Source organism: Anoplopoma fimbria, chromosome 8, assembly GCF_027596085.1.
Source record: "Anoplopoma fimbria isolate UVic2021 breed Golden Eagle Sablefish chromosome 8, Afim_UVic_2022, whole genome shotgun sequence".
NCBI classification, from domain to species: domain Eukaryota; kingdom Metazoa; phylum Chordata; class Actinopteri; order Perciformes; family Anoplopomatidae; genus Anoplopoma; species Anoplopoma fimbria.
Window position 1 is genome coordinate 14,932,147 of NC_072456.1, and position 240,344 is coordinate 15,172,490.

At 39.6% G+C, this 240,344-nt stretch overlaps 9 protein-coding genes across 12 annotated transcripts; 5 read left to right on the forward strand and 4 right to left on the reverse strand.

Annotated features, from left to right (window-relative positions):
- Nucleotides 1-10,997: 10,997 nt before the first annotated feature.
- Nucleotides 10,998-25,677, forward strand: tbxa2r (thromboxane A2 receptor). Of its 3 annotated transcripts, none has more exons than XM_054602418.1 (6): nucleotides 10,998-11,068; nucleotides 12,054-12,172; nucleotides 12,732-12,866; nucleotides 12,971-13,039; nucleotides 18,790-19,674; nucleotides 22,951-25,677. In XM_054602418.1, exons 5-6 carry the CDS (start codon nucleotides 18,880-18,882, stop codon nucleotides 23,272-23,274), a joined length of 1,119 nt encoding a protein of 372 aa, XP_054458393.1. In that variant the 5' UTR covers nucleotides 10,998-11,068; nucleotides 12,054-12,172; nucleotides 12,732-12,866; nucleotides 12,971-13,039; nucleotides 18,790-18,879; the 3' UTR covers nucleotides 23,275-25,677. The 3 variants fall into 3 exon arrangements, with proteins under 3 accessions (XP_054458393.1, XP_054458395.1, XP_054458392.1); XM_054602420.1 differs by adding an exon at nucleotides 21,532-21,665 and having other exon boundaries at nucleotides 12,732-13,039; nucleotides 22,951-23,224; XM_054602417.1 differs by lacking the exons at nucleotides 10,998-11,068; nucleotides 12,054-12,172 and having other exon boundaries at nucleotides 12,384-13,039.
- Nucleotides 25,678-27,309: 1,632 nt separating this feature from the next.
- On the reverse strand, nucleotides 27,310-37,925 carry gipc3 (GIPC PDZ domain containing family, member 3). The gene is made up of 6 exons (XM_054602421.1): nucleotides 37,626-37,925; nucleotides 34,286-34,471; nucleotides 34,001-34,181; nucleotides 30,449-30,558; nucleotides 29,649-29,730; nucleotides 27,310-27,686 (listed from the first exon to the last, which is right to left on the reverse strand). Exons 1-6 carry the CDS (start codon nucleotides 37,923-37,925, stop codon nucleotides 27,535-27,537), a joined length of 1,011 nt encoding a protein of 336 aa, XP_054458396.1. The 3' UTR covers nucleotides 27,310-27,534.
- Nucleotides 37,926-42,154: 4,229 nt separating this feature from the next.
- si:zfos-943e10.1 (GRAM domain-containing protein 2B) lies at nucleotides 42,155-58,599 on the forward strand. Of its 2 annotated transcripts, none has more exons than XM_054602415.1 (13): nucleotides 42,155-42,356; nucleotides 51,376-51,534; nucleotides 52,431-52,497; nucleotides 52,653-52,725; nucleotides 52,816-52,919; nucleotides 53,077-53,175; nucleotides 53,385-53,456; nucleotides 53,757-53,825; nucleotides 54,007-54,103; nucleotides 54,382-54,471; nucleotides 54,910-55,012; nucleotides 55,581-55,688; nucleotides 56,277-58,599. In XM_054602415.1, the coding sequence occupies exons 1-13, from the start codon at nucleotides 42,265-42,267 to the stop codon at nucleotides 56,290-56,292; spliced, it is 1,149 nt and encodes a 382-aa protein (XP_054458390.1). In that variant the 5' UTR covers nucleotides 42,155-42,264; the 3' UTR covers nucleotides 56,293-58,599. The 2 variants fall into 2 exon arrangements, with proteins under 2 accessions (XP_054458390.1, XP_054458391.1); XM_054602416.1 differs by lacking the exon at nucleotides 42,155-42,356 and adding an exon at nucleotides 47,272-47,395.
- Nucleotides 58,600-59,757: 1,158 nt separating this feature from the next.
- On the reverse strand, nucleotides 59,758-61,584 carry lim2.2 (lens intrinsic membrane protein 2.2). Its single transcript, XM_054603450.1, has 4 exons — nucleotides 61,407-61,584; nucleotides 60,575-60,715; nucleotides 60,145-60,279; nucleotides 59,758-59,828 (listed from the first exon to the last, which is right to left on the reverse strand). The coding sequence occupies exons 1-4, from the start codon at nucleotides 61,582-61,584 to the stop codon at nucleotides 59,758-59,760; spliced, it is 525 nt and encodes a 174-aa protein (XP_054459425.1).
- Nucleotides 61,585-65,010: 3,426 nt separating this feature from the next.
- LOC129094553 (WD repeat-containing protein 47-like) lies at nucleotides 65,011-79,099 on the reverse strand. Its single transcript, XM_054602781.1, has 16 exons — nucleotides 78,909-79,099; nucleotides 77,280-77,473; nucleotides 77,045-77,128; nucleotides 76,479-76,563; nucleotides 75,779-76,087; nucleotides 75,079-75,518; nucleotides 73,477-73,573; nucleotides 71,947-72,119; nucleotides 71,608-71,844; nucleotides 71,149-71,224; nucleotides 70,743-70,900; nucleotides 70,123-70,292; nucleotides 69,403-69,573; nucleotides 65,986-66,117; nucleotides 65,615-65,833; nucleotides 65,011-65,333 (listed from the first exon to the last, which is right to left on the reverse strand). Exons 2-16 carry the CDS (start codon nucleotides 77,438-77,440, stop codon nucleotides 65,191-65,193), a joined length of 2,655 nt encoding a protein of 884 aa, XP_054458756.1. The 5' UTR covers nucleotides 77,441-77,473; nucleotides 78,909-79,099; the 3' UTR covers nucleotides 65,011-65,190.
- A 1,355-nt stretch (nucleotides 79,100-80,454) lies between these two features.
- Nucleotides 80,455-127,243, reverse strand: camsap2a (calmodulin regulated spectrin-associated protein family, member 2a). The gene is given in 18 exon segments (XM_054602969.1): nucleotides 80,455-82,927; nucleotides 83,588-83,706; nucleotides 84,220-84,335; nucleotides 86,123-86,195; nucleotides 86,749-86,969; nucleotides 87,297-87,433; nucleotides 88,389-90,438; nucleotides 90,632-90,720; nucleotides 91,118-91,230; nucleotides 91,386-91,482; nucleotides 98,280-98,419; nucleotides 99,440-99,529; nucleotides 99,532-99,580; nucleotides 100,780-100,812; nucleotides 105,356-105,439; nucleotides 107,374-107,535; nucleotides 121,490-121,749; nucleotides 126,672-127,243. Coding segments are annotated over 18 exon segments (4,278 nt in total). The 5' UTR covers nucleotides 126,811-127,243; the 3' UTR covers nucleotides 80,455-82,621.
- A 121-nt stretch (nucleotides 127,244-127,364) lies between these two features.
- On the forward strand, nucleotides 127,365-134,766 carry ddx59 (DEAD (Asp-Glu-Ala-Asp) box polypeptide 59). Its single transcript, XM_054602779.1, has 8 exons — nucleotides 127,365-128,022; nucleotides 128,214-129,073; nucleotides 130,114-130,296; nucleotides 130,396-130,485; nucleotides 130,937-131,188; nucleotides 133,194-133,346; nucleotides 133,942-134,070; nucleotides 134,209-134,766. Exons 2-8 carry the CDS (start codon nucleotides 128,228-128,230, stop codon nucleotides 134,467-134,469), a joined length of 1,914 nt encoding a protein of 637 aa, XP_054458754.1. The 5' UTR covers nucleotides 127,365-128,022; nucleotides 128,214-128,227; the 3' UTR covers nucleotides 134,470-134,766.
- Nucleotides 134,767-135,244: 478 nt separating this feature from the next.
- On the forward strand, nucleotides 135,245-155,157 carry kif14 (kinesin family member 14). The gene is given in 30 exon segments (XM_054603218.1): nucleotides 135,245-135,777; nucleotides 135,779-136,441; nucleotides 137,435-137,689; nucleotides 137,817-137,904; nucleotides 138,095-138,193; nucleotides 138,311-138,363; nucleotides 138,473-138,503; nucleotides 138,799-138,906; nucleotides 139,076-139,192; nucleotides 139,554-139,672; nucleotides 139,936-140,108; nucleotides 141,316-141,463; nucleotides 141,919-141,982; nucleotides 142,100-142,284; nucleotides 143,013-143,115; nucleotides 143,294-143,451; nucleotides 143,602-143,749; nucleotides 144,044-144,190; nucleotides 144,797-144,929; nucleotides 145,574-145,667; nucleotides 145,813-145,954; nucleotides 146,761-146,867; nucleotides 149,462-149,562; nucleotides 149,890-150,120; nucleotides 150,415-150,602; nucleotides 151,074-151,226; nucleotides 151,878-152,000; nucleotides 152,110-152,184; nucleotides 153,892-154,036; nucleotides 154,639-155,157. Coding segments are annotated over 30 exon segments (4,848 nt in total). The 5' UTR covers nucleotides 135,245-135,442; the 3' UTR covers nucleotides 155,001-155,157.
- Nucleotides 155,158-156,736: 1,579 nt separating this feature from the next.
- Nucleotides 156,737-211,183, forward strand: LOC129095116 (adhesion G-protein coupled receptor D2). Its single transcript, XM_054603495.1, has 23 exons — nucleotides 156,737-156,772; nucleotides 157,439-157,463; nucleotides 158,164-158,382; nucleotides 158,670-159,308; nucleotides 161,563-161,760; nucleotides 162,038-162,111; nucleotides 162,579-162,881; nucleotides 163,049-163,160; nucleotides 163,630-163,776; nucleotides 164,766-164,868; nucleotides 165,470-165,581; nucleotides 165,858-165,913; nucleotides 166,250-166,376; nucleotides 167,255-167,358; nucleotides 169,349-169,451; nucleotides 170,870-171,023; nucleotides 171,448-171,581; nucleotides 172,146-172,261; nucleotides 174,443-174,563; nucleotides 200,503-200,544; nucleotides 204,931-204,984; nucleotides 208,515-208,668; nucleotides 211,152-211,183. The coding sequence occupies exons 1-23, from the start codon at nucleotides 156,737-156,739 to the stop codon at nucleotides 211,160-211,162; spliced, it is 3,144 nt and encodes a 1,047-aa protein (XP_054459470.1). The 3' UTR covers nucleotides 211,163-211,183.
- The last annotated feature ends 29,161 nt before the right edge of the window (nucleotides 211,184-240,344 follow it).

The window sequence follows — 240,344 nt, forward strand, 5'->3', positions numbered from 1 at the left end:
ATTACAATGCATGTATTGGATATGCAGGCTTTTATTAAAAAATACTTACAGTGTTATTTATTTCTAAGTGCCCACAAAGCCCAAATTTGTTCATTTGCAGTTATTTTCTGTAGTTCTTCAAATGTACCTACCATTAACTACCCAATAATGATTCCATTGGTACCATGCATGTACTAAATATTAACTCTGTCATAGACCAAAGAATAGGAGTTATTTGGTGAAATATCTCAATATTTCAAGTCCTCTCTCTCCCAAGACCTCACTCTTCATTGCCATTTAATTCACACATGCATCAGCTGCCGATGATGTGCCAACGAGCTCCTTGTCACCTGAAACAGCAATCTGCTAAGTCGCAAGAGTTATGTCATTTATTAAAGGCTAATATACGCAGAACGACACCCTGTTTCAAGGATGATTTTACTAATTGTCTGCTCAGAAAGCTGTTTCAGTCCATTCTTTTCTAATAGGGGCGAGCCAACAGACCGAGCGTGAGGGCAGGCGAAGAAGTGAATTAGGGCGGTGATTATGCAGTGATTCAGACAGCAGCTCATTAGGACCCAGCTAAGCAAGCAATCAACGAATCAATGTGACAGTGGACCCAAAAGCCACACAAATTTGTAATAAATGGCAAAGCGATAAATTGGATTATCCACAGCCCCGTGGCCAAGCCCTTTCAGTTGCAAATGACAAATCAATCCAATCATGCCACGAAAAAAGCCAAAAGAACCAGAAAAAAGGGGCCTTGAGTTGCTCTGGACGTGGAGGTTATCTGTCTGAGATGTGCCTTGTTAAGGTTGTGGTTTTCCAGAGGTCATTTCTGTATGATATTCAGGGCTCTAAAATATTCATGACAGACCATTAGGTGTTTATGGCCACCTTTTATAATAAGAGATTTACCGACATTTGAACTCCAGCCAGAATAGTAAAGGTGTCAGAGGGGTACTATGCCACATGCCTACAGATTCACATTCAGATCTTGATGTAAATGAGCAGCGAAGGAGCGATTATAAATAAAATGCAGACACAGCAGGAGTCTATTCTCACCTTATGGTATTCAAAGTACAAGACATGGATCCACTCCATCTACTAGCATCAAATCATGATCACTGAATGCCATCATGACCGGAGCACATGGTGAAGAACACTGAGATAGATGGATAGATGGATACATAGATGGATGGATGGATAGATGGATGGATGGATGAATGGATGGATGGATGGATGGATGGATGGATGGATGGATGGATGGATGGATGGATGGATGGATAGATAGATAGATAGATAGATAGATAGATAGATAGATAGATAGATAGATAGATAGATAGATAGATAGATAGATAGATAGATAGATAGATAGATAGATAGATAGATAGATAGATAGATAGATAGATAGATAGATAGATGGATAGATTTATCAGCTGGTAAAAATAAATCTCTGAAAATCAATATTTCATCCATCCTGTCGAAACTGTATTTTGGCTGAATTCATCTTCCCCTCCTGAAGAAAACTCAGACCTGTTTCTGAAAAGCCGTTGCTGCCATCTGCAGGATATTATATGCTATTTCATCATTGTGATAAACACACTTTAGACCAATTTCCTTTCAATTATATCAGAGATCAACGTAATGTGTTGTCTTCTCCAGAGCTAGCTTATAGCTTTCTCTATCGTAATTACATCAGTAAGAGACATGCTTTGTCGTTTATTTCTTTGTCTTACACATTTAGTTTTGATAAACATGGAATCAGTACATTTATAAAAATAGTTGTGGCTTTGACCAAAACAACTGAAGTTTCTCCCTGCAACCAGATGACATATGAAACATTCATTGTTTTGAATAGCATCTTGAGTGCTGCATTTCTCCCCCCCTGCTGTTTGAGTATCTGCCAGCAGTAAACGGTGACATGACTCTTTTCCTGTGTTTATGCTCTTGTGCTGTTATTTCCTATAATCTGCCTCATGTTCCCATCTATTCTCTCTGTCTCTCTATTTCCAGCCAGAGCTCTACCAGCGACTGATTGCTGCTGTTAAAACAGGTTCCTGTTGGAGAGGGAAGAAGGGCTATACTCTCTTTTCACTCACTTCCCTTATACACCATTTCTATTTCTTCCTCTCTGTTGCGTTAGAAACAGGGGGAATCTTATGAAAGATGATCGAGTTCCATTATGGTAAATGTAGGTTTCAGAACTTTTCTGGAGTACCACTTAAATCACAAGGTACTTGGCAGAGCAGAGATTGTTTTTCAAGAATTATCTACTTTGGTATACACTTTTAAAGCTACATTTTGCCATGTTGGTGTCATCATTTCTATTAAATACAATGCTGTTTCAGGAACATCCTTAATTCATGTATCGTTATCATGAAAAAGGTTGACAGTTCTGGTCTAAAGATGCATTTGAATTAATCTTAGATATACATATTTCACACCAGGCAATATTTTCTCATTCTACCATGAGGTTTTGATTCAGTGTACAAAGTTAATGCAATTTTGGCTCGGTGGCTTAGAAAAGGGACACATTTTCTCGTTAAGGTTTTTACTACATATGTCCATTCAAGGACAAGAAATCACTCTGGCAGGAACTCCTATAACATAATGACCAGGCTTGGATTTAGAGACAGTAACCATTGATGGCCTACGCCAAGAGTAGTAAACTTTGTACTCAAACAGAAATGTCTTCTACTATTTTTTCAAAAAAAAGAAAAAGAAATCATATGAACTTTGGTCTCAAATGTCAGCTAAAACACTCAGTTGATCACAAAATAGTCTCAGTACTGTAGGGATAATGGTTCTGAAATGGGAAACTGAGCTTACGAACAATGGCAGAGAATAACCCCCCCCCCCCCGTGCTATCAGCTCTGTGATGCTCTCAAGGTAATTTTACAGTAATGATGAAGGAAACATAAAACCATCAGCAGTGGAACCATTAAAGCCTCCAAGTAAACATGTCCATTTGAGCACAATTAGATCACATTCCAGCAGAGAGATATGCTGAGAAATTGAGTTTAGGCTAAAAGAGGATGGTAATTGTCCCATAATTCTATTTTTACTAACACAGGTGGAGCCTTTGAACAGGGCTCACCTTCTCATCCATGTGGATCCACACACTGAAATTTGCATGATGCTCAGTCAGCGGGATGAACCCACAAATATGAGCCCTGTGAAAACAGGGCGTTCACTAACCACTGCCTCCACTGAAGCTCACCACGTAATAAATTGGGCCTGTGTACTTCATGTCACTTTTATGTGTTTTAGGGGCAAAATCAGTCTATGTATGACCTTATGACGCTATAAACTAGGTTAAACTACCATTCTGAATCTATATTCTCACTGTGGTTGTGTGGTGTTAACTTGAAGTGGTGTGCACTGGATGGGCCATTGACATGAGACCAATGAAGTGCATGACCCCTATCATGGTAAAATGTGTCCTCCCCCCAATATCTGTCATGCTGAGGCAGAATTCAGCTCCACTCCATGTGTGAGAACACGCTTGCTGAGATGGATCATGCCTAACCTGCAAGACCCGGCCATAAGGTTAAGATCATCCAAAGAGAAGTCTACTCTCTCCCCCTAGTGTCCCAGCTGTTCCAGTGCATCTTTAAGAAGGTGTACTGTAATATGCTGGGGAGCAGCCATAAGGAAGCAGGTTGTATTCTTAAATCAGCATTATTCAATAATTCAGCTACCTAATTAATCTGAGCATGCCAGTCACGCTCTCACACCAACCTGATGACAGGTTATGACACTTTCAGAAACTGTTAGCGTCCCTTCCCACACACTTGACTCTCATCACCAGGCGCTTACCTATATGCATTTCTACATGATTATAATAATTCCCCTTGTGTTTCCCTCAAAGATAAAATAAAACAAAACAAACTACATCATGGCTCCAACACTTAGCTCTTCTTTAATGCTAGGGTGACTATGTTAAACTAAATAAATGACATACAGCGTAGTGAAAAACGGTTTGCTTGTAACCTATGTTAACTAAATAAATGGCATACAGCGTAGTGAAAAGCGTTTTTCTTGTAACCTATGTTTACTAAATAAATGACATACAGCGTAGTGAAAAGCGGTTTGTTTGTAACCTAGAACACACGTCCGAACATGTTCTCCTGGTCGCCCCTCAGTGGCTTACAGATAACATCAGATATCTGTTAAAATGGTCTTGTTTTTGTAGCTCAGACCCTCGGATCTTTCAGTCATGATAATGTTGTGCTCACTGAAAAAATTTGCTGAGATCTCAGAACGCGATTACTTTGGTGTGTACATTATAAATTGCTAAAAATAGGTCGAATTTGGAATAATTAGATGATGGTCAGACAAAGATTTTGCAAGATTACAGATGTTACCTCTTTATTTTGAAGTGAAAACAATGTGAGCCCACCTGTAATGTCAGTAATAATCCCTCTTTTCCTCACTGATCTCACCAAATTCATATTCATAACTTTTAGCATTGGCGCAGAACTGCCTGCCTTTCTGTTTAGTTGTTTGTGTTGGCTGATATGCTTTAATTAGAATTAAGTACACTGTGATTTTTTTAGGCACTACGGGAATGAAAGAGAACAGCTTGCCAATGTTTCATGTGAGGGCTCACACTAAAGAACAGAGCACAATCTCCTCTGTTTGTTACAGTTTGACTCTGTATTCAGATGCGTTCAGACTTTGTTGACAGGACTGATGTGTTTTCTCTGTTTTGGATTTTCTGCTTGCTGTGTTTTGCCTCCTGTGTTCCTTTATTTCCTTTCCCTTCTTCACCCATCATAACACATCCTCTGACTCAGCATTGTTAGTCCTTCCCTGCTCCCAGAGTAGACTGCCTTTTTAAAAGCCTTTTAGCGACATTTCAATCAAATGGTAGCCACGCCCTAAAGCATACCCTGCATTATTGACTCTTTGAGTTGATAACTCATGTTAACAGTGTTTACTTAGGTATTAAATCAAATGAGAAGCAGGGTCATTTTCTCATAAACTTCTATACAATTAGACTTCTTTCTGCAACCAAAAGTTTGCCCCCCTGCTGGCCATTTGAAAGTATGCAGGCTTAAGCACTTCACATTGGCTACCCTTTTCAGACCCGAGGTTGCTACCTGGTCTGTTTGAGAGTCGGGGTCCCAGGCTGATGAATCATCTGTTCCCAGTTGACAGTCCGGCCGACAAACCCATTGCTGGGTTCCTGTATTGCAGCGTTTTAAAGTTCCTATGCTGTGTGTTTCTTAGTGCTGTTTAGATGGCCTTCAAACCACCACGCACCTAAATTAAGGGTCACAGAGTCAATCATTCTGTGAAATATATTCGACATGTAACACATCAAGAGATATTCATTGAAATGGAAAAAAGTTTCCCACTCCCGACACAGTGCCAGTGCAATCATCGTGTACCAGCAGCATGACTCACGCATTTCACCTTGAGTAATTGGTCTCTAAACTTCTGTTCCAACATGCCTCCACAGATGGATGTGAATGAAGTGAGAGGAGACCGTGCTTTACAGCTCTATTTCAATGTGCGTTTTATGTCTACAAGGAGGCTGATAAAAATCTGTAACTCTCTCAGCATTTCCCAGGGAATGTATTGTCAAATGTATTGCTGCCTGGCTTCAAGAACAAAACATTGTATTTTCTGCGCTGACTCGATGGAGACATTTGCCACAGGTATGACCCTCTGGCTGAGTTCAGGCAAAGTTCAGTTTGTTGTTTTCCTGGGAAACCTTGGTGCACTGTGTCTTTTCCGCTACACTTTTACAGCTCATTAGGAAAAGGAACAGCGTGCTTGGGGCTGGTGTTCATAGACGGATGTATGTCAGCTATAAAACATTCTAGCAGATTGAATGGAAACAGTCCGTTTTTTTTCTGAATATCTCTGATTTTTCGAAGATAACTGATCATTAGTCACTTTCCATTTCTGCCCCGCTGTACACTCATTAAGTTTCACAAATTTGTGCCTGGGAACTGTTTTCTGTTCCAATAGCTGAAAAAAACCAAAGTTAAAATGACTTGCTTTTTGAAGTGAAGTTAAGAAACATCTTGGTTTATAATAATGATACAATTTAGAGTAAACAAATTATAATGATAACATTAATAGTAAAAACAAATATTTTAAAATGCATGAATGGTGTTGGATAATGTGATAAATGACTGTATTATGTAATGCAGCAGAACATATCTGCATGTTTACTATTGTTTGTGTATCTGTGGGCTCGTCAAAAATATCTGAATCATGGTTTGAGGACACTAAGGTAAGAAATAATCCAATATTATTTGATTACTGGCAGAGATAACAGACAATATACAGTATATTCTATAGGGAAGGTGTACTGTTGGTCCCACTCAGGTGCCATACAAGAGTGATACATTTATTTATGGTTAGAATCAATCTTGTGGTACAGGTGCTAAACATAATTGCCAAGTCACTATAATCTGTGGAGAGGTTATGGAATTGATATAGTGATCTGAGTTGTTCTGTGCTCATTCTGAATAGATGTCAGATTCAGGTGAAGGTATGGTGCTGTTGATTTCTGCTTTTTCTGTTTCCATTCAATGGAATCCTGTTTTTGCTGGGATAGATTGATGAAGTGGCTTCTTGGGACATATTGATTATTTAGATAAGGTTATATATCATCTGCTGATTTTGTGATTAGTGTAAAGAATTAGGGTTCTTGTTTTGTTGGTGTTCAGTCAAATTGTAGCAGCTATTGGTTCTCTGCAAACAGAAACCTGCAGACCAGACATTTTTGCCTGTTCCATGTCTATTTTTAGTTCACTTTGTTTATTGCTTGTGTCATGAAACACTGGCTGTTTAATATGGAGATAAAACAGATGATGGTTGCAACGGTGCAAAGACCATGAGCTATGATGAAAAAGAACATTTGAGTTGGTCAGTGTTGGTTAAAATGATTGCTATCACCCAATGAACTATCACCAGGGTCAAATTAACACACAGGTGTTTCTTAATGATTTGCAGTTATTTAGGAGAAAAAGTATGGCAAATAGAGTGATCAATTATATTCGCTGTATAGGTATCGAATATGGTAGCATCGATGCCAATCTACAATACCATAAGTCTGTAATGAAATGTCAAAGCTATGAGATGTTTATGGATTGAAAAAGGCAACCCTCTTTGAAGATAAAAGGAATTGTATTTGTAATTTCAGAAACGTTTGTGGGGCTGTGAATTAAATATGTGAGTTTCTTGGTGTAGACAAATATCAGATTCTAGTGTGCTTTAATGATAAAATGCTTTCTTTTATCTTGTGATGCGGAATTTAAGGATATACTTTTACAGTGATAAGATGAGAAATACAGATCAAATATATAATGTGAACATAGATGCCTACGGTATAAACAGTATGGATGCGTATAGCCATGTAAAATACATGAATGAAATGGAGAAAGGAAAATATATAGAGGTAGGATATGTGTATGTGTATGCATGCGTATGAGCAAGTAGTAAAATGGATGCAGATGAAAAGGAGAAAATGTGTTTGTGTGAGTGTGAAATTGTGTTAGAGGTATGAAATTGTATGCCTATTGTCCTATATGTTAAGGTCTGATTCTGCCTACTGTTGATGAAAACACTCAGAATCCTGTTAAGCTGTAAACTGTAGGAGAGTGTAATATAATGTTTTAGATACGGTGCTTACAGGCACACAAAGTGGGTCTGAGTAGGTAAACTACAAAGAGCGCAGAGCAGCCGATTTGGAACTGATGCAACTGATGCACTGATGCATACAAACGAAGTTGTGATGTTAACAGCAGTATCAGGCTAGTCTGTAGTTAAACAATGTAACCAATATTGAGTTTACAATGACAGAGAGTAAAAAAGTCGACATGGTGAGATCAGAGGGGATTACATGTGTGGAATCACAATAGCAGAGAAAGGTGCTCTTTGTTTCTCCTCAATGTGCCTTTTTTTCTACATCACATGTACAGATTCCTAGTTAGGGAACAGAGAGTACAGTTCTTTAATGTGCTTGTGCTGAGAATTATAAGTGTGTATGCGATGCAGGTTGTCTGCAATATATATATATATGATTGTGAAAATTTGAAATGGATGTTGAAATATGCTGTATTGTGCTGAGATGAGGGGAATAGAAGTTGGAGCAAGAAGCAGTATGTACATAAAATAGAAACAGATTAACCATATAAGATATAAATGTGTGCTGAGAGGAAATGTGAGTTATAGTTAATAGCTCATAAAAGACGTTTAACGAAAAAACTGACCATTTACATACAATATTTCTAATGTTTTTTACCACCACTAAACACTTTCTACTTTCCAGTTTCTTGCATCTCTCGACAGGCCATATTTTTCTATATTTCTCCACAATGGCATGGTCAGTTATTTATTGTTAGCTTTTGGCCCCAAGCGGGTTATTTTACTCGACAGCAAGAAGCATAATCAGGAAGGAGTTACGCTTGTGGAAGTTTATGTGGTGCCTCATATCTCCCTGCCCGCTCTCTTTCTTATACTTTGCTGAGGTTTTGTTCGTTGAGTTTGATGAGCTAACCCTGGCTGGAATTCAAGGGCCGGAGCTCTTTGTGTAAAAATCTCAATAAAATTTAATTCTGGAACCGAGAACGGAAAGTTTTAAGTCTGGGCAAGGTTGTTATCGGGGCACTGTTTCAGAAAAGCTATTGTCTGTCATTGAGTTACAGCTCTGTGTCTGGAGTCTGTGGTAGCTTGAGGTCAAGTCGGTATAGTGTTTAAATAAACATTTTAAAGCAGAATATCTACAAGATTGTTCTCAGACGAGACCCCTTGTAAATCTCAATATATCTTTGAGATTTTACATCTAGATCATACACTTTTACAACAGCTGATCCACAGATGCCTGTTAGAGCTTGCAATTTGTTTTTGAACAATTTTACAAATTAACTTTGTGTTTGTCTCTCATTGCTCCTTCGACGCATTTCTGTGGGTGTGACCTGAAATAATCCACAGCTGACTGAGATCAGTTTAATGAGTGAATGGTTGATTGAACACAGCCTATATAATCTCTGTGTGCACTTTCATGTCCAAAACTCTGAAGAAGCCAGCTCCTGTGGGCAAATGTTAGTTTAGTTAAAATATATGGAATCCCTTAATGTGCAGCTGTGTGTTTGTTCTGTCCTTTTGTTGTCAACACAATTCACAGATGTTCCCCTTCTTTTACATATTTTAATATACAGATATAGAGGACATTTGCAGCAGGTTGTTTCTAAGATTTGATTCAGGTACAAAAAAGGACAAATTTATTGTCTCACACAAGGCCATCTTGAAATGAACGCATCACAGGAGGATCTATGACCTTTAACATCCACCATTCGGGAAACACATCTTGCTTGCCAACTAGCTCCGAGCTGAGGAATTAAAGTGGCAACCTGAGGACATTAGCACATGACCCTTAATGCAATTAGCTGCCAAATGGACCAGTCTGGAGTTCAACTGAGCAGAACCTGTCTGTTTGTTCCAAGCAGCTGGACATGTCATTTTAAATGCTGGGGAAACAGCAAGGCCACTACAAACAGTGATGCTTTGCAGATAGCCTTGATAGAGATTACGTCATTGTTCTTCCTGTTATTACTAACATGAATAGGCCGTCCAGTGTATTGCTGATCTTTTTGCATGTTCAGGGCCACTGTATATCACCAAATCACATCACCTGACAGTGTCTGGGCACTCTTATCTCATAGTTTTGGATAAGCTCAGTTTGCCTTGTATGCACCAAAACACGCGATAGGTATTTTCAGAACAAACCACACCGCAAAACACTGCATTTAACATGTGCGAAGTGTCAGCTCTAGTGTGGTAAGAAAACGCAGAGAAGATGTGACATTTACTTTTTCCCAACTTAGTGTGAACATCGTCTCAGAGGTCATAACATTCACAGCAAAACTCATGTCACATAAGCACTATACGCTTAAAATGGTATCCACTACATAAGATCCGTGTAAAAGATACAAGGAGAAAAACTGTGTTTGGTCTGCTAGTTGCTTCAACATTATGTCTCTAATCTTGGCTGTACTTGGCACTGCATCTGTTTTCTCCCATAAGTCTTCACTCACTCACCCTGTGTATAAAGCCCAAAGGATTACTTAAGTGTAATAAATTGTAGTAATTCGAGCACCCACGGTTTCATTCCTTATCTCAAACCCTTTCATCTACCACATGGGGGATAGATGAGGGAATATCAGTAGTGGTCTTGCAGGAGGAAAACATCTAAACTGGCCTAGAGCAAGGCCGTAGCTTGGTAAAGTCAGTGCATCCACTCTGTTGTACTTCAGTGCATCACGATTGTGTGATGTATTTAAATTGTAACCTTTTCTGTTGTTCCGGTTTTGATTTTTGTATGTAGGAGTTATTTTTTGCAGATTTTAATGATAAAGTGTAGCTAATTCATCTGAATGTGTCAATATCTGCAGAGAAAATGTCAAGTAATAAAGCAAATATAATACAATACATTAACTGATACAAGAAAAACGGAATGAATCATTACAGGGTTACTGTATTGGCCTATTGTACATTGGATTGTACAGGTATTCCTCACAAAAATGGGGAAACCTCGTTTAGATTTTCAAATGAAAGCAACAAATATAATTAATGCACATCACTGCTCCATATTATCAGAATGATTTATTGGTCCTAATATTAGCCAAATATAAGAACCCTAAAAAGTACCCTTTTAGATTAATTTCTGCTGGTGAGCCCAAAAAAACACCTAGATCTTGATGTTGGCCTCACTTTTGCTACTTGAGCATCAACTCATTGCTCTGTATCAGAGCTCACAACAACATTACAGGGCTCTGACAAAACTCAAAGTAAGATCACTCAAAGTCCCGATAATTGGTGTGCGCAGCGAAATTGCTACGATGTGTGATAATGATAGAATACTCCATCACTGTCATCTTTGTTTACAGTTTTGTTAGTACACTGTCATGTTTGTCCCCATTGGTTAGGACCCAGATTGTGATGTTGATTTTATGGTCAGTTGATCCAGTGCCTGCCTTATTCCCAGGCTCTTATCAGGGAGAACATGTAAGGCTGCTGGTGCTTGTGAGTCTTCAGCTGTTTAGACGGAACTGTAGATGGACACGTAAGTAAATGAGGAATTCTTGGGCCTTTGTGGTATTTAATGCAAACATATCGTAGACTGTGGTTATTAGCTTCACACAATTGACAAAAAGAAAGTTATTGACGATAATAGTTCATTTTTTTCCTTTTAATATGCTTGGTAGTGTATGTGTGGGTCAGTATTATTGATGTTGTGCGGACATATATCTGTTTACATTGTGGGGACCAGCCATCCTTTTGGGGACAAAATGCATGTCCCCATAACACAAAATCCTTCCATTTTAGGGAGAAGACTACGTTTAAGGTTAGGTGAAGGGTTAAGATCAGGCTGGTAGTGGTTATGGTTAGGGGAAGTCTCAAGGAAATTAATGTTAGTCAATGTTATTTCCTCTAAAGTGGTGGAAACAAATCTCTTTCTGCACATTCATGTGAGCTGTAGTAGAGCAGAACCAAAGGAAACTATTATTCAGTCATTGTGTATAGAATATGATAATAGCAAAAAACTGTATTTATATCCATCCGCCTAGTATATAACCTCACTCTGATGATGAGAGTCAAGGTAGTCACTTTGCCCAGCTGTTGTTCTTCAATAAATAGTTATACCATGCAAACTAAAACCAACAAAGTGTATTTTAACGTTTTAGTTCGTGAATTTGAATAGTCAGAGTTGCTGGTAAGTACCGGTATGTTTTTTCTTGTTTTTTTTGCTTACCTGGCTAGTTGTTTCCGCAGGCTTCCAGTCTTTATGCTAAACTAAGCTAAACTAATCGCCTCCCTGATATAGCCACATACTTAATGCACAGACATCTATCTCTAATTATATTTCTTAAGGTTTTGTACTATTCTTTTAATACTTAATGTCTACTGATGCACATTTAGCACACTATTTTCCTCAGATTCTATACACATTTGTGGACTGTATATAATCAGCCGACAAGAAAATGGCAGCTTTATGACTTTAGTATTCATAATCCTGCAATCTCTTTTTTTACCTACATTCCTGCTAGATTATCTGCAACTGGTTTACAGGCCCAGGCTCAGCTGTAAGTGTTTGGCAGCCGTGATCCACATCTGCACTGCATATCTCTATCTTGATAAGTCACTCAGTTGCGTAAACTGGATAAAGGTAAGCTTTTATATAAAACCTGAAACCAAAAAAATAAAAACATCTGCTGATGGCACGTCAAGTTTTTTTTTCCAAATGTTCCAGGCTAGTCGTAGATCTAATGTCAGTGTTGTTAAATTAGCTTGATTGCTGAATTTGCTTCAGTCTCTAGTCAGCAAAGTTCTTGTGACGTTCATTTGTTTTAGAAAACATTATTGTTGTACAGCTTTTTTTCACTGGCTTGATGTAAAGAAATGACAGCTGTTAGTCTTTAATCCGCTTTTTACGAGGAACACATCAGATAATATATTGTAAAGGCTATCCATTTTATTTCTATTGGTATTTTGTAGAAATCCCATGTTTTGGTGTATTGACTAGTCGTTCATTTACCCCTTTCTAAAGCCTGTGGGGACAGCACCTCTACCTCCCTATCACACATACTCACACATAAAATAGAACAAATTAAAACCGAACATGAAACAAAAGCCCTGTGCACCACTTACTTACTCCAGTTTTATGCTTTATCACTTTTAACTGTTGCTTATTTTCCTGCCTAAAAAACTTTGTGCTGTCTTCCCAGAGCCATTCCCCTTTTGTCTTCCGGGGAGGGGTGAATTGAGCAAAAGGAAGCCTGACTGGAGGGAGAGAGATGAGTATCTAAACTCCGGGGGAAGGGAGAAGTGAAGATCCGAGTTCCTGCTCGCAGGCTGCTGCAGTACTTATAGGAATTTATTTTCATTAGATGGGACTTGGTGTATGTGAGACGTTTCCTTCTTCTTCCTGTGACTATTCTTTGTGTTATTAATCTTACAATTGCAGTAAGATGGTTTGCATGGACAAACTTCCCAACTGAGAGTCAGCTTGGTCCTTGAAAGCGCCTCTGTGCTGGTAAGACACGTTTTTAATTACTAAACTATGCAATGTGATGGTTTTACTCACTTTATGATAATTGTATGACAGCCCTAGCATTTTTTACAACATAAATGTTGCTTGTCAGGACACCGAGTAAAGGCTGCATCAGTAGAAGTTGTGTTGTTTGTTTGTAATGGTTTTGTTTTATTGCTTTCAGTTTGCAAATATATATGCAAGTATTAAGCATAGTTTAATGGTATATTTCCTCGTCATATGTCTCTAAAAAGTCATATTTTAGAGAATTTTACAGAGAGCTGCAGTAACTTTGGTTTGAGTGCTGATTAAATGTGAACAAACACAGACTTTGGGTTACTATAATTTAATGATAGAACTTTGTTTCACCATTTTAAAGGATGGTCATTCAAACTCTACCAAATTCTCCAAAATGTTATGGCAGATTTTGTTCAACTAAGCATTTACTTGAGCTTATCAACATTGGCCAGGCTTCATCATTGAACTCCCACTGATAATACACCTCAATTCTGAAAGTCAGTGAGGCACAGCTGCACATCATCAGTGTGTTTGCCTCTGCCTTGTGACCCATACGGTTGGTGTGACATACGATGTAGCTTGACATGTGGACTTCTTTCTTCCTGAATAGAACATACACAGTAGTAGTTTATGTGCAATCCATGCTCTTAGACCCGACTTCTTGCTATCCATCTTGTAAAAAAGAAACACTAATTGCCTGAGAGGCCAGCTCCAAAATCTTCGAAAATATATAGTCGGCTCAGGCGCACCAACATCTTATCACACTTATTGAAAGCATACAAGTCAGATTTTTGTAAAAAGAAAAGATTGTTTCTTCAGTTCTTTCTCCTCTCTCCTTGTCTCTGTACTATTGGAAAAACTGAATTGATACATTGTGGCATTTACCAGGTACCTACCTCAGGTTTGAATTATTGATAGGATTAATTTTATCATAAGGTCAAGAGTTTACAACAGTTAATTTGATATTCTGGGTCTTTTATTTTAATCTATGATAAGGAGACATAGTTAATCAGCCTGCTGTGAAGTGTCGTATTATTTGTTCACCTCACAGGGCGCACAATACCATAACCACTTCATTGGCCAAATAGACTAAATGCAAAGGATTCTGACTAGGGTTTCTTATTTTTATTAGCCATACATATTGCTCACTTTTTTGTGCATTTGTCCCTTTTGCCTTGTTAAAGTAATGCAAATAAATATTTTGTATCAAGGGACATTATAAATACATTTGTTGTTTGCAATATGAAAAACAAAAACTAATCATTATAACTGATCGATTAAGCAGGATTTGGGATGGACAGCAGACTATTCAGGAGGTCTCAAAATGTTTTCATTGCAAGCAACCATAAATACGATAGTTTATCTATGTTTTGTACCACAAACCACATTTGAATTGTGTCTTGTGGAAGTAAATACATTTAACAGCTGAAAAAAACGATTGACTTTGGAGAAAGAGCACTGGCAGTTACACGCCTTCTGTATAGGAACCCTCTCGACACATATTTTGCACACATTCTGCACTCTACACTCTGAAACCACGGGAGTGCCTCAGTTAAGGGATATTGAATATGTCATATTGATTTTAGACACTAACAGGCTCTTCTGGCTAATGGCGCACTCAAAAGGTTGTAAGGGTCATACAAGAGCTGGCGCCAAGCACCGTCTCTCTCATCCGATTATTCTCTAAGGTATTGAAGAACCTGAAAAATAGTGTAATTATCTTTTCACGGAAGATCCAAAGGGTTTTGTTGATTTAATGTTTTCAGCCTTTTGGGAAGAGGTGACAATTAGACAAACAAAACACCTCCTGCCATGTCTGTTGGGTAATATAAAGATTTTACCATTTTAACAATGTGCATTAACATCACTAAACATGTATATCCATTTCCCACAAATGATGTATACAGTAGGACTTTGCCTCTAACTCATGGCCACTTTGTTAATGCCAGAAAATAAAGAAATTCCATTGTCTGCTGCAAATACTTTCCAAACAATGCAGAAGCTGGCATGCAGATATGCATGAAGTCCTTGTAAATTGCAACACTAGTCCCGCCTGAAGAAGGTTTAAACCTAGGACTGATGTAAAAGTGCTCAAGGACTTTTTTTGTTTTTGAGGAGCTGGAAATGATTTACATAATCAAAACATTTCCCCTTATTGTTAGTTGATTTGTTGTTTCTCATGTTGGAGACTTAAACTTGAGGGTGGGGCAGGCTATAAAAAGACACCTGTCTGCTAGTTTTGTTGTGGTGCTGTTGAACTGTCAGATTTTTTCCCCCGGAAAACTACCAGTGTGGGCTACATCAGGCATGTAAAAATGTGCAAAGAACAAATGCATCTTCACACATTATTTTTTTTTTTAAATGTTTAACCCTAGTATTACAGGAAAATATGAGAGCAGCAATACGTGTAGGATGTTTATGCTCCTGTTTTTTACATTACATTACATTACAGTCATTTAGCAGACGCTTTTATCCAAAGCGACTTACAATAAGTGTATTCCACATAGGTATTCAAGAGAACTACTAGTCACCAGAAGTCATAAGTGCATCTCCTTTCTTAAACAAGCATCTAAGAGCATAAACCAGAGCAAAAGTATAGTGCAGAATCAAACTAATACGAATACAATAAGTTCAACAAATTAATATGAATACAATAAGTGCAACAAACTAATACGAATACAATAATACAATAAGTTCAACAAACTAACAATACAATAAGTGCAACAAACTAATACGAATACAATAAGTGCAAGACATTAATATGAATACAATAAGTGCTAAGTGGACTCTGCTGTCCTGACGTCAGTGGGGAGTTGGGCGGCTGTGGCGCATGAGGTAGAGCGCTTGTCCCGTAACCACAAGGTTGGTGGTTCAAACCCCTCTACTGGCAACATGCCGAGGTGTCCTTGAGCAAGACACCTAACCCTAAGTTGCTCCCCGGGCGCTTCATTGCAGCCCACTGCTCCTCCGGGATGGGTTAAATGCAGAGAAATAATTTCCCCATTGTGGGACTAATAAAGGCTTAATTATTATTATTCCACCACTGTTGGGCCAGGACAGAAAGAAGCTGTGACCGGGTGGATCGGCCGCAGGGACCTCCCCGAGGCAGCAGAGCGAAGTGGTCGGGCGGGGGGTGTAGGGCTTGACCATGGCCTGGAGATAGGAAGGAGCTGTTCCTTTCACTGCACCAGAGTCTTAAACTGGATGCGAGCTCTTACAGGGAGCCAGTGTAGAGAACGGAGAAGGGAAGTTGTGTGGGAGAACTTGGGGCGATTGAACACCAGACGTGCTGCAGCTTTCTGGACGAGCTCCAGAGGTCTGACGGCCGACGCCGGGGCTCCAGCAAGTAGTGAGTTGCGGTAGTCCAGGCGGGAGATGACCAGAGCCTGGATGAGCGCATGCGCCGTCTCGTCAGTGAGGAAGGGGCGAATCCTCCTGATGTTGTAGAGGAGGAGTCTGCAGGAGCGTGTGACCGATGCAATGTTTGCTGAGAGCGACAGTTGGTCGTCCAGGGTCACACCCAGATTCCTCACAGTCCGAGTTGGCGTCACCACGGCATCATCAATGGTGATGGACAGGTCTCGGTTTTGTCCAGGTTGATCTTCAGGTGGTGTGTCGCCATCCACATTGTTACTAAATGTGTTAACCTCACTGTTTAATGTACTGTTCAGTGCAGTGTAGGTTGTATAGTGTGGGATGTACAGTACCAGTCAAAAGTTTGGACACACCTTCTCATTCAATAGTTTTTCTTTATTTTTATTTTTTTCTACATTGTAGATTAATATTGAAGACATCCAAACTATGAAGGAACACATATGGAATGATGTGGTAAACAAACAAATGCTCAACAAACCAGAATATGTTTTATATTTTAGATTCTTCAAAGTAGTTGAATGAGAAGGTGTGTCCAAACTTTTGACTGGTACTGTACAGTTTTCAGTTCTGTTCTGTTACATATTAACTTCAGCACTGTTTTATTAATGGGAAGATAATTTTATTTGTCGATTTATCTTGATAACTTAGCTGAATTATGTCTATCGCCTCTAGTTTGCTTTCTTTTTTCTCTTTTTCTATTTTTGACCCAATTTCTAGTATCTTGAAAAGCTTCAAAACCAACACGTACATAACAGCACATACAGTGACCTTACAACTTCTGATCACTGATTAAAATAAGTGTCAGGATGCTCACAGGAAGTTCAAACCCACAGTTTTCTCAGCTATTTTGATTATGAGTCTTATGTTCCAGAAAGGAAAAGCTGGTACATAAGGTAACATCGGTGTCTTTATAATATATGGGTTTGTTTGGGGAAGGTTCAGTTTTGACAGCTAATACCTGTTTATCCCTTTAGCTTATTCCAGAATTATATAAATACCCATATGATATGCCATCAAACTTATATATATAAGTAAATGATGATTATCTATTTCCCTTATTTGATTTCACTTCACTGTCCTTTGGGACAGACCACTAGGGACCACATAACCTAACAACATAAACTGATAGTGACACTGTATATTTATTTCCTGTAAGTAACTCTGTCAGTGCTCATCACATAACTGCATTTCCTGCCAGGATATGACATATCCCCTACTCTCTGTCTATATTTTTCTCTGTGTCACTCTCTCCATTTCTGTCCCATTCTGTCCCTGTCTGCGACCACTTTGTCACATCTTCTTCCACATTGTTTGAGACAATTTGTTTGCACGTTGGAATAAAACACCTTCATTGTTTCTTCTTCTCTTGACTCTTTCCTATTCTTTGGTTGTCGTGTTATAGTCTCAACCTTTTCCCTAAACTCAAAAGGGGGCGTAACAGTGTGGATGTCCTGATAATGGACTTTTCGTAGGGCATTATCCCTTACCTTACTCTCAGCCATTCAGAATAGAATATTTGTCCCGACTATGGTATTAATTGACTTTATATGGCTTGTATGTCCATTCTAAAGATGCATTAACTGTAGATTTTAATGGATAGGGTCTAATCTATGTAGTTTTAGCAAATATTCTTATTGGTAACAATTATTGAAGCTACCAAGTAAATTGCTGAAATTTGGGAGTTCAAACAGGGCAAACAGCTATAGCAGTCAGATGATCAGACAACTCCTGTGTCGAAAAGAGAGAGAAAACTGAGAGTAATTGTGAAATAATTATACAAACTGTTCTTTGTAACCATCCATTGCAGCTTACAGACCAATTTCCTGGTTCAACTTTGACTTGTACTCTTGTCGTGCACAATTAGCCATTTATAGCAACACTTTGGGTTCTCTCGTTTTCAGTTTTACATCCAAGTAAAGACAATCTGGCTACACTGTTGGCTTGGTTACAACTTACTCCTGTTTCATGCATGTCGTTTGAAGGACATTGTTCTAGCAATATACAATAGACATGTTCCCAGATCTAAGCAAATACTTTGGTGAATACATCCCTGATAACAACCAATGGATATCATGGCAAAATATTAAAAAAAGAAAACAACCCTGCATGACTTTAGATATGAATAAACATGTAAAGTAAATGGAGGGCTGAATAGAAACCAATTTCAGCAAAAGCAGATTTGCAAAGTGCCCAGCCGGAATAGTTGGTTGAGCACTATTTAGCACAAGAGTAAACAAAAATGTTTGAAATGCAACAAAACCAGCCCAACTTTCAAAGTAGCTGGAGGGTCTCTGACCTTTTGTTCAATTAATTTGTATTGTATGTTTCAACGTTTAACTTTTTTTCTTTTTACTTTTGAGGTTGAAGAAAGAAATGAAATTCCTCACACTGGCATTGTCTGTCCATCGCTGAGTCATCTGAAATCAACGACCCCACACCAGCTGAACACCATGAATGTCTCAGTCGTGCCTTTTGCCAACAACACCCCACTCTGCTACTCCATAAACAACCCTCCATTCAAGATCAAATATACCGTCGCATCGGCTTACTTCTCATCCATCTTCACCGCTTTGGGTCTCACCTCCAATCTCATCGCCTTTGTGGTTCTCATCAAGTCCTTCCAGCGGACACATAGCCGCTCACGCTCTTTTCTGATCTTCCTGGGTGGCCTGGTGGTCACCGACTTCATGGGTCTTCTGGTCACCGGCTCCATCGTGATCTCCTTCCATGTTACGCACTTTAATTGGCGCCGGTTGGATCCAAACTGCCACTTCTGCAACTTTATGGGAATGTCCATGGTCTTCTACGGACTGTGTCCGCTGATGCTAGGTGCCGCCATGGCCATGGAGCGCTTCATTGGCATCAACTGTCCATTTGCACGCTTCACCAGCATGCCAAAGAGCCGGACAGTCTCCATGGTGCTGATGGTGTGGTTGATCGCCGGCTGCATAGCTTTGCTGCCCCTAACAGGCATAGGAAGCTACCACATGCAGATTCCTGGCTCCTGGTGTTTTTTCAACATCGGCTCTGAGGGAAACAACCTGGCCTTCTCCCTGCTCTTCTCTTTGGTCGGGTTGATGAGCATTGCTGTGTCATTTTTGCTGAACACGGTGAGCGTTGTGACCCTGATCAGGGTGTGCTGTGGACAGGATAGTACCCAGCGTCGACGAGACCACGAAATAGAGATGATGGTCCAGCTCATCCTCATCATGGTCATTGCTTCTATCTGCTGGTGCCCCCTACTGGTGAGTTTGCCTCTTTGAAATAAGTAAGCCTTATATATAGTATGTGCATGTAATATGTTCAGGACTAGTTTTATGACAAACGATAAAGTCGCAATTATAATTAAAATGTTCAACTAGTAAACGTACGTAGGAGTGTAGAAATCTGAATCCAGGGTTCCTTGAGTTGCATTAACCAACTTCACACCAAGATAATGATAGCATTAAAGGTGCTGTCAGCATTTCTAATCCAATACACCCTTTGTCAAATTAAACAAAAATACTCACTGTTCGTTAAGTGTCTTTTCTGTGTGCGCTGAAAAAATATCACGTTTCCATCCACAGTCCTGGCTCTGTCAATTGGTAATAAACAAAGTGGTGCTGAACCCAGTCACACAACATTATTCCAGTCAATCAGCAACAGGGTGCAGTCATGCTCGTCCGCAGGACAGGAAAAAGGCCATGGATGTACGAAGAGAGAGGCAGTTGGGGACAAGAGGGACTTTAAATATATTAGTAGTATTTGTGTGGATGTTGAGTTAAAACATCAACCATCTTTCTCCAGAATCGCTGACTCTCCCTTGAAGGACCAAACACAATTATTTATTTTTTAAAAAACAGCTAAAAGTGTGTGACCTGATAGACTAAACATTAACCAAAAGTAACAGCGAAACATGATCACTTATAAGACGGTAGATGGGAAGATAAGAATACATTCAGTTATAATATTGCAAAGTACCTTAACTAATAGTGTCTACCAAATAATGGGTTTCTCCGGGAAAACCATGATCAAACCATATAAAGGCATCACAAAGTCCTAAGCTCCTTTTCTCTGCTCCTTCTCTATATGCTTCATTTCACCTTAGCAATTCAGCTTCCTAACTAGTTGATCTTAAAGCTTTCTGGTGTTACCCTGGATCAGAGAGCCCCTTAATGCCTTATTTGAAATCACACTCTCAGGTTTAGAGCATGGGTGAAATCATTGCCTTTTAAGGTAAAACTTGGATTTGCTTTGTAGCTCTAGTTATTGGTTGTGTGAACTATAACATAACATGGGTTGAAAACTTACCCATGGGTTAGCTAAAACATTTTTGGGAACAAAGTTAAGGTTTAGGTAGAATTTTAACCCAACTGTCCATTGTGAACATCTGTACAGCCGGCTTCCTGATTCTTTTGACTTTGACCAACTGCACTTGCCGTGGGCAATCATGGGGTTTCTGTATAATATAATTAGCGACATTATGGTGGTAGTTAACCAGGGATAACTGTCCTCTTGTTCAAAGCCTTTGTGAATATGTGATATATTTTCACCTATTTCTGCGATCTCAGCAACTGCTGTCTTTAATAAGCTTTTAACATAGCAAATGGGACAAGCTACAAAAATACAACTCAAGTTTTAATAGACTGCTCTTTTCCTGAAATATTTTTTCTAACTCTTCTTCTGGAGGATTACTATGAAGCTAATTACTGTAGAAGCAACATGAATAATTTACTCCAACCTGCTTAATCTCCATCCATGAAACTCTTCTTTGTCCAACTGTGTTAATAAAAACAGGTTGAGGGGGACGGAGTGTCTTTTGATTTGTAAAATCAAACCCCCTTTGTGTGGATTTTTTTTGGTGTACCTTTCAGTTTTGAAAGGTGTTATGGTAGTCATTTTTTAAAAAGGAGATTATCCTGGTGAAGCGGATGCCAAGCATTGCCATCTACCACATTTTGATGCTACCACTAGTTGCCAACTTCTATTAAACATAGAAGATGTTTAATAGAACATTCTATTGAGCATATCAGAGTAAGGAACAGAAGAGCTGAAGCTGCCTGACTGGAGCATATATATTTTTGCAGTCCTGTCTAACCTCAGTTGTGTGACACCCTGCACAGATATATATTCTGAAGAGCTCGGTGACTGCTGATCCTGTAAGAGATGATAATGTTTTGTTCTACATACGAATGGTCACCTGCAATCAGATATTTGACCCCTGGATATACATCATGTGTCAAGTGTCCAGACTAAGGCGAGTAAAAAGTTAAACAAAAGCATTGAAAGATTGTTACAATAACACAGCATCCCCATAGTAACTGCTCACCCACATCATCATTTTGGGCTGTGGTTGGCTGGCTGCCTCAGCGTGTCCTAAACATCTGCCAATGCAACTCATGGATGGACTGTACAATGCAGTTTACTCGATGTCTTGTAGCTTTCATACCATTACCAAAAAGCTCAAAGTTTTCATTGGGAGCATTCATAGAGCCAGTGTCTCATCTGTTTTTTGCTGCTGCTATGCACCCTTCATTCCATTCCCAGTCGGTTAACAAACAGTTCACTTAAATAGTTCCAGCCCTTTGTCATGTTTGTTTATTATCCTTGCGCCTGCCATCATCCTGAAACTAACACACATGGTCCAAAACTTCAACGCTTAACTATCTGCAGATTGTTGTTTTGTTTTAGATACGGAAACATTTCTTTGAATCAGAGCTGCAGAAATCTTTACAGATAAGGGTTAAACATCAGGAAAGTCACTCAGGCTCAGTTGATGTAATGCTCCTGAAATATGCGCTGAATATTGCCTTCTGTGGAAGTGGAACTTCAACTAGGATAACTTACACCCTGGAAAACATAGACACTTTGCTTGTTTCAGTCTCTAGAGCACCTCTGCCTCTGAGAATAGTTTGCCTAAACTAAAACTTCTGTTTTGCACTTCATCTCAACACTTGCATGCAACATTTGTTACACAATAAAGTGGATTTATATAACTGTTTACTTGCACTGCTTGGATGTAAACCACATTAGAACTTTATTTTATTTTTTGGCACCAGCTGAATTCGGAACAGAGACAACAATAAGCAAATTTATCATTCGTTAAGGAGCTTGTTGGCATGTTTTCCCCCTGTAAGAGATTGTTCGGCCAGTACTAATAAGGCTATGCCTAACATAAAATGCTGCAGTTTAAGTGCAGCAGGGGGGATAATTGTGTTGCAACAGTCACTGCTTCTGGATGGCCACGCCGAAATTAGTCTATCCATTACCTCACTAGACTTAACACGTATGTGTGTGTCTGTTTGCATTTGTAATATTAACCAATCTCATCTTTTACCTTTTGTTTCTCCTTTCTAATATCTCTTTCCCAATCTTTTCAACTATAATTTGATACTTGTCTCCCCAACTACTTTTTTACTTCCTCCCTTTAAACTTCCCATTCTATCTCATCCTTCCCCCACTCCTTTCCTCGATCATTTCTTTCCTCTCTTTTCTTCTTCTTTCCCTCATCCTTATCCCCACCTCCATCCTTCCACCAATAGGTCTTTATTGCACAAACTGTGCTGTCCGGTGAAGGCCTTAAGATCAAATACCTACTCCTATGGCTACGATTCGCAACCTGGAACCAGATCCTGGATCCGTGGGTTTACATCCTGTTTCGAAGGGCAGTTTTTAAGAGAATCTACCCCCGCCTCAACTGGTCTCGCGGCTCCATCATGACCCTGTACCCGTCTGTCAGAGACACCGTCCGGAGGTTCACACGCTCTTCACTTGGGAGCACCCTGGATCCAGATGAAACAGGAGAGCCGCGGAATTCAAATGTAACACCCCCATCATCTTTGAAGCCACCAGCTCCTTCTCCATGATTGTTTGGAGTTGAGTGTTGCAGCAGACAGAATGTCATCATTGGTGTTGCAGAATGTGTTTGACTGTGTCTTAAGCTCTAATGAGTTTCATGTTGATTGTGGCCCGGATAAGAGGCAGAATTGCACCAATGATATGAAATAATTGAATATTGTTATTTTATTGAATATAACTGAAATGTTCAACAGTATTAGCAATGACACTTTAATGTAGAACGAAGTATAAAGAGAGAGCAGCTAAATTCAATTTTAAGGGAGATCACACAGCTGCCCACTGCTCCTCAAACTATCCTTTACACTCCTTCTCCTGCTGTGGGATTTAAGAATAATTACCAGTTAGACTTATATACCATTGTTACTAGCTTTGGTTGCCTACAACTTTAACCGCCATTTTGTTTGCATATATTTAGTTAGGTTTGTTTTTTTTCATAAACAATAAGTTATCTATTTTTATTTTCTTTCATTCTTTTTGAGACGCCGGGAGAATCATGCAATCTTTGCTAGTGTCCGTGAGTGAGTGTGCACCTCTGTGTCTGTGCACGACTAATCTCGCATTCTACTGCAGCACTCTGCATAATATTTTGGGTGGCCAGTAATTGCTGCATGTTTAAGGACCTCTCATGGTTGTGGTGAATTACATTTTTTCAAAACACCTTTTATTGCAAGCTCTACACTGCCTGTCACTGCCTGCTGACTTCTCACTCACTAACCCTCCCGGCCGGTAGTGATAACACAGTAAAGTGTTATCTCTGTCAGTATTTGTTGTTGTCTTTATGTTTGAAGAAATGTTTTTAGAAGCACAGAGGGCCGATGGGACACTAACATCTTATGGATCAAATTTGTAATCCCTTAATAAAATACAGTTTCTGTAACACCATAGTGCACACAATTCATCTAAAACTGATTTAGAGCTATCTACACGCACTGCCTTTTCTACAGGTAGTGCTCACTCAAGTGTTTAATTAAGTTAAGTTTTAAACAACTTTTTACAGTGGACAGGGGCATTCTTCAGGTGATTGTTTTAAAGTGATACTATATCCTGTTAAGATATTATGCCCTTTATGCTCATGTACACTTGCTTGGATGTTCCTGAGTGTCACAGTAGACCCAGGAATATGATGTAATTGTGTTTTCAGGCTCATGCTAAGTACTGTTCATGTATCGTTTCCTTTCGGAAAGCACCTTGAAACTGTGTGACCTTAAATGTTGAAGGAACAGTATGTTGAAGGAACAGTATCCGTGTAACTTTTGATCCCCTATCTTGTACAGGTGCTCAAGAGAATATGCTTTGATTAAAATGAAATATAATTTATAGACTGCTAGAGGCATCCAAACACTTTCCGTTTAAACTGTTTATACAATACATTATAATGTATTTTCTATGTGTTAAATGTTTTGATGATGCATATGAATCAAACCAGACTTTCCATCCCTATGTAACAAATTAAATATTTATGCAGTCAATGAAAATGTAAGGTTCATGTTGTCAATCTTTTCCACTGTCAACTTAAAAAATGCAAACAGAAATATAATAGTATTAAAATGAGATGTGTTGCTGCATTCAAAACATTCAACAAAAAAGGCTTTAAGTGAGTAAAAATTATGTAAGTGCAGAAGGTTTTGAGTGTGCTAGTGTAAGTTAGTGTAAGTGGGAAATACATATTATGTTTAAATCTGGGTGAACTGACCCTTTAAAAAAAGGCTAAATCAACTACCTTACATTCCTTTGAAAGGAATGTGTGCCTACTTCGGTTTTAGATTTGAATATGTTCTATGCAAATATTTCTCAGACCCAGAGGGATTCAGGACACCCTAGCTTATTAATGGTTTTCATAGAAAAAATGTTATAAGAATTAGCTTTACTTACCAGCTGAGACTGATAAAGAATCTTAGTATGGGGTTCATCATATCAGATACACCTTCTCTTACCTCTTACCTTTTCTTTGGGCCTCACTGCAGTGCTAGTAAAACAGTTGTTATTTCTGCATCTCTTAGAGATGTTTAACTGAAACGTCAAGTTGCTAGTCAATTGTAAACGTTTTTATGATAACATTGAACAGGGATGATTTCGTTGTTAGATATTCCAAATTCAGCCTGATTATTCGGCCAGTGTAATGACAAACATTGTAGCAGTAAGAATACATTATAATATTATAGTTATCATATAAACCAACTAATGCAGTCATGTCTTGCTCTACTGGATAACCTAGTAACCCAGCTATTTATGTTTATGAGTTTAAAAGATTATATTATCACTCATATCGGTCACTCAATTACCAGAAGAATCACTGAAGCAATAACCAACAAGATGTTTCTTGCTTTTCTCCGTAGCAGTATCATCAATTGAAAATGTGGAATGTGCTTGAGAGTAATGGCATTTGATTGTACATATAAATAAATGATTAAATTCCCAACTCTTTGAAGTGGGCTTTTCTGTTATACATACAGGCTTGAGAACTACTGTATGATTTCAACCTTTTTACTTACAATTTAAACATGTGAAATATGCCATACATTTTTCAGGTCTTCATTAAGAGGTGCAATCATGTACAAAGTGTTAAAACATCATCAGACAAATACTGATGTAACTGAAACAGTGTAGCCTGCGGCTGTGGCGTAGTGGAGAGCAAGGTAGTTCTCCAATCAGAGGGTCGGTGGTTCGATACCCGGCTTCGGCAGTCGATGTGTCCTTGGGCAAGACACTTAACCCCAAGTTGCTCCCGAAGGCTTGCCATCGGTGTGGACTGGATGTTGCATGAATGTTAGTTAGAGTCTGATGGTGGCACCTTGCATGGTAGCCTGTCATCAGTGTGTGAATGGGTGAATGATATGTAATATACTACTGACTGTAAGTCGCTTTGGATAAAAGCGTCTGCTAAATGACTGTAATGTAATGTAATGTAGCCAGTGTGTGTAATGTATTCCAGTGTTTACTTACTTACATGTAGTCACATAATGACCTATAACTTGTTCACATTGTTTTGTGAGCAAGAAAACATTTAACTGTCAAACTCTAACATGTAGTTTGATGCTTCCTTCTTTCCACAGTAAATACTCCCCAGTGCAGACACAGACAGAGAGAGAAGCACATTAAAACTAAGTGATCCTGAAGTATAAAGACTGAAACAAGCCGGTGAGATACATATTTACATATATTTCCTTGAAACTAACTCTGTGAATGTATGGCAAAAGGGGGACGTATTTGTGAATATGTGATACAATGTTATTTTAATATTAGTGGGCAAGAAGACCTTCATATTTTTCTGGCAAAATTGCTGCAGGGAACTCATAAGCTAACCAGTTTTTTTGTTTTTTGTTTTTTATTGTGGGAATTCAGCTGGAGCTTGTCCCCTGATGTTCATTTCACAGTTGTGACTAATGTCTTAACATTTTTTTAAGTTCAGATGCTTACTCAGAGGTCTGAGAATATTTAAACTGCTATTTATTGCACAAGGGCCACTTGGTTATTTCAAATAGTAGATCGATTTTAAATAAATACAATGACAACCTATTTGCAAACATATTATAAGTTATAGATCATGTATGTAGATCTCTAGCTTGTAAAGTGTATTGATGATAGAGAAGTAGACGAATACATTCAGATTTTGGGATGACCCAAAAATGTCCCCTTGTTTCTTTCCCGTTTGCCCAGTGGGTCTTCATCAAAGGAAAAAAGTTCAGTGTAGCTTATCTAACTTCCTTGATTCCTAGATGGCTGGCTGATTGTCCACTGTTTTTGCATTTGTGTTTCCTACCACATTGTTATCATATCCTTTGCATAATGTTCTATACGTATGAGAAGGGATGGAGCTCTTAAAAACATTTGTAGACTCTTATCTTTGATCCAAATGGGAATAAGCCTGTATTTTTGTGAACCAGCTAACTTCACTGTCACTGTTTTTCCTAAACACGATCAACAGCTAATTGCCTACACCGTAATGGTTCATTTCAATCTTTGATTTCAGAACAAATCTGTTTAAAAACTACACGGCAATTGTCTGTGTTTATTGTAAAGAGTTTTCAACATTCAGGGGAAAGAGTGATGATCAGCATTTGTGCAAATTATTGTAATTTGACAATTCAAAAGGAATTGGTTGAAATAGTTGCGGTCCCTGTCATAGTTTTAAAGGAAGTCATTAAAAATGAAAAGCTTCTACGCATTCTTGTTTTCCCAGTTGGATGTACTAGAGAACAGAGCTTTCTCTCTCTATCTTTCTCTTTCTCTCTCTCTCCCTCTCCCTCTCGCGCTGTTATAGTAAATGTCTACATTTTTCCATTCTTGACGTCTCCAATAGCCCCCCATACATCAAACAAAAACACATCAGGGAAAGCAAAATCTCCCAAAACTGAGTCCAAGGCCTCTGCAAAGTCATCAGGGTTCTTCTTGTCTTTGCCGGCTTCCACGATGGTGGTTGCTGCAGAAAAGAAGGGATGGGACAGATTTTCATTAATCCAGTTTTGACTATAGCAAGTTTTCTTTCTCGGCAGCCAAATCCAAAACAATACACCTAATACTCATTTAGATGTCCTATAATAGTTTTTTACAACATAAAATTGCTCAATTAATCATATGATTTACAAAGGATTTGCGAGCAATCACAATCATCTCAATTTATGAACCACCAAACATAACATAAATGTGCACTGCCCGCCACTTCAAGTGCAGGAAATACATTTAAAATCTCCTATGAACTGTGTATTTTGATGTTTTTGATTTTAATCAGGAGGCTAAATTAAATGTAATCCCCAATATGTATGCACTGTCAGACTATTTAAATATGTACACATTCATGTTTTAATACTATCTCAGTATGTTCATGTTTTGCCCAGGACTTCAAAAAGTGTTTGTATACTAGCCAGATTTCTATGTGCCTCAAGATATCTGGGTAAAAGGATGGCTTGGATCTACCAGTGATACATTATATAAAGCAGAATATTGTTGCAATATAGGTCAACATCAGACATTTGTTACGACACGTGCAATACAATACACTGTGCAATTATAGCTATAATAGTTTTTTCTGTCTGTAAATATAATATTTCAGTTATTGTTGATTTTCTACAGTTTTTTATTGCTTATTTATAATACTTGTTTTTTATTTAATTTGTATTTATATTTCTATATCTCTTGTGTGCACTTTACCCTATGCTGCTGTAAGCCTGCAAATTTCCCCGCTGCAGGACTAATAAAGGATTATCTTATCTTATCTTATCTTATTGTTAGCAACCTTGTCTCTCTAAACAAACTGTCTATTTCTCACCATTATTTTGTAAATAACCCAATATTTCTTATATTTTTTGGGATCAAATCTAAACATAAAAAAGAGAGAAGAGCAGGTTAACAAATCATGAACCATGTTTTAAATGCTGTCTAAACAGCCAACCATCCATTCAGAAATCAGGCCATTGGCCTTGGGGGACTATGGGACTATGGGAAAGGGCAAACAGCTATCACTGGCAATGTTAAATATGTGTCCCACTCAAATTCCCCAATCTTCCAAGGACCTTCAGCAGAGAGAAGCCCCTCTAATGTCTGCTGACAACACAATACACTATGATGGGTTTACATTTTTCGATTTATTGTGATATTCAGTTTATGAAAGAAAATGGCCTGAAAATGTTGCTGCTTATTGCTTTTTATGTCTGCTTACACAATTGTTATTGAGAGAAGTCAGCTTTTTCTGAAGATTGTAAACTCCTTTTACATTCTTCCATAGCAAGTGAAACTTGCTTGATTGAGCATGAAATTATATGCATGACATCTCCACTGAGAAAACTTCATCCACAGGTAGACAGTGAGGTTGCAGATGACAGTACTGGGAAAAAAAACTGCTCTAAGTTCAAATATTTTTTTCAAATAACTGTCATTAAAGCTTCCTCCACCACGAAGCACTGAATACTGAAGACTCAGACAAAATGCAGGAACTCAAAGGTTAAAAGGGTCAAGGGAAAATAAGTTCACCTAAAGTATTAAATATTGTGCACACACACATAACAGCTCCTTTGAGGTACACTGCATCATTATGAATTATTTGTGGATTATTTGCTTACCTAAAGCTTACAGCAGCTCTTTCAGCCATTGGCTGATTCTGCCAAAGAGCAGGACGGAGTGCTTCAGACGCTCATTTGTGGGATCAATAAAGGAATATAATAATAATATTGAGTATAAATCCTGAGGAGGAATTTTTCTTCAATCCGACCCAGATCTGAAGTGGGCTGGCCTATCTCTGCATGTGAAAGAGTGAGTGAGGCAGTTTATCAGTCTATTAGATCCAGGAGTCAGCTGGGTTTACTGTGGGCTATGTTTGTGATGTCCAAGCATGGACTCCAAGGTCATGTCTATTTTAAGGACCCAAGATTTATGTGGGTGATCTTACCCAGCTCCAGATCTCTGATGCCCATGTAGCTTTCCAGCAGATCATCAACTCTCTTGGTGGCCTGTTCTTCAAACTCATTCTGCTGGCAGAGCGAATAGGAAAATACAGAGGTGTTGTTGAATAATGTGTGGTCTTCACGCTCTTAATATGGTGATACAAACAGCATAACCTTCTCATTCCAAAAGATGCGAGAGCCAATAACATCTTGGGCGATTGTGTATCACCAATATTTATGTTATAGAAATATATCAACGTTACAGATAAAGTTGAGTATTGCTGGTAGGTGTTCACTGCTTGTCAAGTGAACTCTATGTCGTTTCTTATAAATCCAGCGAACCTTTTCACCCTTCAAATTTTCTCCAAGTGATATGGTTTGTGTATTCACATCTTAGTTAAGTGTTATGTGAGACATCCTGCATTGAAATATAGGAAGTGAGAATTACTTTGTTTACAGAGATGACTTATATCGAAAGTGAGAGAGACATTGTCCAATGAGAAATAACGGATATTGTGTGGCTGTGTGTGTACGTGCTTGTTTATGTGTAACCAGAGTCCACTGGGGGTGTTCAGTTCAGGTCAGGTCATTTCAGTTCTTTAGTCTCCCACATGGGAATCTAGGCTTTTGGTGCCACTCAGCAAATGAAAAAAATCAAAAAATGATAAAAAATGATCTAATCAGTTGTAAGACTAAAAATCATCTTTAATAGGTCTGCGTGTGTTCGTCTGTGTGAGTTCATGTCACTGACCGAGTACATCAGGAAGTCAAGCAGTCATTGTCCGGCAAAGCGTGTGAAACTCACCACTTCCTGAACTGTAGCAGCACCCTTGGAGCGCAGACGTAGTGTCTCCCTCCCGTTCACCATCTTGCCCTCGGTAGATTTTGGCGCTCTGGTCCTCATTCCAATCATGTCTTGCCACACACACAGAAACATGATGCTAACCATTAATCAAATTAAAGAGAATATCTTTTGAAATGTAAGTGTTTCTGGGTGGTTCTCAGCGCTTACTACCGTGTACTTCTTCTATCATCACAAGGTCATAGGTTCAAAGTGAACAAAAACTTGCTCAGTGATATTGGCTGATGTCACCACATATTTTACTTAAAATGATTAAATAAACTTCTCAAACTCAAATCATAATCTATCATAATCTAATCTATTCTCCGTGTAATTTAAGATTTAAACACAAACAATACAGCAAAAGTCAGAGAAAAGAACCAAGCCAAGGTTTTACTAAAAACCAAGTCCAATTTATGTATCTTTTTTATTCCTGGCTGAATTGTATATGAAAGTGTTTCTCAGGCTCTCTAGCAACGGAGAAAGTACAGCATGTACACTTGGATAAAATCTCTACAGCTTCCTTGGCACTGTCTTCTGTGTTACTGCAAAGTGTATGAAAAAGTGAGGCACTGTGCATTCTAAGTCTCTGTGTTAGTGGATTCATCACACTAAACTAGACATTGTTCACACTGTTACATTGTGGCTGCACGGTGGTGTAGTGGTTAGCACTGTCGCCTCACAGCAAGAGGGGCCCGGGTTCAATTCCCGGGCTGGACAACCTTCTGTGTGGAGTTTGCATGTTCTCCCCGTGTCAGCGTGGGTTTTCTCTGGGTTCTCCGGCTTCCTCCCACAGTCCAAAGACATGCAGCTTAGGTGCATTGAAGACTCTAAATTGCCCGTAGGTGTGGATGTGAGTGTGAATGGTTGTTTGTCTCTATATGTCTGCCCTGCAACAGACTGGCGACCTGTCCAGGGTGTACCCTGCCTTCGCCCATTGACAGCTGAGATCGGCTCCAGCACCCCCGCAACCCTTAACTGGATAAGCAGGTTACGGAAAATGGATGGATGGATGTTACATTGTGGGGACTCCCTTCCCATCTGTGCACAACAAATCAGTCCTCATAGGATCTTCTTTATGGGACTTTATTCAGGGGTTAAAGATGGGTTGAATGTTATGGTTATGAATGTAGGGGTTATGGATAAGGCCAGGGTAAGCCTCCAGGGAACGTATCTAATTCCTTACAATGTTCTCACAAGTACAGTAGTAGAATAAACATGTGTGCATGCTCCTGTACTATATTTGTTGATGCTATATTAATGCTCTAGACATTGTATAGAGAACCTTTAAGGTTAAGGGAGACATGTTTATCTTATGTATGTTTCTGTGGTGTTTTTTAGTTTCAGGATTAGGGTAAAATGAAGGCATGGTGCCAAAAAAAGTCCTCTAAGATGTACAAAGTGTGTGTGTTTCTGTCTGTGGATGGTGCTTCCCGGAGGTTGTTTCTGTATTCCCTCAAAAGGTTTGCTCCATTTCTGCTCTGCATGTCTTATGCCTGGAGATGAATTGTAAACTAAAAGAAATTTAAAAGATTGAAATATATTGCTGTGCAGTATCTACTTTTTGAAGAGGCTCGATTTCTCCTGTGGTTGCGATGTAATGAAAAATCCCTAAAGCTTTTAAAAATGTGTCTGTCTAGACATGATTGAGAATGATTGAGCGTATTTAAGTAAGTGAATTTACAGAAGTTATTTTCCAGTGCACTGCATTTTGTTTTTAACTTTTACCTAAGTACTTCATTTCTCTGCAACATTTCAGACTCAGTCTGGTAACAACAGCCGAATTTACTGACCATCAAAGAGGTTTATTTAGTTTATGTTCTTTACTTGGATTACAACGTTTTTTGACTTGATTATCTAAATCAATCCACTGAGCCATATTTTTCCCTGCAGAACCACTTTATCTTCTGTCACACACACCATTATAGGCTGAGGCTTAAAAGCCACTGCCTTAATACTGGTCAATCAATTGTAGTTGCATAGTTTAACAACATTTCCAGGCTAATTGGCAGGTAGCCAGGAATCTCTCGAATGTACTTGTCTGCTCTTCATGTTTGGCTGATGAGATATGGAAAACTACCAGGGAATGATGAAATCCATCAACCACTGGGGTAAACTGTGGACAACAGGGTGGGTTCTCCTGGGAATAAGCTGTTGGTGCTTGGCCAGTCCTACCATAAAAAAATGTTACCCGGGGGGAAGCTGTTTAGTGAATCACGTCCAACACAACTTCCAGCGTATGCTGATAGCTTAAGATAGATATAATAGGAGAAACAGATATGTTTATTTTCCCCTGATGTATTCACTTCCTTGTTATCAGGAAGGAAGGAAGGAAGGGTCAATAAGTCATGGTGCAGTGAAGGGCATTAACAGTATGTGGTGCTACGTTCTCTTTATAATGCTTCTATTATTGTCAGGAGGTGGCACTAATCGACAAATCGAAAATCTGGACCTTTACCACTCACTGGAATTGTTTACGTCACTTTGTTAATCAATGAACGAAGTACGCATTTGCACTTTGTTTTGCTGACGTTAGCCAGCAATACCTCTGTTGAGCCGTCCAAAGCTACATTAATTTGGAGATAAAACCATAACTTAAATCCTTGTGAAGGTGTAAAAGAAACAGAAAAGGAGCTGCGGTTTTGGTGATTAAAAGCAAATGTCACAGCCTGTTGTTGTCATGACTTATGTGTGTGCTAGCTCATAATAAAGGCTAGATGACTAGTATGAATGTAAATCACAGAGTCTTGCTGAAAGCATGTCAGCATACGGTCAAGTCCTGGTTTAGCTCAACGGTATTTACCTAACTCTGACAGGTCATTGAGTCCAGACAGTTATAAACAGAGTCATAAATACATTGATCTGTTTAGAATTGTTGTCTGGTCAGCGACAATGGGTCGGACCTGCCCCATTTGGTCATGTACCTTGTTGTAGCTAATTTGGACCAGCAGAGGTTTGATGATCTGTTTGGAGACCATTAACACAATAACAAGGTCAATGTACTATCTGAAACAAAACAGATATGATGGGTTAGTGGCACCAAAAGTCTAGATCCCATTCAAAATTTGAATGCTGTCACTATAGTTTCCTTGGTTCTCAATAGCTCAGCCCTGCTGGTTTCATCCTATCATTTAACCATTTATACCATGGAATGCGAGTGATTAGAAGGTCCAGGAATTACAGGGAATGAATACTGACATTTTTTAGTACTTAAGTAGCCTATTAATGGTATCGGTACACAGACCTGATGTCAACTAATGTGGTAACATCAATACATGTAGGCTTACAAGGTATAGGAACAGCAGTGTATTACTCAAGATCATTTTGTTTGTTTATCAGAGTAACCTGCAAAGCAGAAATGTACTACAAGGTGAACCACAACTGTAAATTATAATATGTTTGCTTTCAACAAAAACATCCCTGACTGATTTAGAAGTGTATGTTTTGAATTCCTGATCTCCATCTGTTCTGCACATGACAGTGAGGCCCAGTCATCGAGAAACAATTTTTACTCACCAAAGGCCTTCTTCGGCCCCACCAGGCGGAGAGTGAAGGGAATGCCTCTAGGTTGCTCTTTTAGCATCTTAGCCACCTCGTAGTGTCGACAGCCAACAATACTCTGGTCATTGATGGCCTCAATGTGGTCACCAACACATACTTTCTTCAGCTGGTCTATGGTGCTGCCTTCCTTGATCCTCTGAAAGAAACAAATTGTAATATTTCACATGAGATTCTCAGTTTGGAGCCTTCTACAAATTGAGAGAACAAGGCTCAGCCTGATTAGCTCTGCCACTTGATCACCTTGATGAAAGCATATCCAGCTCCGTTGTCTGTGATAGTGAGGCCCAGTGCGTCTTCTGTCTTTGTCACCTCCACCTCCTTGGTCTCCCCTCTGACGTGAGCGAAGATGAAGTCTTCCAATCCTATCTGCCCCCCCAGCAGCTTCTGCATGTCCACCTTATGAGAGTTGAGGGTGCAGAATAGGATCTAAAGGTAAGAAAAATAAACAATTTATTTAAACTTTAATTTACTTTTTATAAACCAGCTTATAAGGTTGCAAAAAAAACAGCCCTTCAGAATTTCTGTAGCTGTGCTGTATAGAGACCATCCAGCAGAGGGCATTAGAGCCAAACATTAGATTTTGCAGTTGTGGCCATTTTGATAAGAGTCATGAATGTGACAATTCATTAAAAGCCTTTGTATAGCTCAAGATTAATGTTTAAGTCAGTCACAGCATACAGGCTATTTGGTTAAACATGTTTTTGTTTGTTGAAGGGGTTAAGTGCTTAAATGTGGGTTGTTTTCAAAGGTTTGTGGATTAATCATTGATTGAAAATGATAAGGAGCTGATAGTAATAAACACTTAAGATGAAGACCTTTTATTTTCTAAAAATAGAAGTCATCAAATGTTACTAGATCTCAGGAGTACACCATCTAATATTATCAATGTATTGAAGCAAATGTGTGTTAAAGAAAAGCATTAGCACACCCGATATAGTTGGATTGAACATCTGACTCTGACACCATCTCTATGCTTTTTATAGATTATTTATAGTTTAGAACTATAACGGTCTTTGTTGTTGAAAGTGATTTTCTGTTTTCACATTTTATGTGGTTTGCTGAAATCTAAGGTTAAAGTTCAAGTTTGACTTCATAATCCATAACGGAAATACAAGATAACCTGAGTGAACTGTTATCTTTTCTTGAGCGGTTCCTGTTAGATATCGCTCATAGTAGTTCTCTTGGCAAGTGGGAGAGTCTGACTGCAGTCCAAGGTCTTGTTTGGCATCCAGCTTTACTGTAACTTTATGCTGTTCAGTCCACAGGAGGTCAAGGGAACTGCTTATCACCAACTAATTGCCTGATATTTCCCATAGAAAGTCTGGTATCTTGAATTGGGACTCCAGTTCAAGGTCTTGTAGATATACATGCAGCTAAACACTTATTTGACTGACAAAACACTTCAATTATTGGTTAAAGACTTATTAATGACTTGAACAACAAAGTATACAAGACAAGAAAAGGTGTGTTTTAATAAATCATTCTAGTGTTTTGCATTAGATATAAACTGTTTTTGAAAAAGTGACAAAAACTTAATAGCTTCAATCTTTGAAATATTATTTTTTACTATTAATGATCATTTGTTACAATGTAAGGCTCTAACCCTTACAGTGTTAACTATTAGTATCTATCCGACCGTTATCTAAACTGCTTCTTCTTTCAGGACGAATGGAGATTATCCCAAGACACACTTAGCAGAGTTTACCCTGGACAGGCCGCCAAGATACCACAGGCTTACTCTTAATTCCTGTAAATGTGTTAGTCTTCTTTTATATATGTCTAATTCAATTGGACAAGAGTTAGTGCATACAAATTCCAGGCAGTCTGCACAAAGCGGGCAGATACACAGGATCCCCTTGCTGTGAGGAAACAGCTCTAACAAAATCAAATTATTCTTCTGTCCACTCATCTAAAGTCACTCTAGGTAAGATTGTCAGCAAGATGTTTACAGTGAAAATATTATAAAAAGATAAATAAAATTGATCATTGAGGTGTGTATTTGTACTTTAATGTGGTTTAATGTGGTGTGAAAGCCTGGGTTACATGAGTTGACACTTTCATCCTGTAATTAATATTAAGCATTTAGGAATTGAATCTTATGTAACACAAGAAAACAGGCCAACATCTGGTTGCCTGATTAGATCATCAAGGTAAGCTCCTAGGAAATGTACATCAGTCTATATCACTTCATCTACAGCCTTCATGGATGGCCTTCATAACGCTACTGATAAGTGTAAGATAAGGCCAATGTTGAATATTTATTGCTCTGTTACCATAATGGAATTCTATGCAGAGCAGAAAAAGGTTACTGTTATTCTTATTTAACAGGTTAAACCTTTTTTTAAAGTGTATCCACGCAGTATAATATCGAACTGCACAAACAACCACAGTTTAATTCGGTAAACCAATTTCTATAGGCAAAACGTGCACATGCACGAAACAGAAAATCGGTTGCCTAATTAAAGCCCTATTCTAGTCTTTCCTCATCTATCAATTTCCTCCTACACACTCTGATCATACTACTGTTGCACCTACTTCCATCTGGTCTGAATAAATGCATTTAAATTGCCTGTATGAAATCCAAACACTAAGCACAGCCAGGATAAGTCTGTCTGTGACATCTTATCCGTGTGAGCCTGTGGCCTTGAGAGCAGTATCAGGCTGCAGTGTGGTTTCGCCGGCCTAGACCGACTAAAGGTTTAGTGACTAGACTTCTTCTCAAGGATTCTGGCCTTTTGACCAGCTTCCTGCTGTAACCTGACTGCAAACCCCTAAGGTGCTACGAATTAACTGTTTAGTTCCATAATTTAAAACCATTTTGGAAATTCAATTTACCTGAAATGTACTTTTTGATGTCTCTTAAACACTGTTTAAGAAACAGTCCAGTTACTTGTTACAGCTACACTTGATGCAGTAATTAGATATTTAGTGTAATGTTCCGTCGTCGAGTATTCTAAATGGGAACTCCATTTTTATTCACAAAGGTCAGTGTCATGTGGAGTACTAGACTATAAAAAACAGCTGTTTTGTAATTTCTTAAGTGGCTCAGAAGGCGCTTGTCAAGTCTGAGAAATCATCCTTGTGATGCCACCAGGGTTTATCTTGGATTGGGCTTGGGTGACACAACATTTTAAAAGAAAACCTTTGTGTTAGGTACAGTAATTGTCTGTAATAAGTAAAAAGAGCTTGAAATATTCAGGATCTTTGGATCAAAGTAGGTGAGCACTATTCACCTTTACAATGTTTCGTTGTTTTAATAACTTTCAAAGCAATTTATCACCTGGTTTTGTTTATTGACCACATTATTATCTGGTTATTTGTTTCCATCATTGATCCTGGTCAAGGCTCGGACGAGAGCAAAGTCTGGCAGACAGTAGTGGGGTCAAATGATCTTCAACGGTGCATCATGGAAAATAGCCTAGAATGGAAACCTAATACCTATTTGGAGCCTCTTCACCGACCAGAAATGCAAGAAAGGAATAACACCATTTTTTAAATCTCAATCGTGTCTAACAGAACTGGAAACCTCAAATTAGCCTTTTCATGTTTACATGCAAAGCTGGGTTTTTTTTTTATATACCTCTGAGGGGGAAATGTTGAACACCTCCGCGATCTTGGCATACAGCTCCTTGACGTTGGTGAATCCATGAATGCGGCCTGTGGGACTCCCATGAGCGAGCTGGGTGTGGAAAATGAGCCTAGGCCTCGTGTATTCTGGTGGCCCTGGCGGTGGTGGTGAAGGAGGAGGAGGAAGCGGAGGTGCTGTGGGCTCCACATAACCCTGATGATTCTGGCTCTGGTTCTGGGCCTTCTGATCCTCAACAGCCTCTGCCCCTGCTGCCCTGGAGTCCTGCGGGCTCATAGCCTCCCCGTTCTGCATCGGGCCCCAGCTTTGGTATGGTCCTCCTCTGGGAGCCCTGTTGCTGCACTGCTCTGGCAAAGAGAAAAACTCTGTCTTTCCCTCTGCTTAGCCGACCAACCGCCCAACCATATCACCCAGAGCTTTGGGGTGAAGAGCCCAGATGAATTAATGATGAGAGTAGCTTGGTAACAGTAGCTGGAAGAGGCCAGCCAGACCCTGCTGGGTAGAAACCCAACACCCTTTGAGATGAGGATTGTATGTGTTACACCTGAGTTTCTGGCAGCTCACGCATAGAGAACACAAACAAAACACATCAGGTAAAGGTTTGTTCATCGAATGACACGGTTACAACTCTAATCCCCCATATCAGTCTGGGCACGAGACATACATACCCTGAATATGGGAACATCCCTCTGAAGTGTGAAACTGCCCAGCATATCTGAAAAATGATTTACAAAATGGGCCGCTTGTAAAAGGCCAAAGACAATGTGCCAGTGTTAGGGGTAAGATGATATCATTGGATTGGGAGTAAGGTGCTTCCCCCTTCGCTGGCCTCATTGAATGAAACTGGCTGTTGCTGGGGTGAATCCTTGGAGATGCACTGACCTTTTTGACCCCACTGACAGACCACAGATATGAAACATGACAGTTACAGCCGCTAAACAGATGTTTCATTCACTTAGGTATTTGATGCTTCTTACACTGGCAAGGTTTTTAAGCATCAGTTTACAACCTTACTATACAAAAATGTGTGTACACATGACAGGAAAGCCCGTAAATAATAATGAATAACACAAGATATCTATATCAAAAACTCCTAGAACCAATGGAGTATCTTGACTTGGAACAAAATGTCTTATTTACAAGCAAAAAATAATTTTAATAGTGCTTATGTACTGTATAATGTATGATGAGACACGCATTTCCTCTATAAGTGGAATCTGAGACAGATGGATTAAAACAGATAAATGACTTAAATAGCTCAGTAAAAGGATTTCCACTCATCAGCCGACCCTAAGCTTGAGCGTACAATGACAAAAGGATGTTTTAATAACATTCTGTTTCTTTTGAATAGTGGATCAACAAACAGACATGCAAAATCCACGATGACCAAAATCAAATTCTGTTCTGCTATGATGGTCTGTTGGCCTTTATTTGTCACACTTTGTCCCATGTGTTGTGTTACTCATGTGCAGTACAATGACGCAGTCATGCCAGGACACAAAAATATATTTATCCATCAGATCTGGAATTTCCACAAAAGTCACATTTTAAAATGCCAGCTAGGAACGTGTCTCCGGTATTGTGATTCCATTGCAATTGACTTTGAATGAAGATTCTTTCAGGATGAATAGAATGTACCGAAAGAGGTTTGAGACGCAAAATTGCTGATACCTCTCAGACATTTACAATGTTTTATACTGACATTTATTGGGATTTTTTTGTAAATAGAACATTTTATTTGATAGGTATATGGTGTTAATATTAAGACAAAAATATACAAATGTACATTGTACAATAAGGGTACAGCCTGCGATGCACTATTTTTTTAATCGCTTCATAAGCATTTCTACACACCTGTGCTGTAACGTTCATGGCTGCAGCTGTCTGTGCGTCATAGCCTCGTTTTCTAGGCTACGGTGTTGCCAGCCTACCAAGGTCAGTGTTTACACCAGCAGCTGATAATAAGGATCTCACTGACAAAACATTATTTTGCAATAGATAGTCCTCTACGCAAAGGACATCTAACTTTCTCTTTCTTTGCAAATTTAACTGAAAGACAAAAGTCTAAATTATAGGGATGAATGTAAGTAAAACTGATCTTTATATTAAGATGCAAAAAGCCAGATTCATACTAGCAACAGCCTGCCAAAGCATCCTTGCTGTGCAATTGGTTATGTAGTACAGAGAAGTACAAAAGAGATCAAGAGCCATTAAATAAAAGCTGCAATGATCATTTTACTGTTTGCAAAAGAACATTTTAAATACGCCCTACTTATGTGACTATCAGCTGATTGGCTCTGAACAGATGGTGTGTCATTTACAAATATTGACTACATCAAGGGTGAATAATTCAAGCTGCATGACTCAGAGTGTTAATATTATTTAAACGTGTGGTCTCATAGGACAAAAAGCATCTGCAGTGACAAATAAACGATTTCTTTTATTCTATTGTCTTATTTGTTTTGTTTTGGGGTGGTTGACTCTGGGATATTCGTTTTTTATTCAGCAGTCACAGCCTACTGCGCTGAATGTGAATGTCACATCACTTTCACATCTCACTGACACACAGTGTCTTCACTACAAAACAGGGGCCTCAATGTCATGGTATTGTGCACGGTTCAAATGACCTCAAACAAATTTGGTTGATGGGGCTTTCGTGAGTCCTGGATGCGTAGTACCCCACTTTGTCCAATTATATAGCCATCCCTCTCACTGATGAATCATCACAGAAAAGCCTGTTATTGCCTACGCTGTCTCTACACCCCCTTATTGCGTCACATACTTCCTTATTAAGTGTTATTTCCTCCTCTCTATCTGCTTTGTTTCATGGAAGGGTAGACCATGGGCTGACTGGTGTAGGCCAGATTGCGTGAGTGGGTGGGTGGGTAATGTGTTTGCTGTGTCATGTGGCAAATAATACACTGCCTTTGTTGTTCCTGGTGGCTGGTCAGAAAAAAAAAGATTTTCAATTGCTATGATTTGTGCGCATTTGTCTTAACAGCGGCCTGATAATGATTTTGTTTTTTTTTATATATGTGATCAAGGTATCCATCAATACAGTAGTGAAATACTGACAGCTGTGTTGTAATCAGAGTGTACTGTGTTTCAATAACCCACTGATACGTAATGATGTGAGTTATCAGTGACATAAAGACAAATTCTGGGACAATTATTGAAATTGACAAACAAAGACCATCTCCATAAGAATGTCATTCCTAATATTGCCGTTAAAAATCCTGAGTATTCAGTACACACATAGGAGGAACTTGATAGCCAAGGTTGTAAAAAATGTTCAGCCAATATAAAAACTTGTAAACTTGACTGAATTTCAACCATAAGAATTGACAAAACCTTATATATCATATACTTTCTATATCATATCATAACATATATATCCTTCTTGGTCAGCAACAATCTGTGTTATTTTTTATTTATTTTTTCATAGGTGGGCCCTTCTCCCCTGGAGGTAAAGGTTCAGGGTCATCTACAGGTAACCGTCGCACACCTTGCTTAAGGACACTTTAAGTAATTGCTTTAACAGGCAGCGCAAACCATCTTATGATATATAAAAAAAGATATTTTGTCTTATTGAAACACCCTTTTGGAGCACTTTCCATTTTGATAACATAACATTTTAAAAACACATGAGGTAGTCACAAGTAACACACAGACATCCAATGTGACTACAATGTGACTTAGCTGATGATTTAGCTGTACTTGGCTGATTGTACAGTAGGCGTGTGACTTTGATTTGTTGCTGCATTTGTTGGGGGGGGGGGAGTGCTTCCCATCATAAACTGTTTGCACAATGCTGGGAATGAAGTGTGTCATGCAGTGGAATAAAACCCATAAACTGACCAATATTTGTAATTTTCCTTTTTAACTTTATGGCTGCCATTTTTTTGGTGGTGATCTGTACTTCTGGAATTGCTCTTTCTCACAGTTTACAAGCCTAACTGTAATAAAATAAAAAGAATTGACAAATAAAAAACAATAGCAGTAGGCCTTATTTTTTGTTCCTTATTCAGATGGACATGAGTGCTATTTCTGCTGTCATTATTAATGTTAATTTATGTATCATATGGTATAGGTTTACCCTCTTATAATTCCATTCAGCCTTATGTTTGTAGATGTAAACCAGTATGTAAAGCAGCCCCACCCTGGTGTACCAGTAGTTCTTTTCTCTGACGGATAAAGCAGTGTCATGTGGCACATAAAAACGCTACTGTTAAACCACAACATGAATATTACAGAAATTGTTCATACGTGAAATGTTAAAATCACATGTCGGCACAAATGATTATTTAAAAGGACCAGTGAGCACAACAATATAGTGGGCCCTATCCTTTAGGTCTCAGAAAGGGACAACACGACTACCATATAAGGTAATGGGCGGTCGGTGGAAGCCAACTACCCCGTTCTGATTGGAGGAGCGGTCTGACATGACTGGTTTTCGCATGTCGTTACGGACGTTGATTGGACGCCTGACTTGGTTCGATTTGGGCTCATTATCTTAATCAGCCGTGGATGGAGTGAGGAGGAGGAGGAGGAGGAGAAAAAAAAAAGCAGAAGCCAAACAAGAACGGTGGAGACTGGCGTGGAGGGTCGTTTCGACACGAACAGGCGGGGAAGGATGCTTGAAAACAAGAGAGAGAGATTGAAAACCTTCCTGAGGAAGATCGACGAGAAGGCCATCGTCAAACTCAAGCACTTCATGAAAGAGAGGTGAGTGCAGCGAGCGTGGCTAGCTGGACCGCTATCCGCCGGTGAGCGACATCAACAGGGTGGAGGCTAACAGTTAGCATCTATCTGATGATCACCTGTCCAGTCAGATCTGATAGTCTCCCCCTTCTTTAAATATTGTTTTAACTCAAATGTACGTAAGGAGAGACAACGTATTTCGCTCAATTAGTAACTAGATCATGCTAAAGGGTTAGCGTTAGCATCCGCCTGGCCGGATATGTTGTCATTTAAATGATCTTTAGCTAACCAGGGACACTCACTGCCCTCCTACTGTCTCTGTTAATCCTGGATCCAGAGTTCAAATACACAGAGGTAAACTGGTGTTATGTGTGTGTGCTTTCTGTCTAGATTAGTAGCCGACTAGTGTGTGTAAATAGACAGCGTTAGATATAGTAGAGTGGCATAAATGTTCCTCCTGCTCAGAGAGAGTCATGACTTCATGCACAGGCCTATGTGGGTCAGATTGGCTTCACTTTGTATCATTGGGTGATCCAGCCCTGTTGAGATCCAGAGCACACACTCTTTTAAACCTGCACAGCTAGTGTTACCCCAAGACACACACACACACACACACACACACACACACACACACACACACACACACACACACACACACACATTTGTCATACACACACTTGTCACACAAGGGACGATCAAGTCAACGTTTTCACAGAAAAGACTATTTTTAGCTCGCATGAGTCGACCACAGGTGGTCCATGGTGTTATATAAATGCTCCCTACATCTCATTGTTGGTACTCCTCGTCCTCTGAGCTTTGCTTTCACTCACCTCCCCATAGATAGCCATTTAACTGGAAAAGGGCCCCACCAATCAGACTGGCCTGCTGCTTATCAGCATAGCTATGGTGTGTCTGTAGTATGGTATGTGGGACGATTATCAGTTTCCACAACACACATATATGTGTATATATATGTGTGTGTGTGTGTGTGTGTGTGTGTGTGTGTGTGTGTGTGTGTGTGTGTGTTGTGTCACTCAGGCAGTGTCGGACATCATTGAGCCAAGGCTCTGACCATGTATGATCTATCATTTCATCCGCTCTATTTTCTAGTCAGTTTGTTCTTACACTTAAATCTAAATGAAGCCATACGAAGATAGAAAATGTCAGACTAGACATGTATTCGAACGTAGCAAATGAGTACACCACATGCTTTAACACTGAACACCTTCTTGCTAGTTCATCTTCAAGTCTTTGCATACAGATTTGCAATGCACACAGTGGGCATAATATGAATAGCCTTGTTTCAATAGGGAATAGCTCATTGCTGCAAAGCTTTCTTAGATGGAGGAGCCTGGAATAGGCTGGGTGGGGCAGCTAAGCAGGCGTTCTGTTGGCTCCGGGAAGATGCTCGTAGTACAGAGCTTCCTGGCAGCTGTGGGCAGTGAAGACTGTGTAGGTCTAAATTATGAGATGTGCTGCAGGCGCAGAGGAAAAGCACAAGTTAGAGGATGAAACCACATCTGCAAAACTGTGCATTGCTAAATGTAGGGTTGCCTACTAACCAGCTGGTCGCGGTTGAAGTTATGTGTTGCCTCTGTCAGGCTAGTGCTAATGACCACTCCTCTGCTCTTGTCACAGAGCCAAAAAGGCTATATTCTTCTTAGCCGTTTCACCTCTTGGTACTCACAGTAGCCTGGTGAATTCCACCCATACCATGCCATAGGGCATTGCAATTTCAGTCACATCAGTAAGGAGTTACTAATCACTTGCTGTATACTTCTTTTAAACAAGTTATTCTCGATGATACATGGATGAGCCCCCGGACTCTTGTCATTCAAGATATTTAGAATTTCCAAGATGGATGGTATTTCAAGCTTACGATGGCTTGTACCAGGTTTTAGAGATTCATTAGGCTCAGTGGATTTGGCAAATGTAGAAGTTTTTGATATGAATGTTCACGCAGACAACCTGCTGCTCTGTGGAGCTGAGAGCAACACAATTCTACTGTAGATTAATTCCAAGCCCCATTTATGACTTTATTATAGACTATTTTAAATACAAATTTTCCAGACACCACACCAAACCCCCTGTTCATACGCCTGTTCGCTGAGAGTATTCTGAGTCGCTTTGAAGAAAGACACTCTCTGTCTCTGTATCCAGCTAGCACTGAGGAAGTGAAGGGAGATGCCACATGACTTCCCACTCAAACACACAGTTGCTCTGTAACACATGTACACAGACACATTCTGTTCCACTTGGCAGGCATGCACACAGAGTTTTCTTGCAGATTGAGCCCTTGCAGGGCGCCACGGACTGCATGCTATTTCGCCATGGCCACTTGCTTGCTTCCCTGTTCACCACGTACATTTCGTCCAACCCAGAGAATGTTTTTGGGTTGCCTTTAATTTTGAAATGTTGGCAAATTTTCTGGTCTATGAGACTAAAGTAGGTAAAATAGGTAAAGAATGGGGTTAAAAAAAAAAACAATTACAAAACTAAACTACATTATCACAGATTAGGACTCTGATTCCTGTGTGCATGGTTGCAAAAACTTTAACATCTTTTCTGGCCCATTTAACATAATAAAGCACAGCTGCAACAATCCGTCCTTCTGCTTTGGAATATGCTGGTTTTGATTGGATCATGGAAATCAGCTGTTCACATGACAGAAATGATTCATAACTGTCCAGGAGATGGTGCTCTGACACTATTCTTATTCTGCAAATTCTCAGATGATCTCAAAGTGATTACATCGCTGCATATAACCTTTTGTCAGCATCGCATGTGAACCTGGGGGCTCAACAGAAATGTTGCCTGTTGGAAAGTTTTGACACAGGCATTCTGTTCAGAAGCAATTTTGTCTTAAGGGTTAGTTTACCGAAGAGCTGACGTCTGCAGCTGGACTCCTGGGATCATATGTGTCATCTTGGGACAGCACACGGAAGCGTCATAACTCTACACCCAGGGGTGTTATTTTGTCGACTGGCATGTTGAGCTGTAAATTAATTTAAACAAACACGCCTTGTGTAGATTTGTTATATAACTTTCTGGTTATTGGTTACTTTTTTAATAATTAAATAAATATAATTTCCTGCCCTTTTTTTATATCGTAAAAGGGCCAGTGTGAGCTTTACATGAAATTAATTTGTTCAATCCAGTACCTTCACCCAGTTTACTAAAGTTTGTAGAATAGAAAAAATATTCCATCAAACTGTCAACAACATTTAACATTTTTATGCATGTTACCACTCAAGTTATGAAGTAAGTTGTCCAATTTGGTGATGGGGAAAAGTATTTCAACTATGAGCTGTTTTTATAAGAACAAAGATGAACAAGGCTATCGTGAGAAGTGCCCTTGCACCTCCTCTCAAGCATTGCGCAAGTCTTATCTGTAGATAAAATGGAGAGTGACAATCACAAAGCAGAATTGCTCATGGTTAGGTACACAGGCAGTGTTGGAAGGTGGAATAATCCCCTTTTGTTATGATGCAGAAATCTTATCTGTTCAGTGTATTCAGTAATTATCTAACTGGCCAACCCCTGGGACACCCTTTTCCTGCCTAAATGTCAGCGATGAACTGGTATGTGAGGACATTAGTTAGATTTGCACTCGGCTAGTGGTGCTCAACAATCATGTCTTTTTCCAGAAATCATGACACGGTTACTCAAGATAATTGACTGACCTCGGTCTATGGAGAAGGCAGATATCTCTACAGCCGTTATCTCCAAAACTAAGCAACTCACACAAAAACAATCAAGTTTGATGAGAGAAAATATCTACTTTTGACTTTGGGGGGGGGAACTGTCTCCTTTTTAAGATGATCGTTGTGTAAGCTATATTTTGTGAACCGTTTGTACTATCTGGAGAGATTTCGGAAGCGACTTTATGCAATCGGGGGTAGTTAAAGGATAAAACGGTGGTCTGTTGGCCTGTTGAACCTTTTTCCATCAATGGATAGCCTGCCACTCAAAATGTAGTGTCTTTAAACTGTTGGTACACGGGACAACTGTGTAGTCTGTTGATGAGCAAGCAGGGGGTTCGGTTTCAGGCTCGAGAACTTTTTTAAGAGTCTGTATGTCTGATGCAAAGAGCAAACCTGTGCCCTTTTGATTATGGCGAAATGTATTTATAACACAGCTGACTAACAGCATTCATGCTACAGATCGATGCCAAGAGGTGTTCAGTCAAAACTTGGCAGGTGGTACCGAGGCAGACAAGTAAGGAGAGATGCATGGTGGCTAAATATGGACTGACGTCACCAGTGCAGTTGTACTTAATCTGTCTGCTTGACTTTCCAGGATAGGGTATCATAGGTTCAGAATCAGCTTATTAAACAGTAGCCTCAGAAGAGGTTTTGTGAATGTAACAAGAGTCTGGTGCGTTAGGCCTACAGCACGTAGTGTATTGTATTGATCTATTTTCATTATGTAGTCTGAGCCTTTCTTCCATTTTCCCTTTAGTCAAACACAAATCTTCTTGTGTGTTCTGGCTCCATTAACATCACACACAAAGGGGATGAGCTAGCTATTGTCATGCGCATTTCACTGGCAGCTTTTAAAGCCATCTCCTTGTTGTTATTGAGAGCAGGCTATTGAATGTTCCTGTTAGAAATTGCCAGGTTATTGTCCGTTTTTTAAAAGGCCCATTCTACCCCCAACTGTTGTAGCTGTTTCCATGACAACACAGACTGAGAAAGGGCTGCAAAAGTACAATGTTTTGGAGGGCATTTCAGCTCTGAACCCCAGTGTATTTTTGTTACTCTTTTCACCCCTCCCCTTCTCGTTTTCTTTCCTACTGGTTGTTTCCGGAACTATCATCATGTTGAGCCCTTTGGTAAAACAGACCTTTACACCCTTTTGATTTAGCTGTCAGTGCACAGGGTCCAAGTGCAAAAGATACCACTGCCACACTCATTTGGCCGCCTCGTCCAGTGGTGGTTTCAGGCTTGTAGAGATCGTGGAAACCGTGCAGAGAGACCTCGTTTGGTCATGAATAAAGGGAAAGGATTGTTAAGCCAACAGGGTGCTTTGGAAGATTTTCATGGCTCTGAGAATGTGGGAAGGTAAGACTTGAGAGTGAATCCAGTTTCTGATCTCAGCCAGTACTTCTCAAACCGTCTTAGACGAGGAAGGGCTGACTTGAGCAACATTTAGAAAAATGTAGCCTTAAACTTTTGTAAAAAAAAAAATAAAAAAATATTGGACTTAAAATGGACAAAAAATGGGGATCAACAGCCTTATTTGCCCGAAAAATGTGTTGTTTTCTCAAAAGATGCTCTGTAAATCCAGGAAAATGTGCTAGCATGGCTGTGGTCACAGATCTGCGCCAATTACCATTGAGACTGTGATATGTCTGATGTCTTAAAATAATACCAGAGCAAATGCAGATGGAGAAATGGATCAAAGTGTCAGAGAACATGTCATCATGTGAGACAAATTATACTCAGACGTGAGTTCAGAGAGGTTTGCTCCTTGTGCGCGTCATTTTTAATCCATTGCTGCTGAGCACTTGATGAGCCCATACTATGCCTTATTTGAAATGCAAAGCGTGGCAGTACAACTTTGCCCAACATTGATTGTGTCAGGTGGTATGACACAGTGCTCCAACAAGGAAATGGGTCAGAAGTCAAGGCCTCTTTCTTGGCCATTACACAACCATTTCAGGTAGTCCGCCTCCTGACCTTTACGTATGAAGTGGTCATTAAAACATTCACTTTTATGGATTAAATCGTTCATTTCATAATACGTTTTTTCTCTCATGTTGTAACCTGTTGGCGATGCCATGGTGATTGTCACGCATCTGTATACCTTTTGATTGCTTTGCCCTTGAACACTTTATTACGCTATTATGCTGACTCAGTTTCTTCCATTGACACAGACTTGGCATTAAACGTACTTTCCAATCAAACATGAATGTTTTACTGTTGGATATTAGATTATCAGATTCTGGCTTTTTTATTTGTTTTTCTGCTAGCTTGATTGTCTGTCATCAGAGGAATACAGGGACTTTACTGTGACAATATTATTGACAAACCCTTAATCTGAGATTATTTGGTATACAGCCCATCCTACTGAAAGACCTGAGTGCTGGTGGCTGCCTGAGTGTTACAGGAAACCGCTTCAACCAATTGACCTTATTAATGCTTACGGTTAGTCCTTAGTAAATACAGGAAGTTGTAAAGAAATTCAAACAGTCAATAGTCTTTAAATATTGCCTATATTGCCCCGTCCACTACACAAGCAGGGTAATTGCTTGAATGGTTAAATCTCTTTGTGTACTTGTATGAGGAAGTGTTGCTGGTCAGTCAAATTTTTTTTACAAAAAGGGTCAGAGCAGACTGTATCTGCTGAGGAGACTGAGGTCCTTTGGAGTGCAGGGAGCACTCCTGAGGACCTTCTTTTACTCCGTGGTGGCATCAGCCATTTTTTTATGCAGTGGTCTGCTGGAGCAGGAAGAGACTGAACAAGCTTGTCAGGAAGGCCAGCAGTGTGCTGGGGTGTCCACTGGATAGGGTGGAGGTGGTGGGAGACAGGAGAATGATGGCCAAGCTATCATCCCTGATGAACAACACCTCTCACCCCATGCAGGACACCCTGGCAGCTCTGTGCAGCTCCTTCAGCCACCGGCTGCTTCACCCCCGGTGTGTGAAGGAGAGGTACCGCAGGTCCTTCCTTCCTGCTGCTGTCAGGTTGCACAACCAACTCTGCTCCCAGCAGACCACATGACACTAAAAACCTGTGCAATACAAATTCAACGTGCAATTATAGTTATTCTGTCTGTACATATAATATTTCAATTATTGTGGATTTTACTGTTTTTTTTTAATTACTTATTTATAATAGTTGTTTTTTATTGCATTTTATTATCTTGTTTTTCTGTTACTATGTCTCTTGTGGGCACTTTACCCTACGCTGCTGTAATCCTGCAAATTTCCCTGCTGCGGGACTAATAAAGGATTATCTTATCTTATCTCATCTTATCTTATCTTAAGTCAAGACTTAACGTCCACCTGAAGCTGCATTTCATGTTTACCTTTCCTCTGACCTTTTGTAATTTTACTCCAATTACTCAGGTGACGTGTTGTAAAACTAGTTATAGAATAGAGCAGCAGTGCTACACACTATATGCACTCTAAGTAATGTGAATTTTAATATTATTCTGTCACTTGTTGAGAGTCTGTCACTTTGTTCAAAAGTCTGACCTCCTTTTAAAGAAGTTCTAATCACCCTGAGTTCATTTAGGTAAGACTGGAGTTTGTTTCGTTCTGCTGACTCCTTGGTATGATTCTTTGCCTGAGGGGAGGCAGATAATGCACCACTCCTAGATCAGGCCAGTCCGAGCACCTCACAAGTGTTTTACATTCCCAGTCACACAGAGTTGTTAAAAAAAAAAAAAAAAAAAAAAAAAAAAAAAAAAAAAAAAAAAAAAAAAAAGTCTCTGATCCTCCTTTGCCCTACAAGAACAAATCCCAACAAGACATGATTTTGATCTTTTTTTTGTCAGCGGAATATTTTATGGGATGGGCCTTCTTTCCTTAAACTTGTCAGTGCCTGTTGTGCTCTGTTGACTTTTTGTCTGTGTGTGTGCTTGACTGGCTCTGGGGGAGTGGCTTAGTTTGACGTCACCCACTACGGAGTGTCACACCATTCTTAACACAAAGTGGCTTCCTCTTACCAGCCTCTACTGAAGTACAGCAACAGTTGTTTTCTGGCAGGATGTGGTGAAGGACCTTGACTTAACTAGGACAACAAATCATCTTGGACCATACATTTAAAATATAAAGAGAACTATTAAAAACATTTTTGGGGGGCTTTTTGACAAGCTTTGATGGCTTGAAGCCAGTGAGTATAGTTTAGAGATAATAGATTGTTTTGAGTGAGATTTTTATTCTATAACAAAAGGAAATGCCTACTGTCAGTAGGTATATGAGTTTTCGTTCATCAAAGCGATTTAAACTCACCAGGTAAGGCGTTGTTGTTTTGTTGTTGTTGTTTGTCTTTAGTAGTTTTGTTAAGTTTCTTTTTTTTTTTCCTACCGAGATGGATGCTTAGGTCAGAGAGTCAGCTTGTCTTGTGTAGTCTCGTGTTTGACATGCACCGTCATTGTAGTTGTGTCATAAGATTTCAACAGACTCCTTAGTCTTCTTATGAATCTGCCGCTCGTTTGTTCCCGGTCAAGGACAGGCCATGGTCTTTTTAAGAGCACGCTGGCTGTTGTAAATCCTGCAACCTCCCTTTTACAAGACAGTTTTTCTTTGTTTTGTTTTACAGTTTATTGAAATGGATTATTTACAGCGGCTTGTCAGTTTTAGAATAACAGTCTACCTTGATCAGCTCGTAAAGCGTCGAGGAGGTGGAATTGTACAGCCACACACAGAGCTATGACGTAAAATATATCTATAAAACTTTCCCAAACACATCATAAAGATAACCCGTTGGCTGCTAGATGTCAGTCCAGTAATCACATAGCCTTTAGTTTAGGTAGAATGGAGTTATTTAGTTCTCCAAATATTGAGCAACAAAATCGTAAAAACCAAGGCGAGGTAAAGCCTGATGCGTGCTGTTAAAATTCTCAGTGTTTTTAACTATGCTGTTGGTTGGTGATGGATGATGACTGTATAGTGCAGGAAATTGTGACGGGCTTCTTAGCGGAGAGCTTTGTAGATTTAGGTTCATTCAGGGTGTGACTGTTGTTGATTTCCCACACTGACTTCCTGCTGTTTCATTTTTAATGTTCTCATCATTCAGGTCTTCTATTTATCATCTGTGTTTGAGCTTGCTGGGAAATGATTTTAGTAGAGTCATGTACGGTTACTGAATGAATGTTTCTACAGAGGGGAATTCTTGTCGGGGGCTTTGACTTTTTGAGTCACATAGTAGTGAAATTGCAAGTAATTGTGGTCTGTTTTGTAATACCCTTGTTGTAACTCTTCCAAGAGAAATTCCACATGCTCATTGTATGTGCACATTCAAATTGTCAAACAATATATTTTGCATGTTGCTAAAGCTGTCTTTTTTTTTTTTTTTCCTCCCCCATTTCCAGCAGCTACCCAGTAGACAGCAGCAGTGGTGGCGGGCTGCCAGCCAAGGTGAAGAAAAGCAGGAGCAGCTTCAGGAAGGTGGAGACCAGGAAAGCCTTGAGCTTGGAGGCCGTCCAGCTCGAGCAACAGCACAAAACCTTAACCAGACAAGAATCCACCAGGTAGGACTGATGGGGCAAATAATAAATTGTACAAAATGCCAAAAGTTGTTTGTATTGGGTGAAAACTGTCTAAAATCTAAAAAAATATATACTTAAATGTCCTAAATACTGTTGAATATAATCATAACAGATAATGATGAACCACTTTTATGGAAGCACAGATCTACATTCTGATAGGCCAAATTTAAATCTTGAAACTGAAATGTAAGTAGTTGATCTCGCAGACTCTTACAGTCCTATCAGATGTGGGTAAAATATCTTTTTTTTTTTTTTTTTTTTTTTTTTTTTTTTTAATCTTGTGATGCAGAACATCACGCATTAGAGGTAGTGGAGGCCGAACTATTCTGAACACGTATCACAAGACCAAACTTAACTCTCAACTGGCGTTCAGTTTGTGACACACTCATGACTGCACAGCCGACGCTCTCCTCACATGATTCAAATGTTTGAGGTAGATTTATGAGAACTTATGTGTGACGAGCAATATTCATAACTACTGCTGCCTATGTGATCGTGTAATTACACAGCCATTTTCAACAGATATAACTTTGGATTGATAAACATTAACACTAACCATGGTTCAGTTAAGGGATGGGCTTATTAAAAAAAGACTGTCATTTTTTTTAAAGTGGGCATGGTGAACACTTCCCTACCTCACTTTTGCAGTTTTGGGTCCCACTGCAAGAAGCCTGCCACCAAAGTCAGAGAAAAACTAATTACAAAACAAATATGGGACTATTTTATTTCATACAAAATTATTTTATTATCAAATATTTCTTTTTTTCCAGCCAAAAACATTGGGGTGTCGGCTAGTCACGTAGAGTCTCACAAACGAAAACCTGCGGAAACCACAGACTTCTAAAACAAATTGACAGCTTTGATCTTTGTCTCTGCAGGTCGCAGACGTTCGATGATGAAAACATCAGAAGCTTTGAGAGGACGGAAAGCACTGGCACACAAAGTGTAAGTAAACAACCTTTTTCTTTTTTTAACATTTGAAGAAATAGGTCATGGTACTTGTCAGGTGGAACTGCAGGCCTTTGTGGTGCTTTTAGTACACCATCATGTTGTGCATTTGTTCAAATATTTTTGCTTCATTTTTTTCTCCTCTCCTTTAGAGTTTCATAAAGCACAACAAGACATTCCACAAGTTATTTCCAGACATTCCTAAGGGTGAAGACTTGATACACGGTAGGTAAACACAAAGGAAAGAGAAAGCATTACTGAATATATGAACCCACATAAAACTAAAGGCGTGTGCGTGCTCCTCTCCTCTCCCAGCATACATCTGTGCCCTGCAGAAGGAAGTGCCCTACCACGGTCGACTGTACATCACTGAACTACATGCCTGTTTCTACTCCTCAGTTCTGCTAAAGGACACCAAGGTAAGCTGCAGCTCTGCCCTGGCTCTTCCCTTTTTTCTTCTTTTTTATCTTATAAATTGTATTGATGTCTCAATTTAAATAATATCTTGTTGATATATTTCACCACATTGTTGCACTTTTCCTAACATTTTCTGTTTGTGTCTGGGGGCTCTTCTAGGTAGTTATTCCAGTTTCCTGCATCCACATAGTGAAGAAGCAAAACACAGCTTTACTAGTACCCAACGCCTTGTCCATTCGCACCACGGAAGGAGACAAGGTCAGTTTCTCCCCTTCTGCCCCACACAGTGAACACTTCTGAGGACCATACAGTGTATTAATAAGTAGAAATGTTTAAATCTAATGTAGGCCTTGCTCTTTTTTTGGATTTAATTAATTCAATGACTGTGTGTATTTGATGGTTCGTGTTTTGCAGTAGCAGCCAATGGCTAATATTCCTGCTTTTTTTTGTCCCCTCTCATTGTTTAGTACCTGTTTGTGTCGCTGCGTAACAGAGAATCATGTTTTCAGCTGCTGCGCTCAGTGTCTCCTCAGCTCGAGGTGAGTGGCTCTGGTCAAATGTTAGTTTTTAGATATTCAGAATTTCTGCAAAAAGAATTCAATTTGGGAACAGTGTATTTGCTGATTTCATAATCCAATATTCAGTCAAAAATGCAGTTCTAGAAATGTATCACAGTGGGGGAAGAGGGCAGCAACTCTGCTTTTTGTTTATGTAACCATCTCGAAATCTCTCTCTCTCTCTTTATATTTATATTATGATGTTCAAACTATCAAAATGAAAGTGGCTTTTAAAAAATACATTTCTAATAAGTCGAATTGAAACATTTCTCTATGTTACAGGATGGCAGCGCAACTAGTAGCCCTGTCTTCTCCTCAACTGAGAACAGCTTTGATAAGAGCAAACTTGTGGTAAGAGACCTTTTCTCAATATATAATACAAATAATGTATTGACGTTATTGTCATAGAACTCAAAGGTAACATTTTTCTAGGAGCACATAATGTCCTTTTTATACACTGAGTGTGGATAAGGCTGAACTATAGGATGGACCCGTTCCTGATGTTGTTCCCTTCTCTCTCTCATCTCAACAGAACTCCAGCCAGTCCAGTCTGGACAACAGCTTCGACCAATTCGATGGCTCCGAGTCACAATCTCTTCAGGACCAGCCTCTGCACAGAGCACACAGAGGTGAGCGCCCTTAACATAATGTTTATATGCAAAACGAGAAACCTCAATTAAATAATTATTACCTGTACCTATAATCTTGTATAATGGATAAATCTAAACATAAAACAAGTGTCTGCAAGAATCTTTTTGGAAGCTACACCAACACGACTAAAAACTTTGTGTTTTTGGTGGCGTTTTCTTTCATTCTCATGTCTGATTAAGCCAGTTGACATGCAAATTCCAAGGTCTAATAATATGCTATCATTGATTCCCTTTTGTCCTCTCTCTCCCTTCTTCAGAGGCAGTGCCTAACGGGAATGGCCCGACCTTCAGGAGCCCACACATGCAGCAGAGTGATAGCTCATCCTCAGAGGAGCTGTCAGTATCAGGTAAGACACGCAGGCATACACACACACACACACACACACACACACACACACACACACACACACACACACACACACAAACACAAAGATTGCAATTTAATACTACTTACCAGCTCAGTCCTGGAAAATTCTGACTGGTAGATTAATGAAAGTGTCTGGTAGAATAGACTGTCCTTCAAGGCACTGAATTAAAATGTGGCTTGTGTTTGATCCCCAGATAGACAAACAGATGCCAGCAAATATGAATTTAGAAAGCGTTAGTTGGGCGCCATTTATGTTTTAATCTTACGTAGTTACAGAGAAGCCTATCGTTTCCTTTTAAATTATTCTCACTCTCTGCAGTCATCTTCAAAATATGCACATACACACTGCATAAGTAAAGTACAACCTACCAACATGAGAACATTGATATTCATGCTACATGTACATTTTCTTTTCCAGGTTCTGGATCGTGGGTCTGGAATGTGACAGGAAAGGCCAAGTCCCTGCTGGTTCAGAGAGAGGCCAGCACCCTCAACACTCTACTCTTTATTTACTTGATTTTGTGAGTAGCTCTTCCTCTCCATAGCTTCTTCTGTCCACTTGTCTTCCTTTAATCCAATGCCTTATCGTCCTACGTGCTCTAATTTGAATCTTCTCCTCATTCTAGAAGTCACACTCCTTAAAGTAAAGGCTAAGAAACCTGTTGTGTTGGTAACAAACTAGGTCCTCTTGTAGGATTTCATTACATAAAAGAAAATCCAAGCCTGACAACTTTTAATTTGTTTTTGCAAACCAGTTATTGAACACCAACATACAGCAGCCCCTAAACTATATTTCAACCCGTTCATTATGGGTTAAAGACTCCTTTTTCTCTGCCTGCTTCAATAAGTAGGCCTCCGGCTTGACGGTTGTACACTCTGGTGCTGTAAAGTGATATGCAAGTGTGACATGCAGTCCTTTTGAATATCTGCTGAGAGGGCCACACAAATAAAGGGGTTAATCAAGTGTTTAGCTATTGTTGGTTCTCTATGTACCTGCTATAAGCTCCTATCAGTCAACTGTATCACGGCAAATACATCGACAGGAACAAAGACAATAAGTTGTGACTCATATTTTTTTGTTCGTTACAGGGTGGTGCTGCTGCTGCTGTCATCCGGTTACATTGGTTTACGTATCGTGGCCCTGGAGGAACAGCTGACGTCCCTAGGGGCCTTGTCTGAGTTCACTTTACAGAGCGGGTGAGAAGGCTTTCTCTGAATGAAAACAACCCTTATAGGGAGGCCGAAGAGATGGAGTACAACACTACACTGTGTTTTTAAAGACAAGTTCAGTAAAGTCAGCCTTATTTGTGCCCAGACGATTCTGAATTGGGGATCAGTGTTGTGTATGAGAGTATGATACCAGGAAGCAAACATGAGACTGACTTCTTTCTCCATTATTTATTTATTATCCACGACAAACTAGGCCTTAGTTTCACAAGGCTCTAAAGAAGTATTGAAATTAAGGAATCAGGAATTATGCAAAAAAAGATAATAATAATAATAATACATTTTATTTAGAGAGTGCTTTTCAAAGTTCTCAAATATGCTTTTTATTCTAATGTTAGATATGTTTGCATATATCTACAGTGATATTGCTTTTTTAATCTGGTGTTTACTTTGTTAGGTAATTGGCTTTACTCTCCTTCAAGGGAGCCGGGCAAATAGATTCCTGTAATAGGCGTAGCCTTGCTGCCAAGTGACAAAATAATTGAGTATTGTTGGGTGTGCATTTAGTTTGCTTTATGGTATACTGCTCTAAACTGGTTCCCTCTCGTCTTTTCATAGGTACCAAGACACATAACACGCAGCGACTGAAGGAGAGATTGGTTGACTCGTGATCGGAGGATTATTTCGACCTCTTCCAGCTGAACGCAGCGGGAGAAATTTAATGTACTCAAGACTGTGCTCCCAACAAGGCCTGTGCTGTTAGTGTGCTGCTAGAGGAAAGAAATGGCCAACCTGTGCAATTTCAAAGACAACTCGTAAAACTTGAAGGGCTATACTTCCTCTCAGTGCAGTAGACAAATGGACATACCACGACTTTGTCACACAGAGCCGTGCCAAAATGCACACACACACACACACACACACACACACACACACACACACACACACACACACACACACACACACACACACCCTGCCTGGTTGCAGCGTGTGTGTCGTTTTAAAACAAACCAAAGCCAAACGGCTCTAACTTAGCAATGTGCCACGCTAGCCAAGTTGACGGGCACTTTCTTTGACAGAAACTGCTCCACATCTGAAGTTATGTTATCCATCGTCCTTCACACGGACTCCTCTACCTGTGCGTGCAGTCTGAACAGGGCTATACCGATCAGCATTAGCCTGCCGTAGTGCTTATTGCTGCACCTCAACACCAGAGACGTAGTGCTATGCATAACCAAAGATGCACACAGTGCATGTCTTTTGCATGACTGCAGGGAGATGATTTTAAAGATGATTTTCTATCTCTTGTTTTCCCTCCATTTATTTATCAGCTGACTACATCTGTTTCTGTCCTTCAATTCTGTTGAGTACTTCTCTCTGAATGGTTCCTATCAGCTGCGGGTTGGAATGATGATAGCTGAAACTTAAAAATCAGACCAGCCTGTGGAGCTTTGATACGCTCCCGATGGTCTTATCCTTTCTCTCTTTCTCCAATCAGCAGTGATGGCAGTATTACTTTCCTCGTCTTTGACATGATTTAAACCAATTTAATGATCAATGATCGGAGGATATTCTTCCCCTGCAGTTGGAACTGTAGATGAATGCATAATCAATGCAAACATACAATAGGACACGAGGAGGTCGTCTCAGAGGCATTGATATGTTTTTTGTGTCCATCTTTTCTACGACTTTGGTCTTCGAGAGTAGATTTAAAATCTGTCCGTTTCAGATGTCTGTAGATGTCTCTGTCTGACCACGTTGGGTTTAAGAGTACAAACCTCTCTCCTTGACGGGCCTCTCTTGAAGACCAAATGGCAATCCTAGAATTTTCAGGTTATTTAAAGTAGCACAAATAATGTATTTCTAATGTTGATGCACGTGTCTGCAATATCGACACTCGACTGATACTGTATATGCATTCTCGCTCATGTCGCCAGAAGAGGAGATTTTACATCCACACTTGCTGTAAGGTCCAAGCAAAAACAAATGGTCCCAAGAAGAAATTTCAATATGCAACAAGTTATTATGCATGGCAAAATGTAATTTATCTTTTGTGTGCTGTTTTTAAAAAAAATTGGGCTTGATGTTTTGATGGGGAAGAAAATTGTGTAAGGAAAAAAGACAAAACAAAACAAAGATTTGAGTGAAAGGAACAGCTGAAGTCGAGCGTGTGCACTTTAAAAAATGTGTTGTGCCTGTCACACTCCGAGACATTATGTTTGGATTGAGAAGAAATGGCAAAGCTGGCGTTCTGTGGAATCTGGCGGTGCTAAGACCTCTTTTTAAAAAAAATTGTTTTCACTCAGGGGTGGTGGGCACTACCTGCCGCATGGTTTTAGGTCGTCATCTTTTCCTTTTGTCAATTTCAAAGTGCTCTCGATGGGTTTCACATTTCGTACGTCTTGGCTTCGGTGATTTCTCAAATGTCCCTTTGAGAAAGAACAATGCTTTTCATTGAGATTAACTTCAGTTTCAATTCAGCTTCTCAGAATGCTCCCCCCCCCCCCCCTCTTATGACCCTTTTTAAACAGACCTGACAATGCATATCAGCGCTACATCTCAATGATTTGACATCATCCTTGTTGTGGAACCTGTTCTTGACGAGGTGTAGCGAGTGGCTTTACTTTTGCTCCTGTTTTAAGAGTCCTTCATATGTTCAGCCAAGATTTTTGTCAACTTGCCGTATACAGTACTGTCAGTTGTTATAATCCCCCCCACAAGGGGGCAGCACACACATCCACTGTCCCTGATGCAAGAATCTCAATGATGAGGACAGTATTTGTGTGGTTTTGCACTATTCAAAGTGTTGTAAATAATTTTTCTATCAATTGTTGATGTCCTTAATTCTAATGGTCCTATAAATATATTTATTTGCATTTTGTGTAATTCAAAGTAGTCTCTGTGAGATGGCTTTGCTATTGTTTAAAATAAATCAAGTATTGCGAAGTAAATATGCTATTGTGTATTTTTCTGGAAAATGAAATCGATCGAGTAAAGTTGTGGGGAGTGTCACGGGTAAATTGGAAACAAGTGAAAATCTTTACAGAACACATAACCCCATTTTTATTTCACATTGTATTTTTTGAGAGCTAATACTTATACTGGAAACAGCTTAAAACTTGTTATATTCAAGATAAGATCTAGAAATATTGACATACATTTTTATTTTTTTTAAATTGCTGCAAAGTGTTTGCAGTGCAGATTTTCTGTAGTTTGACAGGAACTTGTTAGTTTTGGATGATTTAAACTCAACTGAATCAGACTGAATCTGGAATACTGTCAATACTTCGTACTAATTTATACTCTTTTGCTTTTGATATTTTATCATTATTACGTCTGTATAAAGTCATCCATGTCATAGGATAATTTAGAAGTACGAAGTCGAACACATTTGCAGTTAAATGCATCTGCGTTCCCAAATACATTGGTCCTCTATAAGATTAATCAGTTCTGAGCTAAAGAGATCTACATCTTCAAGCAATCTGCAGCTAGCCCAACCACTTCATCTCCTGTTAAATCTGCTGCAACAGAGACATTGTATTATGCTTATGAATGGATATTGTGCACAATAGGTTGGTGCACCATCTAGTGGAGAATCTCCTAAATACAGAAAGAAAACGATGCTACGTTTGGAATGGGCATTTTAATTCTGATTGATGGCTCACATCAGCCAAGGAATGTTAAAGGTGGGTTTTAACAAAATCAGTAATGGTTCATATGTTATTTGATTCAGTAAAATTTAAAGTAGTATTATGAAATGTTTCTCACTTTGCCATTATTTTCTCCATACTTAGAGATGATACAAAATAAACATAATCAGTGGTGTAACAAATCCAATTTTCTAGGGTCAGGTAGTCCTGTGTATGAGGAATTTGGTGTTTGCTCATCTGTATGGTGTTAAATTATTGAATCTTCCAATTTCCCTTGAAAAAGGTGAGATGATTTCGAGTCAACATTAAAACAAACATTTTCATTGAATCAGAGTTTCAGTAAAACCACACAGGAGTTTATGATTTCTATTTATTCCATTCTAGCTACTCAAAAGCAGCAGTGACATCCATTGCAACAGTCCTGGAGCCAATCAGCATGTTCATCTTGTTCAGCTCTCCGGGTTGTTTGAAGGAGCCGGTTCTGCAGTGGTCCGCTGGTAAGCACAGAGCTGAAACACACCTGAAAGAAACCAAACGGCAGTCATTTCCAAATAGAACTGATAAAGTTTAATTTATTAATTACACATCCATTACTATGGAGGTTGTGGATGATTGTTAGTTATCTATTATTGTTACCGAAGACTGAAACCTTTCAAATCAACAAGAGAAGAAATAGCTTCCAAAGGTGCAAACAGGTTTTAGAAATGCCCAATGTTGCAAAGCACACTTTTGGATACTCTCATCAAGGCTGCTAAAGATTTCAGTCCCCACAGTTTACTCACGACAAACATTTTTTTGCTAAATAAATAAGCAAAATACACAAATACACTAAGTACCTGCTGCAAAAGCCAAAATGATGGCCACCCAGCAGATGATGTAGGACCACGAGAAGCGCCAGTCCACGAAGCGTTTGCCAAAGAAAGTGACAGTCACTCCGGTGTAAATTGCCAAAGCCAGCAGAGCAAGAAAACCTGAGAATAAAGGGGGAGAGGGAATTGTAAAAAGCAAAACATGAATGTAAGCAAACCAGATACAGGAAAGGAGCTCCAACCTATAGAACCTGTCAACATATATGTAAAGTGCACAAAGACCAACTACTGTTTTAAGCCCGTGACAAAAGGTCCTGAACAAGTCTGATGCACCCATTTTAAAAAAAAGTGATTTCTGTTGATTTCACAGAAATGACTCTGCAATCTTATAATCCCATGGCTTTGAAGAAGTACATCAGGTTAATAATAAGATGGACTTGCTCATTTTATGTGTTACCTGACAGGACCAGGGCGATGCCGCCTGTACGGACCCTCCTGTTCTTGGTGCCGTTAGTGAAGGCGCTCAGGCCGAGCACCACGCCGGCGAAGCAGCTCAGCACTGCCAGCAGCATAAAGGCCCGTGTGGCGTCCCAGAAGGCTGGACACAAAGAGCACATACACAACAAGAGTTACTTCGACTTCTTAAAATACTGTTATTTAAGTATGAATGAGCAGAAATTTTATGGTAATGTGAATTTATCATTTTGCCAGTGTGAGATTGTTTCACACTCGCAATGCATAGTTCCCCTGCAGTATTGCCTAGGCCTACTGTGCAGGTGGGTCTTTTCAACTATTTGAAAGTTTTTTCTTTATTTTAAAAGTTTTCTTCATATTAATGGTGGATTCTTGTCTTCCTTCAATCTGCTCTTCTTTTTTCTTTTTTTCTCTGCTTTCAAACTATTTGGCACGATTGAAGTAAGTGTTCTTTCCATCAATAAAAAAATGAGCTAGCCATGTCTTCAGACAACCTAATTAATGTCACTAGTAAATCTATCGAGGTGCTTTCAAACAGGTGTAATGTGCTTTGGTTTGCAGAAATGACTACCAAATTTGAGGTTGTTTTCTGAATAGATCAGCGTGATATTAGTATTTGATCAAAAATTGTCAAAGCGGTCAGTGCATTTGATATCTTTTGATTTCACATTTACTTTGTAAATGATCAATAGGACACTAGATTATATCAGATTGTATTGGTACATTTTTGGTTATGATGATTATAATTTATTCATATTCTGGAGTAATTTCCTCAGAAACACTCAACTGGTCCAAATGGGTTCCGAAGTACTCACCTACAGTAATGGTGTGGGCATGGCATTTGTGGTTGATGCAGAACCTCCAAAGCCCCTGATTGGCTGAGCTACCTGAGTATCGATACTGCATCCAAAAGTCGGTTGCCGTAGAAACAATGAGAAGCACCAGGGCAGCCAAACCGCAGATTGTGCCCCCTCCCGCTAAAGTATACAGCATCTTAGAGAAGCCAGGGGAAGAACTGTCCTCCTAAACATGCAGCAACTGTTCAGGGAAGAGAGGAGAAGTCAGAAAGAGTGCATCATTTAGACATCATGCTCAATGATTAACTCATTAATGCCCTGAAAGACAAAAATACACATTATACAGTATTATCAATTTCAACTCAAGATGACAAAGGTCACGTTTCCTTGCCATTTCTACATTCCAGTGGGCTATTCTCTCTCCTATCCACTCTTATGCAAATCAAGCACTTTACATTCGTGTAGGTCAGAACAGAACCTATTAAGTGTCCTAGATGTGCTGCAGTTCTAAATCAGCAAATAATTGGTTATGGGAGGTTTCCGTGATACCTTCACTGACCTGCTGCCAACTTGCTGCTTCGCTTTTACAATCTGAGCCAGGTTTAAGTGTATTTAAGTGCCCACTTTAGTTTTAGAGCAGACAGAATAGATTGAACACACAAAAAAAACCAAATGTCCAAGATGAAATCGATTCCTAACAGTTAGAAAACAATAGCTAGATTCATTTTTCTGGTTTTGGAATTACCAGATGGTCGTTATTAAGCATTTTTCAGATGATATAAAAGCCAGAGATTTGACATCAACATTTCAATCATACATGCCCGCACATGAGACAAGAGAATGAGTCATTCTTTGGTGACGCTGTCAAATCAGTCACATCCAGCAACTCGACCCAAACCGCTGTATGACAATGAGCTTGCCTATCAGGCAGTTCAGAGCTATTGTTCACCACTAATTCCCCTCTATGCACCACAAACTAATCTTCCAATACTGAGCAACTGAACTGTCAGCAGTGTCGCTCTCTGTCACACAGCCAGCAAACCCATGATTTCATATACTGATTCTGGACTGCTACAAAGCTCTTGAAAACCAATGAATTCCAAAATCACATCCTAATAAGACCTATTCATCTGACTGTTCATGTTGCTTGACTTAATAAAACAACAGTATTGTCAAACACCAGAGTCCCTTGCCCATGTTTGTTAGCCGTAAAGATATTTTCCCTAAATAAAGGTCTCCGAACTTCTCATCTCTTCTTTGTAGTTCCGATTGTAGTTCCAAAAAGCAGGTTCTTAGTTGTTCATTTGTCTTTTAGACCCTCAAAGAAAGTAGAATCTTACTGGAAGTAGAATAAAAACAGGTTCTGTGTAAGTCCAAGTCTCTTTTCTGATACCTCTGGGTTGGCCGGTGTCTCTCCAGGGTTGCTGGCTGTGACAGTGTGCCTATCCTTTTTAAGCCCAGTACCCCTAGCTCTCATTGTCCATCTCACAAAAGAGGGAATGATCCAGCGCAGCATGTGAGTGATGCTAAATCCCTGCTTGCGCTCTTCTCTGCAATTACCTCTACTCCTCTATCAGCCCTCTTTCTCTCTAACCTCTTGCACTTTGTCCATCTTTTTGTGTCCTGCATGACTTCTTTTCATTTTTCCCCCATCTTCCATTTATTTCTCATGTAGCTGATCTTTCATGGCGCCTACTGTAAATGCATCACAAGATTTTTTTTTTTGGCCAAAATGCCATGAGCATGTCCCAACCCCCACAGTTTAGCCATGCCAGTGATGGGAGTATGCAGGACAGGTTTTAGCAGTCCTTCTATGGATACCCAACATAGGCAATTACCAAGAGGAGAATTGTGTGTTGTGCATCCTGCATATGCCAGGGAAATAAAAAACAAAAACAAATATATTTTTTGTTATTTATATTGGTGTTTCTATTTTTTGGGAAATAACAAACACAACAGCGAGCAGTGTGATGACACTTTATAACTTTATTTCATCAGTTAACTGACAGCTCCAAAGTGTAACTTAAAAATAGCTTCATTTATTCAAAAGCAAGAACATGTGGTATTAGACAGCCACTATTTTATTATTTTATTAGATTGAACCCCAATGACACCTTGGTAGTTCCATCATTACACGTATGCACAAACATTGTTTTAAAACAGCACAGGTTTCAAATGACACTCAGTATGCCACTGTGAGCTACAGATAATGTAAAATATGATGCATAATACCCTCTCCTCTCTCACATCCATCAGGCGTCTGCATAGGTGATCAGTGAAAGTGAAGAAAAAAATCAGAGCCTTATTTGTACAAGTTATAGATGTGACTACGGGTTTCCATTCACATTGTGCAGTCCAGCAGCATTCTTATCTTTAAAGTGCCTTATTAGCATTTTCTTGCTAATTTTCTGTCATTTCTTTGATCATTTTGTATCTTTGTTTTAAAAATATTTTATTTTGTGGGACAACAATTACATAATTCATCTTCTACACTTTGAGGAGGTGATCAGTGATTGAGATCCAACCAAAACTAGTGTCATTTCTCCTCACCCAATCACCTTCTCCAACTGCACTAAGCTTTGCTTTTACTGTGCTTATCCTTTCAAATGACCCTGAACCAAGATCTGAATTTAATCCACGAAAACAGGTTTCTGAGATCCAGACCCAACCTTATTCCCATGTTGCAATCTTTCTATATAGTGTTAAGAACTCAACATTGAAACAAAATTGTAGGTCTAAGACACATTTACAAATTATTCATCACCGAATTGCTATTTTCGACATTTGTGTAAAGCGCAGATTACTCTCACTTTTTCAATAGTAACGTAACAGACGTAAGGAAAAACACTTATGTGTGCACAAATGCTAACGGGTGATCATTTTCTGCATTACAGTGACATTAAATATCAAAATAAAGCTGCAAATAAATAAATAAATCTCTCAATCTATCCACACACCCAAAAATCTCTACAAATGTTACAAAAAGGCACATTATGATATGCATAACAAAACGTGGCTTCTTTCCACAACATGAAGAGTCCAGATCACTGCTCTCTGTAGAAAGAGAGACAGCAACCGCTTTATGTTGCATCATGTTGGCGTTTTTTTTGTACCAAGTTCTGACTTAACCTGACCTAAATGTAGTTTGGCATTGTGAGAAAAAACATGAAAGTGCGCTTGCAGTGAACTTACTCATGGCTTTCAATACAGCCATTATCAGTCCTCTCTAGATTCTAACTACATAGTTCCCAACTACATCTTTGCGGGATCAATAAGGTTAATCTTTATGCTTTACTTACAAAAGCCAACAGGTATTAAGCACAAACACACACGCGCCCACACACACCCTAAATTGGAAATTAACCTAACAATATTTCTTAAAAGACACCTTAATGCTAATATTTCATGTTTCCTCATTCACAGCATTTACAAAATGTTCTTATTAGTTTCCTTTAATTATTTTTGCTTTTAATTACACACACACTTTCAGAATAATGTGTTTGCTAGCACACACAAACACTGGCACATACTCACAAAGACATATACAGTAGTATGCAAACACACACACGATCAAGTTTTCCACTTTTACACATCCGTCACACAATTTATACACACACACACACACAAACACACACAAGGTTAACTCTTAACTGAGCAGCATATAAACAGCTTGATGCTCACAGTGTGTGCACACCAACGCACACCGCAGCAGGAAGCGATCCCATACTGGGAAGTGTGGACACTGTGTTCTTGTGCTTCCCAGTGCTGCTGTTTGTTAACCAGTGTCTCTCCAGAGAACAGCTCAGGGGCCCGGGGCCCAGAGCACCACAGTTCGATCTGCGGAGGAGGAGAGGAAGGTCCGGTCATGGGGGTGCCACCTACACTGGATCACCTTGTCCGAGTGCTCTCCTGCCACTGTCTGAGGGAGGGGCTTTGTTAGGTCACCTGGTGGGGGGGGCAGAGAAAAGAAATACGTCACACAAGGATGGCAAACAGTGAGGACCAGCCACAAGACACTGACAGCGTTGTGTTGCACTAACACGGTGGCCAAATGATCATATAAATGCGAGTATATATATATATAATTCTTTCAACAGTTAAGTGTTACTGTCAGTTGGCCTCAAAGGAGTTTAACCTTTTCAAATGGGATTACACATACTTTACTGTATACACTTATATGTACATATATTTTTTTCTTCGTTCTCTCCCCATGTAGGCTTTGGTACCTTGAAGGTCACTGATGGTGACTTTGTTGTCGTAAGAGCCGGTGAGAAGGTGATGGGCTCCAGAGGAGAAGCGCACCGAGCGGATGTCACTGCTGTGAGGGCGGTACGTCTGAACTATGCGGCCTCCTTTGATGTCATACAACATGCAGGTACTGTCCTCCTGACCTGTGGCCAGCAGGCGGCCGCTGGGATCCACCGCCACTGAAGCGACTGCACTTCCTGTGCGAGACAGAATGGTTATAAGTAATATGTACGCTGCAGCTTAAAACTTTTTCCTTACAATGTTTACACTCAACAACAACAGAAGTATGGATTTGTTTCATCTTATCGAGCACCCACTGCGACTTTGTGTTTTTGATGATGGAACTCACCTGAGCCGTGCAGAGTTGTGCCCACAACCCGGACACAGCTTGGCACCCGCAGGTCCCAGAACCGCACTGTTTTGTCCTGGGAGCCAGAGGCAATCAACCATCCTCCCCACGTGTACAGAGTAAGAATGTGACCTGTTCCAACAAAACGGTGACATTTTTAACACTGTGCATGCATCGATCTTTGCCATGTTGTACCGAGTTGTTGTGTTAACGAGCCCTGTTTACGGCGACTATCACATTTCTTTGACAATTTTGACGACATTCTATAATATAATGATCAGGAAGCAATCCAGGCATTCCAAAATCTTAAAACAAAGAGGAAGGATATGTTAAAAAGGCTTTATTACAGAGACTAAATCATGAAAAGAGCAAACATGTTTCGGCAGCAGTAGGTCTTGGTCAGGGCATTTAACAAACAGAACGGGTGTGCTCACACCTTTATAGTATAAACAGCCAATAGGAGGCAATCACATGACCCCGATAACAACATTTCTGGTGAAATCAAATAAAAATAAAAATAATGAAAACAATTATATCATATGATATTCTTTCCTTGTTTTGGAGTGCATCGGTTGACCTGATTATCTATATTACTATACTATTATTTTTTAATGACATCTTACAAATTACTGTAATTTTTTTTATAATAACACCAAAATCTTTTTTATGACATACAATACTTTGACTTTTTAATGAAATTCTAAGAGGTACTATAATTGACATACTGTACCGTAGATTGACTTTGACTTTCATAACAGACTAAACAATGACTTTTTCACTACATACTATACTTTGACTTTTAAGGAAATGTATCACAACATACCTTTTTAACGACGTATTATTATTTGATTTTGTCACGAGATTTTTGTGACATTTTGTAAGGCAAACTATAATGACCTTTTTATAAAATACTATACATGACTTTTTATGAAATACTATCTTGTGACTTTTTATGACTTTTCACAGCAAACTATACTTAAATTATTTATCACTTTTTCGGGTCATACTATGCTTGACTTCATCATGACGCTTTATGATATACTACAACATTTTCATCACATTTGAAAAAAAATGTAAATCTTTTTTTATCACATACTTTACTATTACTTTTTTTTTTTACATACTATATTATAAAAAGAGCAAAACTTTTGCACTCCAGTAGGACGACAGGTGCGTAGGAGAATACCTTAAGTAGACAATATAGAACAAACACTCCCACACACTGGCTTCTTCACTTGCATATAAATGTATTTTAGTCACGACGTTTCGGTGCATAGACCTTCATCAGGTTATTTTACTATATTATGACTTTTTAATGGCATACTATACTATGATATTTTACAACCTTTTATACGAAGTGGTACACAGTGAGTCTTTCATGACGTTGTATACTATGAGTTTTTATATGACTTATTATACCAAGACATTTAATGACTATTCTTAAATTTTATTTATGAGATTTTGGGCTATGACTTTGAATGACTTTATGACATACTAAACTATGACCCTTGTTTATAAAACAATGCGATATGACCTGTTTTGAATTTACTATACTATGACTTTTATGAAATACTTAACTACTTTGACTTTTTATGACTTTATATATTATAATGTACTATGACTACTTATGATATACTATACTCTGACTTTTTAATGATATCTTGGAAAACACTATAATTCCACTTTTTTTATGACATTCTATTCTATGACCTTTTATGATATACACACATTTTGTACATCATGTTGCTATGCCATTTTTATGGCATACTATACAGTTTTATGGCATACTATACTGTACCTTAACCTTTTTATGACATACTTTACTGTGACTTTTTATGATATACTAATATATTAAACTCCTGAAATTTGCAGACGACACAACATCCATCAGCCTTATCAGGGTCGCTGGCGAGTCTGCATACAGACAGGAGGTTGAACAAATGGCCCTTGGGTGTGGTCAGAACAACCTGGAGCTGAACTCTTTAAACCGTGGAAATGACAGTGGACATCAGGAGGAGCCCCCTACACCATTCTGAACAACACTGCGTCTTTATGTGAAAGCCTTCAAGTTTCTGGGTTCCACTATCTCCCAGGACCTCAAGTGGACTTCCAACATACAACATTCCTGCGCCAGCTCAAACAGTTCAACTTACTTCAGGAGATGCTGATACAATTCTACACTGCAATAATCCAGTCTGCTCTGCCGTTCATTCCTATGTGGTTTAGATCAGCCACAGAACAAGACAGGGATAGATTACAACAGCCAGACAGCAGAAAAAAAATCATTGGTGTTAGCCTGCCCTCAATCCAGGACCTATACATCTCCAGAATCACAAAACAGGCAGGTAACAGCACTGCAGACCCATCACACCCTGGACACCCCTCTACACCCCTCTACTCTGGGAGTCGCTACAGAACGCTCTATGCTCAAACAACCCGACACAAGAACGGAATCTTTCCCCCAGCCGTCACTCTGATGAACACTGAACATAAGCCATACACTTTCAATTACCCTCCAACACCCAAAAAAATCAACTGCTGCCATTAAAAATTATAATTTCAAAGTTTGTTATGCCCAATTTCTGTTCTGTAATATGTGCATATCATCTGTCACTGTCAATATAAATCCTTGACACTATATACGGTATATAGACATCTTTACATGTACATAAAGTACATAATCATCAAGTCTATGTATATCAATTAAGTATGTATTACTTTGAACTTTTTGTAGTGTTTACAACTTGCAGAACACTTGACTTTATTTCTTATTTTATTGTTGGTCATTGGTGCTGTTTAGATATAAAAAAGAAAATGTTTTTTACATTTATTTTACAAATCACTATAATTTCACTTTTTCACGACATATGTCACTATAATTTCACTTTGATTACTATAGTAACACTATTATTTCACTTTTTTAAGATTTTTTTAATGACATGATATACTATGAATTTTTAGTATATTTTTAATGGGGCATCATTTTCTTTCAGTTATTCGAATATATTTTATGACAATATAATATGTATTTTTCATTAACTTTTTTTTAGGGATATACTAAACTAAATTATGTGATTTAATGACAAAATTGTGATTTTCTTATGACATTTTCATGACACACTATACTAGGATGTTTTTATGACGTACTTTTTAATGATTTTGTTTAACGAAAAACTCTTCTAGGCCTTTTTATTACTAACTTCCGAAATACTATATGACTTGTTATTATTTAACAATTTTTATGACACACTTTACTGTGGCTTTTTAATAGCATTATATATTATGGAAGATAGAATATATAGATTTTTTTTTAATGACATTATATTGTTACTTAATCTATTTGTTTCTCACTAATGAACCTTTAATGTAATGAATGTTTATTTCACAATGGCAAGTCCTGAGCTGTGGCTAACATACCAGTGTGTCCACTCAGGGCGTGAAGCCCCTGTCCTCTCTGACAGTCTGTTGTGTAGATGTTGCAGTCTCCGGCCCCTGCACTTATCAAGATGGATCCTCCACTCTCAGGGCCCTCCATGAAGGCCAGGTCCCTGATGGTGCCGTCATGCATGCTGAACTCCAGGTCTGGGCCTGAATCAGAGACGTACATTCGGGTTGGAAACAATACCAATGTCTTAATATGTGTAAAAATATGAAATGCTTACTTTCAATTATTCTTCTAGAAACTGCATATTTCTCGTTCTGCATTTTGCTTTATTTTACCAAATCCTTTTGACCACAACAGCAGCAACTTGCTCTTTATTTAGAAGTTGAAAAATGCAAGTAAGTTAGTAACTAAGTGATAATTAAAACAAAGGTTTGGTGTGGTTGGGAAAATGGACATGGCTTATCAACAGTCCATGCCGGTGTGTCCTTGGGCAAGACACTTAACCCCAAATTGCTCCCGCAGGCTGTTCCTGTGGTGTGTGTATGTATGTGTATGAATGTTAGTTAGGGTTCTGATGTGCAGGTGGCACCTTGCATGGTGGCTCCTGTCATCAGTGTATGAATGGGTGTGAATGGGTGATTGATTGGTAATGTCAAAGCGCTTGGAGTGGTCGGAAGACTAGAAAAGCGCTATACAAGTACAATCAATTATTATTATTATTAACATACACAATAAAACACATACAATAATACCTGTGGCATTGCAGCTCTCTGCATTGAATGGCAGGACTTTGACAAATTTGTCATTGGAGCCAGTAGCCAACAGTTGTCCACAGTGGCTCCAGGCTACACAGTAGATTGAGCCCTTGTGGTGTTTGTTCCTCCTAAAGCGTACCACTGGCTGTTTGGGTGCACCAGAACCACTGGACAAGTCAAGAAAATACAAGAAAGACAAGGTATGATTTCTAAAATGTCATATAATAATTGTGGGAAGAATTGCAACCTGGATTAAAATATTTAAAGGATTTATCTTTACCTACCTTTTACCGTTTCTCAAAGTCTTGCTGAATTTTTTCAAATTAAAATAAAGAAAATTAAACTGGAATTTAGCAGTTTCTGCTTTTGGCTTTGATAGAAAATTGTACAAATCCCCAGTGTACTTGTTTGTACATTTACAGTAGCCCCCATGCTGCCACCACAAGTTAAGTTGAAACACAACTTGTTACGTTTTCTTTCAATGTTTTTTCTGCATGAACAAACTTTAGTAACATTTTCTAAGAAGCGACCATTTATTTTCTAGTGCATAAATATTTTCTCATCTTGTAAGTATATGTCATAGTTTTGATATGTGGGTACATGTAAATGGCTCTTACTTGATGTTCAGTGTCTCTGGGTAGCCACAGACTCTCAGGGTTTTTGAGTTGGAGCCGACAGCGTAAAGCGCTCCAGAGGGATGGAAGGCCACTGCACGCACAGCCTGTGTGTCCTCCAGCTGGTTCACTTTGACAAACTGTGCTTTGGACTTCCCCAGCTGTACAAGTTTAGAAAACAAATTATCTTTTGAGCTATGATCTACCTGTACATCATCATCGAGTTTTGAAAAACAAACCCTCTTTGTGCAGACCTTGAAGAACCAGGTCAAACGAAACGTGTAGATATTTTATAGCATTTTTTTTATGGTTCGGATACATAAGTGGTTACGAAGTTACAATGGACAGAGTAAAAGATAAACAACTATACAAATAATGTAAAAATAATACTTAAGCAGTTTTACTGTACCTCTTGTGAGTTACGTGTTGCAGAGCAGCCAGAATCATCTTGGCCTGTGGGACCGGATCCTCTTATCTTCTCAACACTGCTAATAGAAATGCCGGCAGACACAAACGCACAAACACCAGCTAGAAAGGTAAATTCATTCCATACCATTACTATTTATTTTGTACACTGTTATTTTATAATTGATAGGGACTCATTCATTTAAAAATCTGAAGTTTGGAAGGCTGAAAAGCAACACAGGAATGTGACCTGCTTACTGATCAATATTTAATTTCTGTGAGATGTTACAATATTTGCTTAAGAGTTTGAAGAGTCAGTAGTAGTCAAAATCAAATTACTCAAGCATGATTTTGATAGAAAAGAAATGTACATGAAATCTTATCACAACTTCTGACAAATACACAAGTTCTTGATAGTTGATGTTGTGGTGATAACATGACCACTTGCTCTGCAGGCTCCTACCTTTGACTGGCAGGAACTGGGGACTCGCTGAGGGAAGGCAAGCCGTGGCTCCCGGTCCCTAACGGAGTGCTGCTCACCCCTCCACCTGGCTTTTCCCTTGGCGGCCCAGTGTCTGGGGTGCTGCTGGTTCTAGGACTGGATGTGCTGGTGCTCCCCGTCAGTCCGTTCCATTGTGTCATCCCCTCATCTCCTCTGTGGTCTATGCCAACATTCATCTCTTCCAACTTCTGAATGGATCTGGAGCAAAAAACAGATATCTTTGTCACAGTAAGGTAGCCCTGAGGTTATGCGCTCTTCATTAAATCACTGATGTTCAATCTATTAATAGGACCACCTCACCTACTGAGGAAGGCCTCAGTCAGGTTGTTTTGAGCTCCGTCCTGTGGCTTCACCCCTCCCTCCAGCAGCATCTGCTGGTAAAGCTGTCTCTGCTGCTGCTTCTGCTCCAGATGCTGCTGCACACGGAGACGCTGCCTGAAATACTCCTGGATTTGCTCTGTGGAGTCAGGATTCTGGACAAACACACAGCGAGTCAAAAATAGACACACTGTCAGCTTGTTTTTTTTGCAGAAGATATAGAAAAACTGTAGCTATTTTGTGACAGGATTTGTTTTACCTAAACAAGCCCTGTAACCTGAATGGCAGAATATTTATTATTGTGTTTCAGGAGTCTCTGCTTGAACACTTTAGATTGCTCATTGCCACCACATACACACGTGCAATAGCACACACACCAGATTATAATAGATGAACTCTCTCCAAAGAGCCACCACCGATAACTCTTCAACTCCCAAGGTCTCATCCTCCATCAACAATCCCATAAAAAGTTTTCAAGGACCTCATCATATCCAGCAGGTCTACAGTATATTCCCCTTCACCTCTCACCACTCACACACACACACACACACACACACACACACACACACACACACACACACACACACACACACACACACACACACACACACACACACACACACACACACACACACACACACACACACACACACACACACACACACACACACACACACACACGTCAATTCAATCTCAAGCTACTTTGCTCCTCTGGACAGGCCCTGGCGTGCATAAAGATGAACGATGATGGAAGCAGCAGGCCGTGTTGGGTGTTACCGCACACCAGATTATCTGCCTCAAGTGTCCATGACCTCTTCACTGGAACAGGGGGCTGGAGGGCGATGGTGCCCCTTGGGCAGGTGTGGTAGATGAATCAGTGGAGATGAGGTGGGACAGGAGGTTCAGGGGGAAATCTATTCTAAATCTCTTAAATCTGGAGTAATGACTATGGAGGGAAGACGGACTGAAAATCTAACTTTGACGCAAGTGACCAGACAGACAACAGTGGCTATTTATTTTTACAGTCTCCACACGTGTCATGAAACCGAATAAGCCTGAGCAACCAAGATGAGAGACACCCCCACCCCCCCCTCCTCAATATCTGAAATGTCTTTGTGCTTATCATTGAGCTAAGGTCTGTGGACCAGGAATACTGAGAGACACTGGCTTCACTTACTTTATTTTTGTACTTGTTTCTCATATTATGTATGATTTGCAATAATTGAGGTCCCTGGAGTGCAACGAACTACTTTGAATTTTCTGATTATCTGAAATGTCAGGAGATTTTGTCCTGTTTATTCTGTTTGCTATTTTACTCTGGGTGCATTTTTGTTGTTCTGTTTATTTTCCACACAGTCACTATATCAGTTTTTTTTTTCTTTGTGGACACCAGGAAGAATACCTAGTGCAATGCTGTAGTTTATAGGGGTCTTGATAAACTTGTCAATACCACATGAATCAAGTCTTTACACATTCAGCAAGACACTGCTTAGAGTCTGCTGTTCTTATTACCTCATTTGTTTCTGCGCTGCAGGGTGGCCCACCATCTTTTCCAGGGGTCAGGGGTGTGCGTGTGGTGTTCGGTCCATCCAGCCCTTGTGAGTGCTTCCTATAGTCAGGGAAATATACATATACAAATATACATGTCAATTCACAATTTTGTTTTTTATTTAAATGAATATGCGGTTAAGTAGGAGGTAAAAAAATACAATACTACCCCAAAACAATTTATGTATAATACATTTGAGCACCTCAATAAAATGAGAAATGTGTTTATATTTGTTTTAACTTAAAGAATATCTTAAAAAAATCTTTTGCATATCTGATTCATTGTAATCATGTCGTAAGTTGCATAGCTTACTGCAAGACAATTTCTGTTGAGGATGACAAACTTCTGAATTTCATTTAATTTCATTTAATTTAAATTTCATATCATTGAATGTAGCGATCTCACTTTGTACCAGTTGTACACATTACTTGTATCCAGCAGGTGGAGTCAGAGAACCTTGCAAAATCCAACAGTCTGGTAACTGCTCAGTTTACAGTATTCCTTTCAATGGAAGCCTCAGAACGTTTAGACATTTTATGCAAACGAATCTCTAATTATTTGATGGGCTTTGAAACACGTCTTGCCTCACTAAGTGTTTCTAGTACTAACCCTTGAGGCTGTAGTAATGACCAAATGAGCTCTGGAGAACTTACTAAAAACGTCAGTAATCAGTAAAAAAAAAGTTCCCATTAGATAAACCTTAACCCGAATTTAGTCTATGGCTCAGTACTATGTTTTTCAATAAAGAGATATAAGGTGAAGGCTTTTGATCCTATTGCTTCCATCAGCACTCAGATGCAGTGTAATATGCTTTGTGAAGCACTGCAGGACAACAGGCAGTATGTCTCTGTTAAAGCAGGGATGACGGGATTAATTCAGCTACAGATTGCATCATACAACAAGATCTACCGTGGGTTTAATACCTAATGTTTCACTCACATTACACATGCACATGGGAGAAAGCTTGGTCAGAATTCTCCAGGAAAGTTAAAAATATAAAAACACATACATCAGATCAAGATGCATACGAGTGTGCATGTAATTATATGTGTTATGCAATACAATTGTCATTGCCACATGGGTCTGGGTTTAATATTGTTATATTTCATATGAATATCCTATCTATTTGTCTCTTTATATGACATGTATTGCAGAAGTGTGCAGTTCTTAGCTGCAATGTGTGTCGCTCAATCTATCTACCTGGATGTCTTTTGTATTTTAAGATTTGTTTAAAGCATGTGAGCAAGTGACATCTGCTAATCAATCAATTGATATGTGTTTTTCTGACCTGCTTAAAGACACATAAGGTTTGTGAAAGATAAAGGATTGTCAGAAAGTAGCAATGATCACTTGAAAATACATGAGATGATCATTTTAGTTGACAATAAATGTGTTGATGCTACAGAGTAAATATGTTTTGCACTGATACAGGGACATCGTTTTATAAAGCAGAGGTATGGTATGCTCTGACTAGCACTGCATACATATTTAGTGTTACATTTCTTCCTATCTGGTATTCCAAGCATTTATAACTACCACATAAAAATGCATTTGTCTCAGCTTACTTTTCAGGCGAATCGTCCTGCTGATGCAAATTGTTCTCCACTAGGCTCCGACTGAGGGCGGACTTCATTCTCGCCTCCATGCTTCTCTTGTCCTGGGCTGCCAGACCGTGCGACAGGCCGTCCAAAGCCGGGTTGAGGGATCTTGACATGTAGGTGTCCGCCGAATGAGCCCTATGGTGGAACGGTGAGGTGGTGCAGGGGGACAGGCGGCTGATTAATGGAGTGAGGAGGTCGGCGTGGCCGGCCTTGCTGGGCTTCACCAGACGGTCCACGTGGATGTTGAGGGTCTTCTGCTGGAAGGCGCAGGAGAAGGCTCCTGGAGAGACATTCTGCAGCCAGGACAGCAGCGACAAGTCCAGTTCATCACAGCCGTTCCCGCAGAGCAAATCAACACCTAGCAACACCTCACCCTCTGTGATCTCCTCACCAGTTGCTTTACTCTAGAAAAACAGAGAAACAGAGGTGTTTTGACCATCAACCATTACTGATATTGTTGAGTTTTTGTTCAACTATGATGATTTTGGAATAAAAGTAGGATCTACCATGATTTAATACATCAAATAGGAAACCTTGCACTAAAATGGACTTTAACAGATGTTTGAGCATCTCTACAAGTTTGGAGGTAGCGGTAGGTTTGAGCGTTCTAACAGCAACTGTTAAAAGTTTTCTTGTAATCCTTGTAATTAGGGTATCATATTACCTGACAGAATTCCACACAGCACTCGTAAAGAATCCCCTTGATGAGCAGCTGGAACAGGCGGTTTCCACTCGCCCTGAAGCCCGCCTCGCTCAGCTTCCTGTCCGCGGGGATGAACTCAGCCACCATAGCACAGGCTTCTTCAAAACAATGGACACGTGCCGTGCTTGGATTCCAGTCTTTGAACTCTGCGTGGGAGGTGAGGCGCGGCAGGGTGAGGAGGAGACACAACTTGCTGTAGTCGTCCTTGGTCGGACAGAACCCCTCCACGCTGTGGAGGCATTTGACTGCTGCTTGCATGGTGAGCTCCAGCTGTAGTTGACAGAAAATTGGGGGAGAGGACAAGTGAGTATGTGGCTGTCGTTAAGATGCTCTCTCTGAATCTGAGGTCTGTTTTTTGTAGTAACACAATGGTAGGTGTGTAAAAGTTTTAGAAGAAGCTTTATATACCCACACGTCGATGCATCATATCAATGAAATCACAGGATTATTTTACTGACCACTAAGCATTCAATTAGAGCAGGGAGATATTAGGTTGCCATGCTTAAGGGCATTTTGAGTGTATTTGGTTTCCCAGCTAGTGACCTTCGAGTGTTGAGCCCACTGTTGTGACCTCCAGGCTGCTGTACCTTCATCTTATCAGGTCAAACTATTTTCAAATTGCCACTACTCATACTAGTTTCCAAATAACATATTTACGTACATTATGAGGGTCTTCAGCAGCAGACATAGCATTATTTACATACAGAGCTTCCAGAAACTTCTGCTTCAGAATGATGTAGCGAAACCTGGAAACACAAATCTCAGTATTATCAATTAAACTTCATAATACACAAATTGATTAACCCTCATGTTTTATGACTTTTCTATGACATACTATACTATACTATACTATGACGTTTCTTATGGCATACTATAATGCGACATTATTTTCTATGACACACAGTACTGGGAATTGATATAAGGCTACCAGTCTCCAGCTTTACTGGGTTAGACCAACTCAGTCTTTAGTGAAGAGGAACTTCATCAGTACTGTACTTAATATTATACTGATATACATACAAACAAGCAATACAACTGTACTGTAAATAAGAGATTTTCTAGCTGCAGGCATCTGCCAACTCTAACACAAAAAGCTGTGTTTTCAGTTAGGCCTCATGTTCTCTTCATAATGCCTCAACAATAAATCAAAACTACTCTGGTTGTCCCTAAAAAAGCCACCCCTTAAACATGCACGTTCAAGACTAATGCCTTCATTATTTCTCTCACCTTTTCTTGTCAAACTTGTCCATTCCTTCTAGAGGTTGAATGAACTGCATCACCTCCTCCCACTGCCCATCAAGAATGAGTTGTCTGTTGAAAGAAGCCGATGGACAATTTAAGAGGCCTCTGAAAACATTGTTCCCATTGCAGTGGTTCAGTCAACCCCTTATTTAAATCTGAAATAAGAGAACACAAAATGCCTGAGACGTGTACAAACCAAAATCCTAACAAACGGTCATACCTGAGGAAGAGCATGTCGTCAGAGTAGAGTCCGTTGATGACGCCGCTCTCCTTCTCTAAGGCCAGCATGCTGATGTGCAGCTTCCTGGAGTTCAGGAAGTCCAGTACCACCTTGATCACCTCTGCCTCCTTGATGCTGATGATCGTCTCCTCTGCCGTCATGATTACAGATCTGTGGTGGTAGCTTACAGCAGGCTGGAATGCAGACAGAGGGAAGATGAAATGGACATGTTGCATCAAAAAAGAAAAATACGCATGCTTTTTGTTCATAAAATAAACAAAAAAACAGACATTCATTCTAAAATGACAGTAATTATCCAAGATTTATGAGAAATGTAGCCTACTTCCATACTTCATGATGTAACACCTAAAATCAAAGGTTGAACTGATTTGTAAAACATAGAGATTTTTCAGTATATTGTTTCCGTGTGAGTATCACAATCATTGCTTAAAGATGATAATTTTCAAATTCGAGGAGTCTCACGTCACTATTAACATACATGCGGTTGTTGAATAGTCCAAAGTTAAAGATTTTATCAAATGTTCTGTAGAAGGAAAAAACACACGCTTGTTATTGGATTTAAGAAACATGTTGACAACACAATAGTTGATTTTCTGATATGCAGCACTTAAAGTACAGCATTATCTGTCACTGTGTGTGAAACAAGATGAGCGAGTTTGAGATCAATGCTAATGATGTAAACAACGACAAATGCTCATTCAACACTGACCTAATGTTTTTGAAATTTCGATTCAAATCAACACCTGTGCTTCTACTGGAAATAGTTACTTCAAAGTATGTGTTTTTTGTGCTCTTCTCTGGTACTTATTCTAATCCATTGGCACAACATATCCAAACTGTAGCAATATTCAACAGTATGCTGAAAGCGCCTGTATATAGTAACATCCATAATAATAATAATCCTTATAATGTCTTACACTAAACATTGTTTTTTTAAAAAAGACCTTTTTATTTGCAAAAAAGCATGGATAGCCTATTTTAGGATCTTGAAAAAGAAATTTCTCAGGATGCACTTCTGAACAATCGGGTTGTAAATGGTTAATCAAAGCCAGCATCACATCAGCAGCAGCAATAATAAGGGGACATAAAGGAGTCTTCATTATGCATGATCCACTCAACCCCCCCTGTGTCTGTCTGTGTGTGTGTGTCTGTGTGTGTGTGTGTGTGTGTGTGTGTGTGTGTGTGTGTGTGTGTGTGTGTGTGTGTGTGTGTGTGTAGTAAGATGCCTCTGGGTGTCTGTGCTGGAGGCAGAGCAGCCCCCGGTGACACCGCCCCTGTTCATCCCCGCACACACACAAACCACATCCAGTCTAGTCCTGGTCCGGGATGTGACAGCAGGTCTGCGGCCCAGAACCCTCACCCTCACCCTCAGCACCTTTATCTGAGCTCGGACACACCTTTGTTTACGTCAGCATTAGAGCACTAATAGCGCACGCTCTCTCTCTCTCTCACACACACACACACACACACACACACACACACACACACACACACACGGACAAACAACAGCGGACAATACGTGTTCCCTTCTTATATGCAGGATATCGCGCTTGGCTACACCTGTCGATCAGGCTAACACGCCGCCTTTAATCAGCGCCAAGTCCTCACCTGTCAGTCTGCGCCAACGACACGCCGCATTAAAGTCGTCGCTGTTTTGTTTTTTTTCTCCGCAGTCTCCGAAATGCCACAGGAGCTACGAAGCACAGCACAGGACAGAAGGTGTTGGTGTGTTCAAATCCCAGCCAGCGTCTCCGGAAAGGTCCCTTCTGCCCGTCTTTCTTGTACACAGCTCGCGGTTGCCATGCGGACGCAGCCGCAGCCGCAAACCACCAATCAAGTGTTGTGATGACGCCACGCAGTCTGCGGGTCACACCCACGACAGAGGGCCGTGATACAACTTTCAAATGATTTAGTGGGGACCCTAATAGTACTGTAATTGTGGGTAAAAATGTAACTTAATATTAATAAAAATATTGACAAAAACGAAATAATAACTCAAGTGCTCTCTATTCTCTTTTCTTTATTTAACTATAGCTACATACAGTACCAGTCAAAAGTTTGGACACACCTTCTCATTCAATGGTTTTTCTTCTATTTTTATTTTTTTCTACATTGTAGATTAATATTGAAGACATCCAAACTATGAAGGAACACATATGGAATTATGTGGTAAACAAACAAATGCTCAACAAACCAGAATATGTTTTATATTTTAGATTCTTCAAAGTAGTTGAATGAGAAGGTGTGTCCAAACTTTTGACTGGTACTGTAAGTTATTGGATTTGGAAAATGCCATCAATCTATATAGCATTCAGCATAAACGGCATAAGCGTATAGCCTATGTTTGATATCCCAATTTAGTGTAAACTATACATTTTGGTCAGTCAAAATCATGGGAAACCAATCTAATATGTCTGGATTCATAGCAACCAATGTCATAAATCACCAAAACTTAAGTAAATACAATTATGCTGAATGGATTTCCTCCTGAAGATTTTACAAACCAGTCCTTTAACTATTTATATTTCTACTTATTTAAAGTCATGTATATTTCTTGTACCATTATTACTCCAAGTTCCAATCAAGAACAGTATAAAAAACAGCATAAAAAACAGTACCTTGGAATATCTGGATGGCAATTAACATGTTAAAAATCTATCATTGTGACCAGTATTATGTCCACATTAGGTGACTTATTTTAAGTAAAATCTCCAATACCAAACTCAGCTGAGGTGTCCCCAAAGGCCCACTCTTTTCTCAAGATGTTGTCATTTTTCAATTTGCATGAGGGTGTTACATAAATATTTATTGTAAGCTTGTAAACAACATAATTACCATAATTATCTTTAGAAAGGAATTCTCAAAATTAAGTGTTTGATGTCTAGCAATTGTCGAAAATTGATACTGCTGCCTAACACAAAAGCTATGATATGTGTCTCCAAAATGTCTACTATAAAACTGTAAAAACAAATAAGATGAATATTTTCACAAATGACACCCCGAGTGACCTTTACACCTCCTTAATTCTATCAATCGATACAAAATGAAACCATAGAAATATTATCAGCCCTGCTGAATAGACTTTTTGTTTTTAAAATAAACATCACATTAATGCTGAGGCCATGCTTAGTTTTATTAAATGCCAAAAAAAAAAAAAAAAAAAAAAGAATTACATGTTCAGCAATATGTTGAATGACAGCACGGAGTCTGACAAACAAATAAACAAATTAAAGACATCTTAGTGAATAGGTATGAGCTCACATGAACACACTGTACAATATCATTACAGTTTAAATATCCATTCACCTTGACCTTAAATAGCCATAAGCAGGTGGACAGAGCTTCTGTGGAAAAATCCATCCAATAAGTAACAGAAAAACACTCCGTCATACTAGATTTCATTTTCAAAGACATGAACATGCTTTCTTTAGGTCATAAATATCTCCCAGTTAGCAGATTTTGTTGTTGTTGGAAATCGTACCTGCAAATGGTGTTGATTTGACATTCGGTGGCAAAAGGAACATGATACTGACACCAATGAAACTCTATGGCGAGTCTCTACCCGTATGCAGCAACAAGGAACCTCCTTATTCTGACTTGCATTATATTGTGAAAGTCATTCTCTTAAAAATTTAAACAAATAAAATAAATCTAACAAAATGACCATATTTCTGGTCTGTTTACGTTGCATCAATAAGCAACAGACAAATATGCTGCTAACGCTCTGCTAACATCTAATGCTTAGTTTTGGTGAACACAGATTTGTTATGTAAGAGCAATAGATGCACAGATGTGTTGAAAATGACACCATGGAAACATTGTGGCTATTTTACTGAATCAGAACAATGTGATGTGTGACTGGAATTTTTTAATTAACAGAGCAACATTATTTTTTTTACATTATTAGCAATCTAAACTTTGTATTTTGTTTGGTCGATGCTTTTACCAAAAATGTCTTAGAGTGTCATAAGTGCGAACGTTTTTAAGGTAAGTAAACCCAGTGTGAATCTGAAGAATTTAATACTGGCAAGAAAGTACTAGTACAAAAATGTATTGTTAAATCCTGATAGTCATATAAAGAGAATACTGCTTATGTGTCTATGTCTTGGAATTGAGTCGTATTACTGATAACAGTGGGTGAGAGTGTAATCTTACATTATATTAATTATCTGTGAAGATTATGCATGGTTATGCAGGCATTATTTAAAAATAAAAAATAAATAGTACTTTGCCGTTTTATTTGTTCACAAATTTGCTGTGAACCAGCAGCAGAGTGATCTATAACACTGGTTCTCATCCATTTTGGCTGAAGCAAAGCCTCCTTGTGAACCCCAAGTGAAAACAAATCAGATGGTTAAGTTAAGGATTTTTATTTTTTACTGGCCGTCAATTTTACTTCAAGGAGTAACGTCTTGAGGTTGCAACTACTGTGTTTCATGAGGAAATTAGTTTTAACAAAACAATTACAAACATGACAGAATATTTGTATATTAGAAATATATTTTCCACACATTGTACATTATAGCTAAAATCGTCTGCAGGTGTCCCGACCCACAGGCTGAGAACCAGTGATCTACAGTAACGTCCTGCATTCTTTAAGATTACTTTCTCAAAAAAGGTTCTGAAAAAGCTGAAACCGCTTGGCTTTGTTGAGCTGATCACACATGTACTGTGTGGCTAGTGCTAGCTGTATGCAATTTGTTTTTGGCCCTTTGTAGTTTTACATACCTTAATATACTGTTAGTATACTGTTTTACCCACAGAGATGAAGAAAAAAGCGTTCTCCAATTACAAAAAAAAAAGCCTCTGTATATGCTGTTTTACAATCACCTCATTGCACTCACACGCTAAAACAAAACATGCATAAGGCCACACATCAACAGCGTAATACGAACAAAACTCAATCTGTACATGAATTAAAAACATTCAGTGCTTCAGTAAAATGGCCTAGCATTCACACTGTCTCTTTTTTTGATGTTTGGCACATATGAGACAAAAACAACACTCACACATGCCTTCATTATTCGACTCAAACATGACAATCTCTAAAAACATCATTTACATCATTCTTTAACAGTGGCATACATTCCAGAAGTTCATAATCATTAAGTCCTATCATGTGCAGTCCACAATAAGTAAGGAAAAACAAGGACAGGAATGCAATTAGAGGAAAAAACGAACAAACATTAATAGTCAAATATGCATTCATCTAACTGGCATTGCAGGTGCTTGAATCTTCATGGATATATACAGTGAAGTGCAAATTGAAATGGGTATGTGTGTGTGTGTGTGGGGGGGGATGTTTGGTGCATCAAGTTCCATTAGGACTGGGCAGGCACTACTTTTTTAGGGGTGGCTGGCTTCTTGGTTTGCCAGAGATGGCCGTGGATCGTCACCGCGTCCACGCTGGCCGACATGGTCTTGGCTGGTATCTGACTGAACTGCTTCTTGTCCGAGTAGTACTTGTAGAGGCCGTCGATCATCTTGCGTGTGATGCTCTTGGGGCCGATGCCTGTCAGCTTGTTGATCTCCTCCGTCTCGGGGCAGTAGGTGTAGAGAGAGCGGAACTGGCAGCCGGAGTCTCGGAACAAAACCAAGAAGTTGTTGGCCTCTGATTTCTCCATTTCCTGTTAATGTAAGGGGAATAAAAAAGGCTCATTAGATATAGTATGGAGGTCAAGAATGCTAAAGTAGGGCAAAGTTTTTGGTGACATTTGACTCATTCTCACTGGCATAAATTTAGCTATTTAAAAGTGTGTCTGCTCTTTGATTTATACTGACTTGAATGCTAAATGTATTTTTCTGCCCTTTCCTTCTGCTTTTTAAATACATGCATTTCTACTTCACTGGTTCCATCAGTACAAAAACAAAGTCCTATAATACTCATCAATCTGCTGTGTTCTTCCTTTTAATTTAAATGCTGCTTTGGTTAAAAACTAGATTTTATTCATTTGTTTCTACGTTTGATGTTGTACTTTGCTATTTCACTGTTTAGCTACGGTAAACAGATTTTTCTGCTGAATTTTTACTTTCAATGTCCTGCAGCCTTCCCTTCATTAGGAGGCTTTAATTGTGATACAACTCCACCATTATTTAAAGTAAGTTCTTTTGTGAGACATGATGTGCCTTTATTTCATTCCAGTAAAAGCAGACAGCAGAAAGAGGAAGAGAGACAAAGGTAAAGTTTTACTCCACAATGGTAAAGGTTAGTGGTGTTCATCTTTAATACAGCCACCAGGGCACCCCTGCATATGTATAGACCAATATATTAAAAGCCCCTACATTACCTCCAGGATCTTGTTCTTTGGCCCCTCATTGACTTTGCCTGCGAGGCAGCAGTGGGCCAGAGCGTTTTGGATGATGTGCTTGTTAGATTTGGCACTGGGCTCCTTGTATAGCTTTGGTCCTGAATGACAGCAGAGGGGAGAACATCAGGATGGGAATGTTGCCACGGCAACTACTCCGGTTATGTCAAAGAAAAGACTTCCCTCTCTATTTTTACTCATTCTTTTGATAAATCATGTATGAAGATTGCTAATGGTTACATATCCACGTTTTATTCAATGCACTGAAAAAGTAATTTGAGCTATGAATGCTGCATTGAGATAAAAAAAGAAAATGCTGATATGTTTGATTTACATGTCACATCTACTGGGTTAGGAAAGCAAGAAGGAAGCGAGACAAGAGGTTGACTATCAAAAAGATTATTACACTGTTTGTATTAATATTAGCTGCACTGGATATAAAGATTATACATATTAAGAAACTCACAACTAAGTTTATGATGTCATTCGATAACATTAGTGCATGTAACCATTTATGCCATAACTACTTAGGCTAAACTTAAACTGTAATCAGCTAGTTTTAACATTTGAATTGAAAACTAATGCTAAAGAACAAATGTCCGAAGTTGTCCTACCAGTGTACTCTGTGTTAGATGTAACAGAGGAGGTTGTGGATCCATTTTCCCAATCCTTCTCTCCATTCCTGCTGCTAGATCGACTCGGGGACAGAAATCCATCTGCAGAATCTGGTCTAGAACCCCAAACACACACACACACGCATAATGTTAGGTTACCCTTCTGCATGCTGAACAGCAGCAAACTATCCTGTAGACAGGGCAGAAAACTACTGTACTATTATACAAACCAACTAGATATATTAGGCTGGTGGCTGGTGTCCTTCCCCCCACCCCGTCTACATCATGTTTGTATAGATTCATCCTTTACTGTTGAGGAAACTGCGTGCACTATACAAGCACAAAGTTTGAGTTTGGGCTTGGTTTTGGTGACTGTAAAGAATAAAAGCTTGCAAGCACAGGCAGTGAGTGCAGTGACATGAAGCAGACTGGTGCAAGGTCAATAAAAAAGGTCAATCAATTATAGTGCAGCATGAGGTGTTTACTTGCTCTTCTAAACTGCAACGCCATTATGTGTCAAAATTTGACTTTATGCGTTATGCATTATGACCCCAGTGGAATAAGATGTATACACTTTGAAATCACTTGTTCACGTATACGTTCATATACGTGAACAAGTGATTTCAAAGAGAATAAAATAATAAAAAATTTTGCTCAAATGTAAACTGCCCACATTAACAAGTCATTTTAGCTTTCATTTCTCAAAAGGCCTGATCATCTTCCAATAGGATATAAAAGTCTACATCTTGTCTTTCCAAAAGCAGAGGATATCTTGAATCGTACTAGCATATTTTAAGACACAATGTAGGGATTAAATGACTTATTAAGATGGATGTCTTATGCAGGTTGTGTCTGAGACGTAATGACTCTGCAAACTTCACTGCAAAATGAATCAATTTGCTTTGATGTTTTATCAGGTGTGAATAAAGCACAGCAGGGAGGTAAGTGCAAAGGGCAAGTGGTTGTTTAGTGGTGGAGATGCTGCTCAAAGCGTAGCATTAGACAAGTGCTTTGAAGTTAATCATAAGGAAATATGTTACTATTCCTTTAAGATCTCGATCCCTAATAACTGAGTGTGGAGACAGGCTTTCAGTGCAGGGCTGGGCTCAGGGCAGCGTGAAGCGTCTTAAGGTTTAACTGCCAAGCAGAAACTAACCTTCTCCTTCTCAGTTTAGGAGATCTCAGAAAGAAGAAGAGACCACCAGAGGCTAAACTAGCACTTCTGATGTTTGTGAAACAGCAGGAAAGACAGTGTTAAAAGAAGGAAGGTAGAAGGATACAGGAGAAATGTTAGACCTAAGAACTGGAGTTTGAGAACTTGGCTTAAAAGACACAACAAGAAAGGACAATAAAATATCACCATGCACATGAAGAGAAATTAAAGAATTATGTTTAAAATTCACTAAAAAGTAAACATTTCTAACATATTTTCAGTTCAAATCAAATATTAAAAGTATGAAATGCCACAAAATGTCATAAAATTGAATTAAAAGTCATAGATCTTCAAAAAAGATTGGATGCTCATTTACAGTGGCTTAGTAACTGTAATCCTTAAAGCAAGTGAACCAGGATAAAATTGTGAATTATTACTAATATTATTGTTTTCTTTTTATGTTTTTGGTTTAGGATTTCAAGGTTTTCAGATTTTTGGCCAAACCACCAGACTTCATAACAGCTTCTTTCCTCCTTAATTCATCCTCCAACCTCTATATATAATACAGTTTTTTTTGTTGCTGTTTGTTTTCTTTTTTATATAGCAATCTGGGACTACAAACCAAATTTTGTTGTGCAACCCTGTCATACAAAGACAAATAAAAACCTTTGTCACCTTGTTCACCAAAATATCACTCTATTTTGATTACATTTCACATATTACACCAGCAGCTATAGAAAAACATCTCACCTTGGTGATCTTTTCTCAGAGTGAACGCTGTCGCTGTCTCCCAGGTTGAGGGAAGCAAGGGACAAGCTGGAGACTGAAAAGACACGTTGGCGTGAACCTGGATGTGAGATGAGATGTGACACACCACGACACCATGAATAACAACAACAACAACACCAGGCTGTCCACTGTGTTTTGTGCCAACCCTGTCATAGAGCAATGCAGCCTCAGTGTCATGAATACAATGAACTCTAACATCCAGTTATACACAGGAAATTCACATGGACACACCCTATAATACATGCATAAATATGTATTTATACACACTATATAATTCCTAATATAATTGACATATAAAAATACATAAAAACACACACTAACATTACATTGCTCCTTAAGTATTCAAGCTCAAATTTAAAGTTCTGCTGTATTATTTTGGGCTTTGCCAATAATGATAAAATATCAAAATTAATAATTTTTTTATTTTATTATGTAAAACAAAAATAATGTAATTGAGGTATGTTATAAATGTGATAAAATGTGGTTAAGACATTCTCAGGAGGCACAAAGCAAAGTGGCAGCAGTACGCCCATTGGACAGATGGGATGACCATGACCTCACTGAGTGGGGGTCGTCTCCATGGTTACCTGTAGCAGCTCTGACAGGGGTTTTGGGGGAGTCCATGCTGTCGCGATGCATGGACTTTGGACGCCCCCGCCTCTGCTTGGTCCCGACGGGTCGTGGTTTGATGACAGTATCCATGTCCGCCATCAGTTTGAGCTGCTTCCTCCTGAGATATTCCTGCTTGATGAACTCCCTCCTGGCCTTGTCCTCCTCCTTCCTGAGGCGCTCCTCCTCTGCTTTCATTCTGAACAGCCAGTCAGAAGTCAGTGCAGACAAATACTGTTAGAGTTTTTTATTCAATAATGGTGATAATAGGCTGCAAAAATAAATAAATAAATCAAGTACCAACTAAGTTCCAATTTGTATATTTAAATCTAAAAAAAGCACTGCAGTGAGACTTTTCTGGACAGAAGTGGAGTGACCTAATATATATGTTTCAAATTTCAAAACAACAACAAAAAACAAAGAAAGTAAATAGAAAACACAGAAATGACTTAAAAACACGTCTTTATTTATATGATTTTGTGTTCTGATAATGGGAATGGACTTATTTCCTGATGTTTCAACATACCGAGCTTCCTCCTTCTTCTGCTCCAACTCAGCCTCCTGCTGCATCTTCCTCTGCTGGCTCTCCTTCTCCCTCCTCATCCTTTTCTCCAACAGTGCAGCCCTCTTTTGAGCCATGTTCTCCTCTGCCATTCCATCCGCCTGAGGCGTGAAGGAAACAAAGTCAGTGTCCTTGAACCGTTCAAAGTACAGTGTGTTCTTTGCTGATTGAAAATCCAGTAACCTTTAGTTAATGTTATACACTACTGTTTTGTAACTGCTGCTCATGAGGCAAAGCTGACCTTATATCCTTTTGACACAGATTATTGTGTGATACTCCCTAAATCATATCACAGTTATTGTGAAAGGTCAACTCTCCTTTGTGAAATTAAATTAGACAGTAAAAGGCTGGCAGACAGTAGAGGTATGCAATTTTAATCCATATTCTTTGTATTATGGGACTGTTATAATTCCAACATAGGCCCACCAGGCTGCTATTTTCAGAGTCTTATTACATGTGAACATCCTCTGCTCATCCCTCAGCATCCACCCTCACTTACACCATCTATTTAACTATTCTCCAACCCCACATTTCCACAGCTGTGCGTGAATTATTCACAACAGCCCCAGTTTTATGACCTACATCAACGCCCGGACTGTAGCTAGCAAGCTGGGAAGATGATGCTTTTCTCAGCTGACTTGTTTCCTGAACCATTCATCATCTTGTGTAAGCAATAAGAATGTTTCCTGATAATAAAAAAAAACATGGCTGCATCAGGTTCAAATGTAATTGCTTTTTTTCCAGAAAAGCGACATTACATTTTAAGGCGTGCCGTGGCACTGGATGGTTGAAAGCGGGTTGTTGCTGATGTTATGGTTTTTATAATCTATATTGATGGTTCTTTGTTCCTATTTGTTGACTCCTTCAGTGCAGAAACCAAAGACAATGTTCTTTTGGAGACATCTAAAGTATAAATCATCTTATCTAAATAAACATTGACTGGATTCATTTTCATTTCACTCTCCTCAATGTGCAAATACAATTTTTTATCAATTAGACAAAGAGAAAGTTCTTCAAAACAGACATTCCTGACAGTTCTTTGAATTACCAGCCTACCTTGAAGAAGAAACCACGAGATATCTTCTGTTCGTGGTCCGGGCCTTCCACATCATCCTGCAGCAACTCCAGACTATCATCAAGTGTCAGATCCTCCAGTGGCTTCACGACTGACAGAGGAACCTCAACCAAGCTGCTCTTGACTTGGCCGGAGGCTTCTGGTCTTGATGGAATCTCTGTAGATGTCACCGTGAAGGTCTCTACCACAGGGTGGGCCAGAACTTCAGGAAATAATGACTCTATTGGTTTCAGATCTGCAACTGACTTCTGAACAGAATCTGGGTCTGTGTGTTCTCTTTTGTTCTGCAGGTTGGGAGAGCTGGGCGGTGAGTTGGCTTCACATATACTGGCAATCTCCCTCTCTGGGGAAAGGAGTGACTCCGTCTCCTTGTTTTTATCTCCATCTGAGGCTACCGTCTCCGGATTGGCGGTTTCAGTTTTTTCCCCCATGTAAACGAAAGCACTGACCAAGGGCTGGCAGGGAGAAAATCGCCGTAGCCTGGGGATGCTGTCGACAGACTGCGGGGCAGTTAGGACCCGGTTGTACGGGGCCAGCTTTAGCTCGTTGGGTCGCACGGTGCGAGGATTGCGTGAGTGGAAGGAGGCGGATTTGCGCTTGATGCTGGTTGGAGAGCGGTGGGTGGAACGAGGGGAGTCGGCAGGAGAAGACGGTCCTGAGGATCTAGTGACGGCTCCGGCCCGAGTCTGTTTTTGTGGTGATGGGTTCGTGTGTGGAGGAGGGATGACCCACGCCTGCTGATGTTGCTGCTCCCTCATGGCCATGATCACCTCCTGCTGCTGAGCCAGTCGCTGCATCTCAGTCTGAAGGAAGGCTAACGAATGGTTGAGTTTCTCAATAGAACGCGTGTACTCTGTGAGATCCCCCTCTGTTAGCTGAGCTTGGCTTTGACCCCCTTCCTCTCCTGCACCAGGTGACTTTGTCCAACAGGAGGCTGTGCTACTTTGCTCTGCCCCATCAGGTGTGTCTGTCTTCCTCCTCCCGAAGCCGACTGTGGGACTTGTCTTCCCTCCTTCCTCTCCACTGGCAGCCCCGTCTCCTTTCCTCTTTACCACATTGAGGAACGCTGAGTGACCCATCTTCTGCCGGTGCCTTGTAAAAGCAGCTTCCACTTTCTTCTTCTGTGCCTCGATGGCTTTACGTTTCTCCTCCAGCCTCATCCTCAGCTCTACCATCTCCGTCGCCATGACCTGAGCGGGGTCATTGGCTGGAAGTTGTACAGGTGTAGGCGATGCTTGAGCGGTGAGGGGAGGTGGGGTTTGTTGATGGATGGGACTGTGCTCAGGGGTCGGGGCCCAGGAGACAGACAACGGGAGGCCGAACTCAGAGCCCTCAGGAGTGGTCTTGAGGGAGCTGCTGCTGCACCTCCCCGAGTCTGGCAGTGACGGAGTAGGCTTCCTCTTCTTCTGTTCGGCAAAACTTGTGAACTTGTATCCTGGGGGGGATTTGCTCTGACTGCTTGGGCACGGGCTTGGCGTGTCTATATCCAGGTCCATGTTCACAGAGCAGTCCTTCAGAGAGGAATCCTCATCCAGCATGTCTTCTGTTCGGATATGGATGCCAGTGTCCACCTCGGTGGTGTCTGTGGTGCTCGGAGGCCCTTTGGAGTCCGACTCTGACACTGGCTCCAACACATCGACACCAGCCCTGTGGCCCTGAGTGTGCAGAAAGAAGCCGCTGTTGATCCCCTCCGCTGGGGGCCTATTTGGGCTGTGGATAATCTGAAGGGCTTCCTCGATGGAGGGGGTTGTTGCCGTGACACCTCCATGTCCGTTGGGGAACACTCGCCTGCAAGGCTCCATACCAGCCAGGCTGTCCGGGCAGCCCTCCTCCTCAATGCCCACATTCTGACCGCTCACTGGCTGGAAGGACAGGTTACGCTTCATTCCGTGGGGCAGGTGGTGGACCTTGAAACCAGAACCATCATCAGTGCTGACAGACCTGACCATGCCACGCGTAGAGGAAAGACCGGCAGAACCAGAGTCCTCTTTGTCAAAGGGGATGTCAAAAGAGACTCCATAAGGCCCGGACCTTAACAGAGAAATAAAAGAAAGGAATTACATCTTCAGATACTTTTTTTGTATTTCTATTTGTAAAAGGAAAGAGTCTGGTTTGGCAGCATCACAATACGCTTTACTTAATACCCATGGGATAATCATTTCTCTTGGGGATAGGATTTTTTTTTAAATAAGCAGCACATAAACAGAACAGTTATATCACTAACCTTTTTTCTTTGGGCCAAGTGCCGAGGTTGCCATCGACAAAGGACATTGAGGTTGACCTCTTGATCTCTCCTGGATGACACAAATTAGCAGAGTCAGAATCATTAATCATTAAGTTGTATTCTACAAGTATTCATATTCTAATATTCATACCTGCTCAGACATTTTGGTATAAAAAATACATAAATAAGAAATTACCTGAGTTTCGAGGCTGGGGACGGAGTGGCAAACTAGAGGGAAGATAGAAAAATGACAGATTGTAATGTAATATATTGTATATAATGTGTCCAGATAAAGATGTTGCAGTACAAGCCAATCTTATTTGGCTTAATCATGTTCACATCTGCCAGCTGCCCACCAGCCGGCATAAACTACGAGCAAACATCAGCTCCACTCGAATGAAAATGAAATGCCTTGCTCATGCACTTTTGGTACACATATCACATAAAATTCATATCACAGAGTCTCACAAAAAAATACCATCATTTTTTAGGACGAACATACCTCGGTCTTTCAGGACTTGGGGGTCTTTCCATGAAGCTCCTCTTGGTTGCCTTGGAGATGGGGATAGCTGGTATATTCTTCAACAGGGATGACGGCTCTGAGGTGACACAACAGAAACAGCTGATCAAACTTTGCACAGTCCTCTCCAACCACCATTACCTCTAGCATTACCACTACCTCTTTCTACGCATGACATTACAGTTTGCTATTGCTACTATGAATGTTTTCATGTCGTGAGAATTCAGGACTTACCTGTGCCTTCGTTGTCCAGCATTCTTGGTTTCACAAAAGACGGCTTGACCACCTCAAACCACCCAAACAGCTCTGCCATGAACACTAAGTAGTTATTCTGGGAAAATATTCAAACAAGACTAAGATTAAAATCATGATATTGGGTAATATATAATCACTCAACAAATTCTGTATGTGTCCTGTTATCACTTTATCCTCAATACACCAACACCAAAAACAATTGCATTGCCCCTATTTCTCCAGCAGGTGTCTCTGTTAACCCTTTTAGAGAACATGAGTTGATGAGTATTACTATCTATCTGTCTGCATAAAAACAATTGACCAATAATGCTCCATTTCAGAGTATCCTCTTAAGGGAAAGATGCTTTATAGTTCAACCTACAGTGGAGTAATTTAAAAGGATATATATTTTCATCGAACTTTTTCGCAAGGGATTTTTCCAAAAATCTGTGACATTTATGTATAATAAAGAAATAGATTTCCTGACGTATAAGGAGTCAGACTTTTCACACTGGGAGAGTTTATGCAAGCTAAAATATAGTGACCGACATCATGGCTTTTCAAATGCTAGATAAGCTAATTTACCACTTAACTAATAATGCCAACAGTACCTGTGGTAATGGAGAGGAGTGATTAAGGCATTAACCTAGTTTTGTAAAACAGAGGTCAGCTATTTTTTCTGTTCTAAATCACCAGCCTGCAATCCAGCAGCCAACCTGAAATTGGATCAGGGAAGAAATGTTGGAGGGACTGCTGAGTCTGGTCGTGTCCATGTCTGAATCAGGTCAACATGCAGTGGGAGGTCAAACTGCTTGAGGACACTGCACTGCAAAAATGCCCATCTTACAAAGTAATTTCCCCCAGTATAACATTTGCCCTAACCCAATGTTCTTCCCTTTTATAACAGAGGACACAGTGTGTGGACTATAACAGATCATTACACTAGAGTTGCACTGATTAACAGAGGTAAAATATGTAGCCTTTAACAAACAATACTCAAAAACACCACATGGTTCAACCTGATTCTTTTGTCTGCCTCAAAGTCAACAGAGTAGAAAATCCATTCAGTCTCATATTCAGTAAAAACACAGCATTTTTGTGCCATCATGAGTGAAATAAAAACATTTTAAACACACTTAAAATGACAGTAATCGTCTTGAAACAAAGCAAAGAATAAGTCAAGTTCCTAAAGTCAAAAACAAGATTTTTCGCATTGTATACTGAATCCAGCTCAGGGACATTTTTCCGCACTCACATCTTTCAAAAATCAATATTTAATCAATTATTGGGCCATATTAGGCGTCTTTGTCTGTGACCGTGCCGGCACTCACAGTGGCACATGTGCACACAATATGCAAAACGAATGCCGTGAAGCAGGGACGACCTTGAGGAGTCGCTCCCCCTCCCCGCCCTCAATCCATGGTCTCCAGACAAAGACAGTGCTGCACGGCTCAGCTCTATAGATACCTGATTTCCCTCATCAGCAACATTTCATTCTACCAAGCACACACACACACATCATTCATGCAGCCCCAAAGCACACCAGGAGGGGCAGAGGCAATTAACACCAGTAGCAGTGGTCTCCCTTGGGTGTTACTGCAGCATTTGAGCAGTTTTTTTGGACTCTTTTTTTGTTTGATCACATGCTCGAAATCAGAGCTGCAAACGTGTGAAAAGAGTCGCTATGACAAAATCTAGGTGTGAGAAGCTGTAGTGCACATGGTTACCAAAGCAATTAAAGTAAAGCAGAAAAATATTGAATTCTCACCTTTTGGGGAAATTGAGCAGTTGCTTACTACAGATCATCAAGACATCAATCTTTTCCATAGTCTTTTTCCATTTATATCACTTTTGCCCTTTTTGTAACTCTTATAACTAACTAAGGTTAAATAAAACTTCAGAATAGAAATACTAACAAACAGCTAGTCAAATGCAAAGTGCAGTTTACCTTTAGGTGTGTTCAGCATGTGAAGCCTTTCTCAACGGCGGTAAGATGAACAGAAGAAGACGGAGCCAGAAAGTACAAAAAAAAAGCGAGAGAGACAAAGATCTCCTATCGTTCGCATAGATTTGTAGCAAAAGCTCCCTGACTTCCCTCTTCCCATCTGGGCGTCTGACTTCTACTGAAGCACCAGGTGTGAGGGTTATCGCCTAATACTTCCAGTCAGCAGTCACACACACACACACACACACACACACACACACACACACTCATACAAGTTCCCCTAACAACCAACCACCGCTCCACCACTACACCTATCTCCCCATTGACTGGCATTACCACCACTGCCAAGGCTGCAGTGTTGCCAAATCCGTCTCGTCTGGAGATTTGAGTGTCAGAGTGTGTCACACTCAGGAGGAAAACAGGAACCTGATTGGTGATTACCAGAAGAGAGCTCGGTGTTGGAGGGGGTGGGGTTGGAGGACGTTAATCCACTGTGCAAGGATTGGCTCAAACAGCCCAGCCTGCATATGCCGCACATTCACACACAAACTGTTTATTGCAATACCAAATCATAGGGTTTGCATGTATAAAAGAAGACACGTAAAAAAAGCCCACAAATTACTTCATCCAACTCAGCACGACACTAGGCTTTGACACAAACTGAGCTTTCTCTGGGCATCAATGTCAACAACCATTTGGCCAGAGGGTTGATTAAAAGATCTAGGTCCTGCAGCCAGACAGACAGACTCAATTTGGAAAAACTCCTTCACTTGATTTAGCGACAACTTTATCAGGCTGCCTGCAGAGAAACCTTTCTAAAAGTAGAAAAAAAAATCTAAAGAAGATTGATCTTTCATGCTAAAATTCATGTGGCAACAACACACAGACATCGCTTCAAGTTGAAAACTTCAGAGGATATTACGAGGATATCCTGGTGCAACTCTCACTGCAGATCACTCTGTCAACTAACGATTCAGCGGCGATAATACAGTATCTATAAATCAAACAGAGTACCAAGTCTAACATCTATTCTTTACGTAGTTAGTTTGTAATATAGTGTGATGAGTTTTTAGCTGATACCAGTGGAATAAATACAGTATACTTCACTGCTGATATCTAAGAGTCAGACTGTAGAGGATCCACAGACTTAAAGACACGTTGAAGAGCCGGCTGATGATTTAGAGAAAGTGTGTTAATTGCCTTCCTCAGGGCGACCTCAGCACGTCTGTTGCTACAAACCTCCTGGTAAAGAACGCTGGCAAAAGCCCCAAGCTGGTGAATTTCATTTCTCCTTTTTGGATGCACAGATGGCAATTTAGATGTGCTGCAAATTAATTAAATGAAGAGCCAGTAAATGGGAGTAGGTTGAGGTGATTTATTAGCCTGGTGTCCGTTAGGGAAAGGCCGGCTCTAAGTAATGTGTGTATTCTATGTCTTTTGGGGGGGGGGGTTGGGAAATGAAGGCTAGTTTTTGTCTCTTATACAGGCCAAACATACAAAACATTGTATTTTTCTGTCGACTTTCACCCTAGGTATTGTGATACCTTAAGAGAGAAGGGAACAAACCCTTAGCTCATATGGAATTATTTTATTTATAGGAGACGTGCAATACGATGTGTTGTCATAGTGTATGTTGATTAGAAGAATATGTAATTCTGAATTGTCACCATTTAAACTGTGTTAACTGCATGAAGAATAGCTGTTGTGATGCCAAAGCTTATATAGATCTAAATAAATAAACAGATAAACAAACACAGACTGGTATATGTGTGTGTGTGTGTGTGTGTGTGTGTGTGTGTGTGTGTGTGTGTGTGTGTGTGTGTGTGTGTGTGTGTGTGTGTGTGTGTGTGTGTGTGTGTGTGTGTGTGCAAAGAGACTCACTAAGCCGTCAAATGCTCAGGCTGTGAGACCTCATGCTCAATTCCAAATATCTGCACAGATCGGATGTCTGTGGATGAATTCAAATATCTATTAAAGTGTCTAACCCAAACACGCTACAGTCTAGCCCTCATGTTTTAACTGAACCAAGATAGATCCTGTTTTTTTCTCCTTTCTATTACTGTGTCTTGTCAGGCAGTAAAACGTTTGACCTCTCTCTCATTTAGATTTTACTTATTTTTAACTTGGAAACACTTAACAGGTATGTTTTTATTATTTTTTTCTTCAAAATATCCATGTGGCACCGTATAGTTTTATGTTCTTCGTGCTTAATGGAGAACATCAGATCTAAATCACTTCTGACGGAAGGATTAGCAGACTTTCAACTGTGTGTGATATTTAGCATGGTGTTTGTGCCTCTGTGTTTGTCTGTGTGGATGCTTCAGTGATGGACATGTCTAAACACATCCTCAAGCTCCCAAAAGATGTGGTACCTCGTTCTCTATTTTCCTCCCTCAGTCTCTTCCATCTCCCCTCTCACCATTTCAAACTCGCTACTGGTGTGAGTGTTATCGCTCTTCTCATCTCTTCTCTCCTGTTTCCATTTTCTTCTACATCAACACCTCTCTCACTTACCCTCCCCACTAATGTCTCGGCTCCATCTCTATAATAAGGTCTCCATTAGTATGATGGGCCACCGCGTAGAGCTACTGAGGGTGTGAAACTGCCTGGAAACTGGGTCAAGGTTACTGAATCTAACTGGTTCTGTATGTAGTTCTGGCTGCATTGCTGCTCTCAGGCTATAGCTCTGCCCTGCTGGGATTTTTCTTTATCCTTCATGAAATCAGTGTCAGCAAAAAAAAACTGCTACTGGCTGCTTCACGCGTCTCAATTATTACATTTTTGATGGCGTGTTTTAAATGTGTGTGAGCCATTTTATCATCTCACTGGGGCTAAATTTTTGATTTACAAATACATCAAATAAATATTACCATAATATTAGTACAAATAGGAATATTGTTGCTGCTGTTACTGAACTCTAATGTCCTGTATCTGCTCCAATACTCCAGGTGTGTTTCATAACAAAATGAAATGAAGTTATTCTACTTTTCCTCTTTTTTTAGCTTCAAATGCAACAACAAAGACAAATCAGTTTGTATATATTTAAAAAGTGTTTCCATTACTATTAAAAAAGTATTTTATCAGCGTCTAGAAAGCTCCATGTAATCAATTAAACTCCGGCGACTGATATGTTTAATAAAGTGTGTTTAAAATGCTCTCAAAGGCAGGATGGAAACAAAGCGATAACTGTAGTGTCACAGCATGTTTCTAAATTGAATGTGCCTTGAAAGCTGATGTTTGGTCAGTCTAGACAGTCTACTGATGTTTGTCCTTCCAGAGACATGTGTTCAGTCTGTGCTGAGAACAACAGCTCTCCATCAGAGGACATGCTGAGGCACAGTCAAAATCATCCAGACACATCAGCATATTTTTACTGTTTCTGCAGCTCTCACTGAGATGGACACATCAGGGACAAAAACAAACACACAGCACGGATTGGAAAGTTACTCCAAACCAAATTGTGACTGTCTTGTGGCAAAGTGGTAATAGTCACTGTTTTGAGGCATTGTTGGAGTTGTGGCTATATGATGAAAAGGTTTTCTGCCTTTAAATAAATTTAGACTAGAACGATATTTCTAGAGTGAACACTGATGTAATCATGCACACCCACACAATGCATTTACAGTATGTAGCATGTGTTTCTCCAACTCAAGACCTTGTTTCCCATAAATACTACAACCCTGGTTTTGAGCAAGAAGATGAACATGAAGCTGAAACTAAAAGAAAAGAGTAGAGCCAGAAAATGGCTGTGTATTACTTGTATGTGACAGACACACAGTGAAAGAAAATGACTTATTAAGAAAGGCCGGGGAGACATAGAGACAAGGTATGACAGAAGAAAATCACAGAAAATCCGAATGAAGAGAGACAGGTAGAAAGAAAGAAAGACAGGGCAAGAAAGTTTTGAAAAGGAAATTAGGAAAGGAAGAGAATAAAAGAAAGAGTGTGTTAGGAAAGGATGAAAAAACGTTTGTAGACATGGTTGGAGAGCAGTGCAGATCTTCAGGATTGTGGTTGTAGAAGACAGATTTGGATTGAATGGTTTTTCCACAGCATGACTCACCACACTGGCCTACACAGTTGCTCATTTCTCCTGTTTTTATTTTAGCCTTTCTCACTGGATACCACAACATTTGGTTTTCTAATCAGATTTGTTGAAAAACTCATGAATGAATAAACACAAACATGATTTGTATCCCTTTTTGGAAACAGTCATTAACTTAATTTTAACTTGGCACTTTAATTTAACTGTGATTTTGTAAATGTGCCAACTGGAATAACTCGAAGGTTTAAAAAACAAACTAAAAAACAACACTTTCTTGGATTTTATGTTACCAGCCATTTTATGTGAGGTCCCATTTTTTTAGATGGTGGTTTTTATACTAACTACAATTGGCATTTCTTCTTCCTGCTGGCACATGCACATTTGGCATATTTTAAAAGCTCAGTTTAAACAATTCTGTGGCTGAGCAGTTTGCATTCTGGGAGATATATCTCCAAGACCGTATGGACGATTACACACTAACTGTTGAAATGAGGTTTGCAGAGAGAAGATTTGGACGCCAACCAAACAGGATCAGTATCACAATATAAGCATCGATGACATGCAGCATTGTTTTGACTGGAAATAACTTAAAGTCTTTATAATTATCATTGAGCTCAATTTACAAGATCACTTTCTAAAAAACAACTAGTCAAGGAATTTTAAAACTAATTTCCAAAATGTCTTTACATTGAAATAAAAAAACAAAATCATAATTACAGCCTGTACAAGTTTAATCATTTTGTTAGTCACTTCAAGACTTACAGTAACTTACTGACAAAACTAAACAGGTCCCAAGCAACGGTTTGAAACAGAAGTGAGTGAAATTATTTCAATTTCAAAATATCTCGTTTTGGAAATGAAACTCTAAACCTTTGTGTTGAGTGAAGCCGGTTTTGAGTCGTACCTTGATGGTGGAGGAGGCGTACAGCATGTCCTCCAGGCTGAAATGGCAGCAGCTGTTCAGGTTGTCTTTGCAGAAGTCCTGTATGAGCTGCAGGTTGTACAGCCGATCAGCCAGCGTCATGTTCTCCTTCAGACAGACATCTGGGAGGGCAAAGGGAGCCATCAGGTGTCAGTGTGAGGTCAGTATGAGTTTAATGCTTAAAGGGGTTCTTGTTGGAACACACACCTCCGCGGTTTTCAATGTACTTTAAGATCAGAGAGCGGTGCAGCGTGTTAAGTACAACCTTAAGGAACTTCTAGTAAAAAAAACTGCTGAGGTGTTAAAGCACAATGGTCTGTGACTGACCAATCATGACATCATACATCTGCTTATCATCAATCTGTAGGCGGAGCTGTTTGTTAATACAGCGTCATGTGACTGATCTTTTCTCCAGGATGAATGCTTGTGTGTGTGTGTTTGGCCCACTGTTAACACACACTTCATTAGCAAAGTGATGTGATTATGTAGCATCTTTTGTTCATGACTGATCTTTAATCTAATGAATTAAACATTCAGGACAGGGGTCAAAGTGGCACTAATCAAATCCACAAACATTGTAACTACTGTTTTGTTTTTTTATAAAATCTAACAAATCGTTTCTGATTTTGTTTTCCAGCCAACAAATTAATAACAAACAATGTATAAAAAAAAGAGAGAATCACCCGGAGCTCAGCTATTTGCTTTTGGTTTGAAAGTGTGTTTTTTTTTTTTAGCATGGAGTTGAAATATGTTCTGAAAACAGATGTTTACCAATTTTGGTTTCAGTGGGCAGAAACAGTTTAAGGGTCAAAAACTTTTAAAAGTTCTAAATATTCTGCATTTTCATTTTTATTTGTTTTGTTCTCATGAAATCCAGCAGATAGTGTATCAGTCTCTTAGGGGAAAAAATAGTAAGAAATGCGTAAATAAATGACATATTTTACCTATATGGATATACAGTGATTGATTTTCTGAAAAACGTTTTGTACAGAATACATTGCTGTAAGTGAATTATATGGAATACACTTCCACGTTTCCAATACACTGATTTCTGTCTTAGTGCTATGTTGCAGGACGTCCTGTTCCAAACCAACACACACACACACCCTTACTTCAGCCCACACCAACTGTAAGCTCCTTACCGTCCAATGGCAGCAGCTGAGGGCAGTAGAAGTGTAGCAGAGCAGCCAGGGCCGAGCCGTCCGTGCTGTCTTTCAGCAGGTTGTCCACTGGGGGATCCAGGGAACCAGCTGGGTCGACGCCTGCTCCTTCCTGTAGCGAGCCTGCATTACATAAAATACACAGCTAGAAATCAAACTGCACTGTGCTACATTAACCTGCCTACATCGATGGTTCCCATTGGGCCAGAATACTGCTTCTCTTTCAATCATTAAGTATAGCTGTAAAACTAGTCATGTGTAGCAGTTTAACCATCACAACAGCTGTATCTTTATCGTCTCTTTAAACACTTTAGGGCCACATTTTGAGGCTTCATTAGATTTACTCATGAATGAAGGTAATTGAATGCTTGTGATGCCTCACAGTGAGAGTTGTAAAATGTTGAGAGGAAACAAAACCCACTATGGTAAACATTAATTCTGCGAATGACTATATAATATTTTTTGAGATGTTGTGATCTTTTTTATTCTTAATGGTATAACAGATAACTATTATCTACAGTATATGTTGAGCAATTTCAATTCAACTTAAATATTGATTTACAAACAGCACTATAAATAAAAATGTGTCAAAACTGTCGTATCAATTTACCAAATTTTTATGTGAAGTGTAGCCCAATGGCATTGATATTTACATATAGCTTTCCACTAAATCCCACACAATGTTTGAGGCAAAGAAAGACAATGTTAGAAGAGGGCCTACAATGAGAGTTGGCGCAGTGATTCTGAATCAATTCCATGCCAAATGCTCGAAGACATCCTCATTCTGAAATTAAATTCTAATAAAATCAAACATTTTATTTCATTTTTTGGGCTAATCCCTTGGGACCTCTTCAGCGTATCCCCAAGGGTGTCTACTTCCACTGACAAGGACCTTCACAATAGCTAATAAAAGGAAGTATGTTAGAGTTCATAAACACATATTCCTTATGTCTGTATGCCATGGATTTCAATAAAAATAACTTTATACCAAACTGCAATTAAAAGAGACAGTAGACTAGAACTAATTCATAATATGATTCACACATTACTGCTTTATCCTAATGTTAAATAATTACATATTTTCATAATTTCTTCTCATATTTTTACTGTATAGTAAATCACATGGATGCAGAATTAGGGGATCACTTGTTAATCAAATTGGTGGAAAAAAAGAGAAACGTGTTCATGTAACAGTCGGGTCACAGGTTGATGTGCACACGTGACAAAATGATGCCAATCAAGACACAGAGATGTAGAAGGGAGCAGAGACGGTTTCTATGGATACACAGATGAAAGAGCGAAGCGCAGATTAGTTGACTTACGGGCACAAGCTTCATGTACCACTTGGTTGGAGACTGCAGCAGCACAGCGAAAGAAAAAGACAACAACAAAGAAATACCTGTTAGTGAGATTAGTTTGTAATGCGATTAGTAATACAAGAAAAGACATGACAGCAGTGAGATCAAAGGAAGATAACCTGTGTGTCACTGAGAGTGCATGAATAGCAGCCCACACAACCCAAATAACAAAGTGTGTATTTGGGGATTTTGCTGCTTAAACATCTAGAGAATAAGAGTTTAGTTACTGCCAGATCAAATAAAGGTTCCTTCACGATTTCTCTAAAATAAAATGGCACTCTAACTGAAAGGTGAACAATAACAGAGGAAACATTTCAAAGCTCATATGAAACAAATGCGTGACAAGAAATTGGACCACTAGACCTGAATGTAATCTGTGTTGCATGTCCATCAATAGGTATGTGTCCTTATACTGTTTTAAAGATACACTCCCTTATTTTGTTAGTGTTCAAATTGTCCCTAAATCCACATAAGTTCACTGCTGATGTGTCGAAACAAAACTTTGAATTGTGCAAATTTAAATTGCTGAGAAGAAGCTTGGAATTAAGAAACACCCGTATGACACCAACAAAATCAGGGAAATGTATCTTATTGTCGCTAAAGAGGAGAGCATCAGCTGAAACGTCCACAGTAGCTCAAATAAACCGAAATAACCACCCCACTGCATAAATGTAACCAAGCTGTCAGCTCTCCACTGACAATGTAAGCTGATTCCAGAAGAGGAGAGGAGAGGCTTGGCTCGGTTAATAGCTTATGCCCATACTACCTAGAAGCATCAAAGAACCACATGTGAGTGCCACTCAAAAAAGGCTGGCAAGTGCTCAACTTCAAACGGTGAGCCATGACTTGTGAGAAAAAATACAGAGGCTTTGTACAGAACCTGCCCAAAATGAATAATAAAGACAGCAAAAAGGAGGAAAAGATCAGTTGTAGCTTTCTTGGATTTTCCTGATTTGATTAGCGTCGCAGCTCTCTGAATGCTAATTTAAGTCAATAACAGGAGTCTGATGCCACCAGAGGAACACACGTGATGTAATCTAATCAACTTATTAGTTAATCAGTTTTAGCTGTTTGTCAGTGAATGGACTGCCTTTGAAACTGATGCTGGAGCATGAATGTGACCTTCTTGAAGTTCAGGAAAGAAAAATAGTAGTATTGTCGTATCAGATTATAGCGGATTGGAGAAATTAAATATTTTGTTTGTTTTTATCCCTCTCAGTACAACATTTCGAAAATAAGAGAAAGGAAATACTGCAGGGCCTGTTTAGAGTATGATCTAATACCATGTCCTGTGTTTACAGATATTCATAGTTAGATAATCATCAAGTACATACATGTTTTTTTATCTTTCCCTTCCCTGTCCATACTGTTCATCATGTTTATCTTCCACATCATATGGTCTGTATACCACTTCCAATTCTTTAGGTATTTTGTTTTTAACTGTCAAAGCCAAATTACATTAGATATGCTAATGGCTATAAATACAGGACTAATATTTAAACAAAAAAAGGTTTATCCATCCATTTTCCATAACCTGCTTATCCAGTTAAGGGTCGCAGGGGTGCTGGAGCCGATCTCAGCTGTCAATGGGCGAAGGCAGGGTACACCCTGGACAGGTCGCCAGTCTGTCGCAGGGCCAAAAAAAGGTTTACTTAAACAAAAATATACACGATCACAGCTCAACATATACCTATATATTCTATTTATTATCCAGTGACAGTAGCAATGAGTGAGCTGGAGGTGAGTCTGGGGTTTTGCTTCATGACACAAACCACTGATATTAGCCCAAAACATTTGTAGAACTTTTATTGACTGTGTGTTCTGAACACAAACCTGAAAGGCTTGCTGCCCCAGTTTGTTTGAGAAGAAGATAGAGGAGATGAAGACTGCACATCTAAAGAGATGATCTAAGATCTTGCGGGTTAAGCAGGGTCAAACTGATTTTAAAATCTGTAATAACCAGCAATGAAACCCCTGGGGAGAGGTAAGGCCCACTCATTCATCATCTCCTTACAGAAGATCAAAGACGTACATATTATACTCATGTGTACGTGCACACACATTCACCCCATCAATCTGCACTTCAATCATCCTGCATCCTCTCTCTCTCTTCCCATCAAAGTTCATCCTCTGAAGCCAGACATGTCCGGCTGAGCTGCAGCTCAGCTTTTGCAACTTAAAAGGATTAGTCCTCAATCGTTTGTCCTGACGTTGCCCTTTTTGCAGTCACTGACCACACCCCTTCCGACCCTCCACCCACCCTCACCCCTGGGTACAGTACAGTAGGTTAAAATAAAGACACTGTCGCCCCGGTGATCTCTACAGTGTTGTCTTAGGGTACGCGTCTCTGTCTGACTGAGAAAGAGGTTGCCTGCGTGACTCACACTGCAGTCATACTGCAAAGATAGAGAAAGGGGGAGGTCTAAAGGGGGAGTGATGGGGGGAGGATAGATGGAGCTGCTAAACATAAGCGAAAAACAAATGGTAGTGCACAATGTTTTTGCAGTTTGAGTTACTTTGTTTTCTGTTCGTCTATTTGTTTTTTCGCCATGTAAACGTGTTTCCCTCCCACCCAAAGATCTATTTTTGAGTGCAAGAACAATACTGTTCTTGCTAATAGTTTTGGATAGTACTTCTGATAATTATATAACTTTAAACACACAGACAGCAGCCGCAGCCTCACAACACTGACATGCACACACACCAATCAGCGTGAGCCGCCCTGACGTTAGGGATGATGTTATTGAGGGGCCAACTCTCAGGCCCAGGGGCCAAACAAACAGATGTGTTAACATTCACATCATGACCATCGCTATGTGACTATGCTGTAAAAAAAAAAAAGACTCTGTTGTCACTTTTGACGTAACGTTTTGGAAAGCATTTTGTTGTTTAACAAGTTTTTAAAAAAAATCTAAAGATGAAATGATTAGTCACTTATTTTTGATGCAACTTCACCCATCAAAAGTGAGTGTGTTGATGTGGGATAGCTGAGGCATGCACTGCTGCGTCTGCACACTGACTGGTCAGATCAGCATCAAACTCAGTGGAAGTCTGCACAGCCGTGGGACTGCGAAGGGGCACCGCACACACACACACACACACACACACACACACACACACACACACACACACACACACACACACACACACACACACACACACACACACACACACACACACACACACACACACACACACACACACACACACACACAATACATTGCTCAATTTCAACTCTCTGCAGGCTAAAACACAAGAGACAGGGTTTCAATATTTCCCCTTAGGTAGACTTTCTAACTCACTTAACATTTCTACAAAGCAGCATCACTGACAGAGTTGTGTCATAGTGTGTGGCCTGACATAAACTGTGAGAGAGACAGCGAGGATAGGAGGCATGACCCAGGAGAGGGGGGGGGTGAGTCTAGAGTGGAGGGTGGAGTCGAGATCAAGGGCAAGGTGAAATGTTGATCAAGATAAATACATAATAGAACAGAGAGGAGACTGAATTGCTGCTAATGAATGTGAACTGAAATTTATCAGGGTTATCTAATATTTGTTGAGCGGGTTCATGACTTTCAGAGGTCACTGAATAAACTCGCAAAACAATTTGCATCATTCAAAACCACATAAAGGTCACTTTCTTTCTGAAAAGTTGCCGATGATGCATAATAAATGACAGAGGTGAGAGACAGAAGCATGAAGGGTGAGAGCGATGTCATTTGCTCCCTTCCCCCTCCTCCCTCCTCTCTGATCATCACTCTGCTGTGTCAGGGTGAGGGGGTAGAGGTTGCCATGCCAACTCTTACCCTCACTGCCCGACCATAATACCAAACGTAGCATTGACACAAAACATAGACCTAACTGGGAAATGTATAAATGGCATTAAAAGGCTTTAAGGTGGTATTTTGTGAGTGTCCGCGTTATTGTGATTTATTGCAAATGTGGTGCAAACTACAGAACCCAAACACCTGAATACATAACACGCATACACACACACGTACATTAGAAATCACTGCTGATACTAGAGTAAGTTATATAACAGATTTGTACTAAAGGACCCTGAACACGGATGAACTCGCACTAAATGACTGCCGGCCTAATGAGACCAGAGAGCACTGATCTGCTGGTTAAGGCGAATGCAGTGAGTGAAGCCTGTACAGTCGTCAGGGTGGATAAAGTCATCATGACGCTGAAGATGTAGCCTGGCATCCTCTCTCTTTTTAATTAAATAAATGCAGACGGAGCTTCATCTAAAGCTCAGACATATGTGAGGGAGATTTTCTTCGATGGTAGTCGGGTTTTAATGGGCTTAAGATCTTCTCCAGGAAACTGGTCTCAGATATTAAAGTGACACAGAGGTCCGGGACAAATATCTGTCAGTCAAAAGGAGAATGTTGTGCTAAATCCATTAAGTGGAGCAAAGTGATTTCACTCAAGTTTGTCTGAAAGTGTCCATCAAACTGGTGACATCTGTATGTTCGTGTGTGGTAGCTAGTGAAGTGTTAAAGCTGGGATTGAAAAGGAAAAGAGAAACACCCACCCGAGGACTCCCAGCAGGCTCTGCGCTCTGCGTCTCACTCTTCCTTTGCTCCTGAACCACGATGTCTTTCAGATACTCATTTACCTGAAAGATAGAGGAAAAACAATATTCAAATTCACTGAGCCGGCAGCAGCATCAAAAGATTATGAATAATGCTTAATCTTTAACTCCTACTGCTTTCATATGAACAGTTATAGTAAAGTTCAAAAGTCAGTAAGAGTTAACAATGTAATTTAACTTTTCATAGTCATAACAGTGGAACATCAGCACATGGCGACTGTGGCTCAGTGGTAGAGCAGGGTCGTCCTTCAATCAGAGGATCAGCGGTTTGATCCCCTGCTCCGCTAGTCCATGTCGATGTGTCCATGGGGAAGACACTTAACCCCAAAATTGCTATGAATAGGTAGGGTTGATTAGTAAGAGTGTGTGAATGGGTGAATGATGACATGTAGTGTTAAAAGCGCTGAGTGGTCTGAAGACTAGAAAAAGGCTATACCAGTATACGTACACGTCCATGTCCCATTTACGGGCAATCTTGAAGAAATTGACGGCACTTTGACCACAACAATGCTTTATGTTGTTATCGTTACTTGTGCATTTGTTTTGTGGCGAGTTGCTTTCTCTCCCATAAGGGATCATAGAGGTCTCGGTTGTGGGAGTTTGGGAATTTTTTTAATGAATTGAAATAGAAATTGAATCAGAATTAAGTCCAGTCAAATGTTGTTAAATTGAAATAAATAAAATCAAAACTTACAAAATTCTGGGCCTTTTACAGTATGTCTCTTCAAATTGATATGGATCCAGTTAAGGCAGGAATCAGCACTCAAACTTGTGAATTTTGGACCTTTGGAACACAAAGGGACTCCTACAGAGAGCCATATGTTCAACCAGTAGGACTCCACGACCACACCTGTTAGCTATTGTAAGTGAGTGTGTGTGAGTGTGTGTGTGTGTGTGTGTGTGTGTGTGTGTGTGTGTGTGTGTGTGTGTGTGTGTGTGTGTGTGTGTGTGTGTGTGTGTGTGTGTTTTAAGCTCAGAGTTGGCAGCAGCCCAGTGTTCCTACTAGAAGAATGTAAACAGACTGGGGCCTGTAGAACGGCATGTAGGCCATGTAGCCAACCACTTACTTCAGAAAGTAAAAAAAAAAAAAAAAAAAAAAAAAAGGTGAAATACACAGAGCATGTATGTTCAGAGTTGCCTGGGTCCAGACCTTTGAATCGGCCAGTCCACCGAGTTGGAGTCAACTGAAACAGAGTTTAACGTGTTGACAATTCTGTCTGAAAACCTCTCCGACGTGAACTTTCATTCATTCAGTCATAAATGTTTTGCCCCTGCTTGAATATACTTATTTTCCTCAGTACTCTCCATTCCTCTTTCCATTGCTCACTCACCGGAGGCCCTTTCAGTAACAACGCAACAACAGCACCACTGAACTCTGAAACCAACTCTTTCCAATGGCTAGGGCGTTGCAAAAATGGGAGGGAAAAAAAGAGTATTGTGACTTGGGAGGAAGTCGGGAGAGGGTAATGAAAATCAGCAGTCTTTCGGGAAAATGGGGAGGGTTGCTTGCTTTACACGACACAGTAAACATATGGCAATCCTTGTATCAATATCCCTCTGTTAGAAAAAGGTTATAGAAGCAGTGAAGGCAGTGAGGAAAACGGATGATCCCATCTTTATTATACCCACAAGGATGCTTTTATTAAGTGTTGGAGTTCACCTGTACACCTCATATGGCATAGCTTCAGGGCATGAAGAAAAAGTGGTGTACATCTAACAGATTGTTTCTTGCGACCCCACTTTGCACTGTGGAATATCAGAGCTCCAGCTATAAGAGCCTGATATCCATGAACTGCCTCTGAGCAACTTGCAACATGTGAAATTGCGACTTGTGATAGTGAACAAGGTGACATGCTTCATGTTTATGATATGGTGCAACCCCAATGACCAGTATCTTACGGTCTGTACTTGTAGTTAAAGTAAATCTGTCAATTTCAAAAATAGATACCATAACCCACCTTGTTGATCCAGGTGGTCACTGCATCCTCTGTATCATAAGGTGTTTCCACCTCAGGGTCGCACGCCGAATACTGACGAATGCAGGCCATCACCTTCGCAACGTTCACCGTCTCTACTGTGTACGCCATCATCAGAGAGTCGATCATTGCCAGGTGAGAGCTCTAGAAGTGGAAAAAAAGAACAGAGAAAGATTTAGAGGGTGAAAACCAGTAGCTTTAAAGTAGGTGGGGATTCAAGCAGATTCTCGCTGTGGTTTGTTTCCTGCAGATAGTTGAAGAGTTTAGACTATGCTATCATTTACCAGTTTAGCGGGTCAAACCACACCAAAAAGATGAACACCTTGGTCAAGTTTAAACGGTGTGTGATAAGAGAATGACAGATGAGAAAATAAGACACGATCTAAAGAGACAGATCCCTTTGCTCTGAATGAACTGAACCATGAAAGCGGTTTAATCTCAGACAACAGCTTGAGCTGTCAGACTACAAGAACTCTGATACTTTAACAGAATCAAGATAATAAAACAAGTGTTTCCCGAATGTTATCATTGTCATCGACTGAGCAAGCCAAGAAATGCATGAGCTAGACTGCAAATATGTTTCTGAGCAGCTTCTTCAAGTCTTAAAACTTAAAAATGGCACATCCAATCTGCAACAGGGAGGCAGCACTGAATGGAAGAAAGGCATTGAAAGGGCAGTGATTTATAGGATTGGACAAGGACACCAAATCCTCCACTGTACATCGGAAACTCAGTCAAACATTGCCTTGTGGCTGTTGCCCTGGAAACAAATGCCTTCATCCCTGGTTACAAGACCCAGTTTGCTTACAGCGACTGCTACCCTTTGAGAGGCCTGAATAAGACATCTTCCTGACAACTGAGTCCAATTAATAGAATTGGCATCCATTATACTCCAGCTGATCTTCATCACTGACTGGAGATTTCTTTTAAACTATTAATATAAATCCATTTTGGACACATGAAGTCTATAATACAATGTCACGGCAGTATGGAACTGTGAACATCTTTAACCAACATACATGTCCTACTTTTCATCGGGTAAGGCTTATGGTTGATTCAGTTTTGGGATGTCAATCAGTCAGTAAATCTGAGACAAATGTCAGACTATCATCATTTATCATAAGCAGCATGTTGTATTGCTTGAATACTCCTGAACTTTGGCATTGCTCCCAAAAGGAACTCTTTGGACAAATTCAATGTGATATTAACGAGATACAAGGAACAGAACAAGGAAAGGTGTGGTTAGCAGTTCTACACTGCAATATGCAAATATGTCTATTATAATATTTGTCTACGAGGACTTCTGTCATACATACATCTCCCTTTTATACTGTCCAAATAGTTGATCTGTTTTTTTTGATGAAACCTGTAACATATTCCTCAATCCTTATCCACAATAATGCCATGTTCTTGTCATTACTATATATTTCCTGAAATCATTACTAGTCGTGTCATTGATCAGGGTTTCAGCAAAAAACAAGGCTACTAGACAGGTCCCTGTTGTACCAGTGTAAAATAAAAGTCATAAAAGAGTTTGTGCTGTTATGAAAAGCAGGTTCAAAGCAGCAGCAGCAAAAAAGAAAGTTTAAATAGCATAACAACATTATTTAACTAAACCCAGACTAATACAGAGGTAAGGGCCTCAGAAATCATATCAACTCTGATACATGTTTACATATATACTTTAAGCAAGACACTGCTCTGACATATAATCGATCACTTTAATTTGCAATGTTCTTAAAAGTAAAATATACTATGGTGTAATCTGTGTATGTTAGTTCTTGGCTTCTCCCTTTACCTTCCTCTATTAGTCTACACTGTCTTGTGTAACCAACACACACATCCAGGAAACAAAACGCCAAATATTTATCCTTGAGCGGCAGGTCTTCCATGAGCTAACCCATAAATGAGCCGTAAATTTAAAGCGTCCCCTTGAAGATCCACAATGATGCAATGGATAAGAGTCACAGGAAAGGAATGATGTCATAAACAAATCACTGGAGGGTTTTATGTTGATAGTGATGCAGGAGAGCCGTGATGTTCGCTCACTCTGTCATGTTATCCTAATAAGAAGGCCGTGCTTCATTCCCTCTTGGACCACTCATTTAAAAAAATGTGCCCCTTTTGCAAATCATTCCTTTATTTTTGTTTTTCCTCACTTTGTGTCATTTGTGTGATGGCAGCTGGAACAACCAAGAGATTTTATTACCACACATATATAGCAATATAATATATATATTGGCTGTCAAGTTTGCAATTCTAAGTGCCTTTTAGCTGTGAAATTAATTTGCTGTGTGACTGTAGCTTATTGCTTAATTTCCTCTGATCAGGCAACCAGGCGGCAAACCAATCCCATTTAATAATACACTGCCAAGATGTTTCCTATTGCCTTTCATTAAGCCTGTCCAAACATTGTGCCACATTATCCCATTACCCCATTGCATTGTAGTAACAAATCTGCTCTGTATTTCCACAACAAATGATCAACTCCAGGCAAGACCAATTTAAAAAGGCCGAGGGACCAGTATCATTCCTCCAAGGCCTCTTCTGCCTCCTGTTTCCTCCCTTCTGCTGAGCAATTTGAGGATATTGATTTGGATCTGCTGTGGTCTGATGAGATAAAATTACAACAAGGTGAACTAATCATGTTTACTATACCACAGACCCGCAGCCTCTCATAATATTGAGTGATACCCAGCCATTGTGCGTGGAAGAAGAGGCTAGTGTAAGACCACATCCTCCTACCAAGAGCCGGGTGTTTCTGACACTGTGATCATGCATACTTTCTAATGTGACAAAGCAGCTTCTTTTTTAAGGGTGTTAAATTCAAAATGCAGGGCATATAGAAGCAAAGAAATATTTGCTATCTAAAGATTTTGTCCTGAGCAGAGAATGAAGTCACATTCCCTCTGTGTGTGTTGTTCTCCGATCTTCTCTGTGCTTCCAATATGTAGCCGGTCCGGCAGTGCATGACTTACTGCATCATCGCATAAGCGAAATCAGTGAGGAAAAGTGTTTTTTAGCTGCGCTGCAAGCTGTTGACTCATACTTCAAAGTGATAACATTGAAGCAACATGAGTTCCTGAATGTCTTTTTTTATGCCCCAAATTTACAAAACTTTAAATTATTCAACATTTCAAGCTCTGACTTTATGGCAGAATAGAAAGTCCTAAGGCTAAAATTGTACTTGGGACACGTAAATGAATGTCAACCTGATTGGTTACTCATCTGTTGTAAATGTGAGCTTGTTAATAAACAATATGCAATGACATCATATGACAATTACATTTTTTTATCAGAAGAAACAACACTGATAAACAGTTGATAGAGCTTCCCTGTTGTCCAATTCTAAATGAATACATGTGGAAAATGTCTCCTTAAAATTCCTTTGCCCTCTCAAAGCTGATATAGCAGATAAGGTGCTGTAACTGAATTAGTTCGGAGTTCTTGTGCTGTGTAACACTTACAGAAATGGTCAGTTAAAGATCAGCTGATCGTGTGTAAATGTCAGATGAAAGCTATAAGGATCAATAAAGGCTCCAGTGAGCAGATGAATGCAGAGCGGTAGTGGTGGTTGGATGGAGAGTAGAAGAAGAGAGGGAGGAAGAATGGAAAGCAAGATTCTTTCACTGCCCATAGACAGGGTTAGCCTTTCTCCCAGAGCGGACCTGCCAGTCATCTGCAATAAGACTGTTACAATGACATCATGTTCTCTAACCTTTAGGTTTGCTGACCGTGTGTGTATGCTTTCCTTCAGAATCGCTTTGCTTCACATTCATACATTTATTCATATCCACATCTTTGAGCTGCAACCTCTGTCTTCCATTCTTGGCCACTGTTGGCCCCACTGGAGTGTTCAGGGATTATATGCCTTGCTTAAGGGTATCTATACGGCTGGACAAGGGGAAAATGTTACTAGTACACTCCATTTGATTTTCTTCCCAGGATTCAAAATCTAAAAATATAACACTGCTTTAAGTCTTCCCCCAAGATACTGCCTTTATCATATGCTTGCCATGATGCCATCTGATCTCGTTTGATGCCGTGAGTCGTTCTGTAGCCAAGACACACAAGAATTTCTGCTTTCTCATCTAAGCTGATTAGGTCCATAAATCTTATTTTGATTTCTCATGAGGTAAGAAGATGCCCCTTCACGGTTGATATCCTGTTTTTATTGTGCCGCTACATTAATGTCTCTCTGTATTTCCACCCGGGGAGATAAGCCAGCGCTGTTCATTTTCACTGCGGCTTCTTGGTGAAAGAGGAGAGATGAAAATCCACCGTAGAAGCCTGATTTAACGATGCACAAAAGAAATGCGCAAAAACAAACCAGAGGCGACCTACAAAAAGATAGTGTGTCATGTTCTTCACCTCAGTGCATTCTCTCTACTGTTAGAGCTCCGAGCTGCTTGTTGTGGCCTGAACCAGGTAATACTTTAGTACCCCCACTATTACTGTAAAAGATCTCTGAAAAATGTATCTGTGAAATCATTACATTGACTTTATTTCACTGCAACATGATCTGAATTGAGGTAATGACTACAGTAATGTCTTTACCGTAACTTACAGTCAAAGCTTTAAGGGGCTTCAGTGGGCTCTGGCTAATGATCATTCCGTGCCTGTTTTTATTGTAGTTCCAAGCTTCATCGATTATTTACGATAATCCCAAAGATTTAATATAAACTTCCATGGAAAAACAGTAGGTGCAGAAAATGACCCTAAGCAGAGCAAACCTAAATCATCAGACTGAAGTCTCATAGGACCTCCTGAGGAAACACACACACACACACACACACACACACACACACACACACACACACACACACACACACACACACACACACACACACACACACACACACACACACACACACACACACACACACACACACACACACACACACACACACACACACACACACACAGATTCAACATAAGCTCAGGGGTGGTGTTATATTGAAATGCAGTCTGCTTTTACTATTACAGCTCTCCTGTCCGGGCCCACAGGCTCCATGCTGGGGCATATGTCTGAAAATGTAACTGTCTAGCTTCAGGTGACTTCACGCCAACTCAGCTGGACATGGAAAAGCTCGCAGCTGTACCTCTCTCTCTGGTCTCTTTTGAAGGTCACCACAAATTCTTAAAGAGAAGTTAAATGAAATAAACAGTCCTGCCGTTTCATATCAATTATATAATTCTTTACTTTATGGAAAAACAAGGTAACAGCGTACGACAAAGGTCAAGAACTACTCTAGTTTAGATACTGTACAGGGTTACATAATAACAAACATTCAGATAATCACAGTGTTCTGTGGCACCTTAACTAAAAAATAATCAACTTTATTTTTAAAATGTAACCGTTGTTTTTCCAGGATCGTCCATAGTGATCGAAGTAACTCTCTCAAGACAACTAAAGTTAAGATAGCAGTAAAGCGTACTGACAATACAAAACAATTTGCTAAACTTATATTTTATGCACTTTTATGTATTCTAAAACTCCCAACTTTGAAACAAGAATACGTGTGCCTCAGCCAGCTAAGGTAATGAATAATTTAGAACTTTTGAATAATAATTAAATTGAAGTAAGAAAGAAAAACCCTAAAGGTGAAAGTCAAACAGAATTGGTCTCAACCATTTGATTAAATGAATCATGGCTGTTCCTAGGAGACACAGTAAATAAATCGCCACACACTCCTGCTGCATTTCATTTAAACAGTTTGAAAAGGAAGTTGCACACATTTTTGCACAGTTATAAAAAAAAAAAACTTTTTAAATTAAACTTTCCTCATCTCTTTTTTTCCAATTGTCCGATCGGGAGCAGAGAAAATGAATTCTCTCCCACACATACCAATGCACACTTTCGGATGCAAAAAGTACCAACTGTGAGGTCTGGCATCACATGTGGGAGTTGAGCTTTTGAGCAGAATACCTTCCCCCCTCCATGTGCTCCAAACCCAACCTAACAATTATATGGAAACCTCAAAGCTAACCTTAGAACACTATCTGGGGACTCGCTCGCGGCTACTAGCCAGCGTTGACCCGGCCTGGAGATACGCCTGCACTCTAAATCCTTCCTTCATGTCTGAGAAGGCTCTCTGGGTTGAAACTGTTTCATGTGGGGATAGCGATAAAAGAGTGTTTGATTTCATTTGAAGGGAAATACCACACATTTAACATAAACATGATTTTCTGCATTTATTTTACTTTTCAAACTAAATCCCTGTGAGAATGCGGTTAGGACCACAGTAGGAAAGCTAAATCTGGTATTTTTTCTAAAAGTTATGTGTTCTCATTTACAGCCTTTGTCCAAAAGCCGGCTTTTCTCTTCATGGGATATATATTCTCCATTTCCCACTCTCATTGCGGCACTAAAACTGGGTCTCCAACAACACAGTGCTGCAGATTATCTGCAGAGCGTTGCCTGATTTTACCAGCTCAGGATCCTGGTTGTCTTCTGTCTGCACATAGCTCTAAATGTCTCTTTATGTGGAGAGACAGAGAGAATTGTACATTATATTATTAGTTTCGGTGTGTTTCTGTGAACATTTGTACGTATCAAACACGGCTAATGCAGTCAATGTGCTGTTGTCGGATGTTAATCAATTAATTTAAATACCGAATCAATCATTGCCTTATAATAATAAATAATGAAATAATGTTTGATGTTAAATTCATAAGTGCAGATAAATCACAATGAAATACACACTACAATAGTTTACCTAATAATGCTTGTATAATTCAATGTTAGAAAAAGAGATTCCTGTACAAAGCTCCTCACAGGGCCAAATCTGTGGCAGCATAAATGAATTGCGGATCAAGTGCTATTATAGCTTAACCAGCATATGTAATGTCAGTAATGAGGAGAGCCAGGTGAATATTTTAAGATATGTAGAGTGAGAATGATTTGTTACAAAATCCCCTGCTCTACATTCTAAAGAGAAAATGACACAGGTTTTCTCTATTAGTGTAATAAGCTTACGGGGTCATTAAACCAGATCAGAATATATAGCATGCTGCACAGACGTATGAAAATAATAATAAAGAATATCCTTTCTCAAACATGTGAGGAAATCTGTGTGTGTATCATCTATGTATGTATCTTATCTTCCCCATTTCAAACACTGAACTGAGAACTTGTTGTGGTGTTGTGTCTCTTACGCTATAAAAAGACATCCTTAGTTATCACAGATTTGCTTTCTCAACATGTAGCTAGTGGAAAAAATATCTATCTATGGGTGTGTTATTTATTCAGGGCTGAGCCACCAGGCACTCACCTACAATCTACCGCCCTCGACCTGGCCCAAAAGGGACCAAAGACGCAGATCTAAAGAGTAGATGTCTTTGAATTATTCTTAGATCGGTCCCTCAACTTGGATCAATGGGCTTTGGGTAACCCTGCCAGGAGCTGTTTAATCTGAAAAGAATACTCCCAGGTGCACACACGCTCTTTCATGACATTAGACATATTTGTTTTTACTTAAAATCCTGCGTACTAGATTGAAAAATGAATTACCAAAGATTTTTTTCTGAAAGAATCACTGAGATGGAACATACCCTTGTGCATGTTTTTTTCTCTCTACATTGTTCAACGGAGTCTAGAAAATATGCTTCTGCCTTCAGGTTTGATGCATAAATCCTCATCGTGTGGACTCAGCATCAATGCTTGTCTTTGGGGATAAACTGCTTAACTGTCTAACTCTAGTTACGCTCTGGACTCAGGACATCACATAATGTGCTCGCTGCCCATCCATCCATACTGTGATGCCTGGGAAGTCGCCGCTGGCATCGAGCGTAACATACTGCCTGTGACTTTGTCGGAGCAGAGAGACAGAAAGTACTTGGATGGGCTTCCCTTCCACCCTGCTGCTTCAGCTCGTCTTTGTTCCTAAGATCAAGTGAAGAGGAAGAGAATAAGGACGGAGGAAGCTAGTTTGATGATGAGAAGTCTTTTTTTTCTGGCACTCAGGTTAGCTTTCTGTACTTCCCTGTATGTCTGTGTGTGTGTGTGTGTGTGTGTGTGTGTGTGTGTGTGTGTGTGTGTGTGTGTGTGTGTGTGTGTGTGTGTGTGTGTGTGTGTGTGTGTGTGTGTGCATGCCCATCTTTGTGTGTGATGCGGCGTCTTAGAAATGCCATCTGCCTGCTCATACGAATCCAGCATTTCAGTATTCTCTGCCTCAGAGCGCAGCAGTGTTCTCACAGTGAGGCTGCACATACAAGCACAGAATACGCATACGACATATGCAGGCATGAGCACCCCCACTCTTGCACCCACCTACACACACACAGAACACCCTGCCTACTGGAGTGTAACCATGGAAACGCAGCGCCTGCCCAGTAGGGGTTGTGATGGAGGAAGCAGAAGAGAGGAAACTAGCTGGAGGAGGAAGCATATTCACCTCTATTCATGCATATGCAGTACAGGAATTGATAAATAAATCACACAGACTTCTACAAAGTCACACAGTAGAAAAGAGTTTTCAGACACTTATTATCTATATAGAATGTTTAATATTGATGTAATAATTATTCTATATAAAATATATATATATATATATATATATATATATATATATATATACACAATGTCTGCTAAATATAGACTGATGTTTACATTTATTGACGCACAATGCATTATATTCTTGCTAATAAGTTAGAACACACATACAAGCATAATAACTGCTTCATATAATAAAGTGTTAATAGTACATTATCTAACCAGGAATATGAAAGATTCCTGGTTAGATAATATTCCTGGTGCCTCAAATGCACCACATCTGGCAAACAACCGTGTAGAAAGCCAGCATTTATTCTGGAACTATTGAATAAATTGCCAAATGTACCCATTAGAGATGTATTTGCCATAATGGTTAGATTTGAAAGCATTCTCTAACATAAGTGAGAGTATAAAGTCTGTTTTGAAACTTTTCTGACAGTCAGAAACACAGCACCCATGTTGCCTATAAAGCCACTTAGAAACCATATAAAGTGCTATGCCTTTACTCTCAGTAGTTCACAGCAAACAGCCATGATAGAGTCTGATTTAAACAGGATATTAAAAACTCTTGGCATCAACAAGACCTATTTCCTACAGCTTTATTGAATATTCAAGCTGACATTCAAGGTTTGGCTGCTTGGAAGAACATCACTCGTCACTGCGACCAGGTCAAGGAAGTAGAGAGTACATCGCCAGTTTGTTTCCTGTGATGATGTGCTGATCGACAGGCTTTTCCCCAGGAAACTGTTAAGCATTAGTGGTAAGGCAGGTCGTGGCACATTTTGTCATGTGATCAGTTTATTAAGTAGATGATGGTCTAAACAATAGCTGTACGGATTATATTATCGGTATTTGTTTTGTGAACTACAGATTGTTATTAATAAATATATTTGTATTAATTATGTATAGTTATATGTAGTTTAATTTCAGATTTTTGGAATCTTTATATGATATGATGTTCGCATATGTGGACTTTATTCCAAGCAACGCAACGTAAATCCTGCTGGATTTACTCACAAAGGGATGGACAAAATTTCCCCAGAAATCCAAAACAACAGTCCTACATCTTTGCAAATGTAAATTGAACTCAGCGAAGAAAAAAAAATGTGTTCCCTTTCTCATTATCACTGCAGAGGTGCCCTTGAGCCAAGACAATTAACCATCAGTGCTCTAGTGGGTCTGCTAGGTTGTATCAAAGTGGAACACAGTGTAGTTGCAAAGTGAGAGAGTTCATGTTGATAAAAAAAAAACTAAATAAATTAAGTAAAATACTTAATGCCAACAACTGCTTTTATACATTAACCCCCTTCTCTGCGTTACTGCAGGGCTGTAAGGGGAACATCTGTACTGCTCTACACTGTGACACTAGGTTCTTAAGATACCTGCACTCACCCAGGATCCCCTTTTTATAGATCTTGATGTCATTCTCATCCCACTTAGTGTCTCCATAGCAACAGGGTTACCACTTTATAACATGTGAATTAATCAAGCCAAGATATCGGTCTTAAATTCAGTCATGTTTTACGTGGTTATGGTGTTCATCTGGAATATTACGTTTTCTCCCTGACCACATCTGCACGGAAACAGTTTAAAGAAACTGACATGAATTAAAAATATATATATTTGATTGTTCCTTGCATGTTTTGTTGAGTCTCTCAGAGTTTCCAATGAATCAGCACGAGCAAAGCTGAACTCACAGCACTGACACTTTGAAAATAATAAAATCGGGAAACTTAGCAATTATAGCCTTTGGATAATGAATCCCAGCTATTGTAATGCTTGCAGCGGTGCTTCGTGTGGGCTGTAATGCGTAATGCTAGAATAATATTTTCAGATCCTCAGCCCACATCCACATCTCTCTCCCTCATTCTCTGTGAGCACTACAGGTGGAGGAGAGCGTCAGCGATACAGATTGTTAGTAGGCGACCGAGTGGGCGCTCATACTGCCATCGTCTTCACATTCGGGAATCCGTCACATGGCTGAAGACAGAGGGATGAGTGGGCAGAATAGTGACAGAAGGGGACAGAAAGAATACGATTTAAATGCGAAGTCAGTCGGCAGCCTAGTGAACATTGTCAGTGACTGTTCTCAGTTATGACATGTGTCCCACAAGACATCATCAGCATCTAACTCTGCTGCTGACTGACCTACTAAAGCTCCCTCCAACATCCCCAAAAGTTGATTATTCTGTAAGTTTTTATACCTTATGCAAACTGCTGAGGTAAAGAAAGGCTTAGCTTAAAATGCAATGAGGCAGCATTTGATGACATTTCTGCACTCTGATCTAGAGCCGCTTAGAACTGAAGGTAGGTGCTCAGTCTCTTGCGCTTTCACAGTCTGCTTCGGGAGTAAAACCAGTGGTGTTTTCCTTCTAGGACAGCCTATCAAGCCGCCAAACCAGCCTCGCAGAATAAATATTTTTTGCTTCCCTTCGAGCCGAGTCTCCACACCCTCACAGAGCTCAGCCTGGACCGCTTCCGGTCACCTTGTCAACCCTTAGATAGATGTTGAAGCAGTTTCTAAATAATAGATGAATCCCCTACCTGAGCTGTCATTCCAATGTGCAGCATATAATCCACATGGACTGTCTCAAGTGTGTAATGTCCTCATAGAAGACAATATTACACAGTGTTGCTGCATCTTTCTGTTTCTCAGCTCATTCAAAAATGTAACTAAAAATAAGTTTTAAAAGGATTAATGAATCCATCTAACATCAGTTAAGCTACTGCAATTAAACCTTTATCATTTATCAGATCACGACGCTGTAGATCTAATTTTAACGATGTAATGTAAGGATAATGAAATGGGAATGAAGGATAATAAAGGAAAGGATGAATGCTGAGAGAGGAAGAATGAGAGCAAAGTTGCGGCAATAAAGTTTGGATATGTGAATGAAAAGTGATGGAGAAAGTAAGGTGTTTGGGAAATGTTATGGATTGAGGGGAAAGATGGGGACGAAGGGAGGCTGGAGTAGATGTTATGGCGGTGGCAGAGGGGGAAGAGTGAAAGAACGGATGGAGAATATAAGGATGAAAGACAGAACAATAGAAGATCGAGGGAGGAAAAAAGTGAAGTGCAGCTCATTTCCACAGTCACAACAAGCTGCTTAGTCAAGCATAAACACAAACACACACTGTGGCTGCTTTGGCAAACAATGTCGTCATGCACTGTGGCGGGTTAAAATCAAGTTTAAAACCCTGGGTCAGCTCTGGACTAGTAAATAAACTGAGGAAATACTAAATAAACAGTAAACATTCTGCACAAGAATCCCTCAGGTTTACTGCACAAGCTGTGGCTGCTGTTGTGTTAAGAAGCTAGAAAGCATGGACACACACATGCACATCCACAAAATGTGAGATGAGATGGTACTTAAATACTTGTTGTATTTACAAAAACAACGAGCTGGAAATGTAAACCCCGACAAAACTTAAATACCTTTGGAATTTGCATAGAAGGGAAATTAAAACCAGCAAGACTCTACAAACAGACTTACAGGCAAACTGTGTGCTAATCGTGTCTCAATTGCAATTCACTGAGGCAGTAAAGCCTCCTATTGAGACTTTGCCCCCAAATAACGAGGATCCCTCATTCTCACTCAGCAGGAATGCCGGCAAAGTCGTCTCTGAAGTGAGCTCCAAGTCAAAGACGTAGAGAGGAGCTATGAAGACAGTGAGAGATGAGAGATACACACAGGGCAGTCTGTGGATGCCTTCAGGTCTACAGTCAGCTTCTACTGTTAAACAGTTGGTTTCATCCCCAGACAGGCTTGTTCATCTGGAAGAATCTGGAGGAGGGAATAAATAAAGTCTATACTGTCTTATACATTATTACTGGTTAACTGTTGTTACTGTGTTGGTTTGATGCACTTGTTTACTGGGTTGTAGAGATTTTTAATTATATTTTGAATCAAATTTGTATTAAAAAAATAGTTGTTATTATGCACAGATATTGTCCATTAAGAAACAATACGATGCACACACGTCTGTTTTTATTTGACAAAATAAGCAAATTAACTAAACTTTTCTAAAATGATAATGGTCTTTTTTCCCCCAGATGACATTAATTACATAACTAATAATGTTTTGAGAATAAATACGTTAGCATATTGCTTTGATGGTTGCATCTTACAGTATTTTATTCTTTCATTAGTGACATTAGTTTATTCTGTTTATTCAATAGGTAATCACTGTATGTTAAATATTGGTAGGACCCTCATCTTTCCAATATTTAAACGGTGGAAGTGCCTCAGTTTAATTTGTGAATCCTGACAAAACTTTCAAATTCATAACAATTTGTTTGGATTTAAATCAGAAGACTTTTACAACTAAATTCATCGACAACAACAGCAGAACAGTTTACAAGCACCCTGTGTGTTAAGAAAGTAAAAGAAATGCCAGCAGAGTTACAGAAGTCACATCTGTTTTGACTTCTGTCCTTGTTGGAATAAAACTGAACATAGTTGTCATTTTAGATGTTTGTAATAAACGACTGCCTGCCAAAAACCCTGCGACAGTGGTTGATGTTTCCCACCAGAGGACCAACTACACAGTTATGGAAAGGCAGCAAGCACAGATTAAAAAACCTGCAGATCTGTGCTGGACACAAACACACCAACGCTGGAGCAATTTAGAAGCAATTCATAAGAAAACTAGAATGACATTCGCCGCTCGGAGAGCACAGGGTAGGCAACAGACGATGGTGCATTCAGGTGCTCCTCTGATGCTTTCTTTTCTAGATATGGGAAGTCGTTCTTGTGACACTTTACTGCTTCACCAATATGGTTGCTGTTTTGGAGTTTTTGTTCCAACTCAAAGAGGCGTTCCATGAATTTTCCAAGTCAGGAACAAATTTTTGCGATTATTCCGAAACTACATAAATGCAGCACAAATTTACAAGAAAACAGACAAGCCGAAACAAAATAAAACCTTGTTTATCGAAGGTAATTAACTGTATGTTGACCTAACGTTAGCAGGTGTGTTTTCTTGTTGAAGGCCAATTTAATCAGGTTTATTGAATTCATTTTCTATTTCTATTAATGCAGCTCTTTACAGACAAATGTGCCGACCTTTCAAAATAAAAGACCTTGACTGAAAGACACATTAAAGTATCAACAAACTATACCATTTTCCTTAGCAGAAATTCACTGAGATTGTGTGCGTCATGCAACTTATCGCTCTGTTAGGATGCAGCAACATACACAATTAACCAACTTGTACATGAGTGCAGGCAGGCAGAAGTATTTGAGTAGCTGTAAAACGTCCTGTTCTTCGACCCTGTTACTCAAGAACGTCCTCTTTCCTGGTTGACTTTAGTTAACAAGCTGGGTAGAATGATGGAATGATGGAATGAGAAAGATGCATGAAATATGCACCAGGGACTGACGACCAGGAAATTCACTATCACTGTAAGGGAGTGTCTGATTCAGGGTATTCTCATAATAGGGCGTGGATGAGTTTCATGTGATGACCACTATGACATAATAATAACTTGATGCTCACAAAGCAGGAAGTTGAGCGTTTCACGTATAAGCCAAAAACATTATTATTGTATGTAGCAACCACGATCTTCAAAAAAAAAAAAAGGGGTTTCCAAATCTCTCTTACCATTTGCAGGGGCCTCTTTCGAAGGTCCCTCTCAGTCACCAGTCTCTCTTGGTCGGTGACGTAGAGGCCACGCTGAGCCAGCGCCTGAATGACGGCATCGTGTCCCAGCAGTGGCTTTGGAGAGTCGCTCTTCAGGATGAGGCTGCCGGCCCTGCAGTAGAGGTCCGCAGACAGCAGGAGGCTGGTCACAGGAGGCTTCAGGTGCTCCTGCTCATACTGGTCCGTGTAGAAGGGGTCCTTTAGGTCTGCAGGGATGCTGTCTGTATGTGCGGAGGGGAGGAAGTGGGATTTGTGGTGAGAGATTGCACTAACCTTTTCTAAGTGAGAAGAACAAGTATGTGTTTGTGCGACCGGGACTACCACAGTTTATAATCCCCTACATGTTGATGACGAACATTTTCAATTCATGTTCTAACATATGGAAAAACATAGCCCCTTTGTCATACCTTTCACCCAATTTGAATTCTGGAGCAAACCCATGGAATAAAACAAGTGAAAAATCTGGTAAACGTGAGCTGAGGTACAGTCGTGTGCTTCATTTTTCATTGCCATACTTTGACGGTGTTTTTGACGTCAATATGTGTGGATAGACATCCGCGTTGCTATAGCAACTGCAGGAGGAGTGTAACCCGATCGATTTCATCTAGTCTGTATCTCTGCAGCTTGAAGCTCTCTGGGAACACCCCTCTCACTGCCAGCCTCATCAAAGAGAGAGCCTGCATGTGTGTGTGTGTGTGTGTGTGTGTGTGTGTGTGTGTGTGTGTGTGTGTGTGTGTGTGTGTGTGTGTGTGTGTGTGTGTGTGTGTGTGTGTGTGTGTGTGTGTGTGCATCACCTAAAGCAAGTCCACTGCAAGGGGATAGTCCACAAATAATTCAAAAAACACTGCCTTTTTTATTGCTTTTGTCTTGTACCTTGCTCGACAATGTTTGCTGAACTGGGCAGCATTTTAATAAAACCATTGCTTGAAAAGAGAAATATATATTCTATTGCACAAAGAATATATCATCCAAGTCCTTCTTTTTCAACAACAGATTAAACAAACAAAAAAATAATTCTGATGAATTGGTTTCAAATGAGATAGATGATAGATGTTGAAATTCTGATAACTGGATGTATGCAGAGAGAAATGTGGCATGTGGTGACAGCTTCACATTCCCCGACACCTGCCCATCCTCCAACACACACATACACACAAAACAGTCCATGAATCCCCTTCTTAGACTGCCATCTAAAGATGGACTATGTGTTATCATGGACCATATTTACACACAGCAATAGTAGCAACTGCCTGGGTTATATCCTTTTCCTGTAAGTACTTTATTCATCTAATTGATCACAACAAAGAGGTGAACCTTTTTCTCTAGCCCTGCCCCTTCATCCTCCACAGGGAGGTCAGAGGTCAGGCTCAGCTACAGGCCAACATGCCTGAAGCTGGAAGAATGCTCAGGTGTTTCACAAATTGCATTTTATTTCATGTTATTTTTCAACATGAAGGCTTTTCTGAAGACCCAACTGTGTCTCTTACACTATCTGTTGGTCGTGGTTCATATTGTCACTGTAATGAATGTGTTTAGTAAAGAAGACTACAAGTCAGGAATGTTTCACAAAAAATCACATTGATCTAACAATGGAAAGTGAATAACTTCCAACATCAGTGTTCCCGTCAATCCACGGCCTCCATTGCAGACAGAAAACTCAATGTACTATCATTTCATCAGATTTATATTTTATCAAACACTATAGAAATGTTTCCTCCAGGTGTTATTTGTCCTCCAATTTTTTATTATATTTGTGGTAAGTTAGCTTTTTACTTATGCATGGAAGTCTGTGAAACATTGCTCCACATTCACAGCGTTTCCAGCCTCCAGCTGTTGACAAACCACTGCCGTTTGGATTTCAATGCTTTGAACTTGTTACTGGAATGTGGAGAGAATTAAAGTTACTCACTTTCGACCTAAAGATTTTACCCAACACTCCGACACAGTGGATCTACTCTGAGCTCTGCTTATGAACCGTAGTAGTCTCGCACATTAAACTCTGGTATCAGTTTGTGCTTCACAGTGTTTTCAAACAGCTGCTGCATATTCTCCATCTTGCATCTTGCTCCATCTACTAGATTGTTTGTTCTGAATGCACCGCTGCATTGGTGTAAGGAGGCAGATGCATGTGAAGTATTGAGAGCAGCGTAGGCAGGGATCTGTAGATGAGCCTGCTCTCTCTCTCTCTCTCTCTCCCCTGCACTCTCCCTCAACCTCTCTCTGGAGAGCTGTATTTTTGGAATCAGCCTATTTCATTCAGTCCTGGTTGAAAATACACAGAGGATCTGCAAGGAACCTCATGTTTACTGGGCTATTACAACACAGTGCAGGGGATAATGTGCTCAGTGGCTCCAGCAGCAGGATGTCTTTGTCTGTACTGCTCAGACAAACTGTGAGAGCTGCGTTGGTTATTTTAGAGCTGATGAGTTTCAGCCCATACGAGAATTAAGCAGGTTTTACTTTAATAACTTCTATAATGGGGATCAAAATGAACAATAGACTTAATGGCAAATAACAGAACACAGAGATAGAATATAATAGGCAGATTGTCTTGGGTTTATTTTAAATTGTACACTTTTAGTTATATTCACTTTTCATGGCTGTTGAGTCAGTGTGTGTTTGCAACACTATCAAACTGAAAAAAGTAACTCTCTGATTCAAGATATTTAGGTGGCCCATTTAAATATAATATTTTGTGTGCTAGTTATGCATAATATTATATCTGTACTTTCTACTTTGTCATTATAGGGTGCAATCAGAACCCTTTGTTTGAGTCAGCGTGCGAATAGTGTATTCCCGGCCTCAAATGACAGATGAAGGAATTCATCACAGGGGCCAAGCATCTGAAATGTATTCTCAACAAGTGGGAAACCAGTTTTTGAATCAAGTGATCTGTTTTCTTCTTTTGTGGTAAGTCTGGGCAGACAAAAACATTCTGCTATTAAAACATGAATAATCACAGTTTGTTTTAAAGATCCCACTTATACTTTGAACTGTGTTGAATTAAAACTTGGCTGTACTGTGTGTCTGCGGCCTCTCACAATTAATTTGCCTCAGGACTCAACTTAAGTGTGAGTGAATTGAGCAACGCCCCATTTAAGGCCAAACTGCTGGTGAAAATCAGTGATGGGAAACTCAACTAAAGTCTGCATAGCGGCAGGAGCCTCAGTGCAACACACATAGGTATTTATTTTTTGAGCTAGACTTTATATTCTATGAGAGCAATCATTGAGATGTTCAAGAATCCAATATTTCATTGTGCTTAATGTGAAATAAGGTTTTGTTGCAAGGCTCTTTTTACAAAATGGTCTTAACTAAATACATAGAAAATACAGATTAATAAGGGCTTATTAAATGAGCTGTGCCAGTGGTAACATAAAGTGATAGAAGAACCGATCTAAGTGATTTGAATTTGTGATTGCGGTGTAATACTGGGTTTGGGTAGCGTTTCATTGCTTCTTTTGGCCAGGGTCTATTGGCTATGCATGGTAGAAACAAGATGTTAATTATGCCAGTTTTTCCACATTAATAAATAAATAAAAGTGATGTCACCTTATCAGCCCTGGCTCTGTCACCAACATAACACAATGTTATGTGCCATGGCTTAATTACCTAAAGTTTGAAGAGACTGTCCTGTATAAGAACTGCAAAAATATGCCTCTGAAGGCTACGAATCCTCATTCTTACTCAGATTTGTGTGTGTAACATACGGTCAGTCAAAAGACACAATAACATAGAGGGGATAGTGACACAGGTGTTGGTGGAAAGAGGATAATGAGTTACTTTTACTGTGAATCCATGTTGTTGTAATTCCCACTGATGGACAACAGAGGGTGATACAAGTTGTATTTACAAAAAAACACCTTTGGTGATTTGATCATTTATAAAAGAGCACATCCATCCATCAATCCGAAGTCAAATGGATACAATAGTGTGGTTGAACAATCAAATACATTTTACATGTTCAGTATACAAAAAAACTGCCAGTGAATGTGCAGTCCATTGCAATATACAATTATTTTATACAGTAAAACTTCATAAAAGCATAGTTTTTAATCATTCAGAGTGTTACTTATTTTGGTGGTGACAAGAAAAGGATAATCCTTCTCAAGTTAACCACAGCACTACATTGGCTCTTTTGAATTCATTTTGAACCCTAGGATGATGATGTGTGTGAGTTGAGCCTCCAAACCATCGTGTAACAAGCCCCCTATCTGACTATGTACTAGCCATACTAGCCAGATACTCAGACTGAATTGCCATTTTGTTTTCACTGCACTGTTCAAAATGTAAGTGGTGATTAGAATCCCTGCATTAGGTCTCAATTAAGATTAAAATCCATTTAACATATAATTGTGTTCACCAGGTTAGTATTTTTTTTTATATAATTCTACTAAAAAAACATCCTGACTACGTTTTCATTACAAAACAGATTTTAAAGTAATGTAGATTTTTTTTGTCTTAGGATGATCCAACCAACCTTTTCATTAAACCCCAAAAGGACTTTTAATAAATACATTATTTGTGTGCTATAAAACCGGCTGACAATGTTGACGTAATATCTCACGAGATGCATCTCTTTCTAAATTTGAATGCTGTTCCCTGAAGGCTGACATATATTTGGGGACACATTCATACCTCTATGTTTCTACACTGAATAGGGCCTACACCCTTTCCATTAAGTAGGACAACATATGAATTGATCACTGGGATCCAACACAGGAAACTGGTTTTATCCTTCCTCTAGGGATAATATTTATTGTCTTTCCAATAGGCAATTCATTTAAGATGGTCAATGGACAATATTGTTTATGGACCAAACAGATTTTACTCTGATGGAAAAAATCACAGGGGGACTAGTAGAGAATACTGCCTCGAGTGATCAATGATGACTCCATATTACATATCTCTAGTGTGTTATGGCTCTGCAGTATAATGCTTTTATAATGGGTGTGAGTACTGTTTTTTTGTGTCTTCGCCTTTTTGAGAATTAACTACGGGTATATCCATCATGTTTTGCATCAGGTCATTTATTTAAAATGCTTACTTACATGCATTAGATTAAAAACAACAACAACAACAAAACAAAACTATTCATGCAGCGTGCACGTCCTTATGGTCGAGGTTACAGTGGTGCACCTACCTGTCCCGTACGCTTTGGCCACCAGCCATGTGAGGCTGCAACAGATTTTGGCTCGGGAGAAGTCATAGTGCTCGAAAGACTTTATCGATGGAGCAACGAAGGTCTTCTTAACATCCCTGACGTCTTGAACTTCACCCATACTTCCTCCCTGGATTGTTTTCTTTGAAACCCTAAGAAGAAACACAACACGAAAACATCCCACCACTCCGGGATTTCTTAGAAAAAACAATGAACGGCTGTGAATGATGAGTGGCAGTGTCTTTCCGAAGACAATTGACGAGTCCTTTCAGTCATACAATGCTAGATTGGCTGCGTGTTTGGTCGTCTTATTCAGTCTCTTGGACACAATGAGTCGCTAGTCATCCACACTGCTGTCTATCAGTGGGACGGGGCTTCGTCAGACCAAGCTGGGAAGGTATCCTTGGATTTCAGAGGAAAAAACTGCTCTTCAGAGGAAATGGAAACTGAAATATTTCCATTATTTGCGTTTCTTTGGAAGCAGGCAGCTTCTCCCTTTCATGTCCATTTATTCTTGGATTGGTAACCTATGTGTTTGGCTTGCCATCCTTCGCTGCCGCGGTAGGATTTTTTTTCCTGCCGCACTGTGGCTCTCCAAGCCTAGCACCTTTGTTGCGCAATGCGCATGCGCCGAAGGTACCTTCCAAACTGTCGGGAATATTAACACTTTTGTTTAGGGTATGTTGTTTTGGCCCTGTAGTGTATGGTATATTCCTACAATAAGTAAAAGGGGTACATTGTTGAGGACTGTACCCTATATATGTGATATATTTACCCCAAGACGGCACGCTGATTCAAATCTCGACATTTAATATCCTTACATCCCATGACTAAAAAGGCTTGGAGCTAATGTGTGAGTTTCCGACGAGCATTTGAATGCCGCATGGAAAGAGGACAGTGTGCATAAGTACGATTTGCGAGAAGACCAAAAAAAAGCTGAAGATTTTTTTTTTATATAATATCCACGTGTTTTCAATTTGACAGACAGACAGCGTTTTTAATTTCCCGTTCACTGCGTCGCAGTCTACTTATTACAGCAGTTTTATTAACATTACCTTGTAGACATCCCGCTTCATTTCTAAAGCCACACCCACAATGTAAAACACGCCCTTAAAGAGGACTTATATAAAGCTAAAATGTTTAGTATATATATATTTTTTCCCCGATTGAATCAAAACACGTAAAGAAGACGGTCTGTTATAAAGGACCCTAACGACCGACAGAAGGTTTAGAGCACTGTGAACCACATTTCCCAAAGTGCAACACAACAATACGTCATAAGTGTGCGTCGGAGATTGTTTTGAACCGCTGGAAGACAACGCGTTGGACGCAGGTATGTGTAACGTTAATGCTCATCATTTATATGAATCGCTCAGTTGGAATACTTTACGGCATGTCGTGACGTGGTACAAGCTCCAATCAGCGTTCTCACTATTTTCAGAAGTTGTTGTTTCTATCAAAACTATGACCTGGACTTCCTTGACACGAGCTTAATGTTTACATCTGTTTCTCTGATGTTCACAGGTTCACAATCAAAAATGTTTATGCCAAGAGCCCTGAAAGTTAAGAGAGCTGCCCAGGTCTCAGGACAAACTTTGAATAAGAAAATCAAGTTAGGCGAGGGGGAGAGGAAAGTTCAAGGCGGTTCAGCAACACCTGTTCAGGAGGAGGACACATATGAGGACACCAAACCACAGGATGAGGCAACACAGGCAGATGGAGACTCTGCAGGTTTGACTGAGAGCTCAGCGCAAGATGATGGACATAAGTGTGACTCAAATGACTCTGAGGAGGAAGAGGAGGAGGAGGAGGAACCTGTCAAATCATTCAAGAAGAGCCAGAGATGGCCAGAACCAGGAGAGCCTGTCTGTGTAATGTGCGCTCGCTATGGGGAGTACATTTGTGACAGCACTGACAATGATGTTTGCAGTCTTGAGTGCAAAGCCAAACATTTGGCCCAAATGGGGATGGGGATTGGTGCAGATGTGTTTACCAGGAAGGACAAAAATGGAGATGAAAGGACTCAACCTCAGCAGCCAGCCGTTGACACCGGTGGAGCGGGTGAAAGGGAGGCATGCTATTCCTACACCGAGGATCTGTTCATATCAGGCTTAACAGATGAGCAGGTCCAGAGGATTAAACAGGAGCTGGGCATTGACACCCAGGGGGGAGATGTCAGGAGACCCATCATTGAGTTTGAACACTGTGGCTTCCCTGCCACGCTTGGTGGAAACCTGAAAAAGGCCGGCTATAAGGCGCCGACTCCGGTCCAGATGCAGATGGTCCCTGTTGGTCTCAGCGGCAGGGATGTGATTGTCAGCGCTGACACGGGCTCAGGGAAGACTGTAGCCTTCCTGCTGCCAGTGGTAGTGAGGGCAATGGAGGTACAGTGACACAACTAACATCAGATTCTTTGTTTATATTCACTCCATGAAACTGCCTAGTTAAACACTGCCGTATTTCTGCTTTGTAATTTATAGGAAACTTTTATAGAAACTTTAATGTATAAGGAAATTGTATCTAGAGGAAAAAATGTAGCCACCTGCATGACACAAGCCCACATTAAAAAAACAACAACATATCTGTTGATTATAAAGGTAAATGGCATGTGTGATCCAACATATAAGGTGAAGTATATCTTGGCCATCACATAACCATAGGCCAACTTAAAACAAAAACAAATGGTTACAATCTAGCAGCTAAGTTGATTTTTTTAGCCATGAGAATAAATTGATCACTTATGCATACTGATGCTGGGTGGAGTGTATACATTTGCACACCATCACCGTGATTGAGGTGGACAGTGTAAATAAGAGAAGATCTACTGTTTCTGTCTTGATCAATTTGAAGTCTCAGCTCTGAATTATTCATTAATAGAGACATTTTATCTGTGGCCATTTTTTGAAACGGAGAGTTTACTTATGTTAATGAAATGTAAAATGATTATCTAAACCCAAGTAAACTTTTCAAAACATCCGTTGGAACAGATGTGCTAGCTATCTAGCAAACCAAGCAAACAGTAAATCCAAGCAAACAAAACCTTTTTTCTTCCTGATGTTTTGTTAACTTACAGAAGTATAACATTGGATTTTTAAAAAGGAACCTACAAAGTCTATTGAATTTTCATTGTCATTATTATGCAGGGGGAATGTTTAGTAGGTGGGTTGAGACTGATTTTGTAGACACACCAACTAAGAGAGGAGCTGTCCAGCAGCTGGCCATGATCTTGCAGTGCCGAGCATAGATACTAAATAATTAATTTATTTTAAAAGAAACAACTTGTTATCACAATAATAAATTATTAGTAGTATTTAACGATTCACAAAACCTCTCTCGTATGGAGTCTATAACACTTGCTACATAGCTTAAGGATTTGGGGATTGCATGTCGTAAGATGCTGTACATTTTTCTTTTATTCTTTTAGAAACCAGCAAGCAGTGTAAGTGGCCCTGTGGCTCTCATCCTGACCCCCACCAGGGAGCTGGCCATTCAGATAGAGAGACAGGCCAAGGAGGTGGTGATGGGCATCCCAAACATGAGGACTGCGCTGCTGGTGGGCGGCATGCCACTTCCCCAACAACTCCACCGCCTCAAAAGCAGCATCAAAGTACAGTATATGATTTTACAGTAATTTCCTCCTCCCACAATCCATTTTTTTTCTTCAACTTTCCACATTCCAAATGTTCTTCTATTTATCCCCTTTAAGATTATCATAGCCACCCCTGGGCGACTCATTGAGATCCTGAAGCAGAAGGCAGTGCAGCTGGACGAAGTGAAGATTGTGGTGGTTGACGAGGTAATACATGACAAACTTTGTACACGTCCCATTTACTCAGGTTTCCAACATTGAACCAACTTTAAAGGTGCTATGTTCAAAAAACATGGGATGGCTGAGCTGCAGCTAACAATGCTAGCATTTATATCAGCTATTTAAAGTTATCTGCATCCAAGAATCAATACTTAACATTCTTTAGAAAACCTTCACTTGTCATGATACAGGAGCAGTTTTGAAATGATATTCACAATGATTTAAATTTGACATTATGATGAGCAAACAATGAAGATTTTGATGAAAACTAATTTGACTTAAGTCCCGTTATATCCCAAAACATGCTGTAAAAGTTTCATCAACAACATGATAAAAGTTTTCCAAGTGTTCAGTTATATGCTTTTAAGTCTGCAGAAATTATAACATTTTGAAATGGAGAAAGTCCTGGAGCCACATGTCTTTGTGATGTGTCCTGTAGGTCGACACTATGTTGAAGATGGGCTTCCAGCAGCAGGTGCTGGAGGTTTTGGAACAAGTCCCAGAAGAACACCAAACTCTCCTGGTGTCGGCCACCATCCCAACAGGGACGGAGGAGCTGGCGGCCCGACTGGTTCGTGACCCTGTCCGTATCGCTATTGGAGAGAAGAACCAGCCCTGTGCCAACGTGAGGCAGATCTTGCTGTGGTTAGAGGAACCCTCCAAGAAGAAGAAGCTGTTTGAGATTCTCAACGTAGGTTATAGACTTGAGGTTGTGATTTTTTTTTTTTTTTTTTTTTTTTTTTTTTTTTTTTTTTTTTTTTAAAACAGTCTCCTTTTTGTCAGCCAGTCTGGTTCTCACTTAAAGTCTCAAAACATTTTGGTTGGAGTATCACTTGAAGCTTACTTTCACTGCCAACATAGGCTTTATTTGAAAGGTCAGCAGTTTTCTTTGTTCTTGTGTAAAGAAAAGATTCATTGTCCTATGGGGAGCCAGAACGTGCTTTGGTGGGCAAAAGAAACACAGAAAGTGGGTAATTATGTAAGTTTTAGTTTGTGGTTATTCAGTCTGGATACACATTGGCACCCGCTTGGTATTTCATTAACTGGCTCTGTAAAGTTGGTAATTCCTCAGGCTCCAAGGGCCAGTCTTCCCACTACACCATATTTAGACAGCCATTTCTGCAGCCCTGGCCATTATCTGGAGGAAATGGGTGGGCCTGAGCCATGGCCCCACTCCAGGAATCGCAGCAGTGGCTTGGACCATTTATAGAGGGCCAGACAGGAAGGGTCTGCTATAGTTAAGTCAGTGAAGAAGTGCTGTTAGACCATTGTCTGAGGTACGGGAGCTACTTCTCTGTGTAGCTGGGGTAGCTGTCATGGCGATTTCTTTTTTTTTTAAAGCAATGTTATTTATGAGTGCTGTTATTTAAGTATAGGACTAGGAGTATAAGTATAGGAGTATAAGGCTACTGTCCCTGAACAGGGTAAAAAGGCGGATCTTGCAGGAGTACTGTGGAATTGGAGGGTTATTATACTGTGAATTAGATGGGATTGCCCAGGAAAACCAAACCCTGGAGGTGGACATGGCTCAGAAATTACTCATATCATGTGCTGCAGCTCTTACATTTGGGTATATGAAGACTTGCTCAAACCACAGTCAGAAAATCATAGCATACTCATAAATTGGTGTTGAAGCAGTGACCTAGAGCTGAGAGAAACACTTTATTAGTCAATGTGGGAAATACATATTTGAAAAAGGGTACGATGCAAACAGCCTACTTTTAAGTACATGTGTTTAGGCTGTGTAAAGCTGTTCCTCCCTTGTCCAGGTATGAATGGAAAGATATAAATTGGGACCAGATTGATAATAGGAAAGGTTGTCACTTATCTGTTACAGGTTGTCAAGCTTGAACTTGTTTTGGTTGCAGCAAACCCAAAATATAGTAAATTGGGTGAATGTGATATTTTTGGGCATGTCAAGTGTGTGTTGGTGGCTGGAGAGTAGAGACTGCCATCTGCTGGAGGATTCTGACCTTTTGAACCTGTCCAAAATTTAAAAAAGCCACCTTTTGGTAAAGTATCATACAAGCTGTGTTCCGAAACGCAATCTTTTTTTTTTTTTTTTTAACTTTTAAAACATACTTCAACTGTCCTTACAAAGTACATACTCTTGAATGCAGTATGCATTCTACTGGGATATTCTACTTCATTATAATGTGGGTCAGAATAGCCAGAAAAGCATGCTGTCTTGCATACGGCAAAATGCGACCGGTTGTGTGTCCTGTTGTAGAATATCCTGGTATTTCTTGCATACTGCATTTTATGTTCTATGTATTGGGACGTACTAAATATTTTTCTGGCATACTAAATAGTATCGGTGTTGAAAGGCACAGACAAAAAAATATATATATATATATATTTTTTTTTAACCATTCTTTGCAGCCTGATAAGCAAGTTATAAGTGAAAAACTCAGTCAATATACATGGGGATCTATCTATCTATCTATCTATCTATCTATCTATATATATATATATATATTTATATAGCTAGATGAGCTCCCCATGTATATTGAGCTAGATGAGCTCCCCATGTATATTGACTTTGAGTTTTTTTTATATATATATATATATATATATATATATATATATATATATATATAGTTACTGAAATATCTGAATGTGAAAATATAGATCTGTGTAAATTGTAAGAATTAAAATCTAACACCGCTCCTTTGTTCTCCCTTGCTGCTTTGCAGGACAGTAAGCTATACCAGCCTCCAGTGGTGGTTTTTGTAGACTGTAAACTGGGGGCTGATCTACTGTGCGAGGCGGTTGCCAAGGTGACAGGCCTTAATACTGTGGCAATCCACTCTGACAAGACCCAGCGGGAACGCAACCGCATCCTCAGGGTGAGACCAGTGGCAGCTCGAACACTGTCAAGTGGATATATAGAAGTTCTTCTGTGTTTGGCGTCCAAGAGTGTTGCTCCTCAACAACTGTTAGCTGGAGACCATAGACACCAAGAGCTCCAGTGCATTTACTGTATGTTCTATATCTTATAGTTCTAACAAATCATTTAAGCTATTTATACTCCCCGGTACACTGAGAAAATATTCAACTTGTTGTCATTTTTGTATGGCTGCTGCATTACATCAGATGGAAGATATACAAGGTGTTATTTGCATAATTATATGCATATTTTGCTGTGATTAAATGTAAGTTTGGTATCTTTGGAAACTTTTTGAGCTCAACCATAATGTACAATGAATTTATGTGGTGTTATTGTTTACAAAGATAGAACAACCATCAGACAAAGCAAAGTTTATAATTACATTTTTACCTTCCTGCAGCATACATATTTTCTCCAGAAATTAAGTCCTTACCATGCTAATGTTTATTTCACATTGGTTGGTGAAAATGAAGTAACTCAAAACATTTGTGGTCTGTATTTTGACAATCCTTAACATGTCTGACAGTGTAATATTGGCTGTGTGTCATCCTCAGGGTCTTCTGGATGGAGACTTTGAAGTGGTAATCAGTACAGGTGTGCTGGGCAGAGGATTGGACCTAGTAAACGTCAGATTGGTGGTTAACTTTGACATGCCAAACGCAATGGATGAGTATGTCCATCAGGTTGGTAATAATACATCGGAGTAGAAAAGTGGTAAAGTGATAGAGTGGTGAACTTTAACTTCAGAGTGTGTGTGTGATTTTATTTTGTTTGTTAATTAAAGCAACCTATGACAACATCCCTCATCTCTTCCCATCCAGATTGGCAGGGCAGGTCGACTGGGACACAGAGGAACAGCCATCACCTTTCTCAACAACAACAACAAACGTATCTTCCTAGAGGTGGTGAAGCGGGTTAAACCCACAGGGTCCATCTTGCCACCTCAGCTCCTCAATTCACCCCACCTCCATGAGCAGCAGAGGAGGGAAAAACAAAAGGCCAAGCTAGAGTCTAATGACACGCTGGTCACTAAGAACAACCTCTTAGACATCATAAAGAAACACGACCGTCGGAAGAAATAGTCTGTACTACCGATCATTCCTGCAATGGTGTTGTTTATTTATTTGGTAAATGCTGAATGTTTGTTTAGTTTACAGTTTATTGAAAAAAGTAAATGTGAATTTGACATATCTCAATAAATGGCTTAATGTCCGAAATGTTTCAAATAGAAGAAGTATCTTTTAATCAACAGACTTCAACACAGTTCAGATAAAGTCTTTCCTGCCACTGTAGTGGTGAACTTATGTTGTCTTTATTGTAAATAAAATGAGGTCCAGTAAAAAAACAAATTAAAAACAAACTGCTTTTAAATGTATTTGTTATTGATCCATGTCAAGCATAATATTGAGACTGCAAATGTGAATCCATTCCAGCTCAGAACGGTCTCTAGCTGATGGTACAAGAGTGTTAATGTTTCCAACCAAAACTATTATTTAAAAGTAAAAGTTTATTCCTGACAAGTATAAATAATTTCTGGAGCTTTTTCAACCGTAACTTCCTCAGCAGGCAGAGTTTGAGATATTTTCGTTTAAACTATGGAGTGTACGTCACTATTTTAAACAGTAGAATGCTATTTTTAGAAAAACATGAGCACAATGTTTCCACTGAGAAACAACTGTACAGCCAGCTACAGTTTATTGTCCATACGCGACATTACAATATCATTGGTTATGGCGACACCTAGCGTCAGCCTCGGGTAACTACCAGCTCCGTTACTTCCGCGTCCAAAATGTGACGTCACGATTTTCTAGAATTCAGCCAATCAGCTGTCTCCGGCGGAGACGATTTGAAATTGAAGCGGGCGAGAGCGGAAGAGACGAGGAGGAACAATAATAAACAGAGCGAGCTCTGTGGACTCAACACAGATGTTTGTTGTTTTATCCGAGTGGATTTATATTTCAACCAACATGCCGAGTCTTGCATGTTTATTGTTGTAGGCAGCTAAAGCAACCGGAGTGAAATTGCCGTTAGTTAACATTTAAGCAACCGGCCGCCATGTCGTTATTTAGTGTTCAAGCGAGGAAACATACAGCTTATTATGACCACCTTATGGCAACACCGACATCCAGGACACCGGGCAGAGAGCGCAAGGCGACGGACACAACTGAGATCACATCCGAGGACTCTGCGTGTGAAGACAGCAAGACGTCCTCCGATAAAGGCCGACAGGTCAACAGGACGTATGTCGTCTCTGCGGTGTCCGGGAGCGGCAGCGGGCAGCACGCTCCCTACCTCCGGAGCCGACTCACTCTGCAGAGGAGGTCGAAGAGGAAGAGCGGGTCTGGAAGAGCGGACAAAACGATGGTGGGCAGCCTGAACGCCCCCCGGCCCCCCGGAGAGGAGACTGACTCTGCAGCGGAGGACCAGGACGCCCTCGACGGATACAAGTGAAACGACGCCGAAAGTCCTCAGTGAACCAAATGGCAGAGCAGGGAGTTTATTCAGGAGTGGTAGTTTAAGAGAAAATACCCTGAAAAGCAGAGTAGGAGACATAAATGGTGCTCATGTGGAGACCCAGAGGAGGCCGGCGTGCAGCAGGACGCCCTCTTCCTCTTCTTCTTCTTCGTCCTCTTCGTCCAGGCAGCTGGAGGACCAGCCCCACACCTTTAAAACCCCCACGAGAAAGACCCCGTTTGAGAAAATCGCCGCAAAGAGAGACGTGTTCGAGAGACTGGCGGTGAAAGACGCCCCTAAACCGGAGAGACCCAGGCCCCGAGCCCAGCCGGCGGGAGACACGAAACCTAGCCCGGCTCCTCGGGTCAGCAAGGCGGCCGCAGTTATTAGGCCGTACGCCGCGCTGCAGGTGAGGAAGACCTCCACCTCGGGTCAAAGGAGAGACGTGACCCAGACCAGGACCTCCATTCCTGCTCCAGCATCGACCGAGCAGCTCCTGTCCAGGACCAGCGAGGCTCCTCTGAAAGAGCAGCAGGATTTATTTAAGATGGAAAACAGCGCGGTGACTGTTGCAGTCCGTGTCCGCCCCTTCAATGCCAGGTGTGTAATGCAATATTTCATCTTCATTGGTGAGTAAATGGTGCAGGAGTAGATGACGTCTATTTGGATGTAAGCAAGGCAAGAAAGTATACAGTACCAGTCAAAAGTTTGGACACACCTTCTCATTCAATGTTTTTTCTTTATTTTTATTTTTATTTTTTTCTACATTGTAGATTAATATTGAAGACATCCAAACTATGAAGGAACATATGGAATGATGTGGTAAACAAACAAATGCTCAACAAACCAGAATATGTTTTAGATTTTAGATTCTTCAAAGTAGTTGAATGAGAAGGTGTGTCCAAACTTTTGACTGGTACTGTATACTGGACATGTATGCAAGGACATCAAACATTTGGTTGTTTATCAGAAACTTCATGGGATTTGACAAAAGAAAACATCTTACATGAATATAGCAATGAATGCACACAACATGTTTCAAACATTCCCAGCATGAAATGGAAACAAGTCTGTTTGCCCCAGTAGGGCTGAAATGATCAGTCTATTAATCGACTAGTCTGTTGATAGTTGGCAGCTGTTGATTATTGATCGAAGGTTAAAGTCATTTGTCAAGCAAAGAAGTCGAACATTCTTTAGTTCCAGCTTCTCAGTTGTGAGGATTTGCTGCTGTTCTTTGTCTAATGTGATAGAAAATGGTTAGGTTTGGGTGTTTGATAGACAAAACAAGCAATCTATTATGCTTAACTTGGGCTTTGATACGTGTGAGGGATAGACAAAACAAGCAATCTATTATGCTTAACTTGGGCTTTGATACGTGTGAGGGGCATTTTCATTATTTTGTGACATTATCGATACCAAATGATCAGCATTAATAATTCAAATTTTAATTTGTTGCAGTCCTTTATGAAAATTATGTTCATTTTTAAGGTTATGGAAGTGTTCGGATTTAAAATCAGGGGAAAAAAATATATTTTGGTAGAAAATATCATTTTTTCTGAAATAATGTTTGTAAGTATTTCTTCTCTGTGATAGGGAGAAGGCAGAGAAGGCATTGCAGGTCATCTTCATGAACGGTCAGGAGACTGCTGTCCAGCATCCTGACACCAAACAGAGCTACACCTTCAACTACGACTTCTCCTTCTGCTCTGTGGATGAGTGTGACCCCACCTTCGCCAGCCAGCAGACGGTGTACGAGACTCTGGCCAAACCTCTACTGCTGAGGGCCTTTGAAGGATTCAACACCTGCCTGTTTGCTTACGGCCAAACAGGCTCTGGGAAGTCGTACACGTGAGTGTTCTTGGTTTTAGTTTATTCCAGTTAATATTTTTTCTCTTAATTTTTTCTCTTTCTGAGTATTTTAAATCTTGATCAGTCAAACATCAGTTTGATTTGTTTTGAAATCTTTGTTGTTTAGGATGATGGGCTTTGGAGAAGAGCAAGGGGTAATCCCTCGATTCTGCCACGAGCTTTTTACCAGACTGGCATCCATGGTGAATGAAGAGGTACAATCTCACTTTAAATGATTTATCTCTGATGCTTCTAACTTGTTCGATGTTAATTCATTTCTAGAAAATGTCCAAAAGGCTGGAGATTTTCTTCAAAAAACACCAAGACAAAAATTCTAAGAATTGAGTGTGTACATGATCATTTTTTTCTTGTTACACAACTGATCATTAGGTTGTTTTATTTCAGGTCAAGTGTCATGTAGAGATGAGCTATTTTGAAGTGTACAATGAGAAGATCCACGACCTGCTGGTGACCAGAGATGAGCCAAACCAGAGGATGATGCCCGTAAGTAGTTTGCAACTACTGGTGGCTACATTTTCAGACAAACCAGCTACTTTGACTATTAGAGAATTTGTAAATTGTGTACAGCCAAGAGAAAACCCTGTTGACTTGTGTTTCTAGCTGAGGGTGAGGGAACATCCAGTCCATGGTCCCTATGTGTCTGACCTCTCTGCGTAAGAAACCTTTGACTTTCTTTTGCTATATTAAACTTCAAAAAAGGCCAAAAGAACATCCTTTACTGCTGTGATTTGCAGAGATGCTCACTTTGGTATTTCTTCACAGGAATATTGTGAGCTCCTACAATGACATTCAGGTAAGTCCAAACTGCTATTCAGATATTTTCTACCTTTTGATTCTCGCCGGCCTTTAGATTATGCACTTAAGAACAACTTTGAATGAGCGAGCAAGTGATGGTTCAGTGTCTGGTAGAGGCTGTTTGAATGTAAATGAATGTTTTGAAAGTACAGTGCAGTCACACCATGCAGAGAAGTGCTGAGCGTCAAAGATGTATCCAAAGCATTGCAGAGAAAACAATAAATGCTGCTGATAACCACAAGAGAGTTTGCACACAAAGAGATTCAGTCATAATTCATGATGTCCTTCTTTAGGTTTGGCTGGCGCTGGGCAACAAGCAGAGAGCCACAGCAGCTACAGGAATGAATGACAAAAGCTCAAGATCTCACTCCGTCTTCACCCTGATTATGACCCAGACTCAGGTATCGCGTCTCAACTGTACTTCATGTCACGCATCACACCTCATATATGCTGCTGAATATATTCCTAAATATTTATAAAAATTCTGCAGTCATGCACTAATTAACTCGGGCCGTCATGTGTTCTCTTGACACACAACTAATCAGTTTGATTGTGTGTGATTGTGTACAGACTGAGTTTGTGGAGGGCGAGGAACATGAGCACAGTATCACCAGCCGGATCAACTTGGTGGACCTGGCAGGCAGCGAACGCTGCAAATCAGCCCAGACAAGTGGAGACCGACTCAGGGTACACACACACACACACACACACACACACACACACACACACACACACACACACACACACACACCATGCTAGTCTTGGGTATTGCTGATCCATTATGAGACCAATCTTTCTCCATTTCATATTGTTATTAATATAATAAATAAAACAATACATTAATGAAAATCCTGCTGCATGAATCAATAAATATCAGTTAATCTTGATTTGTATTCGCCTCAATTTATCAATTGGAGGACATTTGGTTGTATTCAGACCCATTCGCTCAATATTTGGTCATAGTCTTACCTTGCAGAAGATTCTTTTTGGATTTTCATACAACAGCATGCACTTCAAAACAAGAAATGCTTTTACTGTGTCATTGTAGGAGGGTGCTAGCATCAACAAATCCCTGCTCACACTTGGAAAGGTCATCTCTGCCCTGTCTGAACAAGCACTGACGAGGAAGAAGGTCTTCATACCGTACAGAGAGTCTGTCCTTACATGGTAAGAGCATCCCCTTGTAGCTCTAGGACACACATTTTTTCCCATGCAGTTTATCATCGTTTTGTGATGTACATCACAGACAGACTTCTATAAACAAAGAAAATGATTGTGTATTCTACAGATTTTCACAGTAAATGTAACACATAAATAGGGTGCTTATAGAATAACTGCACAGACAATCTTGACAAAATATCTTTTATAATATAATATTATTATACATAAGAAGGCTGATCCTGACGAAGTCCAATTTTCGTCCACCGCAGGCTGTTGAAAGAGAGCCTTGGTGGTAACTCCAAGACAGCCATGATCGCCACACTGAGCCCAGCCGGCAGCAATGTGGAGGAAAGCCTGAGCACTCTGCGCTACGCCCAGCAGGCCCGCACCATCATCAACGTGGCAAAAGTCAACGAGGACACCAGCGCCAAGCTCATCAGAGGTCAGGCACTCAAAATATCCACATTCAAAAACCTCTGTTGGACCTAAATGAGCTCCGACCTATTTTTATTTTTTGTAATAACTGCAATACGCCTTTTAAACCTATTTTATTCATACATAAACTGTTTATTTATCTACACCTCAATAGTAGTAACACGTTGTTTTATTATGTTTTATCAGTATGTTACAAACTTTTTGGTACATACCTGGATAGATGTCCTTGGCCACTGTTAACTATATAAAAAAAAAAAATGTTCTGCCTTTGTGACATCAACTGATGGGGAAAGCGAAGCAGCAGGACTAACAAAACACCTTCCTGCCTTGAGAAAACAATTTCGATCTTAAAGAAATTGTTTTTCACTATGCGCATTCACATACAGCAGTGTAGAATGTTTTTCCTTGGAAACCTGAATATCCACCATCCTACACAAACAGCACCTGGAAAACCAAGGATGCTCTTTCTATACCGAGCAGTGTTGTTACCATCCTGGCATCACAGGTGTGAACAGTGTTTGTGTACCGAAAGAACCCCACAGTACAGACTTATGTTTTAAGGCAACGGAGCATGTTTTCTCTGTCCATTAGCTCCTTTTTCATCAGCCTCTCTTTGTTTCTGTCTCGCTGTCCTGGTAGGTTTCTCTTTCTTCATATGTAAATGTCTATCTTTCTTTATGTGTCTTGCTCTTGATCTTCTTCTCTCACCCAAACCCGCCTGTCTGTCCATCCATCCATCAGCAGCTTATGCACTCCCCAGTTCATTTAAGGCCTGGCCCTAACCTTGCCTCCGGGCCTTATTTATGCACTGTCAGCCGCACATGGCAGCTAACTGTCATGCAAGTATTATTTTTCATAAGATGATTGTGCTGCTGTTTGACATTTTTAGCACTAAGGGGAGCTCTTGCTGTGGATTTATTTCTCTCAGATCGACTATCAGTGTGTGTTGGGTCATATGACTCAAACATTACAAATCAGGTCAATGTTGCTCAGTAAATTGTCTTCAATAAGTGACGTTGTTTGGCTGTTCACTGACAGAATCTGATTATAACTCTAGCCTCTGTCAAAGTCACTTCCTGAAACACTTTCAGGACTTTTATGTTACTCCCTTGAATTTCCATTGACTGGTAATAATTTATGTGTATATTTGCTCTAAAGGGTTTGCCATATTTTATCTTTACAAAGAATTTTGGACAAACTTTTTGTGTTTTTAGAGCTGAAGGCGGAGGTGGAGAAGCTGCGGTCAGCCCAGATGAGCTCCCTGGGCATCGAACCAGAGAGGGTCAGGTCGTTCCAGCAGGAGATCGCTGGCCTGAGGAACAGACTCTGTCAGCAAGAGAGAGAAATGGTTGAGGCCAATCGGTCAGCATTACTGCAATAATTATTATAACTTTTTATTTCATTCATATGACGCAGCAGACCCAGATATAAGGTGTCTCCTTTTTCAGGAGGTCAAAGTAAAGCTGTAGCAAAGTGATACTGCATATATTTTTGTTAAATCGCCTTAGCAGATATGTTTTCATGTATTTGCTGTTTTCGTACATCTTTTACAGTGCTGCATATATTTAAACATCAACCATTTAAAATGTGAAAATAGAACCTTACTAACATACAGAGATCACATTCTTACTTGTTATTCTGTATAGGTTAAAAAAAAAAAGCCTTGTATTCAAATATTTTCTTTTTTCATATTTAAACTTTATTTAGGGAGTAGGTTTATACGTTTTTGAAAAGGGGATACATCTGATAGGATCTTGGCATTATTTGATTTGAGGTGATTTCATTTCGTGTTTATATTTTATCTTATTTTCTGGCAGGGCATGGAGAGAGAAACTTGAGCAGGCTGAAATACGCAAACGTGAAGAGACCAAAGAGTTGCAGGTAATTCTTTGAACACTGTATTCATTTTAATTCTATAGTTTTTTACTGTCCTACTGTACATACATACTTTTCTTGTGTCCACATAATAATAAGAGGAAACACACTGGTCGTTTTCAGAAAGCAGGTGTGACATTTAAAGTGGACAATCGTCTTCCTAACCTGGTGAATCTGAACGAGGATCCTCAGCTGTCTGAGATGCTTCTCTACATGATCCAAGAGGGTCAAACCACAGTGGGCAAGCTCAAGTCTGAGTCCAGGCATGACATCCAGCTGACAGGAGCCCTCATCGCTGACCAACACTGGTAAAAAAAAACCCAAAGCAAACAAAAACAACAACACTAGAGTGTTTTTAAAATGACAGAGTTCCAGAAGGAACATTTAGGGTTAAAAAAAATGGATGGACATTTTTTTTTATATATTTTTATTTAGGATCCTTATGACAGTTACAGTAGTTTGGGAAATGGTAATATGGGGGTACTGATGAAGTTTGTCAGCAGGCCTTGTAGTCCCTCCTCACTCTCCACTGCTAGAAGACAACTTTGCCAGGAGGAGAGCGGGCGGGTGCTAAGGAGAGCGACCTTTAGTTAGATGCCCTAGCATCTCAAAATCAGCCAGTGCAAACTTGCCGCGGGTCTCAGGTTGATGGCAAAAGAAAGTAAATCTTTCTTTTTCTTTATTTTTTCAACCTTCATTTTTTTACCCCCTCCATATCTCTTCTGGGCCTCTGCAGAAAATGCTAAAGGCAGGCGCGTATGCAGTTTATATAAATGGTAAATAGTACATGGTCTGTTTGCAGTCTTGTATGCTTGCTTATTCAACAGAAGTTCAACACTGCAATGAGATTTTGTTTTAATACTTACAGTGACTTTGACATTTAGTTTATTAATCATGATTGTGGAACAAAAGTTTTTGGCCTTTCTTATTCATCCATCCATCTTTCTAATCTAGCTATCACCTATCTTATTTTTTTAAGCTACAGCATGCATTCAACATGAACATTTTATTTATGTATTTTTTGGGTTTGTTTTAGTGTAATAACCAACATCCAGGGCACTGTCAGCATCAATCCTATGGACAATGCAAAGACGTTTGTTAACGGAAACCTCATATCTGAATCCACTGTCCTACACCATGTAAGTAGATAAAAAAAAATCTCCTTATTCTTTATACTAACGAGCAACTTACAGTTTCTTTCTGCTTATTTATACTCTGCTCTAATCTAAACTCACCAGTTAAATGTAATATGACCACCCTGTTTATGCATTTTATTAATGAATTAAACTCTTCTCACCTCTATGTTTGGGTTTGCAGGGCGACAGGGTGATTCTTGGTGGAGACCACTACTTCCGCTTCAACCATCCAGCAGAGGTGCAGTCTGGAAAGCGGGTGTCATGCTGGACAGGCGCAGGCGATGGCCACAAAGACTTTGAATTCGCCAAAAATGAGCTACTTGCGGCTCAAAGAGCTCAGTGAGTGCAAAAGACCAGATAAGAAAAGTCACAATACCATTATACCAGCTATCCTGGTCTTTTTTAAGTGTTGTCAGGGCAACATCTGTTTGTGCAGACTAATAAAAATCTAAATCAGAACTCCTCTCAAGCCATCTTTGTGTCTCCCAGGCTGCAGGCAGAAATTGAAGAAGCCCATATGAAGGCGAAAGAGGAGATGATGCAGGGAATTCAGATGGCAAAAGAAATGGCCCAGAAAGAGCTTTCTGACCAGAAGCTGCTTTATGAGGACAGGATCCAAGCCCTGGAGAGAGAGCTGGTACACAACACTTTCAATTATTTTGTTCCACTGAACAGATGTAACACTTTATACTTGTCCTGAATTGTTAGTGTGGTGATATTCTGCACATTTTGACTTTACTGCTTTTAATTTTGTAGTCAATTTGCATAAAGGTGTTACAGAACTGACAAAATAAGTAAACTGTCTTCAACCTTGTGTTCTATGTTGCATTGTTGCAGAATAATTAAGTAGCTCTTGTCATGTATTATCTATCCTTACACCCTGTACATTTTTGCAAACAATACTTAATAATGCCAAAATATATTTATTCAGAACGAGGAGACTGAGCGGAAGCGTCAACAGGATTTGGCCCAGCAGAGGGTGGCCAGCCAGATGGCAGAGCTAAAAATTGCCAATCTGGAGCTGGAGCATGAGATGGACACGCAAAAGAAACGCGTCCGCCTGCACATGGAGGCCCAGGTCAGGACCCAGAACAATGCGTATTCATGTTAAATTTCCTTTTTTTGATTAATAAAGTTCACTATTTTAGCTTCCTGGAATTTAATTAAAGAAATTTGGCGGGACATTTTTTGTTCCGTCAAGAAATGGAAAATTACTCAAATATTGACAACGTCACAGTTCTCACTTTTTGCCTTCACACTGATGACCTAATCCCTTTTTCCCCCTGGAAGAGACTGTGAACATTCAGACAACTTGATCTACAGTGAGTGATACAGAGTAGTGGTTGGTAGAACTGCAGTATCTGAGACAAAGTGTATGACATTTAAACAGATCTTACTCCAGTCGTTTATCTGCACTTTTCCCTTTCACAAATCAAGCCTAGTGGAAATCTGGTTTATTCCTGTCACCCTAAATTACATCATGGCCTTCATTTGTTCATTCTCATGATTTCTGGTGATCTCAAAAGAGCTTCAGAAGCTTAAAGAAATATGCTGACACCAGGTTTTATGCTTAACTGATGGGCCTTTTGTGATGTGTTTTGGGTTATGGTGGAGCTTGGCTTTAGTCATAATGTCTTGGCCTGGTGGTTTTTAATATTGTGTACATTACAATGATTCACTCCAGGCGATGGAGGAACACCGTGTGTGTCAGGCGAAGATTGTTGACGCCCTGGAGGCAGAGAAGAGAAAGATCAGCAAAGAGCTCGAAGAGATGCAGAATAAAAGAGCTTTAAGGGAAAACCACACTCTCCGAAATGGTAAGTGCTTTCAAGTCCCTACTGAACACATATTAGATCTAAGAACCACAATGACAGTTCACACCATGTTAGTTCAGTTCCAGATGGGTGGGTTTGTTCTTCTGAGCCAGAGACATTAGAGCAGAGAGAGTTTGCCAGCACCCAGAATAAACATTGGACTTATCATCAGTTTAATAGGAGCAGAGGAGGAGGCAGAGAGACCATAGAGCAGATCTTATTTAGTAATTTATTGTGCGGTGATAGGAAACTCACATAAATGGTGGTCAATCTGTAATATCACTATCCAATGTATACAAAATGAATAAATCAAATATCCCTTTATTGTATAATTGTATTGTATAATTGATCTATGTATTAGATCAAATAGATATTTTTTTAGTAGAAATATCTTCAGCAAAGTCAACAACGTAAGGTATATATGTCTTAGAAGCTGAGAAATTGGAAACCCCTCGACCTATACTCACAGAGTGTAGAGGACTCTTTCAGAGACTGATGGACACGTTAGAATCACAAGTGAAGTGACTGAATGATGTCCTTGAATCCCTACTGAATCGGGATGAAACAAAGATCGTCTCAGCTAGATGCTCTTCCACTCAGAGCTGTTGGTTGTGGTGAATTTATTGTGTTTCATTTCTGTTCTTCAGTCTCTCCGCAGTGGGATGCCATGAAGTTGTCCCTGATGATTGAGGAAGCTAATAAAATCAGTGGTAAACTGAAAAAAAACACAGTCTTCAGCAGGTAGGAAAATTCTAGATTGGGCAACAGTTTACACAGGATATGATTTATTAGACAGGTTAAATACCCATCAATAATTGAGATGTCACAAGCAGCTCTCATCGTCCTCAACATGAGCCCACATCATTTGACTCTTTTTCTGTTGTAGACACGAAAGCTCTGAAAATGAGAACCCGGAGCAGGGTGGTCTGCTACAAGTGCGGGTTCAGAACAAAAAGCTGGGGATCTCCACTTTCTGGAGCCTGGACAAGTTCCAAAACAACATTGCTGCCATGAGGGAACTCGAACAGGTCTGCCTCGTATCAAGTCATCAGTTTTTCGAGTTAATGGGAGTTAGGAAGAACATCTGAAGTATCTGAAACCTAACTAATTAAACATTTCCTATAGTAAAGTTTTTTCATTTTAATGAAAATTGGAGTAAACAACAACAACTTGTAAATAAACATACATTGGGAACCACAGACGTCCTGTGGGGAGAACCCTCATAAGAAGGTCCTACAGACATGTCTTAGTCCTGTTGGGCCTATTGCTTATTCAGGGTGGTTCCCAGTCTTTCAGCCAATTTTGTTAGATTGTCTAAAGCTACCTCTGATCTTTATAGAATAAGTGATGCAGAGAGTAAATAGCTGGATTGATCCTAAAGACAGTTTTTATGGAATTTTATTGGACAGTATTCTTGTGTATAGAATCAAAATGACCATGAATGTAATACAATCATAAACATGTTCATACCCTTAAGGTTCTTGTAATGAATAATTTGCAGCGAGTAGTCTCATGATCAGCTGATAAACATTCCCACCAGAATGCTTTAAAATTCACAAGAACCTTTATGCATTTGCTTATTCAATTTGATCTAATAACCTGATTTACTGTATGATGCCTGTTGAGTGAAGCATATTCAACCAGCCGACTCATTCTACATACTGCATGTGACATCAGCTCAAGTGCTGATTTTTCCATTCGTTTTGACTTTATTTACAGTCTACAGTGGGTTGTTTTATGCCTGACAGAGTGATGTTGCCTCCCTTTGCTGTACTTTTCTCATTAAGTTCAGTAAATGAGACTGGGCATGTCAGCAATAGTTTACTCTCCACAGGGGGATTCCACCTCTAAAGATGACGATGTGTTTTATGACCCTGATGATGAGTGGGAGCAAGATATATCGGCCTCCTCTGCTTCCACCTCCTCCTTCTCACGCCGAAGGTAATTATCCAGCTCTTCCTCTTACCCCCCTATCCATCAATCCCTCCTTCCAGCACATTACCTGTACATTTACATAAGATTGTGCAGACTTAATTTGTATTCTTGTCCAATTACTTGAATTGTGTTGGTAGGCAAGTGTTCAAACCACCTGGGGGAAGTACAGGACTTAAGCCCAGAGCCCTCATGCTCAACTGAACTCCTCTTGCACTCTTTTAATGTGAACAATGTCAGGCAAATGGATGTATTGTATATGGAAAGTTTAACAAGATGTGGATGGAACACGGAAAATAACTTTTGTCCAAATGTTTGGAAGATTTTGGTTATTTACACAAAGTCTTCCTAGTTTCCACCAATGTGAATTACAACCTGGCACATCTTTTTGACATTCAACACATCTTTCTTTCTCTCATGAAAAGTTGACGTGAAGTCTCTGCCCACAGAATATTTTCTTCTCTATTATTTTCCCTCTGTTTATTAATTTCATTTCCACTAAGGCAGGCCAAGGGGTTTAGAACAGGACAGTGCACTAAGGGTCCTTGTGTTTCTCGCTCTACAAACCACAACCTAAACTCACACACCTTTGGTGCAAACAGAACCCCCAACATTTTCCACATTGTTGTTATTCTTGTCAAGCATGTTTATGGGGCTCTTGTTGGTGCCTGAACTACCAACAGACCCAGCCAAATGACACATGGCACAGGCTGGGAGGCTGACTCCATTAAACCCATGCCTAATCCTTGTGGCCACAGTCATAGCTGTTTACTGACCTTCCCTCCGCTTGGTTGTTCAGTAATGAAAATGTATTCTCCTGCTGAACTTTTTTAACCCCACATGAGATAACCATGCATCCTTGCAAACAAGCCCATGTGTAAATGTACCCATTCCACACTTACATTCCATTCTACATCCAATTCCACACCATATTATGTAAAAGGAAACATTTGCCACCTTTTTATGTGGATTTCCAATCAGTGCTGATGATAAATGTAGTTCACTGAAGAGAATAATCCCCAAGTGCGTGCTTTATTGACTGAGAAAGCAGATTTTTCCTGCTGCAGAGCTGTGCCAGCTGTACCTGCATGTACCAGGATGAATTGCGCGCTAACGGCGAGATTGCTTCATTTGGCAAAGAAACTTAATAAACTCTCAAAATGTCAACGAAGGAATGATTCTTACACTTAAACAGAAAAATTCCAACCTTACACCTTTCTGAAATACATTTTCTCTCGTACACCAAACTGAGAACTAAATTGCCCTCTTAACTCATCGTAAAACACACTTTATTCAAACTAGACAGAAACACATTAAAACTCACCAAACGCGTCTAAGTCTTTCCACTTATCCAACAATCAGCAATTATGGTTTGGTCTAAATACATTTTTAATGCAGAGTAAAATATGCAGGCCCTGCCGTGCAGCTTTCCCTGGATCAGCTGTCCTGCTGCAGCAACTTGTTGGCTGCTCTCCCTCCTTCTTCGGAGGCACTCCTTTAAATAAGCAAAACATAATAACAAAAATGACCCCAAAGTTGCCCTACTGGTCTTCTGCAGTTAATCTTCGTGACCTGAAGAAGGTCTCCATCACACTTCTGTCCCAGTGAGGAGGAAAACTTTCATGCATAGTAACTCATACTGGGCCTGCTCTTGGGGCTGTCGTCGGCGACGGCATCCAACAAAAACTGCCCACGCTGACATTCATTACAGCAGAATGATTCAGTTTTCTGTTTGCATCAAGAGTGCAATTTGAGCATAGGCTCCACCAGTCTGTTTTCCTCGGTAGCTCAGATACTGAATGGTCCCCGTCGGCCATATCCTCCCCGCTGCAGCTGCGGCCTACCTAAAGCCGAATACAGCTGAATATCTGAGTCAGCCAAAACTAGGTCAAATCTACAGTGTAAAAAAATACCTAGAGGGTCTCAGCCGCAGCTTGGTACGGCCTCTCTCTGGCTGAATAGGGTTGAATATCAGAGTCAGCAAAAGAACTGTAAAACGCACTCCTTTAAAAAGAGAAATAGATTTTGCAGATGCACCTGGCTGAACAGCAGTTGTTTTTTCACACGATATACCTAACTCGGATAGATAGAGATAAGGTTCACTAGAGTTTGTTTCTCTAGTGAATGGAGCTCGAAGAATTGTATACTGTTGTAAACAACGAGAGATGTCTCTCTTTATTGAATAGAGCCAATAACATGAAGCAGGTTAGGACATCCTCATTGGGAAAGACTGAAACAATCTGATGTTCCTTCAATGGCATCGCGTTCACTAAGAAAGAGGTGTAATAGGGGTAAATTCAGTCCAGCTCCAATCCCCCATTGCAATGTCAGCAGCATAAAAATATGGCACTCAGCTCCAGTAAGGAAATCCACACAAATCAAAAGAATGACAGGCTGTGCAGACAGTCTTTAACAGTGGTTCATTCAAAAAAGTATTGGCACAACAAACTTGAGCTGCAATGTGTAAAATGTTTTTTGCACTCAATGTTGTACGAATAAGAAGGATTTTGGGTCATTCTGAATGAGAGCATTAACATGCCTAATAATTATGAATGATGTTGGCAGGAAACTCAGGGTTTTGCTTCTGGTTTGTTTGGCAACAGGAGCAGGAGCTTGTTGAAAAGTAGGAGAATCTCAGGGCGTCTCTACGAGATCCGGGTCCATCCGATTCAGAGCCTCCACAACGGCTCCTCACAGTCTTCTGGTAAGGCACTGAACGAAATGACAAGAATATTTTCAGTTTTCTGATTGACAGCATAGTTTGAATGGTCATTTTCAGTGTTTGGTGCTAATTTAAAAGTTGTAAAGTTATTTTATCTGCAGAAAAATTCTAAATGTGTAAAATACTACACCGTTAAACACATTGAAAGTTTGTAAAATAAATTGAATGCTGACAAGTTACGGATGTGAAACAAAAATGTGCTACACTTCATTTTGTGACAAATATTTACTGTCACACGTTGTTGAAGTCATCATGAGGTCTAGGGAATTGGTTTCTGCACCCCCCAACTCATCAGTGTCTCTGTCCCAGGGTTGATTGGTATGGCCAAACCGCCCTCCACCCATTCCACCAGCACAGACTCGCCCATGCCCGGCATCTGCAAGGAGCTGATTGGTCAGTCAGTGGCCCGTCTGCGCAGTTGCAGCGGGACAGAAGAGAGCATGGCGGACAGGCTGGCCTCTGATCTAAACTTGCTGTATGTGGCGGTCCAAACCATATCTGACCTATACGATAGTCTGGATGAAGACAGCCAAGAGAATGGTGAGATTCATCCTGAAATTGAATTGTTTATGAGTTTTAATCTTTATTCCTTGTAAATCAAAGTTGATAAATAATTAGGTAACTGCTATTAAAAAAAAAAAGAGAGAATATTTTTTTGTGATTTTATGCCAATTCTTCTATCTATTCAGTTTTTTTTATATTCTTATATGTTTTAAAATAAATCATCCAACTAAGTTGCAGACTATTCTAAAATGCCCAGGATCACCTTATTTTGTTTTTAGGATTGAATGTGCAGGTGAACAAAATGGTTCTAAAAGTAATTCTTTCCTGCAGTGTTTCTGTGTAACTTGGTGGCCCAGACTCAACTGCTCAGGGCCACCACGGCCGTAGAGAGTGCAGTGTTTGTTACCATGCAGTGGTTGTCCAGCGTTAAACCCTCCTCCGGTCGGCTCTACAACATCGCTGAGGAACTCAAGAGCCAAGTCAAGAAGATGGGAGGATTCTTCCAGCTGCTCATTCAGGTAAACACAAAATATATGCCACACTACATTAAAGACAAATTAGTTGAAAGGAGTTCAAATCAGAGCTGAAAAATTATTTTCTATTTAGTGTAGTTTAGGAAGGGGGCGACTTCTCATAAGTGTAGAGCTTTAATTGACGTTTCTTAGCTCAGAGCTGTTTGCCATTTCCATAGATGGAGCTCAAAGCGGAGGGAATTCTCAACCTTGAGCCCCCAATTGAACATGAATATATGGAAAATAAATCAAAAACCCTAAACACACATTTTTCCTCACCCTCTCTTCTGATTTTTTGAATTCTCTATCCTTTCATTTATTAACCGACCCTTCAGGCTGTGTCGACCATGACATTGACTAGGTTGTTGACTTGCTTGCATCGATTTACTGTTAAATAAATTTTAGTTCAAACCATTTCTCTGTTAATTTGTTGCTGACCTGATGTTGACTGATAATAAGAATTTTCTACCCATCCAGGGTTGTGAATCTGAGATCACATCAATGGTGACAGAGGCACGAAGGAAGAGCAGCCAATGCCTGGACGCAGCGTTGCTTGCACTTGGTCATCTGGCGGCAGTGACAGGCATGTCGCTGAATGTTATGGAGCGGGGTGCCCAGGCCACAGGCAAGGTAACAACACCATTAATACCACAGCAACTACCATCTCTGGTCAAAGCTCTGGGGTCCACTGCAAATAAGCCCACACTGCACAATACTTAAGAATACAATATTAGTTCTGTAGATCTCAGAGCGAGGAGGATTGCGGTGGGGAATTATTGAACTGAATAATGGTTGATGTGCAAATGCAGATGTTCTGTGAACGAATGGTAAGGAAATATTCAGTCGGTAAAAGGTGCACAACATTTAGTTCAAAGGGGGCGATGAAAAGACATGATAAGAATCTATTATATTGTGTTTTGTTTTAGTTTTATTCACATGGTGGTTAGCATATATACACATTTTTGTAGATAACAAAGAAAGGCCAGAAACTCACCTACCAAAAATACAATTTTATAAGATTCCCATTACTGTACAGAGTTTGGCTAACAAAGGATTTGTTGGAAATGTAGTGGTGGGGGGGAAGGACAAATTAATTAGCGAGATCATCCAATGTAAGATGTATTTATTTTGAATACTCAATGTAAGTATCTGTCTCAAACATCCAATATCAGCCGGGCTATACTTATACTTATTCTATCTTGTAGCTTTCTGTGATGGACTTGGGAAGTGTTCTCAAAAAATATGATGATTGAAATTTATGTTGTTATATGATCTTTTCAGCAATCAGCTGTCATGTGTCTGGTGAGGGGGACCAACAAGGGCGTCTGCTCTCTCTTAGATGAAAGCCTCTTCATCACCAGAGAAATGCTGAGAGAGGCTCAGCTGGCCTACCCCAGGAACCCAGTAAGAGATCATACCCCGACTGTGTCATTTGTTGTTGATTCAGTAAAGGTGTAGGTAAATATATTCCTAAAATGAATTCTCATCATTGATAATCCATGTCTGCTTACAGCTCCTGCAGAGCCTAAAATCTAAGGCGCTCGACTTAGCCCGTGCTCTACAGAACTACATGCATTGCCATATCACGGTGAGTTTCAGCAGCACAGCCATCTTCAAACTAGAGTTATGATAAGATTGTAAAAAAAAAAAAAAAAGGCCTCTAATTTCAGCTCTTCTTTTGAAAATGTTGTTTAGCAAACTAAATATTTTACAACTCGTGGGTCTCACTTGTTTGGGCTCATAGAAATGTCATCAACAACTCCTCAGGACTTCCCTCCCATACTTTCCCTTCTTAATTTCCTGGTTCCAACATGTGAATCTCAGTCACAGTCATATATTGCAAAACCAATTGAAATATATTCTACTGTGTTGTTGATGTGGGGTGAAGAAGCTGTCAGACTTCAGAGAAAGGTGACATGATGGAGCTGGAGTGTGAGAGGCACCTGTCACATTTATTCATTAACTCATAAACTCAAACTATAATTCAATTGTGGTTACAAATTAGGAACTTTGCCATTAAATATTGTACAAATATTAAAATTAGATTTTTATGGCATTAGTATTGGCTATTAGCATTTTCATTAAAAAGCTGCTGGTATTTGTCTGGGTAAACTGTTGCTGAAAGACAGATTTCATGCTCAGCAAAAGTTCCCCTGGATATATTAAGGTTAAAAACAATCTTCCATCCTGACGCTTAAATGTTACAGATTAATACCCGCACACACAGCAGCCCTGTTAAAGATGCCACTCAGCCTTTATTGCTCCTGTAAAGCTCAATGCTCCGTAGGCTTATCTCTCTGCAGTCGCCCGTTGACAATCGTTCAGGTAATGAATGTGTTGAATGAAGTGGCATCAGTCACAGCTAACAGGCTTGTTTGCCGTTATCTTAGCCACACATAGTAGCAGTTTTTTTTGTTAAAACCAATCATTGACACATGTAGGCGCAGGGGCATATTGCCGCCCACAATGTTATTGTAGTCAAATAAACCTGAGTTATCGTTCATATAGCTTTTTTAGGAAGACATTTAACACAGGACTGCACTTGTGCATGATCATGGACGTAAATGCATCTGAAAATTACATTTATAGTTTGCAGCTCTTCTGAAAGGGGCAATTCTAGTGTTGGAATAATTGGGGGGAAAGTAGCCTTTTCAAAGAGTAGTGAATAACGCAATTATATGAATGTGTATATGTTATTTTATTTAAGAACATTTTTGAGACAAATATGAGTTAAACCTTACATTTGATAATAATTACCAGGATTTTGTAGTTGCAGTAGTGAAAGCTGTTAAAAGAAGATTTTCCTTTTCCATTTCCTTCTATACTGTAGTGAACTGGCAGCCAGGTAGCTAGGTTTATTTTGTGAAAAAGAACACATTACCATGGAAGCCCCATTAATTCAGCGACATCATCAGTCAGTGACATCATTTGCAACTGTGTGTGTGTAAGTTAGTGTTTGCATGCATCTGTGTGATTCTTGATTACTGAATTGAAACCGACAACTAAAAGATCCCTGCTTAGAATACCAAGACCAGTTGGGAACATGTTAATCTCTACAAAAAAGATTCTGCTTTCATAGGCAGAAGGGCTATGAGCAATTTATTTTGAGTTGAGCTCAATTGTGTACAATTGAGTATATTTTTTAATGAAATGTTTGCCAATGGCATGCTGTTCTTGTATGTGTATGTTTCAGCTTGTGTTTCTGGTGATGTAATTGTTGGTTGCGTCATATTTTGTCCTGTTTGTTGGCTCTGTCTTGTATTCATTATTTGGGTGTGTTCGTGTTTTCAAACAGGAGAGAGAGACGGAGGAGGGGGAGGAGGTGGAGGAGGAGGCCTCAGCTTCCCATTTGCAGAGACTGAGGACTACAGCGACCAAGCTGTTCCAGCTGAACCAGGCCATTACACAGCTGCATTCCTGTCTGTCTGCTGCCCTGCGAGGTGAAGCATCCTGCATACACACAGTCTGGATGTGAAGCTTAAACTCTTTTCCAGTGTAACTTACATTGTACAGCATCAGAATGCATCCATTGGTAAAAAAGCACTAGATAAACAATATGTCAGGAGCTAAAGCCAATAGTCTTTGCTTTTTGTCGCTCACTATTTTAATTCATAAAGATTATTTTCTAAAAGGCCAGTTACAGTACAAAGAGGCGTTTTCAGGAAAAAGCTGAATAGTAAATGTCACTAATACATCACTATTAGTTCTGTACTAACTTAGTAACTACTGAATATTTATCATATGTTTGTATAGTGGAGTGTTGTGCTGTGACAGGCGTGGGTTCATTGGGTGTTTTTATTACAGCTTTGCCCGTGTCTCAGCCCATCAAATCTTATTTGGTTTGGCTTGATTTGATTCTTGTGTCTTTAAACCATAGTTGGTTTGTTTTGTTCATTTTCATTGCAATTATATCTGGAGTTTTGATGGTTGTTAACTGGCGAAGTGGCTTTTTCAGCATGAGCAAAATCACCCTCAGCAAAAAACGAACCAGATTATTGTTGTAGGTGTCATTTACCCTATCTGACTGTCCTCCTCCTTCCAGGAAAAGACACAGACTCCAACCTCAGCAGCTGCAGAGGGCTGATCTCCTCCTCTGCCAAGTCTGTCCATGAGCTAATCACTGGTCTGTCAAAGGAAGAAGCATCGACGCCGTCCCTGCAGCTTCCCATTCTTCAGAGTGTCATAGCTGCTCGAGACGAGCTTCATTTTGCCCTCCAGTCCCTGTCCTCCTGGAGCCAACAGGTTTCAGGAGAGAGCAGAAGCTCTGCTGCTTCTGATAAAGACACAGAGGATGAAATATTGAGTAAAGACACTCACACTGCTGTTAGAAATCGAGTCATGAGTAAGATAGTGTACTCTCTCCCTCCAGGTGTGTCGTCCAAAGGCAGCATGCACTGGGTATGATTTATGTGTTATTCTTTACGATGTGCTACCATCATGTACGATTTACGGTATGAATGAAATTCTGATATAGAGAAAACTTCTGCTAGTAACAAGAAATGAGTCGTGGCTATGTTTTTGTACACTCCTGTATCGCCAACCTGGAATCACAAGAAACAAAGTTTGCAAAAAAAAACCAACAACAACGCTGCTTTCTGTATTTGAGCAATATCTGCATATTTATTCGGGCAGTTTTTTCAACTACATAGAAAATGACAAAGCAAGCAAACAAATGGATTCATGTGGAGGCTTTAAACTACAGCAATAATTCCTATCATAAATGGCACTGCTTTCAGGATGCTGTAGCTTCCTTTTTACTTAGTGATAAGTTTTGGGACAAGGCCGTCAGTCAACTGAGTTATTCATGATGGATAAAGACCATTAGGAACAGCAACTGTCTGGAAGGAGAAAGCTCACTCATGCTTTACTAGGTCTTCTTTGTTGTACTGTATTTTTTCAGAGGTCAGTAAATTATCTTTCGTAACAATGTTTCTTAATTCAAAAGGGCAAGATTTCAATATCCAGCAGCTGTGTCTCTGCTGTAAATTATTTCTTTTTTGTATGAAGGCATATTCTCTTCCTCCTATTACATAAAAATTTGCACTCATATGTCATGTTTAACACACACTGCAACTATTTGCACTCAGGAGAGAGTTGTATATGTATGTACTTCAACAAAGCAGTGTTTTATATCCTTGTATCACCTGTTGAACATTTTTATATCACAACATAATACACCAAACTGTACTAATGCAATAAATTCACGTGAATGGACCTAACTTTCATATTGCATGTCATTTAGAAAAAAAACACTGGACTCTTGTCAAAGACTCTACCTACAGTATTATGAGATATTTGAAGATAGATTACGTCGTAGTAAATGAATCACTCACTGTCCACAGAGGTACACGTACACATTGACATCCATAACACATGTTGTATTTGGAATTCACACCTGAAAAGATAAGTGTCTGTCTTTGTTGGTAGGCGGGCGATGGTAACTGAAAATAAACATCTACATTCACTCAGTTTTCATTTATAGGAAGTTATATTGGCATAATTGTTGTATAATGGTGGGGGGGACAGCCGGGTGGATCCTGTTTCCTATTTTGGGAACTACTGCATCAGACTAAAGTGTATTAAGTCATGAAACACTAGTTGATAAACTTTAGGCTGCAACCCTAAATGGATTAACATTCATTTGTGTATTATGTCATTGTGCAAGACCCTCGCTTAACTAGAGCCCCTGGAACCCACCCAAGGGCCCCTGTAGGTCCCTGAACCCTACTTTTGGTAACCCTCTGCTCTGCTCGCTGCAGGTTACACCCACTCCTCCTCGCTGCAGCTTCCTCTGCATCCTCCCTTCATGCTCTCTGGAGTCAGCCACCGTAAGGGTTCCTTCTGCCCTTTTTAAAGACGGACTGATAGAATATAAATACATACTTTGATAAACGTTTTCAACTAACGTTAGCGAAATTAAGCAAAAAAAACAAACCCGTTGCTTTGGTGGTTGAATGCTGCGTTCACAGACACGACGCGATTGGAATGAAAAGAGGCGCAAAAAAAGTTTTTAACAAGACGACTAATTAAGGTAAAAAAAATAATATATATATTCGTTTTGGTTTTTATGTGTAAGAAATCCTACTACGATGAAATTACATCCTGATCTCAGCTAATACATATGTTGTTGTTTTTGTAGGATGCTCTGGTTACTGTACCCCAACATAGGCTTGCTGGTAAGCACTTAATCTGTGTATTTAAGTTGCGTTTAAACTCCTGTAGGATGTATAAGACAAACACGTGTCGTATTTTAACCAGATCAGCGTATTTGACTTGTGCAAACATCCCAATGACTTACATTTTACTGTCTTGTTTCTCTGACACATTAAGGCAGTGAATGCAATGAGGCTCGTGTGAATTCTTTCTTTCTTTCTTCTAAACAGACCTTTATAGGTGAAAGTAAAACCATCATAATCTCACGATATTATGAATTTCATAGTTAGTGATGTTTTATTTCTGTATTTATATTTATGGATGTGTAGATGATCCCTGTACTAGAGTTATCCCTTTATTTATCTGTATTGTTTTATTCCTGGACTAAATGCCTAGATTTTCTCGTTGAATAGCAGGTCAGGCATTACTTGTGAGTTTAGAGAAAATACTTGCTTTTTTTTCTTTTCATCATTCAGTGCAGTCAACATTATTAGCATTGTTAAAAAGTAATTGCAGGCAATTAACATTCTCCTCAATGCAACAGGTATGTATTTGGTGCAGGCCCAAAAATATGATGAGATGTTCTGTTAGAAAGCAGGTCAAGTCAAGACTCAAGTCAGAACAGTAATTAACCTTTATGTTCTGTCCATCATACCGGGCAATGAGCTAAATGTGTACTTGTGTTTCAGGTTTGTTTTCACAGCTGTATATCAGGTGAGTCACTTTCTGTTCCTCTTTTCAATTGAACAGCATTTAATTTACAGTTTCTACAGCAGGAACTTTTGACTGGTTATGAAACCATCTCAATTTAATACCGATGCCTCTATATGACCAACATAAGCAAACAAGACTATCAGCAGGAAGATTGGCTATTTATATAGTTATTGTTGGTGCCTGTCACCAAGTCTGATTCCCTGGAAAATCAGACAAAACCATTTAGGGAAAGCGGGTTCACCAGTATCTCTTTAAGCTCACACTCCTACAAGGCCTCTGGCCGCAGACGGACGCAAATTCAGCTTCACTGCCGCAACAACCTGCAGTCGGAGCTCCACGCCAGGCAGCTTTGCCTCACAGCTCTGCCAGTCCCTGCTGGGAGCCAACACCACACTGCAAAACCAAAACCAGGACTACACAGTAAAGACTGTCAGACACCTGCTGCAGTAAAATGAGTCCTCAGAAGCACTACCGCTTTTGTCCACAGGCACCGCCAAAATCAACACAAATTGAAAGTTCGTAGTAGCTTTAAGGCAGCTGAACCAAGGTGGCAGTTAACACACATTTGTGTGCAAAATAAGTATTGAGCAGGTCAATGATGGATTCCTCAGCCAGTGTAGTACAGGTGCCAATGTTCACAGCATGTCAATTGTCCGTCATTGGTGAATTTTTCAAATCTTCTTTTCTCTTTTTTGAACAGCCTTTACACTGGAAATTAGAAACCTGACATATGATGAGTCCTACTACGAGTATGTTCCTGATCTCCTTCAATGGAACGATGCAGGGGAGCTGTGTAACCAGCGCTCTGGGGCCTTAGCCACTGCCTCCAACCCAATAGAGAAGCAAGAACTAACCAGCTTTTTAAATTCCTTGAATATCTCTCAGCCTGTGTGGATTGCAAGTAGGTTAATTGTGCTATGTGTGACAATTTATATGAATTTAGTATCTTTTTAAATAGTAGCCTTATTGTTTTTCCACCATTCTGCCTAATTACTGGCTTAACAAAAGGGAAATTGAATATAAAATAGGACTGACAATGCTTCCATACAACACTCACAGTTAATACATGTTTCCCAAGTGTTTACATTAGGAATAGAACCACAAAGTGGAATTTTATGATTATTTTCCATCTTTTCAGAGAGTAGTGGCAGGATTTTCCTTCATAGTAAAGCCTCTTTCTTCTGTCTATGTGGTGTGAAACCGAAGGTTCCTCGCGGACCCTGATTCTGGAGTTCACCGGGCGCTCGGACAGGAAGCATGCCCGTCTCCTGCACAAGTTCCCCTCCATGGATTCTGTGACCGTTTGCACCCGTGTGCGCTTCGATCCAAATTGCTTTGGAATTTCCACCATCTTTTCTTATTCCATCCAGTCATACATCAATGAGTTCCAGCTCCGTGCGAACCTAATCAAGGGAAAAGTTGTGCAGCTGGCTCTACTGGTCCATGGCGTTCATGGACCTTACCAAGAAGCCTTCAAGCAGGACAACTCCTGGCACTCTGTGTGCGTTTCCTGGAGCCAGAACGGTGGACACTGGGCACTATTTACTCATGGCCAGGTGGCTTCTAGGGGTGAGGGCCTAAGTTCTAACAGCATTGGCCCCGATGGCCTTTTCATTATTGGACAGGAGCAGGACACTTTTGGGGGTTCATTCAAGAAGGATGAGTCATTCTCAGGGAGTATCACAGAGCTGCACATATGGGATCGGGTACTAAACAGCAGTGAAATCGACACCATGGAAAAGCAGTGTTCACCCGTTTCCTCTGGGCTTGTGTTCAAATGGAGTAGATCAGCCATGGAAATCGAGACCTCTCTTACGGAGTTGTGGAAAGACGTCCCATGTCAAGGTACATTTGTTAGGATGCTGCATGTGGACAGGAATAAGCTAAGGGGTAACCAGAATCTAAATCAAAGCTGATTTCATCATCAAATAAAGTCAGAAGAGACTCAAATCTTTCTGCGAGGTCCAGTGGAGTAGTAAAGCATACCTTTTAAATGTCGTTTACAGTTTAGACAGTTTGGCACTATGCCTGTGTGGGGTTGCTATGCAGAAAAAACAATCGCATAGAGTAATCTTGGATTACACACGTTTTAGTAACATGCCAAGATTTGAGCTGGCCTGATGTGGTTAACCCCACCCATATTAAATTCCAAGCAGAATAAAAATAAATGCTGTGAATTAATTTCAGATACAACTAGACCCAAATCTGCTTAAGTAACAGTGGGATCACTAAAACTATTGTCGATTAATCTAAATGAAATAGGGTAACGGTTAAATAGTTAGGGAAAAAGTTAAAATGAAGTACACACTAAGAAAAGTAGTTCACAAAACTCACTTAAAAAGTGAATTAAAGCCATCATTATCTTTTTAAATATATGTTTAAGACATGACCCCAAAGTGTTAGAACATAAGACTGCAAAAGAAGAAGAACTTTGTTAAGTGCTATCTTGGCTATATCTACATTTTTTCCTGATCTTTATTCCAGATCCGTTCCAGGCTTAATTTAACTTAACTTAACTTGACCCCACAGGGTTTGAAAACATAGGTAAATTGCTAAGTTCAGACATTTTATTATGTTTAAAATTTGCCAACACCACCCTCACATTTATGTTGCAGTATCTCTCCAGCTTATGAACTGGCAGTTGATAGTGACTGATAGTATTGAGCCATACTTTCCTAAATACTGTGCACTGTGAAGAACTATTATGTAGGAAAATATGAATATTATTTAAGGGCCCGGTATTGGCAGTTATAAATTACTAAATTCATTTATAAGTCAATTTATAAGCAAAAAGCTTGATCAGCATATCCCTAAGCCTTTCTGAATTTGTGGCATGCTTTGGCAAATTGACATACACACAGGAAACAAACACACACTCTTTTCCTTTCCAGCATTAAGCACTACTGGAAGTTCAATGAGACTGAAGGAAAGAGGAAATCTGTCTCTTTTGCTCTCCGCCTCATTGAATAGGGTGGATGGTGACCAAGTTGTAATTGGCACAGTGTAGGGCTCCTTATGGTTCTTGTAAATGTTTTGTGAATCACGTCACTCTGAATCCCACCCTTCAAAACAAACTTCTCCCTCTCTGACATCATGCTCCCTGATGAGCAATGAGAGCCCTAAACACTCACTCCGCCTCCTGGAAGTGAACATGCACAAAGGATGTTGCACTTGCACTCCTGAAGTGATTTCCAGTTACTGTGTATTGTAGTGTAGTGTTATATTTATTTTCTTTTAATGATCAAGTTCCAGCCAGTCAGGATATGTGCAGTAGCTGTTGAAGGGCTAAGGATTAATCCTTTGATCTTTCAGTTATGGACTTAACTAACATGGCAGCATCTGGTGTGCCGTCAGACATTTTAAATTTTTCCTTCCTTATCCTCATCAAACCATCTCAGACATATGCATTTAATCCAGACTACTCCTTCAACTGATCTGCTACAGATTAAATCCTTGTAACTGCTAGTCTTCTGATCAGCAGCCAATTACTGAAAAGCCAAGAAACATAAATATAGAATACAAATTGAGAATAAAGATACTAAAGACTGAAAAAAATAGTAATAAACTAGTAAAATGTTCCTTTATTAAATTATTCCCCCAACCTTATATTACTTGATTACGTTAAGGAAAAGCCTGTGATCATGACAAATAAAATAAAATAAAAAAATGTTCCTCTATTAAATTATTCCCCCAACCTTATATTACTTGATTACGTTAAGGAAAAGCCTGTGATCATGACAAATAACATACTATAATAGTATTATAGTAATATAAAAGCCTATGTTATTTGTCATAACATAGGCTTTTCCTTAACGTAATCAAGTAATATAAGGTTGGGGGAATAATTTAATAGAGGAACATTTTACTAGTTTATTACATGTTTAGAACAAAACATCATATCTTGGAGCTCCCGTTGCTAAGGAAACCCACCTGATTCTCCTGCTTTGAATTGCATCTTGATTAGATGGGAATCGGACTTATGGGTTTCTGAAGTGTAGCAGTGTCAACACTACTGTGACTGACATTCAGTCTTGATGTGATCTTCTTTCATTTTCCAGAATTTAACATTAAGAACACCTTTCACCATTTCCTTTACTAGGAAACGTCTCTGTGTTAGCAAATTCGTTCTTGGATTCCCTCCTAGATGGAAATGCTTTGCCGAATCAAACGCTCTCCTTTGAGTGGTTCCAAAGCCCTTTGCCTGATGAGGACTGTGGCATCTTCGACCCGGTTATTGGGAACACTGGCCTGGCAAAGTGTGACTCGTTCAGGGGGGCCGTCTGCCAGTTTAAGAAAGGTACAAATAATAATAATGTCAATTCATTTTGGGGCATTTTATACTCGATGCAATTTGATGATTTGCTGTGCTGTATCTAACCCTGAGAGACACTGAAAATAGAGCATTACCTTAATATTGACATGCAATCAGATACATTATTACTGTAATAAATACTACCTTTGCATAATGTGGAATGTTTATTTGTTGTTGACACTTTGTCAGCATAGTCTCTTAAGGTTTTTTGTGCTGATTCTGTAATAAATTGCATTATATTTGTCTCTGTTACTGTCTGCAGAAGTGCTGGATGTTATCAGTTTACCACAGACACCATTCTTCAGGAGATTGAGCGAGGATCCTCTGAACAAACCTGTGAGTTGGACAGTATAGCTGTCTGTAGCACATCATCACTAAAGTGGTACAGTACAATAAATGAATAACAACTTATCTTGATGGTGGTGTAAAGGCAGCTCCACTACCGAGAATATTTTGCAGCAACACAGAATATTTCTATCATTGTTAAATTTAATTTAAGCTTGGTATTCGAGGAAATGTTAGCCATTGGAAAGGTAGAATTGACGCCTTCTAAACAAACTCAGACTTACATGTCTGATACCAGACATCCAAATATTGGAATGCCATAAAGGTAAAGGTAAATCTTCTAAGAGTAACTTGTTTTTAAAGACCAACTTACTCTAGAGCTATGCTTGGTGAACAGACGCGATTGTGATCCTGAGGTGTGTGAGAGTGACATTTTGAATTAGAGCTTATTGCATTGCAACCGCCTTACCCCGAGTGAATAACAGTTCACAATCTTTATCCATCCGTCTTTTCCTCAGGTGATGGTAGATCTGAGCGTTAATACCTCCTGGGACAGAGATTCGGCCTTGCTGCATCAGCTGACCCGGGCTGTTCTGCGTGCGGTGGAGGCCATTGGCCCTCACCTCCTCACCTCCAGTGATGTACACTACCTCACCCAGAGGATTGAGACAGACTTGGCTGCACTGGCTACTAGTTCTCCCTCTGCTGGAGCTGGCGCAGCAGAAGTCATGGTGTCCATTGCTACCAACTACCTAAAGGCAGCGAGTTTGATGCTGGAGCCCCCCATGGCATCACAGTGGATGGGCCTGACAGAGGATGGGGTGACTTGTGTTAATCTGTTTTTGCTATCTATGTTTATAGTGCATATTTGATCCCACTATAAGGGATAGGTTAACATCATTTTATCAATTTTCTTAAACCTGGAAAGTAGTTATTTGTCCTCCATAAATCTCAATTATTGTTGTTTTGCTCTGTTTTTCTTGTACAGATCAGCGTGGGACCATTTCATATTGTACAGAGTATTGACAGACTCACTGAAACTCTTGCAGACATGCTCTCTATTGAGAGGAGAGGCTTCACTCTTTCTACCAAGAACATAGGTAATTAAAACATATTGGTTCATATAAAAAAATAAATATATAGCGATTATCCGTCTGTTCTTAGTTCAAAAGCACAGTTTCCGTGGTGATCCAAGTTGATGGAGAAATTGTAAAAAGATTCCGAGTAGGATTTCAAAGTAGCTGTCTAAGATATATCTCACAGTTTTCTTGTGATTTGGAGAATGCAATTTCATTTTTGTTGTTGTTTGTTTATATTAAGGCTATTTTGACCTTTTCATGGTATTGCACCTCTTCATCTTCTTGTTTTTGCTGTAGTTACATGTTCAGCATTCATGGAGTCATTTTTTAAGTCTTAAGTCTACAATGTATAATCTTATTGACCAACACATGTTAGCTTCGAGCTTTGTAACACAGATAAGTAAAGGATATTATTTCATTTATATTCTGTTTACTATTATTGTTAATCCGTCTCTATTGTCTGGATGTCCTCTGCTGTCTTTACCTCCAGGTGTGTACATGAAGTGGCAGAAGCTGACTGAAGAGAGATGTAGTCAAGTCTTCAAGCCTTCTGCAGTCAGCTCTCACGCTGCCGGCAGCAGTGGGCAAGATGAGTTGCTTATCCCTGACACTGAGCTCCAGAGGATACACACACTGGGTAGGAAACACACACACACACACACACACACACACACACACACACACACACACACACACACACACACACACACACACACACACACACACACACACACACACACACACACACACATGAAAAGTCATTAGTTTTCATAGATGCTAACCCAACTAAGAATGAAAAATGTATGTGCCCAAACACATGTGTATTACATGATGATTAAACTGCATGAACATGTGCCCTCACGAACATGTGCCCTCACAAATTCCTTGCTGATTAAATTAAGATTTCAAAAACTTGATTGTAGAGTATTTTCATGGTAACTAATGTGCTTTAGTTGCCTAACTATAACTATACCTCAGCCAAACTGTAGTTGCCTTGTGCAGATATTGTAGAAAAGTTATTTGGAAAAATGCTCTCACATATTCTGCCTGGTGATAGTGTTGTTTGTTTAAGACACTGTCGCTACACTATGAGGCATGTATATCTGTGCAGCACTTGAATTTTCATTCTTTAAATTAAACTAAAAGATATAATGCACAGGCCATTTTGTCTCATTCTGCTGGCTAAAGGATTTTAATCAACTTCCTATATCTTTCAAGCAGTTGTAGATTTTTTTTGGTACAAATATTCTATTAATCTAACTCAAGAAAGACTTCAGGAAATCAGGAAATATAACATATAAAAATACAAGATACGAATACATCATTTTACATTCTTTGATGTACAGGTTAAGCTTTAAGAGTTTTCTCCAAATGCCTCTATAATATGGATCAGTAGCTGGGACTACTAAATCTGAAATAATTTGACATTGACATTTTGGTTGTCGAGCAGATGGCCAAATAAAACTCTTTGTAACTGAACAATGTGTTTGCACCTATTGGGTGTGAATGTGTGAAAGTGTTTTTTGAAATGTGACAATGTCAACGGTAAGAGATGCTCAGCAAAGTATTTTCTATTATTAGAGGATACAAATGTATCAGATCTGCTCCTCCTTTCTCTCCAATCAGGATATGAGGAAGTGATGTTTATTCATACCCACTACAGCCATCTGAGTGAGATTGTGTCCGGAGCACAGGAGCCTCCACCGAGTCACCAAGAGAAAGGAAAAAGGTTGGCTACAGTTCTCCTGTTGTCTTTTCTTAAGTACTACCTTAAATGTTGATGACTATTCTAAAGTACAGTCAACTCACAGAAACAAACAACCTCAGTGTCAATAGCACTTTTTATTCACTACTCAGTCTTACTTGTTTTCACTTTATATACATTTTGTATATTTTATAATACCTCATCAATTCTGTAAATCAGTTGTTGCAACCATCTAACCAGCAAAAACCACATTGGTTGACTTAAGATACAGTTTAAGTAATTTCTTCATTAAAAATGGACCACAAATACTCAAATCTAAGTGAAATTACTCTTCCACTTTGCATGTGTTGGATTCAGCATTCATTTTGGATCTCATTTTTTTAGCATATTTGTTTCAACGTGCCCCTTATTCTCTATCAATAGCTTAAAGTTAAACCAAATTTAGAAAGTGGAAATACAAAAAATAAGAATAAGTTGTGCTCGCACGTTTTCTGTCATCATTTTGAAAGACTAGGGATAATTCTGACAATGGTTAACAGTAGTCTGGATTGAAGTTTGTTTTGTGTATTTATGACCCTTAAATTGTAGTGCAGATGTAAGTGGTAACCATTCTCTCTCTACCCAGAATCCTGGTCGGACACCTGGCTTCTGCTGTCATATCAGCCACCATCCGTGACGCCTCCAAGGCCCAAGCCATTCCTGTGGCCATCAAGTACACCCTTTCCTCATCACACGTGGTACAGTCCATTGTTCAGGGAGCTGTCACACAGTTTGGTTCTTAAGCCCAGAACAACATTCAGTTCTGGCTTTAATCAGAATCCATGCTTATGGCCATCATTTTGTAAAAAGCAACCATTCTTTGGGAAAAGCAGTTGAGATACAGTTAACTTGTTGCCCTCGCCAAATGCAATATGTCACTACACAGGAATTTTCATCTTCCAGGAAGCTGTACATATTTTTAGACTGGTTAGAGTCCAAGGTAATATTGTGCAAAAATGTGTTTCTGTTTCTAGGTGGAATATTCACAGCAAGTTACTCCTGTTTGTGCCTTTTGGAATTTCAGCTTGATGTAAGTTTGACCAACAGCACAGTCACATAAACAGCCCTAATAAAAGTGTGTTATTGCAATAGAGATTGACGCTGTTAGGTAAATGGTGAAAAGGTGGTCTCTTATTGTGTACCATCATTTTTTTTAGGACATATTTTATTTGATGCTGTATATAATAATTCTGAACACAACAATCAACTGTAATAAATTAACATTTCATTCCAAAGTTAGATTTTTAGGTTTTGAAATCCTTTATACATATCTAATTCCTAATATTTAATACTAAATGTCTCTGTTCTCTGAAACGTATTGATGAAGGTGTGTTTGTGTGTGTTGGTTGTGTATTGGGCTGTAAAGGCATAATCGTACCAGCAGCTGGTCCAGTGATGGATGCAGGGTGACCTTTGCCGGCTCTAGTGTCACGTCCTGCCTCTGTAACCACACCACCAACTTCGCAGTGCTGATGAATTACCTGGAGTCAAAGGTAACTCCATTAGATGTTTCTGATACATGCTGAAAAAGAGGTTGCATGATGGAAAATGTTCACTTTATCTTTGCCGGTCAGACCTCGAATTTAAACTTTGGTCAAGGTTATGAATGCTTTTTGTAAATTTTAGGTCCCTATGTTGTATTAGTTGTTTCCTTCCTTTGACGGTTATGATTTCTACCTATACTTAACTGAACTAACAAAGTACGTACTGTTGCATGCAGTATGCATTCAATTGGGACATGAGACTTCTTCATAACATTGCACCTTGAAGTTCAACCTTCTTGCTCAGACATCTGATGCACAGAGCATTTGGGGTCAAAATATCCAGAAAAGCAAGCTGGCTTGCATACCGCAAAATTCTACCGGATGCAATAGGACATCCTGGTATTTTTGGCATACTGCATTTGACATACTATGTATTGAGACATACAAATCTTTGTCTAGCATATTAAATAGTATATTAATGTGGCTACTGGAACGCACAGTATATGTTACTGATGTTAAATTTAAATCCAGGTCATCATCTGTGATTTTTAAAAAAATTAGGATAGGATTTGTAGTACACTATATTTACCAGCAGGTGTCACTCCCAGTGTGCGTATCCTTTTGAAAAATGCATCGTGGTTCTTTCTGTCTATCCAAAGTACATGAATGGTTATGGATAAAAACAACACCAACAGCCATTTCACTTTTTGAAATTGCACATTTTTGGCATTTGGTCGTTACACAAATGAAGCGATGAGGTAGGAAATCAGTGTCTTAGAGTCGGCATTGGATGGATAAAACCTGTGATATTTGACAACATTCTCCCCTCTCTCTCTCTCTCTCTCTCTCTCTCTCTAACTCACTACTACCTCTCCCTCCCGTCCCAGTGGAGTCCTGAGGAAGAGCTTATTTTGACCAAGCTGACGTTCATCGGCTCTGGTGCGTCTTTGTGTGCTCTGTTGGTGACCTTGATGCTGTTCACTGTGCTGGAGTGAGTACCTGATTTTCCTGTCCCGCTCACCTGCAATGCCAATATATCTGCCTGGTTATGGTCTGTTTGAGTCAATGCACACCACTCAGCCTCAACCCCCTTTTTTTGAGCTGGTAATTACATTCAGTATGAATATCTATGACAATTATTGAAAAACAACAGTTGAATTACAAGCTTAGTACAAAAGGATTTTTTTATAATAATAACTTATGAATTGGGTCGATATTGAGTATTTATATCAGACTATTTCTTTGAGAGGAACATAACAATTGTTCAGCACTTTCAAATAACTTTTGTTTTGTCAGGGTAAAGAACCTCTAGAAATCAATTAACTTAAGTAATTAAAAATAAGTAATTATAACAATGTGTCACTCGTGAAAAATACTCATTCAAATGAGTTCCTGCTTCCACCCATGATCTGAATATACAATAATTTGCTTGCATGAATTAACAGTTAAACACGTGTGAAGTTCATGGTACTGTTTTCAAGATTAACAAAGTCAGCAATCTCCTGTTGACTTTCATACCTCCTCATGGGGTGTCAGAAAATAATAATTCACCTGAACTTATGTCAGAAACACAGGAGAGAGTTTTTTTGGCGATGTGACACTCTTCCCCTAACATCTAACAGAGAGAGATAACTCATTGGCACTGTATTGCTCGTGCTCTGTGCCTAAGGCTGCTGTGAGTATTGACGAGTGCTAATCCAGTAATTACTGTGGTGTACATGTGAGTCCACTCGGAAGGTTTATGGCGGCATTCAGCAGACGTTAATTAACGTAAGGGTCACTGAGGGATCACGATCAGCTGGAGAGGAGCTGTCCTCACAATTTATGACTGTCCTGAAATCAGCGAGTGCAGCCATGCATTTCACACACATGCTGGTGTATTGTGTACATGCGTTTGTGTACTTAAATACAAACATAACACACACACACAGACAGACAAAGTAGAGGTGTACATGTCCATAGATGGATGCGTGATCGCACCATTAAATTATGGTGGTCACAAGCAATAATGCAGATATGAAATTATTCTAAATAGGCTGAACCAATCAGGAGAACCTTCAGTTCATTTACCTCTCTTAACCAGATCCAGCTCTCCTTTTCACTTATGTTACCTTTAATGGAAATATTTATCTTATTGATGCCATCAAAATAAACTATGTGTTTGTTTCCAAATGTGGTGTGATGTGAGACATGAGCAGTATGTATTATATATTATCTCTGTGGCATAATATTGATCATATATCAGCCCAACAATAAAACTAACTGGAAACCTAATTGAAACAGTAGGGGGCAAATAGTACGTTTTAGCGTAATAAGTTAAAATCACTTAGACAAATCTCACATTTTAACTAACAATAGAAGGTAAGGAATAAATGAAAAACTTGACCTGGAATGATGCAGCAACACAGTCAACAAGGTGGAAAGTTCAGAACAAGTAGAATCCATAAACTGATTCAAGGCACTAATCAGTCTCAGGTCATTTTATAACCTTGGATATTACAATTTTTAGCCACTATAGCGATGGAAACATTGATCGATCGTGTAGTCCATCAGTCCAACAAACAAACTAAACATACATACAGAATCAAATAACTTGCTTGCTACTGGATTGATGCTGTGACGTTTGACACAGTCAGCAGCCACCAACACTACAAAATGAACACATGTCTAATACTTCAGAATGACAGGATACCTCTGCAACTAAGGACTGAGTATTGTCAGCCTCAGATTTGCCATGAGGATGATGCTTGCTAACTTGCTGAAATTGTTATGCTAAATACCACATGCAAAAATACCTCCATACATGTTAACATGCTAACTCAATTGACTGATTGCATATTGTTGTGTCTGAAGGTAACAAGCTATCTCCTATTTGTTAAAAAAAAATGTAGTTGATACAATACTGTCAATTCTAACCATATCTGATTTTAAGACAAGATCTGTCAAAAAAAATATAAGTTTTCCCTTGTTTCTGTCCATAGTATCCCCAAATCCGACAGAACGTCCATCCATAAGAACCTGTTCATTGCTCTGATCTGTGCCCAGGTGATTCTGCTCTGCAGCGGCTCAGCCATTCACAACAAGGTAGAGGCATCTGATTTAATGTACCAATACATAGGATTTTAGTGTGGTTGGACCAAGGGGCAGACTGGAGACAAATGAAGCTGAATAATAGAATAGCTGATTGTTTGTTGATGGATTTTCCCAAACTTTGCATGAAAAATTGATTGTCATTAAGAAGTTAAAAATGGGAGCAACAAAAGATGCCTATTTTGTTTAGTTACTAGGAAGCAAGGTTCTAAGATCTTTATTTTTTACAATAGAATTGGTAATAAAAACCAAAGATTTACAAATAATCCAATGCATACCCACTTCACTACTGATGGCATTTACAGTACTAGCTAATGTTGAAAACGGTTGTTAAGCTGTTGTCTACGTTCAGATCCATTTACATGTGGAACCCACAGCATTGTGTTTCAATAGCATCCTTAATGAGACTTGAATATCCAAATCCATACTGGGGATCCCAGTAAAACAAATGCTTTGGCATCGAATGTTATGTAAGTGGCCACTAATGTCGTACCCATCAGCTAGATGGTTCAGTCGCTCAGTAGTCACCCAATGGCCTGTAGTTGGCTTGACCCCCGGTCCCTTTGACCCTAGGTCATGTCAGGGTGGGCTTAACCCTGGGGGCAGGTGGGCCGCTTGTTGGAAATTCATCAAGTGGTTTCATATGTATATATGCTGACTGACCATCAGGAAGGTCATTTTTCAGATTTTAACAAGGTTTTCAACACACGGTTACAAGTCAATTCAGAACTATTTACAATGAATTAATATAGAGGGAGTTAGTGTTTAGCACCGGATGCTTCAATAGGAATTATTGTTGTTGCATAACAATGGCTGTAGGGATTGAATCAGTATTATAAGTATTGTATGGTCTTTCTTACCATTACACCAACTGTATTTGTTCATTTTTATTTTTTTTATGTAAATGACCACTTGCCACCTCATTCATCATCCACAGTCATTAGCTGCTCTTAAACGATCTATCAACAACATGGAGTTATTTAACCTCTGACATTTATGTGTGTGTGTTTTTCCAGACAGAAGCCTCTGTTAACCTAATTGTTAAGAGTTTTAATTTTTCATATATAAGTGTATGAAAAATGTACCTATATACACGAGTACTTTCTAGATGCATATTTCCATAAAATATATAGTCGGTCTGCTAAACCTCCTTTTGTTTTCCACAACCGTCCATGTGCTCATACAACTTATGATCAGATTTTTGGATGGAGAACCTTTACCCCAAAGCTGACCCTTATAAATTAGCGTCCAAATGAATGTGCTATAAACCAATTCTCCATCATATGAACTACCAAAACATACGCTAGTTTCTCGGTATTTTTGCGACATGGAAATTGAGCTTAATTCACTTTTACTGTAAAGGCGTGACACTCAGGAGCTTCATCTGAATGCCTGTGTTGGTGTGTTTTTAGGTGGCGTGTACACTTGTGGCGGCGCTGCTCCATCTCTTCTTCATGGCAGCATTTAGCTGGATGCTGGTGGAGGGTCTGCTGCTCTGGAGCAAGGTGGTGGCAGTCAACCTAAGCGAAGATCGTCACATGAAGTATTACTATCTCATCGGCTGGGGTACAACGGCTATCAATACATTGCCAAATCACTTTTCACATGTGCGGCGATTGTTAAGGATATGGTAATGTAGCGATAGGATTTAATAGAATCATAAACGTACAACCGCACAGAGTCAGATTGTTTAATCAGTGGTGTTATGTATTGACATAAATCTAAGGATGTCATTTTATTTTATATGCCATATTAGTGGGCAGTACAAGATAATACTTTTCTGAAACGATAATGGATTTTTGACTAGAGATGTATGACATCACAATGGTCTTTTGATGTGTCTCCATCTTCTCCTCCCTTCTACATTTTGCTCCTATCCCTTCCTCTTCCTGATTATATGGTACTTTAATTTTCTCTTATATTCTCCTCATCCTCATCTCTCTCTGTTTTTCTTTCATGCCCCCTCCCGCCCCCCTCCCCTTTCGTCCAGGTCTGCCGGTGCTGATAGTCACCATCACGTTGGCATCAGCCTCAGGCAAATACTCGGCCGACGGCTACTGTTGGCTCAGTGTCCAGAACGGCGTCATCTGGGGCTTTGCTGGGCCGGTCATCTTCATCATCATGGTAAAAATTTAAATCCTAATCATACCGTGTAGCGCTGGGCCATAAGTAAATATAATAATTTATCATCTTTCAATTGAAGCATATCGTGATTAAATCATATATAGAGATATTGCAATACACAATGAACAATTAATAACAACAAGCACACATCACCATTAACTAAAGTTCTTAATTAAATGAGAAAATACTCAGAACTTTGTTTTTGTCAAGCATTACTACACAAGTATACAATGACATGTGGTTATTTGATATAGAATTTAATTAATTATGAATTACCAGAAAACATGCTACATTGTGATATATTTTATTATTAAGATATGAAATGACCTGTATCATGATAGGAGATTTTGGTCATATCTCCCTGAGTCTGTTCAGGCTTTAATGGTTAAAATACAAAATACAAGGCACACATACATGTGTCTCTATGTCTTAACTCTTTCCTCTACCACAATCTCACCCCCATGGATATGTTTTGATCTGTACTTTCTTCGCTCTCTTATATCAGTATGCCTCTCATCATTTTACTTTACCTCCTCTCATTTCTTTATCCTACCTTTTTTTAAGGTGAACGTCATGGTACTGAGCAGGGTGGTGATCATCACCATCTCCACAGCCAAAAGAAGGTCCATCATGTTGGCCATGGGCACCAGTCCTGTGGATCAAGCCTATGAGCAAATCAGGTACAAACCACAAGGTGGCACTATTTGTCCTCTTTTTTGTTTGTTGTCTTTTTTAAGATTATTCAGCCGGGCCACAGGCCTTGGAGCAGACAAGCTGTAGTCATTGGGCGTCAAATAAAAAGAAGCTGGAAGATTTTATATTGGATTCGTCATTTTAAAACTGCGAACCTCATTTATCTAACTGTTTATGACTGTAATACATTTTGCATGGACTACGTTAGTGTTTTTCATGTACAAGACTTCAAGCTTCAACCACTTGAAATGTTTTAAATATATCAGAACTTAGTGTTTTGTTATTATTCAATGATGACAAGATACAAAAATATTTCAGATATGAGTTCTCTTGTTTCGGCCAGTGTTTTACATGTCTATTTTTCTTACAATTATTCATTTTGAAACCTTGTATGAAAAGAGTTTATTAATAATAGAAATAATATTCATAATAATCATAATGATAATACATTTTATTTGTGTAGTGCTTTAAAAGGTACTCCAAGGCACTTTACATGGTAAAAACAGAAACGGTAAAAGCAATAACAATATAAACAATGCAGACTAATTACAGTATAACAGTAAAGAAACAAAACAAAACAAACATTACATAACTTGCATTACAGGTTAAAAGCAGATATAAATAGGTGACTTTTGAGTGCAGTTTTGAAAGAGGCTGGTGACGGAGAATGTCTGAGGGGCTGGAGGAGAGAGCTCCAGAGGGAGGGGAACAATGGAGAAGGCAACCGTAGGGTCTTATACTGAAGTCTATCCTTACTGCTTGTAAGGATTAGGACAGGTGCAGTTGTAGTGGTGTGTTTAATATTATAATGAGGATTTAGAATTTTTGGGTGAACCTCTGAGAATGGGTTAAAGACCTATAATATAAACTAAACATCATCCCTCGGCAGCTGCAGTCTGAAATGATCAGCACTGTCTTTCAAGAAAACCCTATTGATCAAAACCCTAATTCAAATATTGATACTCTGAAATGATCTCAAAGATATTTGCATGGAAGAAAATCCTTTGGCTTGCAATGTTGGGATGCAATATATACATTTATTATTTCTCATTTTCTATTGATTATTTAATCATCTAATACTTTACAATAACATTATTTTCATTATATTTAATATTTTTATTTACCATGTGACTTCTGTCGCTGTCTGTGCTCCAAAAATCCACACAATATGCTTGTTTCGATTGTTCTGTTTGTGTCTGTTGAATTATTGTGAAGGATAGTGATTGGTCATTTGAAGTACAGGCAGACAGTTTGTGAAATGCAATTCAACAGACTAAATGACAACATGTTATTTATCAGACTGGCTGTAGGATTACTCATGAAAAGATAACTTTACTAGTTTAGTGTGTACCGTGGCTAAACATACCTTGTTACATTGTGTTATTTGTGACTATTTCATTGCAGTTTAATTGCAAAAACATTATCTTGTTGAGCCCTATGACTGCTGTCTTTGCTAATGTGTTTCTTTTCGGCACTGGTGTTAGCTCATCGCAGTGAAACTCTGCTGTAAGTGATCCGGTAGATTTCCCCCAGCAGGCTCGTATATGATCCTATCGGTGAAAGTCTTGTTAAAGTGTATATATTTTTTCACTGCCTCAGCCCACCGGCGCTCACAGTAGGTGCTTTATGAAGGCTCTCAAAGCAGGCCTTGAACCATTGGCACCCCTGGGTGGCAGCCCTCTCGGAAACTCAAACACATTCCTCCGCTGAATAAACTAGGGCTCGCCGCCCGCCATGTCACACACGCACAAACACACACACAGCTGGTGCGGTTTGGCGGTCACCTGAGCGGGAAGATAATTCAACTCTAAACAGAATTAAGATGGATTTAAGGTGGGAAGTTGTCACCCCATGAGGCTTTCCAGCCGCACAGTGTTGTATATGGAACAAGTAGCCTGCCAAAGCCGCTCAGTTTTGTCCAAAAAAACTGAAAAGTTGAGAAACCCAGAATTGAGCTCAGGACGATCAGGGAGGAAGTACGGGTTTTAGGGAATATTTAAATTAATTTCATCTGGTGTGGTGTGAGTTCAACTCAGTCAACCAATTCTGAGTCTTTGTGGTGTGAGCATGTGTGCTTGATAATCATTTAATATCTGCGTGTTTGTGTGTTACCCATTTGTATTTTTGTATGCTTACATTCTTGTGTGTGTGTGCGTGTGTGAGCACAGGGCAGCAGTGAAAGCAGTGTTGGTGTTGCTGCCCATCCTTGGATTGACATGGCTGTGTGGTGTGTTGGTGCCTTTCTCCATTGTTATGGCCTACATCTTCATCCTCCTCAACTCCCTGCAGGTACACACACACGCACGCACACACGCACACACACAAAGAACAGCGTTCATTGAATGAAAAGTTACATTTTCCATTATTTAGGAAGTTCTGTGCCCCTGAGGTTTTACAAAATAAATTTTAAAACCTCTTCAAAGACAAAAAAACCTTACTGGTCATATGAAGGCAAAAATATTTAAGCTTGTCGTATTAGATATTGACATTTTGATCTTTGGCTCTATCAATGTGAACAGATTCCTAAAAGATGGATGGATATCCATAATGATAACTAGAATATATTCTTAGAACTCTGCAAAGGAGGCAATTCACTGAGGAGTGATGGTTAAAATCTGTAATTACGGAAACATAATAGCAGAATGCAGAACTATAATTCCTGAACTGCAGCTTAAAGTCGTTTTACACGTGAATGCACATTGTAACGGGGCTCAAGCACTTTGACCATAAGTTTCCATTCGGTATTGTCTATGATCGAGTGTAGTTGCATATATGCAGCAATAAACTCTCTTATAGCATTAGTTATTGCTTTGGCACAATGTAAATCTGCAGTGGGAGGCGGTTGAACGATGTAGAGAGAGGGTGTTGTCTGTTTTTGTTTTGTTTCCGCTAATCAACACATTCGGGTGATGCCGTTTTAAATGAAATGTTTGAAGTGTATCCACAGATGTACCCTTTTTCAGATTGACACAAATCGTTGTCAGAACACTTTCCTGGTTAAACTTGCCCTCCAGAATTTCTGTTCCACATGTGCAAGTTGTAGGCACAAACAGACTTTCCTTAGAGCTGAAAGGCTGCACCTGCAGCGGTCGCAGTGATTTCATTATTACTCTGCGGGCCAGATGGGAAGCTTCGGCAGGCCGTATGCAGTCGGCAGGCAGCCAGTTGTCGGCCGCTAAACTGGGATCCTTCTGTAAACATAAGGGTTGCCTTGATACTAAAATGTATTAATTGCAGGATTGGAACATGATTATTGATTCATTTCAAAAATAGGGAATATTTCTACAAAAATGAATATACTTCTTATGGCAAAAATTACTGACTTGGCTTTGAAATACCTGAATCCTGGCAAGCAACACTCACTCTCAGATGGAGTATTATTGGTTACAAAAATACAACTTGAGTTCATCAGCCATCCATCAAAGTAGAACAAATATGAGACTAAATAATGCCACATCTCAAACTTGTGAGCAACTTTGAATAAACTCCAACAGTTTATAGACAGTAAACTGCTTTATTTTTTTCTTCAATGAGGAACAGAAAGGTTTTCCATTATACATTGTAATTCCTCCCCTTCTCTTGTTGTGAGGGCACACGGACTGTCAAGGTTTTTATTTGTCAGTGACAAGGCTGAAGCAGAGAGGGTAAAAAAAGAGCCTTGGTCTGGCTTGTGTTAAGCAGGTGCTTCATTTTAACAAGAAAAGTTGATTTTGTATTGTTTGTTTAATTATTTTTTGCTTTATGTATTCAGAAGTCAGCATTATTGTTGTTGTTTGTGGATCATCAGCGTTTATTTTTCTGCTTTAAACGCTGAAATTCAACAGGTTGTTTTTGTCAAAAGTTTTGAGAAAGGAATATTTTTAAGCACTCTATAGGTAGATAGTACATATCCAAATTCTAGCAAATTCTGCCACGAGCAATATATCTGTGAACATCATACCTCCATTTGAAAATGGTCATAACTTGTTAAATATTAGTTTTCACATGGACAAAGAATAATACCTTTGTAGCCTGTTTTCCCACTGCACTGCAGTGATGAAGGAGGAGGTGAGGATGAAATCATGTAATTGTCTGACTGCGGCAGGCAGCCCCACATTACCCGAATTCCCCAGCATGGCCGGATCCGCCGCTGCAATTTGTAGTCGTCTTTTAATCAGCTGTATCTTTAATTGAGCTGTATATTTAACGAGAAAATCAATAGAGGTTTTAGCTGCAGTCAGATCATTAAGCAAGGCCCCTCGGTTGCCATAAATAGTTTCTGTTTCCCCCTCATATCTAATTATATTTTTCCCCTGTCTACAGTAATTAATACTGAAAGATTTTCTTCACATGTAACACGTCGTATGGATTTCTGTTCTGTTTTATGCATATTGTCTATCTGTCTTTGTTCATTCAGCTGTCCACCTGTCTGTCAGCTATTTTTCTGTTTGGCTATTTTCTTACCTTTCTTGGTCTGTTACCTGTCTGTTAATCTGTTTTTCTGACAGTCTGTTTGACTCCTTTGGTTTAATTGTAAGTTGTTATCTTCAACAAGCACTGCTTTTTTAGTTAGAGAGATGGTGATTACGCAACCGTGGCCTCCTTTTGAGACCTGGTCCTCAAATATCTCTTCTTAGGACAACATTAACGACCCAGTTTTAAGAAATTCTTTAAATCTTGCTTTGTGCTTCCTCTTTTGCATATCATTGCTTATTCCAAACTTTTGGTCATGCACGCTGCCCAGGGCAAGAAAATGCAGATAAGTTCCTCAACAAAAGAAAAAGAAATTAAAATAACCCGTCATTTAATTGCGTTTTGTGATCGTGTTGACTGGGTGTTCGGTAGCTGTAGGAGGCCTAACCAGCTGCTCCGGCATAATAGAGCTACATCATTCTTGTCTTTAAGCCTCAACAGGTCAGGACACAAAAGGAACCCTACCAGGCACCAAGCTGCTACAGTGACACACTCTGTTAACCCCACTGCTCTCTGGTCTGCATGGGGTGTATTGACACTCGTAGTGGCAATCCTCAAGATCCTGTGTGTTCTGGGGGGGAATTTCTATTTTCTTTCCCTGTTCAGCATTGATAGTGATAGAATGGCTTCTAGTTATTACTACACAAGATGCCTAAATGGTATTGTAGGACACAAATTCACATGCATTCTGGAGTTTTCCAATGAAAGAATCTACCAGACAACATGTAATATAGAAGGAAAAAAAAGTATTTGAATATAGCTTTTTTTTCTCGAACATCTGTGCTGTTCATGTTTGCTTTGTAAACTTCTGCATTGATCAAAGACTTGGACTCAGAAAATCCACAGATTACTGATCAGGCCTGCAGGAAACAGGCCCAGGGGCTCAAAGTTGCAGGGCCCCCGCTGGCCTTCACCTTCAAAACGTCACTTAAAAAGACATGTACTAACCAGGAAGAAACTCAAAGAAGCAAAAAGATGAAAAACGACTCAAAAAGAGGGCAAAATATCCATAGAGAGATGCGTAAAGACTACAAAGAGACAGAAAAAGAAAAGAAAAAGAGGTTAAACAACCATAAAGCCTGTGTGTCTTGCCTCTGTGTAGGAACGGTGGTGGGGTCTTTTTCATGTCCAGGGGCCCATTCTGGTGAATTCTGGTACAGAGATTCATGCTCTCTCAAGATCCTACTGAATTTGGTGATCCCATGATTTTTCCCTCAGTGCCACAATGATGTTGACTTGAATGACTGTGTTCACAATTATAAGATATATTGCACTGACATATCACACATACATTCATGGTTCCCAGAGGATGAATTTTAAAAATATTGACCCGTAACCTTCCATCTAGTGCCATCGTCCGGTCCTCTCACTACTTTTGGTTAGTGCTAATTAGCATATGCTATCACATTAAATTAATATGATAAACATTAAACCAACTAAACATCGACATGCTAGCATTATCATTTTGAGCATGTTAGCATTCTGATTTGCTGAAAGCACTGCTGGGCTTAACAGCTCTGTAAGTGTGGCTGTACTCTCATAGTGTTGTTGGAATGTTTTAACCATTTTCCTTAATGAGCCAATATGTTACATTACAATAGAGCACTGTTGCCATATAGAGAACAGTCTTGCGCTCTTTAATGCTATTGATCCTTTAAAGAGAGAGAGAGAGAGCAGACTTAAACATGGGCCCATCTTCATGGCTACTCGTAAAGATGATGAAATGTGTGAAACCTTAACAATAATGCATGCAAAACGTTAGCTTGTTGGAAGGAGATAAAAATGAAAATAAAAAGGCTCAAGTTTTTTAGGAAATCGTTTTTTATTTGCAGCTGTTGTATTTTCAATGGGGCCAGCCAAAGCAACATAAAGCTTAAGCGGCAAGCCTTTACTGTTAAATCAATAAAACAGATAATGTTGACAAGCCTTTTTCATTGCACTCCCTCATGCCCTTCCCACTCCTCCTCTTTGCCCTCCATCCTGACAGCACTGTCTGAAGTGTCTCTGCTTTTGTTGTTATTTCTCTCAATAGAGACCTGAGCAGGCCGTTTTGAGAAAATATACTGTAGGCTTGGCATAAATGCACCTCCGCTGCACTGACCTCAGCAACCAGGGCTTTTGATTTTTCCTTTTGTGTTCCATTTACTGATGGCAGACGATGCTCAGTTTGTGTGTAATAGCATCCAGGACATGTGTGTATCTTTTAAACTTCATCACCACTTCAAAACTTATGCACAGAAGTTGTTTAAATTGTTAAATGTTTGGCATTGCCAAAACAAGAAGACAGCAGCGCATGCTTGCTTTTTTCTTAACTAGTCTGCTGGTCATTGTTAAGCACTTTTTTTGCATATGTAGTTCATGCAGTTTAAGAGATATGCTATTATTTTTTTAAAGGTTCTCTTTATGATGTGCGCAGAATATATATATATATATAGCCGCAAACAAGAATTGCAAAATTGTGGAGTAATGTCTACCTGCCCAGAGAATGAAGTTGGTTTCCCTCTGTGTGTTGTTAGCAGAACTTCTCGATGCATTATTTGCATAGCCCGGCTGGATGTGTGTGTCTTTTAGGGCCTGCTAGTGCTTGTGAGTGTCCCCGAATGGCTAGCTTAAAGCTGTCCTGACTAATTACAGCGTCATCCTTTTTTTTGCACTATTAGCACTTTCAACACCGTTAGCTGCCAGCCGCCGACTCAGCCGACGCCACGTTGAGAGCCGTGTGGAGGCTCTAGAATGCAGTAACATTAAGAAGTCAAAAGACACTTTGTTTATTAGGAAGAAGTCAAATTATTATTTTGTCAACATCCATACATCGTTGAAATGAGTGGGTTTCAAAGATACTTCACACTTCATTTCAAACAAGATCATCAAAAACAAAAGAGAACCGTATTCATGTAGTTTGCATTGGAAAAATGAACAGGAGCATACAGAGTTTTGAGTTTATGTGCTGTCCCTCTGAGTCGATTCTAACTTTTTACTCTGAGCCAGTAGTTTTTATGAACATCTTCACCATAAATACAGGCATGCCTCATCTGCTCCCTTATCAAGCTAGAGATAAATAGCTTGGGGTGCTGTGTGTGTGCGTGTGGCAGAGAAGAGGGACGGGGGCTCTTTGGTTGGCCCATAAATCGCTCCACCCTTCGTCATCCAATCTCTGGGCAATGTCATTCAAAACCCCCCCGCTATCCATTACCTGGGTATAATAGGCTCCTGGCCATGCAGTGTCCATCTTATTATTAGCCCATAACTTTAAACTATCAATAACTTTGAGCTGCAGCAGGAGGTGGTGGGGGAAAAGAAAAAAGGAGGAGAGGGAGAAATCAAAGTAGAAAGGTGAAGGAAGTAAGTGAGTCAGAAAGAAAATGTTAGGGTAACGTTCGTCCTCCGCAAGTTGTAGAGAGTGCAAGTGAGTCCCTGTGGTTTGTTTTGGTAACTTTTGCAGGTGTGGTATTTGTCAAGAATGTGTCCTTTTATTCCTGTTATGTCAGTTTGCTGCCTGTGGAGGGCAACCCTGTGCCTTGTCATTAGAGTGTGGAAATGTAGAGAAATCAACGACAGAATTTAGCTGAGCCGTTTCATTCAGATCGCATTAAGGTATTTTATATCACAGGAACTGATGACAATCATGTTTTTGTATTTCTTATGAAATGAACAGGCTGGCGAGTGGTAACGAGGTTTTACAGGCTTTCAGTAAAGCTTTAGAAGTGAAATTTATCATTTTACTCAGGGTTAAATCCGACTTTAGGAAATAAACTGTATATGGCTGTGAATGAATGCAGTAATTGTATATTAGTTTAGTAATTCAGAATTTCAAAAGAAAATGGTACACAGTGTTGACCCCACTGACATCGCTTTCTGGTGTCACCAGCTTGAAGTTGTAACACTATTTTAATAAGCACGTTGTGAAAGGACAGCTATCTTTATGGTTTACAATAAACAAGCAATTTTTGTAAATTTGTAGAATTATTTAACTCTTAACTCTAAAAATATACAGTTTATTTTATTTTATTTGCATGACAGTTCGTTGCAAGTTCAATCAGTGCTTTATTTTAATTTCCAAGAATGTATCTGTTGTCACTAGTTGTTAATGGGTATTCAAATAATGCACTGGTTCACATCAGACCATCCAAAGCCAGAGACACCCAATAATGCAAAGATAAATACTGTAAAATAAGTATTTTACTTGAGGCATAGATTTACCTTCAGGCTTCAAAATTATGTTTCAATGTTTCCATTGAAACAAATGCAGAACCCCCATCTTCCATAAACACACACTCACACACTTGGCTAGTGGAGCATGACATCAGAGTGTATCCAAGATATAGATGTGATCAATACGGTGTTGCTCTGCTTATTGATTTTGGCCGTATGGGAGATTTGTTCTGTGAGTAAACAATGCTTTTACAGCCTCAGAAGTTATTGTTTGAGAAGGGGTGTTTTTTCTTTTTTTTCTCGGTCCTTTAGCTCAGCTACGACAAAATTGTTTTTGTAATACAGGAGAAAAACTTGCCACCCATAAAAGACACAGTGAGTACAAGTGAAAGGAAAAGTGTCCCATGAGATACATTTTCTGATGTTTATATCCCACACAGTTTTCTCTGATTCACTCGTAAATTACTTTTTTGTGGATGCTCATTCTATGCTAATGATACATTTACAATTACATACCTCTATTTTTATGATCAATCTTGATTCCAAGATTTTCACGTGTAGGAACCAGTCTGTGATCTGCCTAGATGTGGTATTTTTTTATTCTGCCATTATGCATTTTTTACAAATAGAGTAAAAATAACAAACATCTAAGGCCAGATGATTTTACGGGGAGCTCTTATTTAGGAATTTAGGCCTTAACAGGTGGTACACAAGAGTGAAAACTTTCCTATATACTATAAGTGGGAGAAAGTGTGCCCTTAATATTACCTTGAGTCGACCTGCAGTTTTGAGGCTCTTGTAAAAGCCAGAGTAAAGCCATCTCCACCCATGTTGTTGATCTAGAAAACTAAACAAATCACATGTAAGTGGATCTATAGTGGGGTCTCTGTTTTACCTGACATTGGCATATATTAATCAGATGTGATTTGAATTTGTTGTTGTCTCGTAGCATGGTTGTTCATACGTCCTAAAAAGCTGGCACATCAAAAATATTCCCCCTACAAATTATAATTTCAACCTTTTATTTAACAATAACCCCATGCTGTCCAATATAGAATTAGAGAGAATTCTCTGATAAATTGGCCAGGTAAGTAATAAAAAAAATGCTGAGTGCAAAAGTAGAGAATAAACCAGTGGATGAAAGGAGGTTTTGGTCGGCTTGTGCTGAGCATGAGCCAAAAGCCTCCAAGGGGTGGTGGTTGGGTTTGTGTCTATGTTTGTGTGTGACTGTGTACCTCCAATCAAAGGCCAGCTTTTAATGTAATGCCCTTATAAGTATTGTTAATGCGTGTGCATGTGCATAGTGTGTGTAACCACTTGTCAACACTACCCACCCCCTACAGACCAAGGAGGTAGAAGTTATTTTAATTTCTCATTTGGCAGAAGAAACAAAACCAACAGAACTTGGATCCAGTTTCCCACTCAGTCATCTCAAGTCCACTCATCTGGACCTGCACAACCGGCCTAGTCAAAACCTTCTTTTTCCTTTCATGCTTCGCCTCTCTATTTATTTTTTCCTGCTATAACATGTTGTAGCTGAGGCCCACCCGCTATTTGAGGATTCATAATAAATGGTTAAAGATGCATTGGCTGATATTTTGCCAATATTTATTATTTATTATGAGGATCCCCTCACCATAACTTTGCTGACAGGGATGAAAAGTAAATTTAATATATTTTAGATCACCTTGGACAAGACACCTCGCATTGAAACCAGAGCAAGGTTATGTATACAGGTGTTTTCCCCCTTTTTTAAATTAATTATTTATGGTAACTAGCTGCTTTAAACAAGGTGACCCATCACCAATATTTAGTGGCTGTGCTTACTGCCAGTAAACAAGAGATGAACAAAAGATAAAATGAACCAACAAAATGAAAGAAAGACATGCAAAAAAACAACAACATTATTTGCATGTTTTAATGTTGACTTATTGATAGCTGATATTAAAATCAGCCCATTAGATTTTTGTGAAAATTGGATTTATGAATAATGGATCTAACGTTTTCCAACATTGTTCACAGTTTATAAGGAATATCATTTTGACATGAAAATCAACTAGGATTTTAAACACCGGTAATTTGAGGGTGTTATTCATCATATATCAGCAAACCTTACATCTGTATAACCTTGGTTGTTAGCGGGTCCTTGCCGCCTACTCACACACTGAACATGTATACGTACGCATACAGGGAGGGACACGTGCAGGAGCAAACACACGCACACATGGCAAACCTCTCATCGCTCAGATTATGGAGGGAAATGTTTTTCATTTTGGATTGTTTGGGGAAAGCACGAACCATATTTCCTTGTCTTTCTCATTCAGAGTTGGCTGTATCTCACATCAGGAATTTAAAACAACGTCCATCTCTACTAGTGAAGTGGAGTTCACTCCATTAGTACTTGGACTGCAAGCAATTCTGGATATTATGGTTTTTTTAGGAATATCTTTATCAGAGTAAAATATACATTTTAGCTGGCCTCTTTTGACATACTTCATGTTGACTTCTATTCTGACAAACCGATAAATAGGACATACAAAGAATTTTTAACATTTGACTGACAAAATTACACTTAATGGAATGAAATACTTTATTTATATACTATATACATAATGGTTTTTATTTGGTTTATGTATATACTGTATACATAATGGTTTATATTTTCACAGAATATATGCTTGATACACTTTCTGCTTTCTAATACTACACAAATGCACATTTTTGCATTAATAGTAGCCTTTAATTAAACACAAAATATATGTATTTTAAATATTTAAAAATTCACAATTTGATAAAAATCAATGCAAATAATGCTTATAGACAAAATGATTTCAATGTGTTTGGTTAAGGAATTATTCAAAAATAATAAATTAATCAAAAACTGCACAAGGATGATGAAAACTTTTAAGTTAATGTAGTCATAGGTAAAATCATGGAGATTTATTTATAAATCCACATTTTAATTAGTGTCTTGGATAATTATGAGATGGGGTTGAAAAACAAACAAATAAATGCACGACATGATTGTTTGCATTCCCATTGCCTGGGAAAATAACTTTCCCTTTGAAAAGGAGTCCACTGTTTGCGTTGCATCTTCAATTACCAGCCGCGGCATTAAAACAATATTCAAACGGGATACCAAGGTCAGCGCTGACTCCCACCACGCTTCTCTGAGATGGCACTTATAATGAGGATGTAGCGCAGCTTTTTTAAGTAGTGTATTTATAGTGTGTTTTGTCTCAACTTGTACTTATTTTTTTCCTTTTTGTCTCTTTTCATCTTTTGCTGTATTTTTTTATTTTTTTTAAGTTTAAGCAGCATTGATATTATTATTAATTTCATAAAGCTGTATGTTCACCTACTTGAAGGGGTGATTTCGAACAAACATAGGATTAATCCAAGATATTAGCATCAAGGTTTTTGTACAGAAAATCTCTTGTAAAAATGGTCACCAAAGTACCCTTAAAACTAGCTGAAACAAATTCAGTGAAAGAAGCTGTTAAAAAATATCAAACTATATTCTCTTCTACTATAAATATTAAGTCTGCGTGAAGAGACGGACAAGCAAAAGTGAGCAAGTGGTCCCAGTAATTCAGATGAGAAAGGACTGATTTTGGGGGGGAGATGAAATACTATCGGAGAGATCAGTTTTTTTAAAATCTGGCCTGGGAAAATAAAGCGGTGAGAATAATAGGCTTCCTGTCAAAAGAGGCGAGAGAATTCCTGTCATTGCTCACGCCGGCACCCCTAAGACCTCTCCTTGTGTTAAACCTGCTGGCATTTATTTGCCTTAGAATTACCTGCCAGCTCAATTTTGTAATAGCCTGTGTCATAAGAAAGCAAACCATCCCTTCCCTTTGCCCCTTCTCTACCATACCTGTATGTCTGCACTTCTGTGTGTGTGTGTGGACGCGAGGGAAAAGGAGCAAGAGAGAATGAGTGTCCTCAAATTTGCCTAAATTGCACTTTTTTGTTTGTATTTTAATCCGTGCTTTGATTTATTTTCTTGATACATGTGTGTTTCTATGATATTATGTTTGCGTGTGTGCGTAAATGCATGTCAGCGGGCATGTTATCATCAGCTGACTCTGAGCTTCATGACCTCACTTCTCCACATCCCCTCCCGTCGCCTGTCCAACCCACACAGGAACAACTCCGACACCCGAAATTACCGACGTCGAAACAATGACCGTTCTATTTATAAGTTCACCGCCTTGCCTTTTGTATCGGCTGACACCACTTCACATGTGTGCGCTAACACACAAACTCACACACATATCGGTGATGGCTGGTGGTGGATAGTTTAGAGATAGTCCTGGTTTCTCCTTACCCTGCCACGTTGCAGCAGATGTGTAGATTTGCCCGGCTTTGATGTATACTTTGCTGGTAATTAGTGAGAACTGGGTCAGCACAGGGCAAGAAAGCAAAAACCCTGTTGTTCTTGTAGTGGGTGGGTGGCAGGGAGGTGGGTGGAGGAGGGGTCGAGGGTGTCGAGAGGTTAAAAGGCTGTCAAATATCAGTTCAAGTTTACATCAGAGCCATTTTCCCTTTTTGCTTCAGGATCAAATAAACGCCGCTGCCTCTCTTCTGTTTCTAGATTATTTCAATAAATAGAAAATGTGATTTAGTTTTTTTGTTTTTTTATCAAATAAGATTAAGAATTAGTTAATTGTCTTTCATAAGTTGAGAGAGGTATAGTTTAACTAAACACATAAAGCAGCTGAATTGATCCCCTTAAGTGAAGGACTACTATTCTTTAATCATATATTACTCAGTTTTTATGTTTTTTTTAAATCATCAATTCTACCACTGATTAAATTTATATTATATAGTTTATACCAAAAATATTCAAGACAACTAACTATTTATTGAATGAATTCAAACACTTCATTTAAACTTAATAATGACTTTATTAAGGCTTGGTCTTCTGTTGTCTCTACAATAATGATTAATTTTTCACCAAAGAAGAGTATAACTGTAAATTTACAAATGTGTATAAAGTCCGACATTGTCAAAAATTGTCAGACATTTTGATTGGATATTTAGTCACCGTGTTAATACTTTAGTAAACTGGCAAAACAAGTGAGATAATATTGTTGTGTAACTGACTAATCAAATCACTTCTATACTCATTTATGAATGAAAAGGTTGAACATTGGAGAGGTTAACAGGGGCAAGATGGGAAATATCCTCCATTGTTGAGAGGCAGCTGTCAAGAGCTATGAGCATAAATTAAGCTAAGGACCTCACCTATAGAATGGTCACAATAAATCCCCATCAACCCATAGTTTGCCAAACAATTGACGAGTGTACAGTATATCACAACCAAACTCAATCGTGATGTGTTGAGTGTTGAAACACAAACACACACATGTTTTTAAATGAACAGCTATTTGAAAATGCAATAAATTGTAATTTAACCAGTCAAACAATTCATTTTTTAACAGTAACTCCATTCAAACATGACAGGGGCCCCTTTAAAACTTTGATTTACGGCACTACCGTTAGACAACAATCAAGATAACTATCTTTAAACATGGGCAGTTCATTAAGAGACCGTTTAGCACAATGTAAATCCCATGCAGAGATGATTTATCGCCAGTGTTTGGAGGTGTCTGGGGAACAGGACAGCTACCTGTGTATTTTACTACCATTACGGCATTGTGTGAAAGTAAACAAAACAAAACAGGGGCGATGGGAGCTGGGGAACAACAGCTCAGGCAGCAGGACACTGATTGGGATGTTGATGTTGATCGTCTCCACTGGCCTCTTGCCCTTCCTGCTGTGGCCCCTGGCTTGTCCCCGACAGATACCCCCTGGGTCATTTCCCATGCGTGTCAGCGCACATACATATGCACTCTTCCCTGTGAGTGTTTACAGCCACATGCTGATTCCTATTAATCTGCTTCTTGTCGGGACGGGGCAGAGGGAGGGTCTTGTTGGGTTTGTGTTGGACTGGGAGGCAGCTGTAGGTGGGTTAAACATTCACACACACACACACACACACACACACACACACACACACACACACACACACACACACACACACACACACACACACACACACACACACACACACAACCTGAAAGCCCCATCTGACAGATTGCACCAGGCCTGGACTTCTTTTTACACTGAGCAGATGTGGTCTCCCACTTGTTTTCCTTAGTAATTATCCCTCATTAAGTGAAAGCATGTGCCAATCAAACGGCTTGGAGAGTGAGAGCAGGGCCTGGGCCAGCGCACAGAGAGAGGGAGGGAGGGAGGGAGAGAGAGAGACCTATAGTCTCATCTCCACAGCTTTTTAAAGCACAGTGCCATTTCAGAGTCATTACTAGATTAAAGGCAAGCCTGGCCGTGGTGCGAGAGAGCTGCAGCAGCTGCAGCTCTGGTGTTATTATGGCTCATTTGACTTTCTAGTGGTTACAAATTTGATGATTATCACATTTAACACTTGCCATGTTCAATTAAAGCTTAATGCCATGTAGACTTTTCAATCTTAAAAGGCCGGACACTGTAATTATCAGCATTACCACCAGGGTATTTATTTGATTTAAAATTTAGATCATGTCAATATTATTACACTTAATTGACATCCAATAGGGCGCTTTTCTTTTGGAAATATTTAAGCTTTTTTTTAATGTATTTCTTATATTAACATCTCATAAAATTACTTCCTGAAATGTAAAAGTTGTGTGCCTGTCGTGGTGAAAAATTACATTTGAATCTTCAGCCACTTTTGCCAAAACACAAACCTGTTTATCTTTTAAATCATAAGCAGCCTTCCTCACAAAAGCCAACACAGGTATTTTTCTTGTGAATTTGAAAAAAGAATAAAACAAGGCTAAAATGTGAGTTAATTAAAAAGGACAGGTGGTAATAAAAATGTTCCTCTCTTTCTGTTGAATTGTTGGAAGGAAGTTTTTTGCTAAAACTTTCCAAAATAACTTAATAAGATGATATAATAGCATTACTCATTTTGTGCCCTCTAGTGGTCACCCAAATCCTAATGCAGCTTTAAATCCACTTCCCTCATAAATTCCCTCATAAATTCTCTATCCCATATGTAATCTTAGAAATATTGGAAAAGCAAAGCCCAATTCCTGAAAACCTTTTAAATGCAAACTGTCTGATTTAAGTGAAAGCCCAAGAGTTAACCATTTTAAATTTGCTGATAGAAAATGATGGATGGATGAATTTATTTTCAATACCCATGTGTCCCACCATGCATTTCAGATGGTGACAAAAACACAAGTGATCCTCACAACAAAATGGGGCTGAGAGAAGTCTTCCCAAAAAATAAAAGAGAAAAATAAAAAAAAAACGAAGATATATGAAGTCTTCATGTCGATGAACTACCATTCATTTTCACTTTGAAGTCCTGCGAACCGTAGTGAAGTGTGATTGCATGTGACAGTCGCCGAGTCTGCCGGTTTATCATGATGGATACACCCTGCCACCTTGGTGGTGCTGTAGCACGCAGGTACGCACATGCACACACTCGTGTACGCACACATACACAATTACATGGATACAGAGACACACAGACGTGGGTTTAAGCAGGAGTTTGTACCAGAACACAGACATAGAACCACACATACGACCCAATGCACTCACAAACTCGCATGCAGAGACAAGGTTATTCCAGATCCTCTTTTAGCTTGTACATTTTTGCAAATTTCAGGACTTTATTTTTCTTTCAGCGTAGTCCTCTAAGCTGCTGACCAATATACCTTTTAGTTTAAATGTTTCCTAACTTATTTCCTTTTATAACCTTTTTTTAACTCACATTTTTTATATTCGTTTAATGTTCATTGTTTGGGGTACACTGGAAAAAAATGCCACTTCAAAATGAGTAAAAACAAACAAGCAATGAATACAAGGTGTTTTTGCTTGTCAAATGTAAAAAAAAAAAAAACTACCATTGGAACAAGTGAAAACTCGCTTAGTAAGATTTGTTGAAATGAGATGTAATGTTTGGGCCTTTCAGAAAACATATTTTGAGCTATATCTCACTAGTATAAGAAAGTCATGATTCTGTAATGTTCAAACGTAGTATTTTTTACCAAACAAGATGCATTGTCTAAAAAAAAAAGTCCATATATCACACTGGTGGTTGTGTCTTCTATTAACTGTTATAAGATATTTTGACTACTAAGTACAAAATATGTACTTGATAAGATTTAGCATTTTTGCAGTTTTATGATGTCAATTTTTAAGTTTAAATCACTTATTGAGAAAAGGGGTTTATTTGCAAAAAGAAACTTTGACTGGTTCATGCACTAAATAAAACTATCACTGCTCATATTTACACACACACAAACTCTCACCCACATACATCTTGATCTTGAAACATGCCATTAACCTCAGCTCGGCTCACCTCAGCTGGGAAGCAGGAGAGCAAACGCATCCCATAATGGTACCTGGAGCAATCTTTTTCCTGTTTTGTACCCAAAAGCAACTTGCTCAGACTTTGCATATTGTATCCATTTGTCATTGTTAGTCAAGGGCACTGCAACACAGACTTGTCAGCGGTGCAATTGTAGATGTTCTGTCCAAACCTTACTGTGTATGCGTACAGTGTGTTTCTGTGTGTGCAAGTGTATCTCTAAGGTGACGTTGAATTTGTTTTTCATGCCTACGAATGTATCCATATGAATAACTAGACACATGGCACACCAGCTCAAAAAGAATAGACCAAGGGTAAACATCCCATGGTTCCCCAAGCTAAGCGTAAACTCTTTATGCAAAAAACCTTGTGCCACATATTTGTTTCCACAGGTTAGGGACACACACAAATTGTAAGAGGAGGCTCAGTTGGCATGGTAGCGTAAGGGCAAATTTATTTTCCAACGCCACCACAGAACTCTTAGATTCCTTGAAACTGTACCTTTGGCTGGATTGTGTATTCCTAATAAGGAAATTAAGTGTTGGTAGGTGGGAAGTCAGTGAGGACACCTGTGCAAGGGTTGGTATCTTGGGGGGTTGGTGTGTGTAATATACCATCTAGCATAAAGGTAACACGTGTCCGCTACAGCCTTCTGCCAGAGTGTTAGCAGCGAGCTAGCAGCTGTGTGTTAATATAGAATTCTTCTTAGATTCCTGAATTAATAACCTCACATTAAACGTGTTACCACCTTCTTTTTATTTGTCCTCAGCCCTTTCACTTACTCTTTCTCATACAGTTTTTATGCTGCATTGGATTTTGCTTCAGCACTGCTTGTTTAACAATCGCTGACCACCTGTAATGTGCCTGCCACTCTGGACTGCTGTGCTGTGTAATTATGTAATTTGTTCACACTGATTATTATTATTGCATATTATGAAAACGTATCTGGTAAGGTTGACCCGAATGCTTCATAGCTTTGACTGTTGCGGTAATAATGGTTGTCCAAATCAGTGTTTAAATAGTGCTGTTTGTTGTGGGTTTGTTGATTAGTTGTGTCAATAAATTAAAGCAGCCACACCCTAAGCATTCTGTATGTCGAAGCAGCCTAAGGGAGCTAATGCAAGAGAACTATGAAGAGAGGAAGAGGGTTTATAATAATGCAGGTCAGTGAGGATACAGCCATTTCATACAGGAGACCTACAAGGATCTACCGATACACATCAAACTTCATGGAGGTTTTGAGACAGTGAAAATAATTTAGCCTATATATTTTTAATTTCTAGGCCTACAGAAAATAAAGGCTGCTGCAGCACCTTCATTACCCCAACTCTCAGTTCCGATGCTCTTTTACTCTCTGTAAAGATATTCAAAGCTTTGAATGTTGTTGAATAGTTCTCACTGAACTTTCAAAGCTGTGTGGGTGTGCTTGTGTTTCTGTAAAATGTTGGACTTTTCCACCACTTGGTGTGGGAAGAATTGCTGCTTGGGTATGTTTGTACCCAGATGACCAGTTTATTTAAAATGAAATCTTTCTGAATGTAATTTAAGTCTGAGGGATAACTTGCCAGCTTTAATGTGGATGTCCAATCAGTGTTGATGGTGAATGTAGTCAATTAAAGCAATAAATCCCTCAGTGCGTGCTATATTGATAGATAAAGCCAAGTTATTTTGCTTGCGGTGCCGTGCCAGGAGTGCCTTTGTGTACTATATGCTATGTGCACTTTCTTCTGATGCCTGTAGGATCCCTTTCGCCAAACATGGTTAAAGCAGACGCAACCTCTACCTCTTCGCTGCATATCTTTGGCTTGGAGAAATACGACTGAATATCGGAGTCAGCCAAAAACACTGTAGTTCTTCCTCTTCTCCATCTCCATCAAATGACGGAAGGAAGAACAACAGATTTTGCAGCTTCAACCTCGGCTTTCTCGGTCAAAATTGCATGCACTGAGGAATTTATTGCTTCAATTGACTACATTAACCATCAACTCTTGAGTGGACAACCACATAAAAGGTGGCAAATTTCTCTTTAAGGCTTCTATATGCTCCAAATAAACAGCATGTTGACAATGTGGAAGTGTTCAATTTATATTAATATATCCAGACTTTTGTATTGTACTGTATATATATATATATACACATACACACGTATATATATGTATACATACAGTACATATGGTAGTGTCATTTATTCAGGCACCTTATGCAACAGAGCATGTGTATATGCAAGTGTGTGTACGCACATGTGTGTCCATGAATACCGTTTCTATAAACCAAACCCAGTCCCCAGCTGCTGTTCCTCAGGACTTGTTCTCCTCCAACATTTTTTCTCCTCTCTGTCAGTGGAAAACTATGCAATTAGAAAACACCCTCGGAGATTGACAGTTGGATCACATACAATTTGACAAGGGGGCGCCACAGAAAGGCCCGTTGTATACCTAAGTATTTTTAATTAAACAGCTCTTTGCACTTGCAGCGGGCTTTCCCTCACCAGTTCAAAGACTCCGGCTTTGACCCATGTGTTAAAAGTTTGTATCAGTTTTCCATGGCTGTGTTTTGCTTGGCGCCTAAGACACGCAATCCTAAATTGTCTTGTTTAAAAGCTAGTTTGTTTACAGTTCACTCTCTTTCTCCGTGCTCTCTTTACCAGCCCCCCATTACATTACCACATGTGTGCAGTGTGATCAGGTTCAGGGTGTAGTTACCCACTCCCAACAGGCCCGGTTTGTATAAAGGCCTGAGAATTGAGTTAGTTTCAAAGAAAAAAAAATAAATCTAATATTATGTTTATTAGCAAATCGAAAGATTCGCAACATAAGTCAACCCCTCACAAACCCATCAGTTTATTTAAACGTTAAAACAAGTAAAATGGAGTGCTCATCTGTTACTTGGAAGCTTCATCAATAACATTTGTCCGTCTGATGTAAAATCGATATGACAAACACTGACACAATGCCAGAGCAATGGCAAATGTGCCGTCATTTGTCATCGACTGGCAATAAAGATATGTCAGAATTGATTTTAGCCCATTTTTCCCCCCTCTCTCTCTCTATCTCTCTCCTCCTCTCCCCTCTCTTCCTTGCTCTTTTTTTCAGTAGCGGTAATAGAAAAAAATAAATGAATGTTATTATGACTGAGGCATGCTCAGCCTTGCCAAACTCAATTAATATTGGAGCAAGGGGCTGTAATGATTTGAGGTCCTGCGCGTTATGTTTTCATTGAAATGCCCCGCCAGAGATGTTAAGATAAGAAAGGGAGGGATAGATAGTTGGATGGATGGATGGTTGGGTGGGTGTATTCTCTGGGGGGAATGGTTTTGTTTTGGCCTCCGCTCAATATATATGTTTTTAACGGACTTACAAATTTTTCTGTGATTTTTTTTCATTCTCTTTTTACTTTTTTTTTCTTAATTCTTTTTTTGGGTAAGCTGCCAGAGTGTTTTATTGCTCTACCATGAAATAAAGAATCTAACCTTGGATTGATGCAGTTTATGGATCTTTTATTCATGTTCAAAGTGGAGGGAAATGCCCAGTGTGTGTGTTTGTGTTTTTCGTTTGGTGGTGTGTTTTATTCTTTTGGGATGATGTTTTATTTTAATTAAAAAGTGCTCTATACGACATTTAGATCAAGCGTAGCACCCACCCTCCGTTCTCCCTCAGGTTAACACCATTGTTCTGTCAGTACTTTTCCCAGAGTTTGCACTGTTAGCACTGTTAGCACCATTAGCAGAGAGCTGCTGGCTCAGCCATAACAATGTTGAGAGCCGTGTGGAGGCAATATACTATATGCTTTGAATTGAACACTTTAAAGATTTTGATGTCATTTTTTTTATTTTATTTTATCGTATAATTTATTATTCTTTAATGTATTGCTATTCTTATCTATTAGATTTATGGGCTTAATAGCTCATTATATGTGTTACATTTTACAAACAAAAAAACAGTAGATGATATATATATATATATTTTTTTTCATTTAAGATGACAGGTGAAAATTGAATTAAATGTATTTGTAAAGTTTCAAGTGGCCCTACAGTGAATGTGTGTGAGCTCCACTCTGTGTCCGCTGTGTGTATGTTTGTGTGTCAGATTTGCCATCGCAGATTGTTGCCGCTGGGTTGTGTGTACCAAAGTTGCGCCAGTGGTAGCGAGCAACATCTGTTTCGGGGTTGTTGTTCCTCTTGGCTGCTTTTCAATTGGATTTCCTCAAGCAGGGCCAAAAGCTGTCACCTCTGCCAGGCTCTGTTAGCAATCACCGCCGGCCCCTATATTAAGTAGGTGGTTCAGGGCTAAGCTAATAACTCTCCCTCCTCTCCAGAGCCATCACACACCAGCACTGGTGTTGCTGCCGGCCTCAGTGTGTGCCTGTTTGTATGTGTGTGTGTGTGTGTGTGTGTGTGTGTGTGTGTGTGTGTGTGTACACAGACTCGGTTTACCTCTGTAGCTATACACCCTGTAGAGGCAGGCTGGCTTGGAGGTCCCCTCCTCAAAGTGACAGCCCAACTGACTGGATGTGTGTGTGGGAAAGAAACAGGGAGAGCCCTAATAGCTCTTCTCAAAGAATGACTGATCCGCTCTCGCTAATATTGTACATCAGGATGGAAACATGAAACAAACTTTGATCCCGGCCCCACCCTCATATACAGACTATATACTGTAAAGCGTCAATGTCAAGAGAACCAAATTAAGAGTTTAATGATACTGGATGGACATTATGGCCTCTGCATTTTTTTGCCAGGATTGTACGTATTTGCTTGCAATTTTACCAGCAATGTTAACTTTTAAGGTATTGCAATTCAAATTAGACATAAATGAAAGATAAAGTAAATTAGGACTTGAGTGATTGTGTTGATGTCACCTGGATTTTTTAAACCTGAATAAAAAGTTTAATTGAGTTCTTCTATGTTTGGTTTGTATTTTGTTTTTCCTCTGAAAACATCAAACAAGCAAAGCTCAGCTGGGTGTTACAAAGCTTTTATTGGGAGGTGTTTACCTCATCAAACTGACACAGTTGCAGGCTGCCCATCTACCTGCCTGTCTGTCTGCCTTTGCGTCTTATTGCCAGCTTCTCTGGCCAGCTGGAGCAGTTACACAGAGCTGGATTTGAACTGAGGACCTGCAAAGTATCAACTCCCTGTTTCACAGCTTTGACAGACACTTTGATTTGACATGCCATGAGCAGTTAAAGTGAAAGTTATGTATACATGTTAATTAAACTGTTTATGCGTGGAGGGGTCAGAGACATTAGCAAGCCCCAGCGCAGAAGTGTGAATTTCTTTTCTTTTCCCCCCATCACAGCGTTTTAACCTCTTCTGTCTCTCATTTCCGTAATGATTACCAGGTGCAAGGGTAGAATTTTTCCTCCTCTTTTTTGCCAAGTGGGGATGCAGATAGCTCTATTTGTGAAAAGTGTCTCTGTGTGTTTGAATTTAGGCTTGGGTATTTGACGTTGGGTTCAACTTGGTCAAATAGCTCTCATTTTTGGCATTGGGTGACACTGAAGCCTGGAATTCTCTAAAAGGATGTGGGGGTTGTGGTCTTCAGCTACTTAAGAGAAAGCTGTCGGCCCAATCGAAAGATGTCATTTGTGAAAGGTATATCTATTTTGATTTTTGATGTAAGGTTAGAAAGTTCTAAATCATTTTTGACACTGAGCAGTGGCAGTGCCTGAAGTTCTCCTAAAAACTGTGTGGATCATGTGGTTTACAATAACTTTCATGAGTAACGAAATAAAACAGGCATCTCATTTTATGAAAGGTTTTTTATTTAGACATGGGACGCAGAGATGGAGTCAAACTTTTTACTTTTGTTCTATACCAAAGGAGGAAAGATTCTTTAAAAACTTGTTTTTTAGTTTAAGTGCTTTTCCCAACATAATTTTTGTTTTTAAAGACGATGCCTGTGTTTTCTTTTTAAGTTCTTACCCATTTACTACAAATCATATAGAGGGGCCTTTCTGACAAACATATTGTACTACTAACCAAATCAGATGGCCATGATGTGATTTAAGTCATAGAGTCTTAGAGGACAAGAAAAGTTAACTTTGAGCTTTGAACATAGAGGTAGCTGATCACAACACACTGAAGGCCTATAAATATTGTAAAAGAGACATTTTTCGGGGTGGTCCATATATGGAAATATATGTATTGATGAAGAATGCAACTTTGATACATTACCAAACAGGCTAACCCGTACCAAAGGTAATGGCCTTTGTGTAAGTAACTTTTGTAAAATGTCTTGTTGGAGAGTCAAAGGGCTCAGTTTTTTGTGTACATAAATAAAGCCCTGAGTTACTGTCCTGCACTACTGGTTTGACGTTGAGGACATCTTATTGGATGTGACCAACCGTATCTGGCTACACGCCTGACACCAGTGTAACATTTCTTTTGATTAGTGGAGCTGATGAAATTATTACATTGTGTTCAGTCATTGGAGTGACTGCCAATATAGACTTGAAGGATGATTGCCGTTTATTTCAACCTGGTGTATTTCCCATTAATCTGGCTATTTGTCGCTCTCTGAATTGGCTACCCTTGTACTTGCCATCAAATTTGTAGAGATTTATGGATCCAAGAAATCAATTTAGACATGATTATTTCAAAGCTGCCTGAAATTAGCATTATGGCTAACTTTAGGAAGCCTGAACAGCTGCCCCGACTTATGTTGTTTTGCATGAAGAAAAGATGCCAGGTTTACATAAATAATCCCAAAAACTCTTAACAACAGACTACTCATATGTAGAGGTCTCGTGTAATGAGTTACTTTAAGCAGAACAGCATTCACTCAAGAAAATTGCTGAATTTATCAATTCCACTAATACAATTTTCTAGTATAGCAATACTTGGAAGAGTGTCTTTCAAAATTTAGCAAAACCAATCAGAGCTGGAATTTAATAATGCTTGTAGAAATAGATACAGTAGAGGAAATTGTGTGCACATTGCAAGTTAAAGCAGAAATTATGGGTCAGTCAATACGTGAATTGGCCTTAAGTCATTATCAAATTCTTTATTTTATTTATTTTGTGTTGTCTTTTTAAAATTGCCTTTGATGTTTTATAAAAAAGAAAAGAATAGCACTTTGTTGTACATAAAATGTGCTTAAATATGAATATGTAACTTTACATCGGTGATAAGAATTGCATCAGTATCAAACGCTGCCCATTAATTGTAACTGAAAGGGCACAGGCTGGATCCTGGCAGCTGCAAGTGCATCCATCCACATCCTTTTATTCTGTGGAATTGATCCCTCTGCTAAACACTGAAATCATCATTCAGAATTGTCTCCTTATAACATTACATGACTAAACATGTGTAAGGTCTCCAATCAGTTCCGCTCCCTGGCAACTAATTCAGATAATGGAAAATGGGAATTCAAACTGCATTAAACCTAATAATACAATACCTGTAAATCTAAATAGGCAGATAATAAGAACATTGTTATTTACCAATTATCTGAGTTACAAGGACAGAAGAGGTAGGACATGATGAACTTCCAAGAGGAGGTTGTTGACATTACAAACATCCAGCAGTAACGAGTACAAGGGTTAGAACCACATTATCCCGGTTTCATTGAATTGACAAGTAAATCGTTCGCTAACTTTGATTTGTTCCTTCTGCTTTCTCGTTTAAACAAATGCTATTTTCTGTCTTGTGTTGCAGCACAGTACATCTCTCTGGGGTAATAATGTTTTTGGTCAAACACAGTGTTTGTTAGCTTTAACTTTTTAAACATACAATTGTTCCCTAATTAGCTGGATACTAATTAATTTATGCTCCCCTGTTTGATGTACAGTAAAGCAATACTTTGAAAGCAACTGAATCCATTCTTTGCATAAATTTGTTGCATTTGCCGGTGAGTTCAAAAGAAACAGGACTGGGTTTAGAAAAGCACACATGCATTTAAATAATGCGGCCCATTTTTCGTCTTTGTTTGTTTTTAGCGGGAATATTAATGAAATAATATTTTAAACAATTCATCATTATTGTTGTGCCGCCACTTATTTTTAACTCAATTATAATTTAATAGATCATTTTTCCTAATGTGCACAGTATGTTCTCCCCACTTTGTACACTACACAACAAAATATTATTTACAAATAAGAGGAATGATCAAAAACATGATAATGAAATTGCAACAATAAGTTGGAAATTGCAATTCTAATGCAATACAATAGGGTCTGTGTTGCAAATTAACCACCCACTGTCTATTATTATGTGTGTGCTTGTGTATTTGTGTGGGTGAAAAGAGCAAATTACACAACAGTGTGTTATGTTAAACTATGTATAACACTTTGCTTCTGTTTAAAATATGCCAACGGACATTATAGGTCGTGATTGTAACTGTGTTGATTTAAAAGAAAAAAAGAAGTCCTATTTTATCTAGCTGGTGTCTTACTCCATTGTTAAAAATCGTTTGTTGAACCAAGTAAAAACATTCAAACTCTTATAATAACTGCGTTCTAGTAGTGCCTTTATCAGGATGCCTTTGTGAGACTGTATTGGTGATGAACAGTTTTCTTCAATGGAGTACCTATAATGTAGTTATTAGTAAGCCTATATCACATAATAAAATGACAAAATAGTTTATTTCAAAGACAAGGGGAGGCTCTATTTTCTGAAGTGGTTGTCCTAGTTTGTTTGATATCATGGAGGCCTGCCCTCTGAAATAAAAACAATATGTGGAGTTAAAAGATCAATTATCTCTGGCAGAACAAAGCCGATTAGGGGAATCTAATAATGTTTATTTGTGTTGGTAATCAGTAGGATTTGGTAAATAAGGCCAGAACTTATCATGTTTTGAAATTGTCTTGGAAAGCTTCTCATTTTGATGCCCGATAGTGTTTTTGAGCTACATTGGCCTGTAGCTGACCCAACAATAGCATTGCATTTTAACAGAAGAGGACTAAGATAATAAGAAAATAATGGAAGAAAGATGATACCCAGTAAAAGTATACCCTTATCCACACAAAGGTTTGTCAATTATATTTTTTTACTATTGGACATTTGGAACAGTGAAATGTTTTGTTAGTTTTTTTAATAATCAACACAAAATGTAAACCATACTTTGGTGTTACATTTTTACCGCTTTACTTAAGATTTCATTAAACTTGTTTTTTTTTTCTTTTTAGAAAATGTACCAAAACACTGGCAACAAGGAAGATCTTGGGTAGATAATGAGAATAATTATGAAACAAAATTGAAATCATACACTCCAGACTAAAAAGAAATCTGGTTTGAATTGGCATCAAACACTTTTACTAAGTTTGTTCACAAGATATTTATCTATAGAGGGAACCATAAAGTTCAGTGGATGGATGGGAAAAACAACACTGAATGGAAAGGCTTTTGACTCTTTCAGCCCATAAAGAATTCATAAACAGTTACTGATTTGTTACTTTGTTACTATGATTTAGAAGATGAGTTTTGAAAGCCAGAAATCTCATCTTGAGTGCAATTTCTGGTATTTGTTAACAACCATGGTAATCCCCTCATGGTCATATTGTGCTGTTGAGCAGCAAGAATCTTTTTTTTGTTGTCTTAAATTAAAGACATTCTGCACTGTATGTATGTATAAGGTTGTAGCGAACATTACATGCAATTTAAAGTAAGAAGTGTAGAGCAAGAATCGCAGGTCTGAGCCTTAGATCCCTTGTTATGGCTGTTGTCTTCAGCATGTCAGAGACCAGCGCGATTGTCAGTTTAAAGAGGATGGATGTCCTAAGATGTCACCTGACAGCCCGACAGACAGGGCAATTCCGTCCCTGGAGGACAGGAGAGCAGCCAGTAGGAGGTGGACGGGCAGAGGCTTGGGCTAGAGGTCGTCAATGTCGCCATCGCCGGCCTGTCACTCCGAATGGGCCCCCAAATCATGTTGTCAATGGTGATGCATCGAGATCTCCCTCTGGCAAAAATTGGATGCTCCAAACTCGAACTTGATTGATGCATTGACCAGGTTGTGGCCGCCTGTCCTCAGGATGTGTCCTTACCTTCGTTTAAAGATGAAGCAACACAGACACATACTGAGCGGTGAAAGGAGAGAGATGTACTTTTAAAAGTTTTTTTTGTGTTAGCCAGACCCCACTGTCGAAGTCCTGTTGGCTTGTCAAAGAATCTACTGTATCTATCAGCCTTGAAATTTATAGGATTTTACCTGCCTTTTCATTTTTCTCGGTACATCTTTTGTGGCACAGTTCAATCGGTGCTCTGAGAATGTTGTTCTCACTGTTTCCATTGAGGTAACAGTATTACATTATGGCCCGAAGGCGAATGCACAGCTTGTACATTCAATGGATGCCACAATGGATTGGAATGAAAAATAGATGTTTTTCTGTGACCAAAAGTGCAGCCTTTATGCATCCAAGGGCATGGCATTCTTGGGCCATGGGTACTAGCCGTGGAGTTTTGTGAACATGAAATATCTTCTTTTATGTGTCATTTTTTTCATTATGCTCCCTCTGTCTCTCTCTTTCTACGCTTTCCTCCAATGGTTTTCCTTGATAGTCTCGTCTGGCCTGAGTTGCTCTTTATGTGCCTGTGTGTGTGTGTGTGTGTGTGTGTGTGTGTGTGTGTGTGTGTGTGTGTGTGTGTGTGTGTGTGTGTGTGTGTGTGTGTGTGTGTGTGTGCGCCTTAACATGTGTTTGTGTTCATACTCTCTTTGTTTCCTCCTAATTTATTTGTGTCTGTTGCATATGTTTGTGAATGCATGGATGGACTTTGTGTGGTTATGTGTGTGTGTATATGTATATATATATATATATGTATATATATATATGTCTGAGCTTGAACTCTGTGTTTGATGTCTTTTGTTTCTCAATCATAGATATTTATCCGTGTGTTTCTCTGCATTATACACATAATGTACACATGCATTAAATATTTTTATATGATAAAGCTATGTGGAACCTTGGGTTTGAGCCTTTGATGGCTTAGTGGGTGCTTGGAATGAGGAGCGTGAAAATATGTAGACAAAAATATGTAGACAAAAGCTGAGCCTTACGGAGGTGGCCCAAATTTGGACTCATTAAGTCCTACTTCTTCTCTTGGTACAGCCTACTTCAGCTCTGTGAAGCCATGAAAGAGAAAAAGATCGACTTAACTCGCACATGTCGCTTCACTCATTACCTTTTGTCTTTTTGTTACTTACAAGAGGATAAGAAAGAAAACAACTGTAACAACTTTGTCCTCCTTCTCTTTTTCTCTCTCCCTCTTTCTTTTTCTCTCTCATTCTTTGTCTGCGTTTGCAGGGCCTGTTCATCTTCCTGATATATGGGGTGTACAACACAGAGGTAAGTCTGCATTGTGTCTCAAGGCTGTCGGAGTGAATGAGAGAAATGACAAGTTTCTGATGGGCTCCTTGCTTAAAAGCTGTGCGGTTGGGGGGGTGACAGTACGAGTGTGTGTGTGTGTGTGTGTGTGTGTGTGTGTGTGTGTGTGTGTGTGTGTGTGTGTGTGTGTGTGTGTGTGTGTGTGTGTGTGTGTGTGCGAACGTGTGTCTGTGGATGGGAGGAGGGATGGGAAGGAGGGGAGGCGACGATCGTTTCCACGCGAGCATCCCACTGCCCTTCATGCTTGGACTAACTTATATGCATCCGAGTCCGACCATTAAACACTGACACGCCGCGGTTCTCAGCCACTCATTCCTCACCCACATTGGCTAATATTTCACTGCCTCTTTAAGTTTTTAAACTCACGGCCCTCCATTTAGCATCCTGACAAAGCCGCCGGCCAGGGCTTTGCGGGGGCCCCAAGCAGTAACCATAGTAGGACAAAAAAAATAAAAGCAATATGCAACCAACAATATGCAACGAAGGAGGACATATTGTATTGAGATGCTGCTTTATTACCATTTAGATATGCTGCAGCTGTGTAGGGGTGGAGGGTTTGGTTGAGTGGTGAGACACAGAGAGGTACGATTTAATGGATGAGACTCAAGTGATGAAAATCACTCTTGGTCAAATGTAGCTCTTAGTCTATGTAAATAGGGTTAACTTTAGATGTGCATAGGTGATATTGCATCTGAGGCTTCTTAAAATACAGCACTATTTTTCTAAACTTGTGGTCTATTTTTCATGTTTAGACACTTCCCATTGGAAACTTTGTGGAGAAAGGGGAAATCTGCCTAACAATTCAAATAAACAGATTTAAGCCAAATCTCGGAAAATGCAGAAGTCTATTTTCAAAATCGTATTTGAGCCAAGCACGGATGTTTTGTTTTCTGGAGAATCACACAAGATGTTATAAATAAAAAAGATAGTTGCTATCACAGCTGTAAATACAGTTTTAGTTAAATTTAATCTTACAAACGGTGTCCTCTGTGGTTGGAATAAACCTTGCTTGACGAGTCTTCAGTTCTGATGAATACAAACATAATTTATCTTTTCATTTGCCTCTTGTAGCTTTGACTAAATGTACAAGGTCATTGTCACCGTATATTGACAAGCATCTTGTTTAAAGGAGCTGAGTAACATAGTTGTGTGTAACCCAGCTCTTTAAAGTATTACAATTATTATTATTAAAAATAAGCATTACATTAGTCGACCTCCCCTTTCCCCATCGATTTATTTATCTTTTTTTTTGTCTCGCTATTGAAGAGGACATCTCACATGTAACATTTGCATTTCCTGTCCTTTGTCATTTCCCTTTTTCTCTTTTCTTTCATCAACCATGTTTTCTCCACAGCATGAAGATCTGTCCCTGAGTCATAGGCGATGCACCGACAATGCAGAGCCAAGGAGGGCTGACCTTTTGCACTGTAAAATAAATCAACACAGCATTCTTGCTTAAGTGGCTTTTTTAGTGCCTGGGAATTCATTTTCATTGCCCTTGACCATGGGAGCAGCTCATGTACATGTTCCGTTTTTCAAAAGGACCACACTTCTCTGTTAACATAAAAAAAAAAAAAATCTGTAATTTTGCCATTATTCAGATCTACACATATGTCTTTCTTTTCCTCTGAACCCTCAGCAGCTTTTCTGGGGCACTCTTTTATTCATCAACAACCTGCGAAACCTTTTGTTTTGTGTCTTTAACTGGTCTAGCATGTGGCACACTGCTGGCTCCAGGTTTCACACTCCTTGATACCTGAAAGGAAATATTTGCTTAATAGAAAAGAAAAGATTGCATGGGAAAGATCAAAAGTTTTTTGTTTCTTGTCTGTAAGATGAGTGGCAGGGAAAGGCCAGCGTGACGCAGGAAGGTTCCTGCTCTGTCTCTATCTATTGAGGCTCACATTACCACATACATAATTCTATAGAGTGAGGAAAAAACTTTTCAGAGTTGCTGTTAGTTGTTAACCTGGTACAAATCAGTCTTTAGCCATTGTAGTGTGAAGGAAATCTACTTTGATATGCTAAAGAAAGGTGTGGAATTAAGTGCCTCAAAGTTGGAAAACGCTCCATTCATGAGGCTGGTTTCCAGACTAAAAAATTACCATTATGGCATGGAAGACAGACTGCGTCTGCTGCTATTGCACTCAAAATGCACCGTTTTAATTGCTAATTACCTGACAATAGCTTTCCATTATTCAGTGCAATTAGCTTTTCCTTGGTGGTCACCTTGTAATCCCGTGCTTTGATGACCTTTTATTTCCATCAGCGCCAAGGATGTCGGCAGGTGTTGTCAGGCGCGCTGCTTTCATATGGTAATCACTTAGCGCCCATTTACATGGAGAGCCACGCTTTGCATCATTCGAAACCTTGAGTGTGCGCAAAACCCCTTAAACACATAACGATCATCTAAAACAATGCCCTTCCCCTCATTGTCAAATGATTAATTAAGTTGTGTCATGTAATTGCCTCAGCACGCCGGCTGCTTTTGATATCAATGAAATCCCCAGGACTTACTTTTCCCATTAGGTTGTGTTAAGACGTTGTCTCTCCAACATCTGCACCGCGTTGATGGCCTTCTGCGTATCTTGTCAGAAATAATAGGAGGATTTCGGAAACATAATGCTGGTGCTGTTGATTTTGCCCTGTCACGATGCTCGGGCTCTCTTCATTATGTGGCCCTTCAACGTATGCAAAACATCCTCTGTATACACATGCCGGCTTTGAGACTGTGTGCGTGTGTGTTCAGTGTGGTGTCATAATTTATAACACGCTGCAACTTAATGAAGCCATAAGCCATAATGCATATTCACTAACGTGGTGGGCTGGGCTGGGACGGGCTGTAGTGATGAGTGCCCATCCGCTACAAATTTACAGTGAGCGCTGTCAATGTGCACGGACACATGCACGCACACACACACACACACACACACACACACACACACACACACACACACACACACACACACACACACACACACACACACACACACACAGACCTCTTAAGTGCCAGAGGCTGTTCACAAAAGACTTCATCCTACTTAACTGAAAACACACTGTAATTCCTGCTGTTTTGTTTGTTTCTTATTTTCCTTTTTGGTATATTGTTCTTGTTGTTGTATCAAGTAAGTTGATCATAGAAAAAATAAAATGAAGATGTACAAATATTAAATTAATTATAATGTAATTTTCCAGAATATTTTGATTAAAAAAAAATCAGCAGACCTATGATATTGTATTAGTAATTCATTTTTTTTAGCAGGGAAATATATTAATTAATAGCGACTGCTTTGTGACAAAATAATTATTTTTGTTTATTCTCGTATTTTTTATTATTACACCGGCCTTCCTTTAGAAAATGCAGGAGCTATTTTAGAGTTTTGACTTTTCTTTTTATACCAGTGGTATCTCATCACATTATTTTTTTTTAAATATAATATTTTTTTGTTTTTATTTTAGACAAAGTTTCTTCATTCCTTTTATAGGTTAATTCATGCATAAATGTATTCAAGGGACAGATTAAATTGCTACATTGCTGTCTTGAATCCTGTTATATTATTACCAAAATATTTACAAAGAAATATTTGTTGATACTATTAATTATTAGTCACTTGTCATAACTTGTCATAACTCCCATAAAATTATGATTACATTTTTTAAAGAAAGATTTATCCATAAGATTTATCAGTGAAATATAATACATTTAATATAGGTATTCGTTGTTCGTTGTTTTATTCTAAAAATAATTAGTATGTAGATTACAAATTAGGGTATGGGGTTAGTTTAGTTACAAGTCTATACTCAAACTGTATGCATGTATACTGTATAGCTCTTAATATCTATGGAAACTGTGTCTGGTATAGTGTGTGTTAAATGAAGGCGTCCAGTACACTGTTTCATCCGGAGTGTAAAAATGTAATCTGTTCTGCTAGGGCGGTCCCTTCTCCTCCAATAGCTCCATTTGTTGGTCCCGGCGCTCTATGCTGACAGATGATAGCTTGAAGTCGTCTCCTTAGTTTGCTAGCTCTATGTGTCACTTTCAAGTCCCATTAGCCACTGGGTCATACTGGAACACACTAACATGCGCACATACACGCACACACACACACACACACACACACACACACACCTCCCCAACCGCTGTTTGCACCTGCAAACTAACGTTCCAAATTTGTTGTTTCTCTTCTGCTCCCCTTCTCCTTTCTCCATTTTACACTTTGGGTGCTCGCAGTTGTTTGCTGTTAAAGATTATTATTATTATTTTTTGATCCATTGCAAGTGTATTTCATTGAGCGTTGTGTCAGATACACATATCTCTTTTTCTCTCACTCTCCCCTTCTCTTTCAGGTTCGGAGCACGGTCAACAGGATCAAGGAGAGGAGAAAAGCACTAAATTTTTCAGTATGTTATCCGCATTTTTTGTTTTTTTTAAGTGTGTGTGTTTTCATATGTCTTTGTGTCTCTGATACACATTGGTGCGACCGACTTTTCCCTGCCAATGAAAGCTGGCCTCTGAGCAACAATGCTAGTCGACAGTCCATGTTAGATGCCCTTATACATCAAACACGGACCCCCCGTAATAGCTCTCCCCCTTCCTCACTCTGCCTATTGCAGCACCTTCATCCCAGCAATGTCAAGCTCCGTGGTGGGTTACAAGTTTCTAATCCAGGACAAGCCAACCCCTGACATTAAAGTGTCAAGCCAGTATTTATACCTTGTTGGACGCTGCTCTTTGGCTGAGGCGGTCGGATGCTGCGTGTGTGTGTGTGTGTGTGTGTGTGTGTGTGTGTGTGTGTGTGTGTGTGTGTGTGTGTGTGTGTGTGTGTGTGTGTGTGTGTGTGTGTGTGTGTGTGTGTGTGTGTGTGTGTGTGTGTGTGTGTGTGTGTGTGTGTGCCTAGGAAGCTCATACTGCAGCCTACACAAAGCACTTTAAAAGTACTTAATAGTCTCCGGCACACACAAACACATACGCACATACCACACACACATACGGACAATTATAGACCCTAGCACCTTGACAAACACAGACTCTCATCATTCCACTCTCCTTTGCCCCCGTCTCACACACACACACACACACACACACACACACACACACACACACACACACACAATGCATCTTGTCCCTTATGAGTGATCACATTAAGTCCACTCCTCTTTGGCCGGCAACACTTTGTCCTGCCCCTCCCTCTGCACCCTGACCCACACATATGCCCCCCCCCCCCCAATTTTCCCCAACCTCACGCTTCAGGTCATTGAAGAAGGAATGAAATCATTTTTAACGGCAGATTGACTTTTAAAATATCAGGGTGCCCCTACTTCCTTTTGACCCCCAACCTCAGAGATGGACACTGTAAGGATGGGGAGAAATGAAATAAATAAATAGATAAATTAGAGTGTTGAGTGTGTCTGTGTGTTGGGCGGTTGGGCTGGGGGGGCCCCCCTGGGGCCCCTTGTTGCCAGGTGCAGTCTGATATATTGGCTGCTCATGTTATCAGTGAGATCCCCCCCATCTACCGTCATTTTTACTGCTTCCTCTCCCCTCTGGTGGTGGCAATTTTCCAATCTTGTTGGGTTCCGCTACCAGAATGCGTTTTTTAGCCATCACTGCCGCCTGACGGTTTTTAGCTAATGCTATTTTGTGCCATAAATCCTGCTTGAAATACTGTATCTACCTGTCCCTTGGTTAGATAGGAGACATTTGGCTCTAGATGACCGCACATGCCCCTATATATCCCCTTGTTGTAAAACATAGGATTGGGTATCGTGTCTTGCCGGCTGAGGGATAAAGAAGCTTTGGCGGTGTTACTGCATATGGGGTCATTTGAAGACGAATGGCACTTGTCGGAGATAGAGGGGTTTATATGTTGTAATATTTGCAACGACCGAAGGGTTAACCCAATGGGATGTTTCACTGCAACTGCAATTTAAGAATTTAAAATGGTTATTTAAATTAATACCCATAATTTGAAACTTTCATCATCCCTTTTATTCCTTGATCACCAACGTTGAAAGCAGCCAATACTAAGCCTTGCTCAGGTCATCAGATCGCTCGGATCTGATCGGATGATCGTTTGTAATACAGATTATTTTGAGAAGGTCAAGCACCAGACTGATATATTAACAGTCATTTACGGTATCAGATCAGTGCACATGGCATCAGAGTAAATGTGTTTTATATAACTTAGCAGACAACATGAAAATTGTTTGAATATTGAGGGAACAATTTAAGTACATATTGCTATTGGCACAGTGACTTGACACACCTCTGACCTTGACGACCTCTCATATAAATTCCACCAAACCTAATCACACACTCTACCCTCTTAAATTCAACACTTCTGTCAACCTCTGTAGCCCTCTTCCATGTGGTAGCCCTCTACATGGGCGTGGGTCGCACACACAGCTTGTTTAGCCTCAGGGGGTGGCGTTTTATACTCTCATACACACACTATGACCATTGTAGACCGCCTGTTTGATACCGAGTATCTCCTGACACACCCTGACCTCCCTCACACACACACATACACACACACTCACACAGACACACAGCCAGATTGCTTTGTGAAATAAAGCTGTCAGTTGCAAGACCCGTATAAAAAACACCCCTCCCCAATACTCCATGCCCCTGACACCCCTGAAATATAGAAATAAATTGAAAGCGAATTAGTTGTTTTCATCTTAATTCAAGTTTGACAACATAGGAAGCAAGTAGTTGGTTGGAATCAGTCTTGGTGTTAGAAAAAAAAAAATTGAATTAGAATTAGTTTTTTACAAGTGTACAGTAGAGTGGATGTTTCTGTCTGGTAACTGTCGAATAGCTGCATTTTATTAAATATAATACTATAATCATTTCTGTTGCTAAGACCCCTGGTTGGAGTGACGTACAATGATGTTTAGCAGTGCATGTATTAGTTTCTTTCCACTTGTTCCAAGCGTCGGGGCATTCCTGCCTGATAGAAGTACAGTATGAAATATAAGATGCCTTTGAGCCTGTTGAAGCCCCCAAGTTTGTTTGAGAGCTGTGCAAACAAATGGGTTTTCTGTGATTGCCGTTTATTTTGGTCTGGCTGGAAGATGCGTGTGTAAAACAAGGAGGTCTCTGAGTTTAATTCAAAGAGCAGCTGCTCAGGTTTGGTCCTAGGATTGTTGGAAGGACAATACTGTAGTCTACAATAGCCCATGACATCTATTCATGTTTGTTACTGATTGTGACTGCTTAAAAGGATGATGAAAAACTTTTATCAATAAAGGTAAAATGTAAAAATCCATTAGACATTCTTATTGCTGAGTTCTTCAGTGCCTGAATGAGTTCTAAAACCCGGAAATTAGTTAGCATTTTGCACTTCCAGTTCCCTCATCCCAAAGTCAATGTCTTTTTTGAATGGATGTTTTTTGGTTAGATTTCAAATAAGGTCTGGTTAACAAAAGCTTAAGAGGATTTAAACTTTTGTTCTATGATATATAATACAACAGTAAATAACCCTATTGCGAATTTTAAATATTTTACGTGTCTTAAAAAGGCGGTCGCTAACAATTAGCCAAATGAAAGAACAATTGTCAATTGCCGCCACCTGTCCTTCTCCTGGCAAAGTGGGGACCTGGTGGCAGCAATGATTGAATCATTTTGTAGTTTCTCCCACTTTGGATTTAATCTAATAAACAAACTTGTCAAAATGTATCAAAATTACGAACAAAACCTGTAGCTCCAATATGACAAGGTGCGGCACAGCATTACTTCTTCATCCGCTCATAAGGGCAGACTAAACGTAACAGTGACTCACTATCGCCTCTTGACCTCTTCACATTCTGTTGATAATGTTAGTAATTTAAACAAAAATTCCTGCCAGATCTTACACATTGTACCTTAAGCAGTTATAAAACCCTCCAGTGATCTACTGCAGCTTACAAACCCTTCTAATTTCTTACAGAACTGTGCCAGTTCCCGACCGTCCAGCTCAGTTACCAGCTCTCGTCCCGTCAGTTTCCCACTAGGAACTACCCCAAGCCAGGAAGAGGGGGCCACCCCCTCCTACACTCCCAGCAACAGCCCCGGCCTGGCGAAGGAGGAAGAGAGTACCAGAGGTGAGTCAGACCAATACCATACTTTAAGATTCTTGGCCTCTCCACTAATTATCCTGTGTTGGCAACTTTGTCTTTTTGATCTATAAGACCCAGAAAGGTCCTTCCTCATTTTAAAGTTGAAGGTGCAGTGATAAGGAAAAGCCTGAAACAATACCATGCTAATGATGGTTCGATGCAGAATTATATAGAGCCCTTGTATTTGCTGAAATCAAATTCCCCTCATGTTTGCCTTTAATGTCCTCTTGCTCACAAAAAGATATACACTTAGAGTCTGGTAAAACATGGGTCCACACAAATACTGATGAAGGGCCATGTCTTTTCACATGTTAACTTGTAGCTTCATTTAAATATTTAATGGAAACCTTAAATTTAGTTGGCCCTAACTGTGTTACACCTAATTCAAAATAGTTGCTACTGCACTGCTACTTCAAAGATACAGTTTGGGCTTTTTACTTTAACTATTTTACTACTATCTTTTATTCACTTCTTCCAAACAGTTTTTCATAGTGAACAGATTTGAACCAGCTCTCTTTGGAAATGAACATATTATAGCAAGTTACAAGATTGCTTGCTAATTTCATTGCTCTGCTGGCCTTGCTTCTCAAAAAGCACAACCAATCACCCTCACTTAAAAAGAACATGGAAGGCCACCTTTATATTTTTGAAAGATGAAATCTGAATATATAAGAATAAGTGATGTATTTTTTCCCGATGTACGAACAGCACCTGCAGCCTTGCTTTTTGAAAATGTTCAGATCAGAAGTGGTAGTTTTGATTTTCAATTCACTGTAATGTTCAGTATCTCAAATGCAACCAAGCCATTTTAATTATTAAATTAATGGAATTAACAAGTGTTGACAGTTCATGTGTGGCGTTTCTGTGCGCGGCATTCCCACTTAATAACTTGAGTTCCAATGACACCTTCCTCTCACATTTTTAAAGGTATTTTTTTTACATAAAGACCTGTTTTGTTTTTTTATATTTACTTAATCATACAATTACACAAATTCCTTTTTTTCTGCATGATCTTTTTTATATGCACTCAGTTTTGGTTAACTTGGCACACCTAGCTATTAGCCTATGTTTAAGTTTATAATTTTGCATTTTTGTTGAATCTCTTTTGGTTAAGTGTTGATTCATCTAAATTGTTATTCAGTTTGTGATGCTTTAAATTGTATTGGGTTAAAAAGAGAGGTGTTTGTAATATTTAGTCTACCTTCACTGATATAAATGGGTGGTCAAAATATTAGAAAAAATACAGCTTTCAAAATGATCATAAAGTTGACTCAAGTCTGTCTGTGCACTTTTATCCCCCCCACTGTTCCTACACTGGCATATCTCCAAGGCATTACTGCAAGGCACTCTGAAACAGAGAGTAGCGTCTGGCCTGTTGAGTGAAATCAGACATCAGAAATCTCCTGTTAAACCTGAACACTAACCAGACACCCTGGCTTCAATCTAGCTGCCTGACCCATGCTGCACTCAGCAGAGTTAAGAGTCATTTGGTTGTGGAAAAGATTGGAGACACCGGTTTCAAAGAAGAGGAAGAAAGAGGGAGAGGTCGATCCCGGGTTTCATTCTGTAATTCAAAGCCGGTCTTAGTGTTACTTGCTCTGTTGCCCTTGTCGATGCAGCAGTTACAGAGTTAAATATATATATTTTTTTTAACAAGGGTTCATATATTTGCAAAAACAGAGAAAACCAAAACTGAAATAAGGGACAAACAATATGCAGAGGTTTATGAAATAATGTCTTCGTAAAAAAAGTGTATCACCGACTATTGTATCGATTGACAACGGGATAGAACAATTTAATATAACTTTTTCATTATGAATTAATTACCACAAAATATTATTGTTAAATACTATGTGGGTTGGGGTTTATGACTTGTACAATAATGATATTCACATTTGAATAGTACATGTGCTGTGTGTTATTGCTCCTTGTTGCCGCTCTGTGCACCTCTCAGACGGTGATTTACAGCGTTTCCTTTGCAGGTGATTTGCATGGTCCTCAATGCTATTACTGTCTCTTTCATTCACTTGGCGCGCAGTAGTTAAATCAGTCCCTATATCACATTTACATGACTGCGCCTCTAATGCAACCTGACAAATCAAATTCGGCAGCGGAAATCATGTTTTTTTATGTAACACAATTGCAGAAATAATTGATTGTCAGATGATATTATTCAGCCCATTTGCTACTCCTCCAATTTGCCCCTGTCTCAATGCTACAACATGCAAATGCCATCGGCTCCGTGTGATTGAGTGCTGGGAATGGGCTGTCGGCCGACTGCTCACACACTACAAACTAGTGTTACTGTATGCGTATTATCATCCAGCGTGGGGCAGACACAGGATAACATGCACTCTCAATTTGCTGTATTTAATCATCATGACGAACCCAACTCACTTGACAATAATCTTATTTTACATGAACGGTGATTGAATATTGGTTTTCATACTGTTCTTTTTTTTTTTAAGCATGGACGTGATGCTGTGAAGAGGTGATACAGCAGTTGGACCAATTTCTCTGGAGGAACAGTGGACACTTTTATTATGTTTGATTTAATCAAGTTGTTGTTCAGAATTTCACATGATAAAAAAAAGTATCTTGGCGTCAGCGTGCAGTGCAGTACATTAAAATATTTGCTTTATCCGTCATTTTCCATCAGAAAGCATTCATATAATTAAAAAAAAAAAAAAAAAAAAAAAAAAAAAGGAAATCTGGCCAAACCATTTTGGGTGGCTTTACAATATTGATTTATTTCGACAGTACGCTACACTTGCCATACTAAATGCCTTCTCATCATGAAGCCCAAACAACATACAAACAGATGAGCCCCATTTTTCTTAACAATAACCACACCATCTCCTAAGTGATAGCAGTAGCTTGCATGTACAAGGTCAGCCCCTTCTTATGCCTTTTCCATATTTCTGTTTACTCAAGTTGTTTGGCACAAATGTCCAAGGCAGACAGTGGATTATGTTGAGGGTACATGGTGAAATATGTGAACAAAGTAAAGCACATATTTGCTGTGAGCACAAGAGAAGGACAAGTGCATAATGAAGGAATAGGGGGTGAAGTGTGGGGGGGAGTTTGATTTGAAAGGGGAATGGTTGTGTGGGTGTTTGTGTATGTGCATGAGTGTTGCATTCCTGATGAGATGGCCCCACACAATGGCTGAGTTGAAGGTTGTGAGCCCTTTTAAGCAGGAATAATATGCTGGATCACTAGTGTAACCTCACATCATGTTCCTCGCTTTGTTTAAGCCAACCTCTCGACAAACAAAGATGGTCAAGCAGTTATCTTTCTTTTATAGTTCACATTGTTCACTAAAGGTCACTTAGTTTTCCTTTGGGGTCTATTTTGCTTCAAAACTGTGTTTGACTGGACCAAAGGCAATGTCTTACTTCCAGTGAAATTTGGATACCTCATGATGTTTCATGTCCAATTTATGTCTGTTTTATTTGATGGCACATGTCCTTAATGTCTTATTCACATCTTAGTGTTTCTAAATCATGTGAGGGATTTAAGTGGTGTGATGTCCACAAAACCCTGTTCACTGGGTTAATTTAACAAAGAAAAGATGCAGCATGCACAGTATAAACCTGATTTTTCGTGTCATTTCCAGTTTACGTAACCCAACTTGTAAGAACCATATGCCTGCACATTGCTGACATCTGACATCTGACTCCCCGCCCCCTTCCTCTTTTCCTAACATGTGTTCCGCAGCATCCCTCGCAATTAGGGGCCTTGTAGATAAAGTAGTGTGTCGGTCTATTGCATGCATCTTCTGCAGATTACACACAGATCCTCCGCTGACTCCACCGTGGGGTCGACTCCCCCATTGCCTCCCTCCACCCACACACCATCACTTGTCATGAGTGTTTGGCCCGGTTTATTGAAATGCAACAGGTTCCCCTGCTCAAAAACAAAAAAAGAAAATAACCATTGTGTTATGAGAACATGTTTGTAGCAATTTCATTTGGGTGCTCGCTGTTGAATCAGTTTCTCCATTTTTTCACTTAACTCCATTTACCAGTCTGATATAACCATACTATAGGAAATAAAACGTATATAAAAATAATATGGTGTCTCATATCACAGTATCAGTCAGTATCCACAGTTGTATCGCCATGCTCCATGACTTGGTTTTTAAAATAAATGTTTTTTTCTTCTTTCTTTTTTTAGGAATAGCTATGTAGAAATGTTTGATAGCTGATAATTTAATTTAAACAAAATGGAAACAGCTGTTAGATGACTGCTGCTTGACCTTTCTGTTTCTTTTCTGTATGAGTAGTGCTCATTTGGATTTGCATGTCTAAATCAGTTATTGTGGCAGAATGTATTATGATTTCATATAGCCTTGATGGTCATTCAACTGCATAGATGTTTGATTTAACTTGTATGTCTTGCCAAGAGTGTTAAGTGATGTTACCCTTTAACTATGTGCACGTATCCTTGTACTGATACCTGTCCTTTTTTATTGTAAAGTTCCCTTAGCTACACCTCTTGTATGGGAAGTGCTTAATTAATTTGGTGCATTATTATTATTATTATTATAGTAGTAGTAGTAGTAGTAGTAGTAGTAGTAGTACTATAAGTAGTATTACATTATTTTTCACTTCTAAGACAAATTTGTGTAACATTATGAAGTACTATCCTACAGTACTGTTTCTTCTAACCAAATTAATACTGTATTCACACATAGGTGGAGTGTCTGTGTGAAGTTGTTTTGAACATTGCAGAAAATGTGAAGTGTGGCCTATTTTCCCCATACATTTTTTATGATGATTTGTTTGTTTCTCCACCTGCCGTTCGATTTGAACCACGTATGCTCTGATGAAGGTCCTTTAGACCTGAAAGCTCAAATAAAGTGTATCTCTTCTATCAGTTTGGACTTTTTGTTGCTGTGGGAGTTGACATCACATTGATAATTACACGGACACTTGAGGTGAGTTGTGTCTGTGTGACAGATAGGTATTTGGGCTCTGAGCAGCAGCTTGTGTTCAATGTCTCGCTGATGCAAAGTGATGTGTACTAATTCTACATCTGCTCAAACCAAACAGGGCTTGAAAGTTCAGCCAAGTCCCAAAAAAAAAAAAATCACTTCCTCACAACTGATCTTCCCCTGCCCTCCCTCTGCGCGCAAATTACATTTTGACGATTTTCCCTGCATCTTTCTTGCATGTTGAATTGATGGACAAATAAGTGGATATGACTTTGGGGTTTTGTGTGAGTGAGTGGGTGTTTGAGTATCGACTGAGATTTGGCTTTTTGGCTTGGCTGTTTAGAGGATATGTGGCCATGAAATGGGCTCTTGTCATGTGGGTTGAGGCTTTGAGGACTTGATTGTAGCCTCAGTGTAAATACCCAAACAAACAGGCAACAGTCAAAATGTGCTATGGGTTTGCCGTGTATTTACATTCCTCTTCCTCCCTCCCACTTGGTTTCTTTCACTCACTCTTCCCCATGTGTCTGATTTGTTAATTTAAATTACTCGCTAACTTTCCCTTTCTTCTTTCTTGTGCTCCCTTTCATTACATTACATTACATTACAGTCATTTAGCAGACGCTTTTATCCAAAGTGACTTACAGGAAGTGACACACATTTCTTCCATTCCCTTTATTCCATTCCATTTTTCTCTGAGTTTGTAAAATGATACTTGTAGTATTTGTGGTTCCAAGTGTCATGGCTAAATTATGAGAAAGAGATTTGTGACAGGAAGTAAGATTTAAATTGTCAGTTAAAGCGCTTACCCAACATTTCTCACTGTTGTGTGAAAAATCTAAAAAACATTCTTCCATCATTTGAAACACTAAAACGACTGCATTAACTGCACTCGTACTACATCCTGGCATTTGATATTCATCACACCCAATGAAACAAATCCAAAGATGAAATATTGTGCCCATTTGTTTGTTCTTAAGTGGCTTTAAGCGCAACTGTTTATGCATATTCGCCCAGCCGCTACAAAGCGTACCAGGCTTCTCAAATTTGTTTTCCGCAGCTGTTCTGCATACCAACGCCACGCTACCACGCACAGGCGAAAGTCTGTTGAAGGGAATCTATTCATAATTCAAAGAAACAACAAGGCACAAGCTGTAGCGTTGTCAGATATAACAAATTGAGGAGGAAAAGAGTTGAATTTGTATCTGCTTACAGAGGTTGACTGCATTATACATACTGCAGGTGCCGCTGAGTGCGTGGTAATAGGATATATGATGGATGGCCAACCCGCATGGGCTCCCATTTCTCTGGGTTATTCATCTATTTATTTGCTTATTTATTTATTCCTTCACCCAGAGAGACCCTCACAAACTCAGGATTTGCCTAAGGTGCAATAGTACCAAAAAGAGGCCGAGCATTGGCCAGTATGGAAATAGGGCTGAGCAGTCCGAGGCCTGGAAGTCCTCTGTTCAGCATGTGTCAGGTGAACTGATATCTGTTCTGATGTCCGTTGGTGGTGTTGAAGGTATAAAGTTGCCGGCAGTTTGTTGAATCGTGATTGTCCTTCTTTCAACTAAACCGGAGAACAAATCCATGACACATTTTCTCCTTCTTAGATACCACAAATTAAACTCCAATTGCAAAGAAATATATTGGAACATTCATGCATATTTCTCCAGACAAATTTCAACACATGGTAGGGCCAAGCTTTTGTCTCTTGAATGATTGTTTTGAGCCACTTTTAACCCATCTGGTAAAAAATATCCTTAATTGTGTCTGACTATTTTAGTTTGCTCCACTCAGCTTTACTGTCTAAATAAATAAAAACATTTCCAAAAGTTTTAGAAATTAAAAAGCCATCTTGTGAAGTTAAAGACAACATAGTCATGAAATTGAAGCCAAACTGTGGCATAATTGTATGACACATTTGAATAATATTGGATTCATAAAATGAAATTGAAGCAGTCAGCCACCCAACTTGAAACCAAACCTTCAGGGACCCTTTGATCGCACACTACCGTCAGCTAACTGCCTTTCATGTTTAACCCCGTCACTGCTCCCCTATCAAGGGTGTCACACAAAGACCTGCTTCTACCCTGGGGCAGGTCACCTCTCCTGGGCCAAGCTGTCTGACAGTTCACCCCTCCGCCCTGCCTCACGTCACCCCCCTTTCTCCAGCATAGAGAGGACACTGCAATATATCTTAGTTAATATGCATTGTATTAAGCCACACATCAGCCTAAATCACAAAATCTTGCAAACTTTGTCCGTCGTCCATGTGTGTTCACTGCACATTTTCAAACACACACCAATTTTCCTGCAAGTGCCTTAACTCCGTACTAAAGCATTCCCCACTACTACCACCGGCATCTGCCAACAGCACCTCTAAACCAATATCAACACCCCCCCACCACCACCACCACCCCCCAGAACGTTTTTTCATCGTCCTCATCTCAACAGCCCATGGCAACGACATAGCTGGCAGCTTACGACGAAGCAAAGTGGGGAAGAGGGAGGGAGGAATGGGGTAAGGGGGGGGAGTCAGGCCGTAGATCAGGGCAGGGAGGATGGCGGCGCGACCAGGGGGTGACAGGGGAATAACATCCCTTTCTCCTCAATCGACAGGGACCATAACTCCTGCCTCTCCAGGGACAGATTGAGAAAGGCAATAGCCCAAGGGGCTGTGAAGCACGGATGCTTAGGAGAATTGAAAGTTAAAAGAAAAACGCAGTTTGCCAAGCCACTGCCACTGATTCAGCCGACAGCACCTCTCTTCGCTAGTGGAATTTTCTTATTTCTTGAAACTCATTTTTTTTATTTTTAAGACGGCAGTAGAAAGGCTCAAGTGGCATACTGTCCATATAGGTTATCAAACAATAAATCTCCAAGGGTGTTCATGTAGTATTCTCCACAGTTTTGGAGAGTTTTCTGCAACATATTTCTTCTTTACTGACCTAAGGGGTTGACCCAACGCAACACACGTTTGTGCCAATGGATTGGCTATGAATATTCAACTGAAAGTATTCAAATTGAACTAGTGCATTACTGGCTTTGATAGTCAGCAGCAAAAACACAAATGTTACATTCAGTTGGATAAAATGTCTTTATTTAAGAAAAGACACTTATTTAGTAATGTGAGTTTTTTTTAACAGGCCCCCCAGAGGTGATAAGGCCTCTAGGGGGCCCTATTACCCACAATGCAGGTGTATGTATATGGTGCTGGTGTAATTCAATAGGATATTCTCTGTTTGATTTACCCTATAACTATATATAAATGATGAAACAGGAAAAGAAGATAGGAAACGGTCTGTATGAGTGTTAGTGTAAAGTTATTTTTAGTCTCAGCTTCCGTCTCTCTCTTTCTCTCTCTCTTCCCTACATCTCTCTCTCTCTGCCTTTTTTTCCTACTCTCCGTCACTCACTCTACTCCTCTACAGCCACATTCCCCTGTTTGGAGTGGGTGAGGAGCAGGCGGGTAGCAGCTTTTTATAGCCTGATCAATTTTACAGTGGCTTATTGAATAGCTTTTAATGCCCTACTTTACTTTCAGTTGTAACCCGCAGAGGGTCGGTCGCTCCAGGGCTGATGTGATGGCTCGCCAGAGAGAGAGAGAGACAATAAATTTTAATACATCGTCTCTGGAAAATTACACATGTTTAATCATTGATTTTTATTGGCTCATCATGATAACATTATCCTAGTGGGCGAGGGTGGACATGAGAGTGGCTCATAAAAGAAAAGAGGTTGAATCAGTCACGCCAATGTAAAGAGTGAAGTAGCCAAAATGAAATGTTGGCATAACCAATGTGCTTCATCTAATTTACAAGGTATTGATTTGGACTGTAACTGTTTTATGCATGGGCAATTTCATGCAGTAACCATTTAAAAAAGGGAACCTTCTCTTTCAGTTTGTAGTGACAAAGACAAGATTTAATGTCAACTATGACTGTGTGTTTTGATGGCCAAGAAATAAAAAGGAAAAAAAGACTATTATAGTGTGAAATTATGCACAGACAGATTTTTCTCAGGGATTTTGAGACATGGTCAACTCGTCAAATTGTCATTTATCTGGATATCTATCTCTATTTTCCTGGAGTTGAAGTAGGTTTAAGCCAGTTTTTCCTCCGATTCACTTGCTATCTTGCACAGACAATCTTTATCCTTAAGTCATTCTTTCACTTCTCCTCCTTTTCCGCTTCTCTGTTGCTCTGTTTTCTGAATTTTTGTTCAGTTTTTTTAATTATACCTTTTTAATGATATGTAAAAACTATAAAAAAAAAAAAAATAATTAGATTTAATCAAAAGAATGCATGTTTCTTGTTTTTTATTACACAAAACTTTAGCAACACACTGCTAATGTCTCTAAACCACTAATGTATACCTTTAGTTTGGTCTACTTTTCTCTCTGTCACATCCATTTTGATTTCACCTCAACAGCAAGTGTGCAAGAAAGGTGAAATTTGAATGTGTGTGCACCTAGATTTATCGTCTGCATATAAAATAAATATCAGGATCATTAAGTCCAACTCTGCTGCCATCAAGCTGATGAAAGCTGGCAAACACATAGACTTCATAAAGCCTGGTGCGTGTGTGTGTGTGTGTGTGTGTGTAGGTGTGTGTAAGGGATGTGATAAGGTAGATTGACTTCTAATATAAATGGTAGAGGTGTCTACTGACATCCGTATAGCAGTGCCCTTTGTGTCCCTGCCTGGCAACCTCATTTTCTTCTTGTGTATGTGCATGTGAGAAGGGGGAGATTGTTGTTGAGTGTGTGCAAACATACAATATTTGTATGTTTTTGTGTTTGAAAGATTGCAATGCAATATGTTCTTGTTTGCAAATACTGTATTAAAGCTTTTAAGTGTGTGTCTGTTTGGGGAGGTCTGTGGGTGTGAGATGAATACTTTGGGTTAGTGAGGGAGCAAGCCAGCGGACCTACATACCTCCCTCTCTCTTACACACATCGAACACACACACACACAAGCACATACTGGGGCAGGTTAGCCCTCCTCCACACCGGCACCTGCTCCGTTGAAGGTGAAAGAAGTGCTCACTTGAGCTCATTGAAAAGTAGATGTGACAGTAAATTTTTCAGGCCCTTGTGAGATGGGAGATCTTGTTATAGCAGTCAGGATGGGGGTCAGGGCAGTGGCTGCTTGATGATTGAGGAAAAGAGAAGTAAATTCATTCTGCTTCGGGCACTTTGTCAAGTGCCAGTAGCTTACTGTTGAGAGCCACTCACCCATCACCGTGTTACGGCCCCAGAGGTCACCTCCACCGCCATAAATCTGCCTCGCCTTCTAAACCTACTGCCTTCCCCCGGCTGAGCACAAGCAGGGAGAGAGGCTGCAGCTGCTGCTGCTGCTGCTGCTGCTCATAGTCACTCAAATGAAAAAAGACAGAGGGGAGAATATAGATTCTCCTTTTGATGCTGCTGATGGTGTGAGAGCAGGACACTGGGTGTGCTGTGCCACAGGGGGGATGTGTATGTTTGGACTAATGGTCGTGTTGTGTGTGTGAGAGGATGGATGGATTGCACGTATATTTGTAGCATGGATATGTTTTTGTGTGTATCACAATCATGGCTTGCATGTGTTTGCATATACTTTTTTTTTCATTAGTCAGTTTGTGTATTTAAAGAAGGATTTTTGCCGAATTTCTAATTTAATCTTTTTCAGTGTGTTTTTTAAGACCACCTAAATGATGATGATTGAAAACATAGATTTTACAAACATCACTGGGCAGGAAAAATGTAACTAGAGAAGGCTGATGCTGCAAGCCCTTCTTGCAGTTACTTGTCACAAGTCTTTGCAGACAAAGAGTAACTAAAACTAATAATCGTTAAGCATAGCATAAATCTTGCATTACCTCACTCTTCCCCAACATGCTCATCAGTCCACACAATCCAAAACTCGAAAGAAGAGTGCAGTTGGAAAAGGTGAGAAAAATAGTTATTAGGAATATAGAACAGACCAGCAGAGCAAATGACACAAAAAAACAAACAAAGAGATGTGCAAATAAAATTAAGCAAATTATCATACAAAAGAGGGAAGGTAAAGTCCCAAACTATCCCACTGCTGCATTTTCTATCACTCTACTGAACAAAGTAGAAGAATATTGAAAACATAAGCAGTGTCTTTCCAACACTATTGCTTGTAGCCTTTGTAGTCTTTTATTTGCTTTAATATTATACACAGAGTGGGTACCGTTCTGCATCGAACAACCAGGTGAATGGCTGCCTTAAAGCAAGGAAAAATAAAAGTATTTTGTGTTAGCAGCAGCACTCTGCAGCTGTGCTCATTTACATAGTCAGTGTTGGTAAATGCACTGCTAAATTTTAAAACCTGCATGAATGTAAAAGGGTGCAGCCAAAATCAGCCTGTTAGTGTTTATGTCCAAAAAAACCCTGCAGTGACACATTATGAAAACGTATGTTCATTGCTATAACACTCATGGAACAGTGGCCCACAGAAGTGACACATTTCTTTTTTTAATGGTGCTGATTTCAGTTTGGGCTGAGGTCCACCAACATCGGTTGATGTTGAGCCATTGTTTTCTAATGAAATGTAAGATTGGTGGTCGGTAGATTTTTTTCTTAAGTGTTTTAGCGCTGCCAATATACTCATCAGAAGTTTTTCCAAGAAACAAAGGATGCAAAAATCTACTTTTAACACTTAACTAGGGCCAAAAAAAAAGATATTGTAGATCACCAGTCAAAAAGTAATCTGTAGGCTCGTGATCCATGTATAGATAGTTATTTTTGGGTCAATTTTGTCTGCAGCCTTTAATATCTAGAGTGTGGGTAGGACTACAGTTTCTATGCTTAGCCTCATATTCTTCTACAGGGTCACACCAAAACAGACACCAACCATACACAAAACCAGAGGGGATCCTGTTCTGTCTGTCTAAATTGATAATGTGTATATCACAAAATGATTCATATCTTTTGCCATGTGGTAACATTTTTCTAGGCTGGTGGTAGAGGACTAAAGTCAGGAAAAGGAAAAATGATCTGGTGTGGGTGTCTGTGTGTTTATATGTGAGTGTGATGTTTTTTGTACACATGCTTGTCCACATGTGTACACATTTCAAGTGATCCCTTCTTTCTGAAGTGTGTCACAGCTCACCATAATTACACCTGCCCCGACTATGTGTGTGCATGTGTATCTACTCGCGTGTACGTGTGGTCAGTGTGTATTAGTGTGCACACGCCTTTCAAGCTCGTAGTGTATGAGCGCCAGCCTGCTTTCAATATAGCCTCTTATTAGGTGGTGATTATCCTGCCTGTGTCTGGCTTCTTTCAGCCTTTGACTGGAAGTTGGAGAGGCCAGGGGCACCCTGGGAAGAAAGGAGTGAATACTTCCTGAACCCAGCTTTCACCCCCCACCCCTCAACTTTGGCGTACCCCTCAACCTCTCAAGGAACCTCCTTACATTCACAACTTTTTTTTTCATAAACAAGAAGTGAATTGGGCAGAGGAATGTGTAGGTGGTGCTCACACTATGTTTGCATACAAGGATGAATGATGTAGGCCAGAAGTTACCTTCCAATATGTTCTTCCTGTTTTACAATTGCACTCACTGTATCATGTGACTGTCCTGAATTAACCCTGGAATTAAGGAAAAAAAATTTGGCATTTTATTTTACTAGTTAAGAGTTTACAGACTTGTCACTGTAACTTCTTATGGCTGTAAAGTGCTGTGAAAATGTATGTGTTCCATATTTAGAGACTGGGTGAAATCACAATACAGTAGTATTTGAGCAACCAAATTAAACAATCGCTGGTGTGAGGTCATTGCATTTACTTAGTGACAGTCAACCACAAACTAGTGGGGAAGTGCATCAATACATTACCTTAGCCTAGTCGCAAAAAACACAATTGATAAACCCTACTGGCGCTGATCCTTAGCCTGCCCCTTCAACACAGACAAACACAATTTCCTGTTCCCCTACTCCTACCGCTAATAAACTGACATTGCACCAATGGAAGAATATAGATTGGAATGTCATGATCTTAAAAAAAAATACTGAGTAAAGCTGAAAAGTGACAAGCAAAAGAAGAAGACAAAACAGAAGAAATAGATAGTAGACGGGCAGAAAACAATATGGCAGGATCCCGAGGGCCTGGCTGGGGGCTTTGTAAGAGCCCATACATCAGCTGTCACCCGATGGGCTTCCAAAGAGCCACAGCAGAGAAACACAATAGACTGGACAGATGGTACCAAACAAACTGCAGTGGGTTTGATGCTATTAAAAGCTTTTTACCTCACGCCAGACGCCAGCAAGTGTAGTGGATGCATTGTGTGATCATTTCTGAATGACCAAATGCGTGTGTGTGTGTGTTGGTGTTTGTGTTTGACTACCGGCTTCTGTTTTTAGCCACCAAACGACCATTCGTAGCTTGTCTAAAATATGTGTGTTTGTCTGTAGTTGCACATAATTAAGATGCAATCAAAGACAACAAGTGATAACACAATTTAATGATTGAGTCGCACAAAGTGGATGCCAGACAACTCCGTAGGCCATGACGAACTTTTGGCTTATATCCAATAGCTGGACAAATATAAAACAGTTCCCCCCCCACACCCCCTCTTTCTCTGATACTCCCCCCCCTCGTCCTCTCCCCTTCATCTGCTCTCCTGAAGAGCGTCTCTGACACATCAGAATGATGAACTCCTTCGACGCGCTGACCTTTGTCGTTCGGACCAGTCACCCGCCCTCCTGCCCTCTTCCATGTAGATGAGACAGAGACAGATGAAGATATTTTGCAACGTGTGTGCTTGCGCGGGCGTCAGTGGGGATGGTAGGCGGGGATGTCATCCAGTGACACAGTGAAATTAGTTTTGGTGGTGGTGGATGGCGACCGACCCACCTTCAGATCAGCAGTCAACCAGAGAGATTAATCCAGACTCAGGAGGCCCGTTGGAGAGCAGTCATGACTGAACGAGAGAGACAGGCAGGTAGACAGACAGGTGGGGCGGATGGGTTTGTGACAATGATATACCTACAGAGATTATGTCCATATATCTATCTGTGTAACTTTCAGGTTTAACATACAGATTGGTGGACTGCTGTGGACATGAATAATGTAAAGACCAAGTTTCTTCACCATGACATGTAAAAATGGCCCAAATTTAGCATGGATCCTGATTTCTGAATCATTAACCGATTTAGGTTGGCCTGATGTTGCTCTAGCACAGTCATTCCCAAAGACTCGCAGGACATCTTATAAGGGTTGCAAAAATCTTTTGCAGAATTTCTTCAATTCGTTTAATTGATGAGAGGGAAAAAACGATTGTTATCTCTTGCAAATTGGACATTAGGGTGCTCCGTCAGACAGATCAGGACATCCTTCAGTCAACAGTTTCATACTGCTTATGTTTTAAACCTCCTATTCCTCCTCACTTTATCACAAGTAATGTGCTCCTTGTGATTTAACCCTAGAAACATGAGAAACTATTGAATCAGCCAGAATTTAAACTCTGGTGTCCATCAGTGGTCATCTGGCCTTGAACACATAGTGTCCTTGAACAGCCCTTACAGAACCTGCTCAGTCATTGTAAATCAACCCAGATGAGAGCATCAGCTAAACGCCTGAAATGTAAAAAGAATGTCAGAAGTTGATGATTATGGTATCATTAGCCATGCTTGTCCTGCCTTCTTGGTTTTCTGGTTTTAATTGGATCCAATTTATAATTCTCCACCTTTGGGCCATCCTTTACAGATCTGTCTTTTTCCCTCTATAATTGGTTCAGATCAATGCATCTTACAGGTCGCATAAAGGGGAGGAATCTTTGGATCTTTGTTTTGTCAGTTATTTATAAAGTTTTGCTCCTTTTTTGCCATTTTACACCATCTATGTTCATATATTCATATTGGATAATAAGCGTGATGTAATTCAAGGTCCTGAAGAAATAATTTTGGAAGAGAGATTTTACTAAATGCTTCAATGACAAATGATGACTCGAATTGCTTAAACCCTCCCTCCCTCAAGTTATTTTTTGCACTGGTGTGGTCCATTTTCTAGATGACACTTCTAAAATTACAAAAGAATATAAGCATTTGATGCATTTAATTGATGCTCTGGTCCAAGTGCACATGTGTTTGGAGGCATACACCAATTAATCAGTAAGACCACATCTAGCCTCTGTTAAATGTTGCTCTTGGATGGCTTCTGTATCATTATCCAGTACAAATATGAAAAAGAAAAATCACACCCTCAATGTTTTGTTAGGATTTTTGTAAAATATGCTTGCAATTCTGACTTGTCTCATTGATTTTGAATATGAAAATAATGTTCTCTTTATATGTTATTTTTCATTGGAACATGACTTTAAGCTTGTTTATATGCATGTGTGTGTGTGTGTGCGTGTGCATGTGCCGGCATGTGCGTGTGTATGTCTGTCTTCAGGTCAGCTGTCCATTCCTTGTGTTCCAGAGAGACCAGAAAATTCCTTGAGCCAAACCTCCAAAGGCACTGATCTCCATAGAAAGGTAACTGACTCCTCACACACACACATCCACACAGCAGGGTGTATCAGTCACTTTAGTGGGATGTTGAGCTTTGGGTAACAGAGCAGTTCAGGGGGTCAACGGCAGCATTTGATCTTTGACCTTAGGACAAAAACAGACTGAAGTCATGAGCTGAGCGATTACTGTGCTGGGTTAACACATTCAACAGCAGCAAGTCTGTTAGTCCTCTTACTCAGTTAGTGCAGATCAGTTTGATGCAATTCAGTTCTCCACTTTTAATGCTGTACGGTAGTAACTTAATAAAAAAAAACATGATTAAACTTTATGCAATTTAAGCAAAAATGATGTAGCCTTAAAGAAATGTATTCTTTAAAAGGCAATTAATTTAAATAATGTTAACATGCACTACTTAATACTTTAGTACAAAGTTAAGTAAAATGTAATTTGTGTTTTCCACATTCTTTGCATTTTCTTCACAAATCATTCAGAAAAGTCTTTTTTGTCCTCTTTACATTAGGTCACATCTTCATTTTGTTTGAATATCATATTGTTGAATAATACAAATACTATTGAGATGATTTAGTTTGTGAAGTACTGGCTTTAGAAAATATACATATCAATCATTAGATGCTTTTCAATGATCAATTCTATTCTAATCAACTTTTTTTCTTTGCCAAAAGTGGCAAACAAGTGTTCCCCCAAACAATATATCATGTAAAACAAAACAACTACTTACAAGACTTATAAGATGTCCCTTTCTTTCTTTCTTTCTTTCTTTCTTTCTTTCTTTCTTTCTTTCTTTCTTTCTTTCTTTCTTTCTTTCTTTCTTTCTCTCTCACACACACACACACACACACACACACACACACACACACACACACACACACACACACACACACACACACACACACACACACACACACACACACACACCCTCACATACACTGACCAATGGTTGACAGAACTGTCTTTCCACTGAAAAAAACCCTAGCCTCAAACTCCCTGATCACTCTCTGCATATCTGGTCCCCCTGGTGGCCAAAATTGGAACCACATCACACCTTAATATCTACTTTAACTAGTTACTTTAATTCATTTAAGATACTTTTGTTTAATTCTTTTGAATCCGAAATTGTAAAAACAAAAAGTACTATCTTGAGTTACATAATTCTGTTAATGTATGGACTTTATATTGTAGGATGTTGCTGAAATAACTGGCACTTTATACATTTTATTTGAGATAATATTGTTTTATCCTTTGTTTACCTATAATACAGTATACTAAGCGTACTTTGTGCTTTTAATTCATAGACTAAGAGGTTAAGTACATGAGTGTTTATTCTGAGGTGAGGTCACTTTACCTTCTGAGTTTTTTTCACAGATGATCCAGTGATTCAAAGCCGGCCATAAGCCCACTTCTTGAAACCATTGTTACAGTGTTGTTGTTTTCCCATTAAGTAGTTCAATTAAATGTTCATCAGGGTGTGTACAATTTTTGATAAAGATAGACATCTGTAGTTCATTGTTTAGATTTGTATAGTGGTAATTGTTTGAGCAGCTATGTCCAGATAATATCACAACATAAAACTGGGGTTATTGACCTGTCTTCTCATTTAAGAATTCAGAATCAAAGGGCTGTTTTGACTTTTTTTTCCTACCTGAAACAAGAATTGTAAGTGAAAGTGGGATAAATGTCACAAAATATAAAACAGCAGTGTTCAACACTGAGAACCACTGCTCATGTGTACCTCAATGGGAAATCATTTTTAGCCTCTTTAAGAAAAAAAGACCAAAAAAAGTTCATTTGAATCCAAAGAGACTTTATCTAAACAAAACAGCAGATTTTGCTACTAAATACTCACTTAAAGATCAGATAACTTTTTCAGCTTTCCACTTTCTCTGTCTATCTGCGTCTTTCACCCTTAGAGGACGGCTACCACAACAATGTCCAACTGTCCTGCCTCCACTCTGCTCTCCACCCAGCTTTGTTTTTCTTCGCAGCCGTTGGGTGGTCCTTGTCTCTCGCTCCCTCTCTCCTTCACTCTATCTCTCTCTCTCTCACTCGTTGTCAAGTTCACAACGGCTGATTCTCTTTGAGCGCTACGGGACCCAGGCATGGTCCGAAACTCAATACCACAGTATACACAATTAAGTTCACACCAGAGGTTATTCGTTGGAAGTGTGGTCCCATTCCAAAAATTGTGCCAGTCAGTCAAAGGATAGGAGGGTGTGAGTGTTTATGTGTGGCTGGTTAGTTGGTCAAGGTTAACTAAATGATGGGAGGTGGAGTTGGTGTGTGTTTGTGCCTCGGGGCGGTTCTCTGGTTACAGCACAGAGTGAGAGATGCTATACTGGTTTGCTTTTGCCGTTTTACACTTTTTCTTGACAGGTTGTGCTGTCTAGTCACAATCAAATGGATTTAGAGCCTGTGGCGGTTGTTTATAGCTGTGTTTTCTTAGTGATTTGATTCATGATGAACCAATTAATTACTTTCCAAAATGTTAGTGGGAAGTAATGAAAGAAAAACACTATAGAAAATATATCTTATTTTTGATCGCATCTGCTTTCGAACTCCAGGTTCTCATAATATAGTTAAAATTATATATCTTTTTTTTTTTTAATTTATTACACTTTTTTCAATCAAAATTAGAAACAGTTTTTAATAGACCAAACATTTTCCAAAGCATCCATGGGCTTCGCATATCTGTTGCATAAGACATATTCCTGGTTTTGCCCTGGTGAAATCACCCCAGTTGACCTTTCCAGCCTGTTGAGTGTTTCGGTGTTGGACCTGTTAGCCATAGCTCCCTCTGAGTACCATTCACACGCAATTGGGAGTCCCATGACAGGCCAGCTGGAACCTTCAATCCACGCTCCCCAAACACACATACCGACACAAATTCTCCATGGAGCCACCACTGGCCAGCCAGCCTGTCAGTCATTCAATGGGAGGGTTACTGTATGAATGTGTGTCTGTGCGTGTGGGTGTGTGTGTTGGGGGTGTTGTTGGGGCTTCCTGTTTTGGCCTGTGTGCTTCAGTCCTTCCTGGCAGGAGGTCTGCTGGTGTCATGTCTGTCAGCTTTGGGACAGGCAGCAAGACACATAAAATAATAATGGCTTTAATCATTTTTCATGTCAAAAACATATTATATCTGTATCATATTCTTGCCAGTATGGAAAATTCTCTAGAACAGCATTTAGGCTTGAACATGTGACTCAAAAGCTCTCTGTAGAAATCCAGACTAATGATCCTGGATAAGTTAGCAGTTTAAACCAAGGTGAGGCAAGTTTGTAAACTTTACATATTGTTGATTAAAATTCCCCCATTGCACACTGAACAAACAATAAAACACGTTTCTCTACCTGTGGCCAGTATACCCATCATATCGGTCAGATATATATTCTTAGAAAATATTAGGGTATATCTTATATAGCAAACTGAGTCTGTGATTTTATGGTCATTTTGAAGTAAACATATTCCTGAAAAACACATGAATGAATTGATCAAAGAAAGGTTTTCTAGTTGACTAAGATACTAATTACTGATAAGTAAAAAAAACTAAGAGAGCCCTACCACTTTTTTCTTTCTGGTTAACTCCCGAAAAAGCTGTAATTTTACCTCCCAGAACATCTCCAATAATTTAGAACATTTTGTAATTTTGTAAAACATGTTGAAACTATTTTAAGACTCACAGTTATTCAAATATGTGGGTGGAAAGTTATTCATGACAAATGCTCTGATATGTTAATTGAAAAGCTTTTTGTAAACTTGTATATTTGGGGTACATTATAAAAACAACAATTCTACTTTTATTTCAGTAAATGTTTGATGAAGTATCATACTCTTCCCCATGAAGAAATATACCCTTCACTTTAGTAAGCATCAAAGTATAGAGCCCAGGAGTGTCCATATAGAGAATAAATATATATGTTTAGGCCAAAACTTGCTAATTTGTGCACACAGGATATAATTTGTTCCCTCTATTACATTTATTCTTTTCTGCGTTTCTATTAATTTGTGAATTCCTATAAGACAGGAATTCATAGCATCAATTTAATTCAGTTGTTTCCATGTTTTGGTTAATTGGTATGCACATGATAAGTGCATATACAGAGAGCCAGCACAGAGCATTCAGCTTGAGTCTCTGACTGGAGTAATGTTGCAAACAACATTTACGCAATTAAAACCAGCATCAGACTGTTGTAAATGAATACAGAACCCCTGTTCTTATGTGCACATGAAACGTGACGTCTTGATTTATTATTCTACATAGACTCTTCTGCAACATCAACAGGCATGTAGGCGTAATATTGTGTTTCACTTATCACTCCCTCATGACCGTCTGTTCCTGCCACTTTTTCACCTGCATGTCATCTTTTTTTAAACGGGGCTGGCTGGCTGCAGCTCCACATTTTTATTTATAGTAGCCTACAGGTACATGTGTGGCTGCGATGAGCAACATGATGTGATAGAGATTGTTTGCATTCAAAACTGTCAGTGTGTCATGTCACGGAGAGTTCTGTGATTAAAGCAGGTGAATGTAATGAATGTGATAAGCCAGGATCGTCACAGCCTCTAATACACCCACATATTATGACACCTTCATTCTGATCCCATCAAGTGCCTAAGTGGGCCAAGTTAGTAGAGGTGTGGACATTTTTAGATTCTAAGATGCAGACATGAACAACTGTGCATTTCTGCAGTAGCATATAATCGGGAGTTTGGTTTCAAACTGTCAGCTCGTTGTGAGTCATTATTGGATTTTGCTGTCGTTTACTTTTGGTTGCGTTTGTTTCTCTGCTCTGTCTCTCTCTCTCTCTCTCCTCTCATCTGACCTCTGTGTTTCTCGTAGGGCAGACCTTACACGGACTGTGTTCTCAGAGCAGATAGACAGCACTCCGCAGTCCTTTAACATGTTGCTCCCGCTACCAATATACGCTGCTCTGTGGTCAATAAAGTTGGGCTGTGCATGCAGGCTGAAATTCAAAGTAAGGTAAAGTCTGCTCTCCAGGGAGGATTCACACCTACAAGTTAGCCTGGCAAGGAAATAACCAAAAGTGTGTTCGACTGCGATCTGGTCACACCGCTTAAATTGTTCCTAAACCAAATATACCAAACCTATTTACTGATTTGTGCACACAAATTAGTAAATCCTAGTCCGGTATATACAGTATATTTTTAACTCTATGGCCACTCTCGAGCTCCGTTAAATAGAGATTTGGTGTATAATGATAAAATGCCATATTTGGCCTTTCACAGAAAATTTAATCTAGTACTTTTTCCACTCCTGCTCTCTCACATGCTCACAAATGCACATAAACATATGCACAATCAAGTATTTATATCTCACACACGCACACACTCATACACCAACTCATGCCTCTTCATGAGAGGCGGGTATGTCTTCGGGGGAGCACCAGTCATGTTCCATTAATCCGAAGCAACCAGTGGTGATTGATCAATTAGCCCTGCTTAAAGCTGGGGCTCAGGCTGATCAATAGCACTGATCACCAGCCAAAGGTTTTTCATTAAGACCTGCTGCTCTGCATGAGTAGACTCCATTAGCATAGACCAAATGGGCTGCTAGGAATGCAAATATAAGAGTACACACACACACACACACACGTAGGCCACATATCTTTGCCCCCTATCTAGTGTATATGTCAGGATGAAGGAGAAATAAATAGATAACATCGTCTTAATTATAGTTTGTGTCACGTACTACTGTATTTAATCCTATTGGATTATACAGTAACTGTATCTACCCTTCTTATAGCAAAAGTAATGAGAGTTTCATTTATGAATGAGTAGTTCTTCCTTGCCCCTTAAAAAAGTTCCACAAAGTTAACTCTAGCATTACAATACATTACAACACTGTGGAGTTATTTGGTATTTAAAAAACGTTTTATTGAAATTCATAAATATGTAATGGTGTATTAATTTGCCTTATGGTATGATCAATGATATAGCAAATACTTTTTTAAATAAAAAACTCCCTTTTTATAAATACTGAATCCCTCCACATAATGTTGGTGTATTAATAGCAGATTGTTTTCATCCAGCTGATGCCTCCATGTTGTTTAGTATATGCTGCTAGCTATTTGTCTTCTAATTGATTATGCTTGGACCACTGATAAGTGGCACTCTTAAGCTCAGAATGTTTCTCAAAGACACTTTGAGCAAACTCCTCCTTTCTACTTGGTTACGATGTTCTGGATAAGAATGGCCCCCAAAAATAATGTACTAAAGTATAAACATGCAGTAAATGAGTCATATTGCCTCAAAATAGTCTTTATGGTACCATAATGAGCCTGTCTGGCAGTATTTCCCTTCAAGCCCATTCATTGTCAGTCTTTTTCTTAGTTACCTGAACAACAGCGGATGTTGCTGCACAACAGCGATATTTCTCATCCACACCCGAATCAAACCCACGGGATCATCCGTAGCTTAAAACAGAAACACAACGGCCAGCTACCACTGACAAACTCACCTTTCTCACCCTTTCCTAACCCTCAGTGGGGTCCAGAACCATTGTTTCAGTTAAACAATCCTCATTGAATTAGAAACTGGCTGCATGCTTTGTTCAGTGAGGCCGATGCGTGCTGCTGTCATGGGTCCTATCGTTAATGTGCCATCACTGCACCTCACATCCTCAGCAGACACAGGCGGCGCTGAGCTTATTTCCTCCATCTGTAGGTGAATATGTGAGCAAAAATGCATCTGTGTGTGTGTGTGTGTGTGTGTGTGTGTGTGTGTGTGTGTGTGTGTGTGTGTGTGTGTGTGTGTGTGTGTGTGTGTGTGTGTGTGTGTGTGTGTGTGTGTGTGTGTGTGTGTGTGTGTGTGTGTGTGATAGTCAGCATTAAATCTCTCAACAGAGAAGAGAGCAAATAAGCATTGTGGCATGAGGTGCTTTGGTCACTGGTTCACACTCCCACACAGTAATTAATTTTTCTATCAGAAAAAAGGCTAGCTAAAACCTATTAACCTTTCCGTATGTAGTCTACCAAATCTATGACAAGAGACAAGACTGTAACAAAATATGACAGTAAGGATGATGATAGTAATGATTTATATCACTGGATTCTTTTTTAAATATATTTAAATTTTTTGTCTAACATGCCTTTGTGTTTTTCCTTTTTTATTAGTCAGCGTTTACCCTTTTGAACTTTAATTAGTATTTATTGTTAAATATCTGTTTGTTTCAATCGAATGTATTAGTAGACATGGAAAGTTGGAACTTGATTGAATGTTTATCATTAACTTCTGGTAACCATGTTACCACTGATGAGGAAAAGTGTGCACATGCCAGATATACCTTTGAATGGCACTAAACAAACAAGTTACAGGGAATGGAAAAATAACTAATAAATATTAAAATAATACAATACTACCTTTGTTAAGCCTAAAATGTTCATTTTTGTTTATACTGTTTCTTTAAGCCATTAAAATCACCTTGACAGTACGTTATGCTTCTAGTGTTTATATTGGATTGCGTTATATTTTATTCATCCAAAAAAGCAGATAAAACCCAGAGAGGTCATTAGGGTTAGAACAAGGTTTAGGGTGGGGTAAGGCTTAGGGATAAAGAGAGAGTTTGTGAGGAGAAGCCCAGAGTATGTTAACACAAATGTGTGTGTGCTTGTAACTCTGCGTGTTTTAACGGAAAGGAAGGGAGTTGGTCGCAGAGATACTGAGGCAGACAGGAAGAGATCATCCTGGTGTAACCGTGGCTGGGGTTGAGGCCTCTGGCTCCCCAGGCCCATACGCAGTGCACACACAGGTTATTGCTAATACGCTCACACACAAACACACACACACACACACACACACACACACACACACACACACACACACACACACACACACACACACACACACACACACACACACACACACACGCAGATGCAAATGAAATTGGTTGGGGATGTCAGTGTGCACAAAGTTACAAACATGAATGTTATGTCTCCTTCCTCTTGACCTCTCACCTCTTGACTCTTTAACTTCTCTGGTTGGTGTCGTTAGTTTTCGTTATCTTAAGATTGAACATTTTTAACTGCTTAACTGTCTAAGGTGTCCACCCCGCCTGCCCAGACACATATATAACATAAACACTATTTGTGACCATTTACGATGATGTCCAAAGAGTTTGTTGAGCTTTTTTTTTCAGGGGCATGGCAGCAGAATGATATTTCCGTGTGGGTGGGGGTGGGTGGGATGGATGGACGGATGACACCCGTATCCATCCCCACTGGGGAGAGGAAGTCCCTATCAGAACACAACAGGAAAGAGACAGAGCAAAAACAAGTGCATGTCTTTCTGGACATTAAATCACTTCCTGTAGGGCCCCGGGCTGCCTCCCTCCACCATCCTCAGCCTCCACCTCCCAGCCCAGTTTAACCACCCTTTTCGGCAGACGGAGAAATTGATCAGGCCTCTTCATCTGTGCGCGTAAAAAGTGCTTGTTCCTGTGGGAACGTCTCTAAGGTATTGCACTGATGAGTGGAATATCTCATCAATAACAGAGAGAAAAGTCTTGAGACCTCTTCTAGAGCAACTGTATTTTCATCTTTTAACAATATAAAAAAAATGTTTCTTCAGAAGTAGAATCTGTTGCCATTCGGCCACTGCATATCTACTGTATGTAATGCCGTGCAGTCTGCCAATCTGATTTATGGCTGTGACTTGCAGATGTGATGAGTATCGTAGGATGCAAGTGCCATATAAATCCCTGCACCCTGACAGATCGCCCCAAGTCTGGACCTGGTGCTTTGATCTTCATCCAAGAACAAAGACAAAGAGACACAAAGGTTTTATCTGGAAATGGTGCAGGAAAAGGCCTTTTTTAATGGCGACAGGAAAAGACAATGACCACCTTTCCATTCAAAACACAAACACCAGCCTCACTCTGCATGTCTTGTCATTTTTCTGGGTTTGGGAGATACTGAAGGGCTCATTGCAGACATCAGCAGGCATCTTGAGTAATTTGCTTACGTATATTGAAAATGCAGCTCTCACACAATTTTGCCTCAACCAGGGCACAGCTGTAAAAAAAATATGACTTCCTTCCTGTAGGCAATTTCCTGTTTGCCTGTCTGAATTCAGGTCAGGGGAGGGGGCTGATAGTGGTCGCTACCTCATCCTCTGTTCTCCTTCCCCAGAGGTGACCTGATGATGCAGGATGCTACGGAACCCAGTGCCTTTATGTTAAACAAAAATACCTATTTCTCTAGTTTTGCAACTATCTCACTTCTTCCATCCCCCACTAAAATAAGATAAGATAAAATAAAATAAAATAATCCTTTATTAATCCCGCAGCGGGGAAATTTACAGGATTACAGCAGCATACGGTATAGTGCAAACAAGAGACATAGTAAAAAAACAAGATTAAAACAAGTATTATAAATAAGTAATAAAACAGTAAAGAATATTAAAAAAGTAAAAAATAACTAGAATATTATATATACAGACCGAATAATTATAGTATTGCACAGTGTATTTATATTGTATTATATTATATTTACACTAATAGAAATAATCCCAAACACTTCTCATCTTCATCTTCCTCTGTCCCTCCCTTTCAACGCATAGAAAGAGATGTATTTGCAAAGTTAAGTTCTTCTAACATGCCAAAATTAATCACATTTGATAGCAGCCTCTTTTATCCACAAAACACAAAAAAAGAGATATGACATTATTTGCGTTTTTTGCTCTCCACAAGACTAAAGAGATCCCGCCACTTTCCCCTAAAATACGTCTCAATTGTACACATATGGACCTTCCTGAGGCGCCCTGTTTGTTTCATTTTCTGCTGATTTGCCTAAAACAGACAGCGGCCGCTGCTGTGAATGTTTAATTTAAGAGCTCATGTTCCCCTCTGCATGATATGTGGTGGTTGGGAGCGTGGACGGGGATTGACGAGGGGGTCCGAGGGTTGGGTCGGGGGAAATGGGGGGGGGCTGATGTAGACCCCCAGGTCTCCGGGCACAGTCATTAAGATGGCTCCTCGGTTTGGAGATGAGAAAGCGTGCACCCTGGGCTCATTGAAGATGCTCCCCTGCCTACTTGGTGCATCCATTATTTATGAGTTTTTACAAATTCCAACTGACATTTATATCAGTTGTGGATGTCTGTTTCTGATTTGGCTGTACTGGGTGTGCCTGTCCTTCCACCGACAAGATGAAAAATATTGGTGGGATACAACTGCTTTGTATTGCAAGGCAACAATTCTACTGTTGGGTGCAGGTGCTTTATTACTTTACTTGTGTGCTTACTTCTTTTGCTTTATTAAAAGTGTATTCAGAGTGGATAGCAAATGTTTGAATAATGTTCACATATTTGTTGGTGACTAGTGATGTGCTGGTCGATCCACAACCCACAGATCGGATGGGTTTGGGTAAGATTATTCTAAAATATCACTGGTTAGGGCCGCCCGGTTATGGGGTTAGTTATTACTAACTTACAGAAACTTTGGATGCAATAGCCCAACATCTCTTCTGCTCTATCTGCCACTCTCTCTCACTCTCTCTCTCTCCCAAACAGACACACACAAACAGAGCAAGCGCCATGGCGCTCAGTCCTGACAATTGTGCTACTATAATGCATAAAATTGCCTCTTGTGTTTGATTAAGGCAGATTTTTGCTGGTTGGGTGGTTTGGATTGGCTCTCATAACAGGCAGGGTAGGTGTGGATATTAAAAAACCCTGACCCGTGAATTCTTAGTGGTGACACGAAGAACCTTCTTTTATTCTCCTCCGCTTTATCACGGACTGCGGCCACCGGGAGGCTGGTATTGTTTTCACCTTGTCTGTGTATGCAAGTGTCAAGTGGATAGATTTTGTCAACGCAATAGCTTCGCAACAGTGCAAGATGCAAAATAAAGGTGAAGTAGGAAGATGGGTGTGGTTCGAGCAAGTGGGGAATCGCCTCTTCTAAAAACATACACACTTTATGCCCCCAATTTGGTGTTGTAGCTGGTGTGATCCAGCCTCTGGACTGCACAGTTGAGTCCAACTACTCTCAACAAGTCATGCTTTTTTGCTATCCAGTCACCATTTGGTTAATATACACTTAATAATTACTTAGTAATTGATTATACATGTTATCTTTAACGTAAAACACTGAAGAAAATGCATAATGAAGGCAGAATAGAAGCCTCTCTTTGCTGCCTACCATCTCCAACCTTGTTTCACTGTGGCTGAGCAAGTATTGATCTGATCGCTGCCCTGTGCTTTGGTGTTCAGCCTCAGGCTTCACACAGCCTCACCTCACCTTACATCACTCACCTAGCATTACACTCTCAGCTTGATATGCACTGTTAGGCTCTGGTACACTCCCAGAGAGAGAACTTGTCAAATGCCAGTTAACATGAGCTCTACCAGAAGACTGCCCACTTGCTGTCAATCTTGCATTGGGTGCTGGAGGTCAATTAAACAATGGTGTTCCATCTCTTATGTGTTTTTGTTTCTTTGAGTTGTATTTGGAAATTTGCAAATTGTTGCTGTTATTGTCAGTAGAACCTTGATTAGACACAAACCATTTTTATTCTTAGTTTTCTCTATCACTGCTATTTTTATTACAAATTCTGATCTCTAAATAGTAACAAAATGGATAACGCATATTTATTAACATTTATTTATCTGCAGATTATTAGCTTGCGGTTTATTTTCAAGCTTTATTATGCACATCATTTTTTTACATTCACACATACACAGTCTCTGAGCAGGGGTTTTACTGTTTTTACTCATTTTATACCAGGTAGGATTATGGTATGCATAGATTGCATATTCACACTGTCATTTAGGGCTGGGCCATGGTCTTGTGTTGGTTGCAGCTGCCTCAGCAACCAGGACCAGGCATTTTAATAATATTCAACAGAGGTCCAGCCAACACAAAGCCTGTACACACACATTCTTCCTGTTAGCTCCCAGAGCAGAAAGCACATGATCGCAACAATAAAATGTTAACATTATTGATTTGAAAATTTGCGATTCAGTGGAGCGGATCCAGGCCTTGTCAGGTCTAGCTTGATCAACACCAGCTCGACAATCCCAGAACTCCAGGTGATGAGAGACAGTCTTTTCCCTGTCACACTTAACTCCTGGCCTCTCTAAGGGAGAGCCACAGCTCCAAACAGATGCTGACATTATGTTCCCCAAAGGTCTTTCCTGGGGCTCACTCTCTCCTGTTTCAGCGCTATGTTTAAGCCTGTGATGTTCATTTATAGAAACCTCTATTACAGTGTTATTGCCCCCTCTGGCAAAGGACCCAGCCTCTCAAGAGTCCTCAGTAGCTTACAGAAACTGTTGCTGTCCCAAGGGAGGGACAGCAGACTAAATAATCAGTTTCCCATCACAGTGACAATCTGAGAACAGCTGTTTGCATCTGAAGGCCTGCCAGCAATTGTCTGCGATGCTCTGAAACGGAGAAGGAAAGAAAGGAGGTATGGAGGGAGGGAAAAGATGAAAGGAAAGTTTCTAACTGCTTGATTCAGTCCTCTAAAGGGTTTTGATATTGATCTCACCAACAGACCGGCAGATGTATGTGTAGAGACACATGCACAAATACTTACATCCATCTGTGGAGACACACATGTACACATAAGCAGAGACACACATTGACACACACTTAATTGAGGCTGAATCTTTTGCTTTTGTCATAGGCATGGAATGCAGTACATTCAAGGATATACAGTATTATTTATGATGCAGATGCACTTCTTTCTTTGTTTTTCAACATTTATGTGGCACTTTGCAGTATAAAATAACAAAAAAAGCTTATGAATGCAAACAAACACTGATTTTAAAGCCAGTTTTGGAGTAAAGACAGTTCATTGAAAACTCTTACATTAAGGCCAGTCTGTAAATGGTGTGTTTTAAAATACTGTGCATCATCTCCTTAGGCATCTGGTTTAAATTGCACAGGGCCTTGATGGAAAACATTCAGTCTTTAAACATTAAAAGCAGTGTTGGCCAAATCATTTGCTGCCTTTGTTTGACACCGGGCATGCCTCTCAGCTCATTAATGTTTGCACAAAAGGCGTCATTATGTATGTGTCTGTACCCTCACTTCAATTTGTTTCTTTAGATAAATAGCTAAATAGATCCTTATATGTGAGTATTTGTCATAAAGAGTGGAACAGGTGGACCCAAACACAGGACACGACAGGCGAAAGTAACTTGGAAAAATAACTTTGATTCAAGGCTCAGTGCGGGCGAGGCAGGACTTAGATGAGAGTATGGAGTGCAGTTGAAAAAATGGGCGGAGAAGCTCAGGTGACAGGAAATGAGGTGATTTGGCAGGCGAACGGACAGGGAGCTGATTGGCTGGGAAAGACACAGTACAGGAACAGAGGATGAAAAACACAGGAAGGTAAAAGGCTAGAATTAAAATGAAGTTAGGGTTAGTGTTGTGATTGGGTATGTAGCAACCTTCAGTAATTCAAAATCAATATAGTATTGTCACAAAGAAAAGGATTCAGTCTTTTCCCAGGCCCTGAACCCTTTTACTTTTTGTTGTTCCAAACACTTGGTATGATGTAGCAGATTCTAACTTACAGAGAAATACATAAATAAGTATGTGGGTGTCCTGATTTCCTATAGCCTGCTATTTTTCTGTCACAAAAAGCCTTATTTTTGAGTGCAGCAGAGTCTGATACAGTTGTATAATAGTCTACAGTCAGTTCTGGGAAAAGGTGATGGGAAAAGTGATGAATGTTCCCTCAGTACTGACAGCAGTTTCAGAAGCAGAAGCTGTATCATTAGTATTGGTATGAGCAAAACTACAAGCTCAAAACCATCAGAAAACTGGTAATTCTGTTGTTAAGGTTTTGCTGGCCACTGTTCAAGTGTTTAAGTTCAACAGTAAGTGAAAACAACTCTCCGGGGGCTGTTACATGATACAAAACTTCAGTAGAAATAACAATGAATTGCAATGGGTGGTAGTGGCTCAATCATTCACACTGCAATGATCTGTTATCAGGTCCTCAACAAATGAAACATCAGGTGTAAGAAAATATCAATACACTTGAGTTTTGTGATTTTATGTTTTGTGATGCCGTATCGATATTTAATTAATAGTTCACATTCAAATATTTGTGGCAGACAGTATTCTTACTATTTTGGATGTTTCAAGGACTGATAAATTCAAATTCAGATGCCATTATTCTATTCTATTGAATAGTAACAAATGTATCACGATACGTATCAAATCACCAGATTCTTGCCAATACACAGCCCGACATGTAGCTACTAAATTTTCCCTCCACTTGTTGCTTTTTTTTATATTGTCTCTACTTCCAAAAATATAATAATCTTTTCATGAGAAAATATTGTGTTTACTGGTTCTGTGCAGCTGATAAACATTGTTGTGACATTCAGGCTGTCATGTTATTACAAACGCCCAAAGACCTCTTTCTTTGATGTTCCCGTAGAGCTCCCTTTTTGACACTGTCGAAGCAAAGGTCAAGCTTTCACGTGCAGTCAAGCTTTCACCTTCGCCACTTGGCTGAAGTCTGGCAAGATTAATTCTTTGTGTCATCTCTCTACAGTATGTGCCGGGTTCGTCTTTCCTACAATGGAGCCAAGCAAATAGAGGAAAAAAAGTGTGTGCCTGAAAGTGTATGTGTTTGTATGTGTTTTTAAAAGACATTGGTGCAACCGTTTTAACAGGGCGACTCTGTTTGAATTAGATGTTCTAACCCCCCGCTTGCTAAATGGATTTCTGAAGTGGCTGTAGTTGGAGGCTTTCAATCGGATGCAACCTTGAGTCCTTTTTTATGTGAGCTGTGTAGGATTTAAGTGCTGGTATAACATGAGCACGACTGAATGAACGCTCCTCATTTTTTGAAATTGAAAAATCTCCAAAGGCTCTCCCCATTGTGCAGGCAATTAATGGAATGCTGGCAGCGAGGTTCAGGTGCTTAAAAGTTGTATTTTTTCTCTCTCTCTCGCTCTCTTTTTAATGACTAATAAAGGATAATCATCGTGGAAAAAAAACATCATAATGCTGTAGGCTTTCTCTTTATGCACAATGATGTATAATGCATGCTTTGAAATGAAACGGCAGCGGCCTTCGAACCATTCCATCTCCAAACCTTAGTGTATTTGCTTTGCATGCCACAGTGAGGCTTTTGCATAACAATAGTGAGTGTTCCCATTAACAATGCTAGCCTATTAATTTGATCTTTACATTTTTAAAGTTTGTCCATCAGGCCGCCAAACAATGGGTCCCCCAGTTGCTGTTTGGTATAAGTGATTAGAAAGTTGGCTAATTGCCTCTCTGAAGATTTGTGCTGTTTCTCTCTATCCTCCTTGTTCTTCACCTGTGAGCCTCCCCCAGTTTTTACCCCTCAAAAATGGATGAATAAACCATTTTAGTCATCAATAAATGTTTTTTTACCTTGGTTTTAGAGATTATTTCATTAACAGAAAGAGTATGGTGATATACGAGGCACAATCTTAATAAAAATCCAGTTACAGTTAATTTTACATCAGTGCTTGCTTTATGAAATCAGGACCAACACTCTGATATCCGATTGAAACAACTGCTCTCATATTCCTTTTTGTATAATGATTTATGATGAATGGCAGTACTAAAAATAGCTTTGTCTCAACTTCCCAGAACTAAACTACAGTTCCATTAATAACTCATGGTCACTCAATAATGAACAATAGGAAGATGGTCATTCTTATTGCATAACTGCATATAAATTGAGTTTTTGTCAGCAGTGGCAGTGCTTGTTCCGGTGGTGCGCTTTTATGTGATAATGTTTAAATTGATTTGCTGGGAAGGTCTTTTTATTTTGAGGGAACTTCTTGGTTTAGCTGTTAAAAAATACAGAGCTGCTGAATACTGAGGTGAGAATAACAAAAATGTAGCCTACATTCAACTTGATGACGTTGAATGACACAGTGAACAAAGAGGTGCAGAATCAGGAACCCTGTTGTTCAAACAAGTTTTAAATAAAGAAGAATTAAGATTGCATTTACAGTAAGTGTGTTGTTGTGTTCAAACATTATAATCTATTATAAAGTCACTGATTGATGTGATAGGCTATCCTTATTGATTATTCCACCAGTTTTGCCACCATGTGGTCTGGGTGGGTGTATTTTATATAAACTGGTTATGCTTTTCTCAGGCCTCCTGAGCCTCCGGTCCTGCCTGACACTGGACTGAATACCATTCAGACCATACCAGCGTTCAGTTGCACCTTTTCTTGCAATCTTGGAACACTTCCAAATGCTTTTGTTT

Bases quoted from the DNA above. Each gene is read 5' to 3' on its own strand.
- ddx59 (XM_054602779.1), top strand. From the start codon at position 128,228: ATGTTTATGCCAAGAGCCCTGAAAGTTAAGAGAGCTGCCCAGGTCTCA. The intron at 130,486-130,936 runs GTAATACATGAC...TGTGTCCTGTAG, and splicing joins AGATTGTGGTGGTTGACGAG to GTCGACACTATGTTGAAGAT. The intron at 133,347-133,941 runs GTGAGACCAGTG...TGTCATCCTCAG, and splicing joins AACGCAACCGCATCCTCAGG to GGTCTTCTGGATGGAGACTT.
- gipc3 (XM_054602421.1), bottom strand. From the start codon at position 37,925: ATGCAGAACGGGGAGGCTATGAGCCCGCAGGACTCCAGGGCAGCAGGG. The intron at 34,182-34,285 runs GTGATCAAGTGG...TGTTTCTTTCAG, and splicing joins CTGGATATGCTTTCATCAAG to AGGATCAAGGAAGGCAGCAC. The intron at 29,731-30,448 runs GTGAGTTTCACA...TCGCTCTGCCAG, and splicing joins CTGCTACAGTTCAGGAAGTG to CAGAATGAGTTTGAAGAACA.
- lim2.2 (XM_054603450.1), bottom strand. From the start codon at position 61,584: ATGCTGTATACTTTAGCGGGAGGGGGCACAATCTGCGGTTTGGCTGCC. The intron at 60,716-61,406 runs GTGAGTACTTCG...CTTTGTGTCCAG, and splicing joins TGCCCACACCATTACTGTAG to CCTTCTGGGACGCCACACGG. The intron at 60,280-60,574 runs GTAACACATAAA...CTTTATTCTCAG, and splicing joins CATCGCCCTGGTCCTGTCAG to GTTTTCTTGCTCTGCTGGCT.
- LOC129094553 (XM_054602781.1), bottom strand. From the start codon at position 77,440: ATGACGGCAGAGGAGACGATCATCAGCATCAAGGAGGCAGAGGTGATC. The intron at 71,845-71,946 runs GTGAGGTGGTCC...TTTTTGCTCCAG, and splicing joins ACTGAGGCCTTCCTCAGTAG to ATCCATTCAGAAGTTGGAAG. The intron at 70,293-70,742 runs GTAAGAGCCATT...TGACTTGTCCAG, and splicing joins CCAGAGACACTGAACATCAA to TGGTTCTGGTGCACCCAAAC.
- tbxa2r (XM_054602418.1), top strand. From the start codon at position 18,880: ATGAATGTCTCAGTCGTGCCTTTTGCCAACAACACCCCACTCTGCTAC. The intron at 19,675-22,950 runs GTGAGTTTGCCT...TTCCACCAATAG, and splicing joins TCTGCTGGTGCCCCCTACTG to GTCTTTATTGCACAAACTGT.
- si:zfos-943e10.1 (XM_054602415.1), top strand. From the start codon at position 42,265: ATGCTTGAAAACAAGAGAGAGAGATTGAAAACCTTCCTGAGGAAGATC. The intron at 51,535-52,430 runs GTAGGACTGATG...TTGTCTCTGCAG, and splicing joins ACCAGACAAGAATCCACCAG to GTCGCAGACGTTCGATGATG. The intron at 52,920-53,076 runs GTAAGCTGCAGC...GGGCTCTTCTAG, and splicing joins TTCTGCTAAAGGACACCAAG to GTAGTTATTCCAGTTTCCTG.
- LOC129095116 (XM_054603495.1), top strand. From the start codon at position 156,737: ATGCTCTGGTTACTGTACCCCAACATAGGCTTGCTG. The intron at 161,761-162,037 runs GTACAAATAATA...TACTGTCTGCAG, and splicing joins CGTCTGCCAGTTTAAGAAAG to AAGTGCTGGATGTTATCAGT. The intron at 163,161-163,629 runs GTAATTAAAACA...CTTTACCTCCAG, and splicing joins TCTTTCTACCAAGAACATAG to GTGTGTACATGAAGTGGCAG.